The following is a 243,793-nucleotide window of genomic DNA, read 5'->3' as shown; positions in this document are numbered from 1 at the left end:
GGTCTTATTCCCTATTCTTTTTTTCTTTAAATACAGCATAGAATTCCAATGGATGAATGTACATAGTTTATTTAGCCAGGCCTTCACTGAAGAACATTTGTTTCCAATTTTTGCTAATGCAAGCAATTCTCCGATGAATAACTTTGAACGTTATTTTGCATGTATGCAATTAAATCTATAGGAAATAGCCCAGAAATGGAATTACTGCAAGAGTACATGCATTTCGTAGTTTTTATAGTTATTGCCAAAGTGCTATACCACTTTACACTCCTGCCATGAGAGTTTCTGTCTCCCTTACAGTCTTATCAATGGAAATTGTTATCTAACTTCTCTTTTTTTGTAAATTCAGTAGGTGAAATATGGTATTTCAGTGTGGTTTTAATTTCTGTTTTTTTTATTCAAAGTGAAATTAAGCATCTTTTTATATTTCTTTAAAGAGACATTTGTATTTTATTTTCTGTGAACCCTCTGACATATACTTTATTGATTTTTTACTTGATTGTGGCTTTTCCATATCAATTTCTAAGAGCTCTTTTTATATTAGTGTTATCTCACTTTAAATACATGACTGTGAATCTCAGTTAGGCATTGGTGTGGCTCAGCAATCCTATTGTTTCTCTAATACATTAGTCCATTCATTTTCCTATAATCCCAAGTAAGTATTTCATAATTTCTCCTTTCTCCTCAAACTTCCGACAACTTGTCCTCCATGTTCACTTTCAGCCTGTGTTCTATTTCACTGAAAAATCTCAATGCCCTTCAGCCAACGACTGTCAGGAACACACCTGTAGTTGAACAATGGTGAGTTTATCGACTTGCTGAAATGATGGTAAAAGCGCAACATGAAGAACCACGTGGACATCTCAGTAAGCGGGTGATCGAAAAGATTTCTATAGGATTTGGGTTTGTGTCAGGTGATTTCGGGGAGAATATTTAAGCAGTGGGGCCTTTCCATAGATTATATGTTGTCAAAAGCTGCAATAAATTCTATGATCGAGTGTGTTAATACATCTTACTCAGAAGGTGGGAGGAACAAAGTAAAGCTAAAACTGTGATTGGAAATAAGCAGAAGTCACTCATATTAGCCAGTATCGGGGAATATCTGGTCACTTCTATGGTTTGGACTATATCCACATTTTTGTCTCTGTTTAGACAGAGTTATGGAGTGGCCTTGTTATTGTCTTGCTCTATCATGGTCTTAGAGTGCCTTTTATTTTTTAATATTGTTATTATGTGAAATTTTTTATCTTCAACAGAACACCACGGCCTGGCTGTCAGGGGCTGCTCTGAAGCCATCAGAGAAAACTTCCACAAACTCGCCTCACCACATCTATGCACTTATCTACACTTGTGCCCATATATTCTTTCTTGATACTAAGAAAATATCCTATCCAAGGCCAGCCCATCCACTTTCATACTAGTTACTCTCCCTTTTCTTATCCAAGGTCTTCACTCCAGCCATTCTCCCTATCTCTCCTACATCAGTAATTTTACCTCTGTTGGAACATTCCTATGAGTATTCAAACATGTGGTTATTGTTCCCATCTTAAAAACGAAATTTTAAAATAAAGCAAAACAGCAAAACTTCTTTTGACTTTAAATCTCCCCTCTAGCTACTGCCCTATTTCACTGCCTCATTTAGAGCGAAACTCAACTAGTTGTCTATACACGCTGCCTTATAGTTCTTTCTCTTTTCTCTTGAATCTGCTCTCTACTGAAATTGGTCTTGTCAAAGCCACTAACAACCTCCAGATTGCTAAATAGAGAGTAACACAGAACTCTTCTCAGTTCTTGACTTACTTGGTCTGTTAGCAATATTTGACGTCTTTGATTTTTCCAACCTCCTTGAAATTCTTTATTTTACTTCAGGGTGAAGTTCTTTCTCTCATTGACCATTTCTTCTGAGTCTTTGCTGTTTCCTCATCATCCCCTCAACTTCTAAACTTTGGAGTATTCCAGGAACAAGTCATTGGATGTTTTTACTATGTGCATTTACTCATTTGATGTTCTTACCCAATTTCATAGCTTTTAAAACCATTGATATTCTGATAATTCCCAAGTTTATATCCTCTGAACTTAAGGGTTATGTATACACAACCTCTTACTCTATATTTCCACTTGGATGTCTAATTAGCATCTCAAACTTAACATATTTAAAACCAAACTCATAGCTCCCCAAACTGTTCTTCTTTTAGGCTTTCTTATCTCAGTAAATAGCTGCTTCATCCTTTTAGTTGTACACGCAAATAGCTTTAGAGTTATTCCTAACTTTTCTCTCTCATACTATACAACCAATCCATCAGAAAATCATTTTAATACTTCCTTCAAAATACTGTATATGCAGAACCTGACTATTCTCACCACTGCTATGATTACCACATTTGGTCCAAATCATCATGTCTCATATGAGTTATTGCAGTAGCCTTATATTGATCTTTTTGATTATTGCCCGTTTATCAGTCCTGTCCCTAACATTTGTGGAGCTTGAGGCAAGAACACAAATGGATGCCCATATTTGCATACATTTTTTAAAAATTATAAATAAAAAACTTAAATATTTTCTAATTTCTTATCTTGACAAATATACCTCTACAAAGACATGAAAGACCAGTACAAATTTAGAATTCTCAGGCTTCTAAGGGTTCTGCATCAGAAAGTAAGTAATGTGGAGATAACCATTTTCTGGCCACCAGCCTTCAACATGCTCTTTTTCTATTCTCAGCTCTGGCTCCATTCCCCACTGCAAGGAGCGTTTTATTCATGCATACACCCTCGTCTATGTGTCCAAGATACATCTATACCCATTACAAACAGCTACCATTGGTAATTCCACAGGCCTAGGGTGTGCATGCAGATGATGTTATCCGCTCTAGAAAGAACAGACCCATGGAGGAAGGCTTTCAAGTTCCTGTAGGTGGACTAGGGGCAGTTTGAGCAAGGAATTCCATGTCCTTGGCTATTTGGCGTATGATCTGGAAAGGGAGGTTGTGGCCAGAGGATGCTCATAGTAGAGCCATTAAAAATAGTTCAAGGAAGGAGCCTTTCTTATCTGGATGTCAGGTCAGACTCCTCTTTACAGTCTGTAAGAGGAAAAGACAGAAGCAAGGAGACCATTCAGGAAGATACAGTAGCCAGAGTGGTCCTTTTATAAGTAAAGTCATGTCACTCTTATTTTCTAAAACCTCCACTGGCTTCCATTTCACAAAGAGGAAAACCCAGAGACTTTACAATACTGAGAATGCTCTCTGAGATCTGACTTGTCCTCATCCACCTTGCCTGACTGATCTAATTTACTCTACTCTTCCCCTTGCTTACTTGGCTCTGTCCACACTGGCCTCCCTTGTTGCTCCTCAAACAGACCAGGCGCCCTCCCGCCCGAGAGACCTTTGAACTCACTCATTCCTCTGTCTTGAACCCCCTTATCTCAGATATCCCTGTAGTGTCTTCCCTCACACATTTTCCTCAAACATCATCTTCTCAGTGAAACTCTCTGTGACTCCCTTATTCGAAATCTTTCTGTCCCTTCCTTGTTTTGTTTGTCTCCACAGGTATCACTACCATCTGACATAGGTATAATTTTACCTATCATCTGTCTTCTTATTTTAGAATATAGGGTCCATAAGGATTAGGATTTTTATCTATTTTATTTACGGACCCCCAGCTCTCAGAACAGCTCCTGGCCCATACAAGGGGCTCAATATATATCGTTGAATTAATGATTAAAAACCATTTAAAATCTTTTTTTCAATAGAGTGGTGTATAGAGGCCAAAAGTAAAATGTGTCACAGCTCATTAATATAGTACCAATTTGTGCATGATTAAACAGGAATAAATTAGCATGCATTCAAGCTTAACCCTGTATAACAATCTCAGTTTCATATTTTCTCTGGATGCCTATCTCCATTTTCATATTTTAAATTAAGAAAATTTGTTTATTTATTTATTTCTCTCTTTTTGATCCCCCTTCCCCCCCTCACCTATGGATGTTGCTGCTTTCTCCTTAAGAACTAAAGGCAGGACGTCTCCTCCCACACGCTCAGGGCCTGCACTGACAGCCACCCTTTGTTGACCTCACAGATTGCAAGGACCTTGTCAGCTTACAATCCTTTATTTTATATTTTTTACGCCTACAGCACCTGGTCTTCCTCAGTGGTCTCCCTTCCAAGTACTAACCAGAGCTGACCCTGCTTAGCTTCTGAGATCAGAGGGGATAGGGCTCGTTCAGGGTGGCATGGCCATAGAATATATATTTTAAAATACACAATAACATGGGTGAATCTCAAGAACATAATGGTGAGTAAAAGAAATGAGTCAAAATACAGTAAGATTCAGTTTATAAAATGTCATAACAAATATACTGCAAATACAATTAAAGAATACAAATATAGCAAAACTCTAAAGAAAAGCAAAACATCGTAAGCATAATTTCCCTTTGAGAGGGAAAAAAAGGGGTTAGAATGAGGGAGGTGCTTAGGGAACTTCAAACTAGACCGTGGATATAAAATTCTTTTGTTACACATCATTCTGAATACGTTGCATATATTTTATATATGTTATGTAATTATCCTATCTACTCATATTCAATAAAAGTAATTTTTAAAGATAAGATCCTTTATAGATAAAACGAATAAAGGACACGGGTAGACAATCCCATGGTCTACGTTTCAGTGGACTATGAATAGAAGGACTGAGAGTTAAGAGGGTGAGGAGGCACGCGCAGGTACTGTGAAAATCCTTCCCTCTGCTGTCTCCCACTGGGAGAAGGGATTGGGTTTTCAATGTAAGAACAGCACAATAAACTTGTTTAGGGCAGTGGCCCCCACAGAAAAATAAAAAGCATACACTTTTTGTGGAACTGGGTTTGACTCTCTCTACCCAACTTGACTTTATGATTATTTTCAAACATACAAAAATAGAAAAAGAATAATTGAACGGTGGTACATCCTCCACATAGATGCAATAATTGTTACTATTTTGCTGTCTATCTAACTTAGTCTATTCAGGATGTTTTAATAAAAATACCTACCATAGAGAGGGTGGCTTAAACAATAAAGATTTATTTCTCAATGTTCTGGAGTCTAGGTGTTTCTAGATCAAGACATCAGCAAAATCAACATCTGGTGAGAACCCACATCCTAGTCACAGAATGTAGTCTTCTCACAGTTTCCTCACATGGCCAAAGGGGGTTATGTGTCAATATATGAATTTCTGGGAGATGCGTTCAGTCTATGACATCTTTGTTGAAGGATTTGAAATCAAGTTGCAGATCTAACACTTCAGGTCTAAATACTTGAGTGCAGATTGCCTATAATAAAGACATTCTCCAACACAACCACGCAGTATTAATTATACATAAATGCATGTCAATAAGTTTATTGATAAATTTATCAATAAATCATTAATTATTCCATAATACCAACTCTAATATACGCTTCATATTCAATCTTCCTCAGTTGTTTAGAATGTCTTTTATAGCTGCTTTTTGGAGAACCAGGATCTGCAATACTCAATAGCTTTTTCTCAGTAACCTCAATCCCTTTTTCGTACACAGGAGCAGAGGAGGGGCTTTGTGAGGAGTGACTTGTGCCTGGAAGCCATTCCAGGTAGGCCCAGGAGGTTGGGAGGTAGGTAAGGACAGGGGCTCACTCATTTTGATCCCTAGTAAAGATTGACCTCAGGCCAACAAATTAACATTACGTTTTTAGGAGTCAGCCAAAGCAGGGGTTCTCAATTGCCGCCAGAGGGCGCAAGGCGCGCCGGCAGAACTCCAGGTGGCCCTCGGAGCGCGGGCGAGGCGCGCGGGCGGTGGGCGCGCGGCGCCTGCCTGGCCGCCCCCTCCCCGCGGCGGGGCGCGCGTGCGCGGTACCGCGGCGGGCGGCGGAGGGAGCCGCGATGGAGGGCCCTCTGACTGTCCGCCAGGTAAGGGGCGCCGCGCTGGGGCGGGTTCTTAAACCGTGGCTTACCAGTGTCCTTCGCGATGGTTGTTTAACCCCTCTTGGATTATGGTAATTAATTCCTCCTTTCCTTTTTCTTGGTGCCCTCTGGAGTAAAGTGGAAAGTTGTTACCGAGGAAACGGTTTCCTGAGCTTCCTGCGAGCCTTTCCCTTGGGGGCGATGCTGGGAGGGTCTGCTTCTCTGTGGACGTGTCCAGGAATTTGGACCCGAAATGTCACATTCCAGATGTCTCAGTCTCAGGTCCCATTGACTCGGGCTCTGTTGTCAAGATACTGACCCGATATCACGTTGATCCAGTTTCACCCCCTTTGCTGAACAGCTCTTGATTAAAGGGCTCACTCAGACTAGGTAGTTTAAATCACTGTGCCGTCAACCACGTTTTTGGTTTCAGCTAGTTCCGTTATTTGTTTACTACCTTATTTGATAAATAGAACTTGTTGATTGATCTTCAGGGTGAAAGCCTACCGTTGCTTCAGAAGTACGTGCATTTCTGAATACAATCTTCATTACTTTTACTTTGGTTTTGTGTATATATTTTACTTATGGAGAATTGCAGTCAACGCAGCGCCTTTTATTTGAGTAGCATTTCACAGTTTACAAAATGGTGGTGGCACTCAAATAATTGCCGAATGCACAAATGGTGAATACTTTTTCAGTTGATTCTCTAGACATCACTATGGAATAGGCAAGATAGATATTCATGAACCCAATCAGTCATTCTTTCAATTATGTCTCTCTGGCACTAGATGTTTGGGATAAGATGGTGAGCAACACAGACATGATCCATGCTCTCCAGGAGCTTATTGTCTAGACTAGAGAGAATTATTACCCCTACTGTAGAGTGAAGAAAACAGCTTTGGAGAGATTGAGTGACACCTTTGATGTTTGATGACTGAAAGGTACCCTTTTTTATTTAGTTGAATTTGAACTTGTTTAAACTTGTTTAAGCCATAGTGGCTTTGTGAGGCCTGCAGCCCGAAGTCAGTAAGGAAGAGGAAAGTTCTGTTGAATACCTTGTTCAAGAGCCCAATGATGTGTATTTTGTGAAGTACAATGAGTGCCTTGGTCATTATGAGTAATGTCTGGAACTCCGAGGGGCATAAGGAATGTCTTGGTGAGGTCTTTTATTATGGCTTTAGTATATGTAGAGATACGTGTGACTTTGATTTATATTTTGAGTGCCTGTGAAGCAGGAGAGTTCCAGAGTTCTTTACTTCAAAGGATACATCTCTTAGGCAGTGGTCCAAGAGTCTGTGAAAATGTGCTCCAATTTTTGGCCAGAGCATTCACTGTTAAGGTGACTGTGGGAAGTTCAGCCAGTTGTGCTGAACTTGGGTCCTTTCCTTTATCGGGGACATTCTGGCCAAGGGATGAAAAGCTGTAGGTCTCCAGTGAGCTCCATCATGTGTAATAGTAATGATGCTATTCACTGAACAGCAGGTTTGTCCATCAAACTTCAAATGGAAGTTTGAAGAGTACAAACTCCTATTACTGTTCACTCAGTCGAACGCAACTTGCTCCCTAGGTATTCAAAGAGTTGAGAAGAAGAGTGACCTCTTCCAACACCATGACATCTGACAAAGGAATGAGGACACAGGAGGCCATGCCCTGCTCCAAGTGGGATACATGAGAGGCCCAGATTTGGTTCTATTATGTAGCTAGGAGGACTTGGCAGTGCTGAGCTTTCAGGACCCAAGGCATAATGGACAGCTGGGGATGGAGGGTCAGAGGCTCTATTTCCTGGAGAGTCCAGTATGCTGGCAGTAATTTCTGCTCTAATGACATATAGTGTAGAGATAGTTTCTTGCATCAGGAGCCTGTGGACAATTTATGGACATTATGGGTGGTCCAGAGACTCTAGGAATCATGAAAAGAAGCTGCTTAAGTCTCTACAGTGAAGGATTCTGTGCGTGTGCGTGTGCGTGTGTGTGTATGTGTGTGTGTGTGTGTTGGAGGAGTAGTGTTGTGGCGCGTTCAAATTTAAGACCCATAGAGCCAATTGAGATGAACCGTGAGCCTTTATTAGCCGGCCAGCGACTGAGTCTCCCCACTAGAGAATCAGCCCCCAGCTTTCAGAGGAGGTCGCTTATAAAGCCTACAATTACATTAAACAAGCAAGCAGGTTTACAGAAGCAGGAGTTACATTAGCATATCTTTGCATAGGATAAATACACCCTTAACATTAGCATATCTTTGCACAGGATAACTCCTAGAACTATACCCTGGTTAAACATTAAACAAGCAAGCAGAAATTGGCCTTTTGAAAATCCACCCCCCTCAACAGTAGCACTAATGGGAGTGTCTGTATGTTATAGTTTTGACAAATTTTAAATTTTTTGACGGGAAGGGGCCCCATTTGGGGTGGACTGATTTGCAAATAACAGAATAAATGGGTGTAAGTAAAATGAGGAATATATTGCCTCTAAAACTCCAAAAGGCCTCAAAGATATTGGGCTTGTTTTAATGTTGTGGGTGCTGAGAGAGCCTGTAATCAATCCTTGGTTTACCAAATAATTTTCAGGCATTTAACTAAGGTGGCGGGCCTTACATGTGTGTGGCGCAGTGGCCTGTCTTCTTTTTGTGAGCTCCTTTGTGAGTATTCGTGTGTCTTAAATGGATGTGTCAAAAGAATAATATCCTCAGAAAAGGGGTGTAATCAATGTAACATCATACCTTTGCTCCTAGAGAAAATTGGATACAGTTAAGATCTTGCCTGTAAGGGCTGCATGCTATGGCAAGGCTTTTGAGGTACGCCATGAGTAGCTAAGTAAAGGTGTATTGTGTGTACTTCTGGAGGTGAAAGCAGACTGATTGAGAGATCATCGAAAGAGGCACCGAATAGAACATATTAGCCAAATTTATGATATCACAATATTTGCCTGTTTCTGATTGGTTAGAGTCAATAATTGGGTATAGGGGACTTAATGGGTTGGATCACAGCATCAAGGATACAATAATCAACTGTAAAGCAACATTCGTTTTCCCATCTTTAACAGGCCACATTGGGCTGTTAAATGGAGAAGCAATAGAGATAATCACTCTTTCACTAATTAGGTCTTACATAATAAATCTCAATCTTTGATAGACGTATTTTATTTTATATTGAGCTGCATTAGCTATTTTAACTAATTAAAAGGGATTAGGGGAAAAAATGGTCCATGGGGTTCCACTTTTGAAAAATCCAATTTGTAAGCTCCAAAGACTTGATTTAAATTTATTATTCATTGGGTCAGAGCGTCTACTTCCGCTATAGATTATTTTAGGGTGATGGGTACTGTGACCAGGGAGAATTTTGGCAAGGCAGTAGTTCTGGTGGTTAAAGGGAGGCATATTTTTTTGTTTTCTATTTATGTTGAGTAATTCCCCTAAGATTATTGGGAGTACCTGGTCTAAATTTAGTGAAATCTCCAGGTATAGCTATAGTTTGAGCCCAATATTGATTTAATCCATAAAGATTTGTTAATTGATGCATTTCAGCAGATGCTGAAGTTAATTCAAAACCTATGCTGTAGAGGTGGAAAAACCAATCTTTACCTTTTGTTGTATAAATTATTTTAGTAAATTTTTGGATTTCCAACTAAGTCAAATTGTGAACCTCTGTTTCAGTTTTTTTTTGTTGTTGTTAATGTATTTGTTTATATTCCTTGTATCCAACTTTGTTTCTTTTTCTCTCTTTTTGGTGGTTAGTAAATAAATGTACTTCTGGTGGGAGAGGTCCTCTCTACCCTTTCCTATTTATAAATTTCTTCTCCAGAGAGCCTTAAATCAGTTTCATCAGGGTTAAGTGCTTCCCCTGTGGTTACTTTATATAAGAACCCCAAGATTAAGTTGAGTTTGAATAAACCCTTTGCTGTGCCACATGGGTGCTATGGATGCCTTTCCCTGTAACCCTGAGGATCAGGGTTTCTGTTACAACAGAGGCATAGGTGGCAGCAGCAGCAAAGGTACTTAAAGGTCTTGGTGAGCTAATGGCTGCTCCCTCTTTCCCTACTTCCCTCCTTTTTCTGTTTATTTTTTTTAACTCCATAATGACTGATCTTTCATGAGTGACCACACGATGGGCTCATATCTTGCTCTATAGATTAGGGGCCAATGCCTGGTTGAGACTCCTGATTCATTTATTTTAACTTCATTATTTGTATAAACCAGAGTTAATTTACCAGTTTCCCTACCAATAGACAGTAAGCTTGTTTGCATTTTTTTTAGTATTACAAACATCATAGACTCCATGTGCACATTAAATTGTTGGGTTGTGGTATATACCCATCTTAGGCTCTGCCAGGCATTGCAAATTTTTCTCCAAAGAGGTTGAACCAGTTGTCATTCTCATTGCATTTTTTTTTTTTTTCCTGTTTTAATTGTTCCTCTAGCTGACTGTGAACTTCTGGAGACTCAGGACTTCATTTTATTTATTTTTGAATTCCTAGTGCCAACTAAACTATCTAACAAATAGTGGTAGATGGAAAATATTTGTTGCATGTGTAAATGTATGAATTATGGAAACAAAAATACTTTAATTACTATTTTCTAAAAGCTTAAGTATTGTCCTTTTCAAGTTAATTTATATATTTTGAACATTAACTCTTTTTAAAATGCTTTCTCAATGAGTAATTTAAATTGTTTGATACTTTTTTTCCAGGTAATAAATGAAGGTGATTCAAGCTTTGCCCCTGAATCACAGGAAGAATTAGAGGAAAATCCTAGTCCAGTTGTGGATGAGAATAATATAGCATCAGCTAAAAAACAGGGACCACATTTACATAACTGGAGTGGTGACTGGAGCTTTTGGGTAATATTACTTTCTTTATTATATCGTCATTTCAATCTTAAATGCAAATTGTCTTTAAGTCTACAGAAATTCATATAATATTTGTAATATTTTCTTATTAGCTACTAGAATTTAGATATTTAAGTTTTAGTCAAGTCCCAAAGACATTTCCGATTACTTCCTCCTTTGGCCACTAGAATACACTGTTGTCTGGTTTGATAGAGTGGAATTTTCTGCTTCAATTTCCTGGAGAGAAAACTACACCACAGAATTGGATTCCATTTACATTATTCACTGTATTGTCAAGAGACTTAACATTTACAGAAACTGTATTTCTAAACGTTACTGAGAAGCCAGCTAGTGGACATAATTTTGATTTAAAGAATTAGTTTCTCTACCTTAAAGGTAGTTTAACAATGTTGGACCTGTTTGTATAATGATTACGAGGTAGGTTTTAAAGTTAGGCGTTTCATATTCTGTTTGTACTGTGCTCACTTGGTTGCATAACCTGAGTATGCTTCAGGTTTCTCCACTGTAAAATGAGACTACTGTTTGTTGACTAGGTGCAGGAAGTCTTTTGGTAAGCACATTTCTGTCACCATATGAATACTAGCAATTATTATATTAAAGGGTTCATTCTAAATTAGCAATTCCTGTGAGAGTTATGAGCCATTTGATAAAATATGCAACTATAAGTGAAATTTATATAAGATTATAAGAAATTTATGGTTTTAATATTAATTTATTAGAAAGCTGATCTCTTGAAGATTAGGTACACTTGGAGCAGAATTTTTAATAATTTTAGAGTAGACCAAAAGAGACGTACTATTAACAGGTTAGATGGATTGGTAGAAGTACTATCATTCTGTTCATCGTTAGCAAAATTAGTATTATTTTTTGGTCACATTTAGAGAAGGTTTGACTATTTAGTGTTTTGATCCCTTTGCACTGTGATTTTTATAGCTTATGTTACAGATCGGAAAACTTTTATACTTCTGAGAACTATGTTACAGGGTTAAATTATTACTGTGGTTACTCTTGGCAGACTTGATGCAAGAAAAAGGGTAAAAAAACATCAGGGATAGAGTACGTGCTCTGTCCCTGATGATTTCACCTTGTGGTGCTGTTGATAATGTAGTTTAATCTGTCTGGCCTCAGGTGACTCACTGATAAAATCAGAGATTGGGCCACAGTATTTCAGCATTGGTATGTCTCGAATCAACAAACGAAAAAAGGGGGTTAGGACTAGCACATTCTCATAATTTACAGTCTTGGTAGCTATGTATCTATCAGTCATAAGAAAAACAAATTCTGGGCATATTCGTTGGATGTATGTTATATGGGGAACACCTTTCCTTAAGATTGTCCCAGTGGTAAAATGGTTGAAAAGTGCTGGAAAAGAGGACCTACTATTTGTAATATTGGAAAATGTATTTCGATGATTCTCCTTAATTGGAAAAAATTGTGAAAACTTAGAGGATATGAGAAAATGAACCAAAGTTATTACAAAATTTTTTGGTTTGTTTTTTTTCTTTCCCCGACTAAGGTTACTTTCTTTTAGACCCTATCCATTCAATCTTATGCTGCTTAACAGATAGGCCAGTAAATATGATTAAATCACCATAGCCGTTGATAATGAGATCAACAGCTACAGATTTCTATTTCAATTCTACAATATAAAGGTAAGAACATTAATTGTTACATTTGTTTCATTTTTTATTTAAAAATGAAAATATTTAATCCTAATATGTGGGAAATGAGTTTCATCATTCACTTTTAAATCCTAATGTCACAATAAAAATTAGGTGAAATGAAATTTAAAATAAAGTTAATTGAAAATATTTATGCTTTTCCCCTTTAACTGGTAGTAAAAATACATAGCAAAAGAAAAAAGACTCAAAACAAAATACTTTTTTCCCCCTAATTAGAATAATGGTATATTCGAGGTGGATTAAGATCTCAGAGGAAAAGTGTACAGAGATCTGCAGCACATGCATTTATTTACTGTGACTTCTCAGTGATGTATAGCTTGCAACTATTGGGAGTAGAAAAAGCCTTTGAGATTTTCTCTTGTATATGTTTAGAAGATAACATGCTTACCTGAATATTTCATAAAAGTAATAGTGCTTTGGGTCAGGTATTTAATATTAAGTATTCTTTTGTACCTCGGTATTTCATTAATATTACGTTCCCCTTAAAAATATTTTACATTTGTATACATTTGTATCAGCTGATTTAGTTGATAATTGCATTTTAAAAGTTGAGAGATTTATAAAGTTTTCTAAATTGTATAACTAAAATTAAAAGTCAGTTTGTTTAGGGTATGTTTTTCTTTGAATAATTGTGTTAGAAAATCTTGACAAATATATGTAGAATAAAGAAGATATGAAATCTCAGATTCCTTAGATCTGTGATTTAGGAAAAGAAATGGAGAAAAAAGGAAGATGGAGTAAGAGAATTTTAAGCAAGTCAGAGTTTAAATTTGTCATTTCTTTTATGTTTTTGTGATAAAACATTTGAAAATAAAACGTGTAGATTTCGAAATATCTGTGTATGTACAAATAATAACTAGCATACGTATGTTTTAATAGAAAATAGATTTGAATTTTTCTGGATCATAGTCAAGCTTTTTCTAATTGTATAGGAAAATCAAAAGTCTTGACTCTGTACTTTATCATTCACTTATAACATGATCATAGTTATGTTATCCACAGATAAGCTTTTCTACTTATAAGTGGGGGATAAAACTTACCACAAACTTTATTTAGATGTACATCATGAGGATTAATTAATACCGTGCTGTTCAGTAAAAAAAAAAAAAAAAAAAAAAAAAAAACCCCAAGAGGATTAATTAGTATGTTTGTAACATTCTTTGGCAACTTTGGAGAAGAGGCTTTCTAGAATCATATGTTGTCTCCCACAACATACCTTGGATTTATTCAACCTAAAAATATATTCCACATTTTCACTTTGGTAACTTAAAAAGGAGAATAAATTCATTTTCCAATGTCTGCTGGATTAAAAAACATATTTTATTCAATTAAGAAATTTCATTTATAGATAGGTATTGTTTGAAAATCTAGATATCTTTTAATACTTTCAGATTTAATTAGAACTAACATTTAATAGGAACTAACATTTCTGGAAATATGGCCACAGGACAATTTAATTTAAAAGCTCTTCTACAAAGTACCTAGAAATACTGTATGAAATGTAAACATCTTTTTAAAATGCATGTCTGGGCTCACAAAATAGCAAGGGAACTACCTAAGGACTAAAAAAGAAGGAACTGATTACCAGAACTGTAGCACATGAGCTAATGCTGAGGCAGCCATGAGGGGTTTATTAGTCTCAGTAGCTAAAGCTTTAATGGTCACACTGGGATAGGAGATTATGCTTTGGACTTGTATGAACTGGAACTGAGAACTGTTTATAAAGCCAGGACTCATGAAGCGTTGTACCCTCTGTGCAGATAGCTTAGGAAAAAAAATCTACCTACTTCTGCAGGTTGAAGACAAATAAGTTTATCCGTCTAAACCTGGGCTTGGGGTGGAGAGGGAAGGGAAGTCTTTCTGAAAGTATGTAACTATAGTTAATCCCTCTTGAAGTTTTGGGACTTGAATTTAATAGTTTATGAGTGAGCAGAAGGAGATTGAATAAATGGCATATTAGACCCTCTAAAACTTAGATAAAACTACCAGATAAAGACTATAAAACTGTCATTTGATATTATTAAAGATTTAATAGAATTGAAAATATGATAAATGGATAACATTTTCAAAAACATATCAGGGCAGATTTGAAAAAACAACCAAGTATATCTTCTGGAAATGAATAATATGGTCATTGAAATAATTTAAAAGTTTAGTGGACATGATTTTCAAGAGAAAATCAGTAAGCTGAAAGATATATATGAAGAAATTATTGATTGTACCACTCACCGAGAAATAAAAATAAACTATTTGAAAGAGAATAAGGAGAAAAGTATAGTAGTGTTATGAATCTAATAGGAGTTTCAGAAGGTGAACATGGAAAATGAGCAAGAGGCAATATTCAAAGAGAATATGCTTGAAAATTCTCCACTTTTGATGAAAGACTTGAGAACCAGGAATTATAGTGAGTCTCTCACAGGATAAATTAAAAGAGTATGTGAGCAGAGATATAATAGAAGTGGCAAAGGTAGATATACATTAATTAAGATAGGAACAGTCTTATTAATTCATTCAAGTGTCTTCTGTGCATCAGACTGTTTCAATGAACAAGACAGTTGTCTCTGCTGTTCTGGAGCTGACAGTTCAGAGTGGGAGATGGATAGTAAACAAATAAGCAAATGTGTAATATTATGTTGGGTAGTGATAGAAGCTCTGAAACCAATAAAGGTGTAGAGAAACACATGGGAAGATGGTCATGGAAAGTTTCTCTGAGGAAGTACCATTTGAGAGAGCCCTATAGGGGGATAGGGGACAGAGGAAGAATGCAAACAAATCATGCGAAGAAAGGGAAAGGGGTATGGTGTTCTAGGGAAAGGCCTAAAGTAGGAATGAAACTGGCTTTTTTGATAAACAGCTTGCTGATGGGATCAGACGTGGTGAGTGAGGGAAAGAAAAAGTTTAAGGATACGTTTCTGATCAGTGCAACAGGGACAATGGAATCCCCCGTTAGGAGAAGATGAAAACTGGGGGAGACACAGGTTTGGGGGGCTGGGAGAATCAAGTTGGAGGTGCATATTTGACACAAGCAGGAAGGTGTAGCAGACTATTAGATATATGACCTGAATTGCAGGGGAGAGATTGAAGCCAGAAGTAAATTTGGGAGTCTTTGAATATGGATGGTATTTAAAGATAGATTTGTAAAGATTGGATGATCACTTAGGGAGCAAATAGGGACAGAGAAGATTAAGTGGATTCTTCAGTGTTTAGAACCTCTCAGGTGATGGGGCAGGAACTAGCAAAAGTAACTGAGAAGATTTGGTTAATGAGATAAAAGAAAATCTTAAGAGGTATGGTTTCCTTAAAGTGTGGTATCCTCAATGGGATTCTTTTAAGAACAGAGTGAACTGTAAGAGGTCAAATAAGGTGAGACATGAAAATTGGTTATTGGATTTGCAAGATGGAAGTTCCTAGTGACATTAAAAAGTACAATTTGAGTGCAAAAACCTGATTGAAACACTAGGTTTTAGACTATTGTCCTACTCTTCCTCTCAAAGTTTGAGTTATAATCGTCCTAAGAAATAGAGGGCCAAAGAAAAAATTTATGTTTCATGAAAAACATATATACTTCTTAAAGATGACCACATCAACATGGAAAAGTACTTTGAAAAAATAACATGACTACTAAGAAATTACTTTACCAATAAATTAACATTTAATAAATGATATTGAGAAGAAGAAAAATAACTGAAATAGTAATGTGTTACTGAATATGAATTAAGGATTTCCAAAAAAACTTTTATTAGATACGAGATGTGAACTTAAAAACAATGACATTGATCCCATTGAACCACATATAAGAGTGAGTTTCTCACTCCATAATTAAATTATTTTAATTATGTTATTTTGTGGAATCTAAAGAAGAAAATAAACAACAATAACAAATGGAAATAAACTCAGATACAGAGAATATTGTGAGGGCTACTAGATGGGAGAGGATCGGGGGGATGGAAAAAAAGAGGAAAGGGATTAAGAGGTACAAATGCTCAATAATTAAATGATTTTGCTCAATAATTAAATGATTTTAATTATGTTATTTCTCGATGAAGCTGTTAATAAGTACAAAGATGGCCTAAAAGGTGGGCAGTTGAAGAGGGGACAAAAGGATGTGGACTATTGACCTCTGAATCAGCTTTAAAACTATTTTAAACATTTCTCCCTCTTACACAGAATGAACACATTTGTTCTGACCCTACCAACTTCCTCCTCTTTTTAACTGTTTATTTATTTATATATTTTTACTTTTAGTTAGAGTTAATTTTAGATTAATATGTAATCGTAAGAAATAATAGAGATCCACTGTATCTTTTAAGTGGTTTCCCCCAATGGTAATATATTGCAAAAGTATAGTATAATATTACAACTATCACATGACATTTATAAAGTCAAGATACAGGACATTTTCATCACAACAAGAATCCTTTTTTTATAGACACACTCTTTTATAGACCCAGTCACTTTCCTCCTGCCCCCTTTCCCAACTTAACCCTTGGCAACCACTAATCTGTTCTCCATTTATATAATTATAATATTTCAAGAATATTACATAAGTGGAATCATATAGTATGCAGCCTTTTATGTCTGTTTCTTTAACCAAATTTGGAACGTTTTTAGCCATCATTGCTTCAGATATTATATCTATCTCATTCTTTCTCCCTACCCAAGACTCCACATACTTGTGTGTTGGGACCTTCTCACTGAATCCTTAGGCTCTCATTCTTTCTTCTCTTTCTATCATTCTTGTAGAAACATTTTGAGTCCTAGGGCAATGTTGTGTTCTTCCAGAGAGGATTTCCTTTTTATTTTATTTTATTATTTTTCATTTTAATACTTTTTTTTTGAGTTTTTTTTTCAATTATAGGTGGCATACAATAATATATTAGTGTAGTTAGTAGGTGTCCAGTGGCACAGTCCTAAGAGGGGTTCAGCTGGAGGCCAAGTTTAGCCCCATGCTCTGTCTCTTCGGAGCCACATTGATTCATTTACCAAGCAATCCAGAGATGCTGTGCTTATAGTTACTTCAAGAAACCACACCAGAAACTGAGGCTGGATGCCACCAGTGTGAGTCTTAGCGCTATTCAGCAAGGAGCACCTGACTCACCCCGAGGACACACCTAGATGTGGCTTGTGTGGGGCCGCAAGTTGGGGGAGGCGGAGTTTTAGGGAATCCTCTGGATGGAGCAACCTCTATTATCCAGTTTGATGACGGCTCAGCTATGGTGGCCTTGTATTTGCATACTGGGAGAGGTTTGGGCTCAACAGAGGAACAATGGATACCTCAGGCACTTCTGCTCCGGAGAGAGCCTCGCCTCTTGCCCTTGCTCTGACAACTCAGTGTACCCCGCTAAGTTCCTGGTGCCCCCTGTGCAGCTGACTGATGCTGGTGCTCAGAGTGAGAAGGTCTGCACCACAAAAGTCTGCTCGCACACACGGCCCCTTTAAGAGGCATCGGCAGCCGCTGGCTGCTGCTGTTGTTGCTGTAATCTCTGTCCCACTCAGCTGGGTTCTGGGCAGCCTCCTGTCTTTATCCCCTCCTACATTCTACCATTGCAGGTTGATTGTTTATTTATCTCCCTAGTTGTAATGCCTCTGTTCATCTAGCTCCCAGGTGACTTTCCTTGCTGTGTGCTCCGTGTTTCTGTCACAACTTTGATATGGTTGCAAAGGGATGAACAAAGCGTCTATCATCTATACCATTTTTTCCTGTCAATTTTTTGTTTTCCAGTTAGGGTTGACAGTGTTATACAACAAAGTGATTAGACATTTATATAACTTACAAAGTGATCTGGTAATTCTAGTACCCATCTGACAGCATACACAGTTATTACAATGCTCTTGACTATATTCCCTACGGTATACTTTGTATCCCCATGACTATTTTGTAGCTACCAATTTGTACTTCTTAATCCCTTCCCCCTTTTCACCTGTTTCCCTACATTCCTCCCATCTAGCAATCATCAAGATGTTCTCTGTATCTATGAGTTTCTGTTTTGTTTGTTCATTTATTTTATTTTTTTAGATTCCACATATAAGTGAAATAATATGATATTTATCCTTGACTTATTTCACTTAGCATAATACTGTCTAGGTCCAGCCATGTTGCTGCAGGTGGCAAGGTTTCATTCTTTCATATGGCTGAATAATATTTCATTGTATATATATGTATATACCACTTCTTTATCCATTCATCTATTGATCAACACTTAGATTGCTTCCATATTTTGGCTCTTATAAATAATGCTGCAATGAATATATGGATGCTTATGTCTTTTCAAATTAGTGTTTTGGGATTCTTGGATAAACACCCAGAAGTAGAATTACTGGGTCCTTCTCTGCCTCTTTTTATATTCTTTGTTTCGAAGTTCATTTTGTCTGGTATAAGTATTGCTACCCTAGCTTTTTTTTTTCCTCTCATTTCCATTTTCATGAAATATCTTTTTCCATCCCTTTACTTTCAGTCTGTGTATCTTTCAATGTGAAGTGAGTCTCTTTTAGTCAACATATATTTAAGAGTTTGGTTTTCTTATCCATTCAGCCACCCTGTGTCTTTTAATTTATGTTAAAAATAATTGTTGATAAATATGTAGTTATTGCCATTTTATTATTCATTTTTATTTATTTTTTCTTCTTAAAGAAGTTTCTTTAACAATTTTTTAAATACTGATTTGGTGGTGATGAACTCCTTTAGCTTTTTCTTGTCTAGGAAGATCTTTATCTTTTGATTCTAAATGATAGCTTTGCTGGGTAGAGTAATCTTGGTTGTAGGTCCTTGCTTTCATCACTTTTACTGTTTTGTGCCAAGCTCTTCTGTCCTGCATAGGTTCTTTTGAGAAATCAGCTGCCAGTCTTATGTATGCTCCCTTGTGGGTAACTAACTGCTTTTCTCTTGCTGCTTTTAAGATTCTTTCTTTGTTTTTAACCTTTGGCATTTTATTTATGATGTGTCCTGGTGTGGACCTCTTTGGGTTCATCTTGTTTGGGCATAGGTTTTTTTGTTTTTTTAAATCAACTTAGCCCCCTCTCTTAGCATAGCTGCTGGTTTTCATGGCCTTTCCACCTTGTAGAACTTCTAAATTAACTGATAGGGGAGGAAGAGAATGGGAACTGACTAAGGAAAACGGTGCCATAGCCTTCCTTTGTTCCCAAGTTCAGTTGATTTTCATGAACAAATATGTATTTATTTTTTATTTGTGTATAGTTAGTATACAGTTTTATATTGGCTATATTAGTTTCAGGTGTATAAATAGTGATTTGACATCTTTATATCTTATGGTGTGATCACCCTACTAATTCTAATAATCTTCCATCACCACGTAAACTTATTGTAGTATTATCGACTATATTATCCTTCACCTTTTCATGCAATCCTCTACCTCCCCTCCCATCTGGCAGTCATCAGTTTGTTCTCTGTATCTAGGAGTCTGTATCTGTCTGTATCTGTTTTGTTTGTTTGTTTTGTTCTTTAGATTGCCCATATAAGTGAGATCATATGGTATATGTCTTTCTTTGCCTGACTTATTTCGGTGGGCGTAATACACTCTGATCCATTCATATTTTCACTTATGGCAAGATATCACGCATTTTTATTTCTGTGTTATATTCTATTGCATGTATGTGTCTATATACATACATACATACACACACACAAATATATACCATATCTTCTTTATCTATTCATCTGTTGATGGACATCTAAATTGTTTCCATATCTTGGCTATTGTAAATAATGCTGCAATGAATGTAGGGGTGCACATATCTTTTCAAATTAGTGTTTTCATTTTCTTTAGATAAATACCCAAAAGTGTAATTGCTGGGTCATATGGTATGTCTTTTTTTAGTTTTTTGAAGAATAGCCATGTTGTGTTCCATAGGGGCTGCAGCAGTTTGCAGTCCCACCAACAGTGCACAAGGGTTTTCTTTTCTCTACATCCTTACCAACACATATTATTTGTTCACTTTTTGATAATAGCCATTCTGACTGGTGTGAGGTAGTATCTCATTGTGGTTTTGATTTGCATTGCCCTGATGATTAGTGATGTTGAACATCTTTTCATATGTCTGCTGGTCATTTCTATATCTTCTTTGGAGAAATGTCTTTTCACGTCCTTTGCTTATTATTACTTATTGAGTTGTATGAGTTTCTTATGTATTTTGGATGTCAACCCCTTATCGGATATATCATTTGCAAATAGATTCTCCCATTCAGTAGGTTGTTTTTTGTTCTGTTGAAGGTTTCCTTTGCTGTACAGAAGCTTTTTAGTTTGATGGAGTCTGATTTGTTTATTTTTGCTTTTGTTTTCCTTGCTTGCTTCTCAATTTGTTGTATGCCTTTAGTTATCTTCTAATAATTTGAGATGATTGTTATTGACAGTTGTTTTTTTTTTTTTTTTCCAGCTGTAAATTTGCTTTTGCAGAAAAGATTTGTCAAACTCCTCACTCTATTACACTGGAAGCTTCCTTTGCTTCCTTTTGATGTTTTTAAAAATGTTTATTCATGTGGTTTTTTTTCATACAAAGATATACAAAATGTTGCATAAAAAGTATATTTAAAGTTCATTTTAAATTTATTTTCTAAGATAATACATTTCAGTTCATCTAATGAAGATTGTAATTAAATAGAAATTTAATCTTTTTATTGTTTCAGATTTCAAGTTCCACCTATAAAGACAGAAATGAGGAATACAAAAGACAGTTCACACATCTACCTGATACTGAGAAGCTGATAGCAGGTAAAAAAGACAGGAAGCTGCAAGAAAACCACTTTACTGCCTCATCAGAATAGACTGATGAGTGACAATATTGAAAAAATTTCAGCCTTTGCGAAAGATAAAAAACATTTTTCAAGATAATCAGCATGTCATCATTCATAATAGACAATGTAAAACTAAGTTGTAATGGGGGGGGTGATTTCTGACTTACAAAATATTAAGTACTGTCTAAGAAAATAGAACTAAAGGGAAATGAGTTATAATTTCTTCTGGTGCTTGTTCTGTATGGTTTTGGAGAAAAAATTCAAATTTGAGGTTTAGTATAATCTTTTCTCAGAAAAAAGGTACTTCTTACTGTATTATAGAGTAGTTTTGTAAAACTCTCCAGGGGTATTATTCTTCATGTAATATTTTAAATAGACCTTTTGGAAATAGACTTGAAGAGAAAAAATTTAATCTTTTTTTTTCACAAAAATGATTTCTTTTCAGTATAAGCTTAATGTAAATATTTTACAATCAATATATAGAACTAGATTTTAAATTTAGTGTATATTTTATTTAAGCCATTTCATAGAAATTTCTCAGATGTCTGATACTGTTGGGCAGTATTCAATACAATGTAACTGAATTTCTAGATAGTTCAGCGCAGTACTTTAAAAATCATTATAATGTATTAAAACAACTTGTCAGAACATTTGAAAGTAATACATTCTCATGATAAAATGTTCAAATACTGTAGGGAGGCACCTAGTGAAAAGTGAGGTGTCCTTCCAACAAAGATCACACCAACGTTCTTCCTCAGTGATAACCACTTTTAGTGATTTATTATGTATTATTTTCAGAAAATTTCCTGTATGCATTTCAAGGGGAATATACGTATATTCCAAATAGAACTGAAGTGGGAGCACACTGTGCTTACTGTTTGAATCTTGTTTAGAGCTCTTTCTATGGATCTACTTCATCTTTTTAGTGATTGCTTAGTATTCAACTGAATGAATTTTGTTTCATAATCTATTTCACAAATCCCCTATTGATGGACTTTTTGATTGTTTTCTGTCTTTTACTACTACTACTAATGTTACATTGAACTTTCTTGTACACTTGTTTTATCACACATGTGCACACATATTATAGGATAAATTCCATGAAGTGGAATTTTAGCAAAAAGGTAATGAGCCTTTTAAAAAGTTTACTATTGCCAAGTTACCCTCCAAAAAGGCTGCACCAGTTTTTATTCTCATCAATAGTATAGGTACCTGTTTTGCCACACTTCAGGAACTTTGCTTTAGCAAAATTTAGTAGGTAGAAATGCTACATAATCAGTGTTTAAATATGCATTTTATTTAATTATGAAGGTGGTTGAACATCTGTTTATATGTCTATAAACCCTTTTAATTTCTTTTTTCTATGAAGCTTTCTCTTCATAAACTTTGCCCATGTTTCTAGTGGTTATTTGTATTTTCCTTAATTTGAAGTAGTTTGTTAGATATTTAAAAAATTAGATCTTTTCCATGTGCATTGCAAACATTTTTTGCCATTTTGTCACTTGAAAACATACTTTTCATGGAAACCTTTATAAAATGTATGATGCTCATGATTGCCTTATTGAAAGAAATCTGATGATAGTTATATATAAATACACACATATATACATATATACACATATATATGTATACATACACTTATGTGTATATACACATATGTGTACACACCCATTATAAAACATTAAAAATATATAGGAAGGTATGAAGAAAAAATTTAAAATCATTGGTGATTTTTAGATAATTTTGCTTGATATTTTGTGGGTAGCTTTCTAGATGTTTTTCAGTGTGTATATTTGCTTCTCGTGTAGAAAAGCTCAGATAATCTAGACTTAATGAGTGAGTTTAGTAACATCACAGGGTTGAAAGTTAATTGGAATTTGAATTATACAAATACTATTCATTTCAAAACCTCCCAATAATGAAGTATTTAGGTATATAGCTAACAAATGTGCAGTTCTCTATGCTGACAACTGTAAAACATTGATAAAAGAAGATCCAATAAATGTTTATGGATGAGAAGATTCAATATTGTTAAGATCTCAATTCCCTCCATTGAAAAATCCCAGCAAGCTTTTTCATAGATATTGACAAGCTGATTCTAAACTGAAATAGAAAAGCAAGAATAATAAAAATTAAAAAAAAATAAAAATTAGAGTAGTCAATGCAATTCTGAAAAAGAAGAACAAAGCTAGAGGATATACACTACTTGATTTCAAGACTTATTATGAAGCTAGAGTAGTCAAGACAGTATGATATTTGCCAAATGATAGACATTTAGGTTAATGGAACAGAAAAAAAAAAAAGCCCATATAAAAATTCATACAAATGTTGTGAACTGATTTTGACAAAGGTGCAAATTCATTGGAGAAAATCCTTTTCTACAAATGGTGCACGAGGCTTATTTTGCTTTTAAAAATACGCACATCTTAAAGGAACTGAGAAACTATCTACAAGTTTTCTAAAGAAAATGCTCTAGAAAAGTCTAGAAAAAAATACTTTCAGATGTGTATTCTTGCATGATTATTTTAAAACACATTCTTTTAATTCACTGTCATCTCCCTTATAGATATGCCTAAATTCTTTGGTAAAACTAAATAGTACATCTTGTTTACTTAAATATGTGCATACTTATTGTGCAAACTTACTCCAGAAATATATGATGCTAATATACTCCATTTGTAGTCCTATAATACTTTGAACACATTTCTACTATATCCTTTGTTGTATTATAGTTACCAAAATAATTTTTGAGTTGGAGCCATTCAATTTACCAAAATTGATCATGTAATAGCTAGTAAGTTGTTGTTAACGTATGCATCAAAGTGACCTACGTTGCTTATTGGATTTACTTAATTTTATTCTAAATTTCTAGTAATTGTAAAATAAGAAACCATAAAATAATTTTTAATAAACATTACTTTATTATTTCATTTTATATGAATTAGATTGTTAATATGACTCAAATCAGGTAGAATGTTGCCTTCTGAAAGGCTGATAATTACATGTTTGTTAATCAGTAGGGAAATTGGGAGCAAAAAAATAAAATAAAATCTCTTTGTTTCAGAAAAGTTTTTGGTCATTTCTTACATAGAATATATTACTAGGAAGCCATTTTACAAAAATTAAAATTTATTGAGATACAAGTTTATTCAAATAAAATACGGTTTAAAATAAAATAAAATATGGTTTTTGGGAAACCATATTTAAAACCACTGAAAAAAAGTCTGTCAATCTGTATTAAATCGTCTTCAGTTAAAATAATCAGATTGGTTGCTATAACTTTGAATGTTGTTGATGTAAAATAATGCAGTGATTCTCATAGTGTAGACCAGCATGTTCCTATCATCTCGGAGCTTGTTTGACATGCAGACTCTACATCCTATCACAGACATGTTTAATCAGAAACTGGAGGAGGGGCCTAGCAATCTGTGTTCTAATAAGTCTGCCAGATATTTCTGATCTGAAATTTGAGAAGCATTAAATTAATAAAATGTTTTCAGTGATTTAAATAAAAATTTCAGTACACCTCAAAGTGACCTTTAGCCTAATCCCTGTTTTAGAGATGCATCCTAGTATATGAGTAACTTAATCTGCTTATTTACTAGGTTTTTTTTGTTTGGTGGCATCTCAGTTTTGTTCTACTGAAGAAAGCATTTTGAAAGAGGGAATTACTTTTAATTTTTAAATTGCTCAATTTGTAGTATTTGCTTAGAGATTTAATGTGACTAAGTTTAAATATTTTGAGGTTCATCATCTCAATAACTTTTTCCTAAAGTTGATAATCACTTTATATAGTTTTAAAATTTATCAGTTTCACTAAATCTCCTCACAGCATACCTTTGTATCTTATATTATTGATAATTTAGCACTAGGTACTAATCTATATAGTTTTATATATAGTTTTAGAAGCATTGTTGGTAGGCAGCGGCATTTACCAAATGTGTATTTGATTTTGCTGGATTTTAGTGCTGAGGTGAAGAGGATCAACTTATAGAACAAACTAAAAAATATATACAATTTTTAGAGTCATCCTTGTCTCTTTATGCACCCTTGTCCAACATCTAAATCACTAATTCCCATCAGTACTAACTCTTAATATCTCTAAATCTAGCTACTTCTTTCTCTTAATACTGACCTTTCCAGGTCTGAGCCACCATCAGTTTTCCCCTGGATTTCCAACTGTTATATCTGAATCCATTGAATAAAGTGGTCTTTAATAAGATGCATCTGATCATGTGTCTTCCACTTAAAAGACATTAATGGCTTTTCATCAAATTCAGAGTCTACCAAGGCCCAAGACACCTGACATGATCTAGCTTCTTCTAGTCCAGAGATCTGTCTTTGTATAGTTTTTCAAATGTGCTGTTTCTTTCTACCACAGGGTCTTTGCAAATACCCTTTATGGATCGTTAGATCTCAGTTTAATGATTACTTTTTCTGGAAAACTTTTCCTGCGATATGTTCTCCCTGCCCTATCCCCCATACCTATGTATGCCTTGTTATATTCTCTCATAGCTTTCTCTACACTTTTGTCATTATACTTATTTTTGTCTTTGTTTATTGTATGTCTTTTCCTGTAGACTGTGTTCCATGAGGGTAAGGTCCTTTACTGGTAATCCTAGTATATGGTGCACAAAGAATATGAATGAGTGAGTTAATAAATGAATGAATGAATGAACTAATGAACAAGGAGCGATGACTTTCCACGTATTAAAGTAGTGTAAGATTTATTAAGTTCCTAGATTTTTTTGACTAAACCATTTCTTATTTTCGTGTACATAGATTATGCTTGTGCTCTTCAGAAGGACATTTTGCTTCAGGGACGACTATACCTTTCAGAAAACTGGCTATGTTTCCATAGCAACATCTTCAGATGGGAAACTACAGTAAGCATATTTTGATTTGATATGTTGACACAAATAATTACATTGTTCGAAATGTATACAGTCCTTCTAAAGACAATGTATTTTAAATTCTAAAGTAAATTTATATATTTCAATATATCTATACTTGTATATGTGTAAATACTTATGTATTATAGAAATGCATAATATATTTTTCTTAATACACTAGGCTCCATTTGTACATATTTAATACAGTTGGTGAAAGAGATTTCAGATTTAAAAAAGCTTGAATATACATCTTTTTGACTGCCAAAATGATGTCTTATGTGACAGACCGAATTGTGTGTGTGTGTGTGTGTGTGTGTGTGTAAATGTGGAACATGAACACCCACATGTCTTTTCACACTTTCTCCTAATGTTAGAGATAGGAGCTGATGGAGGAGATTACTGAAGGGGAGAATGTTTGACTGCTCACCCTGTTTTTCTCAGAGATTGCAAGCATCTGCTTATTAATTCCTTTAGGTTTTTCAACCAAATAGCCCCGATTAGATTGATGTAATACTTGGTATTTTGTGTTATATGTATTTCTGGAAAATCCATTTTGCAATTTTCCATTCTTTTGTGTGTTCAGATTTCTATTGCTTTAAAGAATATAACCTTCATGACCAAGGAGAAAACTGCTCGACTCATTCCAAATGCTATCCAGATCATTACAGAGGGTGAAAAGGTGAAAAACTTTTCTTTCTTTGCCTTATTACATAATGTGGAAAAATCTGCCTCATACCGGTCATCAGTGTTGGGAACATAAGCAGTTCTTCTTGGAGTTAGGAATATCTAATTGCCATACATTGTATTTAATATTAGATTTCTGTATACTTAAATATTTATTGGTGATTAACTTTAAATGGCTACTAACATTTTTTATACTTTATAGTTTAAAGAGAACTTTCTCCCCAATTTTTCATTTCTTCATTATAAGCATTAGCAAAACATCCTTGTTATTTCTAAATACCCTAATAATTTCATAATTGATTTTTTACTGAATAATAACTGCATAATCACAATTAATAAAAACAAACGGTTCTGGTGAACAGAGATTTGGATAGCATACAGTAAACTTATAATCATAATATTTTTTTTAGGATGGAAATTATTTTTAACTGCTATCATTTTAATTATCCACCTATAATATCAGTCATTTCTAAGTGGAAAAATATGAAGAATCTTTCTATACCCACCTGGAAAACTGATTAGGACTCTATGTGTGGGATTAGAGGTATAATGCTGAGAAAAAAAGAAAAGGAATAAGAAAGAAAGAAAAAGAATAAAAGTGTGGAAGAGAATGAAGGGGAAGGAAAAGGAAGGAAGGAAAAGGAAGAAAAACGGAAAAAGAAAAGATAGAAAGGGGGAAAATGCAATCATGATATTGAATCATTGTAATGATACTATTAGTCTTATTGTTTCTCTCAAATGCATTTTAAGTTTTATTTGTAAATCTCTTTCTTATACACGTCCAACTATAGTGCAAAGGTCTTTTCCCCTCTGAACTGTTCGAAAACCTCATCAACCCAGCCATCACCTCAGATATTCTAGCATGTATTTCCAACAAAGACATTCTGCACAAAACCACAACATAATTATTAAAATCAAGAAATTAACATTCACTATTACCACCGTTCACTCCTCAGCCCCTCTTTAATTTCCCCAGTTATCCCAATAATGTTCTTTTGTAGCAAATAGTTGAGGAATATATATAATGCTTAGTTGCCATACTCTTTAATTTCCTTACTCTGGAATAGTCCCTTAGTTTTCCCTTGACTTTTATGCCCTGGGCACTTAAAAATCATGGGTCATTTATTTTGTAGGATATCCCTCAAATGTGTTTGTTTGATATTTCCTTGTGATTAAGTTTAGGTTATGCAGTGTTAGCAGAGATAACATGGAAGTGATGCTCTGTTCTTTCCATTGCATCCTATCAGATGACACATGATTTTAATTTCTGCCATTACTGCTGATATTCACTTCGATTACCTAATTAAGGTAGTATATGCCAGACCTTATTGTAAAGTTTGCCTGTTTTCCTTTGTAATAATGTTTTGTGGCAAGCAACTTTAAAATATGTAGTATACTATTCATCATGAAATTTGAAATTTATTCATTTATTTACTTATATCAGAATGACCTCATAGTTTCTTGCTTTGTTCAATTTATAATTCATTACTATCATTATTTAATTTGATGCTCAAATTGTCCCAAATGGGAGCCCCCTCAAGCTTGCTCTGGTGTCCTTTTGACTATTATTATTTGAGCAATTGTTTGAGCATTTCTTTGCTTTTTGGCACAAGATATTACAAGCTTTCCCTCCCTCAGCCTTGAAATCAGTAATTTCTCCAAAGAGTCCTGGTTTCTTTTAGGGGAGACAGGTATTTAGAAGCCAGTGTGTTCATTGCTATTGGAGTGTTGCTGTTCCCAAGACTTTTAAGTGGGCAGAACAAAAGTATATGTAAAATGTACATATACTTTCACACTTATATACATAATATACATACATATATACCCACTTATACATCAGTGTCTGTCTATCTAATCTATCATAAACCACAAATTCACACCAATACCTATAATTTCTAATTTCTACCTAACACCACAGAGTTTACTTTTGTTTTCTTCCTTTCATATTTGTAACTGCCTTCCCTGACCATGAGAGACCAGGCTTCTATTATCCTTAATATATCGTCTTATTTGATCAGTTGGCCTGTATGTAACCAATATTCATCTCCTCTGCTGCTCCCCCACCACCCCGCCCCACACAGACACTATTTCACCTGACGTGGTTTCTGACACTTCAAGTTAGGCTGCTTCCCATCCCACCATAACATAGATGTTCTCACTAGGTGAAAGCTCTCCTTACACTTCTTGGGCCTACACCCGTGCCAAGCACTTTTCCTGTGTCCACTTTACGCTATACCAGGTCACCTCTCCACAGGGACACCCTCCATTCCCTGCTTGTGCTGACATTCTCTGCCAGGCTGTCACTGCACGTGGTCACCCTCCTCACCCTGCTCAGGCTCTGACTTCCCAGCACAAAATCACCTCATAGACTCTGTCACACCATGTTGCCCTCATCCGCTCTGGCTCTGACATGCCTCTGTAGGCTGTCCCTGTATGTGGCCACACTCTTCACCATGCATGGGCTTTGACACCCCTGCCAGGCTACCATTTTACGTGGCTACCCTCCTTGGGCTCTGACTCACGCCCCTCATGCTGTTCTTGTTCTCACACCGTGCCCCAGATCACTCCCATATCTGGAGACCCTTCTTACCCACATGGGCTCTGAAACTCTGCCTGGGGCCACCTTTCTGTGTGGACAGCCTCCTCATTCTTTTCTGGTTCTGACACCTGCTTTGGGCGCCTGCAGCTCCCGTATCACGCTCACCCAACAGAGAAAAGGATGCCTGCTTTTCTCTGTTGTACCAACAGTTTTAGGGCTAAACTGTTCAGGAAAGGAAGAAGAGTGAAGATAAATGTATTCTTAATTTTACAATTAACACATATGCACTGTATTGCTTAACAAAATCATCAGACAATTCTTAAACATCTTTCTTTCATGCCTATAATTCTCAATCCCACTGCTTTTTTTTAGAGGCAAAACACTGTTAGCAGTTTAGTATGTGCCCTTTCAGACCTTTCAGACTTTCTTAATTTGTTTTTATAAACATATAGTTTTGCTTTATTTTTAAAGTAAACACTTTAAAAAGAACATTATTTCTTGGAGTCATAGGTTAGCACATATAGATAGACCTATCTCTTTATTAATGTGCTGTTTAGTGTTTCATAGAATGGATTTACATGTTTTCTTTGACCATTAGTTCATTTCCAGTGTTTTGTTACTACAAACAATGCTGCTGTGAACAACTTGACCAGGCCTTCTTAGGCTCATGTGTGGCTCATATGAAATGGAATTTCAGCATCAGGCATTTTAATTTTAATAGTGATGACAGCTAGCGTTTGCGGAATTTACTTGTTCTAGACACTATATTAAGTTCTTTACATAGATCTTCTCATTTAATTCTCACAAAAATATGCTACTATATTATTCTCATTTTGCAGATAAGGAAACTAAAGAAAAGTGACCCAAAGTCATAGAACTTAGCGGTAGAGCCAAGACATGGACCCGGGCAGTTTAATTGCAGAGACCCTAGTTCTGACTACCTCACCGTATCGATTCAGTGATCTCTTTTTCCATCATTATGGGAAAAAAAACCTACATTACTAAATATTCATTCCTTTCATGCACTCTATAATTCAAGGAGGGTTAATCATGGTACTTTAAGTTGTTTTAGGTTCTAGCATATGTTTTGTGCCCCAGACACTTAGAGATATCATTATGCAGAACTCCTCCCAAATTAAGGTTATTATTGAATCAAGATTTCTTAATAAATTTTCAAAGTTGGATGTATAACAAAGAATAAAATAAAAATGGTAATTTACATAGATTATCCAGAAAAATGGGACTGTAAAGTAGTTGAGAATGTGCTGGTTATTTATAAGAGTGGATAATGTCCATGCCAGGCTATTTAGTTTAAGATATGGGAATTAGTAAGTGTAACATGTGGTGAAAAGAGACAGACTAGGAGAATTTTCTTATCTATATATCTGAACACAGGATTGTAAAGTTATTAGACTCCAAAACCAAAACAATTTGTTTTAAGAAAAGGAAATAGGGGACAGAAATTGGTGATCATTAGGTCACATATTACATATGTGATCCTATTTGGAAGAGCTCCTAGATAGAGCCCTGTTATAAAAAGTTTTACTAAATGGAGAATATTATATAGCAAGGTTTCGATTTTCTTTTAATTGGAAAATAGCACTTTAACATCTTTGTATGAAAAATGTAAACACCCCCAAAATTATTTGACATTTTATTTAAGAAATCATACATAGCACCGAGCTTTCTCATTCCTAAAAATAACCATTCAATCATGAAAAGTCACTAACTAGAGGATCAGAAGAGATGATACACTGAGAAAGTATATTTAGTGCTGCCACTTGTCAGATTTTCTCATAAAAGCCTCTTTTAAATGTGACTTTGTGAAAATGACTTAAATGCAGAAGAAGAGATAGGGCTAAAGGCAAACATAGAATTATAGATTGAAACATGTTATTTTTCTCCTACAGTATTTAAAACAAAGTTTAGTGTTAATATGAGTGTTTTGTATTTATAATTAGTACAGGTTAGATATTTCTGGATTTTTTAGATGAAAGATGATATAATTTTAAATTAAGATCCTTCAAGTAAATTTGTGAACTCCACTGTATTTTTTTCTTATTATTTGTTTATACTTGTCTTAAGTGGCTTCCAAATCATCTCTTTGCAAACTTTAAAATAAATAAAATTTTAGTATTTTTATAAGTTTATTTAGATGCATTTTTTCATAGTTAAACTACAATGAACACAAACAGCTACTTATTTCAAGCTCCTTTCTCTACTAAATGTTGATAAAATTTTATTTGCCATAAGTTGAAATTTTGAAAGATACTTTATTCACGTACCAATCACCTGTTTTTTTGTCTAAAAGTTAAAACAAAAATAGTATGTCAAGTACAAATGGTGACCTACTAGTTTGCTTTGACCACAGCAAGTTCCAACAGACTTTTGTGACAGGTAATTTTCCTTTTTTTTTTAATGACACTAAAATTATCTTATTATGTTTCTTTTCAGTTTTTCTTTACATCTTTTGGTGCCAGGGATAGAAGTTACCTCAGTATCTTTAGATTGTGGCAGAATGCACTATTAGACAAGGTAAGTGTTCATACCAGAGGCAGATACTTGTTATAATAGCAACTTCTCAATGTGTACTTAAACACAATGTTTGTGAATTGCAAAGCTCCTTTTTACTTTTCTGGGGTTAATTTGACTAGACTATTTAAATTTCAAGGAGAAACTTGAAGCAAGACAAAATCTATAGTTGCAAGTTAATCCTAAAATTAAAATAATTTTAAAAACATAGAAACATCAAGGGAAATAAAATGGTACACTAGAATTATCTATTTCACACGTAAGAAGGCAGTAATGGGCTAGAGGGGCCAAAAGACATAAGACACGTAAAAAATAAATAGCAAAATTATGGACATTACATTAAATTATTAAACACAAATGGATTAAACACTTTAATCAGAAGACAGATAAGCAGAATGAAAGAAAAAAAAACATGATTCAACTATATGCTGTCTATAAGAGACAGATTTAAAGACACAGACAGATGAAATGTAAAAAGTTGGGAAAATACATACCATGCTAACAATAACCAAAAGAGAGCTGAAGTAACTTTAATAATGTCAGACAAAATAGAGTTTAAGACAAAAATTAATAGAGACAAGTAAGAATATTTTATAATAAAAAGATCAATCTATTTGAAATTCATAACAATTGTAAACTTATATGTATCTAATAACAGAGCTCTGAAATACATTAAACAAAAACTGGCAGAATTGAAGGGAGAAATAGATAATTAACAATAATAGTCAGAGTTTTCACTTTCAGTGATGAATAGAACAAACCAGACAGAAGATAAACAAAGAAATTGAAAACTTGAACAGTACTATAAGCTAGCTAGAACTAAAAGACATTCTACTTAAAACAGAATATACATCCTTTTCAGGTACACATGGAATGTTCTCTAGAACAGATGATATGCTTGGTCAAAAAACAAGCCTTAATAGATTCAAAAGGATTGAAATAATACAAAATATGTTTTCTGACCACAATGGAATGAAATTAAAACAGTAACAGAAGGAAATTTGGGAAATTCACAAAAAGTGGACATTAAACTGAACATTCCTAAATAACCAATAACTCCAGAAAAGAAAAAATCATAAGGAAATTAGAAAATGCTTTGAGTTAAATGAAAACAAAAACATATGTACACCAAAACTCATGAGATGTAGCTAATGCAGTGCTTGGAAGGGGATTTATTACTATAAACACATTTAAAAAAAGGATGATCTCAAATTAATAACCTATCTACCTTAAGAAAGAAAAAGAAGAGCAAATTAAACTCAAAGCAAATAGAAGCAAGGAAATAATAAAGATAGAGCAGAAACGAATGAAATAGAGAATAATTGTGTGCCAACTTAGTTAACCTAAATGAAATGATCTAAAACCTAGAAAGTCACAAACTATTGAAACCGACTCAAGAAGAAATAGAAAATCCGAATAGACCAATGACATGAAAGAGATTGAATTAGTATTAAAAAATCTACTCATAAAGAAAAGCCCAAGCCCAAATGGCTTTATATGTGAATTCTGCCAAATGTTTATAATAGAATTAACTTCAGTCCTTCACAAAGTACTCCAAAAATAGAGGAAGGAACCCTTTTCAACTCACACTATGAGTCCAGTATTACCTTCCTATCAAAACCAGACATAGAGTATCACAAAAAAACTACAGACCAATGGTTATGTTCATTTTATCTATGAATATAAAACAAAAATCCTCAATAAAATGTTAACAAACCAAATCCAGCAACATACAAAAAGGTACATACCTGAACTAAGTGGGATTTGTATAAGGTTATATCAACATGTCGAAATCAGTGCAATACACTGTATTAGTAGAAAACAAAAACTACATGGTCATTGCAATCAATACAGATAAAACATTTGACAAAGTCTAACATCCTTTCCTGATTAAAAAAACAAACAAACTAGAACTACATGGGAATTTCTTTGATCTGTTAAAGCTCACAGCTAACATATTTAATGGTGAAAAACTAATGCTTTCTTCCTAAGGTCAGGAACGAGACAAGGATGTCCTTTCTCGCCACTTTTATTCAACATTGTATTGAAGGTTCTAGCCAGGAAAATTAAGCAAGAATTAAAGCTAAAAGACGTCCAGATTAAAAATGAAGAAATAATACTATCTCCATTGGCAGATGTTATATATATATATATATATATATATATATATATATATATATATATATATATATACACACACACTCACATATTCCTAAGGAAGCCAATAAAAATCTATTAGAACTAATAAATTCAGCAAGGTTGCAGAATATATTACTGAAACACAAAAATCAATTATAATTCTATATGCTCACAATGAACAATCCAAAAATGAAAAAAGAACAGTTTATTTACAATAACATGCAAAAGAATAAAATACTTGGGAATAACTTTAACAAAAAAATTATAAGACATGTATACTGAAAGCTCCTAAACATTATTGAAAGAAATTAAAGAGTAAATGAAAACAATCTCATGTTCACAGATCAGAAGACTTAACATTGTTAAGATGGCAGTACTCCCAAAAGTTGTTTTGCAGATTCAATGCAATCTCTCTCAAAATCCCAGCTGGCATTTTTGCAGAAATTGACAAGTGAATCCTAAAATTCATATGGAAATGTAAGATATCCAGGATAGCCAAAACCATCTTGAAAAAGAATACAGTTGAATGAATTATTAGTCTGTTAGGTCTGCCATAACAAAATACCACAGAATGGGTGGTTTAAACAACAGGAATTTGTTTTCTCACAGTTTTAGGGGCTAGAAGTCCAAGATTATGTATGGTGCTGACAGGGTGAATTTCTGGTGAGATTGCTCTCGTTGGCTTGCAGCTTTCTTACTGTGTCTTTATGTGGCTTTTCCTTTGCTCATGCACACTCCTGGTCTCTTCCTCTTTTTCATATGAACACCAGTTCTGTGGTCTTAGGGCCTCACCCTTATCCCCTCTGTCTTAGCTCAGGCTGCTATAACAAAATACCATAGACTGGGTGACTTAAACATCGGAAATTATTTTGTCATAGTTCTGGAGGCTGGAAGTCTGAGATCAGGATGCCAGCATGGTTGAGTTCTGGCAAGAATATTTCCTGACCTAACAGATGGCAACCTTCTCGCTGTAACCTGATATGTCAGGGTAAGAGAGAGGGAGCGAGAGAACAAACTCTGGTGTCTTTTCTTATGGGGCACTAATCCTATCGTGAGGGCCCCAGCCTCATCACTTCATCTAAACCTAATTATCTCCCAAAGGCCCCATCTCTAAATACCATCACATTGGGAGTTAGTGTATCAACATAGGAAATTTGGCAGGGGGGACACGGTTCAGTCCACAGCAACCTCATTTGATTTTCATTTTTTTGATAAAGTCTCTGTCTCCAAATACAGTCAGTTGGGGTTAGGGCTTCTATGTTATGAATTTTGGGAGATATAATTTAATCTCTTACATTGGAGGACTTGCATTTCTTGATTTCAGTGTTTACTACAAAGATGCAGTAATCAGGGCATAGACTTAGTGGTGTAAATTTAAAAATATAAATTAATGGAATAGACTTGAGAGTTCAGAAATAAAATCTTATACTTGACAACCATAAATTGATTTTTGACAAGGGTGCCAAAACATTTCATTTCAATGGGAAAGAATAATATTTTCACCAAATGGTGTTGTAGCTATTATATATCTACATTCAAAAGAATGAATTTTCACCCCTACTTTACACCATATACAAAATATTACTCAAAATTGATCATGGACCTAAATGTAAGATCGTAAAGTAGGAAACTCTCAGAAGGAACTGTAGGCATGCATCCTTATAATGTTTGTATTAGACAGTGGTTTCTTGGGTATGACACCAAAAGCAAAAACAGACAAATTGGACTTCATCTTTGATCTGTGAAGTATACCTCATACCTAGTCACCCAAACCAGAAACCTGGGTGTTTCCTTGATTCTTACCTCTTCTTTGCCAACTATGTCATATTGGTCACCAAAGCCCTCATTATTCTAGTTCAAACTATTATAATAGTCTCCTATCTCTTTATAACACTCTAATCTGTCCTTTAAATTGTTACCAAAGTAGTAGTAGTTTAAAAAGTGTCTATTTTATTGTGGTAAAATTGGTTAATAACATTATATAAATTTCAGGTGTACAGCATTGTAATTTGATATCTGTATATTCTATTGTGTGCTCACCACCAAAAGTCTAGTTTGTTTCTGTTACTATAAATTTGACTTTCTTCACCTAATTTGCTTCTGTTTCCCTTTGGGAACCACCATTCTGTTGTTTGTATCTGTGAGTTTGTTTTGTTTTGTTAGTTTATTTGTTACTTTTTTGTTTTATATTCCACATATGATTGAAATCATGCAGTTTGGGTCCTTTTCCATCTGACTTATTAAACTTAGCACAGTACTCAAGATCCATCCATATTGTTGCAAATGACAGTATTTCATCTTTATTATGGCTGAGTAGTATATGCCACTGTGTGTGTATGTGTATGTATGTACATACACATACATTTAGTGACCAATATAATATACGTACATACACACCACATCCTTTTTATACATTCATCCGTCTGTGGACACTTAGATAGCTTCCATATCTTGGCTGTTGTAAATAATGCTGCAGTGACTATAGGGGTACATATATCTTTTTGAATTAGTGTATTTATATTCTTCGGGTAAATACCCATAAAAATTGTATCTTTTAAAAACACAGTTCTGAACTTGTTACTTTTTTGTGTGAAACTAGTAGGTGGCTTTTTATATTTTGACAACGTGAACCCCATATTCTTTAGCACAGCATCTGAGGCTTTTGTTATCTGGCTGCTTACCCTGCCCCATTGACTCTTCTCTCCTTCCCCGCCTCCCCCTCTAGTGTTAGTCGTGATGAACCGGCTCGCCAGGCTGCTCCACTCCTCTGCACGTTTGCGTTCGTCATACATGTGCTTATCTTACTTGATTCTTTCAGCAGCATTTCACACCGGTGCACACTTCCCCTATTTTGTAACACCATCTAGCCTTTGATCTCTGTGACTTTCCTTATGGAATTTTCTCTTATCTTTCTGGGATTTCATTCATTCTTTTTTTTTGCTGGCCACTCACGTTCTGCTCAGTCTTTGCTTGCCATGCTTTGTTGGGGCTCAGTCTTAGGTCTGTTTTCCCTCTTAAGCCTATTAAAATTAGCTCTGCTCTATTTACCAGTGGTTTACTATAAGAATTTTTATATTTAGCAAAAGTATATAAAAGTCATTTACAGTATGTTTAATGTATATTTTTTCATTGCTGTTTGGTTACTATAGAATAAGGATATCTGGTTCCAATAGGTTCAATGAGAACTACCATAATATGTCAAAAGCACTAGTTTTTAGACAGTGGAAGCTAGCCTCTCCACCTTGTGCTTCTTCAGTTTGAGTGAGTGCTATTCTCCATTTTCTCTCTGGTCTTTCATTCTGCTGTTATATAAAATGATTAACTTTTAGCGAACCCCCCAAAAAAGGTTGATCCTTTTAGTTCATCAAGTAGCACACCTTACTAAATTAAATGGAATGACTAGGTAGAAATTAGGGCAATTTAGAAGAAAATGATTTTTCATCTAGAAGAAAGCATTTTTTTTTTTTCTGGGAAATAAATTGGAATTGATAGATGAAACTCTCTATAGTGTTTATTGTAGTCCCAGCCCCTGGCAGGAAATTATTCTGAATAAAGTAAAAAATATTTTTTAAGGAAAGAATTATTGAGTAATCAAGATGTAAACTTTTCAATGATGAAAGATGTGCTGAGTGCTTATTAGAATTGCTCCATTTGAATAACTCACTCTTCGTGTTATTTCCTGACATTCCTCCATTATGATACTTGAGAGATTCCATCTTTGATAGTTGCAAAGAGTTAATGCAGGAGTCTGATGGAGCTGCTACATCAGCACTGAAGAACTGGTAGATGAAGAGGTAATAATGACATTGCCAGAATTGAATAGAAAGTATTAGCCTGGAGAAGAAAATTTAGCCCTTAATATGTTAAAATTTAAAAATGAGATTAAAATAATACTGCAGCAGGCATTTATATATTTCAGCATAAGAAGATATTTTCATTTTCATTTTATTGTTTCTAATCTGTGTGTAGAACAGAAGAAATTGGGAACTGTCCCTTTAATAAAACCCTGTTTACCTATCTTTTCTAGTGGGTGTGGCTTAGGAACCTGTAGAGTGAGGTATTACTTCCAATTCTGCATTCTGACCTGCTACCTTGGAAAGAATGCTGATACTACAAACCAGGAAGTGACAAATAATGTGCTTTCAACTACTATAGAACTTGTCTTTTTATAAGGAAAAGCTTCTCATGACAAAACTAGAAGACCAAAGCAGTGATTTTACCTAGTTGTCATCAAATATTTGGAACTCTGCTGTGTGTTAAAGACTGCGGCATACTTAGAGTACAAAGCTTTCTGGGCCAGAAATTGATCTTCTGACTTTTGAGTCTTATCCGATTACTGCTTGGTTTACCTTTATTTTGTTCACGTACTCTGCAGGCTGAACTGGGGAGTCTTTCCACTGCTTGCAGGTAGGTGGTCAGCCTTTGTTTAGAATTTAGGTTGTTTTTTTAAGGTTACTTCACCCTGCTGTCATTTATTGAAAGAACAATGAATATCAGTCTGAATACATGTTTAAATATTTAAATATTCAGCATGGCTGTTAATAACCACATTTTTGTGATTTCTGGTCAGCTTTGAAGAAAATATAATTTTTAACAAATTAGCTGGTGAATTAAATGAGTTCTATTTTGTTTTCCATTAATCTTTTACATATTCATTTTTTAAACTAATAGATTGAAATTATCCTGCTGTTAACTTCCTGATTGTATTTGATAGTATATTTAAAACATTTATTTATGTAGTCAAATAAAATTGTATTTTTGTTGTTAACATTTTACCTATAAGATTCATTTCTTTCACTCTTAGGAAGCTCTCCGAATACTTACCATTGGTTTGTTCTTGCTACAGTTCAATCGCTGTTATTTCAGAAGAGTTTTTATAAAAATTCACTATTCTACAACTGTATTGAAATTTTGCTTGTTTTTCTTCATAATGTTAGCCATCCATTTATGACACCAAAAGTATTTCAAAGATAATGTCGTTAGAAGATTGCTAATTATTAGTCTAAGTTAACTGTTCTTGTGAAAAAAGTTCACAGTGGCTCTTCTGGAGTGGAAGTCAAAAAAGAAATGTGTGGGATACCTTTAGGATCAAGGACAGTGGTTCCTTAACTTTCTCTACCACTAGTAATCCTTTTTATTTTTCTTCTATGGACACTATACTTCAAAAGAGTTTTTGTCCACCAATTAAGTGGTGTATATTAAATACTAAAATGTTAGAACATTATTGTTTATTAGTCATATATTATTTCCAATGAGAGTTTATCAGCCTGACATACCACTCGAGGTTAATATAATTCAGCCTCAGACAAGGAGGTCTGACATTTTACTTAGCGTAAATAACTTTATTGTAGGTAACTACATGGATATTTTTGACTTTAAGAAACTGATAATATTATCTGAATTTTCGCCAACCACTCTTCTGGAATCCTGGTAGTCTGGACATGGCAAATTGGGAACTAGCGGTCTAAAGTGCAAAAAATTTGTTCTTAATCTCTTTGAGGTTTCATGAAATATAATGAAGGTCATTAAGTGTAATGTAACAAAGGTACCATAGCTACTAGACAGAAGAAACAAGGAGAAAGAAAAAAGGAAGTATTGTTATGGGGAATGTCAAGGAGGAATTCAAGGCATCTGTATGTTTTGCCCCATTAAATCTCTATGTATTTATTCCTACTATTTCCCAACTTGAATTTTTTACTCCAATTAGGCTGATAAACTATTAACCAACTTTAAAACAAATATTAGTTACATTCTTCATGTGTTTATTCTATATTTATATGTTGGTTTTCCTTTTCCCAAATTTTCTTTTTTCTACATATCCCTTATTCATGTCCTTCGAGCTCACTGAAGACCAGTCTCCAGTGTGAAGTCTTAACTGATCACCCTAATCCACAGTGATGTTCTTATTACTGTGTCAATTCCACCAGTTCTTCCACGTACTAATATAGCTTGTCATATTTAATTTTACTTAAGAGTCTCCTTTGTTTTTTCAACTATATCGTAAGTTGCCTGAGAGCATTTTATCCTCCTTAGCAGCTGGTCCAGTGATACACTTTAGGTAGGTTCTAAATAAATAACTGTTAAATGAATGAGAGAGAAAGAAATCTTACCAACAGTTGCTTCACTCGTTATGCTGCCGCCCTCTACCTTGCCTAATCATGTGATTAACCATCTATGTTTCTAGAAATCAGAATATTGTTTATCACACTATTATTGTTTTTGTTTTGCTATGTAATGGATGAGTTTTCTGTATTAAGTGGTTTTAATACTAACATAATACCTACAAAGAAAGAACAAGCTGGCCTTTATTAACAATAAAAGAAATATTCTAAATTTGAGCCTCTTATATTTTAGATTTTAGGAAAATATAAAGTTTACCGATATATATGTTTTTTAAAATGGTTAAAATAGTAAGATATATCATAGATTAAGAGGATGAGTTCAGAATTGACTATTAAAACTGAATGGTGATCCAGTCGTTATGGTAGACTGGTTGGATTGCAGAATTTAAGTTGCAGATTAGTGATTGCTGGAAACTGGACAAATTGTTTTCCAAAAAATAAAATTTTAAACCTCTTACCTCCCATTTACAGTAGTTATTGCACACTTTAAAATCATCATTTCATCTAATCCAAGTATCAACTGTGTCAGATAAGTTTTGTTAACCTATTTTTTTTTTTTATAGATACAGAAAACACATCTAGAAAGGTCACACATCTAGTAGTTGTACAACAGGTCTTTGACTTCAAAATTCATGTGTGAATCATTGTTACACTATCTTACATTTTCCAATACTGAGTATAGTTTTTCTGTCATTTTAGAGCTTGACCAGACAAGAATTCTGGCAGCTGCTGCAGCAGAACTATGGCACTGAGCTAGGCTTGAATGCTGAAGAGATGGAAACCTTGTCTCTTTCGATTGAGGATAATGTGCAATCAAGGTACAGCAGAATGTTTTGAAATTTCAAAATTTATTAATCATTAATCAAAGCAGAATTATTTAAAACTATTAATTTACAATTTTTATCAATTCACCCTTGGGCGAATTTGCCTCTGTGTTCACTGTAGTGGAATAGCGTGAAAGGTGAAGATGGTGGATAGTTTGTTAAAATGGTAAGCAAACTATGTCTTTGAAAGAAAATGTCTTTGTAACCATGTCACCTAGGATTTGCTTAAAGTGTGGCTTTAGTAAACCTTTTTATTAAGGGTCTGGAGAAGTACCTGGCGAAATCTCGGTGTCTGTGGATAACAGTAAAGTAAATTAGCTGGAGGGTATTTTGAGGGCTACAAAGATAATGTGACTTTTCCTCAAGTATACCCTAGCATGGTGCTTGGCATGGAGTTGGTATTGAATAAATATTGAACGCATTAATGGAAGGAGCTTGTAGTGCCATAGGGAATGCAAATAATTACAATACGAGATTGAAAATGATAAGGGCCAAAAGGGGCAATAGATAATATGATAAAGAAATTCAGAGGAGAGAGAGATTATTTTTGACTGATGGGAATTCATTTGGAAGAGTGGACATTTTTATTAACCTGTACAAGTAAAAGTGCATTTCGTCCAATGGTAATTGGAGTCATAGCAGTAAAAACAGAGGATACTACCTTAAAAATCTGTAGCAAACATTATGCTAAGTGAAAGAAGCCAGTCACAAAAGGCCACACACTATGATTCCATCTGTGTGAAGTGGAGTCCAGAATCTGTAAATCCATAGAAACGGAGAGGAGATTAGTAGTTGCTAAGGACTGGGAAGAAGGGCGAGTAGGGAGTGCAGCTAATAGTACAGGCTTTCTTTTTCGGGTGATGGAACATTCTAAAATTAGTGATGATGGCTATACAACTCTGTAAAATGTTATATTATACATATACTCTAAATGTAAATTTTATGGTATATGAATTATAACTTAATAAAACTTTAAAATTCTATAGTAAGTAAATCTTAATGTAGAAATCTTTTGAAAGTCTTGCTGTTACACAGTTTTACTCTGCCTGTCTAGGTAGTCTTCTCATTATGCTGAACCTATTTATAGTGTTTCCGTTAAGCATCAATATTTTACAGTCTTTTTTACATTGTTACATATGCATATTTAATTATTTTTCTGTAAAGTTAAAAATTTCCATTGTACTGCTTTCCTTGTAAAGTTTATTAGCTTCCTTTGGGTACTGGAGTTGAGTTAGAAATGCAATTGATGCACTACAAAGAGGCTGGGATTGTGGTAAAGAAGATCTGGATTCTAGTCTGGACTTTGCCACTAAGTAGCTGAGCAGCCTCAAGCAAATCTCTTAGTCTTTCTGATCCTCAGTTTACGTATCTGTGAACTAAGGCACTTAAAGTAGATGGCCTCTTGCCAACTTGAAAAGTTTCTAATCTTTGAATAAGGAAAGAATAAATATTTTTGACCAGCTGCTTTATAAACTCTAAGGTCTGGCTTCTTGAGGTCATCAGCAAAGCTGCTGTTTTCTTCCCTGTGATTGAGTGCTTGCCAGGAGAAGATATGACAGGATCCTCGTTCCCATTTCTACTCCTTTTCCCATTTGTGCAGTCTCTGAAAGAAGCATATATCTATCTCACACCTTTATGATCTCAGCTCTTCTGTCTTCTTTCTTTTCATTTTTAATCTCTCTTTTTTCTCTCCTTGCTCCTTTTTTCCCTTTATTTCTCCACAGCTCAACTCCATCTATGAAATCTTTAAGTTCAGACACTCAGGTGGTAGGCTAGTCTCAAGGAGCCATTTTTCTTGTTTGGATACCTCAGAGCCCTGCCATTTCAATTAGCCAGGAGTGACTTGGTTGCAGATTTAAATAATATATGAGTGAAGTAGAATAGGGTTGAAAGCCCGTTAGCATTTCTATTCCTTCCTCAGGATAATACGGCTTAAGATGTCAGACTGCTACTTTATTTTAGAAGAGCTTTAAGTCTACATGTTTCAGTGATTACATGGAAATAATGATTTCTCAATAAGGTTGAGCATTGGAAACTAGATCGGTTGTGTTTCTTTTACATTTAGCAGACTTTCCTTTCTCTTTTCTCTCTAAGAAAGGAAAAGCAGGTCTCAGGATAATTATTATAATCTTGTCCCTATGACCATTTGAAAGCTTTTTCTTAAACCTTGTTCTTAAGAATGAACAAGAGCGAGAAGTGGGGCACAGACCAATTGATGAGCTCTATGCTCAGATATTAGGAGCTTCCACTTCTGGGGAGCATTTGCCGTCTCAGATGGGACTAAATTGGAAGGGGATTCAAAAAAATTGACTTCTGGTGCCGGCTGGCATCTAACTTGAACAGTCACCCTGCACCTTTCGAAGTTTGTAGTTGTTCACAACTGAAATTTAAACAAGCAATATTAATTTTACTAGTTGCTATTACAGCCACTTGTACTTGGTTAATTTTTTAATGGTTCCTGAAATTTATAAAATCTCATATGAGCATATCTTATTTTCAGAAATAAAGTCAATTTGCATATGATTTAAGGAAATAGCACATACAATTTAAGCACATTATAAGTAGAGGCTTATTTGTTACATTATAATAAACATTTATTGTTAAAATGCTTTCTAATAGAAAAAAGACCTCAATGAGGAGACTAAATCATTTATGTGGAAGTGACCTTGTTTGTGTTTCTATAATGATTTGTTTCTTACAGAAGTTCGGAAAGAAGCAGCTTGGATGACTGTGGGGAGAGAGATGAAAAATTATCTAAGTCAATCAGTTTTACCTGTGAATCAATTAATCGCGTTTCAGAAACAGAGTCAATCGATGGAAATCTAACAAAAGTGGTTAGTGTATGATAGCTCTTTTAAAATATATCTGATACTGTCATGTGTTCATCTTAATGTAAGATCAAATAAAAATACGATATACGAAATTATTAAAAGTTAAGGCATCAGGCTGTTCCTTCATTTTAGGAAAAGAGTTTCAACTCTGAGTAGCAGAGGTTATATACACATGTGGTTCTTTTCAGAGTTGGATACGGTATAGAGCTACCAGACAGAGCATCAGCCTATAAGAGGGATACACATCATTAAAAATATAAGATAGCGAAATTCATAGTTAGTAGAATTTTTCCCAGAGTAGGTAGTGTATGTGGTAGAAAGAATCTGCTTTGAAGGGGAACATGAGAACCCTGAGCAGCATGCTTGAGTAATAATAGATGCTACTTAAGTTGCCCACTAAAGCAGTCACAGCCAGTTAATTACCAGGTTTCATTGTTTGTTTTTTTATTTTTTCAAGTATCATTATAAAAGCCCATCAATTTTTGGAAAAATTTCAATGAGTTTTTGTCACTTGGAGTCAAAATTTTTTATACTCCGTTTGTCCCCTCTGCCGACAGGAACCCTGTTAGATTGGCTCCTTGGTCCTTTTGAAGTGATTAATAATTTTTGATGGCTTCCTTTCTTGTACTATAACGTGTTCCAGTCACATTTTTTGCACTTCGTGTCCCGGATTTACTATTAGCCATTTTCCTAATGAGCCATAGTTCTTAGTGAAGAATGGTATTTAGAGACCACATTCTGAGCGCTAAGAGTGTGCCTATTATAGAGTTTTTGTTCTTATTGAGGATGCAGGTTTGAGACTAAAGTTGAATTTCTTGGGTTTAGAGCAGAGCATTGGCATTACATCGTACCTTTCCTACTTGCCAGCTATGTGCCCTGAAGTAAGTTAACTTAATTACTTAATCTTTCTATGCTGTTGTTTTCTCAACTAGGGGATGTGGAGAATAATACCCCATAGAGGTTTTTAAAAGGATTGAATTAATATATTTGAAAGTGCTTTGAACAATCCCTTGAACACATTAAGCATTCAGTAACTGTAAGGTATTATAATTGAAGGTGAATCTGTGCGTGGCCACAACGAAGTTTTTCTACTGTCTCCCATGGAGCTCCAAGCATTTCCTATGAATAGATGTTGGGAAAACATTGAAACACTGTGTGTTTCTATGAAAGGCCACCAAGTTATCAACTTTCTAGCATCTATCTCAGTCTGATTTTGTATTGTGGATTGCTTGCAAAACTGATTTATCTACGGATTCTTAGGAGCTTCCCCCTGGTACAAGGGAGGTGATTATGGATGCTAATCTCTTTGTATGTTCTCAATGAGAAGACCAAACCACTCAATTTTGGGGAGGTTACCAGGATAGGGGATTTCTCACAGTCTCTTCATCCTTCTACATAAGTCCAACTTTGAGGACTGGGTTCTCAGCACTACTAATCTTGCTTGGATCCTTCCTACAGCCTCCTTGACAGTGTCTTCTGTACTTGCTCTTGGAATAGTTAACCCATTGATTCTTGCTTCTAGTTTTGTCCCTAAAGGAAGCCATATTTTTTTCTAAGGGAAGGGAATGGAATGCAGAGGAATAATTTAATGTTTTAAGATTGATCATACATTCATCGATATTTAGATGTTTTCAGGTTATGGAATACAAGTGATAATAGAACTTTGGTCCTTTTTTATTTTCATTCAAGAGCAGTAAGGTAAGATTTTCAGATGTCAAATATGTCAAGATACATATTTCACTTACTTTGTTTCACTTTTATTTCCAACAAAAAGTCAGAAATAACATTTTAAAGATGAAAATAGGTTTTTCTTAATACTCTTGTGGAATTAATACTCTGTAAAAATTTAGGAAATGTAGAAACGTATACAAAAAATAAAAATTGCCCTGATGTCAACCACTCAAAGACAAGTGACTATTACTTTTCCTACATAGATTTATCTATATCCTTTATAATGTGAACTATATCTGAATTAGAAACAATAGGAGAAATACATGGAAACTTATTCTACTGAGCCCTGTTAAAAAGCCATGGGTCAACTAAATAAGTATGTTGTTTTATAGTGTAGAGCTCCCAAATAAATCAAGTTTTGATTTTAGCAGTCATCTCTGCTTAAAGAACCAACCTTCTGACTGGGATAGTAGAATCGTTTAATAAATTGTGTCCTGGGTCCAGGTAGTTGTTCTGCTTTCTGAGTGGCCAGTGGAAACCTGTATCTTCTTGGGCACTTTTGCTGTTCAGGGCTGCTCAAAGATCTCATGGGGCGAGAAGTGTAAGGATTGTATCTTTGCCTCTTGCTCTCTTTCATCTGCTTATATGCAGACAATGCAAGAAAAGACTTCGCTGTATAGTTTATATTTTTTACACTGTTTTATTAAGCCTAATTCTAATACTGTTCTACTTGAATACTAACATAGCAATAACATTTATACTTTAATGCTTAACATTAAATATATTGTAGAAACAGCATAACTTTATTAAACTATTTTCAGAAAGTTACAATTAGCATCATATATTGAATATATTTTAATAAAGTAGTCCCTTCACAGCAAAGACAACTGTGTCTTACGAGTTTGCAGTGAAATTAACTTTCTCTTTTAATCTTCTCTCCCTACTGTACTCTTTTGTGACTTTTATCTCTCTATTTTCTTTCTCTTTCCCCTTTAGTTACTGGTCTTGAGAGATGGGTGAGTTTTCTTCTTTGAGATGATGGGGCAGGTATTGTCTTGGGAAGCTAACTGGGTTTTACTCCTCTCCCTTGCCCACCCCTGAGAAATGAATGTTCTGCCCCGTTTTTCCCTTCTGCTTACATGATTCACGTGACGTTGAGATGGTGTCTTCATAGATTTATTGTTCATTACTGTTTAAGAAGATGACTCTAGAATGACATATTTTACTCACCAATGTTTTATGAACTGAATGGGAAATGTGATGCAAACAACAAATTTTTCCAAGAGCAATATTATTAAAGATCTTGTTATAAAATCTAAGCTTATACACTGGTTTTTCAAACTGGATTGTTTGCCTTTTAGGAGTTAGGGAAAGAGGAACTCCAGACTGAGAAACAGATCAAAAAGAGTCCTTCACTAACCTCCGAAAAGAGGTTAAATAGAGTGCCATCAAAATCACTGGACTTGAATAAAAATGAATATCTTTCTCTGGACAAAAGCAGCACTTCAGATTCTGTTGATGAAGGTAAAAATTCTTACAAATTTTAATAAAATTTCAGTTGTCTTTTAATGTTTGTCTTTTTATTAGGTTTGTGCAGATTTAGAATTTATTTGCATTAGTTACAGTCTCACTCTATAAAGAACCAAAAAAGAATCAGGGGTAATAGAAAATAGGGGAAAGAGGTTGCTAAATCTAACCCATCTCCACTTTCCAGAGTCTGGAATTTAAAAACTTCCATCATTTTTAGCTTTTCAAATCCTAAGCTTTGAGTCAGTGAAGATGGAGTGATAGCAATAGAAAAGCAGACCTTAATAAAGATCTGACTAGTGTTATAGACACTGTAATTGTACGACTTTCTTTTTTAACCACCAGAAGAAGAAAGCGATACAAAGGGGCGCAAGTAGAGAATATAATAAAAATTAAAAGCAGTTGCTTAAAGGAACCTATAGCAAATCATTTTCTCTCTACTTTCTCTAAGTTAACACCCATAACCTGGGCTTGTCATTCTTATTAAGCGAGCATTTTAAGGAATCTTTTTAACAGGAAGATTATTGACACTGAAGTCAGTAAAGTGGGAAGACATTGGGAAAGATCCAGGTTTCAAATTTCAGGAACGAGAACAGTATCAGTGGATTTTGTTCTGACCTGCTTTCTTACCGGCAGTGCTCAGAATGTTAGTAATGGGGACACTACAGTGGTTTGGATCTCTAGGATGTGATTGCATTTGTTAGTCTAGCTCCTATTCATGTTAGACCTGGTTTATGAACCCCTCAAGTCTTTTTCTATATTGAAAACCAAATTTATGAAAACCAAAACTAAATCCAAGTCAAATCCAAATCAAATCCAAATTCAAAACTCAACCAGGACCTAAGTCCATGAAAATCCAATCCAAATCAGGCGAGAACCCAACTTGAGAACACTGAAGTATCTTTAACAAAAATAGATCCATGATCTTAAAACATAAATAAAAATCTGCTAATTCTTAAAAATCATAGAATGTGTTACGAAGACAGTTGTTGAGTTCTTTGGAAAAGATAGTCTAGAGGAAGTTTTTTTTAAAAAGTCACGAGCCCCATAAACGACTAGACTCTTAGTATTCTTACCATTCGTGCTTTGGTAGGCAGCAGGTGTGAAGTAGGTATCCCCAGTCTGGCTGGTCCTCTGACTTTAGAAAGACCTGCTCTGGCACCCAGTGGCCAGATAGTAATTGACACCAAAACACGGATTCTTTTTCTCCCTTTCTCACCTGCTCTTTTATAGGAATAGTAATTCAAAAGTAGTTTCCTTATTGAGTTCCCATAAATTTAACATTGATGATAAGTTACATAAGGGTAACATTAAAACTCATATTTCTGTGTTCATATCTATAAAGAAAGAAAGAATAACAGTGGGGTAATCGCTTTATTGAATGCAAGCCCTCATCATATTTTGCTCCTTGCTGGAGCCCATTTAAATAAGTCTGTGTGGCTTTACAGCAGTGACCTTCTGTGCAGCAGTCAGCCTTCTGTTTGTGCAGGTTTCCTTTAAGGTGTATGGGATGACTTTCTTTTCTTATTAGATTATCATTTGATAACAAATCAAGTACTTCTTTTGCATTCCCTAAGCAGGTTCCAAAATCTAGTGCTTATCTATGTATTAAGTGGGCATTATAAATTTTTTTTTTTTTTTTTTTTTTTTTTTTAGTTTCTGAAGGTTATGAGGTTATAAAGATTTTGAAGTCAATGAACTGTAGAGACAATGGGAAAGGTCAAAAGAAGTAAACCATCCCAGGAAATTTGGGAATTTATGTGGGGATTTAGAGGGAGCTAGGTAGATGACGGATTGCTTACTTTAAACCAAGCATCACTTTATTTAAAATGACAGTATTTTGATCTACTATTGTGAGCAGGTTGAGAAAATGAGAGGCTTTCATTTCTACCACCTATAAGCTATAATCTTTGGGAGGGAGGCGCTGGACTTCTTTTTATGTTTCTTTTTTTTTTCAATTAGCGTCGACATTCACTATTATTTTATATTATTTTCAGGTGTACAGCATAGTGGTTAGACATTTATATAATTTACAAATCCCCCCAATTAGTCTAGTCCTCACCTGGCACTGTACATAGTTATTACAATAGTACTCACTAACCCAGTTAATCCTGACACAGTTACCCGAACCTGGTTTTACATTTGTAAAGAAAGTCCTCAATCTGAGTCAGGAAGACAGCAGGTCACCAGTTTTTAGAAAATGGAAGATAGAACAAACTGTGCTTTTCTTGTATACCTACATAGTACATTTTTCATGCACCCTCAAAACACTGTCAACATATGGTTTCAGTTTTATTCATGTCTATGTCCTTTTCATAGTTATCTATCTCATTTGTCCCACCATTTCCACTGGCCACTTTCAAACCGATATGTTTGAAATAGTATTTCTTCTTTATTGGAAAAAGTAACCTGCTACTAGGTTGAGCAGTGTTCCTCTTTGCAGGTAAAATACCAGCTGCTAGCTTAATATGTTACAGCAATGCTACTGCTGATTCTAGGAGCTTTCAAGTACTATGAATTTGACACATAAATAATCCCAAGTGGAAATACTTTATTTCATATCCTTACTTCTTCAGATAGATTTACATACAAAAAGTATTACTGTTAATGTCCTTTAGTGAAACCACAAATTCTATTATTTATCAATTATAATACAGAACAATTTAATAAGGGAGTTTAAATGAAATATGACAGTATTATATTGAAACAACCCATATGAGTGTGATTTGTTTCTTTCTTAAATATGAACAAGAAATTTACTTTGGAAAAATTATAGTTCCAGGGCTCCTTAAAGCGGTGATTCCCCGCTCCCGGACCTCAACAAGTCTGTAGCCTGTTAGGGATCGGGCCACATAGTAGGAAATGAGTGGCAGGCAAGTGAAGAAAGCTTCATGGGTATTTGCAGCTGCTCCCCAACACTAGCATCATCTCAGATCATCAGGCATTAGATTCTCATAGGAGCACTGGTCCCTGGTACCAAAAAGGTTGGGGACTGCTGCCTTAGAGAAATGGCTCTGCTTCTAGGGCTGGGGTGGGGAATATACAAAATGAGCCTGGAGCATCTTGTAGTGCCAGAAAATAAAGAAGTACTTAATATAATAGGGAGCTGTGTCAAAAGGACACACGAGTCAACCTGAAGGAGATCCTAGTGGCCAAATTAAAAAAATTTGAACAACAAAATAAATATAGTATTGGATTATACCCAGGAGAACAACTATTCATGAGTCCATACTGATATAAAGGATTGAATAAATACATAAATTGAGGAGAAAACACAAATCTTTCTCACAGAGTTCTAAATAATATATGGAGAGACTCTCCCTTCCAGGAAGTGGAGTTCAATTCTCCTCCTCTTGAGTGTGGGCTGAACTTAGTGACTCTTCTAACAAATAGAATATGGAAAGGTGAAAACAGTAACTGCAGTGGAGGGACCTGCCAGCCACCACCTTAACCAACTGAGGATCAGGGTTAAAGTCATGTTCCTATATGTCTTCCCTGAGCTCGGTCAGAAAGGCACTTCACATTTGTGGTGTTCTTCCCCAGAACCTGCAGCCCAGTCTAATCATGAAAAAAACCTCAGATGAATCCAAATTGAGGGACATTCTACAAAATATCTGACCAGTGCTGTTCAAATGTGTTAAGGTCATTAAAAAAAAAAAAAAAGAAAAAAGGAAAGAAGGAGGGACTGTCATAGATTGGAAGACTAATGAGATATAATAACTAAATGCAGTGTGGTGCTTTGGGTTGGATCTTTGTACAGAAAAGACCATTACTGGCAAAAATAGGAATAAAACCTAATTTAGTTAATTGTACGTCTAAAATTATTCCAAAATAAAAAACTTAAAAATATGGTTGTAAATTACAAATTCTATAAATAAAAGTAGGCCCTAAGATAATTTAGTGCTTTCAATAGTCACTTATTCAATCAAAAATAGTTACTTAATACTTATTGTGTGCCAAGCACATAATGTCCATTAATGTTTAAAATCAGCATGGTCCCTATTCACATGTGCAGGAAAGAGGCAATAAACAAGTCAATAAGGCAACAAAAATATAATTACAAGTTGGGATAAGTTCTGTGAAGGAAATGAGCAGGATCAATAGAATCACTGTACTCGTTTGCTTTCTTTGTAAGTATATGAATTATTTTTATAATGAATGTATATTATATCTCTGTCAGAAAAAGCTATCTCTCAAGCTTAATTGGGAAGCTGCCTCACAAAGCCTTAGCAAATTGCCTAGCTTCAGTGATTTATTCCTATGCCAGAGGCGGCATTATTTGAAATAGCAGTGAATAGCTTTTGCCTACATATAGTATTGCTGCAGGAAGAAGGTAAATCAATATCTACCTGATATCCCTAAGTTCTTTGCCTCTGTAGCAGAGACACAAATCATTGAATGTGGGCGAAAAAGCAATAATTGCAGTGAAAGCAGTGCTAGAAGAGTTTTTCTGATTTTTAGACTATCTTTTACTTGACCAGACTGCTTCCTGTGGTGTAATATTGATAGATGCTCTACACAGATAATTCTTAGAGCTTGATTTCTGAAATATGGGTAGCTTTGGTCACAGTTTGCATGCTGTATTGATGGGGCATAATCCTTGGAATAATAAATAATCCCAGTCCTGAAATCATTAAAATTTCTTATTGCATTACTTTACTTTCTTTACTTTACCAGGCTCCTATTCCTAGCTGTCTTTTTCTTTTTTTCTTTTTTTCGAGTCTTCTAAGGTAAAATCCTGGCAATATAAAGTAGAGATTAAGTTTGTGTGCTCTGGAGCTGGAGTGAATTCAAATTCTAGTTCAGTCACTCACTAGCCATGGAGCTTTGGCAATTCTCTCATTGCCTCACTTTGCTCACTATGTAATAGAGATGATGGTGATGACACCTCTTAACTCACAGGATTGCTGTGAGGATAAGATGAGTGAATACTTGTAAGGTGCTTAGCACAGTACATGCCATATAGTAAGTACCGTACAAGCCAGGGCTATTTTTACATAAGGTTTCCAGGGAGTATGAGGAGAGCTGAGCAGATACTGCTTCTTCACTTGCTACCAGTAGTTTTCAACATCATTATCAGTTTCCCAGAAAAATGTAATATTTCATTGGGCATTATTTAGCTTTGAAGCATACTTTTCAGAAGGATTTCTTACTTTTAATGTGTGGTATTAAGAATAGGTTGTAAATACAGTGATACTTAACTCGGGGGGGGGGGAGGGTTAGCTTTAAGTCAGGTTTGAAAGATTATTCAGGGTAGCACGTTAGTGAGTGAGTGCAACAGATATTTAGATCCAGTCATGACAGTATTTACTGAATGTATGGGCATTCAGAAATATGAGCTAATTGCTATGGTAGATACCGCTCTATGAATCTCCGTCTTGCCCTTGTCACTTTTGAAAAATCCTTTTGAGCAATATATTATGGGAGTTTGATATCATTCAAGGTAAATACTTCTTTATCTTTTGGGTATTGATAACTTAAATATTGATCATATATAGTTTAATTAACTATATATTCTTATGTATAGTTATAACATTGAACATATGTATATAACACCGATTTAGAGTTTTAATTGTGCCCTGAAATGTGCTGATCACTAATCACATTTAAAAACTGAAAACAAGCAAACAATAAAACCTCAAAATTACTTTTCTTTGACTTCTTCCCTTTTGGTTCTATTTTTTTTCTTTGTTTGTTTCCCCAGAAAATATTCCTGAGAAAGATCTTCATGGAAGACTTTATATCAACCGTGTTTTCCACATTAGTGCTGAGAAAATGTTTGAATTGCTCTTCACCAGTTCACGCTTTATGCAGAGATTTGCCAGTTCTAGAAATATAATAGGTTTGTTCCTGTGTTCTTATCTAATGATAAATTTGGGAAGATTTTATTATCTTTTAGAGTGTTGAGCCTACATAAATCGATTTATATTGTCAGGGGGGATTTGATTTTATGTCGGTAATGTATAAACTAGTTTTAAAGTTGGTTAAATTTACATGTAAACAGTATACTTGTTCAGTTAGTCAGATCCTACCTACAATACAGTTCACACTCTTTGAAAACTAAAACTCCGTTTATTTATTAATGTAGCAGTTCACTTGGATTGGACCCCATTTTAAAGGGTTCCATTGTGGAACAACTGATGCCAGTAGAGTGTAAATTGGTACAATCACTTTGCAATATGCTCTGGCAGAAACTACTAAAGCTGATCATATGCATTCTCTCTGATACTGCAATTCTACTACTAAGCGTATGTCCTTCAGAAATGATACATGTGTACTCAAATGGCATGTGCTGTTATTTATAGCAGCACTATTAATATATCCACCAGTAATAGACTGGATAAATAGTGTATGGTCATGCAAAAGAATATTATATAGCAATCAAAACAAACTGCTACTACTTATAACAATATGAGTAAATCACAAATATGACGTTAAGCAAAAGAAGCCAGACAGAAAAGATTTCTTTATACAAATGAGAACCAGGCAAAACTAATCTATGGATATAAAATCAGTATAGTAGTTATGGTTGTGCAGAGTTGGGTGGTTAAAGGCTGGGAAGGAGCTTCTGGGATACTGATAAAGTTCTCTACTTTGATCTGAGTAGTGGTACACATGTGTGTTTTCTTTGTGAAAATTCCTGGAGTTGTACATTTGAGATTGCATTGTCTATGGCATACCTCGATGAAAACACCAAAAAAAAGTTCCAGTGAGGGAATGCATTATAAAAAGAATTTCATTGATTATGTGTTATAAGTTCTATTTTGGTAAACATCTAAAATAAGGTTATGGTTGGTTTGAAACTGAATTTATCCTAAATAATTCAAGATATTCTATAAATGTTTGGAGCACATGGCTTAATTTGCTATATAAAATTAGAAAATAGCGGCAGTAGAGATTCGTATAAGGTGAGTCATTTGACCTAGTCAAAGAGAAAGTTATTCAACAATTTAAATACAGTTTATAATCTAGTCATTTTATTAACCATTAGATGTTATTCTTTTATTTGAAACTTTAATGTAACCATGATCACTTATTTATAGGTTATATAATGACTGACATGAGTTTTAGGTACAAAATATGATTTTTTTCTTATTATTCATAGTAAAGTAGCAAAGAGATTTCAAATTGATAGCTATTGAGCCCTGTGATTATATTAAGAATTTCATAGTTTTAAAAAATTATTTATTTTTTTTCTCTCCTTCCAGTTTTAAAAATGTTAAATATCTGAAGGATATAAATTTTCATTTTCACCCAGTAGCTTCTCTTTAACTTATATCTGTTCTCAATCTATTGTATATTTTCTTGCTATTCATGTCTGGCTGTAGAACTTGGTATTTCAGAAGAATTGGATACATTATTTCTCTTAATATTCTAAAATGATGCCCGTTGATATTGCATTGGTGTTTTTATGGCTGAAAAAGGCCCATGAGGCACTAGCATGTTACTCCACGGTGGTACTAAATGAAGTTTGTTTTTTGAATCGCAGCTGCATTTAGTGTCTGATACCATATCTGGTTTCAGCATGGATGAATATATTTGCTATCTGATCTTATAAGTGGCTTCGGGAAGCAAAGGCTTCTGGCTAATTCTAAATCTAAAACGTTATGGGCATATTGCTGTTTACACCTAGAATTAGAAGTTTTTCTCCAAAAGAGGTAATTTGCTTATGATTATACAACACCATGCTATCTACTAAACTTGTTATCTGGTCATCCAAGTTGTATTTCTTGAGAATGGGTTTCAAAGGCTTCTTTTTAAAAATATTATGAATTTAATGAAAAATGTTTCTATAGTCCATTATTTGTGGATTTAATCTAATTTCAGCACTAAAATGGCTACTTACTCAATCTATTTTTTTTTTAATTAGGGAGCTTTTAAATAGGTATTCCTTTAAGTCTTGTTTATAACACTACTTTTATGTTTACGATGCTACACTATGTAGTTATGACACTACTTTTATAATTCAAAGCTCAGTTTTAAGTCTTTTTATTCAACTTTTTTTAACATTGAAAAATGTAAACCTTCAAAAGTTGCATGATAGTATAATAAAACCCACATATTCATCACCTAGATTCATCTTTTTTAGAATTCTAAAATGTCCACAAAATGGTAAAATTTACCATTTTAACCACTTTTAAGTGTACAATTCCAGTAGTACTAAGCACAGTCGCATTGTTGTCTGGCCATCACCACTATCCTGTTCCAGAACTTTTATCATCTCCCCAAACTGAAACTCTCTATTAAATAATAACTCCTCATTTTTCCCTTCTCCTGAGTCCTGATGACCACCATTCTACTTTCTGTTTCTGTGAATTTTACTACCCTCAGTACCTCCGATAAGTGGAATCATACAATATTTGTCCCTTCATGACTGTCATTTCACTTAGCATTATATCTCCAAGGTTTATCCAAGGTTTTCCGTCCTTTTTAAAGCTAAATAATCCATCGTATGTATATACTACATTTTGTTTATCCATCCATTTAGGTATGGAGTTCTTAGTTGCTTCCACTTCTTGCTTTTTGTGAATAATGCTGCTCTGAACACTGATGTACAAACGTCTGTTTGAGTCCCTGCTTTCAGTCCCTTTGGGTATATACCTAAAAGTGGAATTGTTGAATTGTAAAGTAATTCCGTGTTCAATTTTTTGAGGAAATGCCATACTGTTTTCACAGTGGCAGCATCATTTAACATCCCCACCAGCAATACATAAAGGTTCCAATTTCTCCACTTCTCCACCAACACTTGTTATTTTCAGTTTTGTGTGTGTGTGAAAATAGCCATCTTAATGGGTGTGAAGATTCACTAATTTTAAAACTTTATTACACTAAAGGATTCTTAAAGTTATTTATTCTGCGTTACCTACTTTTTATTACTTCAACAGTATATCAAAATGGCTTAGGTTTTTTTTTTTTTTTTTTTTTTTTTTGTCTACTGCTGCCATTTTTTCTTATACTTTTATCCCCAGTATTTTTACATCATGCTGAACTTCACTTAGGAATTGGGTACTTGCCTATTCCAAGGTGTTACTTAGATGATGTTCTGGCACATGATATTCAGTAGGCTTGTTGGTAACACTGGTGAAAATAAAACTGGAAGACAGATACTTTTCTATTATACTGGTTGATGATTACTTTGAATAGTGTGCAGTTTCAACAGCAGAATTCAATGATATCTTTAAATTCTATTGCTCATTCACAATGGATTATTTGTATAATTTTCTGAAACAGGCTGATGTATAACCAAAATAATCTTTTAAAAGTATTTTAGAATTTTTTCTTTTCCTTCATGTACACCTAAGTATTTTTTACAGCAAAATCTGGATTATAGAATCCATGGTTTGTGATTTTTGTTTTTAAACTTGGTTGTAATGTTTTTCCAGATACCAAAAGACAGCTTCAGGATCTCTTATTAAATCCCTAAGCCTAGCTGTCAGAAAGAAATTGAGTAAAATTGGATAGATCATAAAGCCTGGCTTCGTCCTTTGGTGATGGGTAATGGGTTAGATAAGGCTCCTTTATTTTAGGATGTTAATGAATAGCACTCAGACATACTAAGTGCCTAAGTCCATTTGTGCTAACAGCATTAGGTGATTTAGATCTTTGAATAGAGTTCATGATGCGTTTACCTATACTTTCTTAGTCTTTGGCTTATAAAATAACCTTTGATGTATAGTGCTATGCCCTAAAGACATATTTCTGTTCAAAGTGTGTTCTTACACATTGCGTTGTTGCTAAGCAAATAAAAGAGAATTTGACCAAGGTCTTGTCATAAATACAGAGAGATTATCCTACAACTTTCTTAATATAGAAAAAGTTATGTAGTTATTTATATTCCATTCCCCATCCATTATTAAAAATTTTGGCACCTAAGTCTAGATTCACATCCTGACAGCTCTTGTCCTGGTGTGCTAGAGTTCTCGGAGAGAATCTACTGGTCTTGATTCACTGGTGAAGGCAGTCAGATCAGAAACATTCTCTTCTCAGCTCCTTGGTGGAGTGGGTTGGCAGGCATCTTTCCTCATACTCGTCAAGGAGTTGGCCTCTGCCCTGCTGTATTATAAACCCTTTTCTCTGCCCTAGGGGAAAAAAATTCAGCAGGTAAGCCATTAACATTACATGATTTCTCACTGCATGATTCCCCTCTGATGTGATTTCTCCACAAGTTGGGGTCATGGTCATATTGTTGCATAATGACAACTGTCTTTCTAGGTTTTGTCCTCAATGATGAAAATGTTGAAGTGTTGTTCTGTCTCTGTATAATAAGTCTGGTGCCATTACTTCTTGAGATTTTAAAAATAAGGCTATGGATGAACCAACTTTTAGTATCATCTTCCAAGAAAAAAAAGAAAAGAAAAAAGCGTATTAATAGACAACAATTTAGAAGTCAATAGATCAGAGATGAGGAATATGTCATATATAAGAAGAGTGCCTAACATTTAATTTTACTTTTGGATTGGTCAAAAATAAAAATTTAAATAATTCAAATACTACCTCTTTTAATTCCATTTCAAGTCATACCCTTCAGAATTCAGAAGTCATAACTCATTTTATGTTTGCTGTGATTAGATGTAGTATCTACCCCTTGGAATGTGGAACCTGGAGGTGATCAACTGAGAACCATGACCTACACTATAATCCTTAATAATCCACTTACTGGAAAATGCACTGCTGCCACTGAAAAACAGGTATGTGTACTCTATCAATATTTCAAAAGAATCATTCATATGGAAAGAGAGAAGATGCCTATTATAGTCATCAATTACAAAACAATATCCACAAATAAATGGCAAGGAAAAAAAGGAGAAACTGTTACAGGTTAAAAGAGACCTAAGAGGCATTTGAACCACATCAAGCCAACCCTAATTCAGACAAACCAACTGTAAAAAGGTATGAGATTTAAGGAATTGTTAATTTTTTGTGTGTATGATGGTATGTAGCTCTATTTTAAAGAAAGAAATATTTATCTGTTAAGGAAACATAGTGAAGAATTTATAAAGAGGCATCTACTGATATATTTATGGATGAAATTATATTTATGTCTGGGATATCCTTTAAAAGAAGTCTAGGCAGCCCGAGAATGAAGGGGAGAGAAGGGACCTGGGAATGCAGCACAGATGAAACGACTGGGCAGGAGTAAATGTTATTGAAGCTGGCTGATGAGCTTTTGTGTTCATGGTACTTTATTTCATTTGTACTTTGAACCTTTCTATAATAAATAGTTTAAAGTAGAATAGTACTGGAATCTGATTTACAGGATCATGGCAAATAACTAGGTGGCTGCTGGGACTTATGGGGGAGAGATTACATTTAATGCTCTACTCTGTCACCAGCATGGCACTGTCTTAGAGTGGAGTTTGTGGGTGGCCAATTTGTATTGAAGTGTAGTGTGTCTGTTCTGCAAATAGTTTGAAAAGATCTGTTAATATCTGAACTAATTATACTATTAGAGTTTCTGCCCATCAGTGTTAAAAAGGACTTAAACTTTTTAAAAATGATTTTTAGACATTAGAGGAAAGTTTAGTATTTTGATATTGGAGAGTCTTTGGTAACTGTAAAGGATAGGTAGAAAAGGTAAGATTATAATGAGAAAGATTTGGTCAGCAACTTCTTCAAATCCTGTTTTGGGAAAGCAGTACCTTGTTTGGATGCCCCCTTCCTTCACTTTTTGGCGAAGGGTGCTTTTGTTTAACTTTGATGAATTTTTGGGGGCGGGGTCCTTACTTTCTTTAACTGATTTTGAATTGTTCCCTTAACAGGCAAACTTAAAATTCTTTATACACTGATAATATACACAAGAGATTATTTGGTTTCTTTCTTATCCTCATGCCTAAAAAGAAGAAAAAAATAATTATACTGTCAAATGACAGAGATGCAGCAAATACTATTTCTGCAGGTCCCTTCTCAATTCACAGCTTAGCCAAAACAGAGAGCTGCAGGCTTTGTATATTGGTTTCTTATGTCCTTTGTTATTTGTAAGAAGGAATTCTAGTATATGTGTTTTAAATTGGCAAAGAATTTAATATATTAAATATGTCCATGCAAAAATTTTTTTAATCTTATTTTGACAGACACTATATAAAGAAAGTCGGGAAGCACAATTTTATTTGGTAGATTCGGAAGTGCTGACACATGATGTCCCTTACCATGATTATTTCTACACCCTGAACAGATACTATATCATCCCAACTTCAAAACAGAAATGCCGGCTGAGGTGAGCTACTGTAAATGAGTGTTTTAGTCAGGATAGGCTAGATTATGCTCTGGTAATGTAGTAATCCTAAAATCTCAGTGGTAGCTTTACACAACAAAACTTTTTTTCCCCCCAAATAACATGTCCACCAGTGGTCAGGAAAGGGGTGGGGCTCCTCACTCAAGGCCCAATTTAATGAAGGATTTTACATCCTGAAGCTGCATAATACAGAACATGTGTCGTTTCCGTTGCTACAGGAAGAGAAAGCTGTAGAATTGGGCTCACAGTCCAGTGGCCAGAACTAGTCATGTGACCCTGTTTAATGGCAAGGGAGCTGGGAGTTCTTGAGGAGCATGTGGTGAGCAATAAATGACTGTTGCAATGGGAATTAAGACATATTGGTGCATTAAAGATAGTAATGGGCCATCATGTGCTTGGCTTGGTCTTAGCTAATGTAGTTATTTTCAACTAATTTATGACCCTGGAGATTTTTTACCCAAGGCATTTAGAAAATTTAGAATTTATTTTGAGCCTTTCCTGCTATTTAAGTAAAGAAAATCTAGGGCAATAAAAAGGAAAGAAAGAAAATGCCACATATGTAGAAGAAAGATTTGATGAAATTATTGGTGGCACATAGTAATTTTTGAAGGAGTCATTGTCAGTGAACAAATTTTATAATCTTAATGACCTTGAATCCTTTTGGCTCTCCACTGAGTACAATCTTACATTTAATTGCAAGGTTAATATAACTCGATTTTGTCATTGAAATAAATATTCTCCTTATTCTATTAGAGTTTCCACAGATTTGAAATACAAAAAACAGCCATGGGCCATTGTCAAATCTTTAATTGAGAAGAATTCCTGGAGTTCATTGGAAGGCTATTTCAAACAGCTTGGTTTGTAAATTTCTTGATTTATATATTTCTGTAAAGATAGCATTTATTGACAAAGTGGACCAATTCTTTATTTGGATTCATAGCAGAAATGGGTAGATGATGTTGGGATGGCTCCCACTGAAGTGGTTCCAGCTACCCCACTTGGAATTTCAAGCTTAATTTTCATTTGTCTGAGAAACACTTGTATAACACTTACTATATGCGTTGTTCTGTGCACTTTATAAATATCTACTCATTACAACTCTGTGAGGTAGGTGCTATTATTTTTTTCTATTTTACTAAAGAAGAAATATCGAAACACAGAGAAAGAGGTTAAAAGATGTATCTGAGATCACGTAGTTAGGAGATGTTACACTCCCTGCCTCTGCAGAGTCAAAAAAGTTGACTGCAGCGAGGGACCACATAACTGATCGTAAATACAAACTTGTGTTCACTGATGCCTGGAGAGTCCTTGGGCCTATACCTTCCTTACCAGTGCAGCTGCTTGGGTTTCTACAGACCACTTAGCAATGGTGTCATGTATGTGTGTGGATTGGGGGGGGTTGGCACTAGACGGTGGGAAGTAATATAGTTGTTCTGTTTAGATATTCCTTAAAATATACATGAGAAAAAAAATATATACGTATGTATATATATACATGAGCATAATTAATTTTAAAGAAAAGCTGGTGGTCAGTTAACTCAGGGTAATTTCTCTGTCATCTAGTTTGTTGATTATTTTATTAACTTGTTTTTCTCTCTTTGGTTATATCATTATTAAACTCCTAATCAGGAGCAAAGAAAATGAAACTTAACAACTATTTTGGCCACTGGCTAATGAGCTTCTAATAAAAAGATCTGGTGAAGGAAAAGTTTGAACCAAATGACAAAAATGAGGTTTTTAGGTTGTTTGCAGATTTTCTTTATTACGCTTCCTTTTATGCAAACCCTCATTGTAAATTAGAACTATTATGTGTTACTCCTTCCTTTGAAATTGACAATTGAGTACTACAATCTGTCTTGGAAAGCTTTCTAATGATTCGATATAAGTGGGTAGCCTGTTTCTATAACTGAAATCGTTACATTAATATTTAATATAGCACATGGCATATTTGCTCTGATGATCCCATCATTTATTAATACAGTTCATTCTTCCTAGAATAACGAAGCCTCATTATAGGATCACTGTACTCTCCCAAACTTTTCATTAAGAGAAGGTTTGAATCTAGGCCATAAGAAACCTAAGCAATTGTTAAAGTTACCAAGGCTTAAAAAAACAAACTGAAAACAAAACCACCACTAAACCCCCTTTATCTTATAGTTGAGATAGTTTCTCCACTATCTGAAGATTTTTTTTTTTCTTTCTTAGAATCAGATTTGTTAGTGGAAGAATCTGTGTTAAGCCAGTCCATTGAAGACCCTGGAAAACTTAGTGGCCTACGAAGGAGAAGGCGGACCTTCAACCGAAATGCAGAAGCAGTTCCTAAACTTTCTTCTCAGCGTCCTTCTGGAGACGGGGGCTTGGACATCAAAGGGGATATTACAGGTAGCTGTTACCGGGTAAACAGAGATGAAAGAGTTTAGTTTACTTATATGAAGCAGAATATAAGTAAACCATTGTGCAGTTGCAAAATGGCAGGTGTCTGGTCAATAGAAGTATTTTATTGGGCACATATGGTATTTTTAAAATTGGACATTTTTGTATAAAAACTCAGATCTGATATCCCTGGACCCAAATCTCTTCAGATTCAGTTGGCACTTAATGGTAGCTGCCCCATTAGACCAACTGTGCACTCCCCAGGTCACCAGTCCCCACCATTGTCCCTGGCTGTTGGATACTTTGCTCATTAATTTCCTGCCCAGCATTTACAGACATTTGATTTTTATCCTTGAATGTACTACAATGATTATGTTTTTAATCCTTATGTACTGTCAGGGCCAGCCCAGCAAAACTCTCAATTTTGAAGACATCTTGCCTCTTCTAATGGTTATTACCTCCATCTCAGAACTATAAAGCTGTGTAGTATCTTCTCATCTTTCTACATAAACCTAGCTCAAATGCAAGATTTGATGGAACTTAGCTAGAGATCACGCTTGATGTATTGAATTGCTTATTTAATTTTGGAGTAAATTAATTTGTAATAGAGGCCAAATTTGAAGGACTGATATAGTTTTTCTTTTTGTAGATTTGTTTCATATTACTCAGGATATCAGACATCAAGAAAGGGTACTGGAAATTAACCCTAAATCATTTTGTCTTTACAAATAATTTTAGGAATTTCTTCTCATTTTTTTTCAAATGAAATTAAAATTTTACCAGCTGTAATCACAACCCTAATTCTAATGCAGCTTTTTTTGTGTGTGTGTGATGTGTAGGAAAGAAAAAGGAAATGGAAAGCTACACTACCATCCTTATTGTGGTAATGAGTATTGTGTAAGTATTTGTTTTGAATGCTTATTTGGCTTGTTTTCACTTTTAACAGTTTCCAGAATGATTTGAATGGATTTGTATATTACTGTGCAGAAATTTCCACTGTCTGGCCTACAAAAACAATGATTTTATATGTGTCAGTTGATAGTTTTTGATGTATGGTTTTCAGAAGAGTTATTAAGTTTGAGGAACCAGCAAGTACACATTCATTAAATGTTCGTTATTTTCTAAATTAATCTAATTTATTTCTATTATCTAGATTTTTAATGGGAAGTTCCATAAATTTAAAGGGAATATTTGAACATGCAGGCTGATGAAATCCCAATAATGCTACTCTATTTGATTAGACCAGTGGTCTTTACCTTTTATTGTGCATAGGAAATCACTTGCTAAAAATGCATATTTCTTGACCCCAATTCCAGAGATTGAGTCATTAGGTCTTGAGTAGGGATCAGGAATCAATATTTTAAAACACACTGTACAGATTATTCTGATGCGAGTGATCACATAGAAAGAAATACTGGGGCAATTAGTTTGAATCTCAGAATATCCTATAGGAAGCCATTCAGCCAGTCATGTTTAGGCTACTATTATCTACATGGCTGTATGTGAGTCTTGAGGTAGTCCATTATGTTCTTTTGAATTGGTTCTGATTGGGTGATACACTCTGGGTGATTATTTTTTTTGGAATGAAGTTCTTATATCTGTTGTTTTTCTAATTATAGATTTCAGAACATAGAAAATGTTTGTCGTGCCTTTGAGTTTTATAAAAAGGTTTTTATATTCTGCTTAAGTCAATTCACTATGACAGTTTTGAATAGTAAATATCAGTGATCTTTTGTGTTTATAGGACATTTATATCAAATGGTAAAATGTTCATCTACATACCATTTCTTTGCCATAATAATTTCATAGATTTTATTTTTTTGCTACTAGCTTAGTTTTCATTTTAAAAAATGCTTTTGGATGGGTAAAGGTGAATACTATATATTTTTAAGGGCAAGTCAGTATTTTAACAGAAAATGTGATATGGTGCCACCTATACATTTGCATATGTGTATAATAAGAAATATACCCACTGCTGTGAGAACCAACAGTAAGTTCATTTGGCATGTAACATTTGTATATGACACCATTAATGTATGTTTAGATTTGACACTTTATCTAAGGTGAACTAGAAGAAATTTATGCTGAAGGGTAATTTTTAAAAATTTCTTTTGGCTTCCACTGGGAATAACAGGTACATTATGATCAACCTAAGATCAAGTCTATATTGATCTTCATTTCCTGTTTGTGGTGCAGCATTATGGGTTTATAATTGCTTAAGCCAAAAGTACCCAAAAACAGACCTTGAAAGCTTACCTGGTAGATTTCTGAGCTGGGCATCACACATCAATGTTGGCTAGGATTCCAAGCAAAGAGGAGAAATGCCAGGGACAGTCCTAACCTGCTTTATTTGAGGACTTTATTTTCACTTTAGTTACCTTCTTAATTGTATTTTCTTTTATACAATAGGGACGATTGTATTTTCTTAATTGTATTTTCTTTTATACAATAGGGATGATTGATTTAAGTAACAATAATTAGAAACTAGCCTAGGTAATATACATTTTTGAAGGTTTTGCATGTGTATTCTGCAACAGTGCTCTAGGTCTGGATAAGAGTAGATTAACCAGCTATGATTTGCTCTTCCTAGTTTGCTTTTGCTAGTTTTGTTGAACGTGACACTGTTTCTGAAGCTGTCAAAGATAGAATATGCTGCTCAGTCGTTTTACCGTCTACACCTCCAAGAAGAGAAATCTTTAAAGTAAGCCTTTTTTTCCCCCTCCAACCTGTTACTGTTCAGTAATTCCTTAGTTGCAGAAAACTTAATCCGTTTTAGAGATTCTGATCTGCTAACTATTCTATAATCACACTATTTTTATTTTGTTTGCAAATTTATGGAGCACTGGTGATTTCTAGAAATGAAAGATAAGCAGCTATTCCCCTGATTTTTAAGATGGTATTTTTCTTTCAGTTTAGCCTCTCATATGGTGTCAAGAGCAGAAAATCGTCAAAAGAATAAAGATCAGGCCCACCGTTTAAAAGGAGTGCTCCGAGACTCCATCGTGATGCTTGAAGAGGTAGGCAACTCTGTACCGCAGTACTTAGGACTCTCCTTCTGGTCGGAATCAAGTGCTCCTCTGGTTGTAAGAGAATATTTCCTATACCATTATTTGAAGAAACCTCTCTCCTAGCGGCAACTACCCTTGCCAGTTTCTGTATTATACATATTATATGTATGTCACTTGTACTTATTTTTATTACAAAACGGGAGCACCATTGCATATCCTTTTTTCAATTAGTAATATATTTCGAAGATATTCCCATATCAGCATATTTATATATATCTACCTTATTCTTTTTATTGATCATTCTGTGTAAAATTTTATGCCTAATATTAACTTTTTATAGAAATGGGAGGTGTTCTGTAACGGTTCATTATTTTGCTTTTATTAATCACATATCTTGCAGATACTTTCATATCAGATTAAGTGCCTCTTCTTCCTTTAACAGCTGCATAGAATTCCACTGCATAAACATGCCCTAATTATGTTACCAGTTCTTTACTAAAGAATGAACATTTAGGTTATTTCAGTGTTTTGCTATAAACAGTGTCTCTTGAACATAGTATCAACAATATGTGCTGCTTAGTTCCATGAACCAAAACTTAAGATTCCCTTTGAAAAATAAAGATTAATATTCCATTATAATATAATACATACATACTTTTAATGTTTTAATGTAAAATTGAAAAAGAGAATAGAAGAAAACCCATAGTTCTAACATTCAGACATAATCACTGTTAATATTTTATTTCCTTTCATCCGTCTAAATTTTTTCTTTTTAGAAGATTCAATTATTGAGCATTTCTTAGGCTATCATGTGGGGGCACTGAAGATTCCAACTTCAGCTAGGCACACTTCAGATGCTCAGCATCTACAGTTCTTAGTAACTTTCTGCTTCCACCCCCAGCAAAGAGTAGATCATATTCTCACTTTTCTCATCCTCCTTTTTCCCCTCACTCTCAACTGATGATTACGCTCAAGGAAAAAAAGACACTTCCCTTCTCCTTCTATATCCAAATACACAGACCTTCCTATCATTGCATCCTCATCTTTTACACTCCTGTTAGATACATTCCTCTGCCTATGGGAGGCCAGTCCCCACACGTGTCAGCAGGAGACCCCATGCATCTCCCTCTAGCTTCTCCATTCTGTCTTCCTCATTCAGCTTCATCTTTACCATCAGCACATGACCCTGCTTTATTATCTGCTACATTAAAAAACCCACATTTTTCTTTATCTACTCATCATCTCTCTATTCCCTTCCACAGTCAAGCTCACTCAGAGTTGCTTACGCTTGTTGTCGCTACTTTATCCTTCATAACCCATTTAAAAAAAATTTTTTTATTTTCTCCAAAATTACTTGTTCACATAGTTAATTATTCTACAAGGTTTGTTGAGAAAACTAGCAATCCCAGCACCCTCTTCTCCATTTCTTTCCCTAAGATAACAACAGTCTTTAACTTTTAGTTTATTATTTTGGTGTTTGCCTCTATATTTATGAACAACAAGCATGTTTTGATGCTTCTTGATTTTTCAGTTTTAGACATGTCTTTTGACTTCTTATAATGGAAGAATAGTTAGTTTTCTTTCCTTTCACCTTTTCTTGCCTTCATTTCTAATTCCTCCATTCTCCCAAATGAAGTTACAATTTTGGTTAGATCAATATTCAGTGTTCGCTTTGTTCTGACTATGTTTGGTATTCTGAGCTGTGCCATGACTTTTTCTTTTCCAAGCTTTTTCTTATCTCTGAATTCATTATGATTGATTAGTTTATCAGTATTATTTGTATTTCATCTCCTAGTGCTCTCTGTCTGTTGTATAAGTCTCTTCACATAACTTCCATTTACCTCAGGTAGTTTAGCCTCTGACTGGCTCCAGTCAGGTCCAGTGGCCCCCCATGTGGGTGCACAGCTATCATCGTGGGGATTCCGGTTGCCCACCTCCTCTGTTTCTTCTATCCCAAGTGTTCTGCTTTCTTGATTTACTTCCTCCTTCTAATGGAACACATTCTTTAGTAGTTTCCTGAGAAAGAGTATGGAGGTAAATATTTTGATATTTCACCTGTCTGAAAATTTTGTATTTTGTCCTTCCACTTGATGAATAGTTTGGCTAGGGGTAGAAGTCTAACTTGAAAATAATGTTCCTTCAGATTGTTTAAGGCATCGTTCCATTGTCTTTTGGCTTCCAGTGTTAGACTATTGAGAATTCTGAGAATGTTATCATTCCTAACCCTTTAATCTGGAAACTCATGCCCTTTAGTTCTGGAAAGTATTGAGGTGTATGGTTGATGATTTTCTCCCTTTCACTTTCTACAGCTTCTAAAATCCAGATGTTGGCCTGCTATTGAACAGGTTGACCAGGTTGTCTAATCTTACCTTTTCTTTCTAGCTTCCATTCTTTGCCATTTTATTCTGCTTCCTCAGTGATTTCCTCAATTTAATATTCAAATTCTTTTCAGTTTTTGCTATCAGGTTTTTAATTTGAAAGAGCTATTATACCCCTGAATTGTCCTTTTTAAATGGCATTGTGATCTTTTTAAATAGCTATCTTTATCTGACTATGTCAGTGATAGTTCAGTATCTTTAGGTGTTTCCTTTTGGGTCTTTCACTTTCCCCAGAGAAAACTATCTGAAGGATTAAGGGTGGGCTGCTAGCATTTTTAGAGCTCAAAGAAGAGGGGTGAGGGAGGTCAGGGCAGAGGGGAGGGTCTCAGCATTCAGTATTCACTTTTTCCGTTTAATCACCCTGCTTTGGGTCTTAACAATGTGTTGGTGTCCCCGGGCCGAACAGCCAGAGAAACCCTCTGTTTTATCCTCTCCAGAAAATGAAATTTTAGACTACTGCCCAGGTAGTAGTAGGAGAGGTCACATGCCCAGTCCTCTTTTTATTTCCACTTTCAGAGATTCCTGGTCATCAATTTCTGAAGTGTTTGAAGATTCTTTGGGGTAAATTTTGTTGGTTCTCAGCTTTTTTTGCTGTTAGTTTAGGATTTAGCTTTTTCAGGATTGCTGAGTCATCCATCTACCTTTGTTTCCAAAATTGTATTGCTGTTTTCACTTTTTCTATTCTCTCTGCCCTTGTGGTTTATGTCTTTAAAAACAAATAAACAACAACAACTCAACAAAAAAAACTACTTATTGTTCTTTTAGTGGTGTTTCAGGAGGGAGCAACACTGGATGCATATATTACATGTACTTCCTCGCTTTTCAGCTCATTCCTGCCTTATTTTCTTCCCCTATATCTTTCACTGATATTGCTTGCGCTAAGGTCCCCAGTGACCTCTGGCTTATAACATTCGTGTACCTTTTTTTAGTTTCATTTTACAGTATCAGCATTTTGATAGAGCTGACCATTCTTTTTTTTTTGACGTCATCTAATCTTGCTTTCTTTAAAACCATGAAAAAAACCCAGTTATTGTGAAATAATTCATATATTGTAAAATTCACCTTTTTTAAAAAAAAGATTTTTGGTATATTCACAAGGTTACACAACCATCACCACTATAATTCCAAAGCATTTTCATCACCCCCCAAATGAAACCCCTTACCCTTTAGCAGTCACTCTCATCCTTCATCCTCTCAGCACCTGGAAATTACTAGTTTCTTTTCTAGTTCTATAAATTTGCCTATTCTGGACATTTCCTATAAATGGAATCATAGAATATATGGTCTTTTGTGACTGAATTCTCTTTCACTTAAATGTAAAACTGCTTTTTGCTTTAAAACAGTCCACTCTCCCTGACCTCTTCCTGGGCCAATGCCCCAGGCTCTATTAGAATCTCTTCCTTTCTTCTCTGCCTGCTCCGTAGGTGATTGCATTCACTCCCCTAACTTGGAATACCACATGTGCCTATGACTCCCAGATCCCTCTCTCTCACCCTGATCTCTTCCCTAAGGTCCGAACTCATAAAGTCACCTGTTGACTTACCGTTTTTACCAGGCATCCAAAACTGATCATGTCCAAAACAGAATGGTTTTCATCCTGAGCCAACCAAGTTCTTCTCTAGTTGACTTGATTTTATTTTTTTTTATTATTTTTATTATGGTGACATTAATGAAATCCAGTAAGTTTCAAGTATACAATTCAACAGTAAGTCATACATATTTTGCATTGTATATTCACCTAGTTGACCTTATTTTAGAAAATGATACTGGCATCCTTAAGTTGCTCAAGTCAAAAACTTAATACAATGTATATCTGTGTGTGATTATTCGTTTTAATTCTGCATCCCTCGCTAGTCTGTAAGGTCCATGAAGACAGAGCAGTGCCCATTTCGTTCACCATTGCATAACCTTTGCTTAGCACAGTGCCCATCATATAATAGATAAGCAATAAATATTTGAACGAATGAATACAAACAAAAGAATAAGACATAGTTCTTGCTTTGCCTACAATTTTATTAGAGAAATCACATGTATTGTAAACGGCTAAAAAAGTACAAAATTAAGTGTCAACGTAAGTAGTAATGCTTTGGGACTTCAGAGGCAGGATGATTAGGGAGAACTACATGGAGATAGTGAGGAAGGGTAAGTTTTAGGTAGGTGAAGACAAACATGAGCATGATAGCAAAGTGCAAGCCTGGAAGTGGAACATCAGTTGTTTGGGAGATCGTGAGACCACTGCAACTTCAGGAACCATTTATAAAAACGCTTTCACTTTGGATAATTTGATTAATGGATACTGGAAGGTAGAGTACACTGCATTACATTGTAGGAAGAAGTGCAATACTACAGCAAATGGGAAGAACCTGTAGCAATCATGCGGACAGATACTCTAAGGAATCAGGTGTTTTATATTCAAGTCTTTCATTTGGACATCAGTATCAACAAAATTATGTTAAATGCAAATACAAAGTTTTGGCATAAGAACAATCGGAAAAGTTTATAAACAGTCTGATTTTGAAAATTATTTTGTTTGCAGTTGAAGAGCTCGCTCATTATGCTTCAGAGAACTTTCGATCTACTAAATAAGAACAAGACTGGCATGGCTGTGGAGAGCTAGTGGTCTTAAGGACTGAAAATGTAGAACATCTAGGAGAAAACCAGAGGATGAAGGATTTTAATTGTCATAGGAACATTTCCATATTTTCTCATTATTGGTACTTCTAATATGAACATTCTTTTTAATAACATTTGATAATTAGCCTCTGATGGCCTTAATCCATTCTTTCACTTCTTATACATAATTCTAAGCTGTGAATTTCTCCAGTGAAGCAAAAATATATTGTGGATTTGAATTTCTGTGATACCAAAAGAAAATCTGAACTGAGTGATATGGCCTCATTTTTACACTGAGGTTTGAAGTTTCATGCTTTATCTGTTAGCACAGAATCAGTACATGTCCAATAGGCTGTTCCACAGTTGAGATACATTCAAGAGGCTACAGATGAAGATATAAGGAGAAACCTGTAAGCCCTTATGAATTTGGAAGGATCAGTTTTCAGCCACATAACATTTCTAGGTTTGTGTACTTTATTACAATATTTTCATTCATTTAGAATGCAATTTCAATAGTCAGACCTTTGACTGCATGTTGATTATATGCAAGGTTCTTCAGCCATGTTGTATTGTCATGAAAGAAACAGTTGTTTCTTTTTCAACTAGCTATCAGAGGTGAGATTATCTTGCCTTTTCATACATCAAATGGCAGAGGAGTCAGTTACAGAAAAGGAAACAAGTAGGATACCAACACTCAAAATGAAGAACCATGCTGAGTTTTAAAAACCAGAAGATTAGGTTAAAATCTGGGCATTAAGTGACAGATCAAATAAATACTTGAACTAAGCTTGGCTTCAGCTTAGCACTCTTTCATGGTGGAAGAAAGCCATCTTGTTGAAAATAATTTGTGGATTAATTTTCAGTAGCCACATGTGGTTTCATTTATTCATTCATGTATGTGGCTTGTTTTACTCATTAAGTAAAGACTTTAGCTCTTTAATAAAAACTTTTGGGCGTATTATCTCCCAATACAAGTGTACTGACTGAAGTTGTAAGTCAGACACAAGCTTCGGCTCATTCATAAAAAGGTTTTAGGCATGCATGTCTCAATACAAGGGATGTCTCTGATAACAAGGGAAAAATAGTGCAAAATAATTTGTCTATATTCTTACTGTTTGAACAACTATTGCCTTTAAATATTTTTTCCCCCAGAGTCACCACAGCCACATGGGATTACTAAAGTAATTTTTGAGATGTCTGTAGAGACTGAAAAATATTGACCTGATTAGAGGAAAAATGGGTTTCTCATGGTGAATCCCAACTCACCTACTTTGGGTTACCAGTATACCTACCTGGAGGTTTTTTTGATAAGGATTTACGAAGTATCTGGCTGTGAGAATAGTGACTGTATCATAAACTTGAAACCTTATTCTGTTAAATTCACAAAAATGATCAGTGACAAGCTGAATATTTTTGAGATATTTCTTTAAAGGTTGTACTTCATTACATACCTCAAAGAAAATAACCAAACCAAGTTGCTTTATAAAGACTATGGATGCAAAATTCAATTAATTGTATTTGAGTATGTTATGTAAACTGAATATCAATAAAACCCAAAATCTTCGAGTTGTCGTTTTTCTTCTTTTACGATAAACCCCCGCCCCCGCCAAAGTAAGCCTGCTTTAGTGAAAACATGTACATGGGCCTACACTCTTTTTTAAAATTTTGTGCAAAAATAAACCCCGAAGAGAACGCTCATCTTAGGGCAGTTTCATTTCAACTATGCAGACTGCTGGAACAAAGTACTAGATAGGCTTGAGGATCTAATGTAGAGACTGCTCACCAGAAATGAAAAATGAACAAGTTGGATAATTACCAGATCAGAACAGTAATGGGCCTTTAAGGGAAGGGTAGCAAATCTGGGGGGCGGTACCTCGGTGATACTTGGCGGTGGTGCTTTTCTCCAACGCCTGTTGCAGGCGTCTGTTGCGGGCCGACTGCCCCACGGGGCTCGCGTACTTTAGAAATCCTCTGAGTTCCTCTTTCGGGTCGCCTGCCTTTTAGCCTCAACCCCTGCCCCGGCCCGAGGGCTCTGGAGGCCGCCCCGCCCACGCGCCGTCCCCAGGCACCCGCGGGGCCGAGCACGGTCCGAGCGGCCGCCGCGCCCCGCCGCCCCGGGCTCCTCCCGCGCTCCGGGCGCCAGGGCCGCCGGCCGGGGAGGGGCCTCGCCCGCGGGCCCCGCAGGGCGGCGGGCGGCGCACGTGCGGTCGGGCGGGATCCCCGGCGCCGGGGGCGGGGCACCCGGAAGCGCGCGCGAGCTTGCAGCGCGGAGCGGGTCCCCGGGGTGCGGCGGGGACAGCACGGCGCGGCGGGCGCACCTCGGACCGCGGCGGGCCGTAGTCACAGGTGGGCGGCGGCGCGAGGGCGCGGCAGAGCGGAGCCGGGTCCGCGGACTCCAGCCATCAGGCCGGGAGCGCCGGGAGCCGGGACACTTCCGCGCCCCCGGAGGAGCCGACCTTTCTCCCCTCCGCTTCAGCTTGCTTGGCTGCTGCCGCACCTCGGCCCCCGCGCGCAGGTAACTTCCCTTCCAAGGTCATTCTTTGGGCGTGGCGGCGCTCGCGTCTCGCTCACGTCCTTACGGTTGGCGGGGGCGGGAGAGGGGCGCCCTGTGCGTGGCTGGAGCAGCGGAGCTGGACGGCGACTCCGAGCGCTGTCCCGGCCCCGTGGGCCTCGCCGGAGCCGGGTCTCCGGCCCCTGCAGGCGGGAGCGTGCGGCGGCCCCAGCGGAAAGCCCCCCACCTCTCTGTCTGCAGCCTCGAGGGTGACTTACCCCCCGCGCCCAGGTGCGGGTGGGGACCACTCGGCCTTCCCTAGCCCGCACCTGCAGGTGCGCGCGGCCACCCGCGTCCCGGCAGTCCCCGGCGGCGTGGTTGGCTGTCGCTATGGTAACAGCTAGTGTCCAGACGGAGCTTGCCCTGGTTGGGAAGGGGTGGTGAAGGCGGCTTTGAAACCCCTAGAGCTCCATGTCAGGCCGTGCCGAGCCAGAAAAGCCTGGTGGAAATTGCCACCGCGCCCCTCCCCCCCAACTCTCTTCTCATTTTTAATTTTTCAGGCATTGGCAGTTAATCAGAGAGAGGCGTGAATGTGTTTACAAGATGTGAGTTGTGTTCTTTCCACCGTTACCCTCCGAGGGCTTCTTACACCTCATGGTGACAGGTGTGAATCATGACACAGAAGGGCAGTATGAAGCCAGTGAAGAAAAGCAAAGCAGAAGAACCAGAATTGGAGCCCCTGTGCTGCTGCGAGTACATTGATCGAAATGGGGAAAAAAACCACGTGGCTGCTTGTTTGTGTGATTGCCAAGATCTGGATGAAGGGTGTGATAGGTAAGAACAGAGTATTTCTTGATGCAGACTCTACTGGCACTTTTGAGAACTACCGTGTATACATACGTTCAGCTTAGCTGTCCAGAACACAGATTTGCTCTTGATTCTGTTTCCAAGGCTCTAAAATTGAGAATTGTCTTCTGTGTCAAGGGTGAGGATTTTATAAAGATGAGTTACTCAGTCGTGCACAACTTACGCCTGGTTTACTAGGACATTATTTTTCATTGAAAGGAAGAAGGTGATGGAGAAGAACAGGCAGATAAAGGGATAATAGGCAAGTTAAATGTATAATAAAATAAAATGCAGGCCAGCAGAATCTGTAAGTTTAAAAGGAATGTATTAGTTTCAGAAATTTCTCACGTTCTCAGGGGTCTCAGTATTTAGAGACTGCTTGGGACTGTACTGCACCTGGCCACAGATGGACCTTGATAATGAAAAGATTTTTTTTTTCTGTTGTTTCCGGGGAGGAAATTCAGCCAGAAGGCACATTTCTACCCTTCACTAGTTGTTTTCAACAAGAGCAGTAACACCGTCTTGTTCAGTGCTATTGTATTTGTTTTTTATTTTCACTATTATCCCAAGTGATGGCGATTACTATCCAAAAAGAAAATTTTAAATACCACTGAATCATTTTGTGTTGAACAGTAATAACCTGGTTTTTATCCATTTTCTAAGTAATTATATATTTAAAAATTGTTGCCATGTGGAAAGCATAATGTAAGAAGAATAAGGATGTTGAAAACTTGCTTTTTCCATTAACAATTACTTTTGCTTAAAAAAGTCATTGATATGGCAAATTGCTGACTTAGAGCTTGGTGTGTTAATTTAGTCATGAAAAGCAATCTTGGGGACCACTGTGGTCTAGTACCAACCTTGACACCTGAATATCCTATAACTTCTTTGTAATTATTTCTTGACAGTGTCTGTGGTCTTTTTGACAGGTGTCTCCAAATATAGGTTCTTTAGATTTAGTCTAAAATCCATACTGAGAAAATGGAGCACTTTGTGCTAATGAGTGGAGAAATGATGCTGCTTCCATAATCTCCTTCACTCAAGACCGCAGCTCTTCCATTAACCTCCTAACTCTCCTCCCTCCCCCCGCCCTTGCCCCAGCCCTTGAGACCTGAGCTGTGGTGAGTTCTCTCCACTGCTCTCTTCTTACTCTACTCTGGAGATAGGCTCCCAGCACGTCTACTCTCACTGCTCTGTATGACTCTCATATAGTAATCTCCCACTTTCAAGTTCCAGCCCTACATTTTTAATTGTCTAAAATCAGTGTTATTCTTCCTTAAACTGTTCCTTTCCATACTAGCCTAAGTGCACAAAAAACGTCAAGAATACCAAGGTTTGCTTTCCATTCTTCCCTATGCAGACTGCTACCCTACTTAATGGGTTTACTCCCTGGGCCCAGTACAGATTTTGTGCCATACACATGTCTGTCCACTGGAATGCCTCTCTCCCTTCCTCTCCACCCGAACCAGTGCACAAATGCAAGCAAGCTGTCAAGGTCAAACACAGATCCACCTTTCAATAGAGACCCCTCCGATGACTCCACCTGGAAACAGTGCACGTTCCTCTCAGGACTCCTGGTTATGTCTGACCATAGTAGTTCATCGGGTGATTTTGCTGCTTTGTCACATTTGATATTTCTTAAGTTTACATGTCATCTTGTCTTCATGACTAGATGTTGAGTTTTTTTGAGACTTTTATGTCTGTACACCCACCAAGTCTAAACAGTACTTGTATGGAATCAGTACTAAAAGCTCCTGTTTGGTAGGAAGTAGAATACTTGGCCTTTGGTCTCTTTTATCATTTAGCCTACTGTCTGATATACAGTGTCCAGTGGTTTCTAATTCAGCAAACCCATATGAAGCATTTTCTCTTTGTGCTTTCTGAATAGGTGGATTACGTGTAAATCCGTGCAGCCGGAGACTTGTGAAAGAATCATGGATACAATCTCTGATCGCCTCCGAATTCCTTGGCTTAGAGGAGCCAAAAAAGTTAACATTAGCATCGTTCCTCCTCTCATCCTCCTGCCCATCTTCCTCCGCGTGGCTTCCTGGCATTTCCTCCTGGGGGTGGTGGTTTTGACTTCCCTTCCTGTGCTGGCTCTGTGGTACTACTACCTCACTCACAGAAGGAAAGAGCAGACTCTGTTCTTCCTGAGCCTCGGGCTGTTCTCTCTGGGCTACATGTACTATGTGTTCCTGCAGGAAGTGGTTCCCAAAGGGCATGTGGGGCCCACTCAGCTGGCCCTTCTTACCTGCGGGTTATTTCTGATCCTCTTAGCCTTGTACAGAGCCAAGAAGAATCCAGGCTACCTCAGAAATCCAGCAAGCAATGACAGATCTCTAGGCAGCAGCCAAATTGAGTGCCTGAACAGAAAAGGGCAGGAGAAATCCAAAGGGTTCCTCGGCACAGATACGTCGGGCAGTCTCAACAACCGCACGCTGAAGGATGATCTGAAGGGCTCTTCCAGGGTGTTGGCTGGAAGCCCCACCAAGGTGAAAGAGGATTGGTGTGCCAAGTGCCAGCTGGTGCGACCAGCCCGAGCATGGCATTGCCGGATATGTGGCATCTGTGTGAGAAGAATGGATCATCATTGTGTCTGGTATGTGGGAAGAATTTGGAGGCTTGCAAAGTGTAAATTCACGTGAGACTCTAGCCGTGTTTGAGCTTCCTTTGTATCATAAAATTTCTCTCCTTCCCCGCCTTGCACCTTGTAGATATTTGTGGGCTGTTAGGATGTTCCCACTTAGTCATCAGTTTGTTGAGTTTCACGAATTTAGTTCTTCCACAGTCATTTCCTGAAGGTGTTTTTTTTTTATTGTTTGTTTTTGTTTTTGCTGTTCTCTATTAAGCTGCCCTTCATTTGTCTTTTCTAAAAGGGAAGCATTTGCAGTTGATTTTTTTTAAAAAAATTTGTCAGAATCAGTATAGGTCTGTTTTCTTGTGCTATTCATTTTGAACAGACTTCAAGAAAGTGTTTCCGTATTTGTAGGTAATTCTTCTGTCCTTTCACCATACAAACTTAATCATTTCAATACTACCAATAATTTCTAGTCTATATGGTTGAGGCCTTACCAGATAACTTCCTGTTAGTTATTGGCAGAGAGACGTGCTTTTTTGGCACCAATATGCTGACCAGTGACAAATGAGGACAGGTAAGGCCCATGAGATATAAAGTGCAACTGTTAAAGACAACATTGCGGCTTTACTGAGTAAATCTCAAACTAAAGGGGATGTAATTAATTCAAGATGTGACTGCTGTAAGGAGCATGTTCGCAGCTTTTTGCCTTAAGGCAGTCATGGTCAATTAATTATGCTTTTTATGGCTAGGATTCTGGTTATTTAGCATACATCCCCTCAGAAGGGGATGTTGGAGAGGGTCGGGCGCAGAAAGGATGGGAGGACATCGGGGTGAATCTCAAGTGTGGGGCTCAGGTACAGGGACAGCTCTTTTCTGGGGCTTTGCCTTTGGGAGTAAACAGTAATTTTCATTTTTAGATATTCCACTTCTGTGTTTCTGTCTTTAATTTGTGTGTGTGTGTGTGTGTGTGTGTGTGTGTGTGTGTGTGTGTGGGGCCCATTTACAAGTGCTGGTTTGCAGAAGGTCTGACAGCCTCACCCAAAAGATCTCTGCCCAGTGGGGCGTCCCCATGGCCCTGTACATCCTGCCCTACAAATGGCTGTGACACAAACTCTTTTTATCTGACATGTAGTTTGCATAGCATCGAAGTGTTCTCCATGTTTCTAACCTTTTGGGATATTGTTATTAATATAAATTTAACATTTTCCCATACTGTGTAATACTTCTGATTTAGCACTTTAAGTTTTCATAACTGATATCACCCTTTTCTTATCGTGGTGATTACAATGTTAACTCTCTTTATAGTTGGGGGATAGACTTATTAACATTTAGAAAGACTTATCAGCTCAGTTCTGCTTTTTACGTAGTTTTACCCTTAAACTAATGATATGATTTCATTTTGCAAAGACCAGAAAATAAAAGACTACATCTCTCAGCAGACAAGTTTTTAATTCCCTAAAACTGAAAAATAAAGAGAACATACTTTTTAATAACTGAAATTCACACTATTCCTGTTTCAAAAGCTTTATTATGTGAGTTATATAGAGAACTTCTTTTAAAATGTGTTTGCTTTTTTCCTTCCTATGCTGTTTTGAGGATAAATAGCTGTGTCGGAGAATCAAATCATCAAGCATTTATACTTGCCCTTTCGATCTTCTTGCTCACCTCGGTGTACGGGATCACGCTGACCTTGGACACCATTTGTAGAGATAGAAGTGTCTTCACAGCTCTCTTCTATTGTCCCGGAGTTTATGCAAATTACAGGTGAGATGTGGATACCACAGCACAGAGGCCCATGGAGGAGGAAAGGGATGTAGCTATTGATGAAAGGGGCTGTGATTTGCTGCTGGGTTAGGAGTTCTCAGCCAAAATAGGACAGCCTATGGGGCTGCTGGGTATCCCTGAAATTGCCAACAAAATTGTGCAATGGATAGGTGCATTTTTCTAGAGTAATGTCCGAAGGATCACTGACCCTTAAAAGTGAGGAACTAGTACTATAAAGTAGGGCTAGGCTTAATGAGAGACTTCCATGATCAGATGACCACTCACATGCCCAAGCAAGTGACATTGAAACTAAACCAAATAAACTAGCAGTCCCAGGGTGTGTATGTGGTTCATTTTTGTCATAAATAGCAGGTAACTCCTTACTTTATTGCTCGTTTTAGGAGCTTTTTAGCCCAATCTTAATTTACTGCTTCTGACCCTTTTGTGAAGTGCTTACAGTATAACCTTTCTTTTTCTGTTTAATCTCTATTGATTTTTTCTGTTCTACTTTTTAAAAAAAAAATCACCACTCATGATTACTGTGGTATCTAGGTCAAAATTTCCTTTGGCTTTGTTAGTGTGTGCACGTTTCTATATTTTGAAGATCTCCATGCCTTGGCAGAAGCTGGGATTTTTCAGTTTTGGCCCGAGCAGCCGCCTCCCCTGAAAGCCACAGGCTCCCGTGTTCTGTTCCATTCCCTCCACCATTTCTTCTGATGTGGGTACTCTGTGCTGTCTGAGGTCCTGTCTGAGCTGGGACAGCTCTGCCTCCATGGTCCTATTCTTTCTTTTCACTCTTTATTTTCAGAACAATCTCTGCTTTATAGTGCCACTGTGCAGGTGTTTCTTTATATTAGTCTGTGGATAGATCTCCCCATTGCCATTGTAGATGTAGACATTTATGGGTATTCTTGCAATAGACTGGTTCTACTCCTTAGGCTAAGTTCCTTTTTTCTCTCTGTTGAAAGTCTTAGTAGGTTATAAAATTCTTCAGTAACACTGAAATTCTTCTGTAATTACTATTCTTAGTAGGTTGTAAATGTCCGAAAGCAGGGCATATTACAAAGCATGAGTTTTGTAGACTTCATGTGGGTCACTTAAATGAAATGAGGAACATAGTCCTGCCATTGGTTCTTGCTGCTCTGTACAGGTGATTCATGCTTCCTAGCCAGGCCTCGGCTTTCCTCATGTTTGTGGTGATTTAATCATCTCTGAGGTCCCTTTTGGCTTAGGAAATGAAGATTCTGAATAAATTTATTTCCACCTAACTCACTGCAAATCTTTGAATGAAAAGTAATCATTAATTGGTAGCCTCCCCTCAAACAATCTTATTAACAAGCTGAAAGGACCTTTCTTGTCCTGTGTGATTCTGTTTAGCTTTAAGAAGTTGAATATGAAATGTAATGGTGCCTCTTAACATCTTACAAGTAAAGGGCTTCTAGTTTTGGGAGTTGTCTCCTTATCTGTGTTCATCACAGGACTGAAAAATAATGGAAATCAATATTTTAGCACCGTTCCTGGGGTCCCGCCCACAGCTTCCTTGAAGTGTCTGTAGCAGCCTTGTGGTGCCTTTGTTTTCACCTGGGTTAGGAAGAAGGTTAGGAATTATTCATTCATTTAACAAACAGATTTTGAATGCCATTGTCAGGCAGTGTGTTGGTTGTGTGGGGAATACAAAATGCAAAAAAATAGTCCTTGCTATATTAGGAAAACATACTAGGAAAAGAGGCACCAATAACTATGAAATAAAACATGTTAGTTAATAGCCATAAGCAGCTTATTGGTGTTTTGAGGATAGAAAGGTATCTTCCAGTGGAATAATTGGGGAAGATGCCAAAGTACTACATGTGTAAAAATGTCACAGCAGTGACAGCTTTCTGAATGTGAAAAAATCGGCAGCCCTGACCAGCCCCTTCTTCCCTCCCAGCTCGGCTCTGTGCTTCACCTGTGTGTGGTACTCTGTGATCATCACAGCAGGCATGGCCTACATCTTCCTGATCCAGCTGATAAACATCAGTTACAACGTGACTGAGAGGGAAGTTCAGCAGGCCCTTCGACAGAAGACGGGGCGCCGGCTCCTCTGTGGGCTCATCGTGGACACAGGCCAGTACAATAGGGGCTTCCTGCGGAACTGGCACCAGTTCTCCACCCTGGGCACTCACCCATTCCACCACCCTGCTGAGGACATTGTCTGAAGTGCCTTCTGTACAGCGTGAGGGATGGCTCTTCCCTCTGCTCCCTTCCATAGTACACTTCAGTGTCCATGCAGGATGCTCGTTTTTATCCCTGGTTTCTTAAAGGCGCCATAGGGCCATGCTCAGGTTTAGAGACTGGACTGGGAAGAAATTAATTTTTCTGACTTCACAGCTTAAGAGATGTTTATATTGAAGCAGCAAAAGTAGAGCCATTCCTTTCCAGTCACCTTGTTAACTAAATCGCCAGACGCTGAAAAAGATGTGGATTGCTAACGCACAAATTAATAGAAGCAATTCCCATCCATTAGTATGGGAGAAAGAGTTTTGGATTAGAATAGTTTCTAGTCCCTCTTTTAATTCCTAATAGCCATGTGACCCTTAGTTGAGTCACTTTTCCAAGTCTCAGGTTCCTCTGTAAAGTGGGGTACTGATGCCTGTCCTGGCTACCTCACAATGCTGTTATGAGGGTCACATGACAGAGGAGGTATGTGAAAAGTCCTGAAAAACACTTAAAGCACTAGAGATGTATGAAGTATTATTAGGAAAATCTCAAGACTGAGAAAAATATTGGTAGGTCAGAATATTGAAGCCCATATTATTAATCTGTTTTCAACATTTCAGAGTGAAAAAAAGATCCCCAAATATCATGTTGTACAGTTGCAGGAATTTCTCTTATTAACTACTCAAACGGAGTAGATCTGCAGATGGATGGATTTGCATTTTCATTGGATCTTGAAAGGACAGTTGATACCAATTATAATGATCTCTGGTATAATGTACAGTGGTCATGGGTATAGGTGATGAGTTCTTATATTTATCTTATTTCTTAGGCATTTATTGTTTATATTTACTCTAAATAACTCCAGTAGGCATTAATGTTTTTTCCTCTTTCCATGTCTCACCTGGTAAGGTGCTAGCCACACTGTGACGATGGCTGGAAGAGGAGGACAGACACTCCTACAGGGAACACTTTATTCTCTTTCCTGGGGATGGTGGCTGGTTAATATCAAGGGCTTGATTTTTTTTGTTCATGTAAGTAATGGAAACGCTGTCAGTTAGAGCATTAAGTTGTAATAATCCATTTTCTGGCATTCACGTTATCCTGGCATGGACTCTTTGAGGAGCTGATTGACATCTTCCCACTTAACTTGTATATTACTTCTCATTCACCTTTCCCTAGATAAAAGTATCTCACTGAGAGAGAAAAAACAGGGTATAGGTGGTTTCCACTAACTAATGGATTACTGTTCTTCCTTAGCTTTTCCAAAAATATCAAGTTGTTTCTTTAATCATATCTCAAAACTGAAAATGTATAAAGGATTAAATATTCATATAGAATGGGTCTATGCTGCTATGGGTTTAAGATGAGGCAATTTTGGATGGGGTAAACACTCTTGAAATATTTGGTTTTGTACTTGTATGTCCCAACAACAATTCACGAATCCTTAAATTTGCCTTGGCTTGTAGCTTAATATAGGGAAAATATTGCCAGGTTTTTTCAGTCTTTCTCTGCATGCTGCTGTAACAAGAGGTTTGTAAATGTTGAGACGAAATAGTGCTACTTCCTGCAGCTCTGTCCTCTGCAGCTAGCACCATCCTTAGTCCTTCCATTAATTGAGGCTGTCCTTAAGACAGCTTCTCGTTGCTTTCCCCAGAGATGGTTTGTTTAACAAGTGATAGGCTCCATATTCCCTTGTGATGAGCCAAAGAGCAAGTCTGGGGGTGTGAGGCGCTGTGATTTCTACAGTGATGCACTCTCCCTGGCCCAGAGTCAAGTGTTCATTTGGAATTAACATTAGATCTGATATAACTAGTTCCTTTCTGTATAGGTTTGAGATACGAGAGACAGTTATAATGTCAAGGACAGCACATATGGCCAGAAATCTTGAATGCCACCTGTATCGCCAACTCTGATTGTCTAGCAATTGATAATATTCACAGAAATGTTAGAATAGTCAGTAATTTTAGCCTCTTGCCAAATCTTTAAAAAGTCAAACCATAATGTAATAAAGATGAGTTGTGCCCTAAAGAGAATTAGGAATGATCAACATCTTTATAACCACCCACCCTTAATAGTGTTACCTGGATGGGGCAACTCAGTCCCTCACTCGGATAAGGTCTCCTTGTATATTATTTTGGATTATTGGAAGTAAGATGCTTGTTTTAAGTTCCTTGAGAACTTTGTGATCAGCATTTTGCAGAAGAAAGCTCAAACCTTTGACAAGCTCAGTGGTTTTGTTGGAGGGTAAAAGCCTATGAAAGTACTTGCATCAAAAGGAGAGAAAACAAGGGTCTCTCTGTGAGTGCTCTTTAGGTTCTGGAACAGCCTTGGCCTAGACTCCTAGACTTATAAGCCTTTTGTGATGGGGAACTACTGGGAGGATTTTGTCATTTTAAAGGAAAAAGCTTCCGTGAGAACATTAGGCCCAGAGAAACGTGGTGGTGGCCACAGGGTACTGACCTGCAGAGCTGTCAGCCAGCCTCCTCCCCGCCAGCGTCATTTCAGGCAAGTGGGTCTCCTTCTCTACCCCCACAGCCTCAGCTTCTGTTAGTAAACATACTAGCTGTGGAGCATAGTAAACGATCTGCTGTATTCTAATTAGCATTACTGTCATGCTCCTGTGTACTATAACTGGGGAGGAGAAATGGGTCCATTTGAAAGATTAAAGAGAGAAAGAGTTAAGGATCAGGATTGCACAAAAGGAGAAAATCCTTCAGTGTTTAAATGTTTTTTACGATTCCCAAAGAGTACCTTGTGGTTATGGAAGGGCCCACCTGAAATGAAATGACTGTCAACAATGCCTCTTTGGTAGGTTTTTCTGATGCTGCTGAAATTGAGCCTTAAGTGTGTTTAGGGACACTGTGCTGCTTGTCTCACCTTAGCCATCTCTGTGTCATCTCTGTGTGTAGGATACTGTAAATCTTTGCTATCTAAGTAGTGTTTTCCTTTGGTGAATGAAGTAATCGTTGTCTTCCATCGTACCATCTGCCAAGCACAGAGACTGCTACAGACTTTCTCTTATGCAATAGTCCTTGGTACTTCAAATATTTTTTGCAAGAGAAAATTTTCTAAACTAGGATCCTCCACTGCCAGAAAACACAATGCCAGTAAGGTTCTCTGTAATACTGACTATCTACTTAATAGATATATTTCCACTGGGTAGGACATTAGATTTTTATTATGAAACTCAAGTAATATAAGCAAAAATATGATCACTAGAAGCACAGTTTTAATGAGGATGTTTAAAAATTAATAGTTTTTGTCAGGTTTAAGAGTCTCTTTAAACTAGGTAAGTAGTTTTATATGACTTAACTTCATGTTAGCCATATTATGGTACCCAGCATTTTAAGGAGAATTCCTTACTGTTAAAGGGTACAGCTAAAACTTATTGGATTTCATCAATCAATGTCACCATAAAAAAATTAATTAAAAGAAAAAAAAGAATTCCCTCAAATAAGCAATTGATGATGGAGACTTGCTTGAGGCGCCTGCTTAGAATCTGGTTTTCTTAGCAGCAGCTTGACAATAGCATTTTTATTAAATGTTGTTGCAAAGGTGATGCACGGGGAGAATGAAAGCTGTGCTTAATTTAATGCTGAATCAAATTCAGTATGTTCTTGTAGCTGTTTGCTGTGATTAGTATAAACTTTTGTAAAATCAGCTAAATTTAATTCTGTTGCTAATGGACAATTATCCTTACTTCAGTTGGTACTGTTTTGCTGTAGTATCAGCAGCAGCAGGCCAAAGAGACTGAGTGGTTAATGAAGACAAATTTCTAGAGGTTGTGGCTATTTGTAATTTGGGCTTGTAACTTATTACTACTCTTGCCTTCCAGATGGCACCTTTCACTTCTAGAAAATTCACACTTTAAAAGCAAAGCTTTAAAACTAAATCTAGCCTATTCTAGTTATTGATGAAACTAAAATCCTGTATTTCTTCTGATGGTGTCACTGACAATATCCCATGTTATAGAACTTGCAAGCTCAACTAGTTGAGACCCTATGGTCTGGGTAATTTGATGGTTTGAATTGTTGGGGCTTTTAAGCCTTTTCATTTAATTATGTTTCTGGGTCAGATGTTGGACTAAAGGAACCCAGGAGTATTTATTTAATATTAAACTTAATATTTAATGTAACTGGCCCAGCAACATTAAAAGGGATTTTCGAAGCCAGCTCTGGAAACTGTGGGCTAAACATTTTGCACTGTTTTTATACTTGTATTCATATTTTCTTATCACCTCAGACTCAGACACAAGGCCTTTAAAATGGCGATTTAGAAAATTACTGCCATTTATGTAAAATAATGTACTGTGACCAAGTCGTTTAAATGGAAAATAAAGTGCTTTCTTTACAGAAACTATTGGTGTTTCTTAGTGTGTCTCCTGAACTCTTGTTTGAAGAAAAGTCTGCATTATAGATAGGCTGTTTTTCTGGCTACATGGATATCCCCAGCCTGTGGACCTAAAACTGTCTGTAGCCCTATCATTTTCCTCATGGTTTCTTTTCCATTTTTGTAGGCCAGGGATACAGCTCATTGGGCATTTTGTTAGCAGTAACATTTCAAATCATATCTTTAAGACAGCCCAGCAAGAAACATAGGTCATTTACTTTATTTTCCTATATGTCTTTAAGAAGGTTCTATAGGTGGGTAAAAAGTTATTGTTGGCCCAATTATAATATGGCCTGCTAAAGATTCAATTTCTAAATGATGCTTGAGGCAAAATAAAAATAAAGCTCAAAAGAGAAAACAAGCTTTATGGGTTTATTTAGGGCTCTGGCATGCTTACTTAAGGGACTTACCCTATCTACAGGCTTGGTATTAAAGTAAAATTAGTATTTTATTTCTGGGTGCTAATATCAGCCAATATTCTATAAATGTACTATAGTTAAGTATAAGCAGACAGTGATTTAGATGAAAAGATTAAATATGAGTTACTTTTAGTCCCATTTTCTTGAGTGGCCATGAGTGGTAAGAGTTTTTAGTTGATAACTGTATAATCAAGTTAAAATAAAAGGTGTGGGGACAGGGATATTGTTGAAAAAAATAAAGTTCAATTTAGGGTGTTGTGTGTTTCTGAGTGTATTATCACATATCTTCTATAGAAAAAGGACAAAGGTCATTTTGCAGGTGATGTAGCTGGACACCCCTTCTAGGAAGTAAGAGATGGTAACAATTCATTAAACACAAAATTTTACTTTGCCAACTCAGATTTTTAACTTACTAAGTAATAGTGGTTACCTCACGGTTGGCTGCAAGAGACTTTCTCATTTTACTCTGTGCATTTATCTGCTACTTGAATTTGCTGTAATCATGTGCTTTGTAATGAAAAAATTTTTTCTAGCAGGTAATTCAGTTCACAGAAGGGAGTATTTCGTCTTTATAGTCTTTAGCACCTTAAAGATTAAAACTTTTTGAATTCAAGATAAATATCTTGATAGATATAAATCAATCTGAGCTGAGGACTAGAAGCCAGATCAAGTATTATTTAGAAGTTGCAGCTGGGAGCATAAATAGACATTTTAACAAATTGCTGGACTGCCTTTGATAGAATCATTAGTTTTTGGAGTTCTCTTCCTGCTTATCAAGGTGCACTGAAGAGAAGTATCTTTGGTGCCCCGATTTCTGTGAAATTGGGATACACTGTTGCTCTTTGCAGCTACTGCATTTTGACAGGTGATTTTCAGTGGTGTGGTGGGCAAAAAAGGACAGTGTGGCAGGATGCTTGTTGCTGATGCTAAGGGACTAGATAACATGACTCCTTTTCTGAGTATTCACTACTTTTAATTTCTATTAAAGTTACTTTTGTCAACAACTCATGTTAAACTGTAAGGACACATTTTCCTCCACAAGCTCAGGCAAGCAAACACTTGTCCTTTTTAAAGTTTATAGATACTAAAAATATATAGGATATATTTGAACAATGGGGCTCCAAACTTCCTTTGGATGATCATGCTGTGATAAATGCTTTAGAGCACTGATGAGCAATCCAAGAGAAATAAAACAAGTACAAATTCACAAAATAATTCCTTGATCCAAGAACTATGTGACAACGTAAGTCAGGAATATGCAGATACATATATGTGAGTAAGTGGCAGTAACATATAGATGTTGTGGACTGATGGACATTCCCATCCTAGGCATTGCACTGGCTTGTGTCCACTGCACACCGAGGACTCCTCTTACACAAGGGCCAAATATCTGACTGCTCGTACAACTAAGTCACGGTGGTGCCGGCACCTGGAAGTCTGGAAGAATTTCAGCTACCTTCTTACGGAGTTGCTCTCGCCTTTCTTCTCTTACTCTTTCCTCTTTCATAAATTTTACGAACTTCTTCCATGTCTGAAAGGTGATCCAGAGAATCCTCCTTTAAGAATAAAAAGGAAAAATGTGAAATACTGAGGAAAAGTTGACTTTCCATCTGAAGGACATTAAAATTATAAATAAGAATCATCCTTATGTGCATAAAACATTATATAAAAGGTATGGAAATCACAATTGGAATTCAGACCAATAAATGCAGGAAAGAAAATAAAGCAACAAAGTGGATAGGAGTGACTGATAGGTTTTTATTTTTCCATTAGTTAAGGAAACTGTCAGAAGGTGATACTTCTATACCTATATAACAATCTTCACACTGGAATGTGGAGACATCTGTTCATAACATTATGCTCATAAGGAATGACAGACACCCAGGCACCAAAAAGGACAGTTCATTTGTTTACTGTCAGAAGCACATAATGAAATTTAGAGCATTTCTATCCGAAACGCTTAAGATTACACAACAAAGGAAAACTTACTTATATGGAATAGTTTATTCCCCAAGGAGACTAGATTAAATAAGATGACTGTATCATAAATATTAATATGACATACAGTGTTATGATTCTACTTATATAAAGTTCCAAACTAGGCAAAACTAAACTATTGCCTTGAAAGCTGTATACTTAGAAGGTAAAAGTTAAAAAAGCGGGGAACAAGGAAATGTTCACTATAAAAATCAGGAGGAGGAGAGTAGTTTATTTTTAGGAAAGAAGGGCCAGGCTTGTGATTGGGAAAAAGCCAGTAGAGACTTCTGGGGGCCTACTTCTGGACCTCAGTGGTGGGGACATGGGTGTCCAATTTATAGTAATTCATTAAGCTGAATTTGATTGATTTAAGCACTTTGCTATATTTGTGTTATATTTTACAATTATGCTAAAAAAGTTGAACTTAACACAAACCTATGTGACTAACAAAGAATATATACCTTCTGGGATTCCCACCCCTGCCTGGTATCTCTCCATGTGCCCGGCTCTCCTAGCTTCCACTTCATCTTTTCAGATGTATTCAAGGCGCAGAACATATTGCAGAGCAATTGTGAAGTCAGTGAGTGAATTTCCTTGGAGAGCAAAACCTCACCTGTCGTTATGCTCTACCGCAACCTTCTGCTTGCTCTGGAAATCGATCTTGGCCTCCCTGACCATGTTAAACCAGGCCCTGAAAATCTTTTTCTGAAGAAAATGTACACACAGTTTTCGTACTTCTTCCTCTAGATCAGTCAGATACTGGGGATGAAGAAAAGAACACAAGTGAGACAAATTATGTCCCAAAGAATAAGAACAAATAAACAGTACAAAAGAGAGAATCAAAAACACAAAGGAACAAAGGACACTGGAGGGATAAGGAGAAATAGATAACACTGTGGACAATATCCTTTGTAATGTATTAAAAAATAATAATAATGGAACCAGAGTGGTAAAAACAGTTGTAAGACTGAGGGGATAGGTTTCTAGCAAAATCACTTGAGCAAAAGATGATATGATATAGTACAGTTTATAAAGATGAACACTGTGTGAAAAGAAACATGATTAAGATTTTTTACTAACAAAAAATTTATCTGACACTTTGTTTCAGAGCAATGAATTAGATGGACTATTTTATATTCTTGAAAAAACAATGACTATGGATATTTTGCGTTGCATCTATTTTCTTACACAGGATTGAGCTGAGACATGTATTAAAAGCTCCCTTCCCTGTGGCCTTACCTGTAGCCAGTTCTGAATGACTCTCCTAAGCAATGTTTGGGAATAAAACTGATCAGCCTGAGCCGTCTTCCTAACCAGGCTTTCCTGACTCCACTGGAACCAGGTTAGCAGGCATTTCCTCTGTAGGGCCAAAGAGTGATGTTCTTCGGCCACCTGGACAATTTTTTAAATAAGAAAAAGGAAATTATCTCTTATATCTTAAATCATTTAAGGAAACACACATTACCTTGGCAAAAAATGCTACAAACCCCATGTAGGCAGTTACTAGAGAGAATAATCTTAAAGACACACAACCTATATTCCAAAAGCTTTGACTACTGGCCCTATTTTAGATTTCTATCATGCCTAGCCTTTCAATGCTGACTCCATGAAGCCTACAGTAACTGGCTGGTTATCAGGGAAGTGGAATAAACAACCTCCAGAGCCATTATTTCACTTGCACCGAGTTTTGAAGTGGGAGGCTGATAAATTTCTCAGTTTGTTCTCCTGGAGCTTGGACTGCAACTCTATAACAGACCTTTCTTTTTTATGGACTTAACCACAGTCTAATTGAGGGATGCCAATACTTTCAATTAGTTTTGTAGAATGAGCTGTCACCAGCACTGAAATTTAGACATCAATAAACCTCAAAAGCATTTGATAGAAAAATAACGTGATGAATAATTCAATGTCTTACCAACTTAAAAGGCTCAGAGCATCGTTCTTTCAAAATAAACATATAACTCAAGAGTTTATAGATTTAAAAAAGTAACTGTTACAGTCTTTCAAGAAATAGGAGGGAAAAATCCTTCCCTCTTAGTCTCTCTAGACAATTATACATTCTTCTAAGCTTTGTCTAGCTACCCAGCACTGTAAATGTTATTGATCCAAGTGAGTCTTTCGGCAGTCATACTCCTTGGCCAAAACGATCATCACAGGAGGTCTCTGTGGCACCTGAGACAGTTGCCTGTCCTGACTCCTTCCTCCCAGTCTGGAAGCCAAAAGGCAAGGGAAAACAAAAAGACACAGCCTCTACCCCTCCCTTTTCTTCATCCTCTGAGGAAACAGAACCAGGAAGAAAAAGATTCTCAGAAGATTCTTTAGAAGTTCGGAAAATGGTTGTTGGAATAAATGGAATACAGCATGATAAGAAAATCCTGAGATGTTCTAAATTAAATTACAGCAGACAGAAAGTGAGAGAAAGAGACAGAACTGTTGGTCTGTTAATGGCTGCTGGCCAGCTAACAAAAAATTGCTCACAATTCCTTCTACTGCCTGTTGGAACTTTGGATTCATTTCCGGGTGGCTATTTAGGTAATTTCAGCTAGGCACTGTCTAACTCCAGGAGCCTCAGCTTGTTTTCATGTGGGGTTTCTGGACTGCTCCCCACAGCCAATTTAATTCGGACCCTGTCCCTATCCCAGAGCTGGCCACACTTCACTTCCCACTCCTTTGCCTATATAGCTAATGAACAGTCTCTTTCAGACTGTCTCATTCTTCCTCTTTCCCCGTACTTGATGTATATAAATGCCTGCAAATCTCTGGGACGATGGACATGTTGTCTTTTCTACCTAATCATACTGCTGGTTGTTTAGACACCAAGCTCCAAGACAGGTCTTCTTTTGGCTAGCATTTTGGTTCAATAAAGCTTTACTTAAAAAAGTAAAGTCATGGAAGTTATTTTTTGTTGTTGCTTGGTTGACAAGCACATTTGAGTTTAAGGGAAAATGCTAACTAACCCTTCTAAAAAAAGTATAATAAGCCAGGATTGTTTAATGGGACCCTTCTTCTTTCTTAATTTTTTCTATCCCTTCCTGGAAGCCAGCTCTGGACAAAGCTATCCCTTTCTCTTAGTGTCCTCCAAAGCTTTTCTTTTTTTATATTTTTTTACTTCCAACTGGTGGTTGACACCTACATACGCCTGATTCCTACACAGCACAAAGGCATGCCAGAACTGGGCAGGATTCTTGGAGGAAGATGGTACTGAGCTCCACTGCAGCTTTGTAACCAATGCGTTGTGTAACTTAAAGCAAGTAGTTTCTCCAGGGCTCAGTTCCCTCAGCCACAAATTGAAAGAGATGAAGAGGACTGTTAATGTTCTAAAATTCTATTATCTTGTGGTGATAGGCTGAATAAGTGGCCCTTTGGAATGGCCTGGTCCTGATCCCTGGAACCTATAAATATGTGACCTTTCAGGATAACTGAGATTTTGCAGATGTGATTAAGTGAAGGACCTCAAAATGAGATTATCCTGGATTATATGAGAGAGCCCTAAATGTAATTACAAAGGTCCTTATAAGAGGGACGTGGAAAGATCAGAAAGAGATTAGAGTGAATTGAGGAGGAGGTTATGAGCAATGGAATGTAGGTGACTGATGGTAGCTAAAAAGGCAGGAAACAGCTTCTGCCCTTGGAACCTCCAGAAGGAACTTGCCCTGCTCAAAGTTTTGAAGAAAGGCCCAGTTGGGACCCCCATAGTAGAAGCCTCACAGCTGCCCTGGTCTCACTTTTCCTTACCCTGTAGGATAACAATAGATTGTCCCCTGCGGCTTGACCCAGAGCTTGGAATGTTCCCTGCCATAGAAAGTTGCCCTGAAACATAACTAACGCTCTTATGCTTACTGATCACAATCTTTATGGTCTAGTATTCTTTCCAGAGACTCCCATCTTTGTTCTTGGGTGCTAACGCTGCTGGAGCATGTTGCCAGAGGGAAGGTGCTGTGAAGCACAGCAGACTCCCCCAAACCACCACGCAGCCCCAGAATAATGCCCAGATTTTCCCTTCAATACCCCAAGCTGCGCTGAGAAAGGAAGGCAGTTTTTGAAGGTGTTAACCTGCTGCCTTCTCTGATCACTGATGCTCTGATTATAAACTACTGAAAATATTTGGAGGTGGGACCTTGGCTGAACAGCTCAGACAGCACAAAGTCCGGACTTGGTTGCCCTCTGGTTTCATTTTGACCTTAGTAAGTCTGATTTTGGACTTCTGACCTCCAGAATTTTAAGATAATAAATCTTCATTGCTTTAAACCACTAAGGTTTGTTGTAATTTGTTACAAAAGCAATATGAAACAAATACACTGATGAATTAGGGAGGTGATTCTCAAAATACCATGCTTAGACCATTTGTATCTGAATTCCTTAGGATACTGTTAAGGGTGGAAAATTTTAAAATGGCCAACTTTTGCTTCCATTGTTTAATGTTAAACAGGGTGTAGTTCTAGGAGATATTCTGTGCTGTGCAAAGATATGCTAATGTTAAGGGTGTAGTTATCCTGTGTAAAGATGTGTTAATCGCCAGCCTCTGCTTCTGTAAACCTGCTTGCTTGCTTGCTAGGTGGACGGGGGGGGGGGGGGGGGGGGGGGGGGGGGGGGGGGGGGGGGGGGGGGGGGGCTTTTTAAGCTATTCCTTCTAGAGGCTCGGGGCTGATTATCTTGTGGGGAGAGTCAGTCGCCTGCTGGCTAGTAAAGGCTCATAATTAATCTAATTGGCTCCGTGGGTCTTAAATATGATCACGGCACAACTATACTTTTTAAAAATACAGATTCTCTGACACCCTCATCCCCCCTGGCAAACAATCCGGAGCTACTGAAAATACTTGGAGGTGGGACCAGGAAAATGCATTTCTATAAGTTCTCCGGGTGGTTTTATGAACAAGAAATTTTGGATTTTTTTTTTGGATCACAGTTTCAGATTTGTGATTTCTGTTTTTATTTTAATTTGGTTTTGCTATATTTAAAGCCTATAACTTATTTTGAGCTCAAACTTTGTTCCTATTTTTACATCCTTATGATTAAATTTCTAAAAATTGGATTTGGTTATTCACTCGTAGATTTAATTTTGCTTCTAAATGTCATACCTTTCTTGATTTTACTCAATCAAAAACAAGGACCAAAAAAAGAAGAGCTAATAAGAATTCAAGAGCCTTTCTACTCCCTGTCTGCCTTTCCTTTCTTTGTATATTAATAATTAACAATAAAGAAATTGATAGGGGTGGCTCCATAGTGTAGTGGTTAGCACGTCTGCTTTATATGCAGACGGTCCTGAGTTCATGCCCCAGGCAGAGCCACTAGGCCAGGCCCCAGGTGTGCCATGCCCTGGGTGCTAACTGAGTTCGTGGGAGGAGACTCCCCCGGCCTTCAGAGATCTAGTTCGTAAGTGGAGATGGCAATATCCCTATGGCGGGTGGAAGTGGCGGGGGAGGGGGGAGAAGGAAAGAGGGAAAAAAGGAAATTGATAAAAGCCAGATAAAACTAGGAGTACTCAACTGGAGAACAAACTATCTGATAAGACCAATCTTTGTGGTAGTATATAAGAAGCAAATTTCAATTCAAACTTCATATTTAATTTCCAGATTAATTCACACAGAAGACTGAGAAGTCAGCCCTCCCCATCTCATTACTAGGGAAAAACCAAAGCAAAGCAGCAATGGCTTGGGGAATGGATGGGTCCAGGCTTCCAAACAGGATGATTCTCTTGCCCTTAGACCCAACCATTACAAATTGGCCCCCTCAGCTGATTTGGAATAATTAATAGTGCCAGAACCACTGGTAAGGAAGCTGAGGACAAAAAAAATCAGGGACAGAGGAAAAATAGTGCGAAGGGCATTTAGGGAGATGAAAAGAAGGTATGAAAATAGAAGAAAACAAAGAGTGAAGGGTGAATAGGTTAGCTAGGGAGGAAAAAAAGCAGCTTAAATCACATTCGCAGAGGTAAAACTTGCAGCATTACTTGATTTAGTGGGATTCTTATGATATGAAGCATCGTTGTTCATTTTTAAACCTGGTTTTCACAACCAAAGATACTAGTCTTACACTTCAGTATTATTAACCTGGTGAAATAGGTAAATAAGAGTGGTCATAACTGGTACACATTACTGAGCTTATTAACTAGAATTCAAATGATAACACTTTATGTATTTTGAGCTTCATGATCATTTATTTGAATGCCCTGTTCTACGCACTGGATGAATCTGAGTTTCAATGGTATCTGATTTCATATGTCTTTGTGTGGCAGAGTGGATTACTGTTCCCTATAACAGATTATATACTCATATGCTTTGTGTGTAATTTCATAGTGCCTCCCAATAGAGGAGATGAGCCTCTTTAACCCCTCAATGACCTTCAGTTTGGCCTTATGATTTGCTTTAGCCAACAGAATGTTAGTAAACATGATACAAGTAGAGGTTTCATATAGGTTTATATAACAAGGTTGGACCTTTGTACCTCAGACATTTGCCAAGTGAAGAGCATGCCCTGAATAACTGCTGGAGTCAAAAAGAAAGCCTGTAGGGAGACCTGAACCCAATCCACAACTGGTCTAGACATGTGAGTGAGAAATAAATGCTTGAGTTATATGCCACTGATATTTAGGGGCTGTTTGCTATATAGCTTTATGGCAGCAGAAACCTGACTAACAGATCTTATGGTAATTATTCTTCTTTTTATGAAACCCTGCTAACAGTGAGAGAGCCCTCTCTTGTCTTACTTTGGAGGTCTCTAATCAAAAATTTACTCTAGCTTTTCCAACCTATTCAATTACAGGAGTCTTTTCCCACCTTGGAAGACCAAATATAAACTCTTATCTAACACAAATCAATACAAACTCTCAATTCATTTCTCTTTTTGGCTTTTAAATCACCAAACACCACCCAAAGTCTAACAGGGTGTTAATCCTAATTGAAAAGTCCATTTTCTAATTTTGGAGAGTAAGAGTGTGACACTATACCTGGCCATTTTGCTTGCTTTGCATTCTCAATCTCTTCCAAGGCTCCAGACCTTTTTTTCTTAGTAACACCCTTTCATAATGGTCTTTGGCTATTGCTTCCAGATGCTGGTTCCTCTTAATTCTCTTCTGTTTCTCTAGTTCTTTCTGGAAAAAAAAAAAAAAAGAAAGAAATAAAAATGCTGAGGAGGGACCAAAATGGCCAAATAGGAGGCTCCTCAATTTTTTTCCTCTTTCAGATGCACTGAATGTACAGCTGTACAAAAAGCAATTTCCTCTGAAAGAAATCCGGAAACTAGCTTAGTGACTCTTCCATATTGGGCGAATGAGAAAATACTCACATTGCAATAGGTAGAAAAGGTTGAGACCTACTTTTACGATAAACTCATCCCTGGCACAACACCATAATATAGGAGGGAACTCCCAACTCCCAGCTTCCACCTAAAGACAAAGGGTTTGAACTGCACATCTAGAACCCCAGCTTTTAAGAGAAACACCTCTGAGAGCCAATGGGGCTTGTGTCCATGAGACCCACAAAACTATAGCAAACAAAGAAACAGTTGTTAATGGATGTGTGAAATCTGCTGTGGCTATCCCACTGAGGCTCAGCCCTGAGTGAGCAGGCAAAAAACACTCATTCCCTAGTCTTTCCCTGAAAGGGGGTTGATTGCATGCTTTATAAGCTGCTTTCTGAGGTTCTGGCTTCTAATTTAGCATGCATCTGGGGGCTGGCTGTGATCCTCCCCAGAGCCTGGGGTAGCTGGTGGGCAATTACCCCACCTTCTTCCTCCTATGAGCTCCAACAATGAAACCAAATTGCCAGCATCTCTAGAAGGAGCTTGTATACACATCTGGCAGCCCAGTTTTTTTCACTGCCATGTGAGGGAAGGGCCCCTGGATCACCCGGCTGGGATAGCCAATAGAACTTACATTCACACTCCCACAGTACTATAGCAAACAAAGAGGGAGTTTTAAATGGGTACAGGAACATCTCTTCCCCATTCTGTTCCCCCCACCTCACCCCCAGTGGCTAACCACCTGGGCTCAGTGCAGAGGGAGCAGGCAAAATGCATCTCCTAATTTCTTCCCAGAGGGGCTTAACTACAAACATTCCTAGCTGTTGCCTGAGGGTACAGCTTCAAATCAGCTTGCATACAGGTGCTGACTGAGATCCTCCCCTCTGGGACACTGACAGGTCTTGGTACATGTTCAGCTACTGTGAGCAACTAAGAACAAAGACAGCAGCTTGGATGTTTACAAAGGTTTGAGACAACCAGGAGCCTGGGCCAAGCTGACTGATCTACACAAGACAAATCTGTCAAGACTAGGAGAAGTGCAGGTTTTAGTTAATGCACAGAAACTGACACAAAGAGTTAAGAAAAACATAAACAAATGAGGAATATGTTCCAAACAAAAGCACAAGATAAATCTCTAGAAAACAATCTTAATGGAATAGAGATAAGATATTTACCCAATAAAGAGCTCAAAATAATAGCTATAAAAATGCTCGTTGAGGTCAGGAGAGCAAAGCATGAACAGAAAGAGAATTTCAACGAAGTATAGAAAATATTTAAAAATTACTAAACATAAATTATTCAACTGAAGAATACAATAACTGAACCAAAGAATTCAACAGAGTGGTTCAATAGCAGTTTAGATAGAGAAGAAGAAAGGATCAGCTAACTTTTAACAGAACAGTAAAATTTACCCAATCAGAATGCAAAAGAGTGAATAAAAGCTTAAGGGTCTTTTGGAATATCATCAAGGGGACAAATATATTCATTATAGGGGTCCTAGACAGATAAGAGAGAAAGGCGCTGAAAGCTTATTCAAATAAATACTAGCTGAAAGCTTCCCTAACCTGGGGAAAGAAACATATTCATATCCAGGAAGCCCAAAGAAAACCAAATAGATGAATCTAAAGAGACATACACCAAAACACATTATAATTGAATTGTCAAAAGTTAAATAGAAGGAGAGAATCTTAAAAGCAGCAAGAAAAAAGCAATTTGTTACATATAAGGATACTCCTATGCCACTAAAAGCAGATTTTTCAGCAGAAAGCTTATAGGCCAGAGGGAGTAGAATGATATTCCAAGTGCTAGAAAAAAAAAACAAAAACTGCCAAACAGGAATGCACCACCAAGTAAAGGTGTCCTTCAGAATTGAAGGATAGGTAGTTCCCCAGACAAACAAAAGCTGAAAGAGTTCATCACCATAAGAACAGCCTTATAAGAAAGGTTAAAGGGAATTCTTCAAGTTGAAACCAAAGGATACTAATTAGTAAGTAACATGAAAACATATGAAAGTATAAAACTCACTGGTAACGGCAAATATATAGTTAAATTCAAAACACTAATATTATAATAGTGGTGGGTAAATCACTTATAACTCCAGATAAAAGTTAAAAGACAAAAAAAAGTATTAAAAATAACTATAATTGTAATAATGATAATCAATATAAAATGATGTAAATTATGACACAAACACATAAGTGGGGGAGCGGGAGTGTCAAAATTGAATGTATGCATTTGAAATTATCATCTTAAAATACTGTTAGAGCTACAAGGTATTTATGTAAGCCTCATGGTAACCACAAAATATAAACCTATAGTAGATGTACAAAAGCTAAAGAGAAAAGAATTAAAGCATACCACTACAAAGAATCATTAAATTAAAGGAAAAAAGAGAGAAAGAGAAGAACTACAAAACAGCCAGAAAGAAGTTAACAAAATGGCAAAGGTAAATCCACACCTATCAATAATTGCTTTAAATGTACAGACTAAATTCACCAATCAAAAAACATGGAGTGTGGCTGAATGGATATAAAAACAAGACCCAACTACATGCTGCCTATGAGAGGCTCATTCCAGCTTTAAAGACAACATAGACTAAAAGGGATAGAAAAAGACTAAAAGGGATGGAAACCAAAAAAGAGTGCAGTAACTATACCTCTATCAGACAAAATAGACATAGACTATAACAAGAGACAAAGGTCATTATATCATGATAAAGGGGATAACTCATTAAGAGGATATAACAATTATAAATATGTACCCAAAACTGGAATAGCTATCTATAAAAAGCAAATATTAACATTCTGAAAAGAGAAATAGTAGTACAATAATAGTAGGGGACTGCAATAACACACTTTAAAAAATGGATAGACCATCCAGACAGAAAACCGATAAGGAAACATTGGACTTAAACTACATGTTAAACCAGATGAACCTAACAAACATATACAGCAGGGGGTCCACGGCATGTTAGAAACCAGACCGCACAATAAGAGGTAAGTGGCAGATGAATGAGTGAAGCTTCACCTGTATTTGAAGACCATTCCAGGTGCTAGCATCACCGCCTCAGTTCCACCTCAGATCGTCAGGCATTAGATTCCTATAGGAGCACTGGTCCCTGGTGCCAAAAAGGTTAGGGACTGCTGATGTAATACATTGCATCTAACTCTGCAGAATACACATTTTCTTAAGTGCATATGGCACATTCTCCAGGATAAACCATATGTTAGGCCACAAAATAAGTCTTAAAAAATTTAAAAAGACTGAAATCATATCAAGCACCTTTTCTAACCACAATGTTATGAAATTAGAAATCAACCACAAGATAAAAACTGGAAAATTCACAAATAGTGGAGATTAAACAACATGCTTCTAAACAACCAATGGGTCAAAGAAGAAATCAAAAGGGAAATAAAAAAATATCTCAAGACAAATGAAAATGTAAACACACGTACCAAAACTTACAGGATGCAGCAAAAGCAGTTTTTTAAGAGAGAAGTTTACTGAGATAAACACTTACTTACATTAAGAAAAAAGAGAGATATCAAATAAACAACCTCACTATAAACCTCAAGGAACTAGAAGAACAAAAACATAAGCCCAATGTTGGTAAAAGGAAGGAAATAAATATCACAGAAAAAAATAAATGAAATAGAGACTGGAAAGACAATAGAAGAAGATTAAAGAAACTAGGAGCTGGTTTTTTGAAAAGATATCAAAGGGAGACAAACCTTTAACTGGACTGAAAAAAAAAAAAGACAAAATCATTAATGAAAGAGGAGACATTATAATAAATAACACAAAAACACTAAAGATTCTAAGAAACTACTATGAACAATTATATAACAATAAATTAGATAAATTTCTAGAAACCTAGAAACATACAACCTACCAAGACTGAATCATGAAAAATTAGAAAATCTGAAAAGACCAATTACTAGTAAGGAGACTGAATTAGTAATCAAAATCCTTCTAACAAAGAAAAGTCCAAGACCAGATGATTTCACTGATGAATTCTACTAAACATTTAAAGAATTAATAGCAACTCCTCTCAAGCTCTTTCATTTATTTTACTACTAGCTCATTTTACATGGCCAGTATTAATGTAATACCAAAGCCAGACAAGGACACAGTAAGAAAATTACAGGCTATTATCCCTGATGAACACAGATGCAAAAATCCTCCACAAAATATTAGCAAACCAAATTTGACAATACATTAAAAAGATCATACACCGTGATCCAGTGGGATTGATTCCTGGGATGCATAGATAGTACACAAATCAATGTGATACACCACAATAACAAAATGAAGGCTAAAAATTATATGATCATCTCAATAGATGCAGAAAAAGCATTTGACAGATTTCAACATCCTTTCATGATAAAAACTCTAAAAAAATTATGTATAGAAGGAATGTACCTCAACATAATAAAGGCCATACATGAGAAGCTCACAGCTAACATCACACCCAATGATGAAAAGCTTTTCCTTTAAGATCAAGAATGAGACAAGGATGCCCACTCTTGCCAATTTAAATCAAGACAGTACTAGAAGTACTAGGCAGAGCAATTAGGCAAGAAAAAGAAAAGGTGGATGTGGTTCCATAATGTTGTGGTTAGCACGTCTACTTTACACGCAGAAGGTCCTGGGTTTGCGCCCCAGTGGAAACACAGTCCATGGTCTATGGCCATGCCACCCTTAACAAGCCCAATGTCTGATCTCGAAGCTAAGCAGGGTTGGGCCTGGTTAGTACTTGGATGGGAGACCACCTAGGAAGACCAGGTGCTATAGGCATAAATAATAATAAAAAAAAAAAAAAGAAAAAGAAAAAGAAAAAGAAAGGGTATCTAAAATCAGGAAGGAAGAAGTAAAATGGTCTGTAGGCAACATGAGAATAAAAAAATTCAGTAAAGTTGCAGGATACAAAATCAATATACAAAGTCAACTGCATTTCTATATACTAACTATAAGCTATTGGAAAGAGAAATAAAGATAAAAATCCATTTACAATAGCATAAAAACATAGGAATAAACTTACCCAAGGAGGTGAAAGATCTATACATCGAAAATTATAAAACATCAATGAAAGAAATTGAAGAAGACACAAATAAATGGAAAGATATTCTACGCTCATGGATTGACAGAATTAATATTGTTAAAATGTCCATACTACCCAAAGCAATCTACAGATTTTTTCTATCAAATTCCTATCAAAATTCCAATGATATTTTTCACAGAAATAGAAAAAAACAATCCTAAAATTCATATGAAACCATGAAAGATCCTGAATAGCTAAAGCGATTTTGAGAAAGAAGAATGAAGCTAGACGCATCACATTTCCTGATTGCAAACTATGTCACAAAACTATAGTAATCCAAACAGTATAATACTGGCATAAAAACACACAATGAAACACGAAAGAGTGTCCAGAAATAAATCCATGCATATATGGTCTACTAATTTTCAACAAAAGAGCCAAGGATATACAAATGGGAGAAGGGTAGTTTCTTCAATAAATGGTGCTGGAAAACTGGAAAGCCACATATAAAAAAATGAAATGAACCGATACCTTACACCTCATACAAAAATCAACTCAAAATGGAATAAAGACTTGAATGTAAGACCTGAAACTGTAAAACTCCTAGAAGAAAACACAGGAGGTAAGCTCCTTGACACTGGTCTTGATTTTTTTTTTTTTTTTGATTTGACATCAAAAGCAAAGGCAACAAAAACAAAACTAAACAAGTAGGACGATATCAAACTAAAAAGCTTCTGCACAGGAAAAGAAAACCGTCAACAAAATGAAAAAGCAACCTATGGAAAGGGATAAAATATTTGCAAACCACATATCTGTAAAAGCATTAATATCCAAAATATACAGGGAAATCATAGAACTCAACAGCAACTAACAAATAACCCATTTAAAAATGTGTAGGGACCTGACTATTTATTCTTTCAAAGCAGCCATACAAATGATCAACAGGTACAAGAAAAGGTGCTCAACATCACTAATCATCAGGGAAATGCAAATCAACACCACTATGAGCCATCACCTCACACCTGTTAGGGTGGAAAGAATAGGGAAAGCCTGGAAAGAGGGTACAAACTTTCAGTGATAAGATGAATAAGAATAAGGTCTGTGAACCTAAATAATGTGGTGACTATAGTTGATAAAACTGTATTGTATAATTGAAATTTACTAAGAGGAGAGAACTTGTATTCTCTCTCTCCCTCTCTCCCATACACATTAAATGTGTAAGGTGATGGATGTGTTAACTACAATGATGGGAGTCCTTTAACAATATGTATGTATATCAAATCATCATGTTTTACATTTTAAGTATCTTACAATTTTGTCAATTATACCTCAGTAAAGATGAAAAAAAAAAGTAAAAATAACATGACCAAAAAATTAATGAATTCATTTCAACAAATAGCAAATTAATTAAATTTGAACATGTAACCACAAAACAGTGTATTAATCATAGTAACAGAACTCTGGAGCATTAAAAAAAGGAAACTATTCTGCTGATGGGGTGAGGAATCGTGGGTCATGAGTCCTACAACAGGCAGGGCTCTGCATATTCTTGGATTTATTTAGTATTGACCACAGAAATGATTTACATATCATCCAGTTACTAAAGAGTAAAACATCCAGTTAGGAGAGCAATCAGTAGTTTTCTCTCATTATTATGAAAAACCTAGTAATACAGCCTAGTCATTCAGATTATGGGGTAGAGATTTATATATAAATAACTCTATTCAAACTTAAAGATACTCTATTAAAAGTCTAGAAGGATATTCTTACACTGAGCTGTATTTTAAGTGATGAACAGAAGTCCAGGGAAAAGTTAAAAGTATTTGATCATCATGAAACAGTACACCCTCCTCTAGGAAGAGAAAGATCAACCACCTCTGGTGACACACTGAGAAAAGACCTCGCCAAACCCCACGAAGAACTGTATTCCTAAGGGGCTGCCTGAAAAGGTGACAGAAACTTAATGGTTTACTATACAGATACTGTGATTTACTTTATTTCTTTTTGGCTGTTTAATGAAAATAGGCTGTAATAAAAGTGAGAGAAAAAAGAACTCCCTCAAAATGGTGACTGGTAGCAAGTGACACCCATTAGGAAAGTCCTAAGAGCAAAAGCAAGGACTTCAAACTGCCTTCACAGTAGTTGTCATCTATACAGTATAAATACAAAAACATTTCGGCTTCTTTTTTTCTTTATTTCCCACAATTTCACTTCAGGAAAAGGGTTGTGGTGAATTCAATGATTCTGATAAGATACTTAATTGTGTAAGCCTTCTGTGAGAAAAAAATAGGATAGCAAGCACTGAAACATTTCTAATATAAAAGGCAGATTTGCTCTGATCCTCCAATCCTAACTACCCGTTTCTGTACAAATTCCTCAAGATGAAATGTCCATATTCACATACACACCTAAATTGCATCTATCTTCCTGGAATTACAACTCTATGGCTGGTGTTGTAGACACCAACAAAAACCATTTTTGCATGGACTGTGAGAGAAAAACTGACTTTTTAAAAAATACTTTTCCTTGGAAAAATAGAAAAATATTTAATAAACTAGAGGTCTGCTTGAAACATATTTTGTATTCTCACACAGCAATTTAATTTAAATGTGTATTTCCTCTCTTGATTAAAGATTCCTCAATGAAGTTGGTTGTATTACCAACATTAGTATATTTTCCATTTCCTTGTATATAAAATGTCTATAATAACACCTGCATCCAAGGTTTGCTGAGTAGATTGCATGATATGATGCTGTCTGCTTTGAGATAGCACTAATATTAGTGATCTACATAGCTGGGGTTTCATAGAGCATAGTTTGCTAAGGCTAAAAAAAAAGGGATACAAAATCAGGGTAGCTTTCTGATTTAAATTACTCAACAAATGACATGCAAAAAATAAGACTCATTTGAAAAAAATATATATAGATATATATCTCCACTATTGCTGCTTTGAGAGAAAGACCGAGTTTCAGTAAAAATGAAGAAGAGCATAGGGCAGTTGACATCATCCTCAAACTCTCTGCCTTCCATCCATTATAAGCACTCTTTCATTGTGCTCTGAAACATAGTCCTGCTAATGTAGTCTTATAATTTATACCCTTTGCTCTCTTGTATCATGAATTTCTTCCCCACTACTGGATCAAGCCCATCAATATGCAAATATGTGTTGGTATCTCCCATCTTTAAAAAACAAAAATAAAACCAAAATCAAAACAAAACAAAACAATCACCAAAGAAAAAGAAGTCCTTCCTTGAACCCATGTGACCCCTATTATACTCATGGAATCAACTTTCTCACCTCCTATTCGCTCCTCAACTCACTGGGATACAGCTCCCTTCCAAGCACTCCACTAAAAACACTCTTGTCTAGGTCATGAACTATCTCTATGTTGCCAAATCAAAGAGTCACTTGCCTGTCCTCTTAATTGAACTCAGGAGCATTTAGCCCGATTAACCACCATCGCTCCCTTCCAGAAATACTTTTTCCTCTGTTTGTCAACAATCAACTCTCCTGGTTCTCTTTCTACTTTACTAGATCCTTATCCTCTGAGTAATTATTCATATCTCCTAGGACTTAGTCCTGGACACTCACATTTCTTCTTTATTCAGACAGTCTCCTAAGTTGATTTCATTCAGTTCCAGAGCAGTAAAAACACTGACATGTTTTTGACTCCAGGTTTCCTTACTACAATTTTGATATCCAGACTTATATATTCAACTGCCTATTTGACATATTCATTTGGAAGTCTAATAGGCACCTCACATTTAATGTGCCCCTCGTGGACCTTGCAGAGGCCTCCTCAGCATCTAGCAGATCAAATATCACCTCCTGAGAGGCTCTTCCCATCTTGCTTCTCCCTTTATACCTTTCACCCCCTGCTCCTTTGTTATCTTATCTAGTACATGTTTGCCCCAGCTAGCATATTTGAAGCCAGGGCTGTTGTCTACTCTACTGTTTTATTCTAACATCTACAACAACGCCTATTACATAGTAAATGCTCTAGAGCAGGGGTCCCCAACCTCTAGTACCTGTCCATGGCCTGTTAGGAACTGGCCTGCAGAGCAGGAGGTGGGTGGCTGATGAGCAAGTAAAGCTTCATCTGTATTTGCAGCCACTCCCCAGTGCTAGCATCACCGTCTCAGCTCCACCTCAGATCACTGGGCATTAGATTCTCGTAGGAGCATCGGTTCCTGGTGCCAAAAAGGTTGGGGACTGCTGCTCTACAGATACTTGTTAAATAAACAAATATGCTTGTTAATCAATTATGGAGGACTTCAAATCTTACCTGGTCTTTTCAGATAAACTGATCTTTTCTACCACAAACTTCATCAACTATCTATCAATCAAAAGTATATTTATGCAGCCATAAAAGTCACTGTCTGATAAGTATTGTTAGAAAATAAGCTTTTAATAAAAAGAGAGCAATGGGATGTTAAGAGTTTAGATTTTTATTTTCAAAAGGTACCTGTGTGAGACCTGTGACTGGTCGTCTTACTGCTGCACCTAACACTAAGGGACACTATGCCACCACTTGGACCATCACTGACCATGCTGTCCCAGATGGCACTTCCTGCCATTGCTACAGTTTCCCCCTCTCTGAAGAATGCAGCATGTCTAGGTCCAGGGGAATTGCAGGTAACAAGGATCTTTCAAAGAGGGCAGCTATGTCTAGACCCTGAACCACTTCTTTCTGAATATGGAGGGCAAATTTGTCATGGGCTTTTCCCTGAGGAATTCTTCCAGTTCCTTTATCCTAAAATTGGTATTATAGGACTTGTATTTTCTGATAGCCCTAGAGACCTTCTCTACCATTTCAACAATAGGGTTGCTCATCTATGTAATTAGAAAATATGGTACTACTGGTGAACCATTTGCTAATAAATTTGAGCAAAAAAGTGCCCAACTAGAATAGGTGAAGTAAGTTTCCATGAAACACATCTAGGATGTGAATGACTCAAAGAAATCACAACAGGCACTAGTTTAGAAATGTCATTATCTTTTTGATGTCCAGAGGAATAACACACTTCTATGGCCTTGGAGGTGGCTTGTTGGAAATGACTCTATGAAGTATGCAAAAAGATAAAGAATTGACTGTGCAGAATATGATGTGTCAAAAGGAATTAAGAACAGGTGAAAAACTGGGTGCAGAAACATACTGCTTCAGATCTTTGTCAGAAGAAAAGGAGACAATTGCCAAGTGCATTTTAGATCTAAAGCTGCTACCAAGGAAAGCTCAAATGCACCAATCTGTAAATGCATCTATCTCAATTGAGACAGTTACAAACAGTTGATTCGCTAAATGGAGATTAGTCTGTGTGACAACATCTTTTTGTCTATTGTTGTGGACTAAAGTTACATTTTACTTTTCCTAAAAGAGAACGATTTGGGTTTGGTATAGTGATAGAAACAAAACAACTTATTGGCCAGTAACGTATTTATCACCCTCTTGCTCTGCATAAACTGTTTGCATCCAGCAAGAAAAAAGCTGGGTAGACAGCAAATTAATGACTATTTTTTTAACCAATCAGAGAATTGAAGCCATCAAAAATCTGGAGAGACAGGCACCTTTAGAGAGACACAGGACCTAAGCGTTTCCTTATCTGAGGCAGAAATTACCATATACCTTATAAGCCAGTAGGACAATTAAATCAGAAATTTTGGAGAAATATCTGGAGGCCAAGGGTGACCCAGCATGAGAAAGATGAAGCTTCTGGAGATCACAGTCAAAAGGATGTTCCTCACTTTTTGCAGGCTTTTGTTTAGGGAACTCTACCAGGCTCTCACAGAGAAGACTGGGGAGAGTCTAGATAAAAGTTCCCACTATGGTTCTGGCTCGGGGAGAGGAAGAGCAACCACTGCAAAATCTTCCCAGATCATTCTCTCTTAGGAAACAAAAGACTTCATCTACAAATGGCACAACCTGAGAGCTCTAAGCAGGGAATGCCACTGCAGCTGGGGTAGGGGAACTGTGTCCAGACCAGCCTCCCATCTCACCTAAGAGGAAGGGAAATCTCACAGAAGGATGGGCTTTCAAGGTAGACTGAGACAGTAGATACTGAAAACAGGAAACAGAGGGCCAGAGAAAAGCTCTACCCCTAGGGTAGGAGAAGAAATTCTCCTGAATACTCGATATTATACACTCCAAAGAGTGTGACTTAATTAGAACATTAGAGAATGCTCCCCTTGTCCACACTCTACCAGCACGCTAACAAACCACCAGTCATAATAATGGAGTATCTTGCAGCTGAGAGAGCTGCAAGAGACAGGTTCTCTTTGGGGAACAACACAAAGGGAAGACTTAAGGCCAAAAGAGAAGACAAAACAAAGTCACTAGAGGAAATTGAAGTCTATGGTGCCCATAGGAACAACAAACCTTAGCAATGGTAACTACAGCATTAACAAACTTCAAACATAGCTCAGCTCCTGGCTAGATTAACACAAATATCCACACTAAAGGTCTTTTCATCTCAGTTTCTATTGCCCTGTAAAACATGTCTGGCTTCCAAAAAAAAAAAAAAAAATACACACACACATATATAATACACACACACACACACACACACACACACACACACACACCATACCAAAAGACAATACAAAAGACAAATAAACAGTCCAAAAGATAAAGAAATCATTAAAACAAGACTCAGCTATGACAGAAATGGTAGGAATATTAGAGAATTTTAAATAGCTAATGATAACATTAAAGGCTCTAATGGAGAAGGTAGTCATCATTTCAGATCAGAGAGGTAATTTTAGCAGAGACATGGACAATATAATAAAGAGTCAAATGATAATGATAGAAATCAAACACATGCTAACACAAATAAAGAGGGCCTTCGATGGGCTTATTGCTAGATGTGACAGTTGAGGAAAGAATCAGGTACTCTGAAGTTAGGACAACAGAAATTATACAAACTGAAGGGCAAAAATAAAAGAGTGAAAAACACAATAGAGCATCCAAGAGCTGAGGGACTATATCAAACAATGTAACATGAGCATAACTGGAATCCCAGAAGGAGAAGAAAAAGGATGGGGCGGGTGAAATATTTGAAGAAATAATGGGTTAGCATATTCCAAAATTACTGACCACATACCTAAGAAACTTAGACCTCATCAAGCAGGAAAAAACCAACCAACCAACCAACCACATCTAGACATGTCATATTCAAACTGCTAAAAGCTAAAGATAGAAAAAAATCTTAAAGACAGGTGGGGGAACAAAAACCATCTTACCCACTATTATGGACTGAAAGTTTTGTGTCCCACCAGACTGATATGTTGAAGACCTAATCCTCCAGTGTGATTTTATTTGGACATGGGGCCTCAAAAGAAATAATTAAAGTAAAATGAAGTCCTAAGGGTGGGATTAATATCTGTATAAGAAGAGATACCACGTTTTCTTTCTTTCCATCTACGTACATGCACTGAGGAAAGGCCATGGGAGAAGGTGGCCATCTCTAAGCCAGGAAGAGAACTCTCACCAGAAACCAACCATGCTGGCACTCTGATCTCAGATGTACAGCCTCCAGAACTGTGAGAAAATTAATTTCTGTTATTTAAGCCACCTACTCTATGGTATTTTGTTATGGCAGCCAGAGCACACTAAGACACCTACAAAGGAACAAACTTAAGAATTAAAGCGAATTTCTTGTCAGAAACCAGGCAAGCAAGGAGACAACAAAGTGACATCTTTAAAGTGTTTTTAAAAAAACCCTGTCAACTCAGACTTCTATATCCAAAAGAAAATCCACTACCAACAGACTTACTCTATGAAAAGATGTTAAAAGAAGTTCTTCAGGCAGAAGAAATAAGATATAGGTTAAAAACTCAGATCTACACAAAGAAATAGAGCATAAGAAGTGGAAGACCTAAAGGTAAAATATATTCTTTGACTTATTTTTAACTACTTTAAAATATAACTGTTTAAAGCACTAAAATATAACTATTTAAAGCAATAAATACCCAATACCTTGTTATGTGTAAAATACATATCATATATATATGTAAAAGACATGAAATATGACGATAATGGTGAGAGATTAACTCTTTCCCCTAAGATTTAGAACAAGGCAAGGATGTCTTCTCTCACTACTCCTATTCAACCTTGCACTGTAAGTCCTAGCTAGTGCAATAAGGCAAGAAAAATAAATAAAAGACATACAGATTGGAAAGGAAAAAATAAAACTGCCTTTGTTAGCAGACAACATGGTTGTCTACATAGAAAGTTTCAAAGAATCTACAAAAAAAAAACCCTAGAACTAATAAATGAGTTTGCAAGGTTGTGGGATACAAAGTCAATATACAAAAATAGTGTTCATATGTACTAGCAATGAATAAATGGAATCTGAAATTTTAAAAAGACACCATTTACAATAGTACCAAAAAAGAAGTACTTGGGTAACTTAGGTAGGTATAAATCTAACGAAAGATATGTAAGATCTGTGGAAAGCTTTAAAACATTCATGAAACAAATCAAAATCTAAAGATCTAAAAACACGCTCATAGATTCAAGTCTCAATATCTATTCTTCCAATTTGATCTATAATTCAAAATGATCACAATCAAAATCTCAGCAAGCTTTTTTATGCATATCAACAAGATTAGGCTCAAATTTATCTAGAATAGCCAAAACATTGTGAAAAAAAATCGACTGGAAGATTTCACATTTACTAAATTCAAGATTTACTACAAAGCTACAGAAATCAAAGACAGTATGGTACTGTTAAAAGAATACAAAGATCAATAGAACAGAACAGCGAACCCAGAAATATAGTCAACTGATTTTTGACAAAAGTATAAAGGTAATTCAAAACAAATTTATATTTCAGAAATCATTAGAATGATATGAAACACATTTGGAAAATGCTACTTTAGAACCCCTCATATCATTTTTAAGGGGCTGTTTCTAAAGATTTCTTAGGCTGATTTAGCAAAAGATGAATCATATGTGCCTTTTGCTCCATGGACAAGATGATCTGTTCTGTGGATACCAGTCAGCCTCTTTCCCCAACCATTCCTACCATTGCCCAATGAGCTCATAAAGAAAGTAGCTACAGTAGCAGGGATGGAGGTTCTGCAAAGGCTCAGCAACAAGGACATCCACTCACGAAGGCCGACTGGCTATGGCCACGGCTGAGTGCCCAATCTTCCAGCAGCAGAGAGTAACACTGAGACTCCAATATGACACCATTTTCTGAGTTGACCAGCCAGCTCTCAGATCACAGGTTGATTATAATAGACTCTTTCCATCATAGAAGGGGCAATGTTTTGTTCTTACTGAAATAGACACTTAGTCTGGATATGGATTTACCTTTCCCGCATATGATGCTTCTGTCCAAACTACCATCCATGGACTTCCAGACCATCCGTGGACTTACAGAATACCTTATTCACCATTATGGTATTTCACACAGCATTGCTTCTGGTCATGGAACTCACTATATGCCAAAAGAAGTATGGCAATGGGCTTATGTACATGGAACTTACTGGTCTTACCATGTCCTGCACCATCCTGAAACAGCTGGCTTCACAGAATGATGGCATGGCCTTTTGAAGACACAGTTGCAGTGCCAGCTAGGTGGCAATACCTTGCAGGTCTAGGGTAAGGAAACAGACTCAGAGTCTCTAAAGAGGGACCTAATCTAACCTTAGGTGGAGAAGATGGTAGGGGAAGGCAGGAAAGGCTCATCTGGAAGAAGTCCTATTAAGCTAAGATCTAAACAATGAGTAGGTTTTCACTAAGTAGAGAAAAAGGGTGGAAGTGAGAAGGTTGTTCTAGACGGAAGTTCAGGAGTGGCGAAGGTATACAAGGCCACAGCATTACACACGATAGGCTTCAAAAGACAGGCAACTGACCAGAGAATACTAACCATTTTCTTCAGTCTCTTTTCTTCTCGTTTTTTCTCAAGCTGAGCCTTCTTCTCCTCTGCCTCCCTCTTCTGACGCTCCTCCTCTTGGGCCTTTAACTGGGCCTGACCAAAATTAGAATTCATAAAAATCAGAACCCTCAATTTGTATGGAATTAAAATCTTTTAAGTTGAGGTTGAAGAAAGTCAAATATCTACCAACCATCACTCTGGAAGAAGCCTACACTTTGTGATAAAAGTAGAAAACCTGACCAATACAAGGTCAGTTGTGAAACTTCAAAGTTTCTGCAAAGAGTCCTTTTCTACTTGGGAAGGTGAGACTAAGCATGAATAAGGCTATTAACTTTTAATCATAAAATGATAACTTTTTAGTTCTCATTTTCATCTGTGAACTACTAAGTCCAAACTATATATAACATGAAAAAAAATTTTAATTGCACCAAAAAAATTCCCCAAAACTGTCTACTTTTTCTTAGTAGGTACAAAATTTACTTCTGACAGATCAAGTAAAGACTTTGAAAAATAATAACTCCCTAACTTTGAAAACTCATCAGGTCAGGCATCTATCACATTAATCTTGGTTAAGTGCAAGTCTTCCAATTTGCTGGCTCCCATCAACATTTGTAACATTTCCTACCTGATATACTAATGCTATTGATGTTTTTCCCTTTATTTTCCTAAAATTGTCAGAGTTTGGGCCAGTGGGCAAAAAGCCATTTCCAAAGTTGGTGTAACTCTGTTGTCTCAATGGGCTTAAACAAGCTAGGTTTATTTTTTTATTAAAGACCTATACAAATCTTTTTTCTTGCCTCAGTTTGCATTCTTGATTTATTACCAATTTCTCCTCTTCTTGTTTTTTCTTCTTCTCTGCCAAGATCCGCCTACATTCAGCTCGCTGAACTGCTCTCTCTTCCATGGCTAGAAAACAGTAACAGAGTTCTAATATCAAAAATATAAAGAACACTGCGAAACAAGCATTTCCATTTTATAGTAAAATTTGGTGTTAAAGTTTTATTTTAAGTTGTGTTCACAATCTCAGAAATATATATGTATAAAATTTATATTAAAATACAAATATATAAATTGTAGGTGTGTGTGTGTATATATATATATCTTCCATAGGTTAAAGATCTATAATCCCATCCTCAGCAACGATGAACAATTTGCAAATTTTTGTTTTTGTTTATATCTCTATTAGAATAACTTTACTGATTTAAATAAAGATAATGTGCCTTGATGATACTTGTAGTATGTGAAACCCCAAAATTAGATTTTTAATTTGATAATTCTTTTAATGAATGTAGAAAACTTTAATTATCTCTAATGAATACTTTTAGAATAGATACTCCTTAAATCCCATTGAGTCTGCTAATTTTTCCTAAGTCACTGTACATATGTCTGTATATGTTAACAACAGAACAACAACAAACTAAAGTTTAGGGTCATGATCAATACATTTTAATTTAGTTTTAAGGCCTGATATCCAGATGGGCAGGAAATGAAATTGCACTACACATTTGGAGAACTGGCATCTGAACGAATTCAAGTGTCAGACTCCTGTTCTTGACAGTCTATTAAATATCAATCCAAAAGAAGCAAATGTGCAAGATGGTCTGATAATATGACTCTGTCATCAGTCAGGACTTTCACAGGAAGAGGAGCAAGGGTGGGAGGAGAATCAAGTTCTGCTCACCTATGTCAGCAAATGGTTACTTTTGGTTCCTTATGCCATGCTATAGAGGAAGAAAATTTAAGTCCAAGTTTTAAGAATTAATAAACAAAAAACTCACCAGGCTATTTCTTACAGATATTAAGTGTCTGCTTTGCTGGGAAAAGAATCGTGGGGGTGCCACAGATGGCGGAAGTGAGACTGTCTCTAAGGAGACAGAAATAGATTGGAGGATTAAAGTGCTTCTTTAAAGAGAGAGAGGGCAGAGTCTGTGGTAATATGTGTTTTCTCCATCTTTCTGGAGCTACTTATTAAAGACTACTTGAAAAGTAACCTGGAATACTAAATATGCTAACTCCTTGATCAAATAATAATAATAAAAAAATCACACCAAAAAGGGCATTTCTTGGTCATCCTCAATGGTGAACAAAGATGGCATAAACAATTGTCCTGGCAACGTCAATGCAAAGACTGCTAATTTCTTCATTAATAGGAATGGACTTTAGGTGCAATGTCCTTCAGATGATATCATTTCTTGCTAGGGCAATAATCTTGCCATAAGTGAAAAAATCAGATTTACAAACAACAATATAATTGTCAAAGTGTCTACTACCATATACAAATATATGAATAGTGTGTGACTATATAGTAAAAACAATTAGCAGATTCATTAGGTGGGTTCTAAGGAATATTCATATATTCTTTGGTCTAAATAACAATTTCTATGTACATTGAATATCTTATTAAATTAAAATGTGTGGTTTATAGATTTTATTACTAAAAGCCTATCATCAAAGCACAACTCATTATAAAATGATGGAATAACTTGATGTGAATTGGTCAATATTTTAACATTAACAAAGTATATGATAGGTGATCTTTATTCTTAGCAGCCACTCAGTTTTCTCATTTGTGTATTTGTCCTTTTTTTTTTATATAACAATACAAATCTCAAATTATAGGAAAATGATACCTTTCAGCACTGGATTTTTTGTTTGTTTGTTTGTTTTTTTAACATTGGCTTGAAAGGCTGAAAATTTTGGTAGAAGACACAAGGAAAAAACATAGGGCTCTCTGGTGTATTCTGCTTCCAACATGTCTTACCCATCTTAAACCGACCAGGTTCTGCCAACCCTCAAAACCCAAGATTTGCCAGAATTCAGTCCCAGCACATTCTACTCCAAGAGGGAAGATAACCACCACCAAAGCCCCACCAAGACAGCCCTGCCTTTTAGTATGGGATGGGGTGCCATCGGCTGCCTTGGGTTCCTTCTGGGTCCAGAAAGAGAATTTTGGGAGTCACTTCTACTACCTTCAGTCAGAGGAGAAGCAACAGGCAAACTGAGGGGGGAAAAAAAAAGAATTCAGACTGATAACCAGCTTTGTTCAAAACCATTGTACCTGAGGAACTCAAAGCATTTTAAAAACTTTAATTAATCCTTACTCTGAGATAACTATAAATTATTATACCTACTAGATAAATTTGTGTAATGAGGCATGGAAAGTTTGAGTGATTGGCCTGAGTCTACAGTGTGAGCCTGGCGCTCTGACTCCCATCCCAGTGCTTCAAATAAATAGATATCAACCACTTCTTATCTTACCATTTATCACACATACTGAGTATGTCTCAAACATGTCTGAAACTGTCTTAAATGGCTTTTGAGAAATTGGGACTATTATTCCAGGCTCAAAGATTTTCTTTATCTAAAACAACTACAAATTTCAGCTAGATAATTGGCCAACCCCAGGGATTGCTCCATTTGGACCTGATATTGTCTGACTTGGCTTCTCAGCACTTAACAGAAACAGAAACCCATAAATCAGGTTAGAAGCAAGGAAATGTTTTTCTCTTTTACCAGTATAATAACAGCTCCTCAGACAAAAGCAGTTGTAATACAAATGCTAACTATATAAGTGGATCCTATAGGCAGCCACTTGCTTTAAATACCTATTTGTACCTGTCATGTACTAATCACAATGCACAGGGCTTCTTTACTTTGAGAGTGCATAGTAAGAGAAAAGGTGAGATCATGGAGTCTGGAAGCTGGGCAAAGTTCAGAAGCCTGTCTACTACAAAGTGAAAACTCTCAAATGAGTCAAAAGACTGTTCTGATACAATGGACATACTTTGGAAGCACCTGGCAGGTTTTTTTTGGTTCTTCTTCTTTGGGGTTTGACAGCAGGCGGCTCTTTGTATTTGTGACTGCTGCAGCATGCTCCGCTGCCCACCGAGCCTTCGCCAGCCTCTGGTTTTCCTTCAGCTCCAGAATTGTTTTCTTCTGTTCTTGAAGTTTCTTCTTTTGCTTCTGAATCAGCTGTTGCTGGAGAACATGGCGGTTGTGGAAATGACCCATGCAAATGGGTTCTGCTTTCTGAATGCTGGTTCTGAGCTTCTCATTGCTGCCAGGCTGTTGCGAGGGCTCGACATCCAAGGTCTTGTGCAGTTTATTGTCAGATGTGTTCAGAGGGACATTCTGGAGGGGAACCTGTAAGATGTTCTTTGCTGGTCTATCTTGGTGGGGGCTGGGCATACAATCATTGGTCCCTGGGGGTATGGCAGTCACCTGAGAGAGAAGATGTTATAGCTAAGCTATTTAAAGGATCTTTAAAAGGATTGTGCTGATGAGATCTGACTTCATCTAGTCAGCATTGCTCTGTTTAATAGCACATCTTCTCTGCACTTCAGCCAGAGTTGCCCTGTGCTGCTGGTCTGGCATCTCAGAGACTACCAGCCTTAGCTCTGTGAGCCACTCTTAGAATGGGTACAGCTACTCACCATGAAAACTGGGTGAAAGAATGGCTACTACCGTATGAACCATTGACATGCGCCAGGACATTTGTAATCAGAAAAATGTCCTCTTTTAAATTTCTAATTTGGATAGTTCATTTGTTAATTAGGCAAGATTACTCTAGATACATATTACGAGAATTTTAATTTGCACAAATCGATTGAATCTTGGAGAAAATTGAAAGTTTTGTGGCAAAGGATGTATCCTTTTTCAAGAATGCTTGAAAATTAAGGAATACCCTAACAAATCAGTAACAGCTCTTTAATAATAGCTCTTTCAATGCCTCTTACCACTAAGTTAATCATAGGGTATTTATTTATTTCAGGATTAAAGCCTAGATTATAAAGTTGTTTCTAGTTATTCCTAAACAATCTATTGTGGGAAATACTGGCAAACCCAGGATTACTGAACAAATAACTGTATTACATAAGAATAATGTTACCTACCAATACTTTGTATTAGTATATGGCTTACTAGTTTTCAAAACTTTATCATTTAAATCTCATTTAACAGACTGAGGTATCATACTCCATTACAAGTTCTGTTATACAGGGAGGAAGGAAACACAATTTTAATCAGAAAATTTTATTCTGGCCAAAATATTGTCATAGGGAAAATGTTTCTTCTAGAATGGTTTGATTCTAAGGTCTAACCAGTTTTTGATTCTGCCTTCTGCAGTAATGTAAGGAGAAAAATACTGTGAACTATCTTATATCTTAGAAGCTTCTAGCTCTAAAAGGGTGTATACTCAGGTACTCAAAGATATTTTCTATGATGATACAAATATTTTTTATAGATTCAGCTGAAGTGAAAGATGTGAAATATGGAAACTCAGACATATTAAATACTTTAAAAAATAACATTTCAGAAATGTCAGTGGACATTTATTCATGAGAACATCTGCTTAAGTAATTTAGTATCAAGCAGGGTATATATTTTAGGCCCTTTTAAATTTTGCGGTAATGATACCTTATTAACCCAGCAGGACTGTAAAAGCCTTCAGTACAGCAACAAGATTTCTTTTAGATCATGGTAACATTTTAAGGTGAAAATAAGAAAATGAAAAAAAAGCTTGCTGGTACAGATTGTACTTAGTAGAACAGCACTGAACAGTTTGGCTTAAGTAGAGAAAATCACCTATTAGTTAAATAATAATTCTGAAAAATTTCAAGGTATAATATATGTTTGTGGTACATGAGTTCCTATGATTATAGAATTAATGAGCATCTAAACTCTGGAAAAGATGATAGTTTATACAATAACCTACAGTCTATTATAGCCCTTTATTTTCATTTGCTCTATTTTTTTATAATATTATCTTTTCTTGATAAATTCTTTTGTTCTTCATTTTCGAGATTTGGAGACCTTTTTCTTAAGTCTAAATTATGCATACATATTTAGTAATTTTTCTGTTTTACACAGGTAAAAACAATACTTTCTGTTGACTTTTTTTTTTTTTTAATTTAAAGATAATAACAGTGGAAATCTGTAAGGTAAAATGTCCTACACAGCTATTTCCTATGATAGAAAATTCTCCTGGGTCCTAATCGAAACAAAATTATCTAACTGACATAAAAGTCAGTAAGTTGCCTAAGGGAAGGGACCAAGATGTTACATAAGTCCCAATAAGCATCCTCATGATACCCCTTTGCTGACAGACTTAGCTTAAAATAAGACCAGCCTCCTTGTTATTAGTAATCAGGGTAAAGAACAAGCCTGAGGACCCAAGTCTGTGGCATTCAAATTAATTTCACAGATCTGAGTTGAGTACTGAACAGTGCTATGTAGAGAATGGAGAGTGCCTGGGGTACAGGCAAGGGGACTGAGGACCTTCTCTGAAGGCTTTTCAAACACAAGTGCAATTATGGAAAAAAAAAAAAAAAAAAAACAAGTGATAGCATTGACTTTGCAAAAACTTAACATGTATGGTACCAAAATCATCAATAAACCAAAAAGACAAATAACAAAATGAAAAAAAATTATATAATATAAAGTAGTAAAAGCATCAGTGTCTTAAAAATATAAAGAGCTCCTATAAATAACAGGATACATAATCAATAAGAAAAATGGAAAAAAGGCATAAAGAGACAAGTCACTATGCATCTTTCTATATCCATTCTCACATACTACATATATATGCAAATGACTAATATAAAAAATGTTTAATCTCGCTAGCAATCCAAAAAAAAAAAAAAAAGGAAATTTTGAAGAAATAATAAGATGAAAATATTTTACCCGTTAACTTGGCAAAAATGAAAAATATGTTATCAGGCAGGAAAACGCACTTGTTTGGTGCAATATCACTGGAAGGGCAATTTGGTAACAGCTTTTACGACAGGCATTTTATTTTTAGGTATTTATCCAAAATAAAACATTATGGATGTGTGCAAAGATTTACCCACAAAGATGCTGAATGAAGCTTTGTTTGCAATAGCGGCAAACTAGAAACATTTAAACATCCAGCAATAGAGAAGGGGATAAACTGATTCCAGCTTATGGCTCACAACAGAATATCATGCAGCCATTACAACATGATGACATGGCACAGTAGTCCTTAGTCAGGGGGTATTCATCAGGTTCACCTGCAGAACTTTAAAAAAATACAGGTATTCCACTCACTTGAAATTCGTAGTGATCTGATTCTGCAAGATACTCTCGGTTGAGAACTACTGTTGAAGAAGTAGATTTACTGACAAAAAATCCTCATAGAGTGAAAATAAAAACTTTTTAGAAAAATAGAATAATTATATTATTATTAAGAAAGAAAACACATGGCCTTCCTTTCTCTGTGTTACGGTAGACTAATGTCTTCAATGACTTAAAGAAAAATTTAAAGCTAAATATTAAAGAGAAGAATGTATACATGCCCGAATAGAGAAGAGATTAGATGGCTATACCTCAACATGTTGTTATTGCTGGTTATCTCCAGATGACGGAATTACTATTTTACTTTTTTCTGTCATTTTATCATACCAAATTGCTACAATTAATATATATTATTTTTCTCACTAGAAAAATAAAAACTGAAACATTTCTTATAAGTCACAAGCATATTTAGAAATGTCTGATGATCAAATAAGAGTTGAAGAGTTGTGAACAATGCTTTATATATCTGTTCCTGAGGGAGTCTTTCTCTTAGTAGTTTTAAATTCCCTCTATTATATCCCTACTAAGTTTCAACTACATCAAAGTTTACGTGATTATAAAAAGAAGATTCAGTTCAGGAAAATAAACATTGACTGAAAGATAAACTTTGTGCATTGTAACAGCTTCCATCTTTTAGATAGCCTAGGTAAGGCAATCTGACAAGGGCTAACATGCTCTAAGCTATCCAAGCGCAGAGCTCAAATGCAAGTGATTAATAAGTAGGAAGACAAAGCAAAGAAAACTCAATGTACCTCTCCATTTCTTATAGGTGGATCCACCATGGCTGTTGCCTCTTCAAGCAGACTGACACCTGATGACCCATTTGCACGGAGTTTCCCTAGTGATGCTGCCTTCAACAACTCATTCATTTTCCTCCTTGTTTCCTCCTTTGTTAGAGCCAGCTCTCTCTTTAGGATGTCTGCACGATACCAATGCTGCCATTCTGTAAAGTGATGCCGGAGAACTTGTTTCCGGTTATACTCAGTGGCCAGTTGTTGTTTTCTAAGCAACAAAACATTTCCATTAAAAAATGAATCAATTCCATAAACTCTCTGACATTGCTTTTAGTAATATTTTTTTTGGGGGGGGAAATGTTTCCTTGGCCAAGGGAAAGAAGAAAAAATAAACAAATGGGACTATATCAAACTAAAAAAGATTTTGCTCAGCAAAGGAAACAATTAAACAATTAACAAAACAAAAAGACAACCTACTGAATGGGAGAAGATATTTGCCAATGATATCTGAAAAGGGGTTAAAATCTAAAATATATTAGGAATTCATACAACTTAACACCAAAAAGACAAACAATCCAAAAGAACAAATGGACAGGGGACCTGAACAGACATGAAAAGATGCTAGAAGTCACAAATTATCAGAGAAATCAAATTGCAAATTCAAACCACAATAATGTATCACCTCACACTTGTCAGAATGGCTATCATCAATAAATCAACAAACAAGTATTGCTAGGATGTGGAGAAAAGGAAACCTTGGTGCACTGTTGGTGGGACTGCAAATTGGTACAGCCACTATGGAAAACAGTATGGAGGTTCCTTAATAAATTAAAAATTGAACTACTATATGACCCAGCAATCCCACTTATGGGTATTTATACAAAAAAATTCAAAACACCAATTCAAGAAGACATATGCATCCATATATTCATTGCAGCAGTATTTACAATAGCCAAGATATGGAAGCAACCTAAGTGTCCATCGCTAGATGATTAGATTAAGAGAATGTGATACATATATAAAAGGGACTATTACTCAGCCATAAGCAAGAGAGAAATCCTATCATTTGTGACAACATGGATGGACCTAGCAGATATTATGTTAATGAATTAAGTCAGACATAGAAGGGCAAATACTAAATCTTTGGAAACATGGAGGAGTGAGAGATATCCCCAGATCTCTCCCCTTGAAATAACAATAAGCTGAACATCTAAAACTCAACAAAAAACACCCAAACTCACACCAGCACGTCTGAGCATGAGATCTGAGCATAAGAGCTACCACAGGTCAGAACCCTGGGTGTCAGGAGGTGGACTGGGAGAAATAAAGAAACTGCCTCTTGCAGCCACTGAAACTACCTGTAGGAGGAGGGGGAGAGGAGGAGTGGTGAGTTCCCTTGAATAGCTCTGCACAGGAAAACTGTGAGCTCCCTGTGGCCAGCAGCAAGACACAGTTATCAGGGCAGAAGGCAGAGAAACAAGGACAGCAGAAAAACAACAGAACATAAAAAGACATTTTTAAGGCTTTAGATAAAGCAGAGATCCAAGAGGCTTAGACCCCATCTATTGGAAACCAAAAGAAACGCGCCTTCTTTGCAGCAGGCTAAAGAGATCTTTATATAATAAATCTTTCTGGAAAAAAAGTATTATACATTACTATTAATACCCAGGTGGAGAAACAGTCCATTAAGCACCATGAACAACAAAGGTGACAAGGCATCTCAGAAAGAAAGAGAAAAATCTTCAGAAAATAAGCTCACAGACATAGAAATATGCAACTTAAATGAAGAGAATTCAGGATGGCACTTCTGAAAAAACTCAGTTCTGAAGCGAGTCATAGCAACAATTTCAGGAATTGAAAAAACATCTAAATGAGCAGAGCAAGGAGATTGGAACCCTCAATAAGAACAGAATAGATCTTCTGGAGATAAAACACACACACGCACACATTGCAAGAGCTGAAAAATAAAACTGAAAGCTTAGGAAATAGAGTCAACCAAATGGAGGAAAGGATCAGTGATATCAAAGACAGAAATCTAGAAATAAATCCAAAGGAAGAAGAGAGAAATCGAAGAATGAAAAGTAATGAAAGAGAAATTCAAGAACTAGCTGATACCATCAGGAGAGAAAACATAAGAATAATGGGCATTATTGAAAGAGAGGAAAAGGAGCAGGGACTAGAAAGCACTTTCAGACAAATAGTGGGCGAGAATTTCCCAATTCTAAGGAATGAGCTGGAGCCTGGATTTCAAGAAGTCAAGAGAACATCCAATTATCTCAACCCCAAAAGACCTTTGCCAAGACACACTTGTATTAAAATGATAAAAAATCAACAACAGTCTAGGGCCATGCCATCCTGAACATGCCTGATCTCGTCTGATCTCAGAAGCTAACCAGGGTCGGGCTTGGTTAGTACTTGGATGGGAGACCACACAGGAATACCAGGTGCTGCAGGCATTAAAAAAAAATCAATGACGAAGAGAATTTTCAGGGCAGCCAGGGAGAAGAAAATAGTAACTTATAAACGAAAACCCATTAGATTACTCTCAAACTTAGCGCAAACCTTACAAGCCAGAAAGGAATGGAATCAAATATTTAAATTCTTAAGTGAAAGGAACTACCAGCCTAGAATAATGTATCCAGCTAAGCTCTCCTTTAGATATGAAGGAGAAATAAAGACCTTTCTAGACATACAAATTTTGAGAGAATTTTCCACTATGAGGCCTGCACTACAGGAAATACCCTGTCAGCTCACCTAAAACAAAATGACAAAAAAAAAAAAAAACCATAATTAGGAGTAAGGTGACTAGCAGGCTGATAGAAGCAGAAGAGTACAACTCTAACTAAGAACAGGGCATTATAAGCTTAAATAATAAGAAGAGAATTGTTATAACAAGATAGAAATGAACATTCAGCATACACAGGGACAAACTGAGATAAGGGGAGGATTCAAAGATCCAAATTCATAAAGGGGAATGGAGATAAGACATGCGCAGAAGAAAATGGATGACTATATATACAACTATACTTTACAAATTTGTAATGGTAACCACACACTATAGAGTCAGAACTGAAGTATATAACATAAAACAAGAAGAACCAGAGGCAAAACCTACAAAAGCCAACCAAAAAATCATCAGATTTGTATGGAAGCACAAAAGACCCCAAAGTGCCAAAGCCATCCAGCCTCACTCTGCCCAACTTCAAATTATACTACAAAGCGACAGTAATCAAAATGGCATGGGATTGGCAGCAAAACAGACACACGGACCAGTGGAACAGAATTAAGAGTCCAGAAGTCAACCCATATTTATATGGGCTAATAATTTTCTCCAAAAAAGCCAAAAACATACAAGGAGAAAGAAAAGCCTCTTCAATAAATGGTGCTGAGAAAACCGAAAGGCCACCTGAAAAAGAATGAAATTAGACTGTTGTCTATCACCACACACCAAAATTAACTCAAAATGGATTAAGCATCTGAATATAAGACCTGAAACAACAAAATGCATCAATGAAAACATAGGAACTAAACTCAAGGACTTTGGACTTAAAGAGGATTTTATGAATTTGACCTTAAAGGCAAGGGAAGTAAAAGCAAAGATAAATGAATGGGACAACATGAAACTAAAAAGCTTCTGCTCAGTCAAAGAAATCCTCGACAAGGAACAAGAGACAACCATCCAAATGGGAAAATATATTTGCAAGCAACACCTCCGATAAAGGCCTAATATCCAAAATATACAAAGAACTCATATGACTCAATAACATCAAAAAACCAAATGATCCAATCAAAAAATAGGTAGAGGACCTGAACTGACACTTCTCTCTAGAGGACATACAAATGGCCAACAAAGATATGAAAAGATGCTCAACATTGCTAGCTATTAGGGAAATGAAAATCAAAACCACAATGAGATACCATCTCACACCTGTTAGAATAGCTATAATCAACAGGAGAAGTAATTACAAATGTTGAAGAGGATGTGGAGAAAAAGGAACCCTCATACGCTGCTGGTGGGACTGCAAATTGGTACAGCCACTATGGAAAACAGTATGGAGGTTCCTCAAAAAACTAAGAATTGATCTACCACATACTCCAGCAATCCCTCTACTGGGTATTTACCCCAAAGACCTGAAAACTCGTATTTGAAAAGATACTTGCACACCCATGTTCATAGCAGCATTATTCACAGTGGCCAGGACATGGAAGCAACCGAAGTGTCCTACGATAGATGATGGGCTAAAGAAGCTGTGGTACATATATACAATGGAATATTACTCAGCCATAAGAGATGAAATACTGCCATTTGCAAAAACATAGACGGACCTTGAGATAATCATGCTAGATGAAATAAGCCAGATAGAAAAAGGTGAAAATCACATGATATCATTTATATGTGGAATATAAACCTAAAAGCAACAAATGAACAGGACAAACAGAGACTCATGCACATGGACTACAGACGAGTAGTTACCAGAGGACTATACAGTAGTGGTTACTAGTGGGATGGGGGAGGCGGGGGGTGGTGGATGGGGTAAAAGTGGTCAAATATAAGGGGGTAGGAGGAGTGTGAAGTGAGTAAAGAGGACCACATATATGGCAGCTGAAGGAAACTGGACTTTGGGTGGTAAACACACAATAGAATATATAGATGTCAAATTATGACGTACATCTGAAAATTATATAATTGTATTAAGCAATGTTACCCCAATAAACTTAATAAAAAATAAAAATAAAAAATAATTTAAAAAATAAGGGCAAATACCATATGATTTCACTTATATGTGGAATCTAAAAAACAAAATAAACAAACAAAATAGAAACAGACTCAGATACAGAGAACAAACTGAGAGTTGCCAGATGGGAAGGGTATTAGGGGCTGGATGAAACTGATGAAGGGATTAGGAGGTACAAATTGGCAGTTACAAAACAGTCACAGGGATGTAAAGTACAGCATAGGGAATATAGTCGATAATATTGTAATAACTATGTATGGTGTCAGGTGGGTACTAAACTTATTGGGTGGACCATTCTATAAGTTATGTAATTGTCTAACCACTCCAGTGTACACCTAGAACTAATATATTGAATGTCAACTGTAACTGAAAAATAAAAATTAACAACAAAAAAACTCAGGAAATCTGGGGGGAAAAAAGCCATTTACAGCTTGTTATTTGGTAATATAAATGAAACACAAGTCCAAAGGAATCCCAGAAATGCTCTACTTAGCTCCAGCTTATCCTTGTATTTAAGCTAAATGGAATTGTTTTATAAAATCCCCCAGTATAAAAGAGTCTGCCCATAGAGACGCTGGCATCTCAAGACATTACTTCAGAATAAAGATGTCACAAAGATGTATTATTTTGATTACCATAAAATAGTTTCTGAGAGCTTTTAGAGGAGAAAGAGCAAAAACAATGGATATATAAATAACTACTTTTTAAAAGATGAATGCATGAGGGATATATTCAGACTACACTTGGAGATCTAAGGAAGACAGAAGTTTGAGAGAAAGGGAAAGGAACAAAACTTAAGTGAAATGCCAATAATTAAGTATAAGACTTATAAAAGTCAACATGAAATTACGAGGATAGATCTTGTGAAAGAAGGACTTGATCAGGGAAAGAATCTCTAAAAATGACTAATTTACTGAATGCTTTAAGTAAATGAGTGAAGGACTGCCTTGTGAAGATACTTGCTAAACACTAGACATGTGTAAAAGGCAAAGACAGACATTTGCTCTGATGGAACTCATTCATAGTCTACTAGGAAGTCTGATTTATTCTCTTCTAAGGAAGAGCTCCTTTTGATTCTCGGAAATTTCGTGAACATTAGGGGGCATGACTGAATGAAGTTGGAACTGCCAGCTACATTCCCTTCCCAAGGGGAATCTCTAATAGGAGACACTTTGGTGGCAGCCAGTCGAGAATTCAAGCATAGCGTTCTCTGAGATCTATCTATAAATGATGATTACTGTCTCCGAAGAAGTAAAGTGGAGAGGCTGGAACTTATGTCACATCAGGGGTCAGTTTCAAGGTTTAAAACCTAATACTATTTAGATACCTACTCGATTTTATCTTGTAAAGGTGACTCAAATAAATTCTCTATAACTCTATTTGCATATCCATTTTTGTTAAATGTATATAATGCTTAACTTTCCTCATGGACTTTTTGGGGTCATATAAAAAAAACCATAAAGTTCTTAAAGTCAATGAGTCAAGAGAAAATTTCTATAGTTGTTAAACACTCAAATGACTTTTAACTTTTTGATTACCACCTACAGTAAGAAAAAAATGTTACACCATGACTCAATATACAATTTATGTATATACAACCAAAACAAAAGTTTCACCAAACATTTACCCTTATTATCAGATATGTACTTGGATATTTCTGTTCTAATCTATTCTATATCTTTAAAAAATATAGTTCACCTTGACCCTGATTTCAGGACCTACTAATGGGTTAAAATCTTTAGTTAAAAAAAAACTACTCTAGAGTCACAGAATCTTTTTTTTTTTTTAAGGTGAGGCAACTCTTGGTTGACCTCACAGATTGCAAGGACCTTGTCAGCTTACAATCCCTTATGTTTTATGCCTACAGCACCCGGTCTTCTCAGGTGGTCTCCCATCCAAGTACTAACCAGGCCCAACCCTGCTTAGCTTCCGAGATCAGACAGGATTGGGCTTGTTCAGGATAGCACAGCCATAGACTAGAGTCACAGAATTTAACTTATGTCAGAGGAGTTAGATAAAACAACCAATTAATGAAAGCAAAGTCAATTTAAAAAATGAATTTTGGGATAATACTAACAGCAACTCTGCCAGCAGCGTTTTTTATTATATTTAATTGCTTCTTTCTAATGAATTAATAATTGATACCCGATAAATACTTGGTGACTGGGTAATGGTTTTTGTAATAAAAGTACAATATTGGTCATAATAAACATTTATATATTATTTTACTTTGATGGAAATAAATATCTGAGACTGAATAACCTTGAAATCAAAATTTTAGAATAAGAATAATAAATTGAATTAGCAATGTAAGTAAGAACAAAGCTCCAAAAATATCAATTTATAAATGGTGAAACAAACAAACAACCCTATAGCACTTTACTTAAGTGAAAATCACAAATTTCTCTGATTATGTACATTGCTCTGATTAATGTAAAATTCAATTTACATCCATCTGCTCAGGAAGGAGGAGTGTGAAATTTACCTGATATATTAATTTCATGTTTTTATAGCATAAACAGCCAAAACAACACTGAGGTTTTGACTGTTAGGGAAGAGATTATTTGGACACTGTAAAGAGGCAGAGAAAAAAATATTTTTGTAAGTATGACAAAAAGACTAAACAGAAATAAAATGGGTAAAAAAAAAAAAAAGAAAAAATGCATGTTCATTATAGTGCTTAGAGCCTACTCTGTAATGGTTATGTAGGTGATATGAAGATACATTTAATATGCATGTGTGTGGGTTAAAATGGTAGGGTAGAAACACAGAAGCTAGGGATCCAGAGATAAGGATGCATCCTTGCAGTTCACTTCAGCAGGGTGACACTATTCCAGATAAGCCAATTTCTATATATTTTTAAAAGATGACACTAAAAACATAAAAATTTCTGAAAGTAAAAAATCACTTAAATTTCTTAAAAGCTCAACCAGATGTGATTTACTTGGGTATGCTAACATAAGAAATGGTTTCAGACACAGCTCCCAGATAATCATAAAATGAAGGACAGAGTTCCTGTATGGAAAACACCCTGTCCTGGTATGCTTCCAAGTGAAATCAGGGAATATCTGGCAAGAATATATAAACTGATCATCATAATTACATAACTGAATGCAGAGAAAGGCTGTTGCTAAAGACATAAGAATATAAAATATAGAGAAGTTTTTTGTTTTTTTTAAATTATTATTTATGCCTACAGCACCTGGTCTCCCTAGGTGGTCTCTCATCCAAGTACTAACCAGGCCCGACCCTGCTTTAGCTTCTAAGATCAGACATCAGGCTTGTTTAGGGTGGCGTAGCCATAGACCATAGACTGTGTCTCCACTGGGGTGCGAACCCAAAAACCTCCTGCGTGTAAAGCGGACATGCTAACTGCTACAATATAGAACCACGTCCATAAATTTAAATATGAACTATGCTACTTAGAATCAACACCTCAAATGATACTTAGTGATTGCTGCATATTACAGAACTGAAAAGTCAGAACACTAACCATATATGGGACACTGGGCCAAAATCTAAGCCTTAGATTTCATCTCAAAAATGTTATCACCCTAAAATGAAAGCTCCATACTGACTACCCTCAGGATAAAAAGAAAACTTGAAAATATAACTCAAATTCTTATGTAAGGTTATAACACCATCTTAGGTTAATTCTAGATACCTAAAGAGTTTCTCGATTTTTTTTAAAAAGGAAATGAGAAATGGAAAATAAATAACCACATACTAGTGATCCGATTGAGTGCCGAGATCTAATGCAGAATACAAAAACAGCAATAACACAAACAGCTGCATTAGGGATGCACAGGTTCAGCAGGAATAGAAATGGAAAGCTACTACATTCAATAAGGCACCAGGAAGCCTCCAGGAAAAAAGTGAAAGATTACACAATTCTGTTTTAAAGTGAGCCAGGCAATACAGGTTTGGTCCTCCTGCCTCTCTGATATACTTATGAGGAGTTTTCCCAGTTTCAGATGCCATGAAGTTTCTGGCCTCTCACCTGGATACCCAGGTGAGCACAGAGGGAAGGGTAATCGAACATGATTAACAGAGGCACTCCATAAACATTGCCCAAAAGAATGCTGAAATCAGGAGTGCTGACAGTCTATTTTCAATTCAACCTCCCACCTCTAGGCTAGCTTTTGCCCCAACCTGCTCCCGCACAAGCTGTTTATGTGGTTTACCGGTTTTTCCCTAAAGTGAAAAATACCCTCTTCTTAGCCACATCCCGCCTCTCTCAGAAGATGGGGCCCATGAATTCCTATTTTTAAAAAGCTCCCTGGGGGACTGTAATGTACAACAGCCAAGTCTATGTCACTCCTAAGTATTTATCTTATGATGCCTTCTGTTGCAATTATTTTTAGTATTTGGTAAATTTTTAACTTCTCCACTTATATTGAAAACTCCTAGAAGGCAAGAATGTTTAACACCCTGTTAAGTCCCCGTCGCAGTACCTAAGAGACAATCTAGGTAACACAGTAAGCATCAGTAAAGCTGGTTTACCAAATGAATACACATTATCAAACTGAATGAATGAATGAATGCATGCCATGGTTTGAGGGAAATCAAAGGGCCAGTTTTCCCACTGGCCTGCCACAGTACTCTCAAACACCCATCACTTACATTTTGGGGACTGTTTCCAGACAACGCTTTTTAAAGTATAAGTTTCCTGGAAGGGCTAAAATATCAACTGATGATTAGAGCAATAAAGTGTGAGGAGCTTGAGGGACAAAAGGAAGAGATAAAAGCATGTTCTAGGAAAGGCCCAGAGTGCTGGAACAAGACAGGGCAGGCCTGGAGGTGTTGTAGAGGTTAATACACAGAAAAACAGAAATGCTTCCCAGGAAAGAACTGAGAAATCAGGGAAGCAGGGTGGAGGAAGAGCTGGTGGAAGCCTCTGAAATCCTTTTTCTTCCAATGTTGTGTAGGGCTGGTCATAAATTTAGGAAGGAAAGGAGAAAGGAGGAATGGAAGATCTGGGTTCAACTTTCAAAAAAGAGTGGCCAGATGATCACTTTGTAAGGTATATAAATGTCTAATCACTATGTTGTATACCTGAAACTAATATAATATTGTATGTCAATTGAACTGCAATTGGAAAAAATATATATTTTTTTTATTAAAAAGACAGAGTGACCAAATTCCTGGTAGGAAAAGCAAGACACATTTTTAGAGAAATGATGAATTTTAGAAGAAATGGATGAGCCCTTGGAGTGGAGGTGAGACTCTCAACACAGGCTCAGTAAGAAAAGATGGTGGCTAAAGCATGAATAAAAAGAGAGGGATTTGTTGCTGCTCTAGAGAGAAACTAATAAAAAGGAAGGAAGCCCCAAAGGCAGGGTCCTGAATTGGAGACAGGCCAGTGAGAGGAGACTCCAGGTGGCAAATGTAGATGCAAAAGCTGTAGGATGAAGACACACCTGACATCTGAGTATATGGACATAATAAATGCTTTCTATCCAGGTAGATGGGCCACAGAACCATGTTTTATCACTCCTGGTAAGAGTTTAGTTTCTAACACATTACAGTAAATGCTGTCTATCCCTTGAGCTCACTCTTTAGAAAAAAGGGTTGAAAATATTATCAAGTTAAATTGCAGGAAACAACCGAGCCCTTTATTCATTCACTGACTTACTATTAAACGAATATGTATTCAGTGTCCAGTGAGCTACTGGGAGAACTCTGATGAGTATATTAAAGAGGGTCCAGCTCTCCTGATAACCTCAATCCCACTGACATTTCTTGGTTTCTGCTTGCAGTATCTACCTTTGACCTTTTTTCCCGCCCTTAATACTCCAATATTCCTTCTTTGAACAAAATCATGCAACTCAATATCCTAAATTAATCTCTAGAACAAAGAGGAACATGCAGGGATCCAGGAATTTGTAGGAAAGCAACACGAAGGATGGTATGTATCTAATAGATCGTGTCTTCTCGTGTTTCTAGCACGACTTGTCATTTGCTATTTACATTTGCAACTATCTAAAGTAAATTGCAATACAACTGAAAAACATGGCTGTCTTAGGGAAACATCACCTGGATGCTATTTAACACAGCTGTGTGACATAGGAAAAAGAATCTGACTCGGTCATAATCAGAGACCAGTCCCTAGTCCTGGACTAGCTACTCTTAACTTTATGACCTTGAGAAAATTGTTCACTCTCTCTGTATCCTACTTTTATCATGTGTAAAATGAGGGGCTGATTAGATGATTCTTGAAGTGTCTTCCTGCTCTCAGATATTTTTGCTTTAAAATTGTGTAGTAAAAAATTATTATAAGTAAAATATTTTTTAACTCTGGAAATTTTTAAAAAGTAGTACACATTCTGAACATTTAAAAATAGACACCTGAAAATAATTCACAGATACGAGACAAAAAATTCTGAGATCTTTAAAAAAAATTGGCACATTATGCTATTATGAAATCCCCATTTAGTGTTTTTATATTTAAACACTTTAATTGGAATGGAATCTCAAGTTCTTTAGATTCTTTCTTTTACAAGTTTCTTCTGGCATGTAAATTTCACAGGCCGCTTTTAACTTTAACATTCAGTTTCCATCTCCTTCACATCCTTACTCATGTTGCTTCCCCTTTTCAACACCTCTAGATTCCTTTCTTTATCCAACAAGTCCTGCCAGCCATTCCTTTTCCAGTTAGACTATCATCCCAATCTATTACATCAATTCTTTTTTTTTTTTTCCACTGAAGATTTCCCCCAGCATACTGTAAAAAAATTAAATTGATTAGATCACCCTCCTGCTTAAAAACCTTCAAGAATTTACCTTTATTTGCAAAAGAATACCTAAACCCCTTGTCCTGGCATTAAAGGACTTTTGCAAATTAATGAACTGGATAACCACATACATACTTGATGATCTCCAGCCAATCCAGATGGCCAAACTTCATGCCATTATCTTGTCTCCTCATTTCCACCTAAGAACATCCATCCTAGTTAATCACGCAGAGCCCAGCTCAAGACCTATCTTTTTGATAAAGTCTTTTCTTGGAACTATGTAGGAGCCTTCTCAGCCATAGTAATAGCAGCAGGAAGGGACACATTACTCAGTTTATAATGCTGCTCAACACATGTACTGTTTCTCGATCTTGTTCTCCTCACCAAACTGTGAGTAGTTTGACGACAAGGGGTCATGCATCAGTCTGCTATGTTTCCTCTCCAGAGCCTGATGCTGTCAACAAGGCTGTACAACTCCAGGGGGCACCATTCTCTTCTACATAACAATGCTTTTACATACCATTCATTCAATTTTTCACCCTGAGTGAATAACAGTGTTGCTGGCAGAGAAGTGAGCACACATAAGAATGTCAACTGCTCTCTCCCAAATAAACAAATGGTTCCTTTTACCTCGACGATTTTGGTTCAAGAATGCAGTTAAACTTGGAAATGAAAGGAACAAAATATATTTAACTTTAAGATGACAGAACAAAGAAAGTTTTATTTGAAGACAAATTCTGTCATTTACAAGAATAAGAGAGAGTTGATACAAAGGTGTTAAAACCTCTGGAGAGGACCAGGCAAAATGGCATAGATGACAGAAGCTTCATTCATCCTCTCTTGCGACCACATCAAAGCTGAGACGGAAACAGAGCAAACAGCAAGCAGAGTCACCTGGGATCTAGATGAACAGAAGCCCTACAACTAGGAAGAAAAATAAGAAATCACCCTGCAATGGCTGGAAGTAGGAGAGGACTAAGACATGAGGCTGCCTGGTCCCCAGAGGCTGAGTGGAACAGAGGCTACGCCAGCGGGAGTTGGCAGCTGCAGATGCCTCTTACAGGGGCCGTATCCACAACTGGACTTTCCAGTGACGGACCTGCTCGCTCTGAGAACCAGCACTGGGTTGGCTGCTTGGGAATCACCAGGAACTTACAGGGGGGCATTGAGTTGTCACAGCGAGGGCCAGAGGCGAGGCTTTCTACTGGCAGAAGTGATGGCAGTATCCATGGCTCCTCTCTTGAGCCCTTCTCCTTCCCAGTGTGCAAATACAGCACCACCATAGCTGAGCAGTCATCAAACAGGATAATAGAGGTTGGTCTGCCTGGAGGATTCCCTGAAACTCTGCCTCCCCCAACTTGCAGCCCCATTCAAGACACATTCGATTGTGTCTCCGGTGAGTCCAGTGTCACTTGCTGAGCAGCACCAAAACCCACACTAGTGCATCTGGCCTCAGTTTCTGGTGTGGCTTCTTGAGGTAACTATAAACACAGCATCTGTGGATTGCTTGCTGAATCTTAACAGGTAAACAAAGAGGGTACAGGCTGGAGCTAAACTTGGCCTACAGCTGAACCCCTTTCAGGACTGTGCTGCTGGACACCTACTACACAAAGTCATGCTAATAAGACCAGGAGATTTAGGAGCTTTGCTTAGTACACAGAAACAGACACAGAAAGGCAGCAAAAATGGGAAGACAAAGAAGCAGAAACCATATGAGAGAACAGAACAGAGATCAAGGGAAAATGGAGTCAAGCAATCTAACAGATATAAAGTTAAAAACATTGGTTATACAGATGCTCAATGAAATTAAGAGAAGTGTAGATGAATTCAGTGAGAACTTTACAAAGAGATAAAAAAAAAACCATAAAAATGGAAATGGAAATCATAAAAGGAAACTAGTCAGAAATGAAGAATATATTATCTGAGATGAAGAGTATATTAGAGGGAATCATCAGAGTGGACAAAGAAGAGGATCAAAACACTGTTATAGAGGATGAGAGAGCTGAGGACATCCAACCAGAATGCCAAGAAAAAAGTAACCAATAATATAATAATAATTGAAGGAGCCTATTGAACAAATTTAAGGGTAACATCATGTTATAGGGGTACCTGAAGAGGGAGAACAAGAAGTTGAATATATATTTGAAGAAATAATGATGGAAAATTTCCCTCATCTGGTGAAGGAAATAGACATGCAACCCCAGGAAGCTTAGAGAGTCCCCAAAAAGATGAACCTAAAGAGGCCCACATAAAGACACATCATAATTAAAATGCCCAAGATTAAATACAAGGAGATAATATTAAAAGCAGCAAGAGATAAGCAATTAGTTATCTACAAGGGAGCTCCCATAAGTATGGCAGCCGACTTCTCAAAAGAAACTTTGCAGGATAGAAGGGCCTGGCACAAAATATTCAAAGTGTTGAAAACCCAGGATCAACAACCAAGAATAGTTTATCCAGCAAAGCTATCATTTAGAGTTGAAGGACAGATAAAGAGTTTTCTAGACAACAATAAGCTAAAAGAATTCATCAATATCAAGCCAGTATTACAAGAAATGTTGAAATGACTTCTTTAAGAAAAAACATGTATCAAAAACATGAATAAGAATGGTAATAACTACATTCCTATCAATGAGTACCTCAAATGGAAAAAAATTAAGTGTTCCAACCAAAAGATAGAATGGCTGATAAACAAACAAGACCCCTGCACATGCTGTCTACAAGAGACTCGCTTCAGATTAAAAGATACACACAGACCAAAAGGAAGGGGATGGAAAAAGATATTGACTTAATGGACCTAGAGGGTACTGCGCTGAATGAAATAAGTCAAATAGAGAAAGACAAATATCACATGATTTCATATACATGTGGAATCTAATGAACAAAATAAATGACAAAAAAAAAAAAAACCCTTATAGATACAGAGAATATTTTGAGGGCTACTAGATAGGAAGGGGGTTGCGGGGATGGCGAAAAAGGGCAAAGGGATAAAGAAGTACAAATGGATATACAAAATAGTCATGGAGATATAAAGTGTAACACAAGGAAAATAGTCAATGATGTAAAAAATATGTAAGGGGAAAGAGGTACCTGATTTAGTGGGGTGACCACTTTGTGAGTTATATAGATCTTGAATCACTATGCCATACAACTGAAACTAATATATTCTTGTGTGCCAACTATAATTGAAAAAAAAAAAAACTAATTGCATTGTACAATGCAAATATGAGCAACTAATTGTCTATTATATTTCAATAAAGCTGGGGAAAAAAAGAAAAAATCCTCTACACAAGATGGAGAACAAAAGATGGGAGAATGGGAGGAATCACTCTTGGCAGGTCTGCCCTCCCAGATGGATGTTCCCTGTGTCCCTAATTAATATTCTATGTGCAGACAGTGATTTCTACCAATGTGAATTACTGGCATATAAACCAAACTATTTTTTGAATTGTAAGATGGTCCAAGTGCAATGCTACTACATCAAAGAACAAGGGAAAAAGCATAATACTTGCTTCCTTAAAAAAAAGAAAGCATGCACATTAGTATCTTTTAGTCGAATAATTTTTCTGCTTATAATTTTCAGTTAAATTTTTCTAGTTTGGGATATAACACAGGAAAACAGTGATTACCACATTTTCTACATGGATGAGATGATTCTAGTGAACAGCATTTTTTGAGTTCATTTCTGGATCCTTCATGAAGAAGGATGTCCTAGATAAACATACTAGAAGGATTCTCATGGCACAAATAATAGTACCTGTTTTCTTCCCGAAGGTCATTTTCCATGGCTTGAGTCTCCCGCTTCAGCTTCTGAGATCTTGTGTAGTCTCTCCAGGCGTGCAGGACCTTCAGTTGAAACTTCCAGTCAGACAGGGTCCCAGCTTTCCCCAGCTTAATCCTGTGATCAAGAATCAGCTTGTGCCAGGCAGAGAAATAGCGTTTTTGACACTGCAATGGAAACATTTAGAAAATAACCACTGATCAGCGCTAGTGTTTCTAACATCTAATAGAGCCCTCCTCATATTTCTCCCTTCACACTTTTTCTGAGAAATCTAGGAACTGTTGTTTTGATGGAAGGGGAACAAAGCACAATTACTTTATGCTAATAATAACAAGAAATATTCAAGTCATACAACTGAGGTAGTTTCATTCTCATGACTTAAACTAGCATATTTAATCTTCATTGTAAGGCACCAGTCCTATGGGGAGCTGGAGCAACGGTCACATCTAAGATCTAAGTTAGGGGCCTGTCTGAGAGGCTTGAAAGACCTGCTTCCAACAGTATCTCCCTCCTAGGCTGTCTTAAAGTTTAAATGACTAATCATTTAACTAATTCTTGTTAACATACTAGAACTGCTGATGTCCTGCATAAACAAACATGGGAGATCCCATAAGAACAGAATGGGGTCTCTATTCCTTGGAACCAAAACAGCTAAAATGCAATAGCTTCAGTTGGGCTATGATTGACCATGATAGGGCCTTAGTGAGTAGGCCTGCAGAGACTAGCTACTCAGCCTGCTTGCAACCTCCACTACGTGCATCTGACAACAAATCAAACAAGGTCTACTGAGCCTGAGGAAATGCTCAGAGAGCACTCATGGTCCCAGTCCCAGAAATCTCTGAGATCTAGTCCTTGCTTACATCTTCTATCTTCATAGCAAACTTTGTTTCGACTACATCAAATTATTTTCAGCTCTTGGCCATACTAATTTCTTGGTTCCTTTCTGCTCTCTCTCTACTTCAGGAGTCACCTCTCTCTGGAAGTCCTCCTACTAACAACCACTCTCCCCATTTAGACGAACTACAAAATATTGTTTATTTCCCATCAAGAGAAACCATGAAAACCTTTAAAAAGCCCTTGTTCCTTTTCCATTATGTCACAAGAGAATACATTTCCCAGACTTTTACTTTAGATCCTATGGAAGGAGAGAAAGAGAGGAAGAGAGGAAGGGAGGAAGTGAGATTTGCTGAATATAGCATATGCCTTCAGTCATAACAAAGAAAAAAACACACAGCTGCGAGGTTGAGGGGGTATGGTTCTCCATTATTAATTTTTATCTATTCCATGAAATATAGCATGAAAAAAAAAAAAAGCAGAATAAACTTGTGTGCTATAGTCAAAAGAACATATCCTGGGTCTATTTACCAGATTCATTTAAGAGGTTCCTCTTGAATGACTTAATTTGAACTCCTAGGCTAATTCTAATAATGAAATAGCACAAACATAATCTACCTAACAATAATAATGTTATTATTAGTGCCCTTCTTGGATTTCTATATTCCTTTTCTCTGTAAAGTTCAAAGCACCCTTCATGTACTATTTTATTAATTTGTACATTATCATTATAAAATGGAGATTGAGGATATTATTATGATTTACCTTACCAAGTTAAACTTCAAGTATGGAAGGGTTAATAACTAAATTTACAAAGTGAAGAATTAGTGGTAGATTTAAGGCTAAAACTAAAACATTCTGGTATCCTGATGACTCTAATATCTTAGGAAAACAATTTCTCCTAAAAAAAAAAAAAAGCAAATTCTTTACTTCTTTTATTTTGAAAGAGAGAAAATTGAGTTTATAAATGCTATAGTCAATATATTTCTTTAAAAATACTTAAGTTTAAACTCTGAGAACAAAATGATCAGTTTTAAAGGTCTATAATTCAGTTTCACTACACAGAAGTTAATAGCAGCAAAGTGACAGACTCATGCAGCAATTGCTTTCTTGATTCTTTTTTTGGGAAAAAATTGTTTTTTCCCTGCCTATTCAAAATACAATCCTATGAAAATTTAAATAAAAAAAATAAAATTATGAATCAAGAATAACTGTTCAGTTATTCTTTTTTCACAGCCAATATTATTCAGGCAAACAGAAATACCATAAATGTGCTTGGAAAAAAAATATTTGGGGAAGAAAAACACTGTCCGTCTTCTCTGGGAAAAGATGCTAGCACTCTGCTTTTATTTAGAAGAGACAAGAAGGGGTGTACTTCCATAGTCCTATCTATTTATTCTATTACACAGTTATTCCTTTTGTTCCCAGGTCAATTTCTCCTCTGCAGTTATTATACACTCTGGAATTACAATAGTGCTTTATCCCTTTGCTCTTTGAAACAGAACTTTTATTTAAAACTACAACTGGGTTAAAAGAGGAATATATTCTTTTTAAACCACAAGAACTTAAACTTTCAACTAGCCAGACAAACAACTAGTCTGACCTCCATCCATTTCTTACCTAGTTCAGTTATTTCTGCACCATGTTTTTATTCAGCTAGATTTTCAAATATAGTCATGCATTCTTTTATTAACTTCCACATCTCTTTACATCGTTGTGGCGATAATTAAGGCTTGGTACAGGTAAAAAAAAAATACTGAAAATCACTGTGGGAAGGATTGTTCCTAAGTTCATATCTATAATAATTTTTAAAATAAAATACTACAAAGTGAAATTTAGGAACTTTCTCAGTGAAATGCTTTTCTCCTCTCAAAATCTTCTACAAGACACCATTTGGTTGTTAAGGATTCCACTCAAGAGAAGAAATGACAGTTTGCCCTGCTAAATTTATTACCTGCACTGAAGCTGCCCTCTTTTTGTTGGCAGGAAAAGCTCTTCCCTGAAGTGTAATCACACTGCTGTCACCAGGAATGATTGACGTTAGGTAGAACAGCAATTTGCTATCTAATCTTCATTGTAATTCTAACCCTGTCACTAGAGATGCTTGTCCTGATTAATGAGTGGGTAACTCATCAAAATTCCTCAGCTATTTCCCTTTTGTCAGAAAGCTCAGTGATAATTGCATCAAAATTCTCTGTCATAGAGAAATAAACAATAAATTGTAAAGAGGACAAAAAATGTCAACAAGTTTACAATTTATTTCTGCCAAATGGAACTAACTGTAGTGCAACTAGTGGTCTAGGGTAGTTGGCTACACTTCCCAAGGGGCTCCAAAGGACTCCTTGCTGTTTCAAGCCAAAAGGAACAGATACCCTATTACTTCAGAGAAGCAATCCCCAACTTTTTTCCATTTGGGAATAACTATAGCTTGGCAAAAGACCCCACAGACCACATGCAGTGTCTGGGTGTTGGGGAGAAAAGGATCTTTATAGTGACAAATAAGTGCCTCTGGGAAGGAGCAGCACTGAAAAGAAGCACCCTGTGAACCACCCTACTCCTGATTTTTATAATTTTCAAAAGAAAAGAGGAAATCATTGTGTCCCTTACCTCCCAATCACATATATATACCTATAAATAATCACATTATGGAAAATATATTCAGTTCTCATCACACAGTGCCAAGACTTGCATTTGCTTTTGAGTTCCAAGGAAAAGCCTAGAGGCCTAACCTTTAACAGCCACTGCTGTGCGAAATGCTAACTATGTCTACTGGCTACAGACAAAAAGCCACTTTTGTTATATCCTGGAAGAAGAGATTTTCATTTTATTTTTGTATTTAAATTTTTTCTACATCCTTTTATAAAATTAAAAAATGCTTATTACAGAAATTTAACAAATATACCTCAAAGTAGAACAGAACAATAAACGCCTCATTCAGCTTCAAAAATTATCAGCATTTTTCTAATCCTGTTTCATTTCTCCTTCACTCACTTTTTTTTTTCTGGTACATTTAAAAACAAATCCCAGACATTAGACATTATATCATTTCACCCATAAATGCATCAATATGTATTGCTAACATAAGGACATTTTGTAAATTCTTAAATCTGCTAGGAAGTTTCAATCAATAATATTAATGTAATTATCTAATTCTGCTTTACTGTAGAAGAAGTAGAATTTCAAAAAGCAATTGCTTAATCTTGCCATACAGTAAATTCTTAAACAATAAAACTCTCTGGGATCTTTTTAAGTAAAATGACCATATCACAGCCTACAATCTGACTATTCATTAGGATAAAGCACCCTTCCCAACATAGCCTGGACCAGTTTTCATGACCTCATGTCTTCAAGAGGAAAGGCTGACCTATTGTTGCCAATAACCTCTTTCCTTTCTTCTTTCTTCCCCTTTTAGTTCTTCCTCCTCCTCTCTATGGATCCCCACTCCCTGCCCATTCTCTCCCACTTCCAGCCATACACATGCATAAACTATGCCAAAAGTACGGCTTACCTCAGAATATATTAGACAAATGCCTGATTCACCTCTAGGGTAGTCTGACAGTAAGACAACGATGTGATGTCATTTGTTCCTCACCCACATGGTTCTCAAGATTCTCATAAACATTTACCTGAAATATCTAGTGTTTAGGGGAAAAAGATATTCTTCTCTGTACAAGTTTAGAGAATAGACTTTATTTATGCCAAAGGCTCTTTCCTTAATTTTTTAAAAGCAGAAATTAATCAGTATTTTTTTCAAAAGACAAAAAAAAAAATCATACATACGTGAATGAAAACTTTGGGATCAAAAAAGCCTTCGTGGCATTTTGAAATGTAAAACACTATTGCAATGTTTTGGTAAACCGGCCTTCACTGTTCCTTCTGTGAGAATGGGAAACCTAGGTTACTTGCAGGGTGGCGGTAAGAAAGAATATAGTACCAAAATAAACAACCTCCTTACCAATACTAAAATTTTACTCGGAAATTTTCCAGAGAGTTGCTATAGAAAATAACATATAATGCTTCAAATCCTAAAATGTATACCACACATGTTCTTGGCAGTAAACTTCAAGGAGATTTACATTAATCCCGAAATTCTTCATTTGTGTGCCTGACATTTCCCTTTCTCTGTAGTTTTATTTGCAAAGAGGCTTTTCCTTAATTTCCTTCCCCAAACAGAGAACACTGCTGAGGGAATGGTTGCTATGTTTCGGCTCAGAAAAGCTTTTGCTTTAGTAGTGTGTAGGCATTCCTGATGAAACTAAGATCTTTGGGAAGGAATCATACTATAGAAATGAGGTACTTAATCGCAGTTTTCAACATCTTATCAGAAAAGAGGTCCAGGCTTCTTTTCCACATAGCTCCACATTTCCTTGGTTTAGTTTGGGGTGGCCTTTCAGAAGGCGCTATTCTACAAACATAGCATTAACAACTCCTTTGGGTCATTACTACCTTACTGCCTAAGAGAAAAAAAACCCAACCAAATAAGCAATTTTGGTTTCCTCACAGAATTAAGATTTAGGTTAGTGTCAACCCATCTTTCACTGTTCTTTTCAATTTTCATAAGCAAGAAAGATCACAGACTTTCTTATTAAGAAAAAATAAAATGCATTTCAGAATAGGGTGAGAATTAAGAAGACCATTTTTCAAATGGTATAAGAATTTCATAGTTAATCTCTTGTTGTTTCTGCTAATTAGCAATGACATGTAGATTGCTGAACCTCCCCAAGAGATGTCACCACAAGATCAAAGAGAAAATAGGATAGGCTGAAAGTAGAACACTTCTATAAAAAAAAAATAGATGTTTTTGATAAAACAAAAAGATCTAGAAATAAAATGTGTGGGGAACATGGATGAATAGTGCTGTACCTGAACTTGTGTTTTGATAAGAGAGCCTGCTCTGTTTCTTTCAGAAAGTTTCCTATTAAATATGATACAAATGTGATAAGAAATTGTTTGGGGGAGCAGATACAATCCAGAGTCAAAGCACAAAGAGTAAAGGAATGAAAAGAGCAACTCCCAGAAACAAATTCTTTAGTCTTTCTGCAAGTTCTCTAGATAGCCTGCTGTTAGATTTGTGCCAGTGAACCACTCTGAGGGTGCTGACAAGAGCTTCCTGTTAACCAGCTGCTCACTCCGAGGGAGCTAGGCATACCTCCCCCCCACCGCACCCCCCACCCTTTTATCCTGTGGTCATATCCAAGTTTCATTACCCAAGGGCAGCTTCAGGATCCTTAAGAACCAGACTAGGAATGTAGACTGGGACCAAGATAATGTGGACTGAGCCTTGCTACTCTAGTGGCGTTAACCAAAGGACCAACTGCCTCCAGCCAAGTCAATGTAAAAGCCTGAGGAGTTTGGTAGGTGGATTTTTCCCATGTCTCAGTTCCACTCATATACACTGGAGAAATCTAAGTTAGAAGTTCACTACAAATGGATAACATAATCATACTGAAGGGGAAAGAGAAGAAAAGAACTGACCTAAGTAATTTTGAAAAATAATATTTTGGCTGAATACAAAAATATTCAAAAGGCTAAAACCAAAAATAACTACAAATATTATATTCTAGTTAATTTGTTTTCACAGCAATATGGGTTAGCAATTCTGAAACTATAATATAATAAGATTAAACAAATAAGTAAATATATTTTACATAATAAGCTCCAGGTTTCTCACTGTCAGAGAAAGAAGTCACAGACAAGCAAAATGGGAAGGCTACACTGACACCTGTGGTGCTGGAATAGAGTTGAAATTAGATGGATATAGATAGGCATAGAAATAAGTTAGTTAAAAATAAGGAAGGGGGAAGGATAGCATGACCCTTGTGTTGTTGCACTAGAATTAGAGGTATCGGTATGAACTTACGGATTTTAATATGTATACAGAGAGACAAACACAGAAATAAACATAATGTGTGTGCATGTATGGGTTAGTAGACATCCATACATTTCCCAGTACTGTTTGCTGAGAGGGCCCAGAAACATGAAACTCCAGTAGCAGTGAGCACACCTAGTACCCAGGTTTTGGTTTCTAAATATTCTACAGTAAAAGGAACCTGGGTTCCATGTAGAAGTGGTTGAGTCCAGGGTTAGGGCAGGGAAAAGAAAACATGAGCCTGAAGTATCTCGTGGTGACAGAAAGAAAGGAAGTGCGCCGAAAAGGATGGGAGCATTTTAAAAGGGCAAAAGAGTCAACCTGAAAGATTTGGGCCAAAGTTGGAACACTTTGAGTAACAAAGTGAACAACAATAATATTAGATTATAACCCACAGAATAAAATAAATATCTATGACCCTATACTAATAAATAACTGAATAAATGAATAATATATGAGGGAGAAGGGATAGTTTTTCCTTCTAGAAGACTTTCAATTAATAAATTAAGAAGTGAGAGAAATACAAAATCATCATTAGACAAAATACCACATTAATAATTGTTACAGGCAAGAGTCACCAATAGATGCTAAAATTATTAAGTGAAAATAAGAATAAGTAGGATAGTTGCATAGTTTCATAATATTTCCTCTAAGACATTTATGAATTACAAAGGGAAAAGCAGTAACTTTCCAGTGGGGAAGCTCATCAGACACAATGTTAAGTGATAAAGGTTAACACTGACAGTAGTAAGACATATTAACATTATGTAATCCTTGATATAATATACTGAGAAGGGCAGAGCATCATTTCTTGTAGTATTCTTACCAAAAATGCATAATATCAATCTAAGCAGAAGAAAACATCAGAAAACCCAAGTTGAAAGGCATTCTACAAAATACCTGAGTAGTACTCTTCAAAAATGTCAAGATCATAAAAGACAAAGAAAGAACTGGGAGGAGACTATGGAGATATAACGACTAAAAGCAACATGAATTATGGATTGAGTCCTAGAACAGAAAAAGGACTTTAGTGGAAAAACTGGTGACACTCTAACAGGATCTATAGTTTATGATATTTAATGGTATTGTACCAGTTAAGTTCTTATGCTTATGAAAGATACTAACACTGGGGAAAGCTGGGTGAAAGGTATTCAGAACTTTGTGTACTATTTTTGCAACTTTTGTGTGTGTCTAAAATTATTTCAAGATAAAAACTTAAAAACAATAAAATATAGGTTTAAATCAATCAGAAACTGAGGCAAAGTAGAGATAATTTATTCATAATCTCTTATTTTTAAATCCACTGGCTGGTTCTTTTAAAACTGAATAGTCTGTTTCAGTAGACCACTAATTTTGTAAAACTCTTTGTATGTTTCTAAAAATTCATACATAGCACTTCCATCTAAAACATATATTATTTCTTCTTGAACAGTGGACTTCAATAAAATTTAAAAGTTTATCAAATTGGGAACACATGTCATATTCATCTCTCATTGGTTGGGTAACATACCATGGCACTTTTCCTTATGCCTTCTCAAGATGGTCCCTGAGTATTCATTTCCCTTCCGATTTTCTTTCAGAAATCTGAACTGTTACTGCAGGAGGACACAGTAACTCCATCTGTCTTATGAAGGACGCAGCATCTAAGAGTCTTTGCCAATCTTTCTCAAAATGTTAATCCCACTTCTTAACATTTCCTCCTACCACACTTTCCTCTTTATTCCTAAAGCCAAAACTCTAACCAAACAAACTCTGGCTATTTTATATCTGAATAATTATGACTTCTTGACCATCAGTCCAAAAGGCTGCCATCAAAAGTACCTAGCTTTTTAAAGAAAATGCTTTGACTACTTTATCTTTTTCCTAATCTCTTAGTTACCCATATCATATTCAAATTCCTAGTACTGATTTCCAGGGTCTTTGCAGTCTATTTTACATTTATCAAGCTCCCTCAATATCCTCTTGCATTCTCTTTTCTCTTGTTAAATTCATTCATTTATGCATTGATTCCATTAACTTTCGCTGACTTTCAGAAATGCTGAAGGCCCTGGGGTGGAAGTGTTGTAGGAGATACAAAATATACATATTTATCTTTTCTCATTCAACTTTCTCATTTACAAATATTCCAAGTACTTTCTTTCACCTAAAATGTTATAAACCTCAAATTCATACTATTATCAATCCCACTTCACTGAAAAAACTTCTGCTTAAGTGGCATGCTCATTTGTTAAAAAAAAAAAAAAAGAAAGAAAAGAAAAAGAAAAAAAAGGCCAGTTAATTTTATAAGAGGGAAAGTAAAGAGAGGGAAAGAAAAGTAAAATAAAATGCAGACTATTAAAAGGAGAAGCACAAATCTAAGCATATCTTTGCTTTAGGATCTGAGCTTAAAAGGTAAAGTGACTTTTTGAATAATTCTTTTGAATAATCCAGAACACAATGGTTTGTAAGACTGTCAAAGTAGAAGCCAAGCTCTCAAAAACTCCAAAGATCTATACTGGTAGTTTTATTCTGAAATGGGTACTTTAGGAAGATGATTCAAATTCATTCCCTGATTCCCCAGGATTACACAGAGTATATAAGAAGAACACCCGAACAAAGTATTGGAGCACTGCCCCGTGCACCAGGCATCACAGAACAAGCAGTGTGGGAAATTTTGGTATTTGTGATGAGGCTCAGTTGGGTTTAGTGTTACTTTGTCCCATCTCTGATGAATCCCTTTATCATTTGCGCTACAGAATGCCAAATAAAGAAACATTACAATTCCCACCTGGTGGTTTTCCTTGAATGTTTGGATTAATAACTCTTTCAGTTTCTTCTTTCTTTCTTTTGCCATCTTTTCTTCATCCGGAAGAATATGAACACTTTGAAACACGCCTCTTTCTGGATTTTTTGCAGAATTTTCTTCTTGCTTTTTCTTCTCTCTATTAGTAACAATTTAAAAATACATATATGAACAGTAGACTTAATGAGTAATTACAACCTACCATAGTGGAATGAACATTTTCCATCAGAAGACATCTGGCTTTGAAACTACATAGTAGGGTGATTTTTTTGAATCCTAGTTTATTCTCTTTTTTAAAAAAAATAAAAATAAAATATAGACTAAATGAAATAAAATTGTTATGTACTCTGAAAAGGAGAAAGCTCTATAGATATTTTAGAAAGTTTTTTATTGAGTTTAACACTGAGTAACATTTTGATCAAAATTTGAAAGTTAACCACTACTAGGTATTCTCTAACATAGACATAAATTCTATCTCTTCTTAATGTCACAAAAAAGGACCCTCAGGTAAGAAAGGAATATTTTTACAACAAGGCTTTTATGAGGTTTCTAGGGAGAAAAATAACAAATGAATCAAATGTTACTGAGTAAGGAGAGAATGGAATTTATGTTAATTCTAAAATAGCTAAAAAGAGAAAAAAACAGAACAATAACAGTATGAAAAAGGCCTTCAGGTAAGTAATGAGAATCTCTTAATAACTTTGTTGCTCATCTTTCTGATCATCCTCTTTCTCACTCACCTGTTTATTCTTTCTTATCCAGGTTATCTCTCTTATATTCATGCCAGCTCATGGCCATCACCTTCTTATTGGAGTGTATTAAACTACATAGGTATGTGTATGTGTACAAAGTACACATACTATTAATGATGTAGTCAATAGCTAGGCAAGAATCAGAATTCATGAGCTTTGGCCACAAACCAGCTGTGAAAACTCACGCAAGTCATCTAGTCTTTCTCAATATCATTTCACATTTGTGGAAACTGAAACTGAGAAAGGATATCAGAATACAATGCAGACATTCTTTAATTCTCATACAAAGGGCCACTCAATGTTATATCTTATTACTCATGATGTTAACCATCACTTAAGGTGGCTTCTCCAGTGCTAAGTTGCTATTTCTTCCCTCTGTAAATAATAAACCTCTTAGAGGAGATACTTTGAAACTATGTAATGAAGCAGATTTAGGATAGCTTACAAATAGGTTAAAAAGCCCTACCAACAATATAATTCCACTGAATCTTTCCAAACTTCTCCATGCCATAACATTATATTAGATGGTTATAGGCATCATTGTGGACATTTAAAGAAATACAGTTCTAATATCACGGATCTGATTTTTTAAAACAACATTAAAATAAGTATCTCCTGTGAAAGCATTACCTGTTCACTGTGAAAACTGGAGGTATAAAAGTCATCCTAATTTCCACTTAGAAAAGAACAATATGTCGGTGCTATTTCACTGCACAACCATTGTGTGTTAATTTCTCCACTGTTTATTAATATCTATCATCATAAATACTATCACTTTAATTATCTCTGTGCACAAATCTTTGTCTGGATTTCTGATCATTTTCTTAGGGCAGTTTTCCTAGAACTGGAATTCCTAGGTCAGATGATAACAACATTTTTATGGCTCTTGTTGTTTATTGCCAAATTGCTTTCTGAAATATTTAAATCAGTTCATCCACCTAGAAGCATAGCACATTATCTGTCTCACTGTAACCATGGATAAGATTTTAACTTTTAAAAGAAATGACTGGTCAGTGTACATTTATCAAGTGCCCACTAGAGCAGAGCTTTCTGTTACCATCAAATGTCACTTGCTTACCAATTAATTTTAGGTCAGCCTAGATTTTTTAGGGCTTAAGAGCAATTTGAAAAGCAAGGCTGACCTTAGCAAGAACTCACTAAAACACTGGTGATTGCTTTCTAAAAGAAATGGTGCGTCTGGAGGAGGCCTGGCACTTGAAAGCGTGAAGCACAAGTCCACTGTCGAGCTGTTTTAAATTAGGTAGAATAAGAGCAATCAAGAACACATGGGGAAGAGCTGTGTGGGCTGACGGGGGTGGAAGGAATTATCTAATAGGTCTCTCTTGCCTCTCAGTTTGAGTATATAGTCACCTCAGGCATGTTGTTCCAAGGTGTTTGCAGCTCATGAATCAGTGTTGTTTCTCCAAATAAAGACATTAGTTATTTATTTATGAAGCTCATTTTCTGCATGAGGATACATAATAGTACTATATCCTGTGGGAACTACTTTGTTTTTCTTCTTACGTCAGATATTCTTTTTCTTTATCAGTGGCAGTAGGGCAATGGTGACTCTCCCTATGATTATCGGAGGTAAAACACTCATGCAATTCACAATTGGACAAGGCACACTTAGCAAACACGCATAAGGAAATATCTTAAACCTTAAAAATGTTAAGGTAACCAAAGAGATGTGAACTAACGTGATACCTATTAAAAGGTAAAATATATTGAAAATATACACCTCAATGCTGAGAAGAGTGTGGTATACTGGCCCACTGCCAGCAAGAGCATAAATAAGAACAACCCACTTGGAAAGGAATTCGGCAATGTTTCCAGAGTCAAAAAGGTCTATACCCTTTAACTCAATAATTACGCCCCTAAAAATACAATTCAAAAGAATGAAAAAGGTCTGTGTTTAAGGATGTTCACTATACTACTGGTGAAAAATCTGAAATAGCTGAAAGACTTAGCACTATAAGGAAGGGAGGTCATTACATAAATTGTGGTATAGGAATTCAACAGAGTAATATACAGACCTCTGTACTCCAGGCAACCACAACAAGCAGAGTAACAAATTAAATGTACTTTATAATCGCAATTAAGTATGTAAAGGGACCAAGACCAGGAGGAGACATGGACAAGTGAAAATAGTTAATTTGTTGAGATGGTGAAATCAGTGGCTGATGTCTGTTGTGGTTTGTCATTTTAATGTTAGTGCATTTTACAAAACTAGAGTGCTTCCAAAATGACTACTAAAAAAACTCCACACTGCTCCTCACAGTTGGCTTACATTTTCCATGCTTCTTCTACGGTGCGCCTCCTCTCAATTATTTCCCTTCGCAGCTTTACCATCTCCCTCTGAATCTCCTCCTCCTCTTTCTTGGCCTCCATTGCCTTCCTTTTCTTCTCTTCTTGCACTAGATACCGAGCCTCTAAGAAGGCTGATTTTTTCAGGGTCTTTTCAATTCTCTGGCGCTCCAGCTCTTTCTCTTGTCTTAAACGATTTTCTTTTACCTTAAAGAGAATACGAGTGTGAAATGCAGACTTTCATGTAGAAAGAGATTTGCAAAACCACAGAACACATTTTGAAGTTCAGAATATACTCCATTTGAAACATTCTGTCCAGAACTCCACCGTTTATCAAAAGGATAGAGGGAATTCATTTGTTTAATGCATAAGGGCCCATACAAAATTTTAAATAAAGTTAAGTAAGCTGACTCCCAAATGATACGGGAATGATCTGCACCATGGAAAAGGTGAAAATCTTAACAGGTCAGCTGCCCAGTTTTGGATTCTTACTTAGTCATGATTTCCCACTCATAAGATTTTCCAAACTATATCTTAATACTATTTATTTAGGCCTTGTCTGCAAGCTAATTAGAATTTTAAAAAGAATAAGAATATTGTGGGAAGGCTATATTGTTAAGAACAGAACAGTGATTTACCAGATTGTCCTCAACTTACAATGGTTGGACTTAAATCTCAACTTTATCATGGTGCAAAAGCAATAGGCATTCAGTAGAAATCATACTTTGAATTCTAAATTTTGATTTTTTCCTGGGTTAGCAATATGTGGTATGATACTCTCTCGTGATACTGGGCAGTGGCAGGGAGAGATTTTTGCCCAGCTATAGGCTAATGTAAGCATCCTGAGCACAGTTAAGGTAGGCTAGGCTAAGCTATGATAAACAGTAGGTTAGATATGTTAAATGCATTTTTGACTCACAATATTTTCACTTCCAACGGGTATACTGGGATGTAACCCAATCCTAAGTCAAGAAGCATGTGTATTGCCTTAAGAAACACCACAACCCTTTATTCATTTCTATCATTATTTAAATATATTAATGATTCTGGATCATATTTGGAAATCAAAATCATGAAATTCACAGATATTTCTGAATAAGCACAGTTTTTTTTTCAAATCTATTGATTTTCTTTGAATTAAGGAGTGGTCCTTGCTCTCTTGCTTCACTTAACTTTACCCTTATCTTACCCTCCAGTTACAAAACTTCTAGATAATAGCTAACTCTCATTGAACCTTCTCTTCTCCTTTTTATCACAAATCCAAACCAAGATATACTACTACCTTAGTTTTTCTACTATCCGAAGTGCTGATTAGGCACACCTTACTGTTAAAAGCAATCAGAAGTTCAGTGTTATAAAAAGACAGAACACACGTATAGACATTAATTCTAGTTCAGTCTAAGATGTGGCAAAGACTTAGTCATTCTGACTTCCTGAAGCTCCTCTACAAAGTGTTGAGATGCATCTTTTCCCTATAACCTACTATTCTCTTTGGAGAAAAGAAAGTTTTCATATGCCTTTCTAATTTAAAACAGCTGAACTAGATTTAATTCAGCTCTGTCCTCCCTTTCAACTTATCAGAAAATGAGTGAAATTTTCAGTTGTTTAGTAAAGAATTATCATTATAGCATTTACCAGAATATTCATGATATTCATATATTTATGTCACAATTCAAAAGTCAAATTCAAGCAAAACTACATATTAATAACAGGAAGTACCACATTCAAACTAATAAAGTTTAGCTCATTTCTCTATTGGTCAAATTCCATTATTCCTCTTTTTTATTTTTGGCTTCCTTAAATTGTTTCCTATCCGTAGTTTATGAGCATTATTTTTTTTCTTAAGTTCTTATATTTTATTTTTATTCTTTCTAACCAAACCACAGATGGCACCCTTTTTCATAATAAAGTCTCACTCTTTATTTAAGCTTATTAAATGCGTTACACAAAGACTGCTTCCTGTTATCCATTTTAATTTTGTTTTTCCCTCCCACCTGCTTATGTCTCATCTCCATGGTAAGACGAGGATCCTTCTGCTGCTTCTCGTCTTGGTTTCCATTCATTCCAAGATCTTCCAACATCCCAGAATCCACCACATCTTTATGGAGCAGATGGTCTATAAATTTTTGAACAGTGGTACTTTCTTCTTCTTCCTCCAAATAACCACATAAATCTGGGGGATACAGAACAAAAAGGGAAATTTTAAAAAATTTTTAATTTTAATATAATTTCCATATTTATATAAATAACCCTGGTACAATAAAAATAAAAAGTTGTGAGTATTCAATGAATAGGAGCTAATAATGCCAATTGGATGAGTATAGCCCTCAGCAATACCTTCAACTAAGAGGGGAGTAAACCTCTACTCATGAAGAACAGCTCTCCAGTCACTGAAGACTCCCTCACTGCCAAATTTAAAAGATATCACTTCAATCTAAACATCTTTGAAATGCTATTGCTTATTCTTAAAAAAAAAAAAAAAAAGGCTTAACTGCAGTATAATTAAAAAATAAACTCTAAATGCCTAAAAGTTTACAGTAAGTTTTGACATATACATATACTAGTAAAACCATCACTATAAGCAAGATAATGAGCATGTCTGTCAGCCCCAAAAGGGTCCTTATGCTGATCTGTAATCTCTCTCTTCTACTCTTCCCATGCTCTCTGTCCTATCCCAACCACAGACCCGCTCTCTATCACTATATATTAGGTTACGTTTTCTAGAATTTTATACCTATTAAGTCATATATTATGTACATTTTTTTTTGGGGGGGTCAAGTTTCTTTTACTTAGCATAATTATTATTTTGAGATTCATCTCTGTTGATGTATCAATAGTTTACCCCTCTTTAATGTTGAGTAGTATTACATGTCTGGGTTGTACCACAATTTATTCATTAATTCATCTATAGATAAACACTTGGGTTGTTTCCAGATTTTGGCTATTACAAATAAAGTTGTTATGAACATTCGTGTACAAGTCTTTGTATGAATGCTTTCTTTTCTCTTGGGAAAATGCCTAGGAAAGGAATGGTTAGATCATATGATAAGTATATATTTAACTTTTTAAGAAACTGCCAAATCGTTTTCTAAAGTGGCTATATGATTTTACCTTCTCACCAGCAGTGCAGGACTGACTGTTCCAGCTCCTCCGCATCCTCACCAATACTTGGTATGGTCAGTCTTTTAATTTAAACCATTTAAAGAGTCTGTAAGTGGTTACTCACAGTAGTTTTAATTTGCATTTTCCTAATGACTAATGATATTGACCACCTACCTTGTTGTTTTGTTTAGTCCATTGTGTAGTTCTACACGTTATTGAAAACGGGGTACTGAAGTCTCCAACTGTTATTGTTGAATTATCTATTTCTCTCTTCGATTTTGTCAGTTTTTACTCTACATAATTTGGGACTCTTCTGTTAGGTGTATATATGTTTATACTTATGTTTTCTTGATAGAGTAACCCTTTTATCTTTATAAAGTGCTGTTGTTTGTCTCTCGTAGCATTTTTTATCTTAGTCTATTATTTTTCTGATATTAGTAAGCTGTTCTTGCTCTCTTTTGGTTACCATTTGCATAAAATATCTATTTCCATCCTTTTACTTTCAATCTATTTATATCTTTGAATCTAAGTTGTGTTTCTTGTAGACACCATATAGTTAGGTTGCATTTTCAAATTCATTCTGCCAATCTCTGTCTTTTGATTGGAATATTTAATCTAGTTACATTTAACGTAACTCCTGTGATAAGGTAAGATTTACATTTGTCATTTTGGTATTTGTTTTCTATATGTCTTAAGTAAAGCCCCTTGTCAGGTTGAGGAACTACTAATTTTTGCTCAGAATTTTTAATCAGGAAAAGATGTTAGATTTTGTCAAGTACTTTTTCTATGTCTATTGAAATAATCACATTAATTAATATTTTTGGTAAGCAACCTTTTTAATGGCTAAATAATAATTCTGTTTAATGTTTTGATAAAAAAAACTTCTGTAAGTAGATGATGACTGAAGGCTGGTATAATACTGGATGGTAAAAGACAGCTTAAGTAAAAAGGAAGTAATAGTTTCACTATATTTCATATATGCTTCAGAATAACTATGAAGTACCAAAATGCCTCACTTTAATAATGACATAATAAACTAAAAAATATCCAGAAGGTGGCAACCAGGATAAGATCTAGAAATAATGTGATAATAAAGAACTGTTGAGAGTACAGGCATTATTTAATCTAGGAACACTGAAATAAATATATGAGGGATCAGACTACAACCTCCCCCGCAAAAAAATAAAGATGATCCTTGAGAGAGTGAACATGATATTATTTTCTGCAGCACCAAAGGGTAAATGTTACTGAGGATAAAATCCTAATTTTCCTAAGAGAAACCACCATGTGGAGCCTCACAACAGTTGAATGGGCTCCCCCGAAGGGGAGGCTTTTTATACTGGGAGGTGTTAAGGCAGAGATTATATCACTCCATGTCAGGTATACTGTAGAAGGATCTCTATCTGAGGGGGTGAAGAGGGTATATCAGACCAGGTGATCTTGAAGGATTCCTCTAACTTTAAGAGCTTGTGATTTTGTGATTCCTGAGCAAGGTGAGTTCACCAAGGGTGCCTGAATAACACCTGAGGAGCTGCCGCCACCATCACCATGCCCACCCTTATGCTCAGGAAAAAGATATCTCAGACTCTTTGGCTACATCCAAGGAACCATCACAAAATGAGCTATTTAACTTGTCTGACATTAGCTCTGTGTACAAGTAATAATTTTCCTTGTAAAGATATATGAAGCATTTTGTAAATATAAAATGATATACGAGCATTTAAATGTAGTCTCCAAAGTGAAAAGTCAGCTAACAATATATAGGAAGAAGTACTTTAAACCACATTATTTACTATTATAATAAGAATTATAATTAATAGGATATTTTAATTTAAAAGCATTATGAATTTACTGAGTATATAGATAAGTAATTTAAATTGAATAACGGAAAGTTAAAGCCAATTATAAAACTAAACAAAACACAAAAATGTCAAAAATATCACTTACTATTCAAAACAGTTGAAAAGACTTTTTAGATATATTCATTGGATATTAATGCTTAGAACAATCAGATCAGTTCTTACCATCAAACTTGTCATATTTCAAATGACTTTTGGCTTCGGACGCAGGAGGGAAACTTGATACAGTGTTTTCAGCTTCCCCATCACTCGCTAGTTCTTGCTTAAGTTTGGTATCCAACCAGTCATTAACCAGTTCCTGAGCTAGTAATAAAACAAAAACATCTTTTTAATGTTTCAATTACTTCAGAGACCTTTCTTCTTTAACTGTTTTCATTCACTCAATAAATATTAATTGAGCACCCATCATGTGTCATGTACTGTTGTAGATGATAGAAATATAATAGTGAATGAAACAGGATAAAGAAAACCTACCACCATTAAGCATACATTTTAGTTGGGGAAGAGAGATAATAAAAAAATTAGTCAGAAAAACAGATCAGGGAAAAGACAAATGGTATAAGAAATAGAATATAAGTGTTGACAGTTTTAAACTGGGTGGTCAAAGGAGGCCTCACTGAGAAGAACTTTGAGCAAAGAAGGGAAGGACGTGAGGGGGACAACCATATGGCTATGTAAATAAATATTATTCTATGCAGAGGAAAAGCAAACACAAAGGCCCTAAGGCAGGAGAGTGTCTAGTGTGTTGGAGAAATAGTGAAGAGGCTGTGGGGCTAAAGAGGAATAAAGGAGACTGGGAGGAACAGTAGGAGATAGGGTGGAAGAGATAATATGGGGAGCAGTGGTTCTAGATTTGGGCAATCTCATGCTCCAGTGGACGTTTGGTAATGTCTGAAGCCATTTTTGGTTGTCACAACTTGGAGAGGTGATACTGGCATCTAGAGTGTAGAGGCTAAGGATGCTGCTAAACATCCTATAATATACAAGGCAGCATACACAACAAAAATTATGTGGCCCAAAAAATACCAGTAGTGCTGAGATTGAAAATCCCTTCTTTAGAATCCTGACATGATTCTAGTACTTTGGTTTTTACTCTGAATCCAAAGGGAAGCCACAGGAGGTTGTAAACAAAGAGGTGACTTATATTTTAAGAGGATCATTCTGACTACTATGTTCAAATAGACTACAGAGGGACAAACATTGAAGTAGAACACAGCAATAGAGAGACAAATGCAATAATCTAGAAGAAACATGATGGTGGCCTCGACCTGGAGTGGAGGTATTAAAAATGTTCATATTCCAGAAAATAATGTTTTGAGGTAAAGTTGACATGGTTTGCTGATGGACTGGATATGGGATGTCAGAGACAGACTCTATAGGCTTTTGGCTTAAGCAACTGCAAGGATGAATATACCACTTTCTGAGCCAGGAAAGGCCAAGGGAACAGTAGGTCTGGAGGAAAGATAAGTTCATTTTTAGACTTGTTAGGTGTGAGATGCTTATGAGACATCCAAATAGGGATGTCAAATAGATATTGGCTATACCACTGTATTTCAGGGGAGAGGTCCAGGCTGAAGAAATAAATGTGAGTGTTGTTAGCACACAAGTGGTACTTAAAGCCACAGAAGTGGATGAGATTGTCAAAAGTGGATAGAGACAGGTTGAAGGATGAAGCCCTGAGGAACTCCAGTATTTAGAGGCTGAAGAGATAAGGCAGAACCAATAGGCAGATGAGGAGGGAGAGTCACTGAGGTAGGAGGAAAAAACTAAGAGTATGATATTCTGGAAGCCAACTTCCATTTGGATTTTTCTTAGCGATATCCAGAAAATCTTCTTAAATATATGGGTGAGAAAATGTCTACTTTAGCATTATCTTCGTCATTATTATCATTATCAAACAGCTCTTATGAGTAGGCACGGGGGTTTCAAAAGAGATAAATATCTATTTCAACATTATCTTCATCAATATTATTATTGTTATCACATAGCTCTGAAGGAATGGAGTGTTTTTATATATTAAATGATACTTAAAGGCATTAGATAGGAATGCATGATATATAAAATAAGTAAAAGCAAACCAAGGCAGTAGAAAGGAAGTGTAAAAAGTATACTAGCAACAAACATTATCAACTTTCAGAGAAAGATAGAAAAAGGGAGCAGATACTTACTGAGTAACCCTATGCATGATAATTCAGATATTTATGTGTATAATAACTTACATATAAAATAATTCATATCTACTAAACATTCATTGGTAAATAGGGGTTTACAGTGGTCCTCCCTTATCCACAGGGGAAACATTCCAAGATCCTCAGTGGCTGCCTGAAACTACAGATAGTATCAACTGTATACATACTGTGTTTTCTATGCATTCATACCTACGAAAAAGTTTAATTTATAAATTAGGCACAGTAAGAGATTAACAACAATAACTAATAATAAAATAGAACAATTATAACAATATATTGTAATAAAAGTTATGTGAATGCAGTCTCTCTCTCAAAATACCTTACTGTTCTACACTCACCTTTTCACTTAAAGGGAGCACCTTAGAGCTTCTCTGTGGCATATTCAAATTGCCAGCATCACTACTCTCACCCCTTCAGGCCATTTTAAAGTAAAATAAAGGTTACTTGTACACAAGCACAGTGATACTACTACAGTCTACTTCATAATCAAGAGGGCTACTAAGTGACTAATGGGGTGGGTAGCAAATATAGCGTGGATATGCTGGGCAAAGGGATGATTCAAGTCCTGGGTGGGACAAAGCAGACAGTGAGAGTTTTCATCATGCTACTCAGAATGGTATGCAACTTAAAATCTATGAACTATTTCCGAAATTTTCCATTTAATATTTTCGGACTGTGGTTGACCACAGATAACTAGAACCATGGTAAGTGAAACCAAGGGTAAGGGAGAATACTGTACTCTGAAGTGTTCCAAAAGAAAAAAGAATGGGAACTTCCCTTGGAATGTTCAACTACAAGAACTCATGTTGGATAAGAGGAGGGATATACAAGGCTACCTGAAAGCAGAATTTCTCAAAGGATGCTCTCCAGAACACTAATTCTTATAAAATATTAATAGATGATTGATGAGAGAAAAGAATAGAAATCTTTGAAAACCATGTTCTATCCATACGCCAGTACTTCCTAATATGGATTGCTAGTTTCTCAGGATATTAATAGATATTTCAGGATAAAAAGAATTTTGTAAAAGTTTGGGAAATGGAGTAACTAAAATTTTTTAAAGTACAGGAGTTCTCAGAAACCTTAATAGGCTAAAATATATTGTGTATTCCTATTGGTGAAACGGGAAATAGGATGGGCAAGACATAATTTGCCAATTTCCGAATCAATCTCCTTTTTCCACCTCCAGTACTACCAACCACTCAAGAACAAGCGCCATTGCTGCTCACCCAGACCACTGCACTAGCCTCCCACTGGTCTCCCTTCTCCCTCTTTTTCTCCCCTCTAATCCATTTTTCATACATTTAAAAACTTGTCCTATTACACCTCTGCTGAAAACCCTTCAGTGATGTCTCATAATACTGAAAATAAAATCTAAATTCTTTTCCCAGACCTATAAGGCTCTATGTGACATGTCTTCTGTTCACTCACTCCTGAAAGCTCATCTCCGTTGAGAAGCTCCAACCACATCAGGCCTTCCTTCAGTTCTCCAAGCACACTAAGTTTGTCTGTGCTTAAGCTCTTGACGCCACCTTCCTTAGAACCTGGGCTCTTCCTCCATCACTACTCACCTGGTCCCTTCTTGTTATTCAGGTCTAAACTCGAATGACCTGTCACTATCTGGTGATTTGTTTTTAATTTTCTTTGTCCTCATACTGGAATGTACACATGACAAAAGCAAGGAATTTGTTTGCCTGCCTTGTTCATAAAACTGTTCCTCCAGTGACTGAAATGGTTTCTGGCACTGAATAATACTTAAATACATATGTGTTGAATGAAAGAAGAAATAAACTGAATAACTGGAGACATAAATAATCCAGATGGAAGTTGGCTTCTAGGACACGGCACTCTAACTGTCCTCCTACCTCAGTGGCCTCCCCTTCCCAGTCTTCGCTGCTTCTTTCCACTCTCTTCATCCATAAACAGTGGAGTTCTTCAGGGCACTGGTAACTAAAATACTAAATTCCAGAGCAGTAAAAGCTTTGGGGAGGCAGGGAGTTTAGATCAGTTTTAGAGTCTCTCTTTATAAAGAACAAGTTGATATATAAACTAGTTGTCAAATTCTGTATGATACTAGAGCAAATTAACAAGCTCTGTGCCACAGGACTAACATCTTACAACACTCATCAGTTACTGCTTATATCAAATGGCCTCTGGATGTGGATCTATTTCAGAAGAAAAAATGGACCTTAAGTACAGCCTTACTTGTAAAACTGGAGTTAATTCCAGAGTAAATTAGCTTTGGAGCAGTAAAAATAAACAATAATTAAGATCAAGAGAAAGAAAAATCTTCATTCTGTACTTTGAATGCATTATGGGCTATGCTTTAATAAGCTGTACTCTACTCCAAAGTACTGTTAACATCGCAGCAAAAAAAAAAAAAAAAAAAAAAGGTATTTTCTCACCTTCTGCATAGACTTCATTGTGATCCTCTATTTGCTCAGATGTTTCCAAATCTATGATCTGGTCCCAAAGCCTTCCAGAGAAATCAGTATTTCCAGCAGAAAACGCTTTCGAAACTGCAAATTCTGGGGCTTCCTCCACCCTCTTTAATAGGAAAAAAAAATCCATTAAGATGACAACAAATTTGTTTAGTGTTAGAAAATTTCTCTTGAACTCGAGAATCTGATTTTCTGTGAACTACTAAGAAACCTTCATCTTTCCATTTTCAAAGGAACTCTGAGGCTTAAGCATCGACTCTACATAATTTCATTCCTTAAACATGAAATTAATTGCAGTGTTTTACAAAGTTTTAATAGGTATTCACAATGTTTATATTAAACCAAAAGGTTCTTTAAGGTTTAGGTAAATTTTGTTTCGAGCATTAGTTATGGAAGTCTGACACTTGAATATTTTATTTTAAATAAAAAATACAATATATTATTAGTTTACATGCTACTAGGACTTGCATATGAATGTGAACCAGAGGCAGAGTAGAGCTATTTCCTCAAATTACTACCCTGAAAGGAAGCTTCCATCACATAGGCAAACTACGGGTTCAATAAAATTGAGATAAACAGTCACTGAACTGTAGTCTTCAGAGTATTTTAACTCCACAGTAAGAATCTGTGGGCAAATTCACGAGACTGGGGAAAAAACTGGTGGAGGTGGACAAATTTTCTTGGCATTCTGGCTTACTTGCACAGCACAAAAGAACTTATTTTACAATTAAACTGCTGACTTTCCCCTCCCCATAAACTTGCTTTCTGCCAGGCCAGCTGTGTTCTCAGTCTTCAGACTAGGGGAGTGACAACTCCATTCTTTCAGTTCCTCAGGACAAAATCCTTAGAGTCCTTCTTGAATCTGTTCTCTCTCATCCCACATACAATATATTAGAAAAATTTGTTGACTCTATTTTCAAAATTAGCCGGGATCTGACCCCTTCTTGTCACATCTACTGCTATTACCCTGGTCCGAGGCATCACAATTTCCTGACAGGGTTTTTATACTAGCCTTTCACCACAGCAGCCAGAGAGACCCCTTTAAAATGAAATGCGTATTTAATAACTCCACTCAAAACCCTTCAATAGTTCCCTATTTCATTCAACTCAGAATAAAAGTCTAGGTCCTGCATCATCAGGACCTTTGTGAATGCTCCAACATCCTCCTCTGTTGTTCTTCTCTTGCTCCCTCGACTTTAGTCACACTGACCTCCTTGTTCATTCTTCCTCTAAGATGCCAAGCATGTTCTCACCTTAGGGTGTGTGCACTTACTCCCTGCTGCTGACTGCTCTCCCCTAGATATCTGTATTACTCTTTCTCTTACCCCCCAGTCCCAAGTCTTCACTCAAATGTCACCTTCATAGTAAGGCCTTCTCTGACTACCCTATTTGGAACTGTAACCACCCTCCTCCTGGCTCTCCCTACACCCGTGCTCTGTTTTGACTTTCTCTACAGCATTTATGGCCTTATATGTATTTTGTCATTTATTATCTCCCCTAAGTAGAATATAAAAAGGAATTTTTGTCTTCTGCATGCATGAACCCCCTAGCCCCTAGAACAGTGCCTGGCACATAATAGGTTCCCACAAAAGTGTGTTAAAAAAAGTAAATGAAATCTTTTTTTAAAGCTGCACTTTTCCATAGTTTACATTATCGGAATATTCCCTTCAGATGATAGGAGCCCACCCCTTGCAGGATGAACTGGCAGTCAGCTTGCTTCATAAGATGGTATTCCTTGCCTTAAATACCAGGAATTATTTCTCCTAACAGAGACAGGAGGAGGAATACTGATTTCTTTCGGTACTAAATAAGAATAGAGTCTGGTCCTGACAAGGAAGGGAGTAAAGAGATGTTTGCTTGGTTCTAACAAGGCAAGTGTTTGGGATGTCATTTAAATGAAGATATTGAAAAACATACAAGATGATACTAAGGATTAGAAATAAGCTCTGTATTTCTTTGTTTTAAAATATATTATCCTTACTATTTTTTCCCCAAATAAATATGTAAGAGATAGGAGAGGTCTAGCTTAAATTATATTTCAGTGAAACAAACATCGTGTTGCTTTAACAACTCATTTTTTAAGCTAGTTTATTGAAGCCTAGCTAGCTCTGTTATCAGCATTGTAATGGACATTAAGGGGAATATAAAACTAGAATCTTCTGTTCTCAAAAGGTTTTTTTTTTTTTTTTTTTTTGGTTTCCTATGTCATATGTGCAATAAACAACTTATAACAGTTCTAAAGCAATACAGGGTGATTTAAAAAAAAAAAACAACTACCTTCCAAAGTTCGTTACTTAGTAGCTATGTTATATATAAATATATAATTCATAAAGGAATGATCTTAGTTATTTCCATGACCTTATGAATTCTCAATTCAGGAATACCTCAGACATATTGTTGTTTTGGTTCCAGACCACTGCAATAAAGTGAACCACACAAATTTTTGGGTTTCCCAGTATATTTAAAAGTTATATTTACTATATTGTAGTCAAATAAAGGTGCAATAACATTATGTTTTAAAACAGTGGACATACCTTAATTAAAAATAATTGCTACACAATGCTAACTATCATCTGAGCCTTCAGGAACTTGTAATCTTTTTGCTGGTAGAGGGTCTTGCCTCTGTGCTGATGAAAATGCAGTATCGGTGAAACGCAATAAAGTGAAGTGCAATAAAACAAAGTATGCCTACGTGCTCCGCATGTCCCATGGCACGTATCAATCCCATTGTCCATGATTTTTTGTGGCCCCTCACCATCAATGACAGAAACAGCAGCTACAATGTATTCCTTCATTTCCTCACGGCTGGGACCTACGAACACAAATTTCTTGACATGCCCTCATATGCAAATTGCATGTTCATATATAATAGTTTGAGGGGTAATATATTTTTGAAAGTGCCCACTTCTTAAAAATTACTCTGTACACGAGCAAATGCTTGACACTGTAGCTGTGTGTATAAATGCCAAAACAGTTACGAGGAAGAGAGTACTAGAAGATAAGATCAGGTGGTCAAGGTGGATGAGGGGGAGTTGTTTATGGAGAGGGGTATATCAGGCTGAGCTTTAAGGAAAGGATGTGGATTAGCCTCCCAGAGAGGAAGGGTATTCCAGGCTGGGCAATCAACATGAATCAAAGCAAAGGGAAGTCTTGTCTGATAGAGGGGAAGGAGACTGGCCTGACAGGAAGTCACACAGAATATCAGTAAAGGGGCTGTCACAGGTAAATTGACATTACAGGTAGATTGATAGAGGGCCTTAAATGCCTGAAATTTAGAGTTTCTTCTGATGGCATGCAGAACTACCGAAGGTTCAAGAGTGGAAAACTGACACAATGAGAATGTTTTAAAAGCTCAGTCAAAGTAGCAGAATGCACTGGAATGAGTCAGTCTATCAAATAAGATGAGGATGAATTGCAAATTGTGGTGGACTGTGCATTTTGGGGGAGCTGCCCCAGAACTCACAGTGCTATCAATCATCTGTCTGATTCTAAGTGACTTTCACATCCCTGAGGAAGAACCACTCAAATTCTATCCTCAAGGGTTGCTTGATCTCCTGTATTCCAACAGCATTCCCCTCAACTGCATTTCAGCAACCCATTGACATAGTCATCCTGAATCGTGTCACACAAAATTTTTCACTGGTCAAACCCAATGCTGATAACCTCCCCTCCAACATCAACCTGCTATCCATCTCCCTCCTTCATTCCCCCTACTCCACAACATTGGTGTTGCTCCTAACCAAGTACTCCAGTCCCCATAAGCTGCCTCTTCCCAATCTATGAGTCCTTTACAGGGTCCCTTTGTTTTCCTACTCTGAGTGGATATTCAGCTACTATCTTATATAAGCCTCAAATTTATTGTTCTTTTGCCTTTCCAATGAAAACCTTCAAGCCTAGATCAATTTGATCTACCAATTTTTGGTACCACAAAAAAAATTACGATTATCTGCTTTAGCCAAGTCGTCAGTGCTTCAGGGTGATCTTCCTTTTCTGTTTTGAAGAAAGTCTTTTTCTCAGCCTTCATCATGCTCCATATATCCTTTCCATTATCTGTTCCCATCCCCACCGCCTCTCCCCCCCAAATGGTTCACTCAACTAGATTTTGAAGTCTTAAGTCTAGAAGTTACAACTATTTAGGGTATACCCAAAGTTGGGATATATTAGTGAACAAAACCAGAAAAGAAAACAGAGACGTGAACAGAGAGGCAGTAAGAGAAGCAAGAGAAAACAGTGTTATAAAAGATAATGGAAGAGAGGATTTCTAGAATAAAAAAGAGGTAATTACAGCAAATGAACCATCAATTTTAAGGACAAAGAAAAGACCATCAGATTTGGTTGGTAAGTCATTTATGACAACAGTTTCTTTGGAGTGGTAAAAAATAGCAACTAGAGTAAAATAACTGTGGACACCAGAGAATAATAAAAATACAATGGCAAGGAGTCCAGGCTATACATCCAACACGTTAGATAAAAAAAAGAAATTATATGGCCATCAGAACGGACGGAGGGGTCCAATGAGAACTCACTATTTTTTTTTTTTTTTCAAGATAGGAGATTTGAAGGAATAATGGAAAAAACTACTGCAAAAGTTTCAGGGAAATGATAAAAGAAATAATACAAATCTGAGTCAAGATGTCTAACAACCACATGAAAGTGGAAAATGGAACCACCTATATTAGTGCCCCCACCATGTGCTTCCATTATATCCTCAATTCTTCTGACAGTTAAATAAGTTGTTTATCCCCCACTGGACTATAAATTCTGGGAAGGTAGGAACTGTACCTGCACCATGCACTGTGTTATCTCTAGTATCCAAAATAGTGAGCTAGCACTTAGTAGGCACTTAATAAACACTAGGTGAATAAATAAATGGTTAACAATGATATCTGACCTAGGTTCCATCTGTCCTTATGCTCGAAATGCCTATAAATTTAGATAAGTAATAGCTCTTCAAAATATTATCAGGTAGAAGAATATTTCCCCAGGAAAATGCTGTATGATTTTGAACGATGTGGTACACAGATAAATTGAGTATGGCAAGTTGCCAAATTGACACTCAGATGCATGCACCTGAAATAGTTTGATGGTATTTTCAACTGAAACGGTACTTCGACTCAAAAATACACACCTCAGGCCTGGAAGAGATCTTAGAGGTTATCTAACCAAATCCTCCCACTCCTTCACTGAATGCTCAAACACGTTCTTTATTAGTCTTAACATTAACTGACCATATAGCATCCATATGAATATTCCAGTAATAGGAAACACTTATAAGAATGCTCTCTCCATTTCTAGATTGCTCTTGTCATTAGGAGATTCTTATTTGTAATGCATGCATAGCTTTTACATGTTGTATTGGTCCCATAAGTAAATATAACTACAGTACCGTCTTTCTAATTCTCTGAGGAAGACCACAACATCCTCTCCTAAGGTCTCTCCTCTCCTCTCTTGAAGAGTATAAAACTAAGGCAATAAAAACAGCAAAATATGTGCAAAATAGAAACTTATTACTATTCCTTTTCCATTCTATTACATTTGACTCATAATTCTCTATTGTGCAATATCCTTACCTTAATCCAGTGTTTCGCACTGTCAGGGTCAAAAGCAAGCTGTAAATAATAAAAAGAATATCAATACACAGCAACTTCTTGATCAACTTTGTCATTTTAATATACCTTTCTGACTAAAGTATATAGAAATGTCCTTTATTCTTTCCCCAAATTATTTCATTAAAAAGTTCAGCAACAAAAGAATAAAGAATAATGGTAGGAGGTAGAAACCTGAAGTCTTTTCTGGGACATCTTCTGAAGGTTTTTATCCCCTGCCTAGGCCCACCTTGAGATTCTGATTTAATTGGTCTGAGGTAGGGCCCAGGCATCAGTATTTTTTCAAGCTCCCCAGGGTTAAGAGCAGGATAGAGGAGTGCTAGGTATAATATTCCTTATAAAAACTCAAACAAGCACTGATTAGTCAGATTATTCAAATGTCATGAAAGCAAATATTTGGAGAACAGTGTGCCCCTCGCCTCAGACCCCTTTTTCAGAAGTAGCCTGTAACAAGAGGCTTTTCTATCATACTTAGAGCAGGGATATTGTTTGGTCTAATAAGAACCGGGGGGTATGGTGAGGGATAATCTATCTTCTGTTTTACAAAGCAAAAAATGAAGTAGAAATTACATAAATTTCTACCCAAGTCAGTCAGATATTAATCGGACCAGAAGTAACACTCTTTTAACACTCAAAAGTGTGCAGAATTTTCCCTCATAATTACTTAACAAGTAGAGGTATCTGCTTTGCTAATAATTCAGGTGGATTTTTTTTTTTTAATAAGGGACTATTTAAACTAGCACACTGACACAAGGAGGAGGAAAAGGTATAATACTCTTTCACTTACATAACACTTCACCTTCAAAGCACCTTATGGAAAACTAATTAATAGAGCTGTACCGCTAAATAATTTTCTTACTGCAACAAAGAGCTGATTCAACTAATACACAAATAATTGAACGTCAAGAAGCTCTTGGTTTTTAACCTTTTTATCCTCTAGGCAGTAACAATGAGCACTAGCAGCAAAAACCTTCCTTTTGGAGTTTTAAGAAATTGTCCCAAATTTTTATCTTTCATCAAGTCTATATCCATAGCCTATTTTGGATCCAATCCTTTTGGAACTGGTACATTACAATACAAGCAGACTCTTTCCTAACTCTCTAATACTTCAGTCTGTACCCTCCAGTATCTGAGACAAGATATTCACCAAGTAGAATATGATCAATGCATTATATTGCTGGTATTTAGAATAATCTGCAAGCAAAATTGCCTAGGACCTTCAGAAAGGTCACATGTCTATGGAATACTTTTAAAAGAAAGTGTAACTTCAGGGTGAAAACAGCTCGTGAAACTGCTCTAGGGCTGAAAGCGAGAAGCTAGCTCCATTTTGGAACTCTCACCTACATTTAACGCATTTATTTTTGTGACTGTTAAAAAGGTAGTCGGTGGAAAGCACACACCATGTGACTATGACTTTGCACATTCATTTAAGTTTAAAGTCAGTACGTTTAAAGTTTAAAATGGGATTATCAGTTTTCCATGTCTTTCGATGATAATGCATCAAAGGAGGTAACGAATATAAAGAGGGCTTATTTTAAAAATATTGGCTGAATTTGGAAATTTTCGAGTGAATCAAGTATTGATATATTCAATATCCACTTGCATTTCATTGTTCTCTTTAGATTCCTTATGCAAAACTAGAGGAGGAAAGATATGAGGCAGACGACCTAACGTGAAGATCTTCCCCTTCCAATAGAGATCAGTTCCCTATGACTTTCAAAAGTAAAAAGAAAGAAAAGAAAGAAAAAGAAATGAGCGGGAACTTCCTTAAAATAGTGGGGGTAGTAGCGGGGGCAAGGGAGTTCGTGAATTCTCTTTACTGGAACGGGCAGTACCAGACCTCTCCGGTTTGAAAAAAAAGTGTTAGATGGAAACTTTTTCCATGTAGCTGCCCACAAAAGCCGTAAAGTACCCAGACTGAAAAGTTCCTAGACCCCCACTACACGAGGACAACATTGGCTCCAGGGCGGCCAAAGGAAAGGCGGGCTAGTAAGGATACCCTGCGCGAAGAGGGAAGCATAGGCGGGGCCGCTGCTGGCCTCGGGCCGGTCCCCGCCCCCCGAACTTCGTGATTGCGATGGATCACCTTGGGACTCGGTTTCCTTGTAAGCTGTTTCCAGCGACTCAGCCTCGTCCTCTTGCTAGAGGAGGACCTTTCCTGGGGTGCCAGCAGCATTTTTCAGGTTCAGGAACAGACATCGGCCGAAGCAGAAACAATCGCTCCTTTTCTTTGCCTGCTCCCGGGGCTCCTTGGGAGCCGTAGTTCCTACGCTTGTAAAGAAGGCAGGCGTGAGCGGCTCACGAACCACCACTCCCAGGAGGCTTTGCGCAGACGGAACGCGTTAGCTCAGTTACCCGTGACAACGGCAGCGGTCCCTCGGCCTCGCTTTTACCAGAGCTCTCTTTGAGATTACCTTTGCCTTTTTCTGGCGCCCGGTGATGACGCAATGCTCCCTGATTGGCTCTGCACCGGAGGCGGTGATTCACGGGTCCGAGAATTCTGAAAGCCTGACACGTGGAGAAAAACTGTGAGGAGTTTAAGGGGTCTCAAGGGCAAAAAAGTTGGGAGGTTTGCAGGGAAGTGCGCCCTCTTCCTGATGGTGTGGGGGATCCTATGGGTGGATGAGTAGCGTCGCGCCCTGACGCTTCCTGGTTGTGTTGCAGTATTCCCGCCATGTCTCTCCTTTCCTTTTCTGGGTCTTCTGGAGGCTTCTGTAAGCCCACGTTCTCTCAAATCGTGTGAGCGTCACCGCATCTCAGAGAAAGGGGCCTCCTTTCTCCTGGCTTCTGCTCAAGGGTCAAGTTCTCAACCGCACTTTTTTTCTGGACTGTGCAGGTTACTTAGGATTAGGAGAGTCTCGAATCACTGAGCTAAGCGCTTCACGAGCTCTGGGACCCTTAAAGATGGCCCATAGAGGTTCCATTCTTGGACACTGGGGTTCATAGGACAGAGTAGAGATTTAGAGCGGGAGCTTTGGACCCAGCTACTTTGTAGCTGTATTACCTATTCTTGTTTAATAACTCTCGAACCCTCGATTTAACACATCGGGACACTGGGGGGCAGTTGTACCTCAATCGGTGGAGTGTGGTAACAATTAAAAATCAATGTATGTATAGAGCTCTGCCAGAAAGCGTAAACTAAAGTAGACTTGAGATTGGTGAAAGTGAGACCAGGGAAGCCGTACCCTCAGACTATTACTGAGATCTTAGGACTTGTTCTATATCTTGAGTGTCCATCAGAAATGTGATGGTTGATTAAATTGGTAACATTTTAACTATGCAACCTCATGAAGTAGTTATTTTAAAAGAGTAATTTAGCGCTGTGTCTCTTCGAGATATTCATTGTGTATTACTGAGAGAAGCAAATTGAAGAGAAGTGCATACAGTATAGTATTTTTCATTTAAAAAAAAAATTTAAAACAGTTCCTGTCCACAAGTATGTTTAAATGTATGAGCACAGAGAAAGTTTTTAGAGGCTGGGAGGATGGGTAAAAGTAGAGAAGGGACATAAGAGAAAACAAGAAAAATAATAATGCTATACCAAATGTAATATGTGACTATAAAATTATATCAACATTGTGGTTAATATGTAAACAATGCATATGCTGTGGACAAGATGGGACTTATAATAGGCTAACAGTCGATTAAAGTACGGCCTCTAAAACCTGCCTTCTGTGATTTAACTCCTGGCTCTGCCACTTCCCAAATGGTGACTTTATTAGCCTCAGTTTACTTACCTGTAAAATACACATAGTAATAGCATGTCCTATGAAGAATATATGGTCATACATATTAGTGGAGTTAATATGTAAAGAACCGTACTTGATACATAGTAAATGCCCAGTAAATGTTAGTTGCTACTAGTGCCATGTCTTTAAATAGATGAAATTAATTTGTTAATTTTTATTGTATTACTAACATAGTTGAACTACCATCTTATTTTGTATTTTCTATTTTTGGTGTGCTTTTTCGTTTCTTTTCCTCTTTCTTCCCCTTTATTGTATTAATCCATTTTTATTTATTCCTCTCCTCCTCCCCAATGGGTTTGGAAATTATGCATTCTATCATTAATCTTTTAATGGTTACTTAAAAGTTTTTTTTTTTAAACACACATACTTTAAGTTTAACATTATTCATTATCTCTCTCCTCCTCCCAAATAGTGTAAGGATTTTAGAATACTCTACCCCTAATAGTCTCCTCATCTTCAGTTACTGCTTTTTAGAATTTTACAGTCCATCATTTTTCTGTGTGTTTCTGAGTCAGCTCAGTGCACCGTATTGTTTAGAAGTCCTTCCGACTTTTCTCTGTATATAGACAAACATTGTAGAGTGTGTAGGAATTTAATTTTAAAAATACAACTCATGCTCTTTACCAAACTTAAATGCTTTACCAAACTTAAACCACTCAGATGAGACAGTTATTGGAGTAAGGGAAAGAACCAACAAATTCTTGTCTCTAGACCTTTCTGAAACCTCCAGATTATATAGTTTCTTTCATTCTCAGATGTGTGTGGGTAGGAAGTGCGTAAGTTATTGTAATATTAAATAATCCTGGCCCATTAAGTTTTTATTAGTTCTTATTTATGTTCCAAAAACCTATCATTCTATAATTGGTTGATTCCAATATGCAGTCAGAATAATAGGCGTTGGTTAATTTTAAAGTGCATTTCTCATCTTGGTGTTTCCCCCGCTTCAATTCCTGGGAACTTACTTAGCTTGTAAAATGCAGTCTTTAACTTTTCTACAAATGGCTTCAGAGTTATCTTAGCTTAAAATATATTTTTGTCAGTTAAAATCAGAAGATTATGTGTATTATCTGGTAAATCAGTAAGGAATATGATTGTGTAAACTGATGATTCTTCTCGTGTTATACTTTCTAGAGCATGCTTTTATTAACCTGTAATTATATTTGCATAATTTTAGGGGATATAAATTTTATTCTTTTAACAGTTTTATTGTGTAATAACAGGGCTTTTAAAAAATAGCTTTTATATTACTCTTTGTTAAAATAACTTTTTCCCCTTAATAGTCTCCATTTTATGGGTTTCAGTGATATTTATTTGTGTGTCTGTTTGTGATAACTTAAAATAATGAAGTTAGAGTCATAGAAAATTGACCAGGCTTTCCTCAGACACATATTATTTTTTATAACTCATGTTTAGCATGAAATCTCTTATTGGACCATATAGAACATAGTTATTTCTAAAATTCTAATGACTATATTGACTATTTTCTTTTAATATAAAACTTTGTGACTCTAAAAAAAGTAGTATTCATATTCCTGAATATTTTTTAACTAATGATAGAGAATGCTTATTTGTTTGATAGCATCTTAAACAATGGTTGACTTTCAGAGTGGTATAGTATAATGCTTACGAGGACAGGATTTGAGATTGGAGCTTCTAGATAACTGTAATAACTTATCTACTAATAAAACTTGGCCGAGCCCCATTGGCAAGAATTCCAGGGTATATGGTACCAGCTGTAGAATTGCTGGTATTTTTTAAATGCTGGTGTATCCAGTGACTTTTTGCAAATGATCTGACATGCCCAGTTACCAACTTGCGTCGTGCATTTTAAGAAGTAGAGTTTAGGATTTGTTTCACTGAATAATAATTAATTAACAGCATCCAACAAAGTAATCGATAATGTTGTCTGATTTTTTTGTCCTGTGTATCTTTGGAAGTTTGAAGTATACCTTAGGTTTTTTCTTTTGTCAAATTTTTTTCTTCCCAATTATAAAAGTAATGCTAAATTGCTTGTGAATTACATATATGCTTCACACAGTTTATCACATCTATTTGGACACCAAATAAGAACAGATTGAAAAATAATCCCACCTCTTAGAGATAATCTGTTTATTTTTTGATGTATATTCTTCTGTATATTTAATAAACACCAGAATGCTGTTTTGGAGCCTGTTTTTTAAATTTAAGTTCACATTAGAAGAAATTGCTGTGTTGCCTAGTATTCTCTCAAATTAGAGAAAGAAAAAAATAGATCAAATTAATAATCAGTATTTCCTAAGCAGTGTGATCTTTCGTTGCACACATTTCAAGGCTTAGAGTGAGCCTTAGCGCTCTGGCCATAATTAGTCTTTATTTCTATCCTTCCATTTGTTTAGTTTTCATTAGATCAGACAAGAATTCCATGACCGAGTTTAAACGTGATTGATGTCATCATGTTGCTCTGGGACTTTGGGGGAGGTATCTCATTCTCTTTGTGTTTTTCCATCTCCCTATTGCTGATATGTAAAGATGTCCTAGACCATAAGTAATAATAAACATGCTATCATTTTTTTTTTTTTTTTTTTTTTTTTTTTTTGCCTTTAGATGTCATGGAACTCCTTCTGACCTTAATGTTCTTTTCTCATTAGGACCTAGAGGAATCCCTCAGAATGAAGCTGAGTCTTACCAAGGTAGTTAATGGCGGTCGCCTAGGAAAAATAAAAAGCCTAAGCAAAACAGGGGACCACACCATGGACATTCCAGGCTGCCTTCTGTACACCAAGACTGGCTCTGTACCACATCTAACCCATCACACACTACATTGTATCCATGGGGTTCCTGCCATGGCTCAGCTTACACTGTCATCATTGTAAGTATTAGACCCAGCCATTCAGATGTCAACTCTGGCACCAGCTTAGTTACCTTATTAAGGTGTAGTAAAGCAAAATATGTTTTTAATGCTTATGTGAACAAAATTGATAGATTTTTTAGAATAAAATCAGAAGAAATATACCAAATATTACATGTCATCTGGCCCTAATCTGGAAGCCATGGGCCAGACCTACATGTTAGATTTGCTTCACTTTTCTTCTGAATGGAAGGTCCCATACTGTCCTCATTGCCACTGCTCCCAGGGGCTACAGGGTAAGATATGCTCTATGAGAGCTAAATTTGGAGCCTAGGGTCTGTCTTCATGCACCAACCTAAAAATTTTCTGTGTCTCTGCACATGTACTTGCTAGTACTACTTACGGAAACAGAACTAATAGAGTTAGATCATTTTGTGTAATGCACATACTGACTTTATCTGTACCTGAAGAACCTATGATATGATGAAATGACTACAGTATTGCGTTAATAACAGTAATTTTAAAGAGGCAAGAGGAAGAAGAAAACCTAGATGTTCTGAAGCAGTTGATCATTGCTGGTTTCTTTTCTCAGAGAACCACTTGCAAATTGAAGATCTTTACACTGGCTAATGAACCCAGCCTAGTGAATTGGCAGTCTTGAATAGTGGTGTACTTGTTCAAAACTACATTTACTGTCAATGTAGCTTGTGTGGGTGAGGAGAAGAGGGCTTCAGTTGTTGTATAGAGTATCTGTAGAATGATTCGTTATTATGTATGTTTCTGTTTTGCTTACAGGGCAGAACATTATGAAGTCTTGGCAGAATATAAGGAAGGAATTGGAAAGTTTATAGGTAAAAATTAAGTTATTTGTGTGTGCCTTGCGATGTTAACTCAGAGTTGTAGGTGCTTTTTATTCTCTGATTTTTCATTCATACATTTACTTATTAATTTAAGCATTTATCATATATAAATGCTTTTATTTATTATCAATAAAATAAGTATTTATTAAGCATCTAAGAACCAAGTATTGGAGATTCAAAGATGAATAGGAAACAGTTGCTGCTCTCATGGAACTCAGAGCCTAGTTGGGATAAAGATGAACAGGTAATTCTAGTAGAGTATGGTGACTACATTTGCAGCATTAGGGCTGTGTACATGTATCACAAGAACCTGAAGGATGAGCACATAACCTGCTGTAGGATATATGTGGAAGGAGGTCAGGATAAAGAAAGGATTCTAGAGAGAGAAGATGAGGGGGACATTTTAGCTGGGTCAAGGAAGAGTAGGAGTTAGGTCAGGATGTGGATGCAGTAGTGGTGGTGGTAGACAAGTGTGGGCAGATACTCCAGTCATAGAGCAAAGACCAGAGATGAGACAATGCATGGGACATGCTTAAGATCCAGCACAGTCTTGTCATGTTTGAGCCTAAAACGTAAGGCGGAGGATGTAGAGTTTATATATAGCTATATTCTGATATGTTAATATTATCTTTTGTTTCAGAAATAGGATATTAAATGCAGAAGTATATGTCTATTTATTTTATAGGAAAAGCCTATCAATGACAGCTAGAGAACCAATTTTTCTGTAGATCACCTTCTCCTGAAGCTTTTCCCCAATATCTAAGACTTACTTAAGTGAATGAAAATCCTGTTTTCGTTGGTTACTCAGTTCTCTACTTCTGAAAGAAGCTGATTGATGACTGGGTTGTAACAATGCCCTATATTTGAGTAGGGGATTTTATGTAATATTGTTTTTCTCAATATGAGGCCAGTTTTAATCACTCGCTTTAAAGTATACAAGCATGTGATTTAGTGAAAATAGCTAATATAAATTTTTTACCGATAATTGTTATAATTGAAATTGTGGTAAATAAGGTGGAGAACTGCAGAGATTTTTTTTTAATTTGCTTTAATTTTTTTGGTCTTTTTCAGCGAAATCCTAATTTTTTCTTATGAAATTTTTTTCTTATAAAATATGAAATTTAAGTACATATGGTTTACTAAATTTTTGGGGGGGGATTTTTTTAAATGACTTTTTTTTTTGACTAAAGAATCTAAGAAACTGTCATCTTAAGTTAATGAATATTACTGAAAATGAGATCCACTTGCAGTATCCTAAAGCTTCCCTATAATTCTGCTCCTAGGGACCCATAATATGGGATGGCTTTATTATTAATGAGATTACCTTTTGACCATATCATTTCATCTGTCAAAGAGCTAGTTGCCCTTGGATAGTATCTAGAATGAACATACTTGGTACTAAATTCTTCAAATTGAGTAGGGTCAACATGTCATTAAAAACTTTTGTTGTCTCTTATACTTTAAGAAAAACCATTCCTTTGTAGCAACTTACTGTCATTAGAAATGAACTTTTCTATTTAATTTTTCTTTTAAATTAGTAGGTTTCAAAGTAGTCTTTTCTTTTATGTTGACAGGCCTCCTATAATTCTAAGTTTAGTGTGGCTTTAAACTGCAGTATACACCATGAAGCTGCTCTCAATTACAACGCAGGGTAATTGTTGATGTGCTTTCAAGGGCTTTTTTTTTGTGTTTATACAGGCATGCCAGAATCACTCTTATACTGCTCCCTGCATGATCCAGTCAGCCCGTGCCCAGCTGGTTATGTAACAAACAAGGTGTGTTCTCAGAAGGACCTTCATGGCTGCAACTTTGTCCAAGAAAGTCAGCCTACTGTATTCCTCAGAGGCTAGGATCTCACTGGCTGGGATGCTGGCCCATTCCTGACTCCTTTATGCCTTCTCTTTATTTCTGTGAATATAGTGGGTTGATAGTTTATAGGAATTAAGAGTAGGATTGCCCGAGTATGGGATTAAGGTAAGGAATGTATATCCTCAGCTTTTTCACTATTGCAAAAAATTTGGGGCTAAAAAAGGGTCAAGTACAGTCCTAAAAAAGAAATTGCTATGATGGTAGAAAACAGTCTTTCGATGCCATGCTTTCTTTGCAGTTTTAACAACCTCAGGTAGAGTGGGGAAAGTTGCTGATGAGTGTTGTCACATGTATAACTATATATAGTAGAACCTGAGTGAAATACTGCTTGCTTTTAGAACAGAATTTTTAAAAGCTAGGTTCATAGCCAGAAAGTTTTAGTGAAGAACAATATCAAAAATACTTCACCTGATGTGGCCTCATTGCATTGTCCCTGAGGACAGCATTCTAGTCAGACTTCAGTATATATTGCTACTTTACAAAATGCAATTACTTTTCTTGCACCCATTATATTGATTTCAACAATATCTATTAATCTTACCTGAGATCACTATTTTAAATTACTCTTCTGCTTTAAACTTCTTTTTATCTTGTAATTTGAATTTGAAAGAAAATATTTTGATGTCAGTTATCTACCCATTTATAAGGGAGCGTTCTTATGCCAGAATAAAAAGACTGCATGTGGCTTCCCCATCTATATCCTTGTCAATCGCTTCTAAGAGAGATGCTGTAAAAGGACTACCCAAAGGAACATGTAGAGATTCTTGTGTACTATGGGATTTATATCTTAGCACATAATTCTGTATCTAACTCAGTTGCTAAATACTTATAATGTGTGAGGCCTTAGACTATGTTTTTGGGACTCAAATATGAATTGGTATACTCTAGTCAGACAAATATACAATGGTGTGATAAGGGCTGTTTTTTCTATGAAAGAAATAGGTACAAATTCTGAAAGAACTTAGATGCATGAGTGATTGATTACACCTGGGAAAGTCTGGGGAACACGTTAGAGTAGATGATATTTGAACTAAAACCTTGAAGGGTGCATAGTATTTTAATAGGCAAAGAAGTAGGTGAGGGGCATTTCAGGCAAAACAAACAACGTGATCATAGACAGAAGAATCAAAGTGTGCGGTGTATTAAGGAACAGCATGGGTGGGGTAGGGTGAAGGAAAATGGAAAACTGGCCTTCTAGAAAAGTATAATGAAGAATTCTTGGGGGCAGGCTCAGAAGTTAGCTTGTATGGCCACTGAAGGGTTCTCTGTGAGCTATAAAGTTCTTAGAGAATTTGAAGTACAGTATAGGAAACTTTTTACTCGCCATGTCTAGGATATTGAATTGCTAACATCTCTCCAGTTGTAGAGAAGAATTAAATTCAGAATTGCCTTGCCATTTTTGATTTTCTTTTTATTTGTATTTCACTATTGCTAAATCTTCATCTTGCTCCATGGTAGTCTGTGTCTGTGTGGGGTGTTGGAGGACGAGTGGAAATGACTGTTTCCAAGTTTATGGCAATTCAGCAAGCCCTGCAGCCAGACTGGTTCCAGTGCCTCTCAGATGGCGAAGCATCTTGTGCAGAAGCAACTTCCCTAAAAAGAGCCAGAAAGTCTGTTGACCGATCGCTTCTATTCCTGGATGATTGTCTGAGGCTACAGGAAGAGTCAGAGGTAAGGCTGTACATCTCACCACGTCTTTCTCTGAAACTCTTGCTAATTTACATCCCATGATACCATCTTTGTTTGCTTTTCCTCTTCCTACTTCTCTGCTCCTTGCTTCTTAGTCTCTATTACTCGCTCCAGTTTTTTTCCCCTGAACCATTAAGTATCATTGATGTCTAGGATTCTTTCTTATGCTATCTTTTCATCCCATTGTATGTATTCTTCCTAGGCACGCACCCCTTAGTTTTTATTGCTAAATAGTTCTAAAATTGTAGGTATAATCATGATCATTTTGCTTAGCTTCAGAATTACATAACTACAGGGTTTTAGCTAGGTTTTATCATAAGACCATCCCTCACATGCATTTCAGACTGAGGTAACCAAACATTGTATCTTCTGTCCTCAGACCTGTTCTTCCTTTTGCTCTCCCTCAACACTTGGCAGGCCACAAAGTTCCTCAGAGCAGAAATTTGAGTTTTTCAAGACTCCTTTTTAATATCTGATTTAATATCCTATATTCACTCCTCTTTGATTCCATCTCCCTAACATAGCTAGTATCTGCCCCCTTATCACCCTTTTTATCACCACCTTAAGGCATAATAACTTCAACATCTCTTATGTAAACAAGTACCTTTAATTATTCTTTCCACCTCTATTTTCATTTTCACCCATCGTCAGTCCTGCTATTTGTGAGATTTTTGTATAGCACAATGCCCATTTCCCTAAAAGAAGTTAGTGACTCTCCACTTCAACTCTTACATGGCATGGATGGCCTGCCTATCTGGCCTCTGCCTACTCCTCCAGCTCAATGTGGCCTACTTTCTCCTGTGGTTGGCACTCTGGCCCTTCTGAGTTACTTGCAGCTCCCTAGGGCATTTTCCTGTTTCATGTCACCATCCTGTACACAGACTTCCTTCTGGACTCTTTCTTTATTCTTATCTTTAAACATATTCTTCCTTTTGCTTCCATATCCAGCTCATATAATTCTACTTTTTACTCTAGGAAACTGTCCCTGATGCTTTCAGAAAGTTCTTTTCATCCTTTACCATCCCTTTAATTTATATGTAGCTGTATTATAGCCCCAGTCATATTGTACTACAGTGATTTCTATATGTTTGTCTTTATTAGACTTTGACTTCCTTAAACTCAATTTCTATGTGTCATTTTTGTATCTTCACCATGTAGCAAAATTCCTGACACATAGTAAGTCCTCAGTAAATGCTTGCTGATGGTGAATGATTATAATGAGGTGGGGAAGAAGCTGTAACAATAAATAAGGGCTCCTGATAGTAGAGTTAATGAGGCTAGAAAAGGATGCATTGACTAGGAGAAAGCAGAGGAAGTAGGAGAACAGAAGATAGTGATCAGAGAGGAGAATCGGTGCCCCTGATGATTTATATGGGGTCTTCCTGAGCAGTGAGCAAGTCCTATTATGGTAGGTGCATTCAATTTGAGGAACATTGTTATTTTGAGTTTACCAATAAAAATGCAGTTTGTCATTCTGAGTAGAACTCTCAGTCTTTGAAGTAGGAGTTCAGCCTGGAGACATTGCTGTGGGTCTGAATTGTTCATGTTGCTCACTAGCAATTGTTTTGAGCCAGTAGGATGAGTAACATTTGGATGAGTAGGAAGGAGAATGAAGTATGACAGAGCATGATTATTAGAATGGCCAGATGAGCCTCAGTCCCCCTTCTATGTTATAGTCAGCCTCACCATTTCACACTATTTCTTTGTGTTGGTCAAATGCTGGGGTTCCTCTCTGTACCTTTTATGCTTATGATAATTATGATACGATTATTAGTAGTGCCCCTTCTACTCTTAAATGTATTCCATTTTAGATAATAAATTATATATGACCATACTTTTTACATCCAGGAAAATGAGTTTTTAAAAGAGAGCTGTGCCAGCCATGTAAAGAGGCAAAACTATATAACCGTCTGCTTCGTACATCTGCATATATCTTTTTCCTTTCCTATGGTCCCTTTCCCTCTTATTTACTGCTGCATCCTCCTATTCTGAATGCCCTTAAATATTGAAGCTCCCCCAAGGTTCTGTTACCGGCTTTTTTCTTCTTCATGTATACCCTAGGCCAGGGGTGGCAAGTGGGTTTCATCCCAAGGTGCTTAGAGCTGTGCCTGGATATAGCAGTAAAAGAGTGGTCTATTAGCCATGTATGCCCTGGAAGCAGGAGTGGCAAGTGGCAGTCTTATGCCAACTGTCTACCATTCTAGCCTGGGCAATTGTATTTGTATCACACATGTCCTTAACTTTAGGCCTATATACTTAGTGGCTAAATTTGTATGTCTCTCTGATACTTCAAACTTAATACACAAAACAGAATATTCATCTTGCCTCAACCTGTACTGTTTTTCTTTTTTGCTCTTCTCACCATCTCCCTGGACTTCTAAAACAGGAGCCAGGAGTCATTCTAGACTGTCTTCATCTTCTTGCACAACTAATCAGTCGTGTCAGTCATACCCCCTGATGAGGTTTCCCTCCTCTTTACCCCAGCACCACTGCTTCAGTCCAAGTTCTCTTTGTCTTTTACCTGGATTGTTAAAGTGGTCTCCTCCCCAGTCCTTCAGTCACACTCACTCTTAATTTATTCTCCACATAGCATCCAAAGTGTTCTTTCTGGAGTGCCCCTCCTGCTTAAACTAAGAAGCAAAATGCCCTCTTCACGGTCTGCTAATCTTTCTCCATTTCTCTGTTCTAACAGAAAGCCACTGTTGATTCATGTATTTCTTTGCAAACCTTATTTTTACAGTTGCATAGACATTATTATTACATATATATGCATACCTATATGTGGTTTTTATTATATGAATATGATCGTATGTTTAGAAAGTTGCTTGTTTTTTGTTTAACGATACCTCAAATCTCTTTCCTTCCCGATACCTTGGTTCATATCAGTGAATATATTTGTAGGAGAGATTCGTAGAAGTGGAATTTTAAGATATAAAGAAAGATAAAAGTACTGACAGTTGAAATAAGTGTAGTCTACTTACCTTCCCATGAGGCTGAATTAATTTTACTCTCTAGTTATCAGGGTATATAAGTGCATTTCTCTAATGCTTTCACCTCCACTATGTTGTTATCTTTTAGTTTTTTTGTCAGTGTGATGGGCAAAAATGATATCTAATGTTTCCAATTTGCATTTCCTTACTGATGAGGTTTAGTAAGCTCTCCATATGGTACAAGGCATTCATATTTATTTTTCTGAAGTTTATATTCACATATCTGCTTAGATTTCTATAGGGTTATCATTTCCTCAGAGGATTTTTGGAGCTTTTTCTATGTTGTAGATATTTACCTGTTTCTCCAAAGAGTAAGTTCTCCTTCACCCTTGTTGGTAGTATATTTCACTAGAGAAGTATTAATGTTTTTGTACTCAAATATGTCAGTCTTTTCCTGTAAACTTAGGTTGCTTAGGAAGGCCTTCCTTATCCTAAGTTTATGAAAATATTCAGCATATTCTTCTAACTACAGTTCTATAGATACATAACTACATTTTTATGTTTAGATTTACTTTTGAGAATTGTGTGCAGTAGCATTTTTTCAGTTGTCCCAACCAAATAGTTTCAAAGTTTATAAAGTCTCTAAGAGACTTGGCGGTAGCCTAAAGCAGGCCTGGATAGCTGTTTAAACAAATGTAAACTGTTCCTTTTATCTTCTTGTACCTGCTCAGTGTGCATTTAATTTAAGCTAAGGCATGACTATGTATGTTGATTGCCTCAGTTTCTCCTCAGTCTATTATTAGCTATTTAGGTGGCTTTTCATTTGTGTTCTTTGGAATCCTAAAGGTTCTGAGGGAGGAGGGAACACTGTCCCCCTGCATTATTCAGCTGCAGCAGCTCCATTGAGTTCTTGTCTATCCATTGGGTTTCTGTGTAAGGCTCATTTAGATAAAGGTTTCTACTGCTAGAAATGGTTGAAAGCATTCAGTTTTTTTTTACCTTAGGTCCTTAAGAAAAGTGTGATCATTGGAGTGATTGAAGGTGGAGATGTGATGGAGGAGAGGCTGAGATCAGCACGAGAGACAGCCAAGCGGCCTGTTGGTGGCTTCCTTCTGGATGGCTTTCATGGGAATCCAACAACTCTGGAGACCAGACTGCACTTGCTGTCATCAGTTACTGCAGAGCTGCCGGAAGACAAACCGAGGTTAGTGTCCAGTTAGAATGCAGGCCAAGCCTTTTGGGCTGTAGAACAGGAGTACTGGGGGTCATGTATCATGTAGTCTATACATGGGCATGTCTTTTGATGTTTTGATTATGCCCTTTCTAGGCTAAGTCTGCTGAGGCCGACTGTGGGGTAAGTTTCCATCAAGGCAGTTGTGCCCTTGATTTCAGAATGTAGACCAGAAGATGATTGTCATGTGATTTAGTTATTTGATCCTCATTCTAAAGTGAGGGCGAGTGTTATAATGTTTCCCTTCATTCTTGTGACAAATACAAATATTGTTCTGTATTCATTATACCGTGATGCCTGGGGACAGGTATAAAGTCATGTGGAACTCTGGCCTTAATTAAGGAAAGCTGAGGACAGATTTGGGATGCCAATAAAAGGAAGGTTGGCACTACTAATAAGGACCCTTGAGAAGTTCTTAGATTTGAGGCACATAGTAGTGATGTCATTTTTTGAAATTGAGGGGACTGGCAACACTAGTGGGGTGGTTTTTTACCATAAGTCACAGGATTCACAATATGCTGGTAAGAAGAGATGATCTACAAGATTCAAAACTAAAAATCCCAAGTTTCTAAATGTAACCTAATGTCCTATTAGACTACTCAATTTTTTCTTCTTTTCTTTTTTTTCCAAACAAGACTAGTCTTTTATCGCATGTGATGTGAATATTCATGCTCTTTTCCTGCAGATACAGTAAGCAATTTGATCACAGGGTGCTGCTTTATACTCCTCAGGCTGTTGTATAGTGGTAGCTTTATCACTTTTTTAAAAATCTAGGTATAACTTACAGTAAAGTATATAAATCTTATGTAGAACTTGGTGAATTTTTATACATATATACACTTGTGTAAGCACCAGTCAAAACTAAATATTTTTATCACCCCAGGCAACATTTGCCCCAATTTTAACCTCATTTTCTGTGTTCATTGCTACCCCTCCTGTGCTTATTTCATTCTGGTGCAGATAACAGTTTAGCACTAGTATTTCTAGTCATTTTCTGGACTTCATTGAGTTAAGTGTTCACAGATGTCTGTTACTGGATTTGAAAACTAGGATTGTTTTTCTTTCTATAAAGTGTGTAGAAATGCCAGCTTCAGTTGGAGAGGAGTTCTAAAACATTACTTGAAGGAGACCATAGTCAGGAAAACCAGGATATATTTAAAAATTCTGGTCGTTTAATATTACATAAGCCTTGCTTTGGACTTCTTTTAGAAATCAAGGAGTCTGTGTTTCTTTTTCAGTTCATAAAAGGAACTGTGGGTAGAAAAACATAAACAGCCACCAGCCAGCCAGCCCTGAACTAGTGCATCGCCCCACCTTGTTTTAGTGGCAAAACCAAGTCGAGTATTATTAATACTCTCCAAATACCTTACTCATTACCCCAAAAAACACCATCTCATTCCACCATACAGAGGTTTTATTAGTGGAGAAAATATAAAGAAGCATAAATAAAACTAATTAGATTCTTAGATCCTATGGGCAGAGGTGAAATTCTGTGAGCAAGAGTTGCTTCATAAGTGAATCCATGAATATAATAGATAAAAATGTCTTTCTGGAACCACTTATAAAAAAGAGTCATAGGCAAAATACAGGTAAAGCATGGAAGTATTTGAGGTGGAAATAAAGAATACAGCTTTGCACTCTTAAAACATCTATGTGGCAGATAGGTAGGCTATAAAGTTCAGGCTAAGACTAAGGAGGTTGTTCAGAAGGAGGAGAAGGGAAGGAGAATTAATCTTTATTGAGTTTCTCTTTGGGGCCAGAAACTGCATTATGTGCTTTTTCAAATATCTCATTAACTCACTAAACAATTTTGTGACATATTAATTGCTTTTATATTCAAAATGAGAAAATGAAAATTCAGAGAGGTTAACAAACTTTACCATAGTAACATAGCAAGTAAATAAATAGCAGAGCTGAGAGTCTAGCCTAGGTCTCTCTCCTCCAAAGCAAAAGTTCTTTCCACCACACCTTATTATCTGCTGCTTTCCTTGCTAACAATGGTTAGTGGTTTTTATTATTATTTTAATGACTTCTGGAAAGACTATTTGATTTCATTCCCAGCATTGTCCTCAAGTCACTGTTCTTATTTTCACAGGCTCATCTGTGGTGTTAGCCGGCCAGATGAGGTGCTTGAGTGTATTGAAAGAGGAGTGGACTTATTTGAGAGTTTTTTCCCTTATCAAGTGACAGAGCGAGGATGTGCCCTGACTTTCAGTTTTGATTACCAGCCGAATCCTGAGGAGACATGTAGGTCTTTTGAAGTTAATCTCAGTGTTATTCTTAAGTTACTCCTATTTCCTATTAATTTCTGGCTTGTGATTCAAGCCAGAAATATGTGCATACTATAAAGCCAGCCTTTTATAAAACTCCATCTTTGTTTCTTATCTGAACGCCCTGGCATGTTGGTCCACAAAACAAGGTGCTTAATACTATACATGTAGTTCAATGTTAGGAAGTAATTTTGTAGTGAGCAGAACCAAGAAAAACAAAACCTCTTCTATTAACAACCTGAAAAAGAACATTCAGAGTGAATAGTGATGAAAATCTAAGAAAATAAAACCTTTGAACTGCTTGGTAAAAGTTAATTCATTTTTTCACAAAAGAGTTCTTGCCTGCTTTTTTGCAAACCCCGTGCTATTAAAATACAGGGAGTCTCACCCCCTCTGATCCTAGTGTTACTTTTGCTTTTTTGTCTTTTCTGCACACTGAGATGTGAAAGCTGTTTTCCTCTGCTAATATTGCTTTGAAGCACTGCCATTTCCTTTTATTGTGTAGTTATTCAGAAGTCAAGAAAATCGGTTTCAGATTCTGACATTTAACTGGCAGTAGAAAAGGAATTAGGATACAGACTTTGGGCTTGGCGGTTCCTTGCAGCATATACCCAGTCTTTCAGGAGAATGTTGCATACCTAGTCTTCAGAGGTGTGCTTTCCTTTCCCTTTCCTGCTGTCCTTTGAATTCTTCCTCTGTCACCGCCAACCTTAAATTTGAGTAGGGCTAGAGACTTCCTTAAAGGTTCATTTTTTTTCCCCGCAAATTACCAAAATTTCATTCAGAAGATGTTACACTTTTATAAAGTAACTTAAGCATTAATCTAAATTGAATTACTTCTGGAAACTAAATCAGGTTGGTCAAATTTTTACATTTGGAAGGTCAATTTTACTGTCTTTTAGGTGATCAGAATATAATATATATAGATAGATATACCATAAATACTTTATAAATATTTATTACTTTATTTACAAGCTTAATTATTTCTTACAGGACATAGGTAACTGTTAGTCATGCCATACCATGAATATGCAAAACTCTGAAAAGAACCTTATATTGAGTTCTCTGGAACTAAAAAGTTCCTTTTTGGCCAGAGAAAGCTGTATTTTATGATTAGGAAAACAAGTGGTTTGAACATTTTTATTGAAAGTATTATTATTAGTCATATTTGTATATGTGTGTATAGTAAATTAAAGTCCTTTGGCAATTACAAAGTGAAAATACAATGAATTAGTTGTCTAAATAGGCAGCAATTCCCTCTAGTGACATTGGATATGGGATTTCTTAAAAGCCAGGGCTTTATGACTCCCCACTTCAGCATGTGAATTCATGGCAGCAAAATTATAAGCCCTGTGGTTGGTGCTCAGGTCACTTCTTTTTCTTTTGACCTGGACAAAATTTCCTTCCTAGGACTATCTGTCCATTCTTCTTAGGCCAACCCTGATGTTATTACTTGTTCCCAGAAATATTTATCTTCTTGCCTGTGTTTTAAGGTAGCTGGCTCTCTGCATTAGAACTGGTGTTTCTCCTATAATTCCAGGAATGTTCTTTTTTAAAGCAAACAGTTCAAGGGGACAATTCAAGCCCATTTAAATCTGGATAATCTGAGTTCCCTGGAGGGCCAGAGTCTCTGGACTAGTACATAAATTAAAACCATATACTATGTTTTTTTTGTTTAATTGAGAAATGCCATTTATTAGCCCATACTTTGTGTGATTTTTCCCCCCTGGCTTTATTGAAATGTAGACAATTAGTTGCTTGTATTTACATTGTACAATTCAAGAAGTTTTCAGTTATAGTTGGCATACAATAATATATTAGTTTCAGTTGTACAGCATAGTGATTAGAGATTTATATAATTCACAAAGTGATCACGCCTCTCAATCTAGAACCCCTCTTCTCCCTTTATATTTATTAAAACATTAACTGTTTTCCTTATGCTACCTTTTATATTTCCATGTTTATTTTGTAACTATCTATTTGTACTTCTTAATCCCTTTGCACTTTTTCCACCATCTTCCAACTCCCCTCCTATCTAGTAGCCCTCAAAATATTCTCTGTATCTATGAGTTTATTTCTGTTTCTGTTGTTATTGTTTATTTTGTTCTTTAGATTCCACATGTACGTGAAATCATGTAATATTTATCTTTATCTGACTTATTTCATTCAGCGCAATACTCTCTAGGTCCATCAAGGCAATATCTTTTTCCATCTCTTTCCTTTCAGCCTGTGTATGTCTTTTAATCCGAAGTGAGTCTCTTGTAAATAGCATATGTAGGGGTCTTGTTTTCTTATCAGCCACTCTATCATTTGGTTGGAGCACTTAATTCTTTTCCATTTGAAATACTTGTTGATAGGAATATAGTTATTACCATTCTTTATTCATGATTTTGATACGTGTTTTTTCTTCTTAAAGAAGTCCCTCCAGCATTTTCTGTAATACTGGCTTGGTGTTGATAAATTCCTTTAGCTTATTTTTGTCTGAGAAGCTCTTTATCTGTCCTTTAACTCTAAATGATAGCTTTGCTGGATAAAGTATTCTTCATTGTAGATCCTGGGTTTTTATCACATCTAATATTTTTTGGTAGGCCCTTCTGCCCTGCATAGGTTCTTTTGAGAAATCAGCTGCCAGTCTTGTGGGTGCTCCCTTGTAGGTAACTAATTGCTTTTCTCTTGCTGCTTTTAGGATTCTCTCTTTGTATTTAACCTTTGGCATTTTAATTATAATGTTTCTTGGTGTGGGACTCTTGGAGTTCACCATATTCTACTTTTAATCTATTTGGAACATAGACAATTACAAGGCCCAGTTAATTTGCATGTACATTATGATGAGATGTAACTTCAACACACACATTTATATTCTCTCTCACACACATATACTTTTTTTAAAACCATTTACTTGACAGTAAAATTATATGTTACATATTTATAACTATAATTTGCTTAAACGTTATTGAATCTCCAAGTTTTGATATTATAGATTAGGTCAGTAGACATCTTGGTACACATTATTATTTTCCTTATGTCATTTTCTTAGGATAAATTCTCAAGAGTAGACTTACAGGATCAAGTACGTTAAATAGTAACTAAAAACTCTTCCCAACAGCCACTCTTTATGTAATCTTTATTCAAGACTTTTTGTTGGTTTGTCCTTCAGTGTTACAACAAAATGGGACGCAGGAAGAAATAAAATATGTGGATCAAACAAAGAAAATTAAAACAACTGGTTGCAACCAAGAAATGACATCATTTGAAATTAATCTGAAGGAAAAAAAGTAAGGAATTTTTTTTAAGTTTAGATTTTGATTTCTGACTTTTTAATTTCAGTCTTTTTAAAAAGTTTATGTAACTGTTCCCTTTTCAGTTTATGACTTTATAAAATATTTATAGTTGGATATTATTTAGGCCTTCTTGAATTCAATTCCAGAAAAAAATTTTTTTCCCACCGATGAATTTGTGTACTTTGTCTTGTCAGAAAACTGAGGCTAGATAACTATTGTTTTAGAAGAGCTGTCAGAAAGATTAGCTCAGATCCATTGTCTGGTGGTTTTAACTCCTTCCAATGAGTTTAAATAATGACAGAGCAAAATAAGGATTTCAAGATAAAACACAACAAAATTTTTAAAGTTTAAGATACTTAAGGCATCTTGATTACATACAAATTATAAACCTTAAAATATCTGCCTCTATAAAGAATGAACTAAAATGTCTTAAAGCTTTGTACGTATTTGGCCAAAAGTAATAATCAATAAACCAGTGAGTGATTTATCTGAGTTTGGTAAACTCATTTTAATCCTAGGGTATTTTTGGTCTTATGTGAATAGATATTCTAGGGATTCAGACCTATTAATGTCTAGCTATAGTAGTAAAGACTTGAAAGTTAATGAAAGAATATGAAAATCTTAATTCTTATCTATTCTGTAGGGGATTTTTGATTGTAGATCTGAAATAATAATGTTTACTACATTTAACTTCTTGAAAAATAGCCAAGGAGATTCATTTCTGTTTTTAAAATGCTAGGGTAGTATAAATGGTTACTACTAAAAATTCTCTATACAGTATAGATTTAGCTGGAAATTATAATTTTCTTATTAGTAGCACTAGACTCGAAGTTTGGGAAACTTGGAGTTGGATCCTAGCACAAGTTGTGACTATGTGACCTTGGTTAAGTCATTTGACTTCTTTTTAACAGCTGATAAAAGATAATACATATATAGTGCTTAGTATGTGCCCGGCAGTGTCCAAGCCTTTTACTATATCATTTAATCCTTTCAACAACTCTATAAGGTAGGCACTGTTACTGCCCTCATTACAAATGAGAAAACAAAGACAGAGAAGTTAAGTGACTTGCTCAAGTGAGTTCTGAGCCAGGAATCAAACCCAGTATTGTAGTTCCAGAGCTCTTTCTCTTAACCCCCTTAATGGTCTTCATTTGTAAAATAACAATAAAAACATCTGTCCCCAAGGGTGATTGAAGAGATGAAGTGAACCAGTGTATGTAAAAGTGCTTTGTAAATTGCAAAAAAAAAAAGCTATGCAAATAAAAGGTCAGACCATGTCTTCTGATGTTAGTACTTGTGGCAAGTGGGAGAAAAGTGCATCAGAACAGCATTTCCTAACATTCTGCCTTTACAGTGTGACTGATAGTGCTCAGCGTGAAGGAGTGACTACGGGACTCTCTGTGCTGCCCCTTTGTAAGCCTTAGGTTAGGAGCTTTGTATCCAGCAAAAGGACTCTCCTGGCTTATTGTGCTCTGTTAACTTCAACCACATTGCCATCTTATTAAGCAGGTCCCCAGCAATACATTTGCCAGTGATATTAGTAACTATTTTTTGTGCACCAGCAGAATAGATAGCCTGGGTTGTGGAGTTCATGTATTCACTTTCTGGAATGTCAACGTAACTTCCTTTCTCAGGTACCAGGAGGACTTTGACCCACTCGTGAGAGGGTGTTCCTGTTACTGCTGTAAGAATCACACTCGTGCGTACATCCACCATCTGCTGGTGACCAAAGAACTGTTGGCTGGGGTCCTGCTTATGATACACAACTTTGAACACTACTTTGGATTTTTCCACTCTATCCGAGAAGCACTGAAAAGTGACAGACTGGCAAAGCTGAAAGAACTCATCTGCAGGCAAGCATCTTGAGACCTGGCATACACAAGTCTTAACTCTTCACATTGAGCCAGTACCACTGTTTTAATGTGGAAAGACGAGAACAAGGAATGAACTAGGCTTTCATTATTTATACTTGAGAATAAGGTCTGCTCAAATAAGGAATATCTGTACCAGACTCTGCCCACGTAAGGCTGAAGAGATTTTTTCCTAAAGACTTAAATGCCTGGTTGATCAGAAATAATTGAACCATGACCTTTAATATTTCTGTGCTAACTCTTTTTGTCAGTAGAGATTTGTTTAGTCAAAGAACAAACATTTAGATGTAAAGAAACAGCCTTAAAATGGCAGTGATGAGATTCCGAGGATTCACCGGGTTGGATTGGCGCTTGAAGGGAGATGATTGGTCATGAGTAGCATGCCCTTGTGGACACATGCCTATTGACTGGAAAAGGAGTCTGACTGATTCAAGAGTTTTATTTTAATCCTCATATTGTCAGGGGTCTCTTTTGGACACTTCTGCCTTTCAAGCTGCCCCAGCAGTGTAATCTTGGTCCGAAATGGTTCTTGCAACTTAACCAGGCTTGCGTCTTCGTGGAACGTGGCGCTTACACATTGCTCTTGTGACCAATTGGCCCAGGGCACACTCCTTCATTTGGCTACATTGTCTATTTGTGACTTGTCTCCCTAGAGCTAACTGGAAGTTTACCCAACTGCATCTGGTTATACAGGTCCCCTGTAGTCTGCTCTTTAGGTTCATTAATAGTCTGACTACATGATAACTATAGCCCCATCACTTGGGGAGATTCCTTCACCATGTCTTCATTTGGACAGAGCCCTGCAGTGACAGTCAGAGGACCGGGTTCAGTGATGCTCACCTCTCCGTGCCTGTTTCCTCCTGACCCAGTGGGGACAGGCATAGTGAACAGGACTAAATGAAATTCTATGATTCCATCTAGCTCTAAATATTTGGGGAACAGAAAGCTTTAGATTAAAGTCATAGTTGTTCTTGTTTATCAATGACTATTGGCATGATGAAAAATGGAGCAGTGCCAGGAGTCAGGCAGCAGTAGAGATATTTCAGAGTCTATAAAGAGGTTTGGCCTGTGGTTTTTGAAGTGATTGGCGAATGGGCATTACCGGATCCTGAGGCTGGGAAGACCTTGGATCGTCTCTGATTCTGAGTTTTTTCCACTCTCGCCAAAGGAGCGACATTTCATGTTGATGATGTGACAGATGATTTTTGTGTGCGTGCTTTTCTATATTAAGTTTTCTATAAGAATATACATATACACATGTACACACAGTTTTTGTAAAAACAACAGAACCAAAAAGATGTCTTTGTTTTGTTTATAAGAGTATGAAATATATTTGTTTTATATTCTTGTGCTATATTTTGCTGTTTGCTCATTTTAGTGGGCAATTACTGAACATCGTTTTTAATTATTATATGCTTACTGTATATTAATGTGCTGGATGCCCATCTATATGGTTTTCTTTTAATAGTGGTATAAGAATGTCCATGAATTCAATTCAATTCCAAAATTGAATTCATGGACATTTCTGTAACCTCTCTCCTCCATGAATGGCAAGGGTACTTAATGAAAGACAGAATCTCTGTTCTCAAAGATCTGATTATTTTGAAATACATTGGATATGACTTGTTCATATGTTTTTCTTGTTCAATGCCAAATCCATTGTTGGAGGAGTATTAATAAATATCCCAGAATTTTTATAAAATGTATGAGTTTTATTTATGTTCAAAACACTGAAAATTCTGTCCAAATCATCTATGTTTCTGGGTCTTTTTCTTATTAGCACATCTGAAAAAAAAAAATGTTTCTTTAATGTAACTCTATTGAAGTCAAAAGCCAGTAAACATACTGTTTTGTTTCCTGTAAGTAGCAATGATTCCATTAAACAAAATATTAAATTTCTGTGGTGCCAGAAATGTTCTCCATTGGAACAAGACTTTTCTACATTTATTTCATCTAGTAGTCATTGTTTTAAGTACATTCGCATTAAATGTAGAATCCAAGGAGAATCAGGGATGCACCTGGCTCTTTAAATTGTATCATTAGAGTCCTTAAGGCCATGCTTAGCACAAAATAAAAATAATAACCACAGTCTATGGAGTATTTTTAATGTGCCAGGCACCTTAGTAAATGCTTTCCATACATATCTCATTGACTCTTAGAGCAAGGCTGTGAGGCATTGTTATTATTATTCCTATTAAGAACTGAGTTCCAGGAAGGTTGAGTACCCTGCCTAAGGGCCTACCAGGAATTTCTAGAAGGCTGAGCAGTTTGCCTAAGGGCCTACCTACCCCAAGTTAGCTCCCAGGTTAGACTTGAGCTCCATCTGATAAAACTCAACAGTTAATTATTGCACTAAATAGCTTCTTTTGACATGCTCCTGGAAGGAAGGGGCTGAGAGAAGAAAAGACTGAATAGACAGGCCTTCTGGCCTTGAGGTATAGGGTGCTTCTGGAACTTTGCCGTAGCTCGGTCCTGGCTCCCACTCCAGTGGGGAATAGCTGGCACTGACTGGCATGTGTAGCTCACAGCGCCATGCTATATTTTTCTGTAAGTCTGTTGGTGCTCAATGCGAGTTTTTATTTCATGTCCCCAAATCCCTCTCACCCTCAGTTTGTGGACTGTGCTCATACCCTGAATAGTGTTGAAAGGTTTTGGGCCTGTGATCAGTTCAAGTGGACGCGGGTAATCAACAGGAGTCTGAGGTTTTTTACATAACTGTGGAGGAGAGAGTTTTATTGTTTTCTGGGAATAAAGGGAAAATACTCTTCTAAAGCAATTTTAAACCAAATACTTGTGTAATTAAATTATTTTAATAAAAACTTCAAATAAAGACCATCAAAAGGTCAAGATTAGAGTGTGTAAGCAACTCTCTTATCCAGGATGTTTTTTTTCTGTTGAGGCAGCTTGGAGTTCACTGAGAAACCATGGAGTTAAATGATTATCCTGTACCTTCCTGATTAGGAACAGGCTGCTCTCTGCAGTTTGATTAGTCTCGCTCGTAGCTACGGGATTACAGCTTATTAAAACTGCCAGTGCTGTGTAGGGCAGGGAGCCAGGAAGGTCAAACATGCTGAGCCAGCCACCAGCAAGGCTCTGCCTTTACCTGAAGGTTTGGTGTAATTGGCATTCATTTTAATACTTTTTCATTTCTTTCCTTTTTTTTCAGCTTTCACATCTCTTGCTCATTTGATACCTTTTCTCTCCCTTCTTCATGAGAGTGTCTGACTAATAACCACATAACCTAAATAACAGTGAGCAAGAAAAGCAAACCCAGTATAAGCAATGTGAATTAGAGTAAACATATGTCCTTACTGGCCACACAATCTTGGCTTATGTCTGTGGTCCAGGCGTAATTACTAACAGCACCCCCTTTTACTCAAAAGTCAAGTTATATGGCCACCCTAATGAGAGTGGTAGAGATGGCCAAACTAGAGAACAGGTACCCCCTCTATATGGGACAGCTGCTACCCACTTGCTAATTGCTGCTGTGGGTCCAGTGTTGTCAGATCTTCAGTCTCAGAGAAGCCAAAACTATGGATTTTCAGGTGAAATTTCACAATTTGTAAGTGCTGGATCGATTTTAAGAAAGTATTCTAGCTAAACAAAACCTAGGTGTGCCTAGTTTGCAGGCTTTGGGTTAGAATCTGGAGGGAAGGCATTTTTAGCATTCTAAAATTGCTCGGTGACTCATAAAACACACAGAAAAAGCACAATAGTTTCTAGCTTCTGCAGCTGATTACAGATTGCAACATTAAGAGATCCCCATGTCCTCCCAACTTCATGGCATGATCCCCACAACACTCCCAGAACCATTCTAAAATACCCAAAGGGAAGGTAAGCATCATCTTGTTCAACCTACTTCATGGCTGAGAACTGGTAGTCCTGGAGAAGAAAAACTAGCAGTCTCTGTTTTTGCTCTTAAGGAGTCTAAACACACACACATTTCTTTCCAGTTACCACTTTGGCTCTCCTTCTTATCCTAATTTCTACTAGGCTGTGCCCTTCCAGGGTCAGCATGATTTCCCAGTACTCACTTTCCAGCGATCCTTTCCAACTCACAAAACTAACTGGTACAAAGGACAGGAGGGTTCCTATTGCACCTTCCAGCATTAATAGCAATAACTCTTGCTGACACAGTGAGAGTTCAATTACTGTTTGTCAAGTGAACGAAAATTCTCAGAGAAGTTGAGGCATTATCTGCAGATTTTAGCCAGCTGAGCACTGGTTAGAAGTGATTCGCACAGCAGTACGTGGTGGGGCCTAGGCTGAATGTCTCGTCAGTGGTAGTTTTATCTCCTTTATGCCAGGCAAGCTCCCAATGACCTGACATTTTTTCCCCTGCTTTTACTGGGTTCTGTTTTCTACCATTAGCATCCTCTAGTGCTGGCCTCAAAGCAATTTCCCCTGCTCTGACAAGAGGAACTCCGAGTGAACTTTTCTTTTATTCTCATTCCCCACAATCCACTTTGAGACCAGGCTGAAGTTGCCAAGGAGTTCAAACGGCCCTGTGCTTCCGCCAGTTTGATTCGGAGATTAGCACATCCTCTCTGCACACTCTCCCTAATGTTCGCCTCTTTCCCTGAACTGTTGTTCCCTGCTGTCTGCTCCTTTGTCTGAGAAACACATTTTCTCTTATTATCACCTTGTTCACTGCCTGTTTCTGATGGCTTCAGCTTGCCTCTTAACAAAATCAAGATGTTGCTATTAATGGTCTTCTCTTTCTTAACAGCTTAGAGTCACTTTTATTTAGTCCCTTTTCCCCACTTCCCTCCCAAACCACATAATCATCTCTGCTTCAAATAAAAGTTTCATAACCATTTTTATAACTACTGCTTTATAGTCGTTATCCATAAGACATAAGAGGGAGGAGATAGTAAGGGGGGGAGAAACCAAAAGGTGAGGGGGTGAGGGGTACTCCAATAACTGAGAAAAAAGCATCATTAGGACTCTCCTTTTGTGAAGAAATTAGGCCAGATTAGCCCTCGAGACTGAAAGGTACAAGCCCCGTGGTCTGGGGAAGTTTTCCACTAATTTTTATGGATGGAATGGGAAGCTGGTCTTCCCTCTAAGGTTCTGTTTGCCTTCCAAATTATTAAACTATTGCTTAGAATCATATCATTTATGTTGGCCATAAATCTTATTATAAAAGTCAGTTACATGATAGAGATAACGGGTTTTTAAACCACCCCTCTAAAAAACTAAATATTCACCCACATTTCCCAGAACTTTCTATTCTCTACTCTTTTATTTTGGTTTAACAAACTTACATAACATTTCCATCACAATTCCATTCATCATTACCCATAACGCCAGCTGAAGAAAACACAAACTATCCAAATATACTCAGTTTCCCACATAGTAATTCCACATCAAAAGAGAAGGGAGTGACAAAGTATATTCATTTTTTTTTTCTTTTTTTAATCCCGTATCTGAGTTTGGTTAGACCCTCGAATTTCATGGTGTTTAAGTATTAAAGTTGCTTCCAGTCATGTTGAAAAAGTTAGTTCAACTTTACTTTCCCCTTGAACATTCAGCTATTACCACAAATCCAACACTTCAAGAACCAGATTTATTCAGTCAAGCTAGTTCCCCAACTTCCTTGTCTCTGTCAATGGCACCTGTCTTCCAATCAATTCAGCTGGAAAACTTATTCCATGGGTAAATGAAATAATTCATAAAAGAGGTGGGGATAAGATATTTCAAGTGAAAGGTCAACAAGAATCAATGACTGACTCAGAGGATACAGTTAAGGCATGATTCAAGGCACATTACCACCCAGTCTTCCTTTATTACTTTCTTGTCTTCTCCCACCCCTCTCTTCTTCCTTTAGTTTTACCAGTCACTGCTACTATGCTCAGGTGTCATTATCTTCATTGGGCTATTCCCTGACTAAAAAACTTCAATGGTTCCCCAATGCCATCCAGAGCAAGGCTCTACTGGCCTATCTTAATCTGATCCTACTTAATCCTGTCGGCTTTCCTATTTTCCCAATGGTCATAGCTTAATCCTACCATAAAAACTTGACGTTTCTAGAAAATTAGACTCTTAGGATTAGAAGAGGAGGGTCTTTTTGGCTTTCCGTGTTCATAAAGGCACCAAGAACTAGAGTTCTGGGCGTTCAGTCTGCTCAGGTCCTCCAATCTTTGAGTTTTGTCTCCCAACCAAACTATCAGTTCTGTGAGGGAAAAGACAATTCCTTAATATTTTCCTTGTCTGCACCTCTGCTCCTGCCTCAGCTTGCAACACATATGTTCACTGAAATAATTAAAGGGAGAATGTGTGACTACTTTCCTATAGTATGTCCCCTGCTCCAGTATTTTTAACACATGGCTTGTCCCATTCCTCTTTTCATTATAATTTGTTTAATGCTTTCTGTGCCTTAGCACATTACTTTTTTTTACTGCTTGTGGCAACCCTCTGGAGTTGATAGTCTTCCATTTACAGAGAAGGAACTGAAGCTCAGAGAGGTTAAGTGACTTGCTCAAGGATACAAAACGGAAAACCCAGAGTTCAAACTGTGGACTGTGACTCTGAAGCCCAGGATTGTCCCATTTCACTCCTTGACATCCCTAAATTGTTCTTCTTAAACAGTGCCTCTGCTCTCCTCCAAGAACAAAGGTCAAGAGTAGGTGGAGGTCTATGCCAAACTGCTGCGATCACCTCCCCTGGTTGCCCCCAGGGCCACTCTCATAATTACTCCTTGCTAGTCTATCTAGGACTGGTAAATCAAGATGATTTAGTAACAATTTCTTTTCTCTTTTTGGTCACAGAAATCTGTAGCTACATTTTAATGAGAAGAGGGCTGAGGAGTGCCCCAGAGATGGTAATTTTGTTTTGGTCAAAGACTCATACATTTACATCTAAATGAAAAACAAAAGGACATGTAAATTGTAGGAAGGGGGAAAAATAACTTAGTCTTTCCCCTTGTCAGAAAGATAATTTTTTGGTGACACAGAATGTAGAGCCAGAGAAGTGTTACAGATCATCAATCCAACACCCTCATTTTATAGAGGCAGAACCCAGGCCCAGAGACAGTGTGACTGCCCCAAAATCCGATGGGAAATAGAGCCAAGGCTGGACCAGGAGTCTAGATTTCTTTTCTCAGCACTAGCCCTTATCTATATCCATATCTCTTATTCTGCCTTGATGCAGCCTAAGTACTCTAAAGCAGCTCCTGTGTCATACACTAGGTGCTTGCGATGGTTAATTTTATGTGTCAACTTCTTGACTGGAGAGGGATGCAGAGATAGCTGCTAAAACTTTATTTCTGGGCCTGTCTCTTTCCGGAAAGAGATTAGCACTTGAATCAGTAGAATGGGTAAAGAAGATCTTCCTCACCAATGCAATGAGCTTCATCCAATTTGTTGAGGGCCTGGATAAAACAGGAAGGTAAAGGAAGAATGAATTTGCTCTTACTTGAACTGGGACATCTGTTTTATCCGCCCCCACCACCCCTCTTCTCCCGCCCCAGGACATCAGTGCTCCTGGATCTTGGGCCTTATAATGCAGATTGAAACTTACACCACTGGCTCCCCTGGGTCTCGAAACTTTGGACTGAAACTACATGACCAGTTTCTCTGGTTCTCTAACTTGCAGACGGCGAATCAGGTTGTAGGACTTGTTGGCCTCCATAATTGTGAGTCAATTTCTAAAAAAAATTGGGGGAGGTTTTTTTGCGGGGGGGAGGGGAGGGTGGGTGGGGAGGGGAGGGGGGGGAGGGAGGGGAGGGAGGGAGGGAGGGAGGGAGGGGGGGGAGGGGAGGAGGTGAGGGAGGGAGGGAGGGAGGGAGGGAGGGTAGGGAGATGAGAGAGAGAGAGGAGAGGAGGGATGAGGGAAGAGAGAGAGCTAAGAAAGACGCGATATCTTACGTACTTAATTCCTGTCCTTCCTTCCTTCCTTCCTTCCTTCCTTCCTTCCTTCCTTCCTTCCTTCCTTCCTTTCCACCCCCTCTCTTTTCTATTTGTTCTGTTTCTCTGGAGAACCCTGACAGACATTATTTTACTATTCTGACAGTGAGGATAGTCTTCCCAGCTGCTAGGGTAATCATGATTCTTGTATTACAGAGGTCATTCTGTTTGTAGATACATTTTTAGAAGACCTCATTGACCTCATTATGACCGTGGGTATCATGGGAATTGGCAAAGATGTCTCAAGCCCGTTCAGAAAGATCATGTAGACCAAGCACTTTCCAACACATTATGCCATTTATAATCCCCTCTCTGGCCCATGCCCCTCCTGTAATTACAACAGACTCCACTACTTTCTATGGGTTGCTGGTTAGTATCAGATCGGGGGAAGGAGTGAGCAATGCTGTTTATCTTCCAGGGCCCAGGGCCCCATCAGTGATTCTACTTTTCTTGTGGGCCCTCAATAGTCTGAGGAATTCTGTTCAGCCAAGCAGTACATAAAAACCAACCTCTTGATTCGAGACTTCCCATATCTTGGCACCAAGGATGTTGCTTGATCATATATATCCTCATCCTCCTAATTCCCTCGAATACATAGTATTTATTTATTCATCCAGTAAAAAAAAAAAAAAAAATGCCCACTTCCAACTAAGTGTCAGGCACTTTCAACATGTGGGATTCAATGACAAACACCACACAGAGAGCATCTGCCTTCTTGGGACTTACAGACCAGGAGCAAAACCAAAAATTATATATATTCTACAGAGTTAGAAAGTTTTACTTTGCTCATATAATTTATCAAATCATATTCCAACCATAAAAATAGACAGTTAAACTATCTTATGACATAAGAGGATATAGAAAATCACTAGATGACAATATCTATAGATGAAGAAAATCGAAATGTTAGAATTTTTTTTTTTCTATTCGTTATCAAAGGCTAGGACAGCAGGCCAAAATAGTGAGTCGAGTTTGCTTCTTAGCTGGCTGCTTGGATCAGCTCACACTAATTCAGTTTGAGTGGTCTTCACTTGAAGGCTTCCAACAAACCTATAATTCCAATTTTGCTCCCTCACTTTACCTCCCTTAGCAAATCCTAAGCAAGACTTGCTCTTATATCCACTTGCCCCCCTCTATTTCAGTCTTTTAGATATCTTTGTCTTTGTAATATTTTCAAAAATTAAATCATCTCAGGGGACAATAACATTTTTAATCTTATAAAGCACCCCTCTTTTCTAAGCCTTTACTTTCTCCGCATGTGTGTGGGGACAGGGTAATTCTTGATTTAAAAAACCAGTGTTCAGTGTTCCTGCCTCAAAATCCTCCCTAAAGTCGGTTCACTTCTACTTAGTTTCATACTCAAAAATTCCACCCTTGATATTTTAAGGTAACATATCTATGATTAAGCACGAGTAGCAGATATTCTTTTATAGATAGACCATGCTTTCCAATTTATATTTTCTTATACTTGATTTCTCTTTTTTCAACAACTCTCTAGATAGGCAGAGATCATTGCTCTCATTTTATTCCCAAGGAAGCTGAGGCATGGAGATTTCCTCAGAGTTTTCCAGCTGAAGAAGGTAGATTTAACTGAAGTTGTTAGAAGCGGGACAGTTAGGAGCTGGAAATCCCCAGCTGCCAAGAGTTACAGACAGATACAGCCAATTTCCTGTAGAAGAGCTTTCTTCACTGGGCTCCACTGATAGACTTCTTTGGCGGCAGGTGGTAGGTGAGTTTGCCTGGTACAACGAAGGCTTGCTCTAATGTATGAACAGAAAGTATTTCAGTTCAGCAAAAGCAGAGTCTGAGAGAGAAGCCCAGGGGGCTCTACACGGATCTCGGCAGGAGGGAGGAAAGAAAGGAGAGGGGAAAAGGACAGAAGGGAAGAGCGGGGGTGGGGTTGAGGGGGTGGGGGGGGTGGGCGGTGGAGAATAAGTGACAGAGAAAGAAAAAGGTGTGAAATAATTCACCCCTAATTTGTCTTTATGAAAATTTGATATATGAAAATTCCTGCTTGAAAATGAGATAAATAAAGAAGTAATTATTTGCATTACAAATTAACTCTCCACTTCAAAAGAGTATTTACCACAGGTGTGATTCTGTGATGTGAGACTTGAGAAAGGAATATGACTTGGGGGAGGTGGGAGATTTAAACAATAAGATTCTGATTATAATATAATATGAAATAATCCCCTCATAAAGGGAGAGACATCTAAAGAAGAAGGTGGTTGTACAGGGAGCTCTCTGCACAGCTCCAATTTTTTAAAGGACCTGAACAAAAGACAGATCGAGGGGATTATAGATAAGCTTGAATACAAAAGACTGTCATGAACCTTCAAGAACAGAATAAAGGAGGCTAAAGTCAGGAATAAACCTAGCTTTCCAAAAGTGCTAAAGACTGCTGCTGTGAGGGCCCCGAAAGCTTTGCTTGGGGTAAGGAGAAGCACAAACACAGAATAACTTGCTCTTTGAGTAAGAAAGGTGGTATAATGTTAATGAAGTTAAGTAGTTCTTTTTCCTATTGTTTATTTTGCCTCTGTTTTCTCCAGTGTTCAAAAAGGTGACAATTGTATTTCTCATAGGCAGTGTGGAAGGAGTATATTAACAATAACCCACTTGGGCAAAGAATGGAGATTCCCAGAATCTGGGCATCGAAGGCAGGAGAAGACTTAGGGGTTCCCAGGCCAAAATTTGGAAGGTGTTGAGGACAAGATATAGGAGAGAGACAAAGGCAGGAAGATGGTGATCTGTCCCTTTCCCCCTAACTCACTCTGCTCAGATCTTGGGTGATTTCCACTAAAACTTATTAATTGCTTAGTGTGAATGGATTTCTTATGGAAATAAAAGGTAGACTCAGGTTGGCTCCCTAGGGGGCCTGGGGAAAATGAAAAATGAACTTCCAAATGCAGGAGCCAGAGGAGAGGATATACCATCTTCAATTTTGAAAGGAAGGTGAAGTGAGAGTTGAAGTCCTACATAGGTGAGAAGGTAAGAAAACATGGAACCTCTCTAAGCAGATTTAGGTGTCTAGAGTTAAAGGAATTAAGTGCCAGGAAATTGAAATAATGTCCAGTGCAGAGGGATTGTCAGAGCCTCTATCAGTAACCCTTTGGGGATTATGGCAAATGGGAGAGGTGCCTGAAGGCAGAAGGCTTTTCACAAAGGGGAACAGATTAAAATCTACCAACTATGAATCAGTAAACCCTGCCAATCATTCCACTACAAATGATCAGTTTAAGGTTAAGCCAATCCTGTATTCCATTTCTCTTGCCAGGATGAATTTTGGAGTGCTACAGTGTCTTAATCCCGGTTAATAAGACACAAGGGCAGGTCTGCTGGGGGTAACAGGCAAAGAAATAAACGAGAGGAGTGGTTCTGAGGCTGCTGTTAGCCTTTTTTGTATCAGATAGGACTCCATTATTATCTCTTACTCTTGGAGGTGGGGGTGGGGAGACAGCTTGAGAGCAAAGCCAATACTCTGAGATTAGCAGAGAGGTGAGTTAGAAAGAGCTTAAATCCATAATGACATTGTTTAAGCACTGAAATTGCTAGCCTGAAGTTCATATTACTCCTAGACTTCTTCATAAGTGATAATAATAAACTTTCTAATCATTCAAAGCAGTTCGAGTCAAGGTTTTCTAATATTTGGGGCAAAGAAATCCTGACCAATAGAATGGTATTTATTTAATTCAACAAAAACTTTCACAGATATTTTCATAGTGTCCTTGATATGAAAGGAACTCGTGGGCCAGAAAATCATAACTGTACTGTAACTGTACTCATGGATGTCTGAGTGGTAAAGAACTGTGCAAGTCCTACAAATATTATCTATGAGGATTCAAGCCTCAATGTTTTTTTAATAACATGACAACATTCTCTTTGATGTCTTCTTCCATTTTGAGATAATGCAAATCTCAAAGAAAGTCTGATACAGAAGGTAGAATTAAAATTCAAGCGACTTCATAGGCTGAAATGCTAGGATAAAACCAACCCATGGAATAGATGACAAATACAGGATCCAGCACCAGCATCAAAAATCTACTCCATAAGTTCAAGATGAGTGAGACTTGCTTTTGGTAGAACTTTAATGGGAAACACCTGGGAACTTTAGCTAAGCATGTGTAGTGGATGTTATTGTCTTGCCTCAGGACTAAGGCAACAATACCCCCAGCTGCAGAGGATAGGTATTGGTGGCCAATGGCCAAAGGCTCTCAACTGACTTCCTGTTCACGAATGGTCCTCAGCTGAAGAGAGCCACACTCTCCTCACCCCCTACCTTCACCGAGCTGGACCTCCTTCTTGAAGATAGCTGCTTTTAATATTGATCAATATGGGTCTGGTGCATGTGCCTTAGGGCAGAACAAATCTGAAGGGCTATCCAAAATCCAGAGAACCCTATGGGATCTGCTGAGACTCTTGTTACAACTGAATCAGAGTGACTTTGATTATATGACCTGGTAGAGCCTATGGTATAGGAAATATCGTTGATAAGAAAAATGCTATGTAGATTTTATGACAAGACTCAATAAGAAAACCCAAATAGATCCCTAGGATTCAGAAGTGAGGCGAGAGAACTACATACCTTGCAAAAAAATAGCTCCTGGTAACCTGCTGGTTCTTGTTAGAAACAGAGCACATGGCCATGGGGTACCAAGTGTCTTCCCATCATAAGTTCTGTCAGACCCCTAACAACAATCATAAGGAAAGAAGTCAAACAGCTGGGATCAGGCACGAGCAGAGCCAGAGAGCACAAATAAACTGCATCATAGGTGACCCAGGCTTCTCTGTCATCTGCTGTTCTTGCACTGGTGCCTCATCCTTAGCTCACACTTATGGGTTCATGGGGTAAGGGAAAAAGCTGAGTCTGGTTTATGGATAGGTAAGATCAGCAAGCCAAAAATAAACCCGTTGCTGTACTTCACAGGTATAGCCCCACTCATGGGTGTGTGGATAGGGATGAGGGGAATTCTTCCTAAGGACAAAGCCTCAGGCAGCATGCCTGTCAAAAGAAATACTTTGCAGTAAGAATATATATCACTCACGGGCAGTAGTGAATGACTTGGCCAGTGGACGCTACAGAATCCAGGAAACAGAATGTTTTAGCTAGTCGATGTCAGCCATCTTCTGTCAGTGCTGGCACAATAAGCACATTAATGAACTAGTAAGTAAGAAATGGAGTCGCCATCCTAGCAAGGCTAATTGACCTTGGTCACCAGCAGAAGGTAGTTCTGCTCTTATATAATAGAAACAAAAGAATACTCCCTTGCCCAATTTTGATGATAATGGACATGAGAAACATCTGTAGGCTGAGAAATGGTGGCAAGAATAGATGCTATGCAACAGACACCAGCATTGAGCTCTTAATATGGCTCCAGCTCTTGAAGAGGTCAACCAGCTTCTTAATGTGTAAGGTTATTGCAATGGACCCTTCCATCTTGTGATTCATTTTGATAGAAATTGCCTGGAATTGACACATATTCTAGTATGGACTTACTTTTCCTACTCACACAACTTCAATTTAGCCAGACAGTGTTTATGTTACATTTGATTCATTGGACTAGAATCCTGCCAAACATTGCATCAGACCAAGGTAATTGCTTATATCAGTGGAGTTATGGTCATGTGCACATGACTATGAGATCCACTGCTTATCATGTATTACACCTCCCAGAAGCTGCTAACCTAATGAAACGTGCAATGGCCTGTCGGATGCACAACTGAACAATCAACTTGGAGATGATAGCTTCTGATAATGTGGCACCAGCCTTCAGCCACAGTGTACACTCTAAATCAATGACCATTATATATCGTTGACCTAATTAGTGGATCTGGGAAGTAAGAAGTGGAAGTAGAAGTGCCCCTGCTTAGAGTTATTCTCCCTGACCCACTTGAAAAATTTTGCACTTCTTATTCTTGTGAGTCTAGACTCTGCAGATTTAGAAGTCTTCATTCTTTTTCTTTTTTTGAATAACTTTATCGAGGAATACTTCACATTGTATATACTTCACTTACTTCAAGCATATAATTCAATGATTTTTAGTAAGTTTATCAAATTGTATACTCCTCATAATAAACCGGTTTTAAAACATTTGCATCACCCCAATAAGATCCTCATGCCCATTCCCACCAGGCGACCACTAATCTTACTCTCTGTCTACAGATTTGCCACTTTTAGACATTTTATATAAGCAGAATCGTACAATATATAGTCTCTTGTGGCTTGCTTCTTTCACTTAGTGTAATGTTTCCAAGATTTTTCCATGTTATAGCATGTATCACTAGTTCGTTACTTTTCATTGTTGAATAGTATTTTGCTGTATGTATATACCACATTTTGTCCATTCATCACCGATTGATAGATATTTGGGTTGTTTCCAACTTTTGGTTATCATAAATAATGCTGTAAAGAATATTAGTGTGCAAGACTTTGTGTGGATATTTATTTTCATTTCTCTTAGGTAGATGGAGAAGAATCTACTAGCTGATATGGTAAATTTATGTTTAACTTTTTAAGAAACTACCAAACCATTTTCCAAAGTGACTGTATAATTTTACATTCCCATCAGCAATGTATGAGAATTCTCATTCTTCTGTATCCTCTCTAGCATTTATTATTATCTGTCTCTAATGACTAATGATGTCAAGCATCTTTTTTATGTGTACAAGTAATTTTGTATCTTACTTAATAAAATGTCCATTAAAATACTTTGCCATTTTTTTTTTAGATTGGATTGTCTTATTATTGAGTTGTAAGAGTTCTTTGTATATTCTGGATACAAGTCCTTTATCAGATTTGTTTTTAGCAAGTATTTTACAAGCCAGCCTATTGTTTCTAAATGGTGTCTTTTGAGTTGAAAAGTTTTGAATTTTCGTAAGGTTCAATTTATCATTTTTTCATTTTTTATGGTGCTTGTAGTTCATATCTAAGAAATCTTTGCCTATCCTAAGATCTTAAAGATTTTCACCTATGTTTTCTTAAAAAAGTTTTATTGCTTAGTGCTTACTCTTAATTCTGTGATTCATTTTGAATTAATTTTGGGATATGATGTGAGGTATGAGACCGAATTGATGTTTTTGCATATGAATAGTCAACTGTCCTAGCACCATATGTTTAAAAAGCTTTCCTTTCTTCCACAGTTTACCTTTGTTGAAAATCAGTTGACCATGAATATAAGAATTTTAGACTTTTAATTCTGTTCTATTGATCTATATACCTATGTTTATGCCAATACCATATTGTCTTGACAACTGAAGCTTTATAGTAAGTTTTAAAATTGGGAAGTAAATATATTCCAGCTTTGTTCTTCTTTTAAAATATTATTTTGACTATTCTGGAACTTTTGCATCTCCAAATAAATTTTACAATCTGCTTGTAGGTTTCTAGGAAAAGATCCTTGGAACTTTTGAGATTGCATTAAATATATAGATTAATTTGGAGAGACATGCCATATTAACAATATTGAGTCTTTCAATTCAAGAATATAGAAAATTTAAGTCCTTGTTCTTTTTTATTTCTTTTTAAAATTAAAGTAAAATTCACACAACATAAAACGAACCATTTTAAAGGAACAATTAAGTGGCATTTAGTACTTCTATCTACTGAACCACAGCCTCCGTCTAGTTCCAAAACATTGTCATCACCCTAAAGAAAATTGTGTACCCATTAAGCAATTATTTCTTGTTCGCTCTCTCCACACCCTTGGAAACCACCAATTTCCTTTCTGTCACTATGAATTTGCCTATTTTGGACATTTTATATAAATGAAGTCATATAATATGTGACCTTTTGTATCTAGCTTCTTGTATTTAGCATAACGTTTTCAAGGTTTATCTACACTGTAACATGAATCAGTACTTCATTTATTTTTATAGCTGAATAATAGTCATACATATATGTGTATATTCATACATATATACCATAAAGATACATATATAGATGCATATATATGTTTGTGTGTGTATGTATATACATGTATATGTATATATATGTATACATATGTGTGTGTATATATATATACAAACACACACCATATACATACACATCAAAGTTTGTTTATCCATTCATCTGTTGTTGTGCATTTGGATTCTTTCCAAACTTGTCATTATAAATAGTACTGCTATGAAAATTTCTATGCAAGTATTTGTTTGAATACTTGTTTTCAGAGTGCAATTACTGGATCATACAATGATGCCATGTTTAACTTTCTAAAATAAAGATCCTTGTTCTTGAAGGAGGAATACGTCCACTATAGGATAAGAATCCCATTTAGCTTTAACTTATGGCTTCCACCTAGTCACTTGGAGCTCCTCGTGCCAGGAGTCCAACAGGCGAGTGATGGAGCCTCCTGGCAAGGATAATTGAATCTTGATCATCAGAAGAAATTAGGGATGTTGTTACATAATGGGGACGATGGAGAATATATTTGATACTGGGATGATCCACTGAGGTGTCACTTTGTATTCCCTTGTTTAATTTTGATGGCATATGGATAAGTCAGCAGCCAAGACATGAGAAAGTTACAATGTCCCTCAGCATCACTCCACCAGGTAAACCACCTAGACCAGTGCAGTGCTAATCAACAGTGAGAAGAATCGTGAATAGATAATAGAAGAAGGTAATGATAGGAATTACTATGGCCATGAGACCAGTTGCTGTGGCAGAGATTATAGTCCATTCTACTAACCTTCCACAGGAAGAAGGACCAACTAGATTTCTGAAGAAGGTGTTCCTAAAATTTAATTTATGAAGAAAACGGAGCCAAATGGCATAAAAGTAAACTAGTGGTGCACCACTCAGATCCCCGCTTCAAGCCTGAGGAATTTGTTCTCCCAGTTGCTTAGGAGCGTTGACAGCTAAAATCTTTCAGCTGAAGAGAGACTCCTTGCCTACGTCATGCTTCCTTTCCAGAAGCATGCGTACATGCAATTACAGTCTGGGGCCATAAAGGCCCTGCCCGCTCCAGAACTCCCTGTCGAGTCAAGCTGAGTTCTTTGCATGACTGCCTCAAGCCCTCCCTCTGCTGAGTCCAACTTCCTTCACATGTAGGTGTTGATCCCTAAGGCATATTCCATTCAATTTATCCATTAGGCATATAAATCTCCTTCTTAGAGTTTCAATAAGAAGCTAAAAGATTATATAATTTGAGTTGGGTCATGAAACATTGAACATTCCAATCATGCAAAATGAGTCCATGTCTCTCTGAACTGGTTAAACAACATTTAGAAAAGTGTATTCTATTTGGGACCTCACATTTTAAGAGAGACACTATCAACATGACTACATCCTGAAGAAAGCAACTAAGATGGAGAGAGTAAAGAAATACTTATAGTAGAGATATAGGGACTGAACCCTTGGAGAACAGTTTTTACCCCACAAAGGCTGTCACTGAGAATATGGAATAGAGGTTTCTGTGCTAAATGAGAGAATAGGGACCAAAAGGTGAATTTTATAAGAAGGCAAATTTGGGCTTAAAGGAAAGGGACTTTTTTTTTAAAGGATAAACTGTCATATGTCTTGGGAAGAGGTGAGCCAGCTCCTAAACACAGCTGGGTGATTATGAATCAAAGATGTTGGAGAGAGTTTCTGCAATAACTGGGACTAGGCTACAGTCCCTTTCAATTCTCAAATCCCATGGTTATAAGCTGTGATTGAAAGCTTTTTAAGAGTCTTTAACATGGAATCTTATGGGATCTGTTCAAAGCATAATGCAAAAATTAATTAAATCAGTTTTTCTTAAAGGGAAAAATGCTCTCTTCCACCTTAGACAGTCTGGAGTGGTGCAACATGGAGTAAGAGAACAACATGATATTCCCTCTTAGCCTTCCTCAGTCCCAATGAGTTTGCTGTTGAATTCCACCCTCCCCACCCTTTTTAAGACACAGAGAAGAAACTAAGGATTAGCTTTGAGCAGTTTTGACTTTTATTAATAAGGATGTTTATATGTTTTTAGGGCTCAAAGATGATTTAATCCTTCTAGAATTATTTTTAGCTAGTTTATCATAGTTTAGGAATCCAGACATCACTTTTGCTCATAAGAAAGTTAAACTCCAGGAAGTCTACAGACATGACTCAGGTCACTAAAGGGACTCTATGCTGAGACTGGAATCTAACCTCTTGTATTCTGAGTGACATAGCTTTTGTACATTTCCCCAAGTCATCCAGTTCCAAGTCCTCTTTTTTCAGACCACTTTCACCATATTTTATGGATTGATTGGTGTCTCCCCAAAAGATATGTTAAAGTCCTAACCCCTGGAACCTTACATGTGACCTTATTTTGAAACAGTGCCTTTGCAGATGTAATCAAGTTAAGATCAGATCATATTAGATTATTTGCCATCTGCCTAGTGTTGGATCATGCCATATTTGGGCACTTGGCTGTGTGAGCAGGGAAAGGGTGCCTTGTTAGGGACTGTCCATTTGCCTAACAATCTGACTATAAATTCAGCTAAATATCCTGGGTACTTTTAGGGCACAAGAAACAAGAGAAAAATCAGATTTCATTGAGAGGCTTAACAGACTGTGCTAATAACTTGAGACAATTAGAGAATCAGCGAAGAGGAAGGTGGGCTGTGAACCAGAAAGGTATGGAAAAACAGCTGCTGGTTGGCGGAAGGTGGGGGAGGAATAAAAATAAAAAATAAATAATAAATCTCTTAGATTATTTATTATTTATTAGAGTTTTATCATTGGCAAAACACTTCTAATACATAATGTTATTTAATCTTTAAGTCGTTTAGAGAGGAAGGCTAGGCCTCCAGGTCCCTCATTTTACTAATGAGGAAGTTGAGGTCCATGGAGGTTAAACATCTGTTCAGGGTCACTTGTCTGTACTAGCACTAGAACTCCAGCCCTTGACTTATTTTTGTTCATTGTCTTTCCTATAAGGTGGTTCAGCCTGGCTCCCTCTCTGATGCACATTTATCTTCAGAGGCCTATGGCCATCTCTTCTCTCCTCTCAGTACCCAGAAGACTACATAGAGCAGGGACTTGATGTACAATGATGGGGACTGGGTGATTAATTGAGGTGAAGGTGGGTGGTGCAGGAGGTCCCAGGTCTTGTGCTTGGCACAGACTCCTGAGTTCCGCCTCTGCCAGTGTATACTACAGAGCAGAGCTGACACCAGCATCACCCTCTGTGTCAGGAGGTAGTCATGGAAACTCACTCTCTTCCTGATGCAGAGAGAATTAGGTAGAAAGGAGGAATCAAGTTAATTGCCTGTCATCCCCTCTCTGCTCTCTGTATGTTGATTCAAATTAAGCTTTTTCAGTTTCCTGATGTCAGCAGACATTAAATGACCTGAGTGCAGGCCTGGGAGTCAGGACCTCCAGGAAATAACCAGTTCTGAGCGAATCCCTAATCTTGTTGCCTGTCTGCTTAGTTCTGACCCATGCATTCGGGAAAACAAATCTCTTTGTCTGACCTCCCCTGATTTCTGACCCAAACTCTCTGCACTGCCTTAATTTTGACCATCTGTGATGGTACATCCATTCAGCTAGCCATTCCCCCTCTGTAGAGAAAAGAACAAAGAATTCAGATCAAATTTTGAGTTTTTTGAAATTCACTGTAGCTCAGAGAAGTAATTAAGTAAGTCAGCCATGGATGTTCTGTGATGCGTGTTGCCCACTAGGAGTGAAATGGAGGCAAGATCTACGGATCTTCTGTGAGAAGTGTCACCACCAGCTCAGCTGGCACCTGACAGAGCTGGAGGAGACATCCAAAGATGAGGCTCTTTTTTTTCCTGCCCTCTCCCTAGGGTTCCTCCTCTGCAGCCAGGTGGAACTATTAGAGATTCCTTGCATGCTTCTTGCTTGTTTTTTCTTTAACTCTTCAGAGGTTTTCTCTGCCTGTAACAACCTACCTACTTTTTAATTATGTCTCAAGCTTGACAATGCCTTTCTGGGAAGCCTTCTCAAGGCCAAATATGAGACTTCAAAACACCAAGCCCTCCCTTAACCATAGACAACAAATGTGCCATTACCACGCACATGAATTCTACCTCTCCACTAGATTACAGGTTTCTGGAGGCAAAGACTATATCATCCTCCATCATGTTTCTCAGCACCGAGCTTAGGACCTGGCATCTATAAGATGATCGATCAAAATTTATTGAACAAGTGATTGATTTAGTAAATGAGTAATGAATGGAGTTTTGGAGGATGATGTCTTGAGAGAAGGAATGTTGGTTATAATTTATTTGGATTTCTGTACTATTTGCATTTCACCCAAATAGTACATCTACGAGGCTTCTTTGAACTTCAGGCCTTCGTTTGCCCCAAGGACTCTGCTCTGCCAACATCTCTTCTGGATTTTTGGCAGCGCTGGCTCTGAAAGTAGCGAGCTCTGAGGTTAAGTGTGCTGGTTCATGGTGGAGACTATGGAGGCAGAGGATGTGGAATGCAGAATCCTAGGATGAAGAGGCTGAAGTGAGGGCTTGGGGGACACATTTGCGATTCTCCCGGGAGGCTCTTCCTGGATCAGAAGGAAATTCTGGGAGGGAGATGTCGTCTCCTAACTGACACTGTCCAGGGAAAAAGTGTCTCTCAAGCTTAACGGTGAGGGTGATAATATGACTTCCTCCTTGTATCTGTATGGAGTTTATAGTTTTTATAGGGCTCTCAGGAAAGAGCACCGAACTAGGATTCAGTAGATTTGAATGCTTGTCTGTCATTAACCAATGTGGGACAACAGTTCTGGATCTCAGTTGTTTTTTTTCCCCCCTGTAAATCAGTGGTACTCACCCTTTTTGACACCAGGGACTGGTGCTCCTATGGGAATCTAATGCCTGATGATCTGAGGTGGAGCTGAGGTGGTGATGCTAGTGCTGGGGGGTGGCTGCAAATACAGATGAAGCTTTGTTCACACCTCTCCTTCCGCTGTGCGGCCCAGTTCCTAACAGGCCATGAACTGGTAACATCTGTGGCCTGGGAGTTAAGGATCCCTGCTGTAAATAAAGGAAAGGGTAAAACCAAATATTCTCTAAGGATTGTTTAATGATTTTACAGAAATTATGACATAGATCTCCCTTGAAACTGTTTTGGAAATTGAAGTTGGCAGGAGAGTGAGAGCAATGCCTTGCGCTGAGTTCTTAGGAAAGCATAGGGGCGGAGGTAGATGGAGTAGGGTGAGGCTCTCCCAGGGATCTTTGTTCCATCTTTTTCTCCCCACCCTTTTACCCCTCTGGCTGGGGGCAGTGTGTTGTAGTGGTTAATTGCATCGGCTTGAGGGTCAGATAGAAGTACATTTGAATCCCAGTTCTACTGATCACTATGTGTGACTTGCGGCAAATTTCTTAAACTCCCACTGCCCCAGGTTCCTCATCTACAAATAGAGTTTATCTTCTTAAGGTTCTTATCAGGATTGAATGACTTGATATAAGGAAAGGATTCAAAATATTTTCTATCATTCCTCACAAATATACATAAAAATGATTCCGCCCTAGAACTCTGATTTTTGACATGGAATTCTGTGATCTTTTACCCCATGGTCCCATCTGTTTGCTGTTGATTTTGCACAGAAAAACCTAAGAATCATGTACTTTTACTTATTCAGAGATTTAATTGTCTCAGTCCCCAGTTCTGCTTGCACTATAAACCTATTGAGCTAGACAGCACAAGGTAGAAGAGCTAGTGGACAAACAGAATTTCCTACTAAGTTACAATTGTGTACATTGTTATAGACAGTAACATTAAAGAAATTACCAGGAGTAACCGGTAATTGGCTCACTGAGCATATGTATTTCCTTCTTACACACTTAAGGGTTAGAGGAATAAAGATGGGTAAAGGAAGTCTTGGATTCCTTGTAGGTTCTTGTGCACTTTAAAATTTTAATGGCACTGCAGCAGGTATCTGTTACGCCTATGCACGAATAGCTCTTAATAGTGAACTTATTGAAGTTCGGGATGATAACATTTCAGAAGTTATCCACATAAATGGTTTTTGATTCTGTAATCAGTACCAAATAGCTTCTGTACATAAAAAGGTAAATGGGAGAGTATTCAAGTTCCTTCTAAATATAATTTTGAATGACATTTACATATGATTTCTATATAACTTTAAGCTCAGTCGATGGGTATCTGTCTAGGACTTTACAAAGACTGTCCGTATGATGACTTTGGACATCTACCCTGCCTGGTGTCTCAGTTCTGAGTTCCTCTGGCAGTTCAGGTGAGTCCCTACTGCCCTTCGATGGTAAATGAGCAAACATAGGAGCCAGTGGTGGGCTCCTTGAGGGCAGGATCTGTCTTATTCATTGTTATATATATAGAACTTGGGAGGTGATGGGCAGTTGGCAGATACTTAATACTTAACGAGCTTCCGGGTCCAAAAGTATTAGGTTTTTGTTAATAGGAAATGGAGATGTTTGGATAGAAAAACCTTACAGCATTATGAAAAGCATATCTAAGGCATGTTCTCAACTGCAAGCTTCAATACCGATGCTACAGTGGGAATCATCATTCTTTTTTACTTAACATTCACACCTTGGATTACTCTGGAGTTGAGAATCTGAGAGTAAGGGAATGAAATCAAGGGGGCTTCTTAGCTAGAGCTAAAAGTCACAGGTGGCGAGCTTTGAAATGAAGCTTGGGTCCCAATGTGGGACAACGTCTCCTTCAGGATGAGGAATTTCCCTCACCAAATGTAGCCAATCAGATTCTACAGAGAGGTAGAAGTACTGGCCTTGCTATTATATTTCAGGATACAATGAATGAAAGCAGTGACCGAAAGGGAGTGGGCCCACAAAAGTACAAGGTTAGCTTGACAGTTAATTAGAAGTTTGAAGGAAGAGAGATGGGCTCTTCTGCAAGATGGTTTATTGGCTAAGATTTCAAGGACCCCTGGCAAGTTGAGAATTATGAGATCTGTTCATTTTTTCCTTCACTGTAATGAATCATGCTACTGATGACAATTTTGTGTGTGTGTAGAGGCATGTTTTATCAGCTTCTTTCTGAATTATTGCTTATCACTCAGGGGCCTCCCAACTCCTTGAAGATTGCCAGGATGAAGTCAGATTTTAGCTGGAGAGGTAGAACATTCTGTTTTGAAGGAAGCCGTTGTTTACACTTGCCATTCAGGGCTGTCCTGGCTCTAGGAGTCTTCTTCCTACTACATGCCAGAGGACATGGCAGTCTTTCTGAGCAGGCCATGGCCACTGGCCCAATGGCCTGGCAGCTAAAGGTGGGCAACTAAAGGCAGGTTCTCTTCTCTCCTTCAGCAAGACAGGATCTTGAGGAAGGCTTTGCGGAACTCGACATTGAAGGTGGTATAGATCACAGGGTTGAGGGCACTGTTCACATAGCCTAGCCACGTTGTGGCACTGTAAAGCTCTGGGGACACGTGACATGCTGGGCAGTGGGTATTGAGAACGTGGGTCAAAAAGAAGGGCAGCCAGCAGACAATGAAGGTCCCTAGGTTACAAAGGAAGAGAAAAACTGGGTAAGAGTATTGCTTACTCATTTTATTATAACATGAAATGACACATTTGTTTTTTATATGCTAGCTACTATGCTGGAAATTTTACATACTCATTTAATTTTTTTTTTTTTAATTTCCCAGTAAGCACTCATCAGAATATTACTTTTCACCTCCCTTCCCCCATTTAATTTTTAAACCAACCCTAAGAGGTTTTTAAAAAAAGTAGGTGTGATTGGCTTTTTTTTTTTTTTTTTTTTTTGATGAGAAAACATCAAAATGCTAATGTCTTTAATTCATCTTAGGCCTTTGTTCCTAAATCAATTTTCTAGTTTGATCTTTAGGTAGTTCTTTACTAGTCTTTTCTGCTTCTCAATTAAAATCAAATATTTATTTAATATCTAGCTATCAAGACATGATCCTAGGTGTTAATAGGAAAGAAGGCCCTAAAGACGCAACTGACACAGTTCCTTCTGTTGAGGAGAGTATATATAGGGGTTCTCATAAAGTCTCAATATATGAGAAGGTGACATTTATCTGGGATAATGAACAGGATGAATTGACTTCACTAACTCTACATAGTACCTGTGACTTATCAATTTTTTTCTTTATTTAAATAAGTGTTATATTTTTCTACTATAAAAACTAGCTCTGATTTTAACTATTATGAAAATTTGGTAAATACAGTATATCAGAAAGAAGAAAAATAACCACCCAACACTCAAAAGATAATCACTTTTGACATCTTGGTGGATTAATTTTCAAGGTTTTTTTTTTCTTTTTTTTTTTGCTCCGTATTCAAAATAATCTAGATATTATCATGTGACATGATTTTTTTTTTGCATCCCTGTTTTCTCATTTACTATTTTAGAATAAGTAGCATTTATTAAATATCTTATATGTGCCAGACACTTTAATCATTTTCTTATTTATTATTTGATTTATCCATTATAACTCCACATGATAGACAACAAACACAATGAAAAAACAGCTTGAATTTCATAGTTCATAAATGTCAGTCTAGGTTTTGAGATTTCCACCAGTTAACATTCATTTATACACAAACCCTTTTCAATTGTATTATACAATTTATAAATGTTACAGTCATTAGATTTCCAGCTTTTGTCAAATGTGGTTACCTTAACCCTCTGCCAGCTGCAGCAAACTCGACCTAACCCAATTTAATCTAACTCAACTTGACTCAAACTCACCGAGCACAATGGCCAGCATCTGGGTTGCCTTCTTCTCCCGAAGTGGCACTCCTCGAGGTTGCAAGGGACCCAGCTTCAGGGATGTTGACAATCTGCCATTGCTGAGTTTTCGAACCTCTAAACTGAGCTTGGGTGCCATGGTGGGGCTGAGGGAGTTCCGAGTTGCCCCCTCCTTTTTCAACTCTCCTTCCCCTTCTTGGAAGCCTGGTGGCCCAAAGGCAGTATCTTGGCAGATGCTGTAGTAACGCCTCAGCTCCACGTGTGCCCGGCTAGGGGAGAGGGGCTGCAGGTGTGACAAGAGAGAGTCCTGACATTTCTGGGGATATTGTTTATCTTCTGAATGTTCCTGACAGGGAAAGAGAATGCAAAGAAGGAAGAGGAAACCATCATTGTGTGAAAACTGCATCTGAGAGTGGTGGGACCATGGAAAGTTAAGGTAAATGAAATCTGCTCCGACTTTACACTAAGAAGCACCTACCACGGAGAACATTTGAGAATCGTAATGATCCCTGGAGGAGGGTAGCATAGGATTATAGCCTGTCCTTTTAGAGTTAAAATGGCTTTGATATACAGAGGAACAAGTTAAATCACACCACTGGGATGTAAGCAGCAAAATCTGGAATGTGGGAAACTCTTTAAGACAAATGACTCAGCTTCTTCAACAGATGTTGTTATAATGACAACAACGACAAAACTTACCAGTTACAAAATATGGGTCTTATTTGAATTTTGATTCAAATAAACCAACTGTAAAAAATTTATATAACAATTGAGAAAATTTGCACATTGGATATTTAATGATATTAGGAATATAGGGCTATTATTAATATATTTAGTTGGATGTGGCATTGTGATTATGTGTTTTATAAAAGAGTTCACATCCTTTAGAGAGTCTTACAGAAATATGTTTGGTTGAAATACTATGATTTTGGGGATTTGCTTCATAACAATGTGGGTAGGAGTATAGATAAGATAGGCCATAAGTTGATAATAACTGAAGATGGCTGATGGCTACTGAAGGATTTGTTATATTTCCCTTTCTATTTTTATTTTTGAAATTTTATACAATAAAAAGTTTAAAAATAAAAGAAAACCCAGGTTTTTCATCTCAGCTTTTCTATTTAGTAGATGTATCCTTGGGCGAGTTAATTAAATGCCTCTAAGCCTCATTTGTAAAATAGAAAAGAAATTGGGAAAAATGGGTTTGGGATGAGTAGGCCCAGAGTAGAAAACTAAAGATAAGATATGTGGCTATTTCTGCTGTTGAGGTAGATGTGTGTGTTTGCTCACATGGCAGATAAGGCTCTTGAAAATCTCACATTAGCTTCTCTTCTTTCCATGTTTGAAGAATCAGAACTGTCAAACTTAAGTAGCAGGCAGAAACCCTTGACTTTCATTACTGAAGACATAACAGCCAGATATTCACTCTCCCCCACCTCCTTACCAGGCACATAAACCAACCCCAGCCACTTAGAGATTCTCAACTAAGACCTTGAACTGGAGCTCATGAAACAGGGACGTTTCAGAATTCATCTAGCAGTGGTGGCAGTCAATGTCCAGTGTCTGGCCTTCTAGCCAGGTTCTTCCTTAGGCATGAACAGCCTAAGGAAACTGTTCAGCCTTGCAAAATTGTTCTTCAGCCTTCTCATTAAGTCTGGGCCACTTGTTATACTTCCAGTAAACTCCTTTTTCTACATAATTTAGCCAGTGTCAGCAATTAAGAACACTTACTACTCTCTCTTTAGTTCAAGGAATCACAATCTTCCAGACATACTGTACTAGTAGACTCTACACACTCAGAAACATTGTTGAATAATCAATGCAAGGGGTCTTTACTATAGCGTAGTATTTTTAAGCTCTGCTCTATAGAGGTGTCCCTAGGGATTCTAGTATCAACATACATATTTTTTAAATTTTGGCTTTCATTTGATGGGTTTTTCTACTAATTAATATAAGCATATTGTGTTTTATCTGAGCATGATTATGTTTATGATTGTGCTGGCATCTAGTGATCTTCTGAAAGTGACAGTATTTAACCTATAAAGCATTATTTCTAAGAATAGGGGACTGGAGACAAATTCTTGAGAGTGCTTATGAAACCTCAGATTTAAGAACACAGATCTAGTACACCTTGTGGATGCAGAAAAGAAAGTGATTAGTCCAAGATTATATATGGGTAAGTGTATTTTTCACTCTGCAAATCCTTATTACTACCTCCATGACTGACATGAGGAAACACTGGATTTCTTTGGATGTGGCTGGCAGAGCCTTGTATTCCCAGATGGCAGGACAGAACCTGTTTCTTCACACTCCTGGCAATACCAGTCCCTTGGTTCTCTAATATCTCTTTAGTAGTCACCAGGTTTTTTTCCTTTTGGACTTACACCCTCCTCAGATCTTAGATCTGCTATAGCCAACTTTAACCCCCCAACGCCCCCCCTCCACACACACTCTATATGGATTTATCTTTTATAGCAAGTCTCTGCTACACCAGACTTGTTTAAAAAGTAGTTAATTAACTATACAGAGATTGGACAAGGCTCAGACTTCATCATTATGGGTTTTCGAAGCTTTAAAACTTGGCTGTGGAGTTCAGGGAGAGAAATACTGGTCTTACATTTAACATCTTCAGGCTCCATTCTGTACTCTGCTTGCTTGGAAGCAGGGCTAGTTCGAATTGAAAGAACAAAGATCAGGGCGAACAAGAAATTGTCTTGTTTTTTCCCATATTCAGTGGCAGATAGAGCACTTGAAAATCTCACATTAGCCACCCTTCTCTGCTTTTCTTGGCTCTACCCATGTATGTTTCATTAATGCCCTGTTTCTTCTAATGCAGGTGGCTCTGGATTGCATCCTCACACCAAATCCAAGAGTCTTTAGCTACAGTCATTAAGATCTTTCCATATATATATATAGTGACATGCTTCCTGAATATCATTTGACGATTCCTATTCTGAAACTCAAATCAGGCAGGATCTCAGATCTGTTCTATATGAGAGATACAAGTATGGGATTGAGGTTAAATTCCATTTTGGGATGGAAGTGGAATCAAGTAAAGCTAGCATCTTGAGAAAGGTCTCTTATTCTTTCCTTATCATTAAAGACATGGCTCACTTACCATTTTCCCTGTGGCATCTGATGGAAATCTGGCTCTTATTGAAAACTGCCGAATGGGGTGCAGCCGAAGACAGGAAGACTAGGGTGGGTTAGAGAAAAAAAAATTGTGGGTTAAGCTCTACACAGTTGAGCTATAGATGACAATGCTTTGAATACAATATGTTCATATCCTCAGCCTTGGATCTTGACTTCCTGTTTCACAAGGACCAATATTCTTGTTTTACACAAGCCTTTGGACTTCAACTTTGAGAGTCTCATTCAGGGTGATCTAGACATCCAAATGAGACCCGTCTGAAAGATCAAATTCATTTTTTACTTTGTCTACAAAGCCCTTTCCTGAGCATATATTGTCTCTCTTCTCATAACCTCGAAGGTATTTAATATTTGTGTGCTCAGTTGTCTTCATCTCACATTTGGCAAACATCCTATTCAGTTTAGGGCTGTTCATTAACTTTGGGTGGAGATGTGCTTTGTTTACTTGTCTAGATTATAAGCTCCATGAAACCAGAAGTTGTATAATATTTCTGCTGTCCCCTCCCTAGAAGATTTCTAATAATTAGTAGTCATGCATTCATGCTTCAAGTACATTATGGGTAAAATATTGTGACACTGGGCACCTGGATAAACAGAAGCTAAAGCCCAAGAAATTGGACTGTCTATGCTGAGGCAAAAGCCTCCCTTTTCAGAGTCTAATAAGACCCCAAACTAATATAATATTGAATGTAAACTGTAATTAAAAAAATAAAAAGACCCAATAAATGCATCATCAGCATCCCATTCTATCAGCTCATCAACACCTTGATATAGGGACAGACCTAGTAAGGAAAAGAGATTTCGATGAACCCCAATGATTCTTGGAATAAGTATTCAGGCCAAAAAGTCAGTCTTGGGAACCTACCAGCAGTGCACGATAGAACTACCACACTAAAACTTTAAACCATGTGACATCTGAACTGCTGACCATTTGGGGCCAATGAAAGACTTTGAAGGGAAACAGAACAAGCCCAGAAACTATCCTATCATCTTGTCAAGTAAGATGTGCTCTTACTTGAAGACTGTCAATGCACTTTTTGGATCGTATTTCCTACCTTTAAAGCAAAGCCAATTCCAGGAGATTAGAAGGTGGGTGTCAAATGTATATCTCCCATGTGGCAGTACAGGCGAAAGCATGCACTGCTGGACACAGGCGGGGACTCTATGAGGTTGGGCGCTGTCGTCCCTCTGCCCCTCCTATGCTTACTTGTTGGGGGAAGCCGGGCCTGACACTGATGCATTGACTGTTCTGTCGAGTGAGGATCCGTTTCCGTCTCCTCTGTCTCAACACCACATAGATCCTGGCGTAGACGAGGACAGTCACTCCAAAGGGCACGTAGAAGGACACCACTGAAGAGTAGATGACAAAATCAGGGTTGGAGATGGAGCAGACGCTGGGGTCTCCTGAGAGTGTGAGAAAAGGAGAAAGCAAAGCAGTTTGCCAAGTATGAGACCTCAGTGGGGAGCACAAAACAGGGCCCCAAATCACATGTGGTGTCTCCACTGTCTAATCTACATGGAGCTTTGAGAAGCAGGGGTCCCCAGTCCCATCTATCCCCTCATCTCATCCCAGTTCACATGCTGCCTCATCCATGGCGGCTTGCTTGAATGTCTCAGTCAGAAGCAACTCTTAGTTCCTTTGTGCCCCACAGCCCTTTACTTCAGCTTCTTTTCTGTAGTTAGCACACATGTCCTGATTGTCAAGTAGTGAGGGTTGGCGGGGATGTAGTCTCAGATACCCGTGTTTTTACCTTGCTGAGGATAGGAGGCCTAATTCATCTTTGTGTCGCTCACAGTTCACTTAAAAAGAAAACTTCCGAATGATTACATGCCAGACACTGCTCTATACTGGGACTGCAAAGAGGTATGACACAGCATCCACCCTTGAAAGAGTTCACAGTCTAGAGAGAAAGATGAGCCCTTCCATATGCTGTGCTATGTGTCACAGAGGAATGCAGCCTGGACCGCTGAGAGGAGCGCTACCAATCAACAGGCCAGAGGCTCGCTGGAGGGATGCAGCCCCCAGGAAGAGGCCCGCTGGAGTGGCACCCTGTAAGGATTATTGAGTGCACTGAATGGAGGAAGCTTCCTTGCTGAGAATGTCAGTTCTTGAATTTTGAATCCAGGATATAGGGCAGGCTTTGTGGTGGCATATGAGATAGATATTTGATTTTTCAGGGAATTCCAGCACCCATCGGAGGTAAGATAGGAAGAGGGTCAGCAAATATATTGTTACTCTGGACAATGTGAATTGAGCAGAGTCCTTGTCTCTGCTTTATGTCCTGAAATGTCTTGCTACTCCTCCTTAGGAGGGCCTTGTGGTTTTGCCTTCTTTGCTAGCAGATGTTGAGATTTCTCCAACGCCCAGGAGAGGGCCTGGAATTTGCCCCTCTTGGAAGAGAAAAGGGAAGCCGACTATCTTCCAGATGCTATGCCATTATATTACCTAATCATTATGGCAACATTATGTGGCGCAGGTGCCATTACCGACTCTATTCTCAGATGAGCAGACTAAGCAAGGCTTAGAGAGGTTCAGCAAGTGGCCAACATCACACAGCCTGAACGGGGCAGAAAGAAGGTTATCCAGACACTCTGACCCCCAAACCAATGTTCTTTCTGTGGTTCTGACTCTCTGCCTCCTTCTGCCACTGGGACATCGCATATTTGTGCTTTGTTCAGTACTGTCATGCAACAGCTGTTAGTACACCTGGCCAACCTTCATAAAGAGTTGGAGATTCTCAAATCCAAAATCTGATCTCAGAAGATGTAGCCTCGTGTTTGAGCTGGTGTGTGTGTGTCCTGTGTACAGAGCAGTAAGAAGCACTCACTACACACTAGCAATTACAGAAGCTTCTCTCTGCTGAATCTCAAGGAGGCGAGGGCAGTGAGGCCTCCCAGGAGCTGAAGCTTCTTCAAGATGAGGTGCCTTGTCTTTATTATTTAATTGAGCACAATAGTTATTGAATAAATAAATGAATGATAAATAAACGAGCCAAGTGGAGCATTTTACATAAGCAAATAAACAGTCACTGGCTAGAGGATAATGGGAAAAGCCAGGGGTCACTCCTCATTCTCTGAGACTGAGATGTTTATCTCAATTAATCTCAACATTTAAGGAGGAAATGATGATGAAGACTCATCCACTAACTCATTCAGCACAATTTTATGGAGCACCAACTGTGTTCAAGGCACTGTGCTGGGTGATAAAAATACTCGGTAGCTCTTAGTGTCTAAGAGCCTTTTGTGGGCTAGTCTGGGAATTTGAGTCCCACGGTGATGTGAAAAGCAAGGCCAGAGGCTGGCTCACCTGAGAGTCATGGACTTCAAGCTCATTGAAGGATTTGTCCTCAACTTGTTTGCAAAGACAGGAGATCCTGATGAATCTGATTTTAGGATGAGCCTGTTTTTTAACTGAATACTTCTCAGTCCATCTCCTCCCCACTCACCCTGCCTGGCTCCAGTGCTCTGAAAGCCAGGTGAGGTGTTCTGTGGCTAAAATCAAATAAATAGTACTTCTTCATTTCCTTGTCTCAAAGGAAAATTAAGCCAGCTGATAGGATTTCTTAGCTTTAAGGTTTTCCTCCCTCGACTATTTCTTAAGGCCTTGTCACCAGCTATTGCTTATTCACTCTAGAATTTTTTAATAACACAATAGCTACCTGATTGAGCAGGAACTTAAATATTATTTTTATTATCTGTGAAATGAAAGTACTGGGCTATACATTCAAGTATCTTTAGGGTTTCCTCTAGCACCAGCACTCCATGTTCCATGACCATTAGGGGCTATCGATGGTGTGATCTTTGGCCAGATTGCTGGGCCCCTGCTCAGAGCCGGGACGACATTGGTCAGCCGGGCCCTACAGCCTTGGAACTCTCTGAGACCCAAGATCCTGCCTTATGTGCGCATTCAGAAATTCAAGTTCACCTTTCCTCAGATAATAAGAGCAGCTCCAAGTTGGAAGAATGTGAAAATTAACTTTTCCCTACCTTAAGTTCTCTGACAATTCACAATACTATGTGCAAGCCCATTTTATGAAAAGAAGTACTCTGCCAGAAAGTTCTTTTGTGTTGTAGTTATTAGTGAAAGTTTATTTACTTCCAATATCAGGTGTTATTGGCAGTATCCTGCCCCTTTTCCTCTGCATTCCACAGAGGGAGTAGAAAAAAATTGGCTGAGAGAAGTCATTTATATTGGGCTTTTGAATGAACTTGGGAACTTCCTTATAGATGGAAGAGGTACTGGAGGAACATACATCTATCAAGATAATGACACTGTACTGTGAAGGTCAGACTGAGACAGAGAAGGACTCTGGGCTTCCCTGCCCTGAGTTCTGCTAACTAATTCCCTGAACTGATTTCTCCAATGGGACAGCTCATTTCCTTTGTGACCACCAGCAAGACTACCACTGTTTAGGTTTTCCTTGGACCAGGTGCATAGTTAATTTTTAAAGCACACAAACCTTTCCTAATACATAACAGTAATAACAAAAATAATGTTAGGTAATATTTACTAGGCTCTTGTGATGGACCTGACATTTTGGCACAGTATACGAACAAGTGGAGGGTTTACAATAAACTTATTAGTAAACTTAAAGGTGTGTGTGTGTGTGTGTGTGTACGAGAGAGAGAGAGAGAGAGAGAGAGAGAGAGAGAGAGAGAGAGAGAGAGAGAGAGAGAGAGAAGTTTTGTTTCTGGAATGAAAATGATCTTACTGGTGGCAACAACCATACAGTTAACTCATCATTCTTCCTCCCTTTAGATGTTGACATTAACTGGGGACGCCATCTAATATCAGATTTTGAGACTGTTTTAACACTTACAAGGGTGTGTGTGTGTGTGTGTGTTTGTGTGTGTGTGTGTGTCTATGTCTGTGAGAGTAAGCAAGCCCTCACCAGCATCTAAGAATGAGTAAGAGGAACCATCTAGTCTAGCGAACATTGGTGGGGATTTGCCAAGGAGTTCAGCAAGGCCTTGATCTAGCAGTGGTAGTGAGGGCCCCAGACTACAAATTCCAACTTAGAAATGCACTTTCATATAGGAACAAGGATATAAAAGGTGACTTAGTTTTCAGACTAACCAGAAAAGCACACTTAACTCATCAGAACTGGTATTTTAGTGTCAGAGTCAGTCTGGGGAATGACTCATAGTCACGTTGGGGAATGTTGCTTTGGGGTGTGTGTGTGTGTGTGTGCGCACGTGTGTGCGTGTGTGCGTGCACACATGTGCAGATGCCTATTTGTGTGTATAAAGTATCATTTAGTGAAAATAGCAAAGTAACTCATGGTAAAGAGTAATGAAAATATAATAATAACATCATATTTTATGAAGTTCCTGACATAACCAGGCAAATATTTGTTGGATAACTTGCCTACTTAACCTTTAATGTGGCAGAGAAACAGCCTGACCTTGAACAGATGGTACATCTATGTATGTTATCCCAATTTTATCCTCACTTAATTCTAAAAAAACTACAAAGGAGTTAGAGTGGAATTATATAATATGTAGGGTTGGACTCCAAAGTCATGAGTAGAGTGAAAACTATATAGAGTTGAAATTTGCTTTTGAAAAAAAACCCCTTGAATTACATTTAAAGATACAAGTGGTTTGATTACAGCCTTGAACAATAATAAGTAAAGATGTATGATATATACAGTAACATGTCATATATTAAAATAAATTCAAATGTAATATGTAATTTAAGGGATGAAGTTACAGGAAGTCATATATAAAAGTAAATATTTAAAACTTCCTAACTAAATACATAGACTGAGGCTATATATTTGAATTTGCTCAAGTTTATGCTTCACTATATTATTATCCCAAATTTATCAATAAGGAAACTTAACTCAGAAAAGTTAAGTAACTTGTTCAAGGAGACACAGTTGGTAAGTAGTCTAATAAGAATCTGAATTAGGTTGTTCTGACTCTAGAGTCTCTGTCTGTTTTTCTAAATGTGTTTTGACTCCTAAATTGTTGTCCAGCAAATGACTCTTTGAAGACTATTTATAAGTTAAGATTTGCTTGTATTTATATGTAATGTGTTACATATGCTATCTGTATACACATGAACTCACAGTCACACATGTCACTTGTACACATATATGAGAAAGTCATACCTTGAACATAAGTAGAAATTGAACAAAACAATCCAAATGGACAAAATAAGGAATCCAAATGAACTCTAGAATGAGAGTTAATCAGTTCTCTCTCAGCAAACACTCAGTGTTTATCATTAATACCCATAAGTTTACTATATGTGATAATAATTTTCATTCAACACATAAAATTCCTGAGGCTAGAAGATGGACATGGAACAGATACAGAAGGCACTGATCTATATAACATATAAATTTGGATTGATGTCTTATGTCTAAAATCCTAAACATCTCAATTATACACATTGTTCATCCATCCATCCATGTATCCATCCATCCTTCTGTCTATCCATCCATCCATCCATCTATCCATCCATCCATCCATCTGTCCATCTATCCATCCATCCAATAGAAGATGTACCATGTGCCAGTCATCATGGCCAGAATTTATATATATTAACATATAAGAAATACACCCACTAATAATTTAGGAATCTATAGTAGTTCTCAAATGCTAGAAATGATTCTTACTGAGCAAAAGTTAGAAATATATATCCTACTTGAGGGCTTTTACATGTTATTTAGCATTGTAAGTCCATTATGAATTGTCATCTTTTCATTAGCAAATCTCACTTGGATTATTAATATGGCTTAGTTTTTAAACTGGCACATTTCTTCAAATGAATATGTTGACATTTCTTTGAAAATAGGGATAAGCCAGACTTTTCATTATTTGGGGGCAGAACTTTATCCCTGTGCCAATAATTGATGAAGCTTGCTTTATATTTTATTATAATCAACAAAGGTCAAAGCTTTGCAGTCTACAGCATGTTCATTTGATTACAAAACACACTGACTAGGCATCAGAAATTTCAGGGCTGAGCACAATTCACAGACACTCCTGTGTGCTGTGAATCACATGAGTGCTGTAGTGGGGTCGTTACTGTTACCTGTGGTGTTGAAGCCAAAGAGGAGAGGGCAGGACACGGCAAAGGCCAGCACCCAGACTACCGTAATCATGAGGGCCACACGCCGGCAGGAGCTCTGTCCCGTGCCGTGTTGGTAGTGAACTGGCATGACCACTGCAGTGTACCTTTCAAAGGAAGGGGAGAGAGGGTAGATATAATGAGAAAGGATGGGGGAACGGTTCAAAAGACAAGTCGAAGGTTACCAGAGAAATAATCAGGATGGTAAATGTGGCAAGAGAAAAGTAATTTTGTTGGAGAGAGAAAAAGTGAAAATAGTAGAAAGGTTGAGATAAGATAGATGCAGAACTCATTAAGGGGAGGGTGAACAGAAAAAGAGAGAAAGAATAAAACAAAGTTAGCATGGCAGCACTGGGTTGCCGGAAAGCTTCTTTACCAGTGCTGACTGATGGCCCAGCATATTTGAGCACTGTATTCACTGCTCTGAACCCTAAAGACTTTGGGTGCTGAAGTGTGCCTTTACTTTCTCCCACAGTTCTTCAGATAATAGTAGGACTTCAGATAATGTACCCAAAGTGAATGTTTACCCCGCTTGTATCCTAAAATAAATTCTAATTCTCCTAGTGACAACTATTCTAAATAGCAGAGGTTTTGAAAATAGACTGGGTGGCTTAAACAACAAAGATTTATTTTTTAGAGTTCAGAAGGCTAGCATGTCCAAGATCAAGGCACTGGCAAATTTAAGTGTCTGGTGAGGACCCATTTTCTGGTTCATGGACTGCTGTCTTCTCATTGTGTCCTCACATAGTGGAAGAGGCAAGGGAGCTCGGTGGGGTTATAAAGGCACAGATCTCTTATATGAGGTCTCCATCCTCATGACCTAATCACAACTCAAAGGTCCCACCTTCTAGTACTGTCGCTCTGGGGGTTAGGATTTCAATGTGTGAATTTTGGGGGACACAAACCTTCAGACTACAGCACAAGTTTTTACATGTTGGGCATCGTTGTCTTTTCTATGGCAACTCTTTTACACATTTCCAGCTGTTTGTTGGACTTATTACCTGGACAATTGTTCCATAATCATTTGAAATGCAAAGTTATCTGATTTGGATTTTCCTGTCTCCCCACATCCCTTAATCTGTTTCTATTTCTTGCCTTTCTTCAAGACATCCACACTCAATACTCTGGCCTTTTGACCCTCCTTTGGCCCTTCTATATAATTTTCTCATTCCTTCATTTACCCTTTCATCATTCAATATTTATTGAGTCCCTGTTATATGCCAGGTCCTATTCTGGAAATATAGAGATGCACAATGGTCCCTGTCTTTATGTAAGTTGGAGTGGGGTGGAGTGGATGAACCAAAAAAATGTTAATGTAAACTGAAGAGTTTCATGAAAGAAATAAGCTGGGTGACATGTTTGAGAATAATGGTGGCTATAAAGAAGCGGCAAACCAAAATAGACTGGGCAGGGAAATGAAAGGGGTAAGAGGAACCCAACCATGGGGTAAAGTAGGAGAAGAACCAGAAGGACAGCAAATCCTGTAAACTTACCCATTATGATGTCCCTGCAGAATCCCTTCCTACTGAATGTAGACTGAACATGTGAGTATGATTTGATATTGTTCCTGTGATTAGATTACTAATCAAGAGACTGATTATCTTCAATGTGCCTGACCTAACCAGGTAAGTCTTTAAAAAAGACTGGGCCCTTCCTTAATTCAGAGAGATTCAAAGCATAAGAAGTTACCCTGCAAGCCATGAAGAAGAAATGTCATGCTTTGGAAAAGGCCATTTGAAAGGAAATAACAAAAGGCCTAGAGGAGCTGAGAATAGCCCCTAGTTGACAATCGCCAAGGAAATGAGGACCTCAAACCTACAACTGTAAATAACTGAATTCTATTCCTGAATGAGTTTTAAAGAGGACCTCGAGTTCCACATGAGAACAAAATCCTGCCTACACCTTTTGATTTCAGCCTTTTGAGACTCTGAGCAGAGAACCTACCTGCAGTGTGCACAGACTTCTCATCTACAGAAACTGTGAGATAAAAAATGGGTTAAATTTAAGCCACTACACTTGTGATAATTTGTTCCACAACAGCAGAAGAGACTGGTGTCTTTGCTCAATTCGTTATCCCTTTTTTTCCCCTGGGTAGCTCATTCTTGCCCTCCCTTAATCCCAGATCAGCTCTCTGGCAACCTTCCTAGTCCTTCATCTTATAGAGAACTCTGACTCTGAATACGTAATATTCTTATGCCAATCAATCACCTTGCTCTTCTGCATGCGGTTGTCTCGCCTCATTATTGAACTCACCTCATGTCTGGAGAGAGATAGTCCCCATATGATTTAAGTTACTTGATAGCTCAAATTATCTTATAGCCTTGGTATTCCCCATAGGTCCTTGTACAAAGCAAGTAGTAAGAAGCTATTGATTGATTGCTTCATGGATCTTGAAGGCTTCCTTCCCCATAAGAGAATAATTCTAATCTTAGCCAAGCTCAAGAGGTTTGACATGTAAAGCTGGGTCTATGTATGCTCAATTTTTCTTTGTTTTCTATGTCTAGGAAACCTGGAAGTCAGATTCAGAGCAGGAGCCTTCTTAGCCCCTCTGTGCACGTCAAGTCTTGGGGCTGAAGAAGGGAAGAGCAGGCCCTGGGTTGGAGGGGCTGGGAAAGTGCTTCCTGCTGCTCCTCTTGTATGTGCCGACCCTGTCTGAATCATCTGCCTCTTATGTGTCTGGCCTAAGTTCATGTATTCACATTTGTATTCCCAAAGAGCATTTTGAGAGTCAGCTCTGAGGGTTGAAATGGAGGCAGATTTGCAAGACTTGACCTTGGCACCATGATATGTGACAGAGATGGCTTCTTTCTCAAAAGGGAGAAATCGAGGCCCTTATTTAATAAGGTCATATTAAGAGTCTATGACCAATGCTAAGGAAGGCCCATAACAACCCAGTACCCTTCTCCTGATGCACGTATATTGCAAATCTTCCTTTGAACCCATAACTTGGCAATGAAGGAGCAGGGAAAGTAGCACCTGGCATTTCTCCAGGCCTCTCACTCTCTTCAGGACTTCAGACTCTACTGGGGCAGTGAGCTGTGGCTTCAAGTCAAATATGCCTACCAGGGCCAGGCCCTTAGTTGCAAGCCCTGAGGGACCTTGGAGAGAGACCGAGCTCTGAGTCAGGTAGCTGTTGTGGCTGAACAGCTGTTGAAGGTTGGGAAGGAAAGGTCTGACCCACTTCCTCCTGTCCAGACATGCAGTTGGACCCAGGCTTCCATTTACATAATGTCCTTTGATGTAAAAGAGCCTGACTATCCCATACACTCAGTGGTGTGCTGCTAAATGGCTAACAACCGGCTCTAGGTGAAAACAACTCTCGTTTGTACCATTTGGTAACTTCCATGGTATAAATACTCTCACCATTGCCCGTTTTAAGCTACACCAAAAGATTTAATAACTGACTCAAAAAATTCTTAAAATTTTGCCAGTTAGCTTTCTCTAGCCATCACCAGCTGGCTTTAAGCACACTATTGAGAATTGCTTACTTTCCTAAATATGCTTTCATGTTCAGCAGCTCCTTGGAGGCTCTTGTTAATTCAATAAGCCAGAAAGTGTAGAGAACACTGGCTTCATTTTATAAAGGAGGAATCAGAGACATAGAGAGGTTACATGATGAACCCAAGGTCTAGCAGCCGGTAGTGGCAGAGCCAGGTCTCTTCTCTTGGAGGCCAGTGTCTCTCCTTGGGTGCCCCACTCCCTCTCATGGGCATTGATGAGTCTCTGAGGCCTTGGGGGGACAAGAGCTTCCTGAGGATAGGTGGTGTGAAGGGTGGTTTTTACTTCGAGAGCCCTGTGGATGCTTGGAGCTGAGTTTCTCTTAGTAACTTGATTCTATTACTTGCCTGGGGGTCCTGGTACAGTACATATTCTCAGGCCACACACCTGGATATTTTGATTAAGTGCTTCTGGAGTAAAAGCCAGAAATGCATATTTTTAACAAGCAAGTATATCTTGTGATTAGCCAAGTTTGAGAAGGGTTACTTTAGGGAAAATGTCTGTGTCAAAACTTCTGGTTAGCTTGTGTAAAAAGTAAGAGATGAGACTATATTTACTATTGTTACTTTACATTTTTTTATAATTATTTTTTCAACACAATTAAACATTTAGAATAATTGAGGCCCCCAAACTTGCCTCCAGGGATTTTCCGCCAGGAAGCCGGCCAGAGGTGCTGAGATATAAAGGCTGTTCCTGAAATAGCCATCGGAGGGCACCATAATGCAGCAAAAACTCTGCCAGCTCGTCGGGGGTGAGAAGTTCATTGCTCACCTGGGGGCTCTCCAGGCCCTGTGGGATGCAGGGAGGCATCGCTCGGCCCCCTGGTTCCTGGAGCACTGTAACGACCCTGAGTTCCCAACCACGCACCCAAACTCTGATCTCCTCCCAATCGATCGCAGATGACAGACCCTAGGCACGAGCAGAGCTGGGTTTGGATTCGAGCGGGAGCCTAACGAAGGCTTCTTTTAAACGAGTGGCTCAGTGACTCGCTGCGCTCACCGCGGGGTTCCAGAGCCTAGCGCTGCGTCTGTCACTCCCTCGCCAGGCCCTCCCCTTGTGTTTGAGCTCCTAGCTCTCTGGGTCCTTTCTAGTGTGGCCAGAACATCGGCAGTGCACAAGGTGAAGTCTGTGGGCGCTGGAAACAGACTGACTAGCACCTCATTTCCAGTTCTTTTACTTAACTGTGTGTCTGTGGGCCAGAGTTGGCGTTCTCAGACTCGTCTCTCATCTTCCTTGTCCGTATGATGGAGATAATGATTCAGTTCCATAGGGCTGTTATGATGTTGTGAATAGTGAACGAGGGTAGCTCCATGAAGGTTTTTTTGTTTGTTTTTTGTTTGTTTGTTTGTTTTAGCACAATGCCTGATACATGTTAAACATTAAAAAATAGAATTATTATAATTGTCATTATTATTGTGCTAGCTCAAGGGATCTGGAATTATTCATATCAGTGAATTTATGACTGTTTGACCCTAATTCCTGATTATCCAGGAACATTACATTTATTTATCAAGCCAGTATATAGCATTTTCTATGTGCCAGTCAACTGTATGAAGTTTTATAGATATCAATTCATTTAATCCTCAAAATAATCTTTTTGCTATCATCGCCATTAAACAGATAGGAAAACTGAGGCCCAGAGAGGTTAATTGACTTGCCCAAGGTTATATTGTGATTAAATGGTTGACCCAGGATTTTCAGGCAGACAGTGTGGTTCCAGTGTGGCTGAGCACCTCTGCAGAAGTCAAGGTGGGGATCAGAAAGAGGCTGGCTGAATTTCACTCCTGCATGTACCAGCTGAGTGATGTGAGCAAGTAACTGCTTACCTATACAGTCTAGCCTCAGCGTCTTTATTTGGAAAATGGGGATAATACAGCTACCTTGCTGGGGTGTTGTGAGGGTTAGCAATAATTAAAAGCTCTTAATGCTTGGCACGTAGTACATGCTAAAAAAATAGGAGCTATTTTTTACAGTTGTTGCTTTCAGAGTCAGGCAAGTTAAGATGAGCATGCAGGGAGCTGGGGGTATTAAAGACATAGGAACTGTGTCTTGTTTACTCCAGGGAAATAGCACCTAAAGAGCTGGGCATGGCCAGAGGCCCCTCCCTGGGCGCCCTATCTCCACTTCCACCAATGTAAGGTCCAGATATTGGAACAGGCAGAGTACTGGCAGAGGAGTTGGGGCACTCAGCTTCTAGTCCCAGACCTGCGTAAGAGGCTGCAGGACCCCCTGCAAGCATGTTAACATTTCTGCCCAAAGGAGTTAAACTATATGATCCTCTTAACTCCTAATTCTGTGACTGAGGTTTTTGGGCTTGTCATTCTACTGAAGGTCTCAGGATCCTTGCAGAATTTAACCTCCACTTAAGCCTTGTCCCAGGCTGGGAGGTGTGCTTGTAGGAACTGATGAGGGTGCCTCTTGAGGAAGCTGGCGGTGGGGGAGAAGAAAGTCCGGGCTGGCTGGGAGGGCCTGAGCTTAACTCCCGCCTGGGTTTAATGAGCCCCAGAGCTCTGTGAGGGCTGCTTTTCACCACCTTTCATGTCGTCAGACAGGGGCTCAATAAATCTTTAGTTCTGTGGACTCCCCTCATGGAATTATTGAAGGAGAAAGCTTCTTGCAAATGACTAGAAAGCCCTTTGCAGATATAAAGTGCTTATTTAGATGCAAACTAAAACTCCAAGGTGCCTGTGACTCATCTGGTACCTATTGTGCTCCTGCGAAGACGCAAAGACGCGGAGGCTTGCCTGTGTGATGGGTGCCATTTGAGAGCCACTTAAAGAACTCCCCAGTGAATGAATTTGGTTGCATTATTCCCAGGCTCCTCGAGGAGGACTCAAATTCTCACTGCTCGCAACATGTCCTCCCCCTCTCACACTTTCTCAGCCCTCTCCCTAAGTTAGTTCTGACCCAGGATGTGGTTGGAGGAGGCTGGACTGCTGGGGAGGCAAGGGGCCAAGGGGACGGGGGCTTGTGTTCACCCACCCTGCTTTTTCAAAAAGAAAAGGTGGCATTAATCCAATTTTTAGGCATCCAGAACTATGCTGAAGAATCTAATGACAATAGTATTACTTGCTTTCAAAAACCCTTTCATTTCTTTTTCTTTCCTATCTCTTAGTACCCTGCTATTACAGACCAGAACTTCATGACCAAAAAATGCTGAATCCATTTGGTCAAGTTTGTCAGACTGGTGACTAGCATTGTGTAAAGACCAAAGGTCTTCATGAATGACTGCATTTTTAATGAATTGACCAGTTATTTGGCATCACATGAACAGAATTTAATGCTGTGTACCACAAACTGCTGTGAAGGATAATGGAGACAGCTTTCCCAAGGCCGATTTTCATTCCTAGACTTGGGAGGAGGCTCCAATGTGAGGTTAGGTGAGGATTTGTTCATGTAGAAATATATGCCAAGATGGAAGCACCCTTTTCCACTGGGGTCTAAGGCATATGTGGCTTGTCCCTCCAGGTTTTCGGTAGGTGAGTGCTATGCATTCTGGGAATTTTCCTGTGTGGGACAGAAGTCAATTCAAGGTCTACTCCTGTTGATTGTGTCTGAAGTGGTGAAAGTAGAAATGTGTGCTAAACGTGGCTGCTGCCAGTAAAATGGTGCTCTTGTTCAAATTAGAAAAAGGGGCCCTCTCCTGGCTGACTCAAGTCTTGGCAAAGAAGCACTGGCTGAATTGTGTTCCCACACAGTTGTGTAAGGTACAAACTGCACAGCCTCACCCATCAGCCCCATGCATGAATATGTGTGGGTAGAATGTGTAAGCACTCTCTCAAGGAGGTGGAGAGTAGGTTCAAGAACTAGGAGGCTAGGAGGGGGCTGTGCCAGACCTCTTCTGGAAACTCTCATTATACAGTGTTTTGCTCCCTCCTGCAAGGCTGATCTCCCATTCTCTCAAGTCCTTTCTGGAGGTGTGTATTTGTAGTATAAACATTGGCTACCCTCAGGCAAGGACCACTGAATATTAATATTCTTTGTTAAAGGCTCTGTAATAGGCACAGCAGGATGATTCACAGGTGATAAGGAGCTGGGATGAGTAAAGATATAACAAACCAGATGCTGTCTGTTACTTCTGTAAATAACATATTTATATAATAAATGTCCAGAAATCACACAAAGAGTCTCTTCCGCCCTCTTTTTACCAAAAACAAAGTAGTAACAGGAAATTTTCTTCCAGACCCAATTGAGCTCACCTTTCATTCTTGTTCCCTCTACCTGCTCAAAAACCCACAACGGTGGGAGAGCAAAACCAAAATCATTTTTAGTGACTCAGGGGAAAGGAAAGGCTAGAAAAACTTTTGGATGATTATTTCTCTTCTGCCACAGGGATTTCTTTCTCACCCACAAGCCATAGTTTAAAAAAAAAGAGAAAAGAAAATATCCCAGTAATAAGTTATACTTTGCAGTGACCCAATTGCCCTCAAATGCAAAGCCTGTGTCTTAAATACAGCCAAAGCAGCTTCCCCACCCAGTCTAGGCTGTCTCTCTCCGAAGTCAGGAAGGGGAATCCTGACCTGTCGATGCTGATGGCACAGAGGTTCAGGATGCTGGCTGTACACATCATGACATCCAGGGTGACGAAAACATCACAGCAAATGCGGCTGAAATTCCAGACTCCGCCCGTTACCTGGGCATCAGAGACAAGGATGTTAGTATTCCCCCAACAAAGGGACAGCAACCTCATAAATTCTACTGCATTCCCTAGGCTGCCCCCCTAAAGATGCTAATATGCCCTTCTCGTTGGTACATCATTGTTACCAAAAGCAAATGGACATCAAGGAGAGTGCAAGGCAGCCCAAGATTGGTCACCCAAGAAATGGCGAATTCAAAGAATGTTAGAACGTTAGCTCTAGAAGTGGCCTTCCGAATCGATTAGTTCAGTGCTTCCAAAGTGTGCTCCACAATGGGGTGGGTGCTTATTAAAGATAAACATTTTGGACCCCTCCCTAGATTTATTGAGTCAGTATCTCTGGATCTGGGGACCATGAATCTTCATTTTAAAATAAACACTCCACTTCCTTTGCCCCCCTGCCCTGTCAACACACTAGGGTTTGAGAATCACTAATCAAACTCAGGAGGCAACTAAAGATCTCTGTAGTTAAGTAGTATGCCTATAGATGCACAGCTGGTAGTGAATGATCTTGGATGACTTCCAGATGTGTGAACTGTGCCAAAACTGCCTCTCTGAAGCCCCTCATCCAGTAGAGAGTTCACCATGTACCCAAGAAATAATCCGAGAACATGTGTTTCATAAAACTTACCTCCCAAATGAAAATCTATCTGGCTTCTGGTTTTAGAGCTTGGAAACATCCTGGAACAATAACACTAAGAATCTATATAAGTTAAGTCTGTGCTAGAGTGCCTGCCTGTGACACCCAGGTACCAATCACTAAGAGATGGGGGGAAAGGCTGTGTCCAGGGCATTGGAAAGGGGCCCAAATCTTCTCATCACTCGCAGAATCAGTGAGGATGGTTCCGACCTCATGCATTTACACTCATGTTTCAAGCTCCATAACTTCCTCCCAGTAACACTTATAAAAAGTCAGGAATTTAATTAATTTAATTTATATTCTAGCATATTTCTATTTTATTAAATTTATTTTATTTTATTTATTTTAACTTTTGTTAAAATAAATAACCTAATTGTACTAGAGAGATGTATAAGGGAGACTACCACTTTCAGAATGTATACAAATGCCATTCTTGGGCCCCAAGGCTTTTGTTCATTTGCCAGCATCCTTCTTGTGGAGGTTCTTGGTGACCACGGTTTTCAAGCATACACCTTTGAGGCTTTTTTGTCCCTGGCAGTAGATGGTGTCCCTTTTGGGCAGGCCCAGTGGCTAATTAAGAGGAAAGGAGAGTGATAAATAGGTGCAATTGCCGTCTGAACTTCTCGAGGCAAAAAGAGTCATTGTTGAAACAATAGTGCTTAAAGATGGTGCTATTTCTGTCTAGTTTTTCTCATCCAAGAATCTCATTATATGACCAGGTCACTTTAATGTTCATTCCTGTTTTTTCCCACTAAAGCAAGGTCTTGAAAGGCTCTCAACCCATCCCCTTACCTATTAACTTCTTTCCCCGTGGATTTATTTCCTTTTTAACATTTGCTTTTATCATTATATTCGGTCATCTCTAGACTCTTATTTTGAGAAACTCTGACCAAAGATATTTTGACTAAAAGCAACAATGAAAAGTTCAAACTAGCTATGTAGTCATCACTTTTGTTCATTTCATTGTGGGTTTACTTTCTCTAAGTCCAACCGTTTGACCCTAAGTGAATAAAGACTTAATATGAATTTATACAATTTCTGAGAATGAAAAAAATTTTAAAAGGGTGATATGTAGTAATACTTACACAACAATTTAAGGGAGCCAGGAGAGTAAAATATAGCTTTGCTCAGTACCTAGGACAACAAAAGCTTCTTGCAAGAAGTTGAATTTTGCATACTAAAATCTCATTTTAACAAGCAATTAACATCTTAAATTGGGGAAAAACCGAATTCGCTTTTTACCTTATGTGCTTTTATAGATTTTCGAGGACAAATTATACACTTACTTGATAAGAAATTAAATGATTGTTACTTAATCAACTCTGTAGGAGCAGGGACTTATACTTGTTTGCTGCTGCACCCCCAGCTCCTAGAGCAGTGCCCAGCATGCAAATCTATTCTGAAAGAATAAACAGCCTCTGAAACAATAGCTAGCATTTATTGAATGCTTACTAAGTCTTGATGTTCTGCAAAGCACTTTATATACATGGCATCCATTGCCAATTATAGTCCTATGAGAGAGGACTACTGTCATCTGTGTCACGGAGAAAGAGACTAAAGCTTGGAGAGGCTTGGCACCTTGTCTGAGGCAGCCAGGGCATCTGAGTGTAGATTGTTGCATGCCCTGAAACACGGAAGTATCAAGTGAAGAGGGGGCAGTTATTGGAAAGGGAGGGAAATGGGTGAACACAAGGGGAAAGGAGAAAACTATGTGCTCATCAAGAATTTTCGTGTGACAGACTGAATCATCTCCCTTCTAGGGAATGAAATATCCTCCTTCTGATCGTCTCTATCTCAGGGTTGCAAAAAGCTGTGCAAAAAACTGTGGTGGCTGCTGATTTGGGGGCCTAGTGAAAGTACACACGTGGCAGATTTCTTTGCTACCCTGTTTCTTTAGTTCGCAAGGGCCAAAGCCCTCCAGCTGTCCTCTGGCTTCCAGGCCCCCACTGTGCCACCCTATCTTCTCCTCCCTTCTCCAATTCTGCCATCAAAATTTCTCTCCTTGATCTCAGCTAAATGACAAGAAGAAAACAATCTGATTAGCTGATTAAAGTAATTCCCACTGAGGTGCCATCACTTAGCCTTCCCCAGAGCTTACTCATTAAAATGAGTCTCTAATTGGTGGGATGTGTAATGGAAATACTTTTTTTTTTTTTTATTGGAGTTCTCCACACCAAGAAAATAATAGTAAGTGATGAATAAAGAGCTGCGAAGGTCTGAGAACATGTAACTTTCACATATTATTTCACAGCAACCCAATGAGATAAATAGTTTTTCCAGTCTATGGATAACAAAATGGAGACCAAGAGGGGGTTGGGTAATTCATCTGAGGACATATATCTAGTAGAAGGGCTGGAGTCTAAAACCCTTAATATTAACCATTATCCTATTTTGCCTCTCAAAAGTCAGCACCTTAACCCTCACTTCTGCGAAGTGTACAATTTACTTCCATTCTAATAACACAGGAGGGAGACGACTTGGTGTTTGTCCACCCACCCAGCTGTACACCCCATATTGATTGAGTGCCCATTATAGGTCCGATACTTTGCTTGGGAGAGTTAGTGAAATGAATTAAGCCTGTTTTTCTCCCGAGGGACTCAGAATATAGAGTGTGCATGTTTAGGGGAGTAATGTGTGAATGTGTGTGGGCGAATTGAGGGCCCAGGAGATAGGCACTAAGAAAATAACTATAATACAATGTGATAAGTGCTGACAGTGAGATAAGTAGAAAGTGTTGGGAGAGCATGAAAGGTAAAGTGATTTTTGCAATTAAAGCAGGAAAAAAAAAACCCCCAAAATGTGATTGATTTAAGGCTCTTTAGAGACACGATTCTACCTTTCTCCTAAATTCTAATGAACAACTCACTTCAGAATCATACAGCACAGGTGGTGTTCCTCTCACTTGCTAATGAATGTAACTAACTCCCTTTGGCGATGCAGAGGTGGGAGTAAGCAAGAAAGTGTCTTCAGATACAGAAGTTGGCTATTGATTTTCAATAGCCACAGCCTACAGCAGCATTTCCCAAATTTACTGATTATAAGGCAGCATTTCCCAAATCACCTAAGGCTCTTGTTAAACAAAATGATATTCAGGTTATACCTAAAATAATAAGTCCCTCCAGTGATTCCTACTTCCTGAGAGGTTTGGGAAATGCTGGTCTGGTGGGTGTGGGGGACATGAAATCACCTTCAGAGATGGTCGTCCTAAAGCACGGCTCATTTAAGCACTTTTTGTTACATGGATCCCTTTAGCTTTATTGTCCCCTTCTCAGAAGAATGTATTTGAGTGCATACAATAGAATACGACGATCACAAAGAATACCAATTATATTGAAATACAGTTACCAAGTCCTTTAAATATATGTGCTTCTTTAATAATGCATTAAATGATAAGACCTATTGGCAGGTTCAAAATTCCTGTAATTTCAAAGTACCGACGAGTGTAAATGGTGTTTCAAGGTGTCTGCAACAACAATAATGTGATTTGAAAGTATAAATATCTGTGATTTTACTGGTGACACTAAGGATTCCTCCTGCTGTGAGTTGATGCCTATGTTCATAGTTGATGGAAGTGCTAAATTTCAGCTTAGTGAAAAGAAGTAAGTAATTTTATTTACCTCCAAGTTGGTGGACTCCCCAGATTAAGAACTCTTGCTCTAAGTGATAGATTTTTAGTTGTTTTGGGAGATAGTCAAAGAGTAAAGATAGAATTACTGCTCTAATTTGCCTCTTCATTTTGTTTTGGTATGTGATATTTAGAACTTTTTTTTGAAGAGGGGATTTCTGGGGGTTCACTTCTCTGAAATCCAATTCCTCATCTGTGAAACGGGATTTTTTACAGATTAGGGGTTCCTAAATGTCAATTTGTAGCAGATGGCCAGCTGGCTGCACGAATCACTTGGGGTGAGAGAATGACGGGAGGTGGGAGGCTGGTTACAATTATTATACACTTCTAAGGCCACTTCTGGAAATTCCAGTTTGTTAGATATGAAGTAGACCCAACGGTTTGTATTTTGAACAGGTAGCTTCTTGTAATGAAGGTTTACTTCAGAATTGCTCAAAGTTTAGGTGCATAAGAATCATGGAGGAGCTCATTTAAAATGCAGAATTTCCTTTATTTCTAATGATTAATATCATTATGAGGCCCAAGCTCCTCTTTCCCAAAACAGTGCTGCTTTTTCCTGTCATCATATCTGACCTTGATCACTCTCTGCAGTGAGTTTTCCTGCCTGAACCCATCCTGCTCTTTTTTGCTTGTCTACATTACTTAATCTTCGAATTTTATTTCCTGTCCATACTGGGACCCAAGTATTCTAAGTTCAGTATTCCAAATGTTCTTCTGGCTGCTTATTTTGCCTTTCTGCCCTGATATAAGTGCATTAAACATCGCAAAAGGTGCTTAACCGAGTGGAACAAAATGGGATGGTTGTGCTTGGAGAGGGAGCTCCAAACAGGCTATAGCTTCTAAAGCAGGAAATTAAAAACTCGAGAGGGAATCTGAGATAGAACTATTTGGTATGATACAGAAAAGAGCTTTTGAGAAAATGCTGCAAACAGAATTAAAGAGACAGCCAGGCCAAGGGCACTAGAACATAACTACTCTGAGGTCACCTGCATGGTTTTTTTATTTTATTTTTTATCAAGACTGCTCTACTAGGCCTGCTCTAATGGGCATTAGTGACTGGCCCCTGCTCATTCCCCTATATACTGCCCAAGTCCAAGCTCCTTAATAATGAGAATGGTATTAATGAAAACTACTGTGGTGCATACTTTCTGACTGTCCCCTTCCCTCTTTCCAAGTCCTTGGATTCTACTGGGAATCTATGAGATTCCTGAGCAGTTGATACATTTCACAAAAGGAATACATAACCTGTGCTAAACCAACTCTTGTATTCAGTGATTAGTTCAGAGAAAATCATGTACCTAAACCAGTCCAATCAATGTATACCTTGAAACGTCTACTAGAAATTCTAGGACAGATTTTCTCTCTTGCTGTGAGTGGTGTGGTATGCATATGTGAGGACTATAGCTTACTCTTTGCCTGTGGATAAGGCCAACATATAGAAGAAGATAGCTGAGAGAATTGTAAAGAAATGGAGCTGGACCCCTTTTCCAATTGTGCCTGTAGTCTACCTAACCGCAAGACTTTAAAGTTCCTGGTGTGAGAACTTCATTGTTTTATTCTGCTTATTGTTCAAGTCAATTGGAGCTAAGTGTTCTTTTACTTTTACAAGTTAAGGTGTCTGAGATATTTATAGATATTTATAGATTACACTTTTTAGTTATTAAAATACTTCCTCCGTTGATGACTATTGAGCCTAACATCAATCTTATGGAATAGGGAATGTTTAGTTGCTATTTCCATTTTATTCACTTAATTTCTACATCTTCTGACTCCCAATTCTGTGTCTTTCTTATAGCATGACTCTGTATTAGAATGACATTCATCTCAGTGAATTCCGGCAGAAGCATGATGGTATGTGACATTTTATTGCCTTCCTCACAGCAATTCCTCACCCCCACATATTCTTTTAAAAATATTTTCCACATTTCCACCTTTTATTTTCTTTTCTCCCTTGCAGCAAAAAGTGGCTTTATGATCCAGTTTTGGCTATAAGTGAAGTCCCTTATGGAGATGCTTTGAGCTACTCCAGGAAAAGGGCTTCTTTTCCCTTTCTCTGCTGTTCTCATTCATCCTATTTTGAAATGTAGCCGTGATGCCAGGGATATGGCAGCCATCCTGTGAGCAGCATGAGGAAGTAAGCCAGCTTGCCAAGGATGGTGAGCATGAAGGATAGAGCAGTCTAGTTCTTGATGACACCATGGAGCAGCTGAACCAACACCAACAATTACCTTCCTCCCGGATTCTGGTTCTGTGAGAAAAGTAACTTCTATTCATTTAAGCCACAGTTAGTCAAATTTTCCAACATTTACAGCCCAAATATTACCAACTCATACATTCTGGTGTCTGAAAAAAATGAGCCAATTTTCCTTCATAGGAAGGTATCTGGTCAATATGAGCCAGTATTCTCATCAAAGAAAATAAACCTATTCAAATAAAAGCATGGGAAGCTGTGAATTTGGCAGCTAATTTGCCCCCCTACATGGTGTTCTTATCATTTCTGTCCTATTCTTATGGGGACCCTCAAGCCTACAGCAGTCTCTATAGTCAATACTGCATTCTTTTCTCTTTCCAGGGGAGCTTTTATGTACAGTTATGCAATTACTAGACCAGCCACTAAACTGTGCCATCATTAGAAGTCAATGAGAGTATGCTTTGCTTTTCTCTGAAATGCATGGGTATATATATTCACAGTCCCTTTAGGGGCTCAAAGTGCTGTTTTCTCTCGTTAAGGCATACCATCTGCTTCTGAGGTCCACAGAACGCAGGCAGGTATTTCAGATTAATAAAAGTATAAACTAGGGTGTGATACGAAGTCATGGTCCCTTGGACTAGAACTTTCTAATATCTTAACTGGTCATCTATTAATAATGGCTACTTTAAGTCATAGTCTATCTTTTACTGAGATAGACCCTGAGTGGACTGTTGGAGAAAGTGATATGAAGATATTAAATTGCATTGTCTAGAGCCTTGAAGCAAGTGGGAAGGACCAAAAAGAGGTCCCAAAGCCTATTTCTCAGTGGAGAGATGTCTCTGTTTCCCCTAATCTTCTCTATATGATTGTAGACTTATTTGACCATGCTCTTGATTGTTGAACACTTACACCAAATAACCCATTGGACAGAGGGCATATTCATTTTATGAAGGGAAAGTAAGAAATCCATCAGAATTTTTCTCATAGGGAAAAATCTGTAGAACCAACCTGCAGAGGGCCCATTGAGCCTTTGGCAAGATTTCATGCTGGCCCTCTGCAGACTCAGTTGTTTTTCTGTGCTCAGCAGTAGAATGGGGGCATCATTTATTTTGGCAGGTGTGGCAAGAAAGGGCTACCATATGTCTAATGTTAAGAAGTTACAATGTTCATTCCCTATACCAAAATCTCCAGAGATTTTCTAACGAGGTCCATCCAGAGTCCTGGAAACAATCTTCCAGGTGGCTTTGTTACAGATGTGAAAAGCCTGGTTTTATTTCAGAGGCAATTAAAATGCTTATTAGATTGTAAGTTCTCTTCCTAAATTTTTTTTCCTGACATTTATCTTCCTGGAAGACTTAAGAATTCTTGTAATGTATAGGGATAGATAGACACACTTTGGAGGGGGTGGTAGTGGTGGAGGTGTTATGAATCATTGACTAATCCATACTGGGTTACAGCACCTAAAGTTTTCCTCACTCTTGAACAGAAATATCACATGCTTTTAACTCCCTTTTAGTCTCATTATTATTGTATGTTAAAATAGTTCATTATCACAATAGATACAGCAACAAATGATATAAGCAAGAATTGCCCATCTAATGCACACATCGCAGAATAGATTTATTTAATCGCTCATATACCAAATATTTATTTAGCACATATTATGTGCCAGGTAGCATGTTTGGACTATAGGAAAAAAAGGACAAAGACATAGCCTCTGACTTCGAGAATGTCTCAGCCTAATCAGGTTGACGGGAAGGTCAAGATAATTACAGGACCCTTTGCCTTCGGGATTATCCTAACTGGGAAGAATAAATGCATATTTTTTTCTCTGAGTATTTCCTTATCCCTATCATCCTAGTTGCTTTTCTTCTTTTTCTTTTATTTTTTATTTTCTTGATTTCTTTCTTTTATTTCTCCCCATTGAGATCATAAGTCTAATTTTAGTTCCCAGTCATTCTTTAATATGGGAACTAGCCTAAGCAGTCTATGTTCAAGGGTTTTGCTCTCCTGTGATATGTCATACTTAATTAACTGTCATCTTCACTATTAATATTAACTGAAATATTAATTTGATGAATTTTAATTTCTCTTAATCATAGCATCATTTTGATCCTTCATTGGATACCTCTTTAGAATGATAACAGTGCAGAGGAGAAATATTAATAGCATATTGAGATGTCTTTAAAAAACTCCTTAGTAAATTGCATGTTTTCTGGTAAGAATATCTGTTTCTCGAGCAGATATAGGCACCCAGATTTCCTTGTTAGCAAATGGATGTTTTGTCTTGATCATCTCCTGACTCTGCTTTGCACTTTCAAATGAAAATACATACAAACTTAAGAAATGCTTCTCTCCAAAAGAAGTCTCCAGGGTCTGCTGCATTATCTGACTGGCGAGGGTTCTGTACTATTACATCGAAAATATAAATTTCAAGATTTGGTCTGTTCCTCTACAGTTTGTGAAGAGCTGGTTCTCCAGGAGGAAAGAGCTGAGTCTGAGGGCAACTGAACCATCAAAAGTAGTTTGATCTATTTGCAGACTATTCTTTCTCTTTTTATCTCATTAATTTTTTTCTATAATTCCTTTTGCCCTTCCCACCCTCAGCCTTGTCCCACATCCCTCCTGTACATCCTCATTCCCATGTACATTGAAACACTGATGAAGATGCCCATTGGACTGCCTACCCCAATCCCTCACATCTTTGAGACATGCCTGGCAGATAGAGTACACCCGCTCATTTTTAGGATGAGTCCCATCACTCAAGTCTGGTCACCTGGATACTGGAGACCTGGGAACAGAATCATTCCCAGCTCCCTGGTTTTGATGTATGCAAGTGATGCCGGATAATGGCTGCTCTCAAGACCTTCAGTTTCCTCATAGAAGGGAGAATGACAGGAGCTCTCCTTTCTTTCCCAACTTCTTGTCACAGCAGGGAGCATTTTGAGGGCTGAAGACCAGACCATCAGGAAAAACAAGGACATGCATGGTCATTTGGGCAGCCCCCACCTGAGCTCACTTACCTCTAGGTATACCACCCAGGGCATCACCAAGGTGGCCACCAGCAGGTCCGCCACAGCCAGGCTCACCACCAGGTAGTTGGTGGTGGTCTGCAGGGCCCGTTCCCTCAGCACAGCCACACACACCAGACTATTGCCGAAGACGATGACCAGGATGAGCGCACAGTAGGAGAGGGCATAATAAGCATGTGGGCGGGCCCATCTGGCACCTGTGGTGTTGTCTGCCCCACAGGTGGAGTTGATGTGGCCACTCAGCTGACTCAGAGATGCCATAGCCCAGAAGGAAAGGAGTGGCCCCAATGGGTTTCCTGGGAGGACAAGAAAATAACATTGGTAAAATCAGACTCTTTGAAGTTGGGCTGCTTGCATGCATAGTTTGATTTATTGCTTCAACAAATATTTATTGAACACTTCCTATATGCCGGGCACTGTTCTAAGCACTGAAAATACAGCAATGAGCAAAAGAGATAATAAAAATCCCTGCCCTCTTGAAGCCTCCATTTTGGAGGAGAAGAGTAATAAATAAGATAAATAAAAGATGTAGTATGTTCAATGATGGCATGTATTTTGGAGAACAGTAAACCAGGGAAGGGGTTAAAGAGAAGGTGAGGATTGTGTATGTGAGTGAGTAGGATGTCTGAGTAAAAACTTCAATTCAGGTAATCAGGAAGCCCTCATAGAGGAGGTGACAATTAAAGTAAGACCTGAATAACCTGAGGAAGCCGACTGTGCAGATACCTGGGGGAGAGTTGTCCAAGCAGAAGGAATGGTAGGTACAAAGATAGGCATGGCTGGCATAGCAGGGAGGCTAGCGTGGCTGGAGCCAAGTGAGGTAGGGTCAGAGTGGAAGGGCGTGAGGTTGAGAGGTTGTGCAGGGCTGTTCAAAGAATCTCATTTGTAAGATGAGTAAGATGGGGAGCCATTGCAGAATTAGAATCCCAGCTCTACCACTACCTAACTCTGGGGTCTTTGGCATGTTACTTCACTTTTCTGAGCTTCCTTTTCCTTCTATGTAAAATGAGGGGAAAAGACAGAACTCATTTTTGTGAGGATTACATGACTTATTATATATGTAAAACACTGAAAGCCATAGCTGACACCTAGAAATCTATACAAGTGTTGGCTCTTTCTCGTTTTCCTTTTGGTCTATTCTTAGCTTCCCATCCACCTATCTTTGTTTCCTCCCTCCCATCCCATTTGCTTTTTCCCTGCCTCCTTCTGTCTCTCTTCACTTCCTCAATCTCTCATTCTTCTCTCTCTTGTGTCTTACATAGGGAATGGTGGAGTTGGGAGACTGGGTTAGGGGAGAAAATCTCAATAGTAATAGAGTCTAGAGGCAGTACAGTGGTTTTTATATTTAGGGAAAATCCCTGTGTGGAATTTAACTTTCAACCTTCAAATTTTTAGATTGGTTACCAATTAGAGAAATCTCGAAGGCCTATAAAGTCCTCTCTCCCCTAAATCCCACATCCATAGGCCAATGACCCGCGCACCACCCATTTTCATCCTCTGACCTAGTCCAGTGCTCTCACTTTTCAAACAGGAAAATTGAGACCTGGAGAGGTGATATGCTGTACATCAGGGGTCTTCAACTCCTGGGCCGCAGACTGGCACAGATCACAGGTCAATGGCCTGTTAGGAATCTGGCTGCATAGCAGGAGGTGATTGGTGGGTGAGCGAGCAAAGCTTAGTCTGTATTTGCAGTCACTTCCTAGTGCTGGCATCACCACCTCAGCTCCACCTCAGAAAATCAGGCACTAGAGTTTCATAGGAGCACTGGTCCCTGGTACCAAAAAGGTTAGGGACCACTGCATTAAGTCGTGTGGCTTATTATTAGTGGCAGGACTAATACATAGGCCTTCTAATTCTCCCAACATTCTCTTTGGCATATGAAAGCCGTAACAACTGTCATGCTACTATCCCACTGGGAAGAGGCAATCTTAATTGTGGCGACTTTGGACATAGAGTAGGAAAGTCATAGAGCCCATCAGCTGCCCCATGACACCAGTATGGTGTTCCAAAACCTATGACTCTGGCCCTGTGCTCTGTGGTTTAGAGGGCCTTACTCCAGACCCCTATTTTGTCATATCTTTGGACAGGATGAGGTCATGCCATCCCATAGCACCAAGGAGCAGGTTCACCAAGAGTCCCACTTTCATTTTAGAACATACTCTGGGTACTAAGATCACAGAATTCTTAGCCCAAACTGCTTGGAGCCTGTTTCTAGGGCAGCACCTGTATTGTTCTGTATCTGTCACTGTGAGGTAGACTGTGCCATGTAATGTGAGGCCCCTGGGCTCAAGTGGCAGCTCTTTGGGGAGCTCAGATGAATAGCTTGGGTGTAGTCTGAGGTGAAAAGAGAATAGGACAGAGTCCCTGGGACAGGATGAAGGATGAGGGTCAGCTTCTCCTACCCTCTCTCATCTTGTATAAAACTCTTAAGAGCCCAGGAATGCTACTTTTGAATCTGGCCTTTCAGATTGTTAGGAAGACATATTTGTCAAGGCAGGAGGATTAAACATTTTATTCAATTGTTTGTTGGTTATGACTAAAATATTTAGACATAGAATATTTAAGCCTCCATGGGAACTCTTGTTCCAGGTCCTGGCAGAGGTAGAGGCTGGCTCGGTGGCCAGGATTTGCTCTCCTAATATCTGTAGCTTTCCTTTGATTAGGAGATTGGCCTACTCATGGCTGTCATTTTGTACCTCATTTTGAATTATTTCAGCCTGGAATGTGAAGTGTTACAATGAGCAAATGATTATTAGGGGTGACTGACAGATTGAATTCAGAGAATTGCTTAAAAAAATTGTTCTTTATCTTGGCACATTGTTTGCACTCAATATATTTTAAAGGATAATAATAATTTTTGATAATAATTATAATTTCCTCATTATTTGGAGAAGGGCAGCCGCTACCCCAGAGATAGCATTGCTGCTGCCAAGAGCTTTTGGGAAAATACAATGCTTTCTGATTGTTCAAGGATATTTTCACCTTTGAGACAGGCTCAGGCCCGGAAAGACTTTCCTTCTGCAACTGGGCCATCTTGGAAAGCAGTGGCTGGAAATCACTCCTTTCTGGTGGTCTATAGTTGGCTAATCTCACTTATCAGGTAAGAGGGAAGCAAAAAACCTTGGGATATTTGTTACTATCCTGCTGGATATTTTACTCTGCTGAGGTTTGACAGTTAATTAAAAATAGTACGGCCGAATGTCAATGACTAATTATATGAAGGGAAATCTTCAACTCTGAAAGTCGATTTTGAGCCTGATGTTGGAATCATAATTGCAGGGGTTTCTGATTTATTTATTTATTTATTTATTTTGCACTTTACTGTCTCTGGTCTTAGATTATTTATAGCCGCAGGTGGGGGTAAGTCTTGGTTGTCCAGCAGTTCTTGATGAATTGTGGGTGTGGGAGATGAAAGCAGAAAATGAGTATGATGCTAGATTGCTCCCCACCTCTCAGCTAGTTCTTTCAACTTCCTCCCTCCTTAGATTTTTTTTTTTCTTTCAACCAGCGTTGCTTATATAACACAGTGCTGGGCTGGGCTTTCTCCTTTCTCTCTTTCTCTCTCTGATAGATAAGCTAACAGACAGTAAACTGGTCTCAGGTAGGAGAAGCAAAGAGACTGGATAATTCATTAACTTAATAATCACTCGAAATAATTCATAATAATAGCCTGGTTTCCTCATCAACAACATAAGAATAATCATATCCACTCCACAGGGTTATTGTGATGATTAAATAAAATTATATATGTGAAAGCTTGGAATTAATGACAATTTGGCTAGATAATTCTTTGTTATGTGTGCATGTGTGTGTGTGGGTGGCGGCAGGGGGGGGGGGAGGCTATCCTGTGCCTTGGAGTAGGATGATTAGCAGTATTCCTGATGTCTATCTACTAGGTGCCAGCCTCACTCCTCTTCCCCGAAGTTATGACAATCAAAAATGTCTCCAGACATTGTCAAATGTCTCTTGTGGGGCAAAGTTGCTCTTCCCATTGAGAATCATGCTCTAACATAATGTCTGGCATGATGCACTTGAAATATTGCAGTTTTTATTGTTAAAAGGAGAGTGGGAATAGGTAAAGGGGTCAAATAAAGTACAGCTATGGAGTGTTTAATGGAATTGGAAATTAGGAGATCACTGATGCCCTCAGCAAAGAGTGTTAGTGGTTAAGAGTGGATGAGAAGGAAAAATCGAGAAGTAGAGAAGGCAAGGACTAGAAGATTATTGCTGGTCTTGCTCTTTTAAGATTTATTACATATACCACTACTTACAAATTTTAATGAGCCTTTGGATTTCTTACCAAGTATTGACTTACCTTAGTCTTTAGAGTTCATTTAGCACCTCTTAGAATGAAGGCATAATCTATTTTAAAAATCAGAGGGACAGAGGGTGGTCAGGCTCCCATCAGCTATGATATATGTTCTCCTTTGCTGATATTCAATCCCCCAGTTCTGACTATAGTTTGCTTGGAACACTTATGGGGTGCCTCTTTGGCATCTGGTTTCATACCAGATTCCCACTGAACTTGTTAGGAAGATACTCATTAAGATTTACAAGGTTGAAATTATTTTCACTCTGTCCTTAAGGATATTAAGTTAAATAAAAAAAACCACAACCACCCCCCCCCCAAACACCTTTAGCTCTTGACTTCCTTCTGAAAACAGTAGTTACTACCTCTTCTGGCTGAAACTGTGTGCCAAACACTAGTATTTTACATATATTATCTCATTTTAATATTTATAGCAGCCATGAAGGTAGATATTAATATCCTCCTTTTATGGATCAGAAAACTGAGACAGATAGAGATTCAGCAACTTTTTCAAGATCACACAATGTGTAGGGGTTTATATGAGCCCAGTTTTGATCTTGGGCCTCCCTAATTCCAAAACTTACATTTTATTTAATGTGTCTGTGATAGAAGTGCAATTGATGTGACAGTTATTTCCAGGTAGAAATGGTTTTTCCTAAACCCGGAACACGATACCTTCATAGCAGGGTTCCATGGACAAATCACTTGTATTATAGACCTCCGTCTTTTGCTGTCTCTAATCTTTTACGCAATTACATCCTGACCTCTAGTTTTCAGAGTTTTTCTGGTTCTGGGCTTCAATGCAGACTTGCTACATCGCCTTAACAATTAATTATTAAAGATATATTTATAAACATTATCATATTTAAACCCCAAAGTGACCTGATAAAGGAAGTAAGTACTGTTATTATCTCCATTTTTGCAGGCGAAGAAAGTAACAGAAAGGTTAAGTATCTTTCTGAGGTCATACACCAGTAAATGATGGAGCTGATTCAACCCAAAATCTGTCTGTTTCCAGAGTTCATGTTCTTAATTATTCTACTGTTGGGGTGAAGGAGACAAATCTGAAGTGAGGACTAATTTTAAAATCTCCTCTTTTCAGAGTATCTGTGCACATCACCTGACCAAGCTCAGTGAACTCAATGCAGGTGCACACTGCACATAGAAACAGTGGGAGTTACATTGTCATTATTATTAGAGGTGGTCTTTAGCATTTCTATGGCACTTTATTCTTGAGAATTGCTGTTTAGTTTGTTTTCCTAATGAAGATTCACGAGTGCATTGAAATACATGACGTTTATATATTTGGGTATATTTACATGGTTGGCAAGTTTACAGGGAAAAACTATAGCTGGTTACTGTGATTGTGTAGATAAAGTAGTATACTTTTTTCCTTAATTAAACCCACTCAATAAAGCAGAGCATCCCCACTTTTCATCACAACCTCTAAGAACTGAGCATCCTATCATTCTAATCAGAGATCGAATGGGGAACTCAATGGATCAGTCAATCAGTGAGAAAATATTAACTGATGACAACAAACTTCAATGCATTAAGAATTGAATTTAATATTAGGTAAAATCTATTTTCTATTTGCTTCAATTTATATTTCATAATAAGCAACCTTCTGCATAGATGCTTTAATATTAGGCATTCATTTGGATACTGTCAGTATTTTCCTTGTTTGAAACTCTGCTCACTGCTAGCCATGCAGACTCTTGAAAATGTTCATCTATAAATAAACAAGTGTCTGAGTAAGACTCTTTCTTATATTGTATCAGCTTCTCTTTGGCTACAAGAGATCCAACCAATGCTGTGACAAGCACCGATTCTTCATTCTTATCCAAGGACAGACATCTTATTGACATTTTAGTACCAATAAGCAAAAGGTATCACCTATAAAGGGCAAACAGGTATTCAGAATGAGTTTAGAATCCAAGTTTCACTTTGCTATTGCTGCATTATTATTTGTGAATGCATATCAATAGTATTTGATTAAACTAAATGCATGAACTGGAACAAATGCCTAATTGCAACAACTTCCATTGACCCAATAAGCTACAGTAAGTACTGAAAATCCTACAATTAAACAACAACAATATCCTCAAAATCATATGCCATCATTAAAGAAAACATACACAATCATCATCTCAAGTACCGCATATCTCTGTTGGAAATAATTGAATTCTGACTTGGAAACAGCCTGGCTTTACATAGACCATTGAAAACAGTGTCTCTCCGAACCATCAGCCCTGGATTACCAGGGTGCTGAATTGGGGGAGTTTAAAATAACAGACCCTTACAATTAAGGAAAACCCTTAAGAGAAATACAATCAGCCTCCATACAAACCCCAGGAATAGTAACAGCTTTTTTATTTTCCATCTTTTAATTCTGCCTTGATAATGCTTCTGGAGCTCATGATTATCTAATTTTTGGGGGAAAAAAGTGAACAGATTTTTACTGTCTCCAAAATAAGGAAAAAGTGAAAACAGTCTCCTCAGGGTTTCAGGTTTTAAATTAGAGAAGGTACAGAATTTTAATGCATATTCTTAGAGAACCACAGAACCCCAAATTGATTAAATAACCTTCTAGGAAAACACTGTATTAAGTAAAAAATGAAATGAAAAATTACTTACCTTGAAATTTTCTTCTGATTTCTGGAGACTGAAGTTTAGCACCTCAGCTCCTGTAGCCATTTACTGACAGCAGACATGCCCAAGCAAAGCAAACTTTGCCTTTGCCAAGACACAGAAACTGGAAATGAACAGAAAGAATATCACCCATTTTTGCCTCTAAGGTAAAATCACTTGTGTGCTGCTCTTCCAGCTTCCCTATTAGACCTTACTGCATGTTTCATAGCTGCTTTCGAATGCATCCGTTATCTCTAGAAGATTTGGGAGGGACCCTAAACTGAACGTTTCTTGGGGCAGACCTTTAGAGGCTCTGTCCTTGGTGCTGAAAAAGAAGTGCAGTAGGCAGATGAAAGATTCGTTTTCTGCCTTGCTCTACTCTTCTCTCTGTGCCTCTATCTATTTGCTCCGTGCTATGCTTTTCAGCATATGTGTATTTTCATCTCAGTGCTCTTTTTAATCCTACTTTCTTACTATCTTTGCTTCTATGCGTTAATTTCTTCATCTTCCTCAGTTTAATTGCCATCCCAGCTTTTGGTGGGTGTAAAGATGATTGGTTCAGCAGAAGGAACAGATCAACAAATTGATATCACAAGTGGTTAATAGAAATCAGTACAATTTAAAACACAATTGACAGAATAATTGAACTTGGAGGTGTAAGGCTGTGTGGGAAAAGAAAGTAAAAGAAAATATATTACAGTGGAAGCAAAATTGAGGCATGGAGTATAACTGGTGATAAAGATGAAATAAGCTTAATACTGTAAGAAATGTTAAATGTTAATTTAGCAGCACTCTTTGTATTCAGAAAACTTTACAATAATATTTGCCAATTCATACTTATTGCTGCTCTGAGGTATATGTGAGTAATTTTTATTAGCTTAACTTTAGAATTGGCTGAAGTGAGGTGTAGTTCATGGCAATATCAGTGAAAGTCAGTTTCTGAAGCAGCACTAGAACTTAGACAAACTTAATTCATTGTCAGTCACCTGTTCACATAAAATTTGACCATGGAATCCTATTCCTTCTTCTTTTGTTTCGATTTCTTCTCCTTCCTTCAGACAGCATGGTAATTCTTTCACTACTTTCTCTGACAACAGTTGATGTCCTTGGCAGCTGCAGTGCAGACTGTCATGGTGAAGCCAGTCAAAGTTTGACTATGATAGGGACCTCTGCTGGTTGAGAAAGAGGCAGCAGCAGCAGCAGCAAGGTCTAAATACTGCTATTAATAACAACCATCATTTATTGAGCCTGTACTATTAGTCCGTCATTTTAATAACTTCCCTCTTTTAATAATTTCAACAATATTAAAAATTAGGTGCTATTTTTACATCCCTAATTTATAGGTGGGAAAATTGAGGCTTAGAGAGGTTGAAATAATTTTTGAAGGTCACGCAGCTGACAAGTAGGGCAGCCAAGATTTGGATCTAGACATGTTAACTCTGGAGCATGTTCTCTTAATCACTATGCAGTAATTCTTCAAAAGGTGGGAAATTTATATTTCTTAAGAGACTGACAATATGTCATAGAGAATAATAATTTTAATGACAAAATGGTGGTATCAATGATACAATATTTGTATGGTGACATAATTTATAAAGCATTTTCTTATTCATGTCTGCATCTTACATAAAGCCTCATGATGCCCATTTTACAGAGGCTGTTATGGGTTGAATTATTACCCACCCACCCCCCATTCATATATTGAAAGCTTAACCTCAGAATGTGACTGCATTTGGAGATAAGGTCTTTAAAGAGGTGATTAAGATAAAATGAGGCAGGCCTTTATAATGTGTCCCCATCTAATCTGACTGGTGTCCTTATAAGAAGAGAAAGGGATGCCAGAGAGATACATACAGAGAAAAGGTTATGTGGGAACATAGGAAGAAGGAAGCCATTTACAAGCCAAAAAGGGAGGCCTCAGGATAAACCAAATCTGCTGATATGTTGATCTTGAACTTTTGGCTTCCAGAACTGTAGAAGATTAATTTATGTTGTTTAAGCCATCCAATTTGTGGTATTTTGTTATGTCAGCCCTAGCAAACAAATATAGAGATATAGAGAAATTAGGTGCTATATCAAAGGTTTCCCATGATTTGATTTACAGGGCATAAATGTATTGTTATGTGTCATAACTATATTGAATATGCCCTAAGACTGGAACTCCCCTCTTGAATGTGAACCCCTAGTCTCTTCTTCCCTTTAGTTAAATGATCAATGCACTGTCAAGGATTGGCATGCCTAATATGTAAAACCTGAGACTGTGTGAGTAGAATGAAGCAGAGAAATATTTTGGAGTTCAAAATATTATTTGCTCACTCTCAGCATCATGGTTCCACCTTCGAGTATTTTATGTTTATTTTATTTAACATTTGAAGATTTTGAGGATATTGTATCTAATGATAATGCTGCCCTGATAATGCATGAATGTATCAGGAAAGGCCATATTTCTAAACTATCTCTGTTGAGATCACATTGTCTATCTCATGTGGAAGCTATAAATGTTGCTGGTAGAATTTTTTTTAGCATTATTGTAATGCTTTTCTTTGACAAGTTTAAAAGGAAGATAAAGAGGGATTAAAACCCTTATTCTAATTCCATAGAAGCAACAGATATAGAAATTAACTGACACGCCCAATGTCACACATCTAAGCAGTCAACACAGTCTAGACTCAGCTGTCTCTCCAGTAGACTCCTCAACTACCATGG

The 243,793-nt window shown here is 37.4% G+C and overlaps 5 protein-coding genes, 1 non-coding gene and 3 pseudogenes across 14 annotated transcripts; 6 read left to right on the top strand and 3 right to left on the bottom strand.

Moving 5' to 3' along the window:
* The first annotated feature begins 5,805 nt into the window (after positions 1-5,805).
* On the top strand, positions 5,806-71,115 carry GRAMD1C (GRAM domain containing 1C). Of its 4 annotated transcripts, none has more exons than XM_036218487.1 (18): positions 5,806-5,919; positions 10,595-10,744; positions 21,077-21,161; positions 25,967-26,070; positions 26,660-26,755; positions 31,754-31,834; positions 40,792-40,910; positions 43,618-43,750; positions 46,780-46,942; positions 52,650-52,787; positions 57,515-57,633; positions 59,017-59,159; positions 59,931-60,034; positions 61,383-61,559; positions 62,390-62,447; positions 64,141-64,251; positions 64,462-64,567; positions 69,473-71,115. In XM_036218487.1, the coding sequence occupies exons 1-18, from the start codon at positions 5,893-5,895 to the stop codon at positions 69,551-69,553; spliced, it is 1,995 nt and encodes a 664-aa protein (XP_036074380.1). In that variant the 5' UTR covers positions 5,806-5,892; the 3' UTR covers positions 69,554-71,115. The 4 variants fall into 4 exon arrangements, with proteins under 4 accessions (XP_036074380.1, XP_036074382.1, XP_036074381.1 ...); XM_036218488.1 differs by having other exon boundaries at positions 5,885-6,005; XM_036218489.1 differs by lacking the exon at positions 64,141-64,251.
* On the top strand, positions 56,814-56,923 carry LOC118602347. Its single transcript, XR_004950686.1, has one exon. It is a non-coding gene; the product is annotated as a small nucleolar RNA SNORA3/SNORA45 family (small nucleolar RNA).
* A 706-nt stretch (positions 71,116-71,821) lies between the features above and the next one.
* Positions 71,822-85,661, top strand: ZDHHC23 (zinc finger DHHC-type palmitoyltransferase 23). 4 transcript variants are annotated; one of them, XR_001597610.2, is made up of 6 exons: positions 71,827-72,064; positions 72,601-72,874; positions 74,775-75,485; positions 77,061-77,228; positions 79,156-80,455; positions 85,562-85,661. XR_001597610.2 is itself a non-coding variant. In XM_016150659.2 (5 exons), exons 2-5 carry the CDS (start codon positions 72,714-72,716, stop codon positions 79,421-79,423), a joined length of 1,299 nt encoding a protein of 432 aa, XP_016006145.1. In that variant the 5' UTR covers positions 71,822-72,064; positions 72,601-72,713; the 3' UTR covers positions 79,424-83,780. The 4 variants fall into 4 exon arrangements, 3 of the variants coding, with proteins under 3 accessions (XP_016006145.1, XP_016006143.1, XP_016006144.1); XM_016150659.2 differs by lacking the exon at positions 85,562-85,661 and having other exon boundaries at positions 71,822-72,064; positions 77,070-77,228; positions 79,156-83,780; XM_016150657.2 differs by lacking the exon at positions 85,562-85,661 and having other exon boundaries at positions 79,156-83,780.
* Positions 84,172-161,533, bottom strand: CCDC191 (coiled-coil domain containing 191). The gene is made up of 17 exons (XM_016150655.2): positions 161,276-161,533; positions 159,154-159,192; positions 153,548-153,689; positions 149,119-149,256; positions 145,987-146,165; positions 143,976-144,199; positions 140,919-141,072; positions 131,425-131,615; positions 116,216-116,465; positions 112,156-112,592; positions 111,257-111,369; positions 109,195-109,277; positions 108,363-108,464; positions 93,156-93,299; positions 87,449-87,601; positions 86,823-86,968; positions 84,172-85,788 (listed from the first exon to the last, which is right to left on the bottom strand). The coding sequence occupies exons 1-17, from the start codon at positions 161,363-161,365 to the stop codon at positions 85,644-85,646; spliced, it is 2,730 nt and encodes a 909-aa protein (XP_016006141.2). The 5' UTR covers positions 161,366-161,533; the 3' UTR covers positions 84,172-85,643.
* On the top strand, positions 98,131-98,245 carry LOC118602086 (annotated as a pseudogene).
* On the top strand, positions 118,535-118,653 carry LOC118602413 (annotated as a pseudogene).
* Positions 122,792-122,910, bottom strand: LOC118602443 (annotated as a pseudogene).
* A 98-nt stretch (positions 161,534-161,631) lies between the features above and the next one.
* Positions 161,632-184,632, top strand: QTRT2 (queuine tRNA-ribosyltransferase accessory subunit 2). Of its 3 annotated transcripts, none has more exons than XM_016150654.2 (9): positions 161,632-161,717; positions 165,566-165,786; positions 166,561-166,616; positions 168,324-168,400; positions 169,953-170,165; positions 174,118-174,317; positions 176,440-176,591; positions 179,772-179,889; positions 181,530-184,632. In XM_016150654.2, the coding sequence occupies exons 2-9, from the start codon at positions 165,587-165,589 to the stop codon at positions 181,759-181,761; spliced, it is 1,248 nt and encodes a 415-aa protein (XP_016006140.1). In that variant the 5' UTR covers positions 161,632-161,717; positions 165,566-165,586; the 3' UTR covers positions 181,762-184,632. The 3 variants fall into 3 exon arrangements, with proteins under 3 accessions (XP_016006140.1, XP_036074383.1, XP_036074384.1); XM_036218490.1 differs by lacking the exon at positions 161,632-161,717 and adding an exon at positions 161,760-161,986; XM_036218491.1 differs by lacking the exon at positions 161,632-161,717 and adding an exon at positions 161,910-161,928.
* A 20,153-nt stretch (positions 184,633-204,785) lies between these two features.
* On the bottom strand, positions 204,786-241,487 carry DRD3 (dopamine receptor D3). Its single transcript, XM_016150662.2, has 7 exons — positions 241,094-241,487; positions 234,139-234,443; positions 224,544-224,656; positions 216,490-216,632; positions 210,652-210,848; positions 206,295-206,577; positions 204,786-205,079 (listed from the first exon to the last, which is right to left on the bottom strand). The coding sequence occupies exons 2-7, from the start codon at positions 234,406-234,408 to the stop codon at positions 204,883-204,885; spliced, it is 1,203 nt and encodes a 400-aa protein (XP_016006148.1). The 5' UTR covers positions 234,409-234,443; positions 241,094-241,487; the 3' UTR covers positions 204,786-204,882.
* Between the last annotated feature and the right edge of the window lie 2,306 nt (positions 241,488-243,793).

This window comes from Rousettus aegyptiacus, unplaced genomic scaffold (genome assembly GCF_014176215.1).
Source record: "Rousettus aegyptiacus isolate mRouAeg1 unplaced genomic scaffold, mRouAeg1.p scaffold_m13_p_4, whole genome shotgun sequence".
Lineage (NCBI taxonomy): Eukaryota > Metazoa > Chordata > Mammalia > Chiroptera > Pteropodidae > Rousettus > Rousettus aegyptiacus.
This window is presented reverse-complemented; position numbering and strand designations above follow the sequence as displayed.

Coding starts and splice junctions, on each gene's coding strand:
- DRD3 (XM_016150662.2), bottom strand. CDS start 234,408: ATGGCATCTCTGAGTCAGCTGAGTGGCCACATCAACTCCACCTGTGGG. Junction 206,578..210,651: donor GGCCCGGCTTCCCCCAACAA/GTAAGCATAGGA, acceptor TCACACCTGCAG/CCCCTCTCCCCTAGCCGGGC. Junction 205,080..206,294: donor GATGCTGGCCATTGTGCTCG/GTGAGTTTGAGT, acceptor TTTGTAACCTAG/GGACCTTCATTGTCTGCTGG.
- QTRT2 (XM_016150654.2), top strand. CDS start 165,587: ATGAAGCTGAGTCTTACCAAGGTAGTTAATGGCGGTCGCCTAGGAAAA. Junction 174,318..176,439: donor CTGCCGGAAGACAAACCGAG/GTTAGTGTCCAG, acceptor TTATTTTCACAG/GCTCATCTGTGGTGTTAGCC. Junction 176,592..179,771: donor GCCGAATCCTGAGGAGACAT/GTAGGTCTTTTG, acceptor TTTGTCCTTCAG/TGTTACAACAAAATGGGACG.
- ZDHHC23 (XM_016150657.2), top strand. CDS start 72,714: ATGACACAGAAGGGCAGTATGAAGCCAGTGAAGAAAAGCAAAGCAGAA. Junction 72,875..74,774: donor CTGGATGAAGGGTGTGATAG/GTAAGAACAGAG, acceptor CTTTCTGAATAG/GTGGATTACGTGTAAATCCG. Junction 77,229..79,155: donor GGAGTTTATGCAAATTACAG/GTGAGATGTGGA, acceptor CTTCCCTCCCAG/CTCGGCTCTGTGCTTCACCT.
- GRAMD1C (XM_036218487.1), top strand. CDS start 5,893: ATGGAGGGCCCTCTGACTGTCCGCCAG. Junction 10,745..21,076: donor GTGGTGACTGGAGCTTTTGG/GTAATATTACTT, acceptor TTATTGTTTCAG/ATTTCAAGTTCCACCTATAA. Junction 46,943..52,649: donor TTCAGATTCTGTTGATGAAG/GTAAAAATTCTT, acceptor TTGTTTCCCCAG/AAAATATTCCTGAGAAAGAT.
- CCDC191 (XM_016150655.2), bottom strand. CDS start 161,365: ATGCTGCTGGCACCCCAGGAAAGGTCCTCCTCTAGCAAGAGGACGAGG. Junction 159,193..161,275: donor CAAGGAAACCGAGTCCCAAG/GTGATCCATCGC, acceptor TATTATTTACAG/CTTGCTTTTGACCCTGACAG. Junction 112,593..116,215: donor CACCTATAAGAAATGGAGAG/GTACATTGAGTT, acceptor CTTCTCTCTCAG/GTGACTGCCATACCCCCAGG.